The sequence below is a fragment of the Rhinoraja longicauda genome, chromosome 23, assembly GCF_053455715.1.
Source record: "Rhinoraja longicauda isolate Sanriku21f chromosome 23, sRhiLon1.1, whole genome shotgun sequence".
Classification (NCBI taxonomy): domain Eukaryota; kingdom Metazoa; phylum Chordata; class Chondrichthyes; order Rajiformes; family Arhynchobatidae; genus Rhinoraja; species Rhinoraja longicauda.
Window position 1 is genome coordinate 8,869,340 of NC_135975.1, and position 254,027 is coordinate 9,123,366.

At 43.0% G+C, this 254,027-nt stretch overlaps 7 protein-coding genes across 16 annotated transcripts; 1 reads left to right on the plus strand and 6 right to left on the minus strand.

The window, feature by feature from the left end:
- Positions 1-7,920: 7,920 nt before the first annotated feature.
- On the minus strand, positions 7,921-39,571 carry tmem209 (transmembrane protein 209). Its single transcript, XM_078419561.1, has 15 exons — positions 39,508-39,571; positions 37,966-38,098; positions 35,041-35,099; positions 34,223-34,354; positions 33,356-33,597; positions 29,927-30,131; positions 28,652-28,827; positions 27,287-27,355; positions 26,252-26,348; positions 23,969-24,094; positions 23,200-23,297; positions 19,763-19,877; positions 12,146-12,243; positions 11,404-11,477; positions 7,921-9,132 (listed from the first exon to the last, which is right to left on the minus strand). The coding sequence occupies exons 2-15, from the start codon at positions 38,094-38,096 to the stop codon at positions 9,072-9,074; spliced, it is 1,683 nt and encodes a 560-aa protein (XP_078275687.1). The 5' UTR covers positions 38,097-38,098; positions 39,508-39,571; the 3' UTR covers positions 7,921-9,071.
- Positions 39,572-41,987: 2,416 nt separating this feature from the next.
- On the plus strand, positions 41,988-57,172 carry LOC144605074 (carboxypeptidase A1-like). Its single transcript, XM_078420120.1, has 11 exons — positions 41,988-42,052; positions 43,609-43,690; positions 44,292-44,426; positions 44,820-44,918; positions 45,830-45,931; positions 47,115-47,216; positions 48,610-48,720; positions 50,050-50,140; positions 52,012-52,211; positions 55,911-55,995; positions 56,988-57,172. The coding sequence occupies exons 1-11, from the start codon at positions 41,988-41,990 to the stop codon at positions 57,170-57,172; spliced, it is 1,257 nt and encodes a 418-aa protein (XP_078276246.1).
- Positions 57,173-60,508: 3,336 nt separating this feature from the next.
- On the minus strand, positions 60,509-63,806 carry smkr1 (small lysine rich protein 1). The gene is made up of 3 exons (XM_078420121.1): positions 63,728-63,806; positions 62,323-62,387; positions 60,509-60,883 (listed from the first exon to the last, which is right to left on the minus strand). Exons 2-3 carry the CDS (start codon positions 62,323-62,325, stop codon positions 60,641-60,643), a joined length of 246 nt encoding a protein of 81 aa, XP_078276247.1. The 5' UTR covers positions 62,326-62,387; positions 63,728-63,806; the 3' UTR covers positions 60,509-60,640.
- A 12,215-nt stretch (positions 63,807-76,021) lies between these two features.
- LOC144604834 (striatin-interacting proteins 2-like) lies at positions 76,022-116,586 on the minus strand. 3 transcript variants are annotated; one of them, XM_078419562.1, is made up of 21 exons: positions 116,413-116,586; positions 108,063-108,132; positions 104,038-104,112; positions 103,360-103,494; positions 102,115-102,235; positions 100,610-100,678; positions 99,903-100,009; positions 96,386-96,513; positions 95,551-95,733; positions 93,199-93,407; positions 91,503-91,568; positions 90,932-90,995; positions 90,026-90,097; positions 89,189-89,263; positions 88,033-88,130; positions 86,202-86,328; positions 84,297-84,397; positions 82,633-82,699; positions 80,900-81,004; positions 79,293-79,497; positions 76,022-78,848 (listed from the first exon to the last, which is right to left on the minus strand). In XM_078419562.1, exons 1-21 carry the CDS (start codon positions 116,497-116,499, stop codon positions 78,592-78,594), a joined length of 2,421 nt encoding a protein of 806 aa, XP_078275688.1. In that variant the 5' UTR covers positions 116,500-116,586; the 3' UTR covers positions 76,022-78,591. The 3 variants fall into 3 exon arrangements, with proteins under 3 accessions (XP_078275688.1, XP_078275689.1, XP_078275690.1); XM_078419563.1 differs by lacking the exons at positions 108,063-108,132; positions 116,413-116,586 and adding an exon at positions 107,264-107,369; XM_078419564.1 differs by lacking the exons at positions 108,063-108,132; positions 116,413-116,586 and adding an exon at positions 107,225-107,301.
- A 1,685-nt stretch (positions 116,587-118,271) lies between these two features.
- ahcyl2b (adenosylhomocysteinase like 2b) lies at positions 118,272-174,626 on the minus strand. 7 transcript variants are annotated; one of them, XM_078419566.1, is made up of 18 exons: positions 174,114-174,625; positions 153,067-153,175; positions 151,203-151,232; positions 144,082-144,225; positions 142,902-143,002; positions 140,337-140,439; positions 137,374-137,468; positions 136,149-136,255; positions 133,469-133,585; positions 132,717-132,780; positions 131,720-131,808; positions 129,931-130,001; positions 128,887-128,981; positions 128,139-128,237; positions 127,631-127,699; positions 126,156-126,234; positions 121,043-121,163; positions 118,272-119,968 (listed from the first exon to the last, which is right to left on the minus strand). In XM_078419566.1, the coding sequence occupies exons 1-18, from the start codon at positions 174,393-174,395 to the stop codon at positions 119,962-119,964; spliced, it is 1,782 nt and encodes a 593-aa protein (XP_078275692.1). In that variant the 5' UTR covers positions 174,396-174,625; the 3' UTR covers positions 118,272-119,961. The 7 variants fall into 7 exon arrangements, with proteins under 7 accessions (XP_078275692.1, XP_078275691.1, XP_078275694.1 ...); XM_078419565.1 differs by having other exon boundaries at positions 153,067-153,178; XM_078419568.1 differs by lacking the exon at positions 151,203-151,232 and having other exon boundaries at positions 153,067-153,178; positions 174,114-174,626.
- Positions 174,627-180,313: 5,687 nt separating this feature from the next.
- Positions 180,314-209,717, minus strand: smo (smoothened, frizzled class receptor). Its single transcript, XM_078419573.1, has 12 exons — positions 208,738-209,717; positions 201,923-202,128; positions 201,204-201,413; positions 199,002-199,174; positions 197,667-197,886; positions 196,046-196,169; positions 194,849-194,941; positions 191,665-191,773; positions 190,315-190,500; positions 187,638-187,786; positions 185,968-186,102; positions 180,314-185,147 (listed from the first exon to the last, which is right to left on the minus strand). Exons 1-12 carry the CDS (start codon positions 208,988-208,990, stop codon positions 184,528-184,530), a joined length of 2,478 nt encoding a protein of 825 aa, XP_078275699.1. The 5' UTR covers positions 208,991-209,717; the 3' UTR covers positions 180,314-184,527.
- Positions 209,718-216,369: 6,652 nt separating this feature from the next.
- tspan33a (tetraspanin 33a) lies at positions 216,370-245,360 on the minus strand. 2 transcript variants are annotated; one of them, XM_078419576.1, is made up of 8 exons: positions 245,024-245,349; positions 228,957-229,014; positions 228,524-228,651; positions 227,833-227,907; positions 222,640-222,735; positions 220,986-221,111; positions 218,915-219,076; positions 216,370-217,249 (listed from the first exon to the last, which is right to left on the minus strand). In XM_078419576.1, the coding sequence occupies exons 1-8, from the start codon at positions 245,111-245,113 to the stop codon at positions 217,148-217,150; spliced, it is 837 nt and encodes a 278-aa protein (XP_078275702.1). In that variant the 5' UTR covers positions 245,114-245,349; the 3' UTR covers positions 216,370-217,147. The 2 variants fall into 2 exon arrangements, with proteins under 2 accessions (XP_078275702.1, XP_078275701.1); XM_078419575.1 differs by lacking the exon at positions 216,370-217,249 and having other exon boundaries at positions 218,783-219,076; positions 245,024-245,360.
- Between the last annotated feature and the right edge of the window lie 8,667 nt (positions 245,361-254,027).

A 254,027-nucleotide genomic window follows, 5' to 3' on the forward strand; every position in this document is an offset into this window, starting at 1 on the left:
TTTAGAACTGAGATGAGGAAAATCATTTTCAGTCAGAGAGTTGTGAATCTGTGGAATTCTCTGCCTCAGAAGGCAGTGGAGGCCAATTCTCTGAATGCATTCAAGAGAGAGCTGGATAGAGCTCTTAAGGATAGCGGAGTCAGGGGGTATGGGGAGAAGGCAGGAACGGGGTACCGATTGAGAATGATCAGCCATGATCACATTGAATGGCGCTGCTAGCTCGAAGGGCCGAATGGCCTCCTCCTGCACCTATTGTCTATTTCACAAAATGCTGGAGTAACTCAGCAGGTCAGGCAGCATCTCATGAGAGAAGGAATGGGTGACGTTTCGGGTCGAGCCCCTTCTTCAGACTGAGTAAGAAAATAACTGCAGATGCTGGTACAAATCGAAGGTATTTATTTCACAAATTTCTTCTTTAGACTGATGTCAGGGTGGCTTTCAGAATCTATTTAAAAACTACAACTTCCCAGACCTGATCCTTGTGCAGTTGTGATTATATATAATTACGGGATGGGGGAAAAAACCCTTTTTACACCTGAATTTATTTTGAGAAAACAATTGATTTTTTTTCTCTGCCAAAACTTGTTTATTTGCAATAAAATTAGTGGGAAAGCTGGAAGTCTGAAATAAAAAGCGTTGATATAACTGCACCAGAATGAAGTTTTATAAATATCGTTGGGGAAAGGCGAGGGTTCCAGTAGAGTCTAATATCTTTATAAAATTACTTTTTTTCAGTAAGTGAATGCACACAGTCAGAGAGTGGTGAAGGTGTGGAATTCTCTGCCTCAGAAGGCAGTGGAGGCCAGTTCGTTGGATGCTTTCAAGAGAGAGCTGGATAGAGCTCTTAAGGATAGCGGAGTGAGGGGGTATGGGGAGAAGGCAGGAACGGGGTACTGATTGAGAGTGATCAGCCATGATCGCATTGAATGGCGGTGCTGGCTCGAAGGGCTGAATGGCCTACTCCTGCACCTATTGTCTATTGTCTATTGTCACAACGTTACTCTGGGACTAAAAGCACGTTCAGCCCAAGAGAGGGTTGTGACATCAGATTCCCCCCCGCCTCCGAAAAATATGAGTGAATCACGTGTATTTGCATGGCAATCGAGAACTTTAATTTTCATCATTGTTGCTAAAACTAGCTGTCTTCTAATTTAAATTCCACAAGTGCCATGGTGCGATTTGAACTCGACCCTCCAGATTGCTAGTCCACTGAACCCGCAGTACCTTCAGAATCGTTAAATCTTCATGCAACGCGTGATTTTATTATAAATTGTTGTGGACATGCCCAGAGTGAATCTACCTGCGTGAAAGTTAATAACCACATGGAGCATAAATAATTTAGCCCTCCACTGTTTGACCATTGTCTTAGTGTCCACTGAGCTGTTTGAAATCGCTGTTCTGTTAGTGCTTAATCGATAAATGTCTTAAAAATCTCGAAGGTATTTATTCACAAAATGCTGGAGTAACTCAGCAGGTCAGGCAGCATCTCGGGAGAGGAGGAATGGGTGACATTTCGGGTCGAGACCCTTCTTCAGACTGATGTCAGGGGGGCGGGACAAAGGAAGGATATAGGTGGAGACAGGAAGATAGAGGGAGATCTGGGAAGGAGGAGGGGAAGGGAGGGACAGAGGAACTATCTAAAGTTGGAGAAGTCGATGTTCCTACCACCGGGCTGCAAACTGCCCAGGCGAAATATGAGGTGCTGTTCCTCCAATTTCCGGTGGGCCTCACTATGGCACTGGAGGAGGCCCATGACAGAAAGGTCAGACTGGGAATGGGAGGGGGAGTTGAAGTGCTCGGCCACTGGGAGATCAGTTTGGTTAATGCGGACCGAGCGCAAGTGTTCAGCGAAGCGATCGCCGAGCCTGCGCTTGGTTTCGCCGATTTAAATAAGTTGACATCTAGAGCAGCGGATGCAATAGATGAGGTTGGAGGAGGTGCAGGTGAACCTTTGTCTCACCTGGAAAGACTGTTTGGGTCCTTGAATGGAGTTGAGGGGGGAGGTAAAGGGACAGGTGTTGCATCTCGTGCGGTTGCAGGGGAAAGTGCCCAGGGTTGGGGTGGTTTGGGTAGGAAGGGACGAGTGGACCAGGGAGTTACGGAGGGAACGGTCTCTGCGGAACGCAGAGAGGGAAGGGGATGGGAAGATATGGCCAGTGGTGGGGTCCCGTTGTAGGTGACGGAAATGTTGGTGGATGATTTGAAAAATCTCGACCCGCCGATCCACGTCTTCCAGAGGTGCCACCAGCAATTTGGGATTTTAAAGACTTTTATCGATTAAACACAAACAGAACAGCGATTTCAAATAATTTTGCTCTGCACATTCTCCATAACGTTGCAAAAATTTCCTTTTCAATTATATATCCGATTCCTTTTGAAAGCTACCATTCATTTTAACAGTCTCATCTTCGCATCCCCATTGATCGCTGCTTTCCAACTCGAGCGCCTAAATTCTTGTTGCTGTAAATAAAGGTTGTCATCGGTAGTTCATCATTTGCCTCAATCCTGAACAGTATCCCAATTAAGTAATTAAATAATTAAGTAATGGTTAAGTAATTAAATAGTTATTGTAGAAAATCATATTTGGCTCACCAACGCCCCCCAAAGAAGGAATTCCATCATTTAAAAAACACAATTGCTTCGTTCTAAATGCAAGGATAACTGCAGAGTAACATACTCTGCAGATATTGAAAATCAGAAATAAGAACAAAAATGTGAGAAATATTAATTCTGATACTAGGTTATTGACCCAGAATGTTAACCAGGTAAATATTTCTTGCATTTTCTGTTTTATAGACAATAGGTGCAGGTAGGGCCGTCTTAACGCATGGGCCTGATGGGCACTTGCCCGGGGCCCCACGAGCATAGGGGCCCCATGCTGATCTGTGTATGTTAAGTGACTTGCAATAAATAAATACTACTTTAAAAATGTAGGTTCAATAAGTGCTTTTTTCGCAACATTTTCAGTCCCTAAGTTCTTCTCACAGCGATCTGTAAGTGCTTTTCGCAACAATGTAGCACCCTAAGTCCATTGCTAAGTGCTTTTCGGTAAGTGCTTTTCGCCGGCACGACGGGGGGGGGGGGGGGGGCTGGTAGGGAAAGGGGGGTGGGGGAGAGTAACGGTAGGGGCCCCAGTACACTGCTTTGCCCGGGGGCCCATAATGCTGTAAAAACGGCCCTGGGTGCAGGAGTAGACCATTCGGCCCTTCGAGCCAGCACCGCCATTCAGCGATCATGGCTGATCATCCACAATCAGTACCCCTATCCTGCCTTCTCCCCATATCCCTTGACTATCTTTAAGAGCTCTATCTAATTCTCTCTTGGAAGCATCCAGAGAATTGGCCTCCACTGCCTTCTGAGGCAGAGAATTCCACAGATTCACAACTCTCTGGGTGAAAACGTTTTTCCTCATCTCCATTCTAAATGGCCTACCCCTTATTCTTAAGCTGTGGCCCCTAGTTCTGCAATACCCCCAACATCAGGAACATGTTTCCTGCCTCTAGCATGTCCAATCCCTTAACAATCTTATATGTTTCAATAGGATCCCCTCTCAACCTAAATTCAAGCCCAGTCACTACATTCTTTCAATATATGAGTCCCGCCATCTTGGGAATTAACCTCGTGAATCTACGCTGCACTTCCTCAATAGCAAGAGTGTCCTTCCTCAAATTTGGAGACCAAAACTGCACACAAAACTCCAGGTGTGGTCTCACCAGGGCCCTGTACAGCTGCAGAAGAACCTCTCTACTCCTGTACTTAACTCCTCTTGTTATGAAGGCCAACATGCCATTAGCTTGAAGAAGGGTCTCGACCCGAAACGTCGCCCATTCCTTCTCTCCTGAGATGCTGCCTGACCTGCTGAGTTACTCCAGCATTTTGTGAATAAATGCCATTGGCTTTATTCACTGCCTGCTGTACCTGCATGCTTACTTTCAGTGACTAATGTACAGGGACACCCAGATCTCGTTGTACTTCCCTTTTTCCTAATTTGACACCATTGATAATAATCTGCCTTCCTGTTCTTGCCACCTAAGTGGATAACCTCACATGTATTCACATTAAACTACATCTGCCATGCATCTGCCCACTCACCCAAACGGTCCAAGTCATCCTGCATCCTCATAGCATCTTCATCACAGTTCACACTGCCACCCAGCTTTGTGTCATCTGCCAATTTGCTAATGTTACTTTCAATCCCTTCTTCTAAATCATTAATGCATATTGTAAATAGCTGCTGCCCCAGCATCGAGCCTTGCGGTACCCCACCAGTCACTGCCCTCCCTTCTGAAAGGGACCAGTTAATCCCTACTCTTTGCTTTCCTGTCTGCCAACCAATTTTCTATCCATGTCTTATATCACCAGGGACTAATTTACTGTGTAAAATTATTTTTTGTGTTGTCTTTAAAAAAAAAATCTATTGTTTGTAGTTTTAGCACAATCCGCAGGCATTGCCACTTTCATTTCACTGCACATCTTGTATGTGTATGTGACAAATAAAGTAGACTTGACTTGATGTCAATACCCTATCCCCAATACCATGTGCTCTAATTTTGCCCACTATGTGGGACCTAATCAAAGGCTTTCTGAACGTCCAGGCACACTACATCCACTGCCTCTCCTTTGTTCATTTTCCTAGTTACATCCTCAAAATAATCCAGAAGATTAGTCAAGCATGATTCCCCCTTCGTAAATCCACGCTGACTCTGAACGACCCTGTTACTTCTGTCCAAATGTGCTATTTCATCTTTTATAATTGACTTCAGCATCTTCCCTAACATTTTTGCCAATATCCTTCACCATATAGGCATGTAAAATTGTATTTAATACACCATTACAAATATACCAGAGTCCAGTTTGAAGTGTCTTGAGCAAAAACATCACCTATCCATTCCCTCCACAAATGCTGACCCGCTCGGTTACTCCAGTACTTTGTTATGCTCAAGCATCTAGTTCCTTGTGCCTCCATACAATAATATTTTCTAAACTGTTAATTCTTAGTGTTTTAAAGTCAAGTCAGCATTTATTTCCCCATCTCTAATTGCCCTTGAGGTAGTGTAGTGAGATGCTTTCTTGAACCACTACAGTTCATGTAGTAGCACGGACTTGGTGGGCCGAAAAGGCCTGTTTCCGCCTGTATATATATGATATGATATGATAACTAATTTCAGGATTTTGACCAAGGAACTCACTGAAATGGAAATACATTTCGAAAAGTAAATTATATTTGGCCTGAATGCTGAATTTGTGAATGGTAATAAACACTAATCCTTGATTTTTTAGGTGGAGTTACGATGATGGCTAAAAATTGTGCTTTAATGCATTAAATAAGCAACTCCTCAGATACTAATTGCTGAGCACTCCAAAGTCAGATCTATGATGGAAAGTAATTGTCTATCTAAACCATTAAGCAGCTTAAGGCTACCAGGCCAATGGCATCCAGTGACTGAGATCATTAGTCTTCAACAACCAAAATCATTCTTTTTTAGAATAAACAGGACTCTTATTCCAGTACTGCTTTAACTTCAAGGACCTTTACTCCCTTTTCACCTCAGGAATCTAGGTCTTTTACATGATTCAATCAAAAATAATTTTGTGCTGGTGGTGGTAGATTTCATTGATGCACAATGTCTTCTTTGCTTCGGGATTGCCATGTTACACAGCTTATAAATTGTTAATCAGACCATACATTAGAGAAATTGTTTCATTCATTGACTTCTGCAGGTACTGATGTGTTCCAAAGGCTTGTCACAGCTCTATTCTTTCCGAAAAGGGCCTCCATCCTTTTTCTCAATCTACAGGGGACATGCCAGCCTAGTTTTGTCAGTAACATTCTTGTCTCCTTATGAGCTTAAACCTTTTTGTGCGTTGGAGCAGATAAATATAGAGGTGCAAGTATTGTGGACAATACTAGTTACAAAATGAATGCCATGTTTTCCCTTTTTTGATAGCATTGCATTTGAACAATAACTAATTGCTTGTCATGTTTCACAATATCTTGAGGGTGGTGGATAAATGTAAACTAAATTAGTCTATTCACTCATTAGGTTACCAGATTGTTGCTTGTTGATCAGTAGAATTGGTTGAATTAGGGCAGAGTTGGATGCATCAAATTATCAGCAGTGTACGTTCACACTAGAGAGTAAACTAAAGCTATCCTTTCAACGAAATCAAAAGTTAAATGTTGAACCTCGTGCTGAAAAATCAGATGGTCACATAAATCATTTTTCTCCAGTTAAAGGGTCTTGCCATCTCCAATGTATCTGAAGTGTTAACTCAGAAAGCTGTTATAATTATTCTGCCAGTGGAACAGACCAGGCTTGATGGGCCGAACGGCTTATTCCTCCTAATTTGTAGGTTGATACGTATGAACGAATTGGCTCACCACTCTATTCTGGACCATCGCGATAACAGGAACACATATACGAGGTTGCTGTTTATTGACTAAAACTCGGCCTTCAACACTATCATCCCCATGAAACTCATCACCCAGTACCAAGACTAAGTCTCTGTACCTCCCATAGCAACTGGATCCTTGACTTCCTCATCAACATCTCAGATGACCTGTGCTGGGCCTAGAACATAGATGCAATCACAACTAAAGCACAGCAGCAACTCTACTTTCTTAGGAATGTTACCGTGTCTGCGACTACTCGAGTAAACTCTAGAAGGCAGCATCTAACATCAAGGTTCCCCACCATCTGGGCCATGCCCTCTTCTCACTGCTGCCCTCGGGGAGGAAGTACAGAAGCTTGAGGTTTCACACCACTATGTTCACAAACCTCTTACCTACAGTTAGGTTCTTGAACCAAACTGCACCTCCCTAACCCGACCTTGACAAAGGAACCTTGCAGCCCACCTCTTCCACTTATTTTTTCTTAATTATAGTTGTGTACTGATATCCTGTTTTTTTGCAGTCTTTTAGAATTTTGTGCAATGTATATGTTTTTTTTTAGGGTTATGCGAGTTGCTATACCCGCAAAGCTGCTACAAGCAAGATTTTATTGTACCTTTACCTTACCATACACGTGCATATGACAAACTTGATCTTGATTGTCTAACCGGTGCACAAAAAGGAAATACTATGTGCATATTATAAAGTTACTGTGTTTTGACAGCATCTGTATTGACAGCAGTTACAATAGTTCCAAGGTTATGGAATTCCTCAAATGTAGATTTATAGTGCCAAACCAAAACAGGTCAGGTCAAACTGAATAACAATTTGCTCATCGTTTAAAAGTTCAGCCTAACAAGACAATACTTACCTGTATGAAATCAGATGTTTTCATGATAAGCCAACTCGGGACCCGAGATGTAAAGTATCCCAACAAAGCTATCCCGCACACACTAGCTCCAAACGTGGAAGAACACAAAGGAACTTCCATTGCTCACATTTGCGGTCCATTCTGCAGCTTCGAAGGACATTAATCTCACCTGGCATATGTTCCATGGGCAGTGGCTTTGCTCTGGTACTTTCACTGAAGAAAGATAGAACATGTGGTGGGCAGACGATCTCATCAGCACCTAGCTCCATCCACACTGGTTCCTAGTTGTATGGTGGGCAGTAAAATAATGTTCCAGGAGCGAATTTTCACTTGTAACCAGTTGTGCAGTTAACATCAGATTGAAAATAGGACAGCAGGAGATAAGGAAAGGGGGGGAGGGGGGGGGGGAAAGGGGTGGTTGAGTCGCAAGTCTGGGGACACATTGCTGTTGAACCTCATGTGACTCCCTGGGCATGACATCTGGTTCAACAGCCTGGACAGAAAAATAGAATAGACTCAGTTTCTTGCTTTCAACCCTTAGTGAGCCCCACTAGAGTAGGATGGATCAGGACTGTTGCATGGTCAGCCATTAAAACCTGAAGAATGGCTGACTTTCAGCAAAACTCCAGTATTTTTCATAGAGTCCTAGGACTCTATGACTCTAGGACTCTATGAAAAATACTGGAGTTTTGCTGTAAGTCAGGGCACTGTATCCAGCAGGGAGAAAGGTACAAGTGCTAATATTAAACAGAACAGCTCTCAACATATCCTATGAACTGAATAAACTTAGTATTACAAGTTAAAATTGATAAAAAGGTAAACAAATCTTTTACAATACATTCACAATCAAAAGATGATAGATACTCCCTTACACGAGTGATATAAAAAGTCCCCATTTATCACTGTGGCCAGGAGTAGATCACAGCTATCCACAGTGGTTTCCAAACCTTACTCTGAAGCTCCAGTACTATCAACAATGCTTTATTCACAATTTATAAAAATATTGGGCCTGTATTAAGAGGACATGGGAGGCCCACATACTTGGATGCAGACATTGAAAGAAATACCACATCAGTATGAAATGAAGAAGGATGCCTCTACATTATTTTTCTTTTCGCACCTTCTTTCCTCCACATTTCACTCATCGGCCTTTTGCTCCCATCAACATCTATTTGCACCATCAATACTCTGACAGAGCATATCATAAATATAAGCCCAGAGTCACTGTTTTGTCAGTATTTCAGAATCAGATTGCTCAGAGCATGACATTATGAATTTAAAACCCAGCTTAGCTTGTATATACTTGAAAGACAGCACAACACTGGAAACATGATTATTTGAGGCAGAACAGGATCTCCACAGCAACTTTGTTCAGAGAACGATGAACGCAGAAATAAGTGTCTCTGATCCACAAAGAATTTCACAACCCTGTTACATTCAGTCGCTCACCAAAATGTGGTAACATTTTGTAGTTTCGCACACAATGCTTCAAAGATCTTGAAATGTACACAATTGCTGACATTCATTGCTGATTGGTGCTGTCCTTTAAACAATGGGACAGAAGGCACTGGTGCAAAATGACAAAACAATCTTAGTAAGTGGCCCACAGCCAGACACTCAGCAGTGTGATGAAGTCACAAGGAAAAGGCTGGCTTCAGTTTCTTTTGCAAAGTCCTGCACTTCTCTGCCAAGCATCATTATCAGATCAAGGAGAATGTGAAGTGATGCCATGTAGTTTTCAGATGTCGCGTAGACTTAATTACTGCTTTACCTCAATACTAATACTGGAGAATGATGTTTCCTGGCAACTTATCCTGAATCGCCAAAAATCCACAAAACGTTCACTCCAGACAAGCCCAGATTTACCCTTCTGTAAAAATAAAATTAGATTTAGTGCAGCTGTAAATAAATTGTTACCTTAATATTGTCTTCCACAAAAACATTAATAATAATTGAATTTGCAGGAAGAGGATATAGGAAAAGCTTTTTTTTAATCTTTCTATTAGTCACCAGGGAGAGCCTCTTTTCTGGGATAAATTTTCTGTCCACTGGATTAGATACAAACAGTGTTCCTCTGGCAGTAAACTCAGAAAATGCGAGAGCAAGAGAGAGAGAGAGAGAGAGAGAGAGATAGATAATGTTTTGGATTGATGTTCTTTAATTAAAACTAGGAAAAGTTAGAAGTTGCGGGGGGGGGGGATTGGAGAGAACAAGAGTTGAAACCAAAACAGAATGACAAAAGGTAGTGATACCAATTGAGGGAGGCAGTGAAGATTTGTTAATTGCATCTGTTCTGTCTGGAAGAAATGTAAATGGATACGGTTAAAGGAAAAACTGAACAAAATTACTGGAATAATGGGCAGAGAGAAAAAAACCCTGCAATTGCTGGAATCATGAAATACTCAGCAGGTTAAGCCACAGTTTGTTGAGGGAGAGACAACCCTTTCATCAGAAAAGATGAGCCCAACTGGAAAGACTGGCAATTTGAAATTGATAACCTCAATGTTAAGTCCAAAGGGCTGCCGCATGCCTAGTACGTGAGTGAGACAACTACAACAGGCTTTGTTGGAACAGTGCAAGACCCAAAGACAGAGACCAGAATGGAAATGGGATGGAGAATAAAAGTGATAGTGCATACAGTCCACACAGAGCTCAGAAGGTTCATCACCTTTGATTGATTCCACCCCACTCCTACTGTCACATAGTCCTGACTCTTCCCTTCCTTGACTTCTTTACTTCCACCTTGGGGGATAGATTAACCATCAAAATCCACTATAATCCCACTGATTTAACAACTTTACAGGCCATGCCTGTGTATCAGCCTTTGGTTAACAGAAGTTTGCCCTCTCAGAATTTACAAAAATCTGAGATACTGAATAAAATTCACTCTGAAGGGATTCATCAGAAAATAATTAAACAATCAAAATGTGAAGCATTTTGGGACAGGAACCGTATGTTTGAAAGATTCCAGCCTGACATCTTTTGAAATGTGATAAGCAAGACAATAAATGAGAGATCAAGGTCATATGTGGGAGAATGGTCCAAAAAGTAAGACCCTATGAGAACATGGGCAAATTAAATGCAGAATTGGTTTGGTAATAGGTGGAGGGCTGTTTTGTGATTGAAAGAAAACAACCAACGATGCACCACAGGCAGATAGAATTTAATCCTTCTCTGAAGGTGATGCACTTTGGAAGAATTAATTGGGCTAAGACATACACAAAGAATGGTAGGACCTAGGGTGCATCGAAGAACAAAGATGTCCGAACTGGCAACACAGATAAATAAGGTAAAGGCAGCAACTGGGACACATGCTTTCACATTCTATGTCCTGCTCAACAAGAGTAGGGATGTTACACAACAATTGAATAAAACACTGGTTCGGCTACAGCTGGAGTAACGAGCACAGCTCTCAGTCACCAGAAGGATGTGATTAGACTGGAGAGGATACAGAGAAGATTCATCATGATGTTGCCTGAGATGGAGTGTTTCAGTTATAAGAGATAGAATATAATTGGTATGTTTTCTTTGGAGTGCAAGAGGCCAAGAGGTTACCAGATGGGAAACCATCAAGATTATGAGGGATACAGGTAGGTATATTCCCCCACTGCAGAGGTATCTAAAACAAGAGAAAATAATCTGGGCAAAGGGGCAAGATGCTTAGAAAGCTAGCGTCATAGAACTGCAGATGCTGGTTTATACCCAAGATAGACACAAAATGCTGGACAAATTCAGTGGGTTAGGCAGCATCTCTGGAGAAAGAGGATAGATTTGACGTTTTGGGTCAGGAAGGTCACCTATCCTTTTTCTCCACAGATGCTGCCTGACCCACTGAGTTACTCCAGCATTCTGTGTCTATCTTGTCACACTTAGAAAAAAAACATTTTTAATCAGAAAGCTGTTAGGATCTGGAGGCAGGGAGTCTCACAACGCATCTAGAAAACCACGGATTGCCAAAGCACCCAAGGAAGCAGACCGTGCTGGTAAATGAGATAGTTATTTGATGGTTGGCATGGACATGATAGGCTAAACATGATTTGTGCTGTATATGCAAAATTAAAAGATGATACTTTACAAAAAGTGATCAACAACATGATCAGAAATCGCACAATAGAGCTGGATAAATCTGAAAATAGCATACCCCAGCATTCCTGACTCCTTTGTTTTAATTATGTACAGAAACATCAGGATGGTGTGAAACATGTTGCTTCTGTCCTGAAAAGTGAAAAACCAAGTTAGAACTTGAAATCAACTTCAGTTAATTTTATTCAGATTAAATGATATGGTCTTCTCCTGAATGATTGCAAAAAGGTTCTTAATAAATAATTCACTCCCAACGAATCCCAAATGTGGACTATATGGCCATTATCACATCTTACTGTGGGCAAGGTTTCCTGCCTCACGAAAGTGGCAGTATTTTAGAAGAGCATCGAGTTGGTCAGAGCCTTTATATAAAAAAGGTAGTTACTTTCTAATTTTAATTTCTAATTAGAAATTAGGGTCTAATTTCTAATTCTCCAGTGTAAATGGTCTGACAATTTTATAAATGCAGATTATACTGTAGTGCGTTGCAATTCACAGTATCAAATCGCACAGCACAAACTCACATAATCCAGGCTGACACTTCAGTGCAATATTGAGTGGTCTGCTAATCCAAGATCCCTCCTCACTCCATTACCTGCATTCCCAGAATGACGTTTATGGTAATTTTCATAACAACCACATTTTGTGGGATAAAATAAAAAGCAATCACTGAATAGGACATCTACAAAGACGCAAGTTGGGGAAAGAATATATTAACGCAGACCGTCGTTTCTTTCACAGTACTAGAGTTTGTTCACGAGAAAGAAAACAAGTAAAAATCAAAGGACACTTTCGGGTACCTTTGGCAAACTGTACACCTGCCCCTGGTAGATAAGCTGGCAATGTGGAGGATTGATGATGCTTTGGTATATACAGAATAAATGCTCATTTGTGGTATCTGCAAAAAGAATTGGAGATCAGAAAAATAGATTTAGATAAAAGAGAATAAGTAGCAAACATGTAATAACACGTTAATCGACTGTAAAGTTGATAGTTACAGGTGGTCTCATTCACCAGAGTTAAGACACAAGAGATTGCAGATTGTGTAGTTAAAGGGTCTGCAGGTTTAAAACCACTCCAGGTAATCCAGATTGACTCCTCATTGCCATTCGTCAGGAGATGCTACATCCTCAAAGGAATATTTCATAATTTTTTAATTTATACTGCTGGGATTGACATTCTACCCATAGCCATATTATGTTATAAAATGGAGAATTGTGCAACCTGATCACGTTCATGTGGTTTCTGCTGTTACTGACTGCTCAGCAGGGACCCTCGTAGCAGCACGAGGGCACAACGACTAAGAGAAGGAAACCCTGAGCGTTGGGATTCATCGTGAAAGCTCAAGGGCGGCTGGCAAATATCACCAGAGCCTAGAACTGACAATGCAGCAACGTGATGCCTATTTATTAACTTGATTATAATAATCGATAATTATTCCTGATCTATAATCAACCAGGGTGGGTTTAAGTAAATACAAGTGCATGATTTCCTTTCTCCTCTGGGATGTCCAGCATTTTGCTCCCCATTAGTGTGAAACAATAAGTAGTTGACAGTCATAGAACAGTGCAGCACAAGTATAGGCCCTTCAGCTGACAATGTCTGTGCCAAAAATGATGCCAAGTCCACCTCTCATCTAACTGCACAATCCATAACCCTCCATTCTCTGCACATCTATATGCCTATCCAAAAGTCTCTTCAGTGCCCCTATCATAACTGTTACAATCACCACCCCAAGCAGCAAGTTCCCAGCACTCACCACGCTCTGGGTAAAAAAAATGTGCCTCACACATCTACTTTAATTTTTACCCCTCGAACCTTAAAGCTATGGCCTCCAGTATTTGATTTTCCATCCTTTTTTTTTTTTTTTTAAATAAAATTTTATTGGGGATAGGTACATAACCTGTTTACATCTTTACAGTCATACATTTTTGAATTGATAATATTGTCAATTATTATTATATACCTTTTACCCCTTTTTTTTAATTTATTTTATATAAACTAAATAAAGCTAACGAAGTAGATGAAGTGAAGAAAGAAAAGAGAGAGAAGAAAACTAAAAACAAAAACCAATTTAAAAGAAAAAATAACTAAAAACAAAAAAAAAAAAAAAATAAGGAAAAAATTAGTTAAAGAAGAATGGAAAAATTTATTAAAATAACAAAAACTTCATTCGAGATATATTCGTACATTCCAAAGTATAGCATTTCATTCATTCTTTAGTCCGAGTGCTAGTCAGGTTCCTGTGCTGAACTATTCTGACCCTTTAAGTAATCAATAAAAGGAGACCATGTTTCAATGAATAATTCCTGTTTGTCCAACAGGGAAAATCTGATTCTTTCCACGTTTAAGGTCTCCGTCATTTCTATAATCCACATTTTAATTGTGGGGGCCGTAGGGCCTTTCCAAAATTTTAGAATTAATTTTTTTCCTGTTATTAAACTATAATCAATAAAGTTTTTTTGTGTTGTTCTGAATGTTTTATTTAATTCTAATTCTAATATTCCGAGTATAATTAATTTTGGATCTGGGTCCAATTGTGTGCTGGTTATTTTAGATATTATACTAAAAATATTTACCCAAAAATTTTTAATTTTTATACAGTTTGCAAACATATGAGATAATGTAGCTTCTAAATGTTGACATTTATCACATTTAGGTGAAATATGTTGGAAAATTTTATGTAGTTTTGTTTTTGAATAATGTAACCTATGTAATACTTTAAATTGTATTAGAGAATGTCTGGCGTTTAGTGAACACTGATCTATATGTTGCAAACTTTCTTCCCAAGTATCTTTCGTTATTACTTGATTTAATTCTTTTTCCCATTTTTGTCTATATAAATCCGTAGAAGGCATGTCACTGTCTAATAAAATATTATATATATAAGATATTAATTTTTCTGTATTAGGATGTTTGTTCCAACATTCGTCAAGAATTTCTGAATTTCTAATTTGAAAATTTTGGGAGTTCGACTTTACGTAATCTCTAAGTTGAAGATATCTGAAATAATCATTTCCACGAAGACCATAAATCTGTTGCAACTCCTGAAATGTCAGAAAGGTGCCTTCCTTATAAAGTTGTCCCATATTTTTAATTCCATAATTCTTCCACTGTGTAAAACCCCGGTCTAACCATGAGGGCTTAAACAAAGGATTATTCACAATTGGAAGAAAAAGCGATAAATTATCTAGTTTTAATGTCTTTTTTAATTGTTTCCAAATTCGTATAGCACTAAATATTATAGGGTTTTCCCTATAAATTTTTTTGTTTAATTTAGACGTGGCAAATAATATCGAACCAATATCAAAAGGCAAACAATCTTCCTTTTCCATTTTTAACCAGTCTGGTTGAAGATCTATTTCTTCCAACCAGAAATTCATATTTTTAATATTAACTGCCCAGAAATAAAACAAAAAATTGGGTAAAGCCAGGCCTCCATTTATTTTTGATTTACACAAGTGTCTTTTATTTATCCTATGATTCTTATAATCCCAGATGAAATCATTAACAATAGAGTCCAATTTTTTAAAAAAGTTTTTTGTCAAATATATCGGAATTGTCTGAAAAAGGTATAATATTTGCGGTAAAAAAATCATTTTTATGGCATTAATTTTGCCTACCATTGAGATGGGGAGTGTTTTCCAGTATTGAATATTCTTATGTAGTTTGTTCAGTAACGGGGGGAAGTTTGCTTTAAATAATGATGTATATATCTTAGTTACATAGATACCTAGATATTTAAATTTTTCATTTACTATTTTAAATGGAAATTGTTGTATTATCTGTTTGTTATGTTCCCTTATTGGCATAATTTCGCTTTTATTCCAATTTATTCTGTATCCTGAAAGTGATCCAAATTGGGTTATTAGCTTTAATAAGTTTGGAATACTAATTTCTGGTTTTGTGATGTAAATTAATACGTCATCTGCATATAGAGAAATTTTGTTCTCTGTGTCCTTTGTGTTATATCCATGTATTTCCGGATGCCCCCTAACTCTTTCTGCCAGTGGCTCAATAGCAAGCGCAAATAATAATGGGGATAACGGGCATCCTTGTCTACAACCTCTAGCTAGGCTAAATTTCGATGACAACCTTTGGTTTGTAAATATTCTAGCCGTGGGATTTGTATATAACAGTTTTATCCATGTACAGAATTTCTCCCCTAGCTGCATATTTTCCATCACCAAAAATAAATAAGACCATTCAACCTGATCAAATGCTTTTTCAGCATCTAGTGAGATTATTGCTAGATCTTCATTAATAATTCTCTTGGAATATATAATATTAAATAATCTTCTTAGATTATAGTATGAGTATCGTTTCTGAATGAAGCCTGTTTGGTCAGGGTGTATTAATTTATTCATCACTGTACTTAATCTATTCGCTAGTATTTTAGTTAAAATTTTTTGATCTGTATTTAAAAGTGCAATTGCTCTGTATGATCCCGGGTCTTCCGGATCTTTATCAGCTTTAGGAATCAGTATTATTATAGATTCATTTAAAGTATCTGGAAGTTTCTGTTGAGTATATATATACTCATACAGTCTATGTAAACGTGGGCTAAGCAAATCATAGAATTTTTTATAAAATTCGGAGCCTAAACCATCTGGTCCTACTGCTTTACCGTTTTTTAAAGAACCAATAGACTCCTCAATATCCTTTATCGTAATCTCCCTTTCTAATAATTCTCTATCGTTTGAATCTAAACCTTTTAAATTACATTTTTTTAAAAAGTCTGCTATTCCTTCTGATTGTGCTACGGTTTTAGTTGAATAAAGGTTCTGATAATATTGAAGAAATCTATCATTTATGTCCTTGGGCATTTTTAATAATTCTCCTGTCTCTGTTCTAATTTTATGAATTATTTTTTCCCCTTCCATTTTTCGTAATTGACGTGCTAATAGTTTTTGTGGTTTGTCTCCAAATTCAAAATGTAATTGTTTTGTTTTTTGATAAAGTTTTATTACTTGTTCTGAATACATTTTATTTAATTTATATTTCAATACAGCAATTTTATTATGTTTTAAAGTAGATGGCATTCTCGCATTTTCTATATCTAGTTGTTTAATTTCACTTTCCAATGTATGTTGCTTAATCCTGTTCTCTTTATTATAAAATGCTTGAGCAGAAATTAATGTACCTCGAACATACGCTTTAAACGTTTCCCACATAAGAGAAATAGGTGTGTCAGGGTTGTCATTTACCTCCAAAAATATTTGAATCTGTTTAATAATATATTCCTGGGATGACTTTTCGTTCAAAATTTGTGGGTTAAATCTCCAATATGCTTGTTTCTCGGACATTCCATTTAATTTAATCATGAATGTTACAGGTGCATGATCCGAAATTATAATGTTATGGTATTTTGAATTATAAATAAATGGAATAAACGTAGAGTCAACTAAAAAATAATCTATTCTTGAGTATGTTTTGTGTACTGGTGAGTAAAATGAATATTCCCGTCCAGTTGGGTTTTCTATTCTCCAGACATCCTTAATATTAGTGGTATTAATAAATGAATTTAAAAATACACTAGATTGAGATTTTATTTTTTTTTGCATTGATGATCTATCTAAGTATGGATCTAATGTACAATTGAAGTCTCCTCCAATTATTAATTTATATTGTGTGAATTCAGGAATTTTATTAAATGTTTTATTAAAGAACATAGGGTTATCAAAATTAGGCCCGTAAACATTAAGAAGAATCACTTTTTCTCCATTTAATTCTCCAACTAATATAATATATCTGCCATCAATATCCACTATTGTTGAGGAGTTCTTAAAAGGTATTCCTTTACGAATTAGTATTGCAACTCCTCTAGACTTGTGGGAAAAGGAGGAGTGATATGATTCAGCAATCCACTTAGCTTTAAGTCTATGTTGAGATTCCTTCTTGAGATGTGTTTCTTGAAGAAATATTATATCAGTTTTGATTAAATTTAGATGTGCCAAAACTTTACCTCTCTTAATTGGTTCATTGATTCCCTTGACATTCCAACTACAAAATGTTATTCCCTGACCCCCACTTGTCATATTAATGTCTTGCATATTGTTTCTAAGGTGGTCTATAACCGAACAGAAGGTACAACACACAGAACCTGACCCTGCTCCCGAACCTCAAATAGATGAATTTAAAATCATATACAACGCTCTTCCGAACACATCTCCTTGTATTTGTCTTATTTTCCCATTCTAACATTAAGTTACAAAAATATTTAAAAAGAGAAAAGTGATAGAGTTGATTAATATAGGGTGAAAGAAAAGAAACTACCTCTACAATTAGTGTAGTTAGTGATAGCCACACTAACGTGGCTAGAATTCTAAAGACTTCCGTAGCCTTTGTAAAAAAAAAAAATTCTAGCTCCGTGCGCAAAGAAAATAAAGGGTTATTTCTAACATTCATATATCTTCTTTGGGAGTAACAAACTTATTTACATACCCATACATACACACACACGATATACCCCTATATATATATATACATACCCGTATGTATGCATACATAAGCACATAACCTCTACATATCTCTACATATCATATTAATTTTTCCACTAAATCTATCATAAATTTAATTTTAAATTGAAAAGTAAAGAGAAAAACGGTCAAACTTTATTATGACTTAGGCTAATTTACCTCTTGCATATCTTCCTAAATAATATAATTGTGTAATTCATTTCTATGTTAATCGAAGACTATTGATTATTCATCATTGTTATCAATCATATACAGTATTAAATTTATATGATTTATGTTAATGTTAATAATTTTATTAATAATTTTTAGTGGTAATATAGATATTTAATAAATATTGGTTATTACATATATAGTTATATATGAGTATACAGATAATAATAATGATTAGTAAACAGAAAAAACAGAAAAGATCACGGTTTTCTCCAATGTCCTCCATCCATTTCGGTTTCCGGATCTCCTCAAAGCTCTTGAAAAAACTTTAAAGGTCTTTTTAGATCTGGCGGGACTCCTAAAGGGTAATGTGAATTCTTCAGTCTGTCATGTTTCCGACTTCTTTAGCATATTCCAGTGCTTTTTCATGGTCTGTAAAAAAGTGTTCCTTGGACTTGTAGGAGACTCTTAGTCTTGCGGGATAAAGCAAGCTGTATCTCAGATCAGGTACCTTCTTCAAAATTCTCTTTGTCTCAATGAACTGCACTCTTTTCTTGTGAACTTCTACCGGATAATCGCGGTAAATACTGAATCTCGCACCTTCAAAAAGGAGCTGTCCCTCCATTTCGGACTTTTTCATTCTCTTCGAAGGGTCTTCCTGGGCCCTCGTTGTAATTGCGGCCGAGGCCTCTAAAGGGCCTTCCTCTTCCATCTGCGGTTTTTTACCGGCTTTTTTTTGTGCCCCACGGGGGGGGGGGGCTGCGTTGTAACGACATATCTTAAAGTCGCGCGCCTGATGACGTCACGCAGGCAGCCGTTCAGATTGCGATCGCTGCAGGTAAAACCCAATTTTCTCCCGTTTTTTTTTCCCTCGGCACGGAGCTAGTTGGCGCTGGACTCAAGCCTCCATAGCGCCACCGGAAGTCTTGATGCCAAGTCCACCTCTCATCTAACTGCACAATCCATAACCCTCCATTCTCTGCACATCTATATGCCTATCCAAAAGTCTCTTCAGTGCCCCTATCATAACTGTTACAATCACCACCCCAAGCAGCAAGTTCCCAGCACTCACCACGCTCTGGGTAAAAAAAATGTGCCTCACACATCTACTTTAATTTTTACCCCTCGAACCTTAAAGCTATGGCCTCCAGTATTTGATTTTCCATCCTGTGAAAAAGATTCTGACTGTCTGCCCTCTCCATGCCTCTCAATTTTATATACTTCTATCAGATCTCCCCACAACTTCCAAAACAATTCAAGTCTGTCCAACCTCTCCCTGTAGCTAATACCACCTAATGCAGGCATTATTCCCTCAACCTTCTCTGCACCCTCTTCAAAGCCTCCCCATCCTTGCTGTGGTGGGACAAGCAGAACTGCACGCAAAGCTCCAAATCCGGCCGGACCAACCTGTTATAAAGCTGCATCAGATTGGACCAGGGTGTTAAGTGATTCTCTGAACAATATTTATTTACCCCTTCTATGCATTTAGGCAGTAGGGAGGGGGAGGATTTATGTCATCGGAGACATTGTGAGAAAGATACTTTTGTACTAAACCAAAATGTCAGAAATCGTTAATATTGCCCTCAAAAACATATCCAAACCATTCAACTCACTGAACTACACGGGGTATTGTGTTAAATGAACTAGCCTTACAACAATTACATACAAGAGTGAACTCATAGCTGCCAAATGACCTAATTCTACATTGCTCTATGCATGACTGAGTGCTTTGCAAGTATTGAAAAGGAGCACTAGCTTTGCTGGTGCCAGCTACAAATAAATACTTGCCTGGTTTATCTGGAGTTTGAATGAAATGTTGGGAAGTGAAAGTTTTCCCATCGGGATATTTAGGGTGTGGAGGTAGCCTTGAGTCAAGGTAAGTGCAGAACATGTGCATTATAATCTGAAACAAAGAAAGCAATGTATTTATGAGAGAGCATCACTTCATTAACCTTGTTCACACTTCATGACCCTGCAAATTATTCTGCACATGTAATTCAAACTGAATGTTAATATTGAAACGGTTCCCACATCTTAGATCAGAAAGTTCATTCCTCACAGTCTCTGCTCTGGTTGCCCATTATTTTTTAATTTTACCTGGTTGCTTATATCCAATGGAAACAGTTTCTCGTTATTTACTCTCATTAGAAGCCTCAAATCCTTCAATTCTAAAAACCTCAAATCACCCTTCAATTCTTTCTGCTTTAAGAGACAACCATCCTTCTGATAAAATAATGCGCCAGGTTTCATTGGTAGGTTGGCAGCAGAGAGTTAGCAGCTTCATGTCAGATGACCCATCCTGCATCTAGCAATAAATGTAATCACAAAGGCCGCACAACAACGCCTCTACTTTTTCCAAAGTTTAAAGGCTTAGGCATGTCACCCGAATTTGTTAACAAACCTTTACAGATGTATTTTAGAAAGTATCCTGACTGGTTACATCATAGCTTAGTATGGCAATTCCACAGAAAAGGAAAGCAAGGGCTGCAGAGAGTGGTGGACTTTTCACTGCCACCATCAGGCAGGAAGCCTGAAGTTGCACACCACCAGATATAGGAACAGCAATATTCCTGAAACAATTAGATTAGAGTCATAGAGTGATACAGTGTGGAAACAGGCCCTTCGGCCCAACTTGCCCACACCAGGCAACATGTCCCAGCTACACTGGTCCCATCTGCCTGCGCTTGGTCCATATCCCTCCAAATTTGTCCTGTCCATGTACCTGTCTAACTGTTTCTTAAACAGTGGGATAGTCCCAGCCTCAACTACCTCTTCTGGCAGTGATGTTCCATACACCCACCATTCTTTGTATGAAAACGTTACCCCTCAGATTCCTATTAAATCTTTTCCCCTTCACCTTGAACCTATGTCCTCTGGTCCTCGATTCCCCCACACTGGACAAGAGATTCTGTGCATCTACCCGATCTATTCTTCTCATGGTCTTATACACCTCTATAAGATCATCCCTCATCCTCCTGCGCTCCAAGGAATAGAGTCCCAGCCTATTCAACCTCTGCCTATAGCTCAGATTCTTGAACTAACCCACATAACCCTAATCCTACCTCAACAACATAACACCACAATCACCTTTTGCACTGCCATTGACTGGTTTTATTTTCTAATTGTGTTTTGCACTGCCGCCTTGTTTTTTGTTTTTACTGTCATGCATAAATGCATGCCCCGTGCACAATGTGGGTACAACTTATATATAATTCATGTTGTTGCGCGACTACATGATTGTGAACTTACGGACGTGTGATGCCACTGTTGCAAGATTTGCATTGTACCTGTACCTCACCGTACATGAGCATATGATAATATACCCAACTTGACTCTACCACTGGCATGCATAAACCCAATATTCTATCGTATCAAAAATCTAATTTTTGCCTAGAGGGTACTCAACACCTGAGCCTCCACAACCCACTTAGCTAGAGAATTTCAAGATTCTTTCGGATTCTCAAATTGCGCTGTGATCACCACACTATAGGGAAAAAAATTGCATTGGAGAGGGCACGGAGGAAATTAATCAGAATGCTCCCTGGAATGGAGTGTTTCAATTATAAGGAGAGACTTGATAGAATGTGTCTGTTTTCCTTGGAGCAGAGGAGACAAAGGAAGGACCTGATTGAGGTATACAAAATTATGAACATAGACTACTTAGAAGGAAACATTTCTCCCTGCAGGGATGCCGAAAACAAGAGGACCGATTTGAGATGAGGAAGAGATTTAGAGGATATCTGAGGGAGAACATTTTCATCCAGAGGGTTGGAATTTGGAACATACTACTCAAATTAAATGGTATTGGATATGTATGTTGTGTATTAATTTATTTTTGGCATGTGTATCACGATAATGAAAATGTAGTTTGGGATAGAGAAACAGGTACTCCCAATAATTAAGAAATATCTTGAGGGGAACTGGGAGGGTGAATGCAGAGATAGAATCAAGAACCAGAGAACCGGTTTAAGGTGAGTGGGACAAGATTTAATAGGAGGGGCCCTTTTTTCACAGAGTGCTGGGTATATGGAATGAATTGCTAGAGGAGGTAGTTGAGGTAGTCACTATAACAATATTTAAAAGACATTTGGACAGGTACATGGATAAAAGAGGTTTAGATGGATAGGAACCAAATGTGGGCAGGTGGGACTAGTGTAGATGGGGCATCTTGGTTGGTATGAACAAGTTGGGCCAAAGGGCCTGTTTCTATGCTGAATGACTATGACTTGGACAAACACTTGAAATGCCAAGGCATTGAGCTGCTGGTAAATTGGATTACTTTAATGTAATGGATGAGTAATTGATCAATATGGTCATGGTGGGCTGATGAGTACGTTTCGATGACTATCTTTCCTGAATGGGCAGCCCGTTGCATTACGACCCTTGGTTTAAATACCCAGCTGGAGGGAAGATAATCTCCTGCAAGCAGGTTTTATACATTCCAATGAGATTACCTTTTACTCTGAATTTAAAAGAGATAATCCAGATTATTTAAATTTCCCTTTCATTTCACAAAACCACAATATATATATATATAGATATATTGGGACATTTGTACTTTGTTGCTTGTGCTTCGTAAAAAAAGGTTATTCAGCTGCAGTAAAACTGTGCACAAAATTTGGTCCACCAAGTCTTTCAACATTCCTGCAGTCGAACTCTATCTCACACTGCTTGATTTTACCCAGGCCCTTTTCCTCATCTGAACATTAGTTGAGAATGATTCAGATGTCTCTATTCCCCTGCTTCTTGGTGCAAAACTTCAACATCCATGTTTTCAAATATCTTGTGATCACCCCTTCTAATCTCTTCTACCATATTGAACTTTATTTTCCCAGTCTATGGGAACTGATACACGGATGATGTTGTACAAGTATAAGAATTTCTGTACACGTTATAATATCACAGTGATACTCTCTTATTCAATGGTTCGATAAATACGATGACATACTTCAATAAAGTCAATTATAGCTTTTCCCATTCATACATCTAGCTTGGGGGGGGGGGGGGAATTATGAAGATAATAACATGCCAAAAAAAGCACTGCATTGTCATGTTTGTAAATAGATTCAATGCTGAGAAGTATTGATATTTGGCCATTGGTGAATCAAGTGTTAAGCAGATTGGGTATGAAAATAAATTTAAGGCCAAAGATCAGAACAGCCATGAGTGCTCGAACAGGCTCAACGTGCAACACTACTCCTATTGTTTCCCTTTTAAATACTCACCGCAGAGTCAGTGGGAAGATCCGTGTCCCATTTCCTAGACTTGTAGTCGCCTCCTCCATTCCATCGGAAAGAGCTCATGCAGCCTCCGTGAGCAAGCTCTGCAACAAACCAACTAACTTATTGAAAAGCCTTAATAGCATTTCAGATGGTTAGGAACAACCACCAATTAAGCAATATTCTGCCTAAACATAATTACTTTTAGCTCACATACCCGAGCTCAGGATAGGGATGTTGATGAGAAATGGAACATGTTCTGTTGCAGGTGTAGGAATGAACTGCAGACGTTGGTTTAAACCGAAGATGGACACAAAATACTGGAGTAACTCAGCAGGACAGGCAACATCTCTGGAGAGAAGGAATGGGTGACATTTTGGGTCTCGACCCTTCTTCAGACTAAGGGTCTCGACGTGAAACATCACCCATTCCTTCTCTCCAGAGATGCTGCCTGGCCCGTTGAGTTACTCCAGCATTTTGTGGCTATGTTCGGTTGCATGCTCTCAACGAAGCAGGGAATGTCAGATGCACTGAAGTCCCTTCATTGTGCAACAATTCCTGCCCGATTGCAAGGTTGTGAAATTTCCCAGCCCAAGACAGCATAGAGAAAGAGAATCCATTACACAGTTGAGAACATCACAGAAAATAAGGGTGGAAAAAATTAACTCTCCCCTAAAACCTGAGCCAAGTCAATTCAATGTTCAATGGCAGAGGTGTGAAGCTTTCATACTTTTGACACACACTACAGTTAAGCACACTATGCTGAAACACTCACCTTTGATTCTCTCCACCAGGTACTCTTGATTTGATGTCATGTCCAAGTATTGGATAACTATGTTCAATGTTGGAATTTGGGGAGCTCGTACCAGGGCTGCCTGCCTTAAGCTAGTGATACTGGTCTCTGAAATGGAAAAAGTGCAAATCAATTGAGCCATTTGGATTCATTTCAATCTCCCCTCCATCAAATTGATCATATTTCCTTATAAGAGATATATAAGGAATGGAACATGTTCTCTTGCAGGTGTAGGAATGAACTGCAGACGTTGGTTTAAACCGAAGATGGACACAAAATACTGGAGTAAAACCCTATCAAATTAACAATGTCATGGAGCATTCCCATTCCTCTGCTCATTTTTACCGATAACCTGTTCTTCCTACATTTCAAACAATTCCACCACCCACACTACACTGGGGTCAATTAGCAGAGGCCAATTAACCTACCAACTTGTACATCTTTCATATATGGGAGGAAACTGGAGCATCCAGAGAAAATCCCTGGTCACAGAGAAGGTACAAATTTCAGACAGAGGAGTCAAGATTGAACCCAGGTCTATTCACCTTCTCTTGTGCTTAACACTAAAGTGCAGGGCATACCTTCTTTATTCGTACATATAGCAGGTTGGCTAGATGGCAGAAGACAAAGTGGCAATAAAGGGGGCTTTTTCTGGCTGGGTGCCAGTGACTAGCGGAGTTCCGCAAGTGTCGGTGCTGAGGCCACTATTCTTCACAGAATATATCAATAATTTGGATGAGGGGATTGAAGGCTTTGTGGCCAAGTTTGCGAATGATACGAGAATAGGTGGAAGAGCAGGTAGAAGGACTTGGACAAGTTGAGAGAGTGGGCAGAGAAGTGGCAGATGGAATATAGGTGTAGCAAAGTGTGCAGTCATGCATTGCGGTAGTAGGAATAAAGGCATAGACTATTTTTTAAATGGGGAGAGAATCCCGAAATCGGAAATGCAAAGGGATTTGGGAGTTCTGGTGCAGGATTCCCAAAAAGCTAATCTGCAAGTCGAATCGGTAGTAAAGAAAGCAAAGTCAAAGCAAGCATTTATTTTAAGAGGGCTTGTATACAAAATCAGGGATGTAATGCTGAGGCTCTATCAGGAGCTGGTAAGGCCGCATTTGGAATATTGTGAGCAATTCTGGGCACTATATCTGAGGAGGGATGTGCTGGCTCTGGAGAGGATCCAGAGGTTTACAAGAATGATCCCAGGTTAACCTATGATGGGTGTTTGTCGGCACTGGATCTGTACTCGCTGGAGTTTAGAAGAATGAGGGGGGACCTCAATGAAACATACAGAATAATGAAAGGCTTGGATAAAGTGGATTTGGAGAGGATGTTTCCACTAGTGGGAGAGTCTAGGACTAGAGGTTATAGCCTCAGAATTAAAGGACATTACTTTAGGAAGGAGATGAGGAGAAATTTATTTAGACAGAGGGTGGTGAATCTGTGGAAATTTTTGCCACAGAAGGCTGTAGAGATAGGTCAGCCATGATTGAATGGTGAAGTAGACTTGATGAGCCGAAAGGCCTAATTCTACTCCTATCACTTCTGACCTTATGTACAGTGGAAGAAGGATTTGCTTGACATAAAAAAAACATAGAAACATAGAAAATAGGTGCAGGAGTAGGCCATTCGGCCCTTCGAGCCTGCACCGCCATTCAATATGATCATGGCTGATCAACCAACTCAGTATCCCATACCTGCCTTCTCTCCATACCCCCTGATCCCTTTAGCCACAAGGGCCACATCTAACTCCCTCTTAAATATAGCCAATGAACTGGCCTCAACTACCTTCTGTGGCAGAGAATTCCACAGATTCACCACTCTCTGTGTGAAAAAAAACTTTCTCATCTCGGACCTAAAAGACTTCCCCTTATCCTTAAACTGTGACCCCTTGTTCTGGACTTCCCCAACATCGGGAACGATCTTCCTGCATCTAGCCTGTCCAACCCCATAAGAATGTTGTAAGTTTCTATAAGATCCCCCCTCAATCTTCTAAATTCCAGCGAGTACAAGCCGAGTCTATCCAGCCTTTCTTCATATGAAAGTCCTGCCATCCCAGGAATCAATCTGGTGAACCCTCTCTGTACTCCCTCTATGGCAAGAATGTCTTTCCTTGTCAGAGGTTCCCCAGCCAACCCTAGTCCAAACACAGGGAACTGAGAATAATTTACTGAAACTGGAATTCTCCCCGATTATTGTAACTCAGCCTCATTAATGCTTAAAGGTGACCATAATTCTAAGACTCAGGCCCTTACATAACATACTCACCACCCACTTGCAGCTCAGGACATCCCAGCCTCCTTAGCTGTGTATTCACACTATCAATCTCTTTGACCAAACGATTCAAAATGGTTTCGTTGATCCACTACATACAGGCAAAATAGAAGAGGACAGGATCTTAGAGTTTCACGAAATTAAAAGCAAACTTAGAAATATTTCCAAGAACTTGGAGCTGATCAAATTCAAAACACCTTTCCAGAAAATCACCAAAAGTCTAAAATTTACAAATATGGGAATTTAGGATGTACGAGGGATTACAAAGCAGGAATCTGGGATCCAGTTAGGCAAGCAACAAAATGGTGCAAACGGACCCCCTCTGCTCTCTAAGCTACCCAAACTAACAATCCTTTAACTACGCCAGGAAGGTGTCAAATCAGTCAAGTTTGAAGACTTCCCCAAACAGGTTTTCTCAATTTTCCTTCCAGCTCCATATGTATACGGAGATCCTCAACCACCCACACCCCTCTCAACGTCTTTACTGCAGTTGCAACTGAATTACAGCAGATACCGTCACAATTCCCACCACTTCTACTGTTTGTGCCTATCACGGAAATAAAACTACCATTTGCCTTCACCTTGGGCTTTTTAAAATTTTAGTCCCTAAAAAGGCCATTATCCTTAATTTATGTACCGACTCATTCAAAGGGTTTGGCTAATTTGAGGTAAAGTTGGATTCCCAACCCGACTGAACAGCAGATCTCTTAATGATGAGATTGAGAGGAACTGGTAATGAACAAGAGGTTGTTGCAAATTGGGGATTTTCATTTATTTACCGAAGATTATTACTTTGTGGACACATCTTGTGAACACCAACTATACGGCATGAAACAGCATGAGAGACAACATTCACCTCCCCATGCCATCACATCTCCAGCTCCAAGAACAGTAAGCTAATAACAAAGAGGACACAGTCAAGGTCAATTAGTTTATGGGACTCTCAACAGGGATAACAGTTAGCCAAACAAGGCAAGCATATGCCAATGTTTCCAAGCCAGAGTCTGGGCGTGCGTAATCATTACTTACATTCCTCAGGTTGGCCGTCCAAGAATCAAGATCCAGCTGTTGCCGACTCACATTCAACCTGATCCACACCTGCAAGTTACAATAGTCAGGATTCCAGGGTAGTGATTTACCAAGTTACTGTACATTCAAACTCATCCGCATGCTCTCCCTTTCTGAAGGATTCTTGCTAGCTTGCAATTCCAAAATACATTGTACAGATGTATGTCAGGTATATTGTCTTTGTGAAGAACTTCTTTATCATCATCTGTACTTTGGATACCAGAAAGCTTGGAAATGGGATCAAAAACATCCAAACTCCATCATAAGAGGCATGCAGTCACACACACCAGCAAGGTTAGAAAGTAGCAATCAGAGGTATGTGCGCTTATCGTCCTCTCCTACCTAAGCTGGTACACAAACCTCATTTATGGTTACACTTGTACTGCCATTTAACGCAATTACAAGGCTCCAGTTTGTAGACCCTGCATCTGGCCAATTTGGCTATTTTTCACCTTATTCAATTTGGTAGGAAGCCAGAAAACCTCACTTTAATCTATTTGGTGCCCTGCCATTTCATGACTAGCCACCAACCCTCGAGAGACCAATATTTGTTAAGCAAGAGACACAAAGGTTAGGACAAATGGAGTTGAGGCATAGGTCAATCATGATCTAAATGAACTATTGAATAAGGTCAGGAGTGGAATGACCTTCTCCTATTCTTAAATTGGAATCCTGTTATAGCTGCTTAACATTCACAAAGTTATTGGAAGAATTGAGTATTCACATTAGCAACCGTTGAACTGATGTACTGGGACAATGGTCTCTAAATGAAGTGACTCGAGTAAGGGGGAATAAAAGAGGCATCTGATTGAATGCTGGTTCTACCACATAGGGTGTCTGCTAATTATGATAGAAACTAACTTCTGAGGAAGAAACTAGAAGTCTTATTTTATTTCTGAGCATCTTTGCTAACTTGTCCATCTAGCAACCTTCTGCACGTTGCAATTGTTGCTTTCTACATCACACGCAAAGCAGAGTTGGAAGCACATGATGTGAACGCTCGCAATAAGGCACCTCTCAGAGCCACCTCAATGAACTTATTGCAAATCTGGTCCAAAGGCATATCAACGGCAACTCAATGTTACAATTACATCCGCCACAACCTTATAAAATGGTGCAGCTGGCTTGAGGGGTCCAATGACCTGCTCATATGTTCATATGTAAAATAACTAACTCACATCCTATGTACCTTGGGTGTAGTCAAAATGGATTTAAGAATCAGAAAACACTAACCACCAAGCACTGATATGGTTACTGAATAAAAAAACCTTGTCCAACACCTTCCCCTGGAGTGAAGCATTAGGTACATGGATATGTTGTACACACCTCTTCCGCAAGTAGCTTGGAGCCCAGATCTGTGTCATCCTTGTGAGCAGAGGGGGCCTGAGACCGGCTGGCGAGCTGGTACTGGAACTTGCGCAGTGTCTGTGCATATTCTCCACTGCTGCGGCTGTAGTTCCAAAAGCTTGGAGTGTTGCTGCTGGATGAACATTCAGAACTTCCTGTGTGTACACATCAAATAAAGTATAAAGTAGGATTACAACTAATAAAACTGTCAGGCAATTGCCATCACTGGCCCTCCTAATCTTCTATCAACTTAAGCCAGGCCATGTTCTGAGTTGAAATGCAGCATTAGACTATCTAGATACTGCCCCCATTTTCAAAAAAATCACATCTTTATATTGGCAGGGCCTTCCTTTCCCACTAAACTTGATCGGACAAATTTCTGCCCCATTTCCCACTCTTCTCCAAAAGTGTGGCTTTGCGAGCTGACTGAGGCAATACATTGCCTAATGGTCAATCATCAACCTGTAAAAAATAAGCCAGTAAACTTAAATAACAGCATAACATTGATGCTGAACTGGGATAACAATCAGGAACTTATGCCTCCCAAAAATCAGAAATGTTGAAGCTAATTGCAGACATTAATTGTATACCATCAGTGAGGAATCAGTAGCATGGATCAGAGCTCGGCTGACTGAGTTTATAAATTGGAGAAACAAACAGTATAGGCAACAATTGCAGGTAATGACTGTTGCAATTCAGAAAGCTTTCACACACGTGCTCTTTTCACCAACTCCAGTGCAAGTACAACACTTCCCAAATGGAAAAAGAAAGATGCCCTCAAATATCAAAAGCTCTCCACAGCTTTCTATGCTGCTTCACATAATCTAGAACCTTCCTCCAATAACTCAGTGTGAGAGAAATAGAATGTTTAGAAGGGGTCAAGAGGCAACTTTAACCACAGAGCGATAGAGCAAGGAGCACCACTACTTGGCCCTTTGTGTCTTTGCCAACTCTGAAGGAGGTATCCAATTAGTTCTACTCCGTTCTTTCTCCACAGCTCTGCAGTGATCCCAAATGTTTTTATGCACTCAACACACACACACAAATTTTGCATAAAGGTCGGCTCAGGATTTTTGGGAGGAAAAATTCACTTGCCTATCATCCAACAACCAGAGACATCAAAAGAGTAGTCCCTCCCCGTTAGAGAACAATAGACCCAGTGTGGACGAGGCCCTGAATCAGAGTCTCTCCTGTACTGTGCGATTCAGATGACATCATCCTGCAGATTAACAAACAATACAAGCCTCGACTAACCCATCTGGCTGCGGCCGTGCTTCTCCTCTTCGGAGTGGAGGAAATTCTCCAGAGATTTCATGTCTGTAACATACTCGTCTCGCGTGAGAGGCGTGTTGTACGTGGTCGGGGCAGATCGGTAACGAGTTCTCAGGCTGGAGCTCTCCGAACTCCCAACGTTATTGCCACATAAATAGGAATTCTGAGGAGGACTGAAACCAGAGCCCTGAATGATGCAAGACAGAAGTCACTGTGAGTTCAACAAACAAGATTTAATTGCAGCAGACATCTAAATCACTACTCAATCGAGATCCACCATGAACATTTTGGCAATATCAATCGACAGGGTTTATCGAATCTTAGTTGCCAGTTGTGATATTAGCTTCTTGGACAATACTTTATTTACATCCTTGATGGTTTTCGTCAAACTTGATTCATTCTTAATTTGTTCCAAACAAAAAAAAATCAATCACCTTCTGCCTTCATCCTACCTCTCCCTAATATTTTCATTTTAATGAAATCCAGACATTAGAACTTCACCCTCACCATTCCGTGACTTTGGCTGAGAATCTCTACCTCCACCTCCCCTCTCCAGCTGCCTATTCCCTCTGACAATCAAAATGTTAAAATCCAAGTTTTGGCATTGCCTAAATACATTTCAAATTTAGCTCACAAATTTAATCATCTTACTTAAAACTGGAGCACGTAATCAGTCCTGTCAAAGGTGTTATTGTGGGACAGAGATAATAGGTAGCTACATCTAAAAAATAATAATTTGGCTTATTTCACCTTGATCTTTCCAAGGTGGCCTGCATCATCATCATCTACATTGCAAATGACTACATTTCAAAAATTACTAAATAAGCTTAATGATTTTGGGTGGCAAAGAAATTATGAAAATTGTTTCTCAATATTTGTTCATATCATATCATATATATACAGCCGGAAACAGGCCTTTTCGGCCCTCCAAGTCCGTGCCGCCCAGTGATCCCCGTACATTAACACTATCCTACACCCACTAGGGACAATTTTTAGATTTACCCAGCCAATTAACCTACATACCTGTACGTCTTTGGAGTGTGGGAGGAAACCGAAGATCTCGGAGAAAACCCACGCAGGTCACAACATTCTGTCAAGTACTGACTCCTGACTTGTACTCCACAAGACAATTTCCATTTATTAATTAGTCGGGAACAAAGAAGTCAAAGGACCAGAGCAACAAAAAAAATTATGCTTATCATTTTTTTAAAAAGCTTAAACTGCAGTTAAGTTTTTTTTCAATCAACATGCCCAACAGGTTTTTTTAAGCTGCAGGTTTCAAATTAATTACTGTAACTTTATAAATCAACATCGCAGTCCCACCCCCAACCACCGCAGAATGAGACAAGCAGACAAATTAACTCAGTCAATGTGTACATTCAAAGCTTGCATATCTGCTTGGAGAAGAGCCTATAAGGAGTATATTCCATTTTCAGTTAAAGGCATATTATTCAGTTTGAAACATATTTGTAACAAATGTTTTATTGGAGCACAGGACACAAAGCTAGGTGAGGACTTGCTTTCAATATGCAATATAATGGTGGAGATGGCAATATTGCCTTCCAATTTATCCTATCCAATTGTCTGTATATTTAAACAAGTATCATTAGTTCATGACCACCCCAGGAGCCTTAGTCATGTGCCCGTCTGGCAGGCAATAGCCCTACCTTACAGAACAGCCTAGAAATCACACTGGTTGAGATCAGTCGTTCCTGCAGCTCTCTATGGATACAGTCATTGAATTGGTGAGATAAAGTCCACGACTGGCAACCTTTCAAGAAGCTGGGAATGTTTAAACACTGCAGCAGATGGAAGTGCAAATAACAGAACATGGATGGCAGCAAGTTGTCAATGATGAGAAAATAACCAAAGGGAACAGATGGCCATGAAGGCCAGGGGTAAAGAGTCTGTCATTTTCACCTGGTACTGACACCAGTCTGCCAAAACTGGGAATGGAAAGAATGCACCTTGCACAATACTCCCATTACAATTTCCTGATCAACAGCCAGGAATTTTAAAAAGCTCTGTGGTGGGAAGGTCTGCCCCTGTCTGTTTGTTTCCCTTCTTTGTCTTATCTTTAATGTTAGATGTATGTAATCATCTATTTTTAGTTGTGTATTATGTGGTGGGTGGTCTAGGGGGAAATTTAAAAAAAATCTCTATCTTCAACGAAGAAGTGACTTTTTTCCGTCTCGTATCTCTGTTCGCGCTGCGGCCTAACATCGAGGAGCTGGGCGACCTCCAGCTGGGATCGACCTTGAGGGCTCCGGTCACAGAGCCTGTGGACCCGCGGAGCTGGCTGGCTTTCGGAGGCTGTGGTGGAGCTGCAATTGCGACTGCGACTGGACTTTGAGGCTTCAGCCGCGGGCCCTGTGGTCAGGAGCTCGCAGGTCCCTGGTTGGCGACTGACTTCTCGGGAGCTCCAGCCACAGCCTTCGTCCGCCCCAATTCGCAAGGCTCGAATCGGCCCGTTCGCTGGACCTTTCATCGCCCAGGGCAGCTTGGCTGCGGGATCTTCCATCGCCAGGCGGGGGCTTCAATATCAGGAGCCTCGTTCGCCTCGATGCAGCAGTTCGACTGCCTGACCGCAGGAGAAGAAGCAAGGAAGAGATAAGACTTTTTTTACCTTCCATCACTGTGAGGAGGTGCCTGGAGGAGAGTCACTGTGATGGATGTTTATGGTACATTTATGTAATTGTGTGTTTTTTTGTTTTTTTTCATTGTTACGACTGTTTGGTAACCACATTTTGTTCATTTGTTTCGTTTTGAATGACAAATAAATTCAATTCAATATTCTGGCTGCAGGAATTATGGGGGAGACGAGTTTGCCAAACTCTAATCACACTGTCAGCTGCAACTTGGCTGGTAGAGATCACTTGTGAGCCTGAAGGCTGGAGGTTCAAGTCCCCCTTCCAGAGGCTGGACAAAAAAGTCTGGATGGACATTATTGGATGAGATGTTAAACCAACCTCAAATACCCTTCTTTGGGGGATGCAAAAGCTCCCAAGACACTGCATCAAAGATTTGGATGGGGAAAAGGAGTTCCCACATTTTGATGAATATTTATCACAATCGTTACCACAAAAAAATGTTCAGCATCAGGTACTGCTGTTCGCAGAGGCTAGTTGTGTGCTAAACACTTGCTATGCAAGTGAAGGGTCAATGGCCCAGGTACCGATAATGGAACAGTCAAATTCTTGCTTGCAGTAGCATACTAGACCTTTAAACGCAATGTACATGGATATATTTAAAAAATAACCATTACAATATAATTATGAAGTGCAGCAAATATAAATCATCTTTGCAGACAAATGGGAAAGTGAAAGCAATAATTAACCCATTATGGTGGTAATAGATACCAGTGAAGGTTTACTATACCCTGATAGCTGGATGTACTTCTTCATCACTTACCATGTTGAAGCTGCTGCCAGGCGAGTACATCACAGAGGATGGGTAGGACCCGCTTCCCGACAGGGAAGGCATCTGCATGGATGGGCTGAACCCTGTCATACAGCCAGGGCTGAACTTGGGGCTGGAGCCAAGTGGCCTTTGAGGGCTGTAGGAAAGGACACTCTGTCCCTGGGTGACACCAGGGGGGGAACTGTTGGGGGTGGATGTGGTAGCTGGCTTTCTCTGTGGTGTCGTTTGTGTCACTGAGGAAAGATGTGCAATAAGCAAATTAATAACTGATCCTTCTCTGCCAGACCAACCTCTCAACTTCCACCCCGTCCGGCGCGGCCTGGAACGTGGCAAGTTCAACAGCCTGACCGCGGGAGAAGACGGCAGGGGAAGAGAAATGACATTCTGGCCTTCCATCACAGTGAGGAGGGGACTGGAGGAGACTCACTGTGTTGGATGTTTCTTTTTGTTTTGTGTTTTGTGTTGGTTGAGGTTGTGTAATTTGCTTATTTTATTGCTCTATTGTTGGACTGTGTGTGACGAAATCTCGTCCAAAAGACCTGTTTTTTGGATGACAAATGAAGGTAATTCTGAATTCTGTGAATTTCCCAGTGTTCTAACTTGCATCGATCGGCTCGTTTATTCACCAACCACGCTCACTGATCTACATTGCCCCCAATCCAAAAACACATCAATTTTGACATTCTCAGTTTTCAAACCCCCCCCCATGACTTTGTCCCTCCCTTTCACCAAACCTCCCCTCCAGATCTACAACCCTCATGATCATTTCCCTCAAATTCTGCCCTCCACAAAAGCACGTTCTTTAATTCCAAACAAATTCTTCATCTCCAAATTTGCCACAGCTGAGCTCCAACTTACCTGGATTCAATATTCCCAGCAGTGATTGTTGTTGTGGGGTCATCACCAGATTGGCTGGGACGACAGCAGTCCGGAAGTAACGCCAGAAATCAGATAAAGCATTGAGGCAAAACAGGGTGACCAGACCAAACTCTGGAACAAAGAAATTGAGATTAATTGAAAAATTACAACACAGGCAACAGAAGAGATTACTACAAATCCAGGCAACATACGTGCAGTTTGCATTCTTATACTCGACGATACTTAAACCTTCCGAGCTGAACTACAGCGAATATAATGAATATAATATCATGCAAAGAGATAGCTGCTTTCAGCCACAGAAATCTGTGGTATGAACCCAAGAATTAAGTGCAATTGCTTACACCAGACCATCATGCATTCAGAGGCTGCACATTTAAGAGGGGGGGATTAAGAACAATTTTAAGAAGGGAAATACGAACAACCTAAAAGAAATGCTGGAACCAGTGTCTGGAATAAAAACAAGGGAAGTAAACTATTTTAACAATGAATACTAAAGGGGAAAGGGACAATACTTAGTGCTGGAACTGGGACAAACAATAATGGAATGTTTCTTTCTCCTTTCCCAAACTAAGCAATGTGACAAAGAGACATAAACTGGCCTCATAATGAGGATGAGGCTGAAGGGAAGAAACCAAGCAGATCAGCCGCCACCCAAGACATGAAGAACCTGTGCCCTTTTCCAAGGGATAAAATGGCTGGGACGCGCAGGCAAACCCTGCAACATATCCATTGCATCAGAAAGGATCAGCCCTCTTGCAATGAATCACATAAAGGGAGAAAAAAATGGACGTACTCACCAATATACCACAGTGGCCAGTAGTTGATATTGTAGAATTTGTACAGCAATTTGCCAGTCCTGAAAAATAAAAAATTATGATTTTCCCCCCCAAAATTTCCACTACGGCTGAAAACTGAATACCTTGTTTGATTTCAGACAGAAGTTTAAAAACTGATGTCCTCACTCACAGCATCAGTGAGCATTTTCTGGCCAGTTATTTTACACAAGTAATTCCGGAAAATATAGAAAGCAGAACACGGGCCTTGAAATGACTGCAAGTCCCTGTTAATAGCTGACATACTGTCTGCAGATCTGCATATGTGCAAAGTTGGCCATTTATTACAAAAAGTGTAAATAGAGCATGTTCCTCCAGGGCCCTCACTGGTAGTATCCTGTGAATTCCTTGCTTTGAGATGGATTGTTTGCCAGCTTGTGCTGCCAAATAGTGAAACATCAATAGCTGGTGTGCAGGAGTGGCTGGTGTCAAGATACACCAGGGATCAGGTACACAGATAGGTTTGCTGCTGAAACCAGGGTGTGAAGTGTGGGCTGTGCATACAACAGGAGACAGGGTTCGGGATTGGGTCAGAGTCAGACTCGGTCATAACCAGGGTCTGGGCTCCTTGTAGGTTTAAGATTGTTTTGCCAGGCCAACAAATGCAAGGTGAAACTTAAATAAATATTATGCCCATTGATGGATCGACAAGCAAGCATCATTGTAGGCTTAATGTAATTGAAAGTGGCCTTAGTGGTATCCATGCTTTTTTGATATTTATAGGACGTCCATGCCTTATTCCTTCCAATTACAAGGAAATAATGTATTGCAGATCATTTTACAGTCGCTTTTACAACTTTCCTTATCATTCTTCCAGATTCTGCCAAAATTCTTATTTTCTTAGTCTGCTTCCCAGCAGCTCAACAAGCTAGAATAGATAAAGATTATAGAGTGCTGGAGTATAAGAAAATAACTGCAGATGCTGGTACAAATCAAAGGTATTTATTCACACAATGCTGGAGTAACTCAGCAGGTCAGGCAGCATCTCAGGAGAGAAGGAATGGGCGACGTTTCGGGTCGAGACCCTTCTTCAGACTGATGTCAGGGGGGCGGGACAAAGGAAGGATATAGGTGGAGACAGGAAGACAGTGGGAGATCTGGGAAGGGGGAGGGGAAGAGAGGGACAGAGGAACTCTCTAAAGTTGGAGATGTCAATGTTCATACCACTGGGCTGCAAGCTACCCAGGCGAAATATGAGGTGCTGTTCCTCCAATTTCCGGTGGGACTCACTATGGCACTGGAGGAGGCCCATGACAGAAAGGTCAGACTGGGAATGGGAGGGAGAGTTGAAGTGCTCAGCCACCGGGAGATCAGATTGGTTAACGCAGACTGGGCGCAGGTGTTGAGCGAAGCGATCGCCGAGCCTGCGTTTGGTTTTGCCGATGTAAATAAGTTGACATCTGGAGCAGCGGATGCAATAGATGAGGTTGGAGGAGGTGCAGGTGAACCTCTGTCTCACCTGGAAAGACTGTTTGGGTCCTTGGATGGAGTTGCGGGGGGAGGTAAAGGGACAGGTGTTGCATCTGAAGAAGGGTCTCGACCCAAAACGTCGCCAATTCCTTCTCTCCTGAGATGCTGCCTGACCTGCTGAGTTACTCCAGCATTTTGTGAATAAATACCTTCGAGTGCTGGAGTAACTCAGCTGGTGAGGCAGCATCATTGGAGAACATGGATCGGTGCCATTTTGGGTCAGACCCTTCTTCAAACAAAAGAAGGGTCACGATCCAAATCGTCACTTATCCATGTCCTCGACAGATGCTGACAGACTCGCTGGGTTACTCCAGCAATTTGTCTTTTTTTGTAAGCCAGCATCTGCAATGTCTTGTTTCTAACCTAGAACAGATTTCAGGGATCTCGGGTCAACCTTCTCAGCAACACTCTGCGAGCTGTTCAGGAAGTTTACAACAGGATATACCTTTCTCAACACCATCAACTACTGATTGGGAGCACAATACAATCAATTGTCTCTGGCTGATCCCAGAAAGCCAAGGTCAATTTGGAATCTGAGACGCTGCATTAAGCAAAATAAGATAACTCGATACCAAATGAAGATAAAAACACCAGATCTGCATAGCTCTGCTATTCACTGAGACCAGGTGGGGGCAACACAGTCAGTTCTCAACTCTCCATGTTCCTTACATGAACTAGCTATCATCGAGTCTTAGTTTAGATACAGCGTGGAAACAGGCCCTTCGGCCCACCAACTCCACACTGGCCATTGATCACCTGTTCACACTAGTTTTGTTATTCCACCTTCTCATCCACGCCCTACACATTAGGAGCAATCAGAGGCTAATTACCTTTAAACCCACATGTTTTTGGGTTGAGGGAGGAAACCGGAGCACCCGGAGGAGCCCAACGTGGCCACTCGGAGAATGGATCTATCCTCCCTTAATTGCCATCTTCTCTTCATCTTCACTCTAGCCTAGACATTTCTGTTATTTTCTCTGCTGCGAACCCCACTTCTTTGCAAATTTAAGCACTTGTTTAAATAGTAATTATCACAGTAATTGTCCCATTGTACAATGAATACATATCAAAATTTCTGGTGTAGAAAAGAACTGCAGATGCTGGTTTATACCCAAGATAAACATAAAGCACTGGAGTAACTCAGCAGGTTAGGTAGCAGCTCTGGAGAAAAAAGATGGTGTCATTTGGGTTGGGACCCTTCTTCAGACAGAAGGATCCAGACTTGAAACGTCACCCGTCCTTATTCTCCAGAGGTGCCTGATGTACTGAGTTACTCCAGCACTTTGTATCAAAATTTCTTCCTTGTTTTGAGATATCCCTAGATTGTGAAAGGAACTATTGATGTGAAAACATTTTTGATGTAAAGTGTAGTGCTTTTTGTGAGAATTGAAACCAAACAGAAACAGAGGAACAACTTACATTTCCATGTAGACCATTCCTGCAAGGCCTACATTGAGCAAACCCCACACCAATATCACTTTCCGGGTTTGCGCCTCCTTCCTCATCTGGATGGTGCGGTCAATAAGAACGGTGCCAGACATCTGATTCATCTCTGCGGATATCAAAGTAATTATCATTTGGACTTCAACAAAGGATAAATCAGAGGTTGGATATGCTCCAGTGTCTAATAGCAACATGAAAGTACGCAAGAGCTTGGGGTTTGAAACTACCACCAATCTGAGCAGAACCAGTTATGGCATTGTTCACATATCTAGCTCACGTCAAGAGTGTTTTGGATACAATACAGCTCAAGCAAACAAACTCTGCAAAGCCCAGGAATGGCAATCACTGCCAATCTCAGGTGCTTTCAGTTGCACCACATGTGAATTAGGGGGAAGTCGCTTTAGTCCTGCCTGATCCAACTGTGACCTTAATTCTGCCTTTCATTAACCGTCCATCCCCTCGCTTACCAAGAATCCATCCCTTTATCTATCCCAAAAGATATTCATAGGTGTAGGCATCTTCCCCTCCCTCCCCTATTTCCTCCATCTTCCCCTCCTCCCCTCTTCCTTCACCTCCATCCTCCCCTCCCTTCCAAAGTCCCCTCCCTCTTCCCTCCATCCCTCTCCTCCCTCCCTCCCCATCCCCTCTCTCTCCCCCCCTCCCCTCTCTCTCCCCCCCCCCCCCCTCCCTCTCCCCCCCTCCCCTCTCTCTCCCCCCCTTCCCTCTCCTCCCCCCCTCCCCTCCCCCTCCCCTCCCCCCCTCCCCCCTCCCCTCTCTCTCCCCCTCCCCTCTCTCTCCCCCCTTCCCCTCTCTCTCCCCCCTCCCCTCTCTCTCCCCCCTCTCTCCCCCCTCCCTCCCCCCTCCCCTCTCTCTCCCCCCCTCCCCTCTCTCTCCCCCTCCCCTCTCTCTCCCCCCCTCCCCTCTCTCTCCCCCCCTCCCCTCTCTCTCTCCCCCCTCCCCTCTCTCTCCCCCCTCCCCTCTCTCCCCCCCTCCCCCCTCCCCTCTCTCCCCCCCTCCCCCCTCCCCTCTCTCTCCCCCCTCCCCTCTCTCTCCCCCCTCCCCTCTCCCCCATCCCCTCTCTCTCCCCATCCCCTCTCTCTCCCACTCCCTCTCTCCCCCTCCCTCTCTCTCCCCCTCCCCTCTCCCCCATCCCCTCTCTCTCCCCACTCCCTCTCTCTCCCCATCCCCTCTCTCTCCCACTCCCTCTCTCTCCCCCTCCCTCTCTCTCCCCCTCCCCTCTCCCCCATCCCCTCTCTCTCCCCACTCCCTCTCTCCCCCTCCCTCTCTCTCCCCCTCCCCTCTCTCCCCATCCCCTCTCTCTCCCTATCCCCTCTCTCTCCCCCCATCCCTCTCTCTCCCCCCTCCCTCTCTCCCCATCCCCTCTCTCTCCCCCTCCCCTCTCTCTCCCCCTCCCCTCTCTCTCCCTCTCCCTCTCCCTCTCCCTCTCCCTCTCCCCCTCCCCTCTCTCTCTCTCTCTCTCTCTCTCTCTCTCTCTCTCTCCCCCGGTCCCATCCTCACCTGTCCGCTCACCGACGTGGCCCCTCCACTCACACCCAGTCCGCCGCCGCCGCCACCACCGGAAGTAACGTGCTCCACTTCCGCTGGAGCATGTCACCGGTGTGACGTCAGTTGGACGTGTTTGAATAGTGGCGGGAAATGTGGGCCGTGACGTGTGGGGCCGTGACGTGTGGGCCCGGGACAGAGGACACATGCCGGGCTGCAGAACTAGGCACCCCTGAGGCAACAGCACCCGGCCTTTCATTTTCCCATTCATTACTACATAAAGGCACATTAGCAGAAGCAGACCGTTTTGTACAGCATTTGGCATCTTGGTGTCACTAGACAACACCGACAAAACTCCGCAATCGCGAACATGACCCAGCCGTGGCCACTCAATGCTGCAGAGGCGGAAGATTCCACTCTCAACACCAACCAAGCAGCACATAATAAGAACACCAGATCCAAGGGGTTCGGCGTTGAGGTCTTATCTGCCGTAGAAGGGAATTATAGGGCAGTCTATTAAGTTTATCCCTTTTGCACTTGTTTTAATGTTCAGTGTATTGTCACATGCACAAGTGCGGTGAGGTTCAGGTACCATGAAAATTTGCTTGCAGCAACATCACAGGCACATAGACTCAGTCAACACAAAAATGCATAAATCAGACATAAATTAGCCAAGATTGTAAAAAGCAGAAGATTGTGGAAAAGAAAACATTAGGGGAAAAAGCATAATTAGAAAGGTTTGTGGTAGTGCAAGAGTGCACTCCCTTGCTGAAGTATGATTAGAGTTCTGCAGAAAGGTTCAAGTGCCTGATAGTTCCGGAGATAACTTGTTTCTGAAACTGGTGGTGGGAGACTTCAGGCTTCTGCTCCTCCTGTCTGATGATTGTCATGATGAAGTCTTGGGCCAAATGGTGAGGATCCTTGATGATAGTTGTCACCTTCATGATGCAGCACCTCATATAGACCCCAGGAATGATAGGGTTAACATATGATGATTGTTTGAAGGCGCTGGACCTGCATTTGCTGGAATTTAGAAGGGTGAGGGGGCACCTCATCGAACCTACCGAATAGTGAAAGGCTTGGATGGAGTGAATGTGTACAAGATGTTTCCACTAGTGGGAGAGTCTAGGACCAATAACATTAGCCTTGGAATAAAAGGACGTTACTTTAGAAAGGAGATGAGAAGAAAGGCCAAGTCAATGGATATTATTTTTAAGGTGGAGATTGACAGATTCTTGATTAGTACAGGTATCAGGGGTTATGGGGCGAAGGCAGGAGAATGGGGTTGAGGGGGAAAGATAAATCAGCCATGATTGAATGGCAGAGTTGACTTGATAAGCCGAATCATCTAATTCTGCTCCTAGAACTTATGAACTTAGATAGATCCCTTCAATTACATGGAGGGCAATGCCCCTCATGGACTAGGCTGAGTCCAGCAGTATCTAAAGCTATGCGTTTGATTGCCGTAGCAGGCTATGGTTCAACCGGTCAGGATCCTTTCGACAGGATAGGTACAGTTGATTGAAGGCTGAGTTTCAACCCACCATGACTGCTTAAGAATTAAGATTGTAATCATTCAATAAATCTGTAATTAGGAAGTAGGGGGGTCAAGAACCAGAGGACATGGGTATGTGAGAAGGGAAAATGTAATAGAACCTGAGGGGCAACACATATGGTGGTGGGTATATGTAACAAGCTGCCAGAGGAGGTAGATGAGGTACTATAACATTTAAATGATGGACCCCAACCCGAAATGTCACATCCATTTTCTCCAGAAATATTGCCTGACCCGCTGAGTTACTCCAGCATTTTGTGTCTAATATTTAAAAGACATTTGGACAGGTACATGGATAGCAAAGGTTTAGAGGGATACTCGTGTAGATGGGACATCTTGGTCGGCATGGGCAGGTTGGGCTAAATAGTCGGTTTCTGTGCTCTATGACCCCATGGAATTAGGAAGGTGCAAACTGCAGTGAAGATTGTGAAACAAGAACGGTTGGTCGACCGCTTTGTGAGTCCAGATCCATCATTTGTTGATTATAAAACCCACATCAGGCCCGGGGAAATTAGGAAATGCAAACGTCTCTCTATTTCACGTTGGAACTTCCAGCTTCTATCTACTGAAGTGTGTTGCGTCTAATTACAAAAATGAGGAAACTGCAGCCTTGGAGCGGCGCAGTGCAGGCACATCAAAATGATACTGAGGCTTAAAGGGTTAATTTACAAGGACAATTGCATAGATTGTATTCTGGTAAGTGTCCAATGTATTTGCACGTCATCAAGTCATTATGCTGATGTATATTTCTGCTCTCACTGATTAAGATTTTTATGGAAAATAATACAGTTCTGATGAACACTGCCTCAATTTGTGTGGGAATTATTCCACCTTTCTGCAGATTAATGGCACTCATTAATCTCCGAGCAAGGCGGCCGCCACTGCGACTCTCGCCCTTTAAATACTGACAGGATATTGAGTCTGTCTGCAAGACTTCACCATGGGGAAACTTTTGGTTTTCTCTGCTTTGCTGGTGGCCGTTTGTGCTCAGGGAGGCTTTGAGGGGTGAGTTTGAGACCCAGTGGTGGAGTAATTTTCAAGCGGACACAAAGTGCTGGAGTAACTCAGCAGGTCAGGCAGCATCTCTGGAGAACATGGATATTTCGGGACGGGAAGAAGGGTCTCAACTGTCACCTATCCAGGTTCTCCAGAGATGCTGCCCGACCTGCTGAGTTGCTCCAGCAGTTTATGTTCTTTTCTTCATTAACCAGCATCTGCAGTTCTTTGTAATTTTCGAGCGGGGTCATTAATATTAGTTTACCAGGAATCAGACTAAACTGTGGGAGACACAAGATGCCGGAGTAACTCAGCGCGCCAGGCAGCATCTCTGGAGAGAAGGAATGGGTGACGTTTCGGGTCGAGACGCTTCTTCAGGCTGTGGGAGATCTTTATGTTGAATTGTTAAGACTTCGCATCCCATCTTCAATGTAGGATAGGGAGGGGTCGCAGCAGTTGGACTGAGCGGCCCTGCGCTCCAGAATTGGTGGATGGGAGAAATAACTCGTGGAGAATTCCCATTGTCACAAGATACAAAAGTGCGAAGATAATCAAACGGTTGAAGCAGGCACTCTCACTACATTTAAAATATATACCGATGAGCGCTTGAAATACATTAGAGAAGGAGGCAATGGCCGAGTTAAGGGAATTAGGATGAGAATGAACAGGTCCCAACCTGAAACCGAGACAAGTCTCCACAGACAGTTCCGGGCGGTAGAGTTGCTTGCAGCGCCAGAGATCCGAGTTCATCCCGACTCCGGGTAACTACGAGTTCTCTCCCTGACAGTATAAGAAGATAACTGCAGATGCTGGTACAAATCAAAGGTATTTATTCACAAAATGCTGGAGTAACTCAGCAGGTCAGGCAGCATCTCGGGAGAGAAGGAATGGGTGACGTTTCGGGTCGAGACCCTTCTTCAGACAGCATAGGTTTTGTGGGGATACCTGGTCGGTGCGGACTCGGTGGGCCGAAGGGCCTGTATCTCTAAACTGAACTAAATTAAATATGCTGCCCGACCTGCTGAGTTACTCCAGTACTTTGTGTTTAACTCAACATTCCAGCATCAGCAATCTCGTGTCTCCATTAGAATGGACAGGCACTTACGGTCAGCAAGAACACGATGGGCCGAAGAGACTGTCTCCGCGTTTCCACTCCCATCCACGAATTCTGGAGATCAAGGAAGGCAGCACATTTAAACCGGATCAATTATTTGATAGTCTGAAGAAGGGTCTCGACCCGAAACGTCACCCATTCCTTTTCTTCAGAGATGCTGCCTGTCCCGCTGAGTTACTCCAGCCTTTTGTGTCTATCTTTATTTCTTTGATAATCAGGTTTGAATGTGATATCTCCCTTGACTTGACTGGGGATACGAGCGACAATGAGAGAGAAATTACATCCAGGTATTTCAGGGGCTAGAAATGTAAGGTAGCAAGATTGGGTAAAGTACGGAGATGGGGGATGGCAAGTCTATGTGTGTTTTAACGAAATGTCAACCCCACAGTTTTAATCATTTGTAAAAGAGCCTGCAGTGAAATGTGACCAGTAACCGCCGGCCTGCTTACAGGGACCAGGTACTCCGGATCACACTCAGAGATGAGGAACAAGCGAGCGCGGTGATGGCCATGGTGGAACAGGACCATCTCCAGGTAAGGCCATGGGAAACGTCGCCTCGCCACTCGCTCCGGGTACAGCTACAGATGCCCGGCGAGCCTTGAGTGGAAATGTCGAAACAAGGAGCTGCGGATGCTGGTTTATCTTTGCAAAATGCAATCTGTGTCTCCCTCCAGAAATTAATCTGATTTTTGTTTAATGTGTAAACTGGCGTATGCAGCTGACATACGTTGAATCTTATATTCAGTATTGTTGCCTCCTGACCTATTCGACACTTAAAGCAGAGTTTTCAGTCAATTCACTTTGTACTAAAGGTAGACACAAAGTGCTGGAGTAACTCAGCGAGTCATGCAGCATCTCTGGAGAAAAAAAAAGATGGGTGACATTTCGGCTCGGGACCCTTCTTCAGATGTTGACGAGACTTGAGCGCAGCGACTGAACGGCGGATGCCGACCGACGACATCACCTATCCTTGTCCCCCAGAGATGCTGCCTGGCCCGCTGAGTTACTCCAGCATTTTTTTTGTGTAAACCAGCATCTGCAGTTCCTTTTATCCCCAATAACGCGTAGGGCTGGGCAGTAAGCAGTGAAGGTCGCCACTGGGAATGTGTAAATGACATGCTTGTTCTCCCCCAGCTTGACATTTGGCGGAGTCCCCTCAAGACCGACCTGATCATGGATGTCCGTGTTCCTCGGGGTAGTCTTCAGACCTTCAAGGTGTTTCTGGAGCACGGCGAGATCCAGTACTCAACAATGATTGAAGACCTGCAGGTAGGGGCCAGTGCTAACCCGTGTCACACCGAGGGTCGCTGATCTGGGCTAAAGGAGGGACTGACTATCACCAGCGACCCCGCGCGAGTGAGAGTCCGGCTGTGTAGTTCTGTGTGTGTGGGGTGGGGGTGGGGGGGACGGACGTTGTGGAGTCTCAGATATGTAAGTAGAAGCAGGATGAGGATTACACTGGTCTCTGAAACGCAAGTGTTAGATAATTTGCCGGGAAAGAAATCCGGGAGAATATAAGAATAGCGAAGATATCGATCGTGTTTTGCTCCCCTCCAATGTCATTTGTCAACGGATAAGTTAGTCACTTATTTAACCGTGGGGACTTTAGCGCAGCACTTTAACGTGCCCCAGGCCGGTATAATTTTGCATTCCATCTTTTAGGTAATGATTGAGAACGAGAAAGCTGAGCTGGAGCGGTCGACCATGATGGAGCGCACCCTCTCCACTTTCAACTTCGGCACCTACCACACCCTGAGTGAGGTGGGTACACGCCCCGGTCAACCACCACGTTAGTCTGCCCAACAACGGCATCCGAGGGGGTCAGGATGGGCTGGACCGGCGTAGTCAGCTAGACTGGCTGGTGGCTGGACCACTGGCACTAACGAGTCAGCTCCCGCTTTCCTCCGCCGGCATGCGGTGTTACCTTAGGTGAAGAAGGGCCGAGTTGGGCCGAAGGGCCAATTTCCGAGCTACATGACTCTATGACTCTAACAGGAGAGAGGAGGGAACGAGAGCGCTAATTGGCAAAGCTCTCTGGTGCGTGAGGTCCACTCTGCTCAGAGGAAGATGGTACCTGGAGCAAAATTCCAACCTGCAGCCCCAACTACTTACATGTTCTGACACATTTGAATAGCCAAATTCAATAATCAGTTAATCGGTAGTCGATGGATTAGTATGTCCTCTCCGAAAACGTTCAGCAAAGGCCAGGGGTATCTCCACATTGTACTTGCCCTCTGGTTGAGGGAGGGGACATATGCTATTATTCCTGGATGATATCCAGCATCACTTGCCCCTCCAAACTCCCATAGAGTGTGATTGAATCTGATACCCTGGGAGTGGCATGTTCTCGTCAACCTTTTCTCAATTACTTTTTTTTCGCTCCTGTTAGTTTCCGGCAACCCGAAAGCATTCCCGGTGTACGTTTTACTTTCACGTATAACCTTACTCCGTTGTTGACAATACCTGGCGGTACATTAATACATCTGTCACAAGTCTTCGCCCTTTCATCAGGTCACAAAGTATCACAAGTCCGAGAAGTTTTTAAAAAGTTTTAGTTTCAGAAACTAAAACTTTTAAAAAACTTCTCGGACTTGTGATACTTTGTGACCTGATGAAAAGGCGAAGACCACCTGCGAAGTTAGGTTTTAACTTGTCTCTCAACTTTGCTGCAGATTTATGCATGGATGGACGACCTGGTCTTTGCGTTTCCCAGCCTGCTGCAGAAGCTAGAGATTGGGACGTCGTTCGAAGGCCGGGCGCTCTACGTGCTGAAGGTGTGGAGATAGTCAGTGTGCGAGGGCGCTCCGTTACTAATGCTTCAGCAGACACATAGTGAACGTCCTGTCTTGAGCAGAGTTCCAGATTGCCGTACTATTGATCACCTTTCACATTGCTGTTCCAGTTTCCACAAACTTCCTGTGGAGTCTGGGCCTGTCTCGTCCCTCTAGATTATCCAGAGAATGTGTAAATGAAAGTCTGATTGAAAGATGCAGCATGGGACAGGCCCTTCGGCCCACCCAGTCCACGCAGACTATCGAGCGCCCATTCACACTAGTTCAATGCTATCCCACTTTCGCATCCACTCCCTGCACAACGAGGGCAAAATTGCCTTCTCCCTGGTAGGTTCCAGTACAAGCTGTTCCGAGAATCCATCTCGGAGGCACTCCACAAACTCTCTTTCCTGGGGTCCATTGCCAACCTGATTTTCCCAGTCTACCTGCATATTGAAATTTCCCATAACCACCGTAGCATTACATTTGCGACATGCCAATTTTAGCTCTTGATTCAATTTGCACCCTATGACGAGGCTACTGTTTGGGGGCCTGTAGATAACTCCCATTAGGGTCTTTTTACCTTTACAATTCTTCATTTCTATCCATACTGATTCTACATCTCCTGATTCTATGTCACCCCTTGCAAGGGAGTGAATATCATTCCTTACCAACAGAGCGACCCCACCCCCTCTGCCCACCTGTCTGTCTTTGCTATACGTTGTGTACACATGAATATTCAGTTCCCAGCCCTGGTCCTCTTGTAGCCATGTCTCTGTAATTCCCACAACATCATACTTGCCAATGTCTAACTGAGCCTCAAGCTCATCCACTTTATTTTTTATACGTCACGCATTTAAATGCAACACTTTAACTTCGGTATTCACCTCCCCTCTCACACCGGTCACCATTGGCCCTGACCTTACTCGAGACTTTGCCCACCTACCCTCGAACGTACGTACAGGTATGTAGGTTAATTGGCTGGGTAAATGTAAAAATTGGCCCTAGTGGGTGTAGGATAGTGTTAATGTACGGGGATCGCTGGGCGGCACGGACTTGGAGGGCCGAATAGGCCTGTTTCCGGCTGTATAGATATGATATGATATGATATGATAAGACGAGGTTGGTCCGCTCTCGTCCCAATCCTCGTTCCTCCTGTAATCGTCTTCCTTTCTCTTGTGTGAAGTTCAGTACTGGAGGAAGCCAGCGCCCCGCCGTCTGGATCGACAGTGGAATCCACGCCCGCGAGTGGGTGTCTCCTGCCAGCGCCATCTGGATGGCGAACAAGGTAACCACCGAGCCACGGGGAACTGCAGGTGCTGGGAAACACAAAGTGCTGGAGGAACTTAGCGGGTCAGGCAACACCTGTGGAGGGAATAGGTTTGGCGACATGTCAGGTTGGCATTCGTCTTGAAACTGAAAGTGGCGAAGGGGGGTGGGAGGAGAGAAAGTGGAAAAAGAGAGGTGGGTGGGGGCGCGATAAAGCCCGGGGAATCTTCGATGCTTGCGGATGAGGGAGGTCTGATTGGCAAATGGTGGAGTAAGTGACGAAGGCTAGATGTGAAAAGATACGGAGAGAGGAGAAGCAAAATACCACAGACAGGGATATAGCTGGAAAGGGAGGTTGGAGGGGGGAATAATGGGGAAATGAGTGAGGTGGGAATGGGAGGTGAGGTGTCTCAGGGTGATTCTGGGGTGGGGGTAATGGAGGCGCACCGAGAAACCACTGCCTGGTCATGTTGACCAGTTCGAAACTTGAGTGATAGTCATTGCATAAATTTATGCTGATTAGCTGATTCATTTATTGCATCGTATGGGAGGCGCATTCCCAATCTCGTTGTACCCCTGTACAATGACAATAAAGATATATTGTATTGTATTGTATTGTATTTAAGATGCTCAACAATACCCTGCGCTGCGCTTCAACCCATCCCTCCAGTCTATCCCGGTCTGCTTTTTTTCCAGCTAAGCATCTCTCTCGCGGCTTTTTCTCGTCGTCCATCTCTGATATAAAACACAACCGCAGACGCTGAAGATGCTGGAAATCTGAATTAAATACTGAAAATACTAAAGGTATTCATTCAGCAGCTGGAGGCATTCAATGGCTGCAGGCATTCAGCAGCTGTGTAAAAAGGAACAAATGGAATATTTCCCACCCTGCTGAGTTTTTGTTTTTATCTGCCTGCGCCTTGTTCTACTCTTGCTCTTTCACACTTGTCTCCCTTGCTCACTACATCTCCATTTGTGGTTTGTCTGTTCCTCATCTCCCCGTCCAGCACTTCCATTCAGTGCTGAACACAGTGCTGGAGGAACTCAGCGGGACAGGCAGCCTCCATGGAAGGAAAGGGAACACCACGTTTCGTGTCGTGGCCCTTCAGACGAAAATTCCTGACCTAAATGCCCTCTGCCCATTCCCTCCCTACGTGCTGCCCCTACCAGCCAAGTTCCTCCAGCGCCTTGTGTTTTTCTCAAGATTCCGCCATCTGCAGTCTCTTGTGACTCGACTTCCATTCGCTGACTTTGTGGACCTAGCGCTTGCAGAAGATGGAGCTCCCCTTGTGGTTACCGGCGGCACACAGACCAATACACTACGGGGAGTCCGCTAATGTTCGTCCAGATCCAATGTTATAACAGGAACCGAACAGGGAGCGCTCGCCACATGTTCTGTCTTTCTCCGGTAGATCACCAGTGACTACGGCCAGGAGCCCTTCATCACGTCGTTGCTGCAGAGGATGGACATCTACATGGAGATCGTGGTGAACCCCGACGGTTATGTCTACACGCACACAAAGGTCAGTGCCCGAGTCGCTCAGCTTGGTGCCGCGCTGTGTCGTGGGCGGCGTTTGGAACAGCTCGTGTGGGTTCATCCCTCATAGACACAGAGTCCCCACCCATCCACCCATCCTTCTGCCCCCTTATTGTGAACACGCTGGACCCATTGACGCTCGTCGCCTGTTGGTGCTGAAGATTTTAGTAAATACACCCGTCCGGTCATCTGTCAGGTAACTAACTGTTCGTGGGATCGTCCAACTTTAACTTGGTCCCTAAAAGGAACGAGGAGCATATACCACATGACCTCCCATTCATTACAGATGCTGCCTGACCCGCTGAGTTACTCCAGCATGTTGTGTAAACCAGCATCTGCTACTCTGTGTAAAAACATCTGTTCTGTCTACCCTATTTATGCCTGTCATAATGTTATAAACTTCTATCAGGTGTCCCCTCAACCTCAATGTTCAAAAGAAAACAATAAAAGTGTATCCAACTACTGCATGTAACTACATAATTCCCCCTGATCCCTCCAATACAGTCTGAAGAAGGGTCTCGACCCGAAACGTCGCCCATTCCTTCTCTCCTGAGATACTGCCTGACCTGCTGAGTTACTCCAGCATTTTGTGAATAAATATCTCCAATACATGGTTTACATGAAATATGTAATGCTTTAAGACAAAACATAAAACCCACAGAAAAGGTCTTGACAAACAAGAGCAAGAGACAAACAATGTGTAAGAAGGAACTGCAGATCCTCTGTGGATGATCAGCCATGATCACAATGAATGGTGGTGCGGGCTCGAAGGGCCGAATGGCCTCCTCCTGCACCTATTTTCTATATTTCTAAGATGCTGGTTTAAACTGAAGATAGACACAGAAAGCTGGAGTAACTCAGCGGGACAGGCAGCATCTCGGGAGAGAGGGAATGGGTGACGTTTTGGGTCGAGACCCTTCTTCAGACCCGAAAGTCTTCTTCAGACTTCAGTCTGAAGAAGGGTCTCGACTCGAAACATCACCCATTCCTTTTCTCCAGAAATGATGCCTGTCCCGCTGAGTTACTCCAGCTTTCTGTGTCTATCAGGAGAAAGATAATATTAGCTCAAAGGAAAAGGATCATAACATCACCAAAAGAAAAGTTAGGCAAGAGAATTTTGGAAAAATAAGTATTAGAGCATTCTTGTGATTTCTGAGAACACATATTATAGCATTCCTGTGAGGCCAGATCACAACATTATGTTTTCCTCATGAGCTTAGAGAATGGGTGTTGACTTTCTTGAAAGCTCAAAATAAATATTGCTGCATCTCTGTCTCTCCGCTGCTGGGATTAATATCTTGTGTCATTTCCATAGAATCGAATGTGGCGCAAGACCAGGTCTGGAGTCCCCGGAGGGAAATGTTTAGGGGTCGATCCCAACAGGAACTTTGATGCCGGCTTTGGAGGTTTGTGAGGACATTTTATTTTTTTCTTCCCTGTCTCCACATCACACTTTCCTTCCTACTTTCACAAGCTGTAGTATGAACATGTGGCCTCATGTATGTACTTTTGGTCAAGCCTATCCTTTTCCAGTAGGCCTCTGAGGAAAATTTGAAGTGCCCTAAAGTAAGAATATATTCCTCTCATGGCCAAACGTGAGACCATTAGGCAGTGGTATTCAGAGAGCTGGAGACACAAGAGAGCGCAGAAGCAGGAATATGAAGCAGCAACCTGTTGGAGAAACGCAACTGGTCGAGCAGCATCTGTGGGGGCAAAAGAATGGTTGATGTTTGAGATTGTTATTTTGACAACTTCCCATCCGCAGATGTTGCCCAACCCACTGCGTCCATCCTGCAGATTGTATGTTTATCCAGAAAACTATTTGACCACAGGAGCCACCACTGTTGTGCCTTATCCAGGGTTAAACCAGTATAGAAAGATGCACAGGGAGCTGTAGCTGTCATTGGCTTAGCCTCCAGAAATCACCGGTCTGGTGGCTAATCATCATGTCTTGTTCCTCTCTATCTTTGGTATTGAGGCTGAATATAAGGATTGAATGCATTCAAGGCAGATATGTGGGTTGCCTCACAGTCCAGAATGGGGTATGTTGCTGGAGTAATAATTCAGAGATCTCAACTCTTGATCTCAACAGTATTCAGTTAATTTAACCCACTACGTTATATAAAACTGAAGCAAACTAGGACTCGCTTCAAAGAACATAGAACATTGCAACACAGGAACAGGCCCTTCAGCCCACAATGTCTGTACTGAACATGACATCAAGACCAACTCTTACCTGCCTGCACATGATCCACTATATTCCCCCATTCCCTGTTTATACAGGTGCCTACCCAAACATCTCTTAAATGGCAGTATTGTGGTCCCCTGCCTGCACCACTACCTCTGGCAGTGCATTCCAGGCACTCACCACAGTCTATGTAAAAACACTTGCCCCAAATATCTTCTTTAAATTTTAACTTTAAATTTTGCCCCCTCATCCTATAGCTATGCCCTGTACTTATTGACATTTCTATCATGGGAATAAAGATCTAACTGTATTGACCCTATTTATACCTCTGATCATTTTTATATACTTCTATCAAGTCTTCTGAGATTGAAGTACATGATTCTCGGGAAGAGAAACCTAAGCTGTACATTGGGGAAGTACTTTTGATCTCACTGGAACAACATAGGAGGTTGTGAGGTGATTGAATAGAAATCTATAAAACATGAAAGATGGGCATTAACTGCTCTGGACTAAGAACGAGGGAGCATAGATTAAAGGTGATTGGCTCCCAGTGTCTACAGTAATGCACCATGTTTTACAGTTTGTGGTTAGAATCTGGCAGAAGGACGTGGTATTTGATTGTATTCTAAAAGGAGCTGAATAGGTAAGCAGATTTGATTGTATTCTAAAAGGAGCTGAATAGGTAACATAGAAATACCGTAACGAGCTGTGGGAAGAGGATGACTCACTTCACTGTACTAATGTAGGACTGGTGTAAACTTAATAGTCTCAAAAGCTTCCTTCCCTGCTGTGACCACTCTGATTCTGCAATGGGAAGGAAATCTTATCCATTCTAACCCCGAATTGTTTTGGTGAGACAAGGTCAGTCCGGGATGGGTGATACACATCCCAAGCAGATGAGGTAGAGTTCAGGCAGAGGACCACATTCATTGCTGCTGCATAGTCAGACAATAAGGTTGAGGCTCCCGTAGTGTACGGGACATCTGCACTGTGGTGGCACCTTCAAGAGAGGAGGGGATTTGAGATGATGAGAACAATGCACTTGGATGTTTGTGCGAGGATTCACTGTGTCTGTACTTCTGGCGACAGGTCCTGGAACCAGTAGCAATCCATGCAGGGAAACTTATCATGGACCCTATGCCAACTCTGAACCTGAGGTTGCAGCCATTGTGAACTTTTTGCAGAACCACAGAAACATCAAGAGCTTCATTTCCATTCACAGTTACTCACAGCTGCTCATGTTTCCCTTTGGATATAAATGTGTGCATCCTGCCGATTACCAGGAGCTGGTAGGTCAAACTTTACCAATGTTCTTAATTCTTCACCCCCCCCCCCCCCCCCCCCCCGCTTTCTCACCATACTGTTTATTTCCCCCTCGCCTCTTTTTTTCAAGTCGGGCATTGTTTTTGCTGCATTGGAGAGAGGTTTGTTTCATTTTAGCTCAGCATCTCCAGTTAACATCTCTGAGATGCACATATTATTTTATAGTACTGTCCAAATATTCTGGCAGGCAGGTTTGCTAGTGCAACACCTGTGGCTTTAAACTAAGTAGTGGGGGGGAGGGGTTGACAAATTGTGAATATGAAGATGAGGTAAAAGGGAATACGGGAGATATTGCAAAAGACTCTCGGAAGAATGGGAACAGAAGTTCTAGAGGGGAAAAGAAATTAAGGGCAGGGCCATTTGTGACTGATGTGAGAGGGGAGGTAAATACAGAAGTTAAAGTGTTGTACTTAAATGCGCGTAGTATAAAAAATAAAGTGGATGAGCTTGAGGCTCAGTTAGTCATGGGCAAGTATGATGTTGTAGGGATCACTGAGACATGGCTACAAGAGGACCAGGGCTGGGAACTGAATATTCAGGGGTACACAACGTATAGAAAAGACAGACAGGTGGGCAGAGGGGGTGGGGTTGCTCTGATGGTAAGGAATGATATTCATTCCCTTGCAAGGGGTGACATAGAATCAGGAGATGTTGAATCAGTATGGATAGAAATGAGGAATTGTAAGGGTAAAAAGACCCTAATGGGAGTTATCTATAGGCCCCCAAACAGTAGCCTCGACATAGGGTGCAAATTGAATCAGGAGATAAAATTGGCGTGTCAAAAATGTAATGCTACGGTGGTTATGGGAGATTTCAACATGCAGGTAGACTGGGAAAATCAGGTTGGAAATGGACCCCAGGAAAGAGAGTTTGTAGAGTGCCTTCGAGATGGATTCTTAGAACAGCTTGTACTGGAGCCTACCAGGGAGAAGGCAATTCTGGATTTAGTGTTGTTTAATGATCCTGATCTGATAAGGGGACTAGAGGTAAAAGAGCCATTAGGAGGCAGTGATCACAACATGATAAGTTTTACTCTGCAAATGGAAAGGCAGAAGGGAAAATCGGAAGTGTCAGTATTACACTATAGCAAAAGGGATTACAGAGGCATGAGGCAGGAGCTGGCCAAAATTGACTGGAAGGAGGCCCTAGCAGGGAAGACGGTAGAACAGCAATGGCAGGTATTCCTGGGAATAATGCAGAGGTTGCAGGATCAATTTATTCCAAAGAGGTGGAAAGACTCTAAGGGGAGTAAGAGACACCTGTGGCTGACAAGGGAAGTCAGGGACAGCATAAAAATTAAGGTGAGGAAGTATAACATAGCAAAGAAGAGTGGGAAGACAGAGGATTGGGACTCTTTTAAAGAGCAACAAAAGTTAACTATAAAGGCAATACGGGGAGAAAAGATGAGGTACGAGGGTAAACTAGCCAATAATATAAAGGAGGATAGCAAAAGTTTTTTTAGGTACATGGAGAGGAAAAAAATAGTCAAGGCAAATGTGGGTCCCTTGAAGACAGAAGCAGGGGAATTTATTATGGGGAACAAAGAAATGGCAGACGAGTTAAACCGTTACTTTGGATCTGTCTTCACTGAGGAAGATACACACAATCTCCCAAATGTTCTAGGGGCCGGAGAACCTAGGGTGATGGAGGAACTGAAGGAAATCCACATTAGGCAGGAAATGGTTTTGGGTAGACTGATGGGACTGAAGGCTGATAAATCCCCAGGGCCTGATGGTCTGCATCCCAGGGTACAAGGAGGTGGCTCTAGAAATAGTGGAAGCATTGGAGATCATTTTTCAATGTTCTATAGATTCAGGATCAGTTCCTGTGGATTGGAGGATAGCAAATGTTATCCCACTTTTTAAGAAGGGAGGGAGAGAGAAAACGGGTAATTATAGACCAGTTAGTCTGACATCAGTGGTGGGGAAGATGCTGGAGTCAATTATAAAAGACGAAATTGCTGAGCATTTGGATAGCAGTAACAGGATCATTCTGAGTCAGCATGGATTTACGAAGGGGAAATCATGCTTGACAAATCTACTGGAATTTTTTGAGGATGTAACTAGGAAAATTGACAGGGGAGAGTCAATGGATGTGGTGTACCTCGACTTTCAGAAAGCCTTCGACAAGGTCCCACATAGGAGATTAGTGGGCAAAATTAGGGCACATGGTATTGGGGGTAGGGTACTGACATGGATAGAAAATTGGTTGACAGACAGAAAGCAAAGAGTGGGGATAAATGGGTCCCTTTCGGAATGAGAGGCAGTGACCAGTGGGGTACCGCAAGGTTCGGTGCTGGGACCCCAGCTATTTACGATATACATTAATGACTTAGACGAAGTGATTAAAAGTACCATTAGCAAATTTGCAGATGATACTAAGCTGGGGGGTAGTGTGAATTGTGAGGAAGATGCAATAAGGCTGCAGGGTGACTTGGACAGGTTGTGTGAGTGGGCGGATACATGGCAGATGCAGTTTAATGTAGATAAGTGTGAGGTTATTCACTTTGGAAGTAAGAATAGAAAGGCAGATTATTATCTGAATGGTGTCAAGTTAGGAGGAGGGGGAGTTCAACGAGATCTGGGTGTTCTAGTGCATCAGTCAATGAAAGGAAGCATGCAGGTACAGCAGGCAGTGAAGAAAGCCAATGGAATGTTGGCCTTCATAACAAGAGGAGTTGAGTATAGGAGCAAAGAGGTCCTTCTACAGTTGTACCGGTCCCTGGTGAGACCGCACCTGGAGTACTGTGTGCAGTTTTGGTCTCCAAATTTGAGGAAGGATATTCTTGCTATGGAGGGCGTGCAGCGTAGGTTCACTAGGTTAATTCCCGGAATGGCGGGACTGTCGGATGTTGAAAGGCTGGAGCGATTGGGCTTGTATACACTGGAATTTAGAAGGATGAGGGGGGATCTTATTGAAACATATAAGATAATTAGGGGATTGGACACATTAGAGGCAGGAAACATGTTCCCAATGTTGGGGGAGTCCAGAACAAGGGGCCACAGATTAAGAATAAGGGGTAGGCCATTTAGAACGGAGATGAGGAAGAACTTTTTCAGTCAGAGAGTGGTGAAGGTGTGGAATTCTCTGCCTCAGAAGGCAGTGGAGGCCAGTTCGTTGGATGCTTTCAAGAGAGAGCTGGATAGAGCTCTTAAGGATAGCGGAGTGAGGGGGTATGGGGAGAAGGCAGGAACGGGGTACTGATTGAGAGTGATCAGCCATGATCGCATTGAATGGCGGTGCTGGCTCGAAGGGCTGAATGGCCTACTCCTGCACCTATTGTCTATTGTCTATTGAGACACATTGCAAACAGGAAAATGGACCCTTCACATTCCAGAGGGAAAAAACTTAGTGTCCCTGTTCCAATCCATGTTGGAGCTATGCCCAATGTTGAACAAAGAGTTGACCCAGGACTCCTCTGACCAACCTATTTGCATGCTGCTCCTACTGCCTGCTCGCCCCAAGTTGTTGTGAAGCAATGCCCGATCATTTAGTGCATTTCCGAAATACCTTCTTCAAAGGTGAATGTGATGAAGAATATCCACGTGGAAGCAGTGAACAGGTGAAGCTGAATGGCTTTTCTTCGTAATGTTCTCACCTTTTACAAATGAACTCTAGCGGCCAGGTATTGTTCTGTTGCTGATCCTGTTTATTCTTTGCTTTAGGAAGGGATTGCCAAATCCGCTGTCAGGTCTTTAACCGCGATGTATGGAACACGATACAAAATTGGATCCATCTGTGATGCAATCTGTAAGTCATCCGGCAGTGTTACAGTCTCTTGCATAACAGTGTCAGGAGGGAGAGAATGGATTTGACACTTCCTGATGGCCGGTAACTGTAGTTCTCAGTGTAGTAGAAACAGCCAACTATTGGTTACGACAATAACCTCCATTTATACAGTGTCCTTAATGCGGAAAAAAAGATCACTTAGTTCCACACTAGCTTTACCAAACAAAAGACTAGTTGATTCCAAGCCAAGTAGAAAGTTTTGAAGGCAGTGGCAAAAGTCTTTGGAAGCACCTGAGAAGTGAATAGGCAGGTGAGAGAGAGGTAAGGGGTAGGAGGGAAAGAGGTATGGAGCTTTGCTGAGCAAATTGCAGCACTTAGGACCTGGGCAACGCAAAGCATGATCACCAATAGTGGAGAAGCAATTTAAATTGGAATGCACAGGATTTGGGTCTCGACCCGAAACGTCACCCATTCCTTCTCTCCAGAGAGGCTGCCTGTTCCGCTGAGTTACTCCAGCATTTTGTGTCTACCTTCGTTTTAAACCAGCATCTGCAGTTTTTTTCCCTACGAACATTATAGACATTAGCTGAGGCTCATTATATAATCTCGTTGTGGGTTCAAAGATCACTCCAGAGATTTAAGTACCTAATCCAAGTTGATGCTCCAGTGCAACGCTCAATTTAAAAAAAAAGAATTCTTAGACCTATTGCTCTTTAGGTGAGACATTCTCAGTAGTTATGAAAAATTCCTTGGCAGGTTAGTTCTCCTGGGTGTTCTGAGCAATGTTTACCCAACTGATATCACAAAGACAGATTACTTGGCGTATATGGGAGACGCTGTACTTTGTATGTCATGCTAATGGCTTTACTTTAGAATATGCCTCAATACAGTAACACACCTTGCTTGATCACCCTAAGCGCTAGATGAATCCAAGCTCTTTATTTTATCCATAAACCCAGATGATAAAATACTCAGAAGCCAAAATGTTTCTCTTTCCCTCCCTTCCTTTTCAGATCAGGCTAGTGGAGGCAGCATTGACTGGACTTACAACCAGGGCATCAAATACTCCTTTGCTTTTGAACTCCGTGATACTGGTCGCTATGGTTTCATGCTGCCTTCCCGAGAGATCATTCCAACTGCCCAGGAGACCTGGGAAGCGATGAAGTCAATCATGGAATATGTTGGCAGCCGTTCTTGATCTCTGAACCAACTGCTAACAAAAATGTGAGGCAAAGATCCGATCCGATCAACCCTGTTTCAATAAAACAAAGATCAGAAAGAGATTTTCTTGGTGATACTTGGAATTCAATGTGTTCTGACTAAGATGTGAATTTATTTATTGGAGACAGAGGCAAAAATACAAAGAGTCAGGTGCCACTCTTTGCTGGTATTGTTGTCCCATGGTTGTGCGAGAGGCAGCCGTGCTAGTGCACAAAGACTGAGATCATAAGAGCTTACCCCAAACACCCAACAGCTCTAACTGCACACCCACATCATCAGGAATGGTCATCTCCCTTCACACTCGTTATCCAAACCCCAATCTCTGCTAACTTCTCCCTAACAAGCAAATTAGAGTTGACTTATGTTGTTTATCATGTTCTTAAAAAGTCTCTCTGCACATCATAACCAGTGGAAAAAGTTTTGAAGTTCCACTCCCCATGGTTGCCACACAACTCCAGCCAACACTTGCGTGCAATACTGAGGAAGTGCTACCCTGACCGAGTGTCATTATTTGAATGAGATGTTAAACTGAGATTGTGTTGGCTTCTTGGTTTGACATGGGGATCAATAATACTCTTCAGAAAGGTGGGGGGGGGGGGGGGGGGGGGTGGGGGGGGGGGGGGATTTCCTCTTGTCCTACACTTAAACATTTTTAAATGCTGCAACATTGATCGTATTTGGAAACTAAATTGATAAATTCAAAGCTCTTTAGAAAGTTACGGCTTAGTGGAGGTCTTACATTTTTGTCTCTCAAGATGTACAGTCATTGTTGTTTCAAATGCAAACACGGAAGCTATTTTCACACAGTACAGTCCTCCAGAAACACTGAAATAAATGATCAGCAAATCTGTTTTGGGCTAATATTTGTGGGATTAGCAACAGCTTGGAAGATTCCACTGCTTTATCAAGTATTGGCATTTACATTCAGCTAACTAGATTGACAGTGTCTGATTTTAAATGACCAATTTGACAATGCAACACTCCTTCAGTGTCTTACAAACGAGTGTAAGTTGTGGGACTTCAAACTAGAATTGTCTCACATGGAAACAAGGATGTCACAAGTGAGCCAGGTTTGACAATTAATATCTCATCTCAAAGACAGGACCTGAAAATACCGAGTCTTGCACAGTGCAAGCCTAAGATAACACAACTGCCACAGTGTTTCACCTCCCTCCCCTAGAAGGCCCTCCTTAAAATCAATTTCTGTCCAAGTTCTGAGTGACTTTCCCCAATACAATATACCCTCCTTTGTCACAGTGTGATCAATTGCAAACACTCCAAATGGCAACTCAGTGGAGAAATTGCAGTTGCTGGAATCTTGAGCAAATCACAAGGTGCTGGAGGAACACATCAGGCAGCACCAGTGGAGAGAACTGACAGGTGATGTTTAAGATTCTCGACCCGAAACTGTCCATTCCCTCCACAGATGCTACATAACCCACCGATTTCCTCCAGTGCCTTTTTTTACCCAATTGAACAATATCCTTTAGGACAGGGTATTGTTATTTACTTATTTATAAATCCAAACCCACCGAAGCCCTCTTAAAAATACCTCATCCTAAAAGCAGTTAGCTGTGGGCACTTAATGATAGTCTTGGCCTGAAAGGATCAGGAATACCTGAGCCCAACCTTGTAATTAGGGTGTCACTGAGCCCAAAAGCAGGGGCACCCTAATTACAGGGCTCAGGTTTCCTGTTAAAAAAAACCTTTTGTGTTATTTTATTTTTAATTACTTCCTTGAGCCTCTCCTCTTGCTTTCCACTGGTATTCAGGCTCCAAGCAACGGTACCGTACAATTCTCACCACTTTTAGACGAGTAGATCACGTTTTACATAGAAGAATGCAATGGGTTAGTCAGAGAATCATAGTTATACTACTGGAGCAGGCCCTTCAGCCCAACTTGACCATGCCGAACAATATGTCTATCTGAGCTTGTCCAATCTGTCTGTGATTGGGCATATCCCTCTGAACCTCCTCTATCTGTGTACCTGTTTTTGTTGTGATTGTATTCTGCGGCTTCCTTTGGCACCTTGTTCCACATAACTTCCATGCTATGTGTCCTCAGGTCCCTTTTAAATCAATCTCTCACCTTAAATCTATGCCCTCTCATTTTAGAATCCCCTATGCTGGGAAAAAGACTGTGATCATTCATATCATGGGCCCCCTGATTCTATATCCCTCCATAATGTCACTCGTCAATATATACCATGTTCCAGCAAGAAAAGTCCCAGCCTATCCTGTCTCTCCTTATTGGGACAAGCACTCCAGTCCCAATAAAACATCTCTGTGATTCTACCCTGTTTTTTTTAGCATAATGACATTCTTCCCATAGCTGGGAAACCAGAACTGAAGATAATACTCCAAGTGTGGTCTCACCAACAACTTGTATAATTGTAACATGATATTTAGTATCGAAGGGATCATAATAACATTTGGTCACTGCCTTTTGGGGGAAAGAGAGCTTTAGATTTCCTTCCACCACTTATCTTGCATTACATAAACCACTTAAAAAAGAATAAAAATGCCAAACCTGGATTAATCCTGCATCTTTCGCATCCTCCAGGCATCTCAAAATTGCAATTTGACAATGAGCTATTTGACACTGCTTTAATGTAGGGAAATGCACAGTCACCCTTTTCTTAGTGTTTCTGGCTGAAGAGCAAATGCTGGTCAAACTCTGAGGAGAAATCTACAATTTTTCAGTTTGTTTCATGGCATCTTGTACATCCATCAGCATTTGCTCCTTTGGTTGCCTAGTTCAGACCATAGCTTCTCCCCCTCTCAGCTTTTTAGTTTAGTTTGGATTGGTTTAGTTAGTATAATTTAGTGATACAGTGTGGAAACAGGCCCTTCGGCCCACCAGGTATGCAGGAACCAACAATCAGTACACCAGTACTATCCTACACACTGGGGACATTTTGTCATTAGAAGCCAATTAACCTACAAACCTGCACATCTTTGGAATGTGGGAGGAAACCAGAGCACACTGAGAAAACCCACAGATAGAACATACAAGCTCAGTACAAACAGTACCCGTAGACAGGATCGAACACGGGTCTCTGGTGTTTTAAGGCAGCAACTCTACTGCTACACTACTGTGCTCCAAGCTGGCTCTACAGCCGTTGGTAGTGAGCTCTTTAACAGAACAGGAACAGTACAGCACACCTCAGTAAACCTCACATCCTGAAAAGATGCATACTATTTGCCGATTCTTTTCTATCTTCCCCGCACAACCTCAATCTTTCTCCCAGATTGACGCCTGGCTGCAGAGAAAGCAGATTGCATCAATGCATTGGCATTCCTCCCAGTGACAGTGGGTCAGGAATGCGAGAGGGCCAGATTAAACTAACATGCGAGTTGGGAATTAGAGCCTTTTTTATCTGCACCATCTTATGTTAGAATATTAAATATTTATTTCTACATATATTTCCTTTATTTAATCAATTTATTTCCGTCCTTTCTTCTTGGGTCTTCCAGGCCAGAGGAAGCCTCGATAAGCAAGGCAGCTGGGCGCGTTGTGAGAGATGTAGTACAGGTTGAACATGGCTGCAGGACTCATCATATCCACTTCCACCGGCGCTTTGGAAGCTTTCTCCTTCTTCTTCTTCTTCTTGCTGCCTGTGCCCTTCTTGCCGCTCTTCTTCTTGGCACCTGTTTTCTGTGCCTTGGGCTTGCCTCCCTTGCTGGGCTGCAACAAAAAGCAGGCAACTTGGTTTATTCCAATAAAATGATCGCTCATGATGGAAAGTCCCTGATTTCAAATGTCCCTACTACCCACCACTACTAGCCCAACAGAAACTTCCCCTCTTCCAGCTTCCTCTTCTCTCTTATCAGGCTTTCTGAATGATCCTTCTATGAGCAAGATTACAGTCCCGATTCTCCAACCTAACTCACTGGGGACATTAGACTTTTTCTATGGAACTAATGAACTACAATGCTGAGAACTATATTCATAGTCGTAGACTCAAAGAGTGTGGCAACAGGCCCTTTGACCCATCTTGCCCACACTGACCAACATGTCCCATTTACACTAGCCCCACCTAACCGTGGTTGGCCCCTCTATATACTAAAACTCTCGTTTGTTATCTTGTTTGTGACTGAACTTCAGCAAAAACCGTACACGATAGCGCAACAATTTTAGGCCCACCTTACTCACCATTGTCACTTTACTGATAATGCACGTAGTTTTATTGAAATCGGTCTTATATTTTTTAAGTTATTCACATTTTAAAGTTTAAAAGGAGGGAAGGGGGAGGGGAGGAGGGAGGGAGGGGGAAGGGGGAATGGGGGAGAAGGGAGGGGGGGTTGAGGAGAGAGGGGAGTGGAGGAGGACAGGGTGCTGCACTAATGCTGGAGAGGTTTGGGTCCAACAGGTCCACTTGGTCTAGTATCTCTCTAAACCTGTACTATCCATGTACTGGTCCAAATGTTCTTTAAATATTATGATAGTACCCGCCTCACCGACCTCCTCCTGCAGCTCATTCCACACATCCACCACACTTTGTGTGACAAAGTTAACCCTCAGGTTCCTATTAAATCTTTCCCTCCTCACCTTAAACCTATGTCCTCTGGTTCTTGATTCTGCTACTCTGGGCAAGAGACACTGTGCGTCTACCTGATCTATTCCTCTCATGATTTTGTACACCTCAATAAGATCACCCCTCATCCTCCTGTGCTCTGTATCTTTCCCTTCGCTCTACCTATTGTTTATGTGTTTGGCTTGATTGTACTTGATTGGATAGCATGCAAAATGTGGCACTGTACATCGGTGCACATGACAACAATAAACCTAAACCTAAACAGAACCTTGGGGCTGATGGAGATCTGTTAACCATCTCAGTCGTTGACCCAACCATGCCTCACAGCCAAGGCATTGCCATAACAAAGTGGCATCGGAGTCCATGCATTCTCTCGGCCTGAGGAGAATATGTGGAAGGTGAACATTGTTGGTACGCATCATCCATCTATTATTGTTCACCAAACCAGTGGATAGGAATCCAAAATTATTCTTTGCCTTAGTAGAGGCATATAATGTACTGATGTAATGGGCAGGGTATGGATGGAGAAGATTTTCCTTCATTAATGAATAAATACCCTTTAAGAAGAAAACTTTATTCAGTACTGTACCATTGTAAAACTGTTCGAATCACAGAGTGAGAATCCTCCTAGTCCTGTTCAAGGACAACCATCTCCTGGAAAGAAACAACAATCAGACATTCATCAGTGCAGCCAATATCTAGTGAATTTACATATGTCTTTACAACAACTTCCATAATATCATCCAACTTCCAACTTCCAGTTCAGCCCATATCCTGCTGAAACCCTCATCCTGGTCCATGGCATTTTACGACCACCTTTTTCCAGCATCTCACCTTCACCTACAAACATGAGCCCCCACCACCCCTTTTGGATCTACATTGAATACTTACCCAACACCCCCCCCCCCCACCACCCTAGTTAAGTCATGTTTGTATTACCAACCCTTTCACAATGCCCCATCTCACCTCTGCAACCTCCTCCAGATTAAATTCCCCTTCCATTGACAGGCCACGGTGACTTCCATCCCTCTCTGGAATTCCTCCTATGCTCTATCTTATAGGACGACAACATCCTCGAAGTCACAGGCAACCATTTCAGTTGAGCGACCTCCCCCAGTTTTGAAGATGATCAGCGCACCGAACCAGGCCACTCGGCCCAGCGGGTTTATGCTGTTCTGTGCTCCTCGGTAACTCTTCCACCTCCCTTCCCCTCCTCCCACCCGTTCATTCATCTCGCCTCCCACCGAATGGAGACACGAGAGGCTGCAGATGCGGAAACACAAAGTGCTGGAGGAATTCAGCGTCTGTGGAGGAAATGGGTCGTTCGGGACCCTTCCTCGGACTGACGCTGCCTGACCCGCAGAGCCCCTCCGGCACTTTGTAATGTTGCATCTCTCCGAAACAATTGCCTCGGCGGCTCTGTGTGTGTGGTCAGCACCCACCTCTCCCCATTAACAGCGAGCAAAGTAATGAGCAAAACACACAGTGCTGGGGGAACTCTGCATCAGTCTGAAGAAGGGATCAGTCTGAAGGGTCCCGACCCGTTACATGGCGTATCCGTGATCTCCACAGATGTGTTGCCTGGCTCGCTGTGTTACTCCAGCACGTTGTGTCTTTTTAAAATCGTAAACCAGTGTTTGTAGTTCCCTGGAGATAGACACAAAAAAGCTGGAGTAACTCAGCGGGGCAGGCAGCATCTCTGGAGAGAAGGGACGGCTGACGTTTGGGGTCGAGACCCTTCTTCAGATCTGTGTCAACTTTACGCCGCCACTTTCTGTTTCGCTTCAATGTTCCAGCATCTGCTGATCTCTCTGCGTCTGAGCTCGTGTTTAAAGTTGGTCCCCACCGCCCCCCGGCTGGACACGAGGCGAGAGGGTGGGGGGGGGGGGGGGGGTGAGAGAGATGCCCGAGGAGAGGCGGACTGTGAGCCCGGGGCAAGCACCGACCCGCGGTCTCCCCCTCCCTTCTCTCTCCCTCCCTGTGCTCACACATACCTGTGCCGCCGCTCTGCTGGGCTCCGACTCAGAGGCGGGCAATCCAAAGCCCAGGCTCAGGCGGAAAACAATTGTTTACTACGCGTCTCCATAGAAACAAAAGAAGGCACAGAATCTCACGCATAATACACTGGGGGAAAGTATCCCGGGGAAATGTGTGCCCAGAGGAATGGGAGTCAATGCCCCAGCACCAGTCGTGGGTGGGTATCACAGTACAAGCGCCCAGTGGCGGCACATGAGGGGTTAAATACCCCTCCCAAAGTAACATTTGGAAGACCAATACCCACGAGGCAGCAATCTTGACAGATACCCCGCGAGTCTTGCTATGGCTGCAGAAGACATTCTTGCACTCCATGTGGGAGTATTGTGTGCAATTCTAGTCGCTGCATTACAGGGAAGATGCAACGCTTTGCTCTGCACCCTTGTTTATTATCCCTTCTCCACTACATAATGATGTGCTCCGACTTGACTGGATTGCACGCAAAACAAAAATGTTCATTGTCTCTCGGTATGCGTGATAACGACAACCAATGCAAGTAGTTTGCCGGGATGCTTGCTGGATTAGAGAGTAGTGACTACAAAAGAGTTTGGACAAACTTGGGGATTCTTTTCTTTGGAGCCTCGGCGGCCGAGGAGTGACCTGATAGAAATTGTTAAATTATTAGCTAGGATAGATATTCAGAGTTTGTTTTTTTTTTACCTGAGAGGGCGATTTTTTAAAAGACACCCTCAAGGCCAAGGTTTTTTTACAGGGAAGGTGGGTGACTGGAACATGTTGCAGGGGAAGGGAGGGGTGGAGATGGTGGGAGAAGCAGGCATGATAGCAAGATTTAAGAGGCATCCGGGCAGATGCTGGTAGACGATTGGCGAAGAGGAGAATTTAACTGGATGGCACTGGGTCAGGGAGGGAAGGAGGAAAACCAGACACAGAAGATGGAAGGTGATAAGTCAAATCGGATAAGGGAGAGACGATGGATTCAGGTGGAGGAGGGGTTAGGGAAGATGGACCAAGGGAAAAGAAACCCAGCTGGATAGACAATAGGTGCAGGAGTAGGCCATTCGGCCCTTCGAGTCAGCACCGCCATTCAATGTGATCAGTACCCCGTTCCTGCCTTCTCATTTAGAAGGATGAGAGGAGATCTTATCGAAACGTATAAGATTATTAAGGGGTTGGACACGTTAGAGGCAGGAAACATGTTCCCAATGTTGGGGGAGTCCAGAACAAGGGGCCACAGTTTAAGAATAAGGGGTAGGCCATTTAGAACTGAGATGGGGAAAAACTTTTTCAGTCAGAGAGTTGTGAATCTGTGGAATTCTCTGCCTCAGAAGGCAGTGGAGGCCAATTCTCTGAATGCATTCAAGAGAGAGCTGGATAGAGCTCTTAAGGATAGCGGAGTCAGGGGGTATGGGGAGAAGGCAGGATCGGGGTACTGATTGAGAATGATCAGCCATGATCACATTGAATGGCGGTGCTGGCTTGAAGGGCTGAATGGCCTCCTCCTGCACCTATTGTCTATTGTCTATTCTCCCCATACCCCCTGACTCCGCTATCCTTAAGAGCTCCATCCAGCTCTCTCTTGAATGCATTCAGAGAATTGGCCTCCACTGCCTTCTGAGGCAGAGAATGCCACAGATTCACAACTCTCTGACTGAAAAAGGTTTTTAGGTGTGTGGGTGACCGGCAGATGGAGTTGAGGAGGGAGGAGGTATTGGTAATTGGGGTGGGAGATGGGGGAATGTAAAGGGTGAACAAAAGGAGATAAAACATGGATGGACTGCAGGCAATGCGGGGAAAACAGCGGGGGAGTGGGTCATCTGAAATTTGAAAATTGTAAATTCATACCATTGTGTTGTAGGCTAACCATGCACAACATTGAGTTGCTGTTCTTCTAATTTGTGCTTGGTCTTACCTTGACTGTTGTAGGCAGAGTTAGGTCTGCTACATTTCACCTTATTTGTTATTGTGTGAAATGATGGAATTGATGGCTTTGTGGCTGAGTTTGCGGATGATAGGAAGGTAAGTGGAGGGGCAGGTAGTGTTGAGGAAGCCCCAGGAACCTGCAGAGGACCTGGGCAGGTTGGGAGAGTAGGCAAAGAAGTGCCAAATTGAATACAACATAGCAAAGTGTATGGTCATGCACTTTGGTGGAAGAAATAAAGGCGTAGACTATAGACAATAGACGCAGGAGGAGGCCATTCGGCCCTTCGAGCCAGCACCGCCATTCAATGTGATCATGGTTGATCATTCTCAATCAGTACCCTGTTCCTGCCTTCTCCCCATACCCCCTGACTCTGCTATCCTTAAGACCTCTATCTAGCTCTCTCTTGAATGCATTCAGAGAATTGGCCTCCACTGCCTTCTGAGGCAGAGAATTCCACAGATTCACAACTCTCTGACTGAAAAAGTTTTTCCTCATCTCAGTTCTAAATGGCCTACCCCTTATTCTTAAACTGTGGCCCTTTGTTCTGGACTCCCCCAACATTGGGAACATGTTTCCTACCTCTAACATGTCCAACCCCTTAATAATCTTATACGCTTCGATAAGATCCCCTCTCATCCTTCTAAATTCCAGTGTATACAAGCCTAGTCGCTTCAGTCTTTCAGCTTATGACAGTTCCGCCATTCCGGGAATTAACCTAGTAAACCCACGCTGCACGCCCTCAATAGCAAGAATATCCTTCCTCAAATTTGGGGACCAAAACTGCACACAGTACTCCAGGTGTGGTCTCACTAGGGCCCTGTACAACTGCAGAAAGACCTCTTTGCTCCTATACTCAACTCCCCTTGTTATGAAGGCCAACATTCCATTGGCTTTCTTCGCTGCCTGCTGTACCTGCATGCTTCCTTTCAGTGACTGGTGCATTAGGACACCCACTATCTTCTAAATAGGGAGAGGATCTAGAAATTAGATGTGCAAAGGTACTTGGGAGTGGTGGTGCAGGATTCCCAAAAGGTTAGTTTGCAGCTCAGTGGGTGATAAGAAAGGCAAATGCAATGCTAGTATTCATTTCGAGGGAACAAGAATATAAAAGCAACAATGTAATACTGAGGCTTTATAAGGCACCAGTGAGGCCACATTTGGAAGATTGTGAGCAGCTTTGGCTCCCATATCTGAGGAGGGATGTACTGGCATTGGAGAGGGTCCAGAGGAGGTTTACGAGAATGATCCCAGGAATGAGTGGGTTAACGTATGAGGAGCTTTTGAAGGCTCAGGGCCTGTACCTGCTGTAGTTTAGTAGAATGAGGGGGGATCTCATTGAAAACCACCGGATAGTGAAGGGCCTGGATAGAGTGGACATGGAAATTATGCTTTCAGTAATGGGAGAGTCCAGAACTAGAGGATACAGCCTCAGAATAAAAGGCTATACCTTTAGAATGGAGATGAAGAGGAATTGCCCATGGCTACACTTTTGATGTGTAGATAGATTCAAGATTCAAGATTCAAGATAGCTTTATTTGTCATCCAAATTGGACGAAATTCAGTCACCCACAGTCCAACAACAAAAGCACTAAATAGGCATTAAAATTACACAACCCCAAAAACACACAAAAAAAAGAAACATCCATCAAAGAAACATCCATCACAGTGAGTCTCCTCCAGTCCTCTCAATGTGATGGAAGGCCACAATGTCTTTCCCTTCTCCTGCCGTCTTCTCCCGCAGTCAGGCTGTTGTGGTTGCAGGCCAGTGGGAGGAATCAACAGAGAAGTTGCTGGGAGTAAGACCAAGTTCTGCCAGGCAGATGATAGTGTTAGTGGAGAGGGACCAGTTGGGTCTTTGTTTCAGAAAGATGCAATGGGTCCTAGGATCTTCTTGATGGGTATGGCAGTGAACAGAGACTGGATGTCGAGGATAAAAATGGGCTGCTTTAGACCAGGACATTGGAAGTTGTCAAAATGGTGGATGGCATGGAAGGTGTCCTGGATGTAGGTGGAAAGTGACAGGTGAAGGGGAGATAGGATGGCATCAATATAGGACAAGATGTTCAGTGGGACAAGAGCAGGCAGAATCAATGGGTCTACCAGGGCAGTCCTGTTTGTGGATCTTAGACAATAGACAATAGACAATAGGTGCAGGAGTAGGCCATTCAGCCCTTCGAGCCAGCACCGCCATTCAATGCGATCATGGCTGATCACTCTCAATCAGTACCCCGTTCCTGCCTTCTCCCCATACCCCCTCACTCCGCTATCCTTAAGAGCTCTATCCAGCTCTCTCTTGAAAGCATCCAACGAACTGGCCTCCACTGCCTTCTGAGGTAGAGAATTCCACACCTTCACCACTCTCTGACTGAAAAAGTTCTTCCTCATCTCCGTTCTAAATGGCCTACCCCTTATTCTTAAACTGTGGCCCCTTGTTCTGGACTCCCCCAACATTGGGGACATGTTTCCTGCCTCTAATGTGTCCAATCCCCTAATTATCTTATATGTTTCAATAAGATCCCCCCTCATCCTTCTAAATTCCAGTGTATACAAGCCTAATTGCTCCAGCCTTTCAACATACGACAGTCCCGCTATTCCGGGAATTAACCTAGTGAACCTACGCTGCACGCCCTCAATAGCAAGAATATCCTTCCTCAAATTTGGAGACCAAAACTGCACACAGTACTCCAGGTGCAGTCTCACACGGGCCCGGTACAACTGTAGAAGGACCTCTTTGCTCCTATACTCAACTCCTCTTGTTACGAAGGCCAACATTCCATTGGCTTTCTTCACTGCCTGCTGTACCTGCATTCTTCCTTTCAGTGACTGATGCACTAGGACACCCAGATCTCGTTGAACATAGGTAAGAGATAGAGGAGAGTTGTACAAGATTGGGGCACCATGAGCTTGGAGGTTAGATGATTGATCAGCAAGGGACTGAAAGGTTACTGTGGGTGGACAGGATGGGAATTGAAGTTACAATCAGATCACCTACTATTTAATTTAAGTAATTGAGCAGGCATGATGGAATTGGAGGTCTACTCCTTTTCCCAATTTGCATGTTTGTTTGATCTGAAACATACTTCTGTTTTGCAGTCTGCAATGCTGCTTGAGCTGCTAAGTATTTCCATCATTATGTTTTAAAATTAAATAAAGGTATTTAACCCCCATTCCATATTTTCTACTTAGCGTTTGATGGCACTGGATTTGTACTCATGGTAGTTTAGAAGGATCGGGGGGGGGGGGGGGGGGGGGGAGGGGGGGGGGGCACAGCCTCAGAATAAAAGGATGTCTCTTTGGAATGGAGATGAGGAGGAATTTCTTTAGCCAGAGGGTAGTGAACCTGTGGAATTCATTACCACAGATGGCTGTGGACGCCAAGTCATTGGATACTTTTAAAGCGGAGATTGATAGGTTCTTGATTAGTAAGAGTGTCAGAGGTTATGGGGATAAGGCAGGAGACTGGTGATGAGAGGGTAAAATAGATCAGCCATGACTGAATGGCAGTGTAGGCTCGATGTGCTGAATGGCCTATTTCTGCCCCTATGTCTTCTGAACTTAGGTTTCCACCTCATTGACTTTAATATGTTTAATTCATTCAATTTTCCAGCTGAACACTCTGAACCATACAAAGGTATTTATTCACAAAATGCTGGAGTAACTCAGCAGGTCAGGCAGCATCTTGGGAGAGAAGGAATTGGTGACGTAAATACCTTCGATTTGTACCAGCATCTGCAGTTATTGTCTTATACTCTGAACCGTACACTCACCACATTCCAGCAACCAATCTCTCCAGTTCTTGGTTCCAGGACAATTGTCAGGGAGGCTTTTGAAGTGGTTTTTTAAACTTGGTTTTTCAAACGCCTGTGACATAATGAATGGAAGCAGTTGCTCACGATGTCACGGGTCCACTCATGACATCACAACAGAGGGTTTACATGGGTGTGAAAGACAAGGGGGTAACAGTGACCACAAGACTCAGTAAGGTATTAACAGAGTCCATCAGTAAGGTATTAACAGAGTACCATTAACAGAGTCCATCAGATTACCACGGGCTTGAAAAGGTGGACGTAGGAGTGGCATTTCCAAGTAGAGATCTAAACAAGGATCATAAAGCACGTCAAAAAAATCCAACAGACAGTACAGGAGGAACTTGCCCAGAGAGAGGACAGAACATAGAATAAACCATCTCAAGGAAAGGCTGAGATGAAAAGATTGAGGCATCTGAGAAATTTGACCTTGAAATGTATGCAATGATTCAGCTATGAGTAGTTTAAACAGTGGTTGTAATAAGGCAAAAACATCTAACTAATTTTTTCCGTTAAGTTGACTGATGGCATGGGTCAAACATCAGCACACTCTCTGGTTTCATTGAATTAGACCAGCCCTGGGGTGGCAAATATCTAGGATCAGGCCGGGTATAATCCAGTAGAGAGAAGCAATCAAAAACGATTGGGGGGGGGGGGGGGGGGGGGGGGAGGGTGGAGGAGACAGAGGGGAAAGGAATTAACAAGCAGCTTCATACAAGTGATATGAAGGAAGACAAACATTTTAAATCAATTATATCAATGTAACAAAATTTACGAGGCATCTGGACAAGTACTTGAATAAACAGGACATTGAAGGACAATAATGGAATTAATGCAGGCAAATAGGATTGGTATAAATAGGAGTGATGGTTGGCATAAACACCTTGGGCTGAAGTGCCTGTTGTGAGGCTGTACAACTTTGTGACTCTGTTGTAGTTAGTTTCTAACTTTGTCACAGATCAGATTGATAGGTTCCAGCACAGGGGCTGAAACATTAGGGGTATCAGCATTGTGCTGAGCTTGTGGTTTGACAAAGGAGAACACAAAGAACTCAAAAGACATGAAATTTGGTCTTTACCTCAAGGGGCTGGAATACAAAAGGGAAGGAATTTCTGGAGTGATTCAGTCCAACTGGGGCACAACACTCAGGAAGAACCAGCTGACCTCAGTGGGAGCAACATGGATTCATGTGAATGATAATTAAAAAAACTGCAAATGCTGGACATCAGAAACAAAATCTAGAATTACTCAGCAAGTCAGGCAGCATCTCTGAAAGTGGAAACAGTTCTGGGTTCAGGACCTTTGTTTCGTGGAAGGATCAATAGAATCAGGAGATGTTGAATCAGTATGGATAGAAATGAGAAATTGTAAGGGTAAAAAGACCCTAATGGGAGTTATCTATAGGCCCCCAAACAGTAGCCTTGACATAGGGTGCAAGTTGAATCAGGAGATAAAATTGGCGTGTCAAAAATGTAATGCTACGGTGGTTATGGGAGATTTCAACATGCAGGTAGACTGGGAAAATCAGGTTGGAAATGGACCCCAGGAAAGAGAGTTTGTAGAGTGCCTTCGAGATGGATTCTTAGAACAGCTTGTACTGGAGCCTACCAGGGAGAAGGCAATTCTGGATTTAGTGTTGTGTAATGATCCTGATCTGATAAGGGGACTAGAGGTAAAAGAGCCATTAGGAGGCAGTGATCACAACATGATAAGTTTTACTCTGCAAATGGAAAGGCAGAAGGGAAAATCGGAAGTGTCAGTATTACAGTATAGCAAAGGGGATTACAGAGGCATGAGGTGGGAGCTGGCCAAAATTGATTGGAAGGAGGCCCTAGCAGGGAAGACGGTAGAACAGCAATGGCAGGTATTCCTGGGAATAATGCAGAGGTTGCAGGATCAATTTATTCCAAAGAGGTGGAAAGACTCTAAGAGACACCTGTAGCTGACGAGGGAAGTCAGGGACAGCATAAAAATTAAGGAGAGGAAGTATAACATAGCAAAGAAGAGTGGGAAGACAGAGGATTGGGACTCTTTTAAAGAGCAACAAAAGTTAACTAAAAAGGCAATACGGGGAGAAAAGATGAGGTACGAGGGTAAACTAGCCAATAATATAAAGGAGGATAGCAAAAGTTTTTTTAGGTACGTGAAGAGGAAAAAAATAGTCAAGGCAAATGTGGGTCCCTTGAAGACAGAAGCAGGGGAATTTATTATGGGGAACAAAGAAATGGCAGACGAGTTAAACCGTTACTTTGGATCTGTCTTCACTGAGGAAGATACACACAATCTCCCAAATGTTCTAGGGGCCGGAGAACCTAGGGTGATGGAGGAACTGAAGGAAATCCACATTAGGCAGGAAATGGTTTTGGGTAGACTGATGGGACTGAAGGCTGATAATCCCCAGGGCCTGATGGTCTGCATCCCAGAGTACTTAAGGAGGTGGCTCTAGAAATAGTGGAAGCATTGGAGATCATTTTTCAATGTTCTATAGATTCAGGATCAGTTCCTGTGGATTGGAGGATAGCAAATGTTATCCCACTTTTTAAGAAAGGAGGGAGAGAGAAAACGGGTAATTATAGACCAGTTAGTCTGACATCAGTGGTGGGGAAGATGCTGGAGTCAATTATAAAAGACGAAATTGCTGAGCATTTGGATAGCAGTAACGGGATCATTCCGAGTCAGCATGGATTTACGAAGGGGAAATCATGCTTGACAAATCTACTGGAATTTTTTGAGGATGTAACTAGGAAAATTGACAAGGGAGAGTCAGTGGATGTGGTGTACCTCGACTTTCAGAAAGCCTTCGACAAGGTCCCACATAGGAGATTAGTGGGCAAAATTAGGGCACATGGTATTGGGGGTAGGGTACTGACATGGATAGAAAATTGGTTGACAGACAGAAAGCAAAGAGTGGGGATAAATGGGTCCCTTTCGGAATGGCAGGCAGTGACCAGTGGGGTACCGCAAGGTTCGGTGCTGGGACCCCAGCTATTTACGATATACATTAATGACTTAGACCAAGGGATTAAAAGTACCATTAGCAAATTTGCAGATGATACTAAGTTGGGGGGTAGTGTGAATTGTGAGGAAGATGCAATAAGGCTGCAGGGTGACTTGGACAGGTTGTGTGAGTGGGCGGATACATGGCAGATGCAGTTTAATGTAGATAAGTGTGAGGTTATTCACTTTGGAAGTAAGAATAGAAAGGCAGATTATTATCTGAATGGTGTCAAGTTAGGAGGAGGGGGAGTTCAACGAGATCTGGGTGTCCTAGTGCATCAGTCAATGAAAGGAAGCATGCAGGTACAGCAGGCAGTGAAGAAAGCCAATGGAATGTTGGCCTTCGTAACAAGAGGAGTTGAGTATAGGAGCAAAGAGGTCCTTCTACAGTTGTACCGGGCCCTGGTGAGACCGCACCTGGAGTACTGTGTGCAGTTTTGGTCTCCAAATTTGAGGAAGGATATTCTTGCTATGGAGGGCGTGCAGCGTAGGTTCACTAGGTTAATTCCCGGAATGGCGGGACTGTCGTATGTTGAAAGGCTGGAGCGATTGGGCTTGTATACACTGGAATTTAGAAGGATGAGGGGGGATCTTATTGAAACATATAAGATAATTAGGGGATTGGACACATTAGAGGCAGATAACATGTTCCCAATGTTGGGGGAGTCCAGAACAAGGGGCCACAGTTTAAGAATAAGGGGTAGGCCATTTAGAACGGAGATGAGGAAGAACTTTTTCAGTCAGAGGGTGGTGAAGTTGTGGAATTCTCTGCCTCAGAAGGCAGTGGAGGCCAGTTCGTTGGATGCTTTCAAGAGAGAGCTGGATAGAGCTCTTAAGGATAGCGGAGTGAGGGGATATGGGGAGAAGGCAGGAACGGGGTACTGATTGAGAGTGATCAGCCATGATCGCATTGAATGGCGGTGCTGGCTCGAAGGGCTGAATGGCCTACTCCTGCACCTATTGTCTATTGTCTATTGTCTATAATGTTAATTGTTTCTGCTTCCACAGATGTGGCCTGACCTGCTGAATGTTTTCATTGTTTACTAATTTTGCTTCACACAAATTATATTGCAGTTGAAGAGCATTGTTATAACTCACATGACTTGATTCACATTCACTTATGTATCAGAGATTGAGGGACTGTGAATGCATCTAAAATCATAAAAGATTTAATAGTTTAGAAGATGGATAATCAAGAATAAAGTACCAAGCTTAAAATTAGAGCTATGCTATTCAGTGTGCAAGAATTGTTCTGTGTTTGGTTACAGGAACACCATTAGAAAATTGACGTGCCTTCCTGCAAAGTGAGGCTCCTTTGGAGTTTGCTTTCTGAAACCAACAAAGGATTTTGTTAGCTGATAGCATGAAGGAATAAGCAAGAATGGAATGCAGAGTTAAGGCTTAGATCAGATATGATCTAAATATAAAGGGGTAACTGAGCCAAGAATCCTGAAACATTCTGCCACTAGCTGGAGAATTTAAACAGGTAATTAAATAAAATCTTTGATGAGAATCTGTCGTCCTTAATATCATGCAAGTGTGGAGGTTATTCTTCACTGCCCATGATATGGTCCAATTAGCTTTTCAGTTCAGGAGCAGTTAAAGAGAATCTGTCTCCAAAGAAGGCGGATTTTTGATAAGTCAAAAAGTCACTGTGAAGATTTAAACTCAGCGTGTTGTCACACACACACACACACACACATCACGGTTGAGTATGGAGGACTGGAGAGGAGCCAATGTTGTCCGAAGATAGACACAAAAAGCTGGAGTAACTCAGTGGGACAGGCAGCATCTTTGGAGAGAAGAAATGGGTGACGTTTTGGGTCGAGACCCTTCCAGCCAATGTTGTTCCTTTGATGAACAAGGGAAGTAGAGATAATCCAGGAAATGATAAGGCAGTGAGCCTCACATCAGTGGTAGGGAAGCTATTAGTGAGGATTCTCTGGGAAAGGATTTACTTGCATTTGGAAGAGAATGGGATAATTAGGAACAGCTAGCATGGCTTTGGCTGAAGCAGGTTATGTCTTACTAACATGATTGAATTTTTTTGAGTAGGTGATGAAAGTGATTGAGAGGTATATGTGTGTTTCCATAAATTAGGGTACGAACCTGTGACATGGGTGGCCAAATTTGAAAGTTATTAAATTGTAACGAAATACCACAGCATTAAAAATGGACATACCCACCTATGATCCTTTTGAGCTAATTTGTGATCAAAATCAACCAAAATTTGACCAAAATTTAATACTTTCAAAATATTTTTAAAAAATTAGAAAAAAGTATAATTTAAAAAAAAACATAAATGAAGAAAAATATTAAAACCTTTCATCGATTTTGATGTTAATTTACTAGAAATTTGCCCGGAAACCAAACATATCTGTGTGGGCAGGAGCAAACGTTCAACCATACATGGCGTTATCTAGAAACCGATCACTTTCGATTCCCTTCGCTACACTTTACAACAACATAGCAACAAGCAATGAAAGTTTAACGGAATTTAAACATTTCTATAGTAAAGTAGAAGCAACATTTACGAGAAAAGAATGAAAAAGTGCGAAAAGATTTTTACTAACCAATGATTCCAAGCAAAAAAAAAGTGAGCACAGCGTGCTTCAGAGCTCAGAGTGTCCACAACATGAACACTTGGATATTGTCTCTTATACTGATTTCTAAGCTCCCTTGCAAAATGTCAGCACGTAACCCACCACGAGGCCCATAGTTCAGGTCTGGGTCATTACAATCGCGTTAGACGATAGACAATAGGTGCAGGAGGAGGCCATTCGGCCCTTCGAGCCAGCACCGGCATTCAATGTGATCATGGCTGATCATTCTCAATCAGTACCCCGTTCCTGCCTTCTCCCCATACCCCCTGACTCCGCTCAGGGCCGTCTTAACGCATGGGCCTGATGGGCACTTGCCCGGGGGCCCACGAGCATAGGGGCCCCATGCTGATCTGTGTATGTTAAGTGACTTGCAATAAATAAATACTACTTTAAAAATGTAGGTCCAATAAGTGCTTTCGCAACATTTTCGGTCATTAAGTGCTTCTCACAGCGATCTGTAAGTGCTTTTCGCAACAATATAGCACCCTAAGTCCATCGGTAAGTGCTTTTCGGTAAGTGCTTTTCGCCGGCACGACAGGGGGGGGGGCTGGTAGGGAAAGGGGGGTGGGGGAGAGTAACGGTAGGGGCCCCAGTACACTGCTTTGCCCGGGGGCCCATAATGCTGTAAAAACGGCCCTGACTCCGCTATCCTTAAGTGCTCTATCTAGCTCTCTCTTGAATGCATTCAGAGAATTGGCCTCCACTGCCTTCTGAGGCAGAGAATTCCACAGATTCACAACTCTCTGACTGAAATTTTTTTAAAAAATCACAACGAGTGCAAAACAAACCATTGACGAGGTCAGAAAACAGGAGAGACGACAGAATTAGACGTCGATAAAATACGTGAGCAAACTAGATTTTTATTTCATGATATTAAGTTTTATTCATTATTAAGTATTTCAATGGAAAGCTTAAACACAAAATATAAACAATTAAAAAGAAACAATAAATATAAAAACGGTTCCACTGCTTTTAAATCACACATTTCACACTTGACCAAAGGGGCACTGCTACTCACGTTTTGCTGCAAAACCTTTAGGCATTAGAAAAGCACCAAATCAGGTGATAAATGATTTAAAAAAATCATAAACATTATCAGAATTTGGCTTACATAGAGTTATTTAATTGCAAAATTAATGTGATCGTTCTGGTATAAATTAGCCTAAGGATTTGATGAAATCCTACTTGAAAAATGTCACAAAAAAAGGCAAGAAATCACAGGGACATAATCTGATATTTTTCTTTATAAAAAGATTTATTTAGTTGTGCTTCATCTCATTATTTTGGCCTCACACCATGATCTATACTACTTAAAATATAGGATAGGAAACAATGGGAGTATTACATAAAAACCAGGAAAATAACCTGGAGGTTTGGAGATCTTCAGTTTCACTACTGAGTGCTGTATTTACGGAAACACCTATATATAAAGTAGATAGACAGAATCTTTTTTTCCCCCAAGTTGGAAAAGTCAAAAACTAGAAGGCATAACTTTAAGATGAGAGGGGTGCAGATTAAAGGAGACATGCAAGGCAAGTTTTTCCATATAGATAAGGTCTAGAATGTTGCCAGGGTGGTGGTGGAAGCAGATACAATAGTACAGCTTGAGAGTCTTGTACATAGCTACATGGAGGTGCAGGGAATGGAGGGATTTGGATATCAGGCAGAGGAGATTAACTTTCATGTTCAGCACAGACATTCTGGGCTGAAGGGCATTTTCATGTGCGGTGTAGTTCTACATACCCAATCCAGAGATGACCCAATCAAACACAGCATTGTTCCAAGTGCAATCAATCATTCAGCTGCCAGTTTGTAGAGGCCCTGTTTGCCTGAATGAGTGACTAGTTGATTCACAGACCAACTTAGTTGCCCTGTTCATGTCTAGGCTGCACACAAGAAATGTGAGCAACTCCATTGCAGATCAGTTTGGCCACAACTTGCTGTCCATCTTGTGTGAGTCTGAGTATCCATTAAAAACACTGCAACAGTGCAAGTCAGGATTTTCCAAAACATTTACCACATACAGAGTCAACATAACCAAGGCCCACAGCTGGGTACCAATATTTTAATAGAAGAAGCAACATGGAATCTTAAGGCAATGGGCAGTAGCAGTATGTACAGGGAATTGGGTAAATGACAGTAAATAGAGAGAAGTAGTGCACAAAAGGACACAGATTGCTGAAGTAACTCAGCAGGCCAGGCAGCATCTCTGGAGAACATGGATAGGTAACATTCGGGACCCTTCTTCAGACCGCACACAGTTGCATTGCAGACTGGAGGGATATGCCCAGAGTTCCCCAGGACTTTTCATAATATATATCAATGATGGACGTGCATACATTAAACCTGGAAGTCCAGTGAACTCTGAGAAGGATAGGAATAGACAAAGAGGTTCTAGAGAAGTTATTGAGAGATGGATACATTAAATTTAATGCAGACAAATGCAAAGTGTGCCATTTAGGTTCGAATAGACATCATAAACATGAGGGCACAATTCGAGATGCGTACAGGAACAGAGAGATCTAGGGTCTACATGGATAGTTCATTGAAAGTGGCAAAATTGATAGAAAAAGTGTTTTTTTTAAAGCACGTGAATTTCTGGACGTTATAAAAGAGTCCAAGGCGATGGAAATCCCGATGAAGTTTTGTGAAACACTAATTAGAGTACAGCCGGAACATTGTGTCCAGTCCTGGTGCTACATTTTATGGAAGGTGTGACATGAACCCAAAGGGCCACTTGCCCAGCTTCCATGTTGTAGCATTCCTGTGACAAGAGCCCAAAATCTCCCTTCTGGCTAAAAAGTAATTACCCAAAGTAATTCCAAGACAGGAGGCGTCTGTTCAGCCCATCGTGCTTCATGGCTGTTCTTCACTGGACTCTGGCAGTGGACTGAGAGAAAAACATGAATTAAATAAGGTTTAAAAAGCGGTGGCAATGTAGGGCAGGAAGAGATGGAACTGTAGTTCAAGATTAGATACACTCAATGTGTGTGGAAATGTACCGTGGGTCATCTAGTGAATCCAGTCATTTTACTCTCAATGTTCCCATACAGTACGGTATGAAGGGGGCTCAGCCACCTCCTCTCTGCCAGGGGAACTCATTGCTTCAGGCATGTCTCCAGCAGCAGAGACATAGGCATACTGAGGCACTGAGCTCATCAATGCTCATGGCTACAGAGTGGGAAGGATGCAGGGTCATGTCCAGCTGCTCTCAGCATTGAATGAGAGGGGAAAGCTGTAGGATCTCTGTGGTGGTGCGAGGAATCCTCCCTGATGGCATCTGTCTTGTTGCTCCAGTCGGCCAAGTGGGGACAGGTAAGAGGCGGCAAACAAGGTGTTGTACAAACTCACGGTGTTTGTCACACCAGGTCACGGTGTCAGAGATAGGCTGGGGGATGGCTGAGAAATAACAAGGTTCCATCCCAAATTTACAAATCAAACACCAGGCCAAAAGTTGAGGTCAGATTTCCATTGGGAAACGTCTTTGGAAGACGGACCAGGATAGCAACACCTGCTGCAGAGGCAGGTTGCCATTGTCAAGCCTGGGGCTGGAGCAGATCCTCCCAGCGTATGGGCTGGGCAAAGACCTCCCTCTCCAACCAGAGTTCGTAGCTGTAGCAAAAATCTTCGGGCAGTGGCAGGCAATGTCCCAGCACGCTCTGCAGGCAGTTGTCCACCGGGGCAAACTCCAAGTCACTGTGGTACAGGCCGTAGCGGCGACTGTTGAATGTCTCAATGTTGACTCTCAGAGCACACTCCTCCGCCTGGAAGTCCCAGGGCCGAGCATCGATCTCTGTAGGGAGACAGAGATAGACATCAGACCTACAAGCCAGGATCACAGATCCCCTACAACCCGCTCTCCCCGTCCCCTTTCATCCCCACCCTTCCCCTGTGCCCACCTGGACTCACATCTACTCCCCTCTCCACCACCCACATTCTTTCCTCTGGGTGCACAATTAGCACTCTCTAATCCTTTTTTCTCACACCTTCTATTGTAATCTATGGCTTTTGTTCTGACCATTTGCCTATCAACCCCCCTCCCCCACCTCCCTCTCCCCTCAACAATCAATCTGGTGAGGGGCCCCGACCCAAAACGTCACCTATCCATGTTCTCCGGAGATGCTGTCCGACCCACTGAGTTACTCCAGCACTTTCTATCCTCTTTTGTAAACCTGCATCTGCAGTTCCTTGTTTCTACATTTTGAATGTCCTCATGGTGTGATGGTGTTTGCCATACCATTGCCATATGCCCAGTCATCATTAAAGCGATGTCGCACATTGTGGTAGATGGCAGACATGGTCTTCATGTTGCTCTTCCTCCACTGCCGCCCCATGTACTTGGTCTGGATCTTCAGCAGTTTGAGTGCATACAGCTGCATTATTGCCTGCTTTGCCCTCAGGACCCGCTTCAAAATCGGCGCTGACTTGAAAACCACAAGCATCTGGGGAAAAAACAGAAGATGGACTTATAGTGGAGGTAATAGAAAAAACATTCAGAGTGTCAACATTAGCAAAATCATCACACCAAGAGGGCATTCAAAACATAGAAACAAGGAACTCCAGATGCTGAAAAAGGATATAAAATGCTGGAGTAACTCAGCGTATCAGACAGCATCTCTGGAGAACATGGATCGGTGACGTTTCCGGTTAGGGCTCTTCTTCAGATTGTGGGGAGGGAGGGATGGGAAGCTGGGAGAGAGAAAGGGCAGGACAAAATGTGACAAATGAGCATCAGCAAGGCTTCATGAAGTAAATATCATGTCTGACAGTGTTATTTGAATTATTTAATGAAGTATTAGGGTGGATAGAGGGAAACCAGTATGTGTAGCAGACTTGGATTTTCAAAAGGAGTTACGAAGGTGCCCACAAAAGGTTACCTTGCATGCTTACCTCAGAATTCATAGTGATTAGCATGGATAGAGCTTTGGCTAACTGGCAGGAAGCAAAGAATAGACACATGGAAATTATTTTCAGGTTGCAACCTGTAACCAGCGGGATCAGTGCTGGGTGGTGAACCGTTCACAAGACATTAATGACTTTAAGGAAGCAAGTGTATTGGAGCCAAATTCACTATCAATTTCAATATCAATTAAGGATAGCGGAGTCAGGGGGTATGGGGAGAAAGCAGGAACGGGGTACTGATTGAGAATGATCAGCCATGATCACATTGAATGGTGGTGCTGGCTCGAAGGGCCGAATGGCCTCCTCCTGCACCTATTGTCTATTGTCTATCGATACCAAAGTAGGTGAAAAGACAATCTATGGCGAGGATACAAACATCTTCACAGATGTTGATGTTAAATGTGTGAGCAAAAGTTGGCAAATGCCAGAGTTGGCAGAAGTTGTTCACTTTGGAAGGAAGAATGATAAAAAACAGGTTATTATTTAAATAGAGAAAGACTACAGAAAGGATTTAGGAGCTTTCATACATGTAACACAAAAAGGATAGCATACAAATCTAGCAAACTGAATGCTGATTTTTATTTCAAGGGTCTTAGAATATAAAATGGTTAGGTCCTACAACGATTGTAAAAGGCACTAGTGATGCCCATCCAGGATACTACAGTATCCTTGTATAGCTGAGGGAGGCTGGGCGTGATCTAGGCGGGCTGTCAGTTCCTGAAATCATCAAGAGCCACAGGATTCGGAATCACAGAATTGTTGGAAGGAGACGATTTGACCATTACACATATACTGGACCCTATCACAGCAATCACATTGATCCTCCACACATTCCATGCAGTTCTGCACATTACATTCCAGAGAAAATTACTACGATTGTATCCCAAGGTTATCCCCATGGCATAACCAAAAAACTCTCAAAGGAGAAAGGTTTGCTCTCACCATGGTGCGAGAGTGTTTCCATTTGGTCAGCTTGTTTAGAATACGCAGCAGGTTGATGCAGGAGAAGAGGTTCCTCCAGCAGAACTGATTATGGTCTCCGGCTTCCTGCAGACAGAACAAATAGCACCGTTAACACAGTGAACTCCTCCCCAGAGCCCATCTGCAAGGCATAATCAGACCAACGTGGACAAAGCAGCAAAGGAACTGGCACGAGCTCCACTCATTGAAAGCTTGACAGAAGCTGTACTGTGTCAAAAGGTAGATTTAGGAAGGCATTTCCTGAGACCATGGTCTGGACATTTCAAGGCCATGGATGCATAGATGTTCAAGATGCCAGAAGGATAAAGATGTTGGGGCTAAGGGCCTGGCGTAAGATGTGGAGAAAGGGAGATGTAAAGACTCGGAGGGATTTGAACACAAGAATGAGTATTTCAAACAAGATTTTTTCTGAACTGGAAGTAAGGTCAAGGTGGTTTGTGAACAGGGGCTTGGTATGAGTTGGAATCCTGGGTTCTATAACATCAACAAAGACGTTGCATTCTTGAAAACAGATTCAATGGTTTATTTTGTGGAAAAGAGGGAAAATGAAGTTGGAAGAGGAATATTTCTTCTCCGCTACTTCAACCTACAGATAGAATTGAATATCGTAGCAATCAGCTACGCCACAGATTCAACCTTGACGGAAGCTCCTATCATCTTGGCCCATTAAGATGCACCACAACCCACTCTATTGACACATAGCAGTAATCAAGTGTCCTTCACCACTCTAGCAACTCTTTCATTTACTGCTGCTCTTCAGTCATCATCCATCTGTGCCCATGCGCAAAGGGCAGAGTTATTCCCCCACGGTATAACCTCACATTCTGAGAGCATGAGATGTACTGCAGATCCCAGAGGAGCAACTAAATGAACAGCCCCTCCCACTGTTTCCCTGATCGCTCTCTACACATCCAAGACAAATGTGCCATAAAGACGACTGAACGCTGGATATTTCTGCTCGGGTTCCGTGAGGGAAAAGTACCCATCATGACACCGAGGGAACAATCTACATTTCTTCAGAACTGATTATTCAATCGGTGTCGATCAGGGCAAAGAGCTTAACAGCTCGACCAAGAGCCAGCAATCAATGGTGTGCTAAATTCACTCAGCACAGCAGGCACAGAAAGTGAGCTTTGAATTTATGGAAGCCTAAATCAAAGGAGAGAGTCCTATCCACTGACCCAGTGAGTGATATTGGAACACCCCTCTGCATGTTTGATATTTAGAAGCATTAGTATGTCCATTCAGCACTCTTGCCTTTTCCAGCAGGAATCAATGGTTAAATTATCCCCACTCAGGCCAGGGGCATTTCTACTTCACACAAAGGATAGTGGGTGTATGGAACAAGCTGCCAGAGGGGGTAGTTGAGGCTGGGACTATCCCAACGTTTAAGAAACAGTTAGACAGGTACATGGATAGGACAAGTTTGGAGGGATATGGCCCAAGCGCAGATAGGTGGGACTAGTGTAGCTGGGACATGTTGGCCAGTGTGGGCAAGTTGGGCCAAAGGGCCTGTTTCCACACTATCTCTCTATGACTAAGTCTGGGGATCTTGTCAATCCATCCAGGATTGATGTTAGACACAACATGCTGGAGTAACTCAGCGGGACAGGCAGCATCTCTGGAGAGAAGGAATGGGTGACGTTTCGGGTCGAGACCCTTCTATGTTAGTTTCTTTCATTCCCTGTACTTACCAGAGCCTCAGTGGTGAGTTCTGGCAGCTCGTGGATCACGCAGTGAGGATAATCCAGGACAGCGATACTGTGCACAAAACAACAAATAACTGTGACAAAGTCCACAGAGTAATTTGCCCATTCATAATCCAAGATTTGTGACAAAGTCCACAGAGTAATTTGCCCACTCAAAATCCAAGATTTCTCAGCAGGCCTTGCAGAAACCCCACAGGACGTTGTGCAACTGTACTGCACAATCTCATGACTGAGATCAACAGAATCTGTTTGGTTGCTGCTTCCATCCTCCACTTTCTCACACTGTGCAGTTCACGGAAGGTCAATGCCAAAACTATCTGGTGCTTCCTCTGTCCCTTTTCCATTCCTCATGCAAACAACTGAGAACAGGGGGGTGTCCAGTTGGCACATTTTACATCTGATGGCTCTCCAGGGCAATCTGGTTAGTTCTACCCCTTTGTTGTTCCCTAAACATCTCCAGTGTTTTCTTTTTTAAGCATTTATCCAACTTCTCTTTAAACGTTAGTGTTAAATCTGCTCTCCTGATTTTACCCAGGTCGTTATACACTCTGTGAGAAAATGTCTTCTCATCTTCCCTCTTTTTTATTATTATAGACAATAGACAATAGGTGCAGGAGTAGGCCATTCGGCCCCTCGAGCCAGCACCGCCATTCAATATGATCATGGCTGATCATTCTCAATCAGTACCCCGTTCCTGCCTTCTCCCCATACCCCCTGACTCAGCTATCCTTATCTTCAATCTGAAACTCTTAATTACCAGTGTTCCTGCCAATGCAAACAGTGACCTCTTAATTACTCTGTCTAAATTGTTTATGTTCCGATATGTATATTAAACGAGTCCAACAGTATGAAAACTGGCCCTTCAGCCCAAATCATTTTGTACTCCATTATAAAAGCATACAGCAGACATCATAAGAACACTGTTTTATTCACAAAATGCTGGAGTAACTCAGCAGGTCAGGCAGCATCTCGGGAGAGAAGGAAAGGGTGACGTTTTGGGTCGAGACCCTTCTTCAGAATACTGTTTACTTAAAGCTTATGATGCAAATCAGTGAGTGTTAATTTCTTATGAATCTGGAAATACCAAAGTTTAATTCTCAACCTTCACCAGTTTTGATAATCAGTCAGTTGTCCACATCAGGCCCCTACGACATAAGGAAGGAAACCCACTAGACTAGCTTCTGACTCCATTCTTTCTTCTTTATTAGGTAGTCCTTCTGGATTGAGAATGGTTTACTTCCACTTTGGCTTTGCAGGTTCAAGGTCAGCTGCGTGTGATGTCCCTTCATGATGAATCATCCTGTCAATAATCCATTTCAGGCTCACAATAGTCACTTCCCCCATCCAGCAGCAATTGGGTGGAAGAAAACATCCAGACCAAACAGAAGCTAGTTTGCTTGCTATAAATATCCCTTCCTCTTGAGGCAAGTACACACGGGGATCTTGGCAAAGACAATTCGGTGAACAAGACATTGATGCGCCAGTCGACCGTGGGATGTCTCCCAATTGAGCCGGGGGCCATTTCTCCCAACTGCTCATCGCTGTGGACTTCCCTGCGGGATTGGTGGATGCTAACCCAGTTATAAAATTATGTCCTGTACACAGGTTATGTTTGCAGTCACACGGGCGAGGTCAGAGTTCACCCTTACCTGTTCTTGGCTGTGATGTACGACATGATGTTCTGATTGAAGAACTTCAGAATGAGAGGGATGCAGTTGGCAAATACCAAGTGCTGGGAAACATATTCGAACTAGGAGGAGAATAAAGAGGGGAGTAAGGAAGGATCATCTCCTCACCCAACTCAGCCAAGCTCCAACACATTGTCGGTCCACTGAAGCCTGCACCTTACCATGTTACCACCTACCCCTCTACTGTTGTCTTGCATCGTTTATACACTCTTGGGGGCCTGCATTATATTTTATGACTGTCTCTTTCATCATTGTCCACTGCTTCATCTAATCATTCTTGACCTCTAACCCATCGCACACCTTTTTCTTTCCTCCTTCCTTTCCCCATACCCCCATTTTTTCTTTGGCTCTGCTCTTTGGGAGAATTTGTTACCTCTAAAACATATTCCAGTCGGCACTATCTGTATAGATGGTGATCTTGGATTTGAGGATGACCTTGCCCACAAATGTAGATATGGTTCCTGAGTTTACTCAGGGCTATAATCCTGGAGCCACAAACCCACCCGCAGAAGCCACAGATAGTTCCGCACAGGTCCACACATAGATCACCCCTTTGTTCTCTAAGAGAACCCACTCTTTCCCTGGCTACCTCCTTGCTTTTGATGTACTTACAGAATGTCTTGGGATTATCCTTAATCTTACTTGCAGAGGATATTACATGGCCCCCTTTTTGCCTTCCGGACTTCTTTCCTAAACCAATCCTACACAATCTTTGTTCCCTCAATCCCAGTTGACAATACCTACCACTTTTTTTTCCAATCAAATATTCAACGTCCTTTGTCACCCAAGGTTCTCCAATCTTCCCACTGTTCCCTTTCACCCCTCTCAGAATATGCTGGTCCTGAACTCTTGCTAACAATCTTTTAAAAGACTCCCACTTGTCAGTTGTCTTTTCACTGCAAGCATCTGTTGCCAAACACCTTTCACCAGGTGTGTAGGAAGGAACTGCAGATGCTGGTTTAAACTGAAGATAGACACAAAATGCTGGAGTAACTCAGCGGGACAGGCAGCATCTCTGAAGAAAAGGAATAGGTGACGTTTCAGGACGAGACCCTTCTTCAGACAGAGTCAGGGGAAAGGGAAACAAGAGATATAGATGATGATGTAGAGAGATATAGAACAAATGAATGAAAGATGCAAAAAAGTAACGATGATAAAGGAAACAGGTAATTGTTAGCTGTTTGTTTGTGAGAACGAATACAGACAATGAGACTCAACAATACGGCTTTGGAGCTGGTACGACTTGGGTGGGGGAGGATGGAGAGAGAGGGAATGCAGAGGTTACTTGAAGTTAGAGAAATCAATTCATACCACTGGGTTGTAAGCTGCCCAAGCAAAAGCCCAAGGACCTTTCAACAGGTCCTCTCATGCTATTGAAATCAATTCTATCCCAATTCATGACCTTAACTTGAGGACCAACCTTATCTCTTACCAATACGACATTAAAACATAGAATTATGATCGCTCTTCCCAAAGTGTTCCCCCAGTGGTATATGAACCACCTGCCCAGTTTAATTTCCTTAGATAACATCGAGTGCTGCCCTGTCTCTTGTGAGACTCTTTTTTTTCAGCTTCATGCAGGACTTTTCAAACATGAACATCTTCTTCATTAAACGTACGGAAAGGCAATTGCAGAAATACATTCAAATTCTCACTCCACCCACACTCAACATTTTTGGGCCTCCTCAGTAAACCATGCCATTCAGATTAGCTGTCTTGGTTGCTGGTTGGGTTCAAAGCAAAGATTCCTACCATGTGGCCCTTAGCTTCTCTCTAGGAGACAGGGGAACCAAGTCTAAGTTCCCTTTTGTGCAGCCAGAGGTGGCCTCACGTGCTTGGCAGTGCCCTCGATGAGGAACCACTTACCTGGTAGATATGGTTGAGCTTGAGATGCTTGAGTAGCAGAAGCATGAGGGCAGAGATGGCTTTCACAATGATCTCTTTGTGTCTGTTGACATCAATGCCTAGCTTCATGCTTTGGAGCACAGTAATGCTGCACAAAATGTAATAGAGACAATCTGGCTTTGAAATGTTACAGGACACATTATAATTAATTTCACTCTAAACCAATTTTATCATGAAGCGTATATTTCACAGCGTAGAAGCACCACCCAATGTGGCATGGGGCTGCCACATTGGGTGAGAAGGATGAGAGGGGATCTTATTGAAACATATAAGATTATTAAGGGATTGGACACACTAGCGGCAGGAAACATGTTCCCCATGTTGGGGGAGTCCAGAACCAGGGGCCACAGTTTAAGAATAAGGGGTAGGTCATTGAGAACGGAGATGAGGAAAAACTCTTTTACTCAGAGTTGTAAATCTGTGGAATTCTCTGCCTCAGAAGGCAGTGGAGGTTAACTCTCTGGATGCTTTCAAGAGAGAGTTAGACAGAGATGTTAATGATAGTGGAGTCAGGGGGTATGGGGAGAGGGCAGGAACGGGGTACTGATTGTGAATGATCAGCCATGATCACATTGAATGGAGGTGCTGGCTCGAAGGGCTGAATGGCCTACTCCTGCACATATTGTCTATTGTCTAATAGAGGTAAATCCAGATTAAATTTCCTTTAACTTAGCCTAACGTTACGAAAAATACTTGCTATGCTTCAGTTTTCCAATTGCAGGGAAAAATGCACCCAGTCCATGTCTACCATCAACCACCAATTAAAGGAATGTTAAGGAAATGTCCTTAATTATATTATCAATGTTCAAGAAAATGACTTGTAACAACTTGAATCAAAGGCTCCAAAGTGAGTTCATTGTCACAAGTCTGTTTTGGGATGTTTAGTTTTACTTTTGAGTTACAGCACGGAACCTGGCCCTTCAGCCCACTGTTTCCACGCCAACCATTGATCACCCGTTCACACTAGTTATCCCACTACACACCAGGGACAATTTGCAGAGGTTATTTAACCTACAAACCCGCACGTTTTTGATGTGGGAGGAAACCCATGAGGTCATGAAGAACGTGCAAACTCCACACAGATGGCAGCTGAGGTCAGGATCGAACCCGGGTCTCTGGAGCCGAGAGGCAGCAGCTCTATCGCTGCACCACTCTGCCGTCCGAAGAATATCTTTCCCGTTACAAATTCACCGCAATAAAAAAAAGAGTTAAGAAGGTCTTAATAAAGTATCAGTAACATGGTTTTAATTAAAAAATATATATATTTCAAAGATCTTTTCAGAAGGCTTAATCCTTGGTGCATTTCTTAGTTTGAAAGTGGATGGGTAAATTGGTTTAGCATTGACTTGACCAATGCATCAAACAATTAAAAGTTTATTACTGGTTTGTTAATGTTTCCCTACAGTGTGAAGGCAACCACTAACTGATCTTAGGCCAGGTTTGCCCCCTCAGCCAGAGAGTGAGGGGTGGAATAAGGTGGTGAACATTACTTCATCCCATTCCTGTTAGTTCACACGTGAAGACAGCAGTGGTGACCCCAGCCTTCACACACACATTATGAACTTTTATGATGTAGGAATGAGAGTGTTGTTTTGATGTGGCAAACTTGTCCTTATCCGATGTGGGGAAAGGCTTCCAGAGAGGAAGGGTAAAAACACAAGGAAAACTGATGAGGCTTTTGTTGAGGGAGAGTGCAAGGACAATGAGTACACTAAATATAAAAGATTACACAGAGACATAAGGGATGTCATGAAACTTACTAAAATTAAATCAAAACTGAAACAAAACTCACGGCATTTCCTCGGGAAGAACATCAGCCAAGATATTGATGGAGTCGGTCTTTGCCTTGGATGTGGGAGCAGCAGCCAGTTGTATCTTCAGCAGGGCTATCTGCAGAGTAAACATCATCAGAACATCGTCTGCAGAAGAAGGATCTCATATTTCACTGCCACACCATTTTACATCAGAGGTACTGCTTGGTAGCGTGACAGTCAATTTGTGCACTGCATAGTCGCTCAAGGCCGGTCAAGTTTACTGCCATGTTTAGTTTTTTATGTTTAGAGATACAACGCCCTTCGGCCCACCAAGTCCTAGAGGTAGTCGGTAGTGTGCCATAGATTGTGGCAGGGCATGCATGCCACAACAGGCTACAAAACGAAAGGAGGCAGTATTATGGGCAACAGAGGATCCCTCCCCAATGAACTCAATGCATTCTATAGAAGGTTGGTAGACGAATGCCACCCCCACTGCCAGTCTCGGGTGCGTCTGCACCAATGGTTACTGTGGCAGATGTAAGCATGGCCTTCCCGAGAATGAATGTGCAGAAAGCAACTGCACTGGATGCAGTCCCTGGCCATATCCTCGGGACCTTGTGGATTGGCTGGCAGGGCTATTTGCAGGCATCTTTAACCTTTCACCACTCTGGGGTCCCACCTGCTTCAAGAAAACAACTATAATTTGGTACCAAAGAAAAGTAGGGTAGTTTGCTTTAATGACTACCATCCAATGGCTCTGAGATCCATCATCATGAAGTGCTTCAAGAGACTGTTGATGGCGCACGTTATCTCCAGCCCCCCAGCCAGCCTTGATCCACAGCAGTTTGCTTCCTGTCATAACAGATGCAGCAGATGTAATCTCCCTGGCCTGAAACTCATCTCTGGAACATCTAGACAGCAAGGGCTCCTACATTAGACTTCAATTTATGGACTGTAGCTCCACCTTCAACACCATAATGCCATCCAAACTCATTTCCAAACTCCTAAACCGATGAATCAGTAATCCACTCTGCCAGTGGATCGTCGACATACTGACCCACAGACCACAATCCATGCGGATGGGTGGCAACACCTCTTCCATAATAATCCTCAACAACTGTGGCCTGCAAGGATGGTACCACTGGACATCTCTGGGCCAACTGGGCATACTGGCTGTGGACAGCCGATACTCACCATGTACTGTGGAAGATTGTATAACATTCCCTGATATTGGACCTCAATTGGGGTCTGCTCCACTTTCTCGGCACCCTGTGTTTAAGAAAAAGGCAATCATCTATGTTGAGTTACTGTAAGAAAATAACTGCAGATGCTGGTACAAATCGAAGGTATTTATTCACAAAATGCTGGAGTAACTCAGCAGGTCAGGCAGCATCTCAGGAGAGAAGGAATGGGAAGAAGGGTCTCGACCCGAAACGTTACCCATTCCTTCTCTCCTGAGATGCTGCCCGACCTGCTGAGCTACTCCAGCATTTTGTGAATAAATACCTTTGATCTATGTTGAGTTCATCAGTTTTGTCTGCTATTAAACTACATGCCAGTTTATTGTGAGTTTGATAGGAATGTTCCCTTCCTTCTTTTGATTGCACCAGAAGTACTAATATTGCAATATTACACCGTATTATATACTCTCACTGATGATTGAATATGTCTCTGGGTAGTCTGTGCATTAGCTCCAGTGGAAAGATCCTGGAAAATAAATCAGCTTTCTCTGAAAATATGATTCAGCTAAACTCCAGAATATTTGTGTAATCTCTCAGTACTCACTCAGTCCAATATTTCAATGCATATCAAGCAAAGAGTAGGACCGAAGGAAATGTGGGCTGTCTTAAATCACAATAGAGTGGGAAGTGGGGTTATTGTTTCGTAGATGCGGGGATTTGACGGCCAAATCCGTAGTCTGTCCTCATGCCCAGCACAACAGACTTTACAGAACGGTGCAATCAACTAGAAGACCTCCCATGGCCCACATTTCAAAGAACACTCGGACACATCCTCAGGGATGATCCTTACCAGTGACACTGGGGATTTCTGCAGCTCCTCCTCCCTCTTGGCCTGCACTTCAGCGATGGAGATGTACTTGTGCTAATTGAGGAAAAGTATAAAAGCAATCACATTAGAAACAAAATGCTTTCCTCCTCCCAGTAGATGATGGGGTGGACACCCCATCAAGGTGTCTGCCCTTCCTGTGTGAAGCAGAGTGGTCAACAGTAGCATGTGTTTGCACGTTGGAGAGCCTACATCACAGCCCTTCCAAAGCACCACCTCCCAGTAATGCAATTCAATGGAAATTTGCTTGGAAAATTGCTGCTGTAATGGTCATAGACCTGTGGCTGCTCAAGGTCACCAACTAGAATGTCAAGGTCAGAATTATGTAGTGGATTCTGCCCCAGAAACTGTCCCAATTAATTTCTAACAGTGTTTGTGCTTGAAGAAGGTTCTGCAGAAGGGTCCCCGACCCGAAACGTTAACTATTCATTTCTCCAGAGATGCTGCCTGACCCGCTGAGGCACCTTGTGTCCTTTTGTGCTTGCACGAGGCTCCCTCCATCACCCCTCACCCTATCATCACTTTTTTCTTTTCCCCAGGTAAATGGATCATTTTGTTCCATAAACAACTGAGTTATATCATCTGGACACTTGGGGCAGCATGTTTCTCTTTCCAACCACTCTGAATAACAGAGTTCTTTCAGAGACTGAGAACAATTCATAATTATCTTTTATTTACATTTTCTACTGTGGAGAAAAAAAAAAGTTAGAGCCCAGCTGACTGACTAGGTTCCAGTCGCAAAAAGAAAAGAAAATGAAAAGGCATTTTTGGTTTTTGTTTTGCTAATGTATTTGCTTGTGTGTGTTTTCTTGCTGAAACCAAGACACTGCATGATTTGGAAGGATTGCGTTTAGCATCTGCCTCTCGTACCTGTTTCAGGGTCTTTACACTTTCGTGAATGGGTCTTGGTAGACCCACCAGAGTATCAGTATCACTGGGAACAGAAAATACAAAAACATTTTAAAATCAACACATGAGCGGCACCCATCTTTTCTAATGCTGCTAGTATTCACGATATGTATATCTGTTAAATTTGGGGAATGTGGGGTAGGATTCCAGCAAATGGCCAGTGAGCCCATTACCCACGAGGTAGTTCCTCCAACAACATAGAACAGTACGGCAAAGGAGTGGGCCCCTCAGCCCACAATGTCCGTGCCAAACCTGATGTCAAGCTAAGCTAATCTCCTCTTCCTGCACATGATCCATATCTCTCCATCCCCTGCGTATCCATCTACCCTTCTAAGGACATTTAATCTGCAAACTTGGGATGCGGGAGGAGACCAGAGCACCTGGAGGAGGCCAAGGCAGTCACAGGGAGAATGTGCAAATTCCCCATCAACAGCACCCGAGGTGAGGATGGGCTCCGGGTCTCTGGAGCTATGTTAAAGGATCCATCATAAGGAGGCCACACACTGTGGAATGAAACTGCTTTACTACTCACTTCCCCAGCGTGAATCCGATGAACTTGCATCTGCTCACTTCCAGAAACTCTTCAATGTCCTTCTCCCTGCAGAAGTGAGAGGTATAGAGGTGAGAATCATCTGACGCGACTTCAAGCTGAGAGTGTGCAGAAGATTACAAAAGGCAGCAGCATGTTCTGGCGGCAACAAGTTGGACAGTTACAAAGAACAGCTTCATCAAGATACCTCAACACGGCCCGACACTGAATAAAGAGAGTCACTAGGTATCACAAAATGCTGGAGTAACTCAGCGGGTCAGGCAGCATCTCGGGAGAGAAGGAATGGGTGACGTTTCGGGTCGAGACCCTTCTTCAGACTTCAGACATGTCTGAAGAAGGGTCTCGACCCGAAACCTCACCCATTCCTTCTCTCCAGAGATGCTGCCTGACCCGCTGAGTTACTTCAGCATTTTGTGATACCTTCGATTTGTACCAGCAACTGCAGTTACTTCCCTACAAGAGAGTCACTAAATGCTGAGTCTCAAGGTAATATCAGGATGTGTGGGCAGTGATGCGGATAACTCCAGTGGTGGGTGGAAAACAATAACTGGCAAATGAAAGGTGTGGAAGGGAAAATGCTCTGGACCCCTGATATAACTGGAAGAGGTTGATCTGATCTTTTTGTTGTGGATCTTGGCAGAACTACTGATTGGTCTGCCAAACCTTTCAGGCAGGAATGTACAAATATAAAGGAAGCAATAAGGGCGGTACAGTGGTGCAGCAGTAGAACTGCTCTTACAGCGCCAGAGACCCAGGTGCAATCCTGACTACGAGTGCTGTCTGTGTGGAGTTTGTACATTATTTTTTGTATGACTGCAAGGGTCACCTCCCACCTCCCTGAGACGAGAGGGTATGTAGAATAATTGGCTTCTGGACAATTGCCTCTGTTGTGTAGGGGGTGGATGTGAAAGTGGGATAACATGGAACTGTTGTTAACGGGTGATCGATGATCAGCGTGGACTCAATAGACAATAGGTGCAGGAGGAGGCCTTTCGGACCTTCGAGCCAGCACCGCCATTCAATGTGATCATGGCTGATCATTCTCAATCAGTACCCCGTTCCTGCCTTCTCCCCATACCCCCTGACTCCGCTATCCTTAAGAGCGCTATCCAGCTCTCTCTAGAATGCATTCAGAGAATTGGCCTCCACTGCCTTCTGAGGCAGAGAATTCCACAGATTCACAACTCTCTGACTGAAAAAGTTTTTCCTCATCTCAGTTCTAAATGGCCTACCCCTTATTCTTAAACCGTGGCCCCTTGTTCTGGACTCCCCCAACATTGGGAACATGTTTCCTGCCTTTAACGTGTCCAACCCCTTAATAATCTTATACGTTTCGATAAGATCTCCTCTCATCCTTCTAAATTCCAGTGTATACAAGCCTAGTCGCTCCAGTCTTTCAACATATGATAGTCCCGCCATTCCGGGAATTAACCGAGTAAACCTACGCTGCACGCCCTCAATAGCAAGAATATCCTTCCTCAAATTTGGAGACCAAAACTGCACAAAGTACTCCAGGTGACCAAAACTGCACACAGTACTCCAGGTGACCAAAACTGCACACAGTACTCCAGGTGACCAAAACTGCACACAGTACTCCAGGTACTCGGTAGGCCGAAAGGCCTGCTTCCATGTAGTATCACTAAACTAAACTAAATAACCGGCATGGGATAATACCAACCTGACCTTTGGAGTCCAGGGCAGGCAGCGGGGGAAGAATACCCTGTCTGGGGGCAGTTGTGGAGAGGCCAGGGGCTGGGCCAGTGCCTCCCTCTCCAGGGAATCCAGTTCTCCATCCATCCCACCATCAACATCGTCGGCCTCATCGTCCTCCTCCCGCGGCTCGTCTCTCTCGCAGTAGATATCCAGGCTGTCCTGTTTAACCAGCACCTGCCAATTACACCTGATGATGAGCACCCATCCTGACCACGGAGCTGTGTGTCCACCCAACCCTCCTCACAAGTGATAGCAACACAAATTAGGCCAATCGGCCCATCAAGAGGGATGCTATCTATCCCTCTTAACCCCATTCTTCTGCCTTCTCCCCATTACCCCCAACATCCGTACTAATGAAGAATCTATCTCTGCCTTAAAAATATCCATTCACTTGGCCTCCAAAGCCTTCTGTGGCAATATATTCCGCAGATTTACCACCCTCTGACGAAAGAAATTCCTCCTCATCTCCTTCCTGAATGAACATCCTTTAATTCTGAGGCTTTGACCTCTGCTCCTAGACTCTCCCACTAGTGGAAACTTCCTCTCCACAACCACTCTATCCAGGCCTTTCACTGTACGGTAAATGAGGTCCCCCCTCATGCTTCTAAACTCCAGCAAGAAGAGGCCTGATGCCGTCAAACGCTCATCATATGTTAACCCAGTCAATCCTGGGACACCCTCTCTAGCGCCAACACATCCTGCCTCAGATAAGGGGTCCAAAATTGCTCACAATACTGCAAATGTGGTCTGACCAGCACCTTGTAGAGCATCAGCATTACATCCTTGTTTTTGTATTCCAGCCCTCTTAAAATAATTGCAAGCATCCGCTGGTCAACTGGCCACACTCACACTTCCCCCCACCTTGTCCAAGCCCATTAGTCTGGGAAACAAACGTCTGATCACACACGGCCATCCTCATGACATTGAGTCCACTCCACCCACTCTCCTCATCCAACGGCCGGTCAACCCATGGCAGAGTGACCCCTGACCAGCAGACTGATAGACCAGCGGCGGACCCCACTATTCCAGCCCTCATCCAGTGGCTGACCCCACCATCTGGTCCCAAATGGTCAGTGAACCCACCCCCAACCCCAACCGGCCGCATTCTCCCCACCCTCACCCCCCCCCCCAGCCATCCCCACCCTCACCTCCCCAGCCATCCCCACCCTCACCTCCCCAGCCATCCCCACCCACACCCCCCAGCCATTCCCACCCACAAGCCATCCCCACCCACACCCCCCAGCCATCCCCATCCTCACCCCCCCAGCCATCCCCATCCTCACCCCCCCAGCCAACACCACTGTCTCCACCCCCAGCCATCCCCACGCTCACCCCCCAGCCATCCTCACCCTCACCCCCCCCCAGCCATCCCCACCCTCACCCCCCCCAGCCATCCCCACCCTCACTGCCCCCAGCCATCCCCACCCTCACCCTCCCCAGCCATCCCCACCCTCACCCCCCCACCCATCCTCACCCCCCCAGCCATCCCCATCCTCACCCCCCCCCCAGCCATCCCCACCCTCAACCCCCAGCCAACACCACTGTCTCCACCCCCAACCCCAGCTGGCTGCACTCTCCCCACCCTCACCCCCCCAGCCATCCCCACCCTCACCACCCCCAGCCATCCCCACCCTCACCCCTCAGCCATCCTCACCCTTACCCCCCAGCCATCCCCACCCTCACCCCCCCCCAGCCATCCCCACCCTCACCCCCCCCCAGCCATCCCCACCCTCACCCCCCCACCCATCCTCACCCCCCCACCCATCCTCACCCCCCCAGCCATCCCCACCCTCACCCCCCCCAGCCATCCCCACCCTCACCCCCCCAGCCATCCCCACCCTCACCCCCCCATCCCAACCCCCCCCAGCCATCCCCACCCTCACCCCCCCCCCCCAGCCATAACCACTGTCTCCACCCCCAACCCCAGCTGGCTGCACTCTCCCCACCCTCACCCCCCCAGCCATCCCCACCCTCACCCCCCCAGCCATCCCCGCCCTCAACCCCCATCCCCAACCTCACCCCCAGCCATCCCCACCCTCACCACCCCCCCCCCCCCCCCAGCCATAACCACTGTCTCCACCCCCAACCCCAGCTGGCTGCACTCTCCCCACCCTCACCCCCCCCAGCCATCCTCACCCTCACCACCCCCAGCCATCCCCACCCTCACCCCCCCCAGCCATCCCCACCCTCACCTCCAGCCATCCCCACTCTCCCTGCCCCACCCCTCAGCAGACCCCACTTTCCAACGCAACATCGGCATACCCTATCCCCCCCACCCCCACTCTTGCTCCCCACAAGGCCGCGGAGAGAGCCTCACCCGTCGGCCTCTGCGTCCTCGCCTCTGCTGCTGCTCCAGCAGGTCCATGGCTGAGGCTGGGGGAGAGGCGGCCCGGAGCGTGCGCATCACCTCAATACTGTTCTCTGCCAGTGCAGGGAGGCCCAGCTGCTCTCGCTTCTTCACCTTCAGTTCCTGCAGCTCCTCAAACCCTCCAAGACAGAACTGAGAGCAAAGAAACGTTGGCAATCATTTGTCCGGAGCCACCCTTCAGCATCAAGTTCAAACACCAAGGCAGCGGCACCAGTATAATGGCACACATGTTAATGAACACTTCTAACAAACACCTTTAACTCTATGTTTTACTCGATCGTGACAGGGTTGACAGAGGCATCGTTCATTTGGGTCCAGTGGAAGGGAAAATTTGGAGAGCACAGTGGCGAGAATGGTGCTGGTTTCCCAGCTACCCTGCTGGAGGATGCATGTAAATGGATGCATGGCGCACACAAGACTGAGGCCATCTTGGCAGTGATGCCAAACACAGCCTAACAGCTGCTTGAGTCAACGTGCCAATCAATGACAGCCGTTTGGTAACCGAGCTGGAGCACGACGACACTGATGGAACCACATCCCAACGGGAATCACCAGCTGCATGGGGGTCCCAAAGAACCTTACAGCATACCCTAGCATCACTGTGCAAATACCTTCACCACACTGACCACAGCAGATAAGTGCACCACGACTTTCAAGGGCATTTAAGGAAGGGTAATAAATGATGGCCTTGCAGTGAAAGCCACTGCCTTAGACTTCATTTTTTTAAAATGACTAGCTTTTTTTGGTATGTTAAATCAAGTAACGTGTAAGGATTGAGACTCACCAAAATTGTCTTCCAGAGCAGCAACAGCACCTTCTTAATGGGGCAGTGTGGCGCATTCCCGCAGCAGAACTTGTTCACGAGGGAGAAGAGGAGGATGGCAAAGGGCTCCCCGTTATACACTGGGGAACCTAAGGAACAGAATATAATTCAACACAGAACAGTCTGTTAAAAAGCCTAAGTCAGCCTAGAATAATCCTGGCCATAGATACTGGAGGCCACCCCTCTAGTACTGAAACCATCTCTGCCATTCAATCAGATACTGATTGGTTGGCATCTTCAAGGAACCACTCCCTGGCCAAATTCAACATAGGACACATACCATTTACATGAAGAGGTCAAATCTCGGCAACAAACTCCTCACAACGCCTTCAACACTTGCTCCGTGGTAACTGAAGACTCACAGGATGGTTTGGAGCGGGAGATTTCAGAAACCCATTCTGAAATAAGGTGAAAGCTATTTAAACTTCCACCTGAAGCACACCGTGTGTTTATCCAGCAGTAGTAAGGCAGCGTAAAAGCTCTGACCAGGCTGCTGTGTGGGTTTTACAGAGATGCTGGACTGGGGGGAGCTGTCAGTTCACTGCCTCTCAATACATCTGCTGAATGTATGCATCTTCGTGAGAGCAGGATGCTCAGCTCCCGATATGCACCAGGCCTTGAATCGTGCTGAGGTATGGTGCTACCTGTAGCATTGCACCAATGCAGCAACTACGCATGTTGGGGGTTAGTCAGTCAGTGTCACCAGGCCGTTCACCACAGGGTATATCTGCCAAAAGGCAACTGAGTAATGGTCAGGAGTGGGAGCCTGCACTGATTTCATCCTCCCTAATACAGGAATACTGACCATTTTTACACCTGCAAGAATTGGTAAAGTTGGTAAACTGCAGATTGGTAAAGTTTTAATTTACTTTTGAAATAATTCTGGGCTGGAAAAATGTTTCCCATTTCACAGCAGCATTCACACAGGATCTACACCAGAAAACAGGCTGTGTGGATAAACTAGTTCACTCAGGTCTTCATGCTCCATACCAACTTCCTCTCAAACCTCTTCATTACATTTTTCACACATCCTTCCACACCCACTTCCCTCAGGTGTTCAAGAACTTCCCCTTAAATGGATCAATGCTTCTTGCCTTTACTGCTCCCTGTTCCACTGCTCGGGATAACATTCTCAAATGGGTTTATTTGTGGCCATTTTACATTTCTGGTTCTAGCATTGTTCTTCGGTTATGTCTTTCCAAAGTGTCCACACAGATTTCTAGGTCAATACCTCAGGGAATTGTTGTCGGGCAGAAAATCCAGAGCATTGCTTGCTCTACTACCGATAGAACTGGACTAGATCCCAGCAGTGCGAAACTGATATTTATTTTTAACCAGTTGACACACTTTCCCATTTCCCTTTCACACATTATTCCCCACCCTCACCACGAACACAGCCCTGCATCCACACACACCTCAAACCCTCACCTCACATCAAGGCTTAGCAGAAACGTTAAGTAAAAGGCAAACAGCAGATATTAGAAAGTTGGCATATAAAACAAATTAAAACAAACGTAACGAAATACTGCAGCTCACGGCATTGTGAGTGAAGCGGCAAAATGCCAGTTTTGAATGTGTAGCTACAATTAGAAATCAGCCAACACATCCAATTAATAACTTGTCATTTCTCCGAAGATGCGAATGTGACCTGCTGAACTCAGCACTTCCAGCAACTCGGTGTCAAAATTCTAATATTTGCTTTTTGCCTTTTACTTAAATCTTGAACAGTGCTCAAGATTCACCATTAATCCCCACCACACAACCGTCACTCCAGCTTTTCGACAACCTGGCAATGAACCTTAACTTCACTTTAGACTTTAGAGATACAGTGCGGAAATAGGGCCTTTGGCTCACGAAGTCCCTGCCGACCACCAATCACCCTGTACACTAGCAATATCCTACACACCACAGCTGGGACATAGAAACATGGAAAATAGGTGCAGGAGTAGGCCATTTGGCCCTTCGAGCCAGCACCGACATTCAATATGATCATGGCTGATCATCCAAAATCAGTATCGCGTTCCTGCTTTTTCCCCATATCCCTCGATTCCGTTAGCCCTAAATCTAACTCTCTCTTGAAAACATCCAGTGAATTGACCTCCACTGCCTTCTGCGGCAGAGAATTCCACAGATTCACAACTCTCTGGCAGAAAAAGTCATAAATAGCCTACTTATTCTTAAATTGTGACCCCTGGTTCTGGACTCCCCCAACATGGGGGACATTTTTCCTGCATCTTGCCTGTCCGGGCGAATAGCTGGGACATGATGGCCGGTGAGGGTAAATTGGGTCGAAGGGCCTGTTTCCACACTGTATCACTCTATGACACAAGAGATGATTTACAATTTTACCCTAGCCAATTAACCTACAAACCTATATGTCTTTTGAGTGTGTGAGGAAACCGGAGTACCTGGAGAAAACCCACATGGTCACAGGGAGAACGTACAAACCCCGTACAGACAACACTCGTATCAGGATTGAACCTGGATCTCTGGCACTGTAAGGCAGCAACTCTACTGCTGCGCCACCGTGCAGCCCTCTCTCAAGATTCTCTCACAAGAGATATGCCACTTCTCTCAAGATTTAACATATACTCTAACTGGTAATTCAATGGAGACAAGAAATTGCAGATGTTGGAATCTTGAGTAAAACACAAAGAGCTGGAAGATGTCAACAGGTGAGGCAGTATCTGTGGAGGGAATGGACGAATGATGTTCCAGGTTGGGATTCTTCTTCAGACTGATGGAGCAGGGGGAAAAAAGCTGGAAAAGAGAGGAGGCCCATTGTTATCAATGGAATAAGATTGCTGCTGCTTGGTTTATCTAACAGTTTATACCAGTTAGCAAATAAAGGGCAATACCAGAATTGTACAAACATGCCAATTAGGAATGATTGAATAGCCCGAGTCACTTTTGTCTTGCTCAGAAATGGCTTGGGCAGAAACCTATCAAAGATTTGCAAAATAATGAAAAGTTTTGATACATGGGATTCAGAGAGATTTTTTTTCACATATACCTACTGTTTACCCTTTTATTGATGAATGCTGCACACAAATTGGCTGATTTTCCAGAATGTAACAGTGATCATGTGTGGAATTCTATGCCATGGAGGGCTGTGGAGGCAAAGTCAGTGGATATATTTAAGGCAGAGATAGATTCTTGATTAGTATGGGTGTCAGAGGTTACGGGGAGAAGGCAGGGGAATAGGGTGAGGAGGGAGAAATAGATCAGCCATGATTGAATGGAGTAGACTTGATGGGCTGAATGGCCTAATTCTACTCCTATCACTTATGATGTTATGATCATAGATCTGAAGTTTTTCATTAATTGCAAGGCATTTTGAATGCCCTGAGACTGTGAAAGATAGCTGATTTAAAATGAAACAAGCCATTTTTCTTTCATGGTAGCTGCAGCTATGAAATGAATTGAAGGTCATGTAATAAGGTTAAATTCATCCATAAGCCAAAGAGATCAGACTCACTTAGTTCATTTCTGAATCCATCTCTTGCCAAACTCCACTCTGGTTTATCATCCTCCACCTCCCTGCGCATTATCTCCATCATCAGGTACATAATGTTCAGCAGCACCCTGCAACATCAGCAATGGACCAGATTTGTAAACTTTTCAGACAAGGCACCACATAAACAGCAAGAATGGGAGCAGAAACGAGGACTATCAAGGTTAGGAGGCAAAACAAATAAATCAACACCCAGCAAGAATGCAAGCATTTTCATATTTTGGTTTATAAGGAATAAAATCAATGTGCAAATAAAATGACCAGGAAAGGAAACTCATCCCAGCCATTTGGGTCACTAATGTTCCATTACTCAGAGAAAAATTAATCAGCATTCACAGATGAGGACTTGCTGGATTAAATAACCTGCAACACTCATTGGACAGTCTGTGGGCAGTTGTTTAGAAAGTGGATTTGGCCAAAATACCAAAGCCTACCTGACTGCACAATGCAACCTTTTATTGGGAGGAGTTCTGGTACATGGGGACAAGAGCAGGACGATGAAATGCAATGACTAGGACCGTATGTAAACCAGAAGGAGGAGATGCTTCTGCAGAGCCCAGTTGCCAGTGACACCAACGTGATCAGACATAACATCCAGCAGACACCACAGCTCCTCATACACAAACAAATGCATACGAGAACTTTGAATTCAGAGGTGTGCGAAACCTTACCTCAGCTCAGTGCTATCAGCAAGGGAGATGGCTGGCTTCCTCAGGCAACTGCTACATGCCTGGCTGTTACTGCATGAAAACACAATCATATTTACATTTAGCTGCATGCTTCAATTCACAAGGTGACAGTTACAAATTGTCTTGGGTGCATGCTTTGTTTTTTTTCATCCAATCTCAACCAGCATCAGTTCACAAGGAAGGCCATTCAGCATATCAAACACTTTCATTTGATTCATCTTATCACACGACCTAATTGTGTTCGGCCATGAGGTTTATGTCTAGAGACAGAGGAATAGATAAGAAGTCCTTGCTAATTTCTACCTATGTTCTCCCTGTGACTGCATAGGTTGTCTCCGGGAGCTTCGGCTTCCACCCACATTTTAAAGACGTGCAGGTTTGGAGGTTAATTGGCTTATGTAGATTGCCCCAAGTGCCTAGGATGCAAAAGTGGGATAACATGGAACTAATGTATGGGTGATTAATGGTCGGCGTGGGCCTATTTCCATGCTTTATCTCTAAACTATCTCTAAACGAAAAAATGAGCTGGTAGCAGATAAAGAGATTATATGGAGATTAGATGAAGGTAGAATCAATCTTTGAACAAGGCAATCATTAAACTTCAATTATTAATCACAGTTTCTACATACAATACATCTTTATTGTCATTGTACAGGGGTACAACGAGATTGGGAATGCGACTTCCATACGGTGCAATAAATTAATTAGCTAATCAATATAAATTTAGACAACCCAGTAAAACAAAATTAGAAACAGTTTTAAACAGAATAAAGTGCAAGTAGGTCTGTGCCGGTTCACTGTGCGATGTGACCATCCGACTCAGCAGGACCGGTTCATGGCAGCTATGGCCCTGGGGATGAAGCTGTTCCTGAGTCTGGAGGTGCGGGCGTAGAAGGCCTTGTAGCGTCTGCCAGATGGTAGAAGTTCGAACAGACTATTGCAGGGGTGTGAGGAGTCTTTGTGAATGCTGGTGGCTTTTCTGAGGCATCGTGTGTTGTAGATGCTCTCCAAGGCTGGTGGCTGTGTTCCGATAATCTTCTGAGCTCTATAGACTATAGCTCTCCTCTCTGCCTCCGTGCAGCTGAGATACCACACAGGGTTGCCATGCGTTAGGATGCTCTCTATGGTGCAGCGGTAGAAGGTCGTCAGCAGCTGTTGGGCAGACCAGACTTTTTCAGTGTTCTCAGGTAGAATTGTCGTTGCCTTCTTGACCAGCGCATCGGTGTTAGTGGACCATGTGAGGTCCTCCGAGATGCGAGTGCCCAGAAACTTGAAGCTGGACATTCTCTCCACACTGTCCCCGTTGATAAAGATACATGAAACAACTACTGATTTTTTCTGCTTAGTGATTTTTTTTGTTTCAGTATCTACCATTAAGGTGTTTTAAACAATCCCCTACTCCTTGATGTGTCTATCACTAGAACAAAATATAAATCCATTGTACATTCAAAGCGATGTTATAGGTACTCAGTATTTTCCTTACTTACTCAATCTCCATATTGAGTAATTCCACCAAAGCCCCAAATGTGCCCATCTCATAGAGAAGGAAGACATTGTAACGGGCCCAGTGCACCACTTCGGGCTCTGTGTAGCAGTCATCAAACACACCTGTAGGGAACATCAAAACCAACAGGTCAGGTATATGATGAAAGAGAAGGCATTCTACTGCGTTCTTGTGTAATGAGATGGGGGCGGTGAAGAAGCAGTTTTTTTCAGAAATGATATCTTTGCCACAGGAAGAGAGTGGCAATTGGCACTCTCAAAATTGCAATATCCATTCCAGTCCCAGAGATGAGTGCCGACAGCTTCCAAGCCATGGGCAAAACAGGCAGGAGGTTTCCACTGTTGTCACTACAGGGGGCCATTCTATGCAATACCAAGCGTGTTAGTCTGGCGATTCGTGGTACACGGAGAGCTGGTTTGTTGGGGCTCCAACTGGCCACCAACAATAGGGACAACCCAGCCTCATTTCATCAGATCATCCCCTGCCCCCCATTCACATGGATTTATGACATTGGTGGGTGACAGGGTGCGAAGATGAATTTAAGTCATTTGCATCTCTGACTAGGAGTGAGAGAGAGTGTCGTAGGAAATAACTAAATAGATTCTTGCCGACGGTTTTCTGGGAAGATATTTTGCTTGCGTCCTGTGGCATGTAAATAAATCAATTTGTCATACTGGAGGAAATTTAATCTAAAAACACTTTTTAAGTCATGGTGTGGCTCAGACTGTGGCACTTATCTTCAAGTTCATAACCATGCCAGCAGTTCAGTGTAAGACCATGTCTGCGCTTGATGTTGAATGATGAGTTTGACTAAGGTGGATAAGGAAAAGAAATAATGCCCGGGGCAGACTTTTTAATATTATATTTGGCTTGGGAACGAAATAAATTTGCACAATGGCAGAGCTGGTTGACAGTGGCAGAGACCCGCTTTTGATCCTGACCTCAGGTGCTGTCTGTGTGGAGTTTGCAAGTTCTCCCCGTGACTGCGTGGGTTTTCTACAGATGCTCTTGGTTTCCTCCTACATCCCAAATACGTGTAGGTTTGTAGGTTAATTGGTCTCTGTAACTTGCCCCTAATGTGTTTTCCTTGTGCAGAGTTAAAATTCCATTCCAGATGGTTAAAACCCATCTATCATTTCATTTTTCCCCACTGGGTTGATGTTACGGAACATTATTAATGGGAGGGAAAGCTCTTGGAAAAGAGTTATACTGGCAAATTGCTAGTTACCTTGGGCCAGGTAAAGAATGGCTCTGGCAAACTTAAGTCTCTTCTCTCGGTTTATTACCTCCAGTCCATCCAGCAGCCTCATTAAGTAAGTCTTATGTTCAGCCTCTTCCATTTCTACCCATTTCCTGCCTTTCTCTGGAAATAGACACCAGGCATTAACATTACACAGAACCTAACATTCACATCCCTCATCTCCCTTCATATCCATGGGGGGGGGGGGGCAATACTTGTCAGGTTCAGCTCTGGTTCAGTCCATTTCCCAGAGGAACAAACCCAGCCCTCGAATCTGCAGGGATTTAAGAACACTGTAAAGAAATGAAATAAAGGTAGGAGGGATCCTTCCAAGTTATTACCCCTGTCCAAATGCCACATCTTCTACCCAATGTCCTTCACAGTTATACACTAGAACTTATTACAATTTATAACATCATCCCTGAACCTTTTTACCACTCTCTGCACTCCCACCCCCACCCCCCTCCTAAAGCTTCTCTGGTGCCATTCTAGTAAACATCATTTATAATTTAAAATTTAAAATTAATCGCCAGAGCCTGGGTTCTCCCTCCAACTTCAGAGATTTAAGCATTCATCAAAATCCTTTTCAAACTTAGGATGTAATGAAGCAGAAACGCTATGGGCCTGTGAGAAGTCCCAATGCTGTTCCTCGTAAATGTCAGGTACCATGAATAGCAAAATCCTCTTCAAAGCAATCCCTGTTAATGGCAAACTCAGGCTCTTCGGTGTAACTGTACAGCTCTGTAGAAAAAGAGAAGAAAAGTACAGCAGGGATAAATAATAATGCTGAATAATGACTCACAAATTAATTTAGGTAAAATAACCGCAATTTAAAAAATGTAGAAAGATATTAACAAATTAAGCAAATAGGCAAATCTGCAACAAGCAGAATTCAGTGCTGGCAATTGCAAGGTTGTTTGCTTTAGAGATTTAAAGAGTGGAGGTGGGGAAATGGTAAGCATCTACATAGATCATTAAGATGGCAGAGAAAGGTAGAGAAAAAATTAAAAGCTGGGCTTATATATCTGGAAGATTCGGGATAGAAGTTATATAAAGCTGTGGAAAATCCTGGTTAGATCATATCCTAAGTACTTTATACAGTTTTTAGACCACACCTCAGGAGGATACTTTGACTTGGGATGTATAGAGTGCAGATTTATCAAAATACTACCTAGACTCTGAAGGTTACAGTGAGAATTTATGAATTCTCTGGGATTTAAAACCTTAAGATATGGAGGTGCATGGATAAACTTTTTCTCATGCACATAGAGCAGCGGACTGGGCAAGCTTTCAGGACAAAATTTGCAAAGGAATTCTACACAGAGAAGAAGGTAGAAATTTAGGACCCTCTTCCATAAACACAGAACAGTGGCGCAGTTGTAGAGTTTTAGATTTAGAGATACAGCGCAGAAACAGGCCCTTCGGCCCACCGAGTCCGCGCCGCCCAGCGATCCCCGCACATTAACACTATCCTACACACACTAGGGACAATTTTTACATTTACCCAGTCAATTAACCTACATACCTGTACGTCTTTGTGGGAGGAAACCGAAGATCTCGGAGAAAACCCACGCAGGTCACGGGGAGAACGTACAAACTCCGTACAGATGGCACCCGTAGTCAGGATCGAACCCGAGTCTCCGGCACTGCATTCGCTGTAAGGCGGCAACTCTACTGCTGCGCCACTGGGTTGGTGTGCCAGAGACCCAGGTTCGATCCCGACTACAGGTACTGTCTGTACGGAGTTTGTACGTTGTCCCTTGTGACCGCATGGGTTTTCTCCGGGTGCGCTAGTTTCCTCCCACACTCCAAAGATGTACAGGTTTGTAGGTTAATTGGCTTTGGTAAAAATGATCCCTAGTGCGTAGGATGGTGCTACTGTACGGACATCGCTATTGGGCTCGGACACGGTGAGTCAAAGGGCCTGTTTCCATGCAGCATCTCTAAACTAAACACAAATGTCAGGTCAGTTAACATAAATCTGAGATAAATAGACCTCTGTTAATCAAAAGCATTATAAGATATGGGGCAAATGTAGAAATATAGAGTTGGATCAGTCATGATCAAACCATGGTGGAATGAGCTGTAGATTTGTTGTGCTGTCATGAAATCCACTCATGTCCTCTAGGAAATAAATCTCCCATCCACACCTGGTCTGATCTATGTAACTCCAATCCTATATCAACAAAGCTGATTCTTAGTGACACTGGAGACTGCAAATGCTGGAATCTGGTGCAAAAAAACAAAGTGCTCGAGTGACGCAGCGGGTCAGACGGCATCAGGGGAGGGAATGGAGAGGCAACATTTTCAGGCCTGGACCCTTCTTCAGACTGATGTCTGAAAAGGGTTGATTCTTATCTACCCTTTAAAGCAACCAAGCAAGGCACAGCAACAAATTGCTACAAAGAAGAAAAAAAACGTTTGAAGGCGTTACTTCCTCAATATCACTAAAGACTGCCAATGAATTCCAGCCTTGGTGACACCCTGAACAGGAAAGCAGAGTATTACCTGAATGGTGGCCAATTAGGAAAAGGGGAGATGCAACGAGACCTGGGTGTCATGGTGCACCAGTCATTGAAAGCAAGCGTGCAGGTGCAGCAGGCAGTGAAGAAAGCGAATGGTATGTTAGCATTCATAGCAAGAGGATTTGAGTATAGGAGCAGGGAGGTTCTGCTGCAGTTGTACAGGGCCTTGGTGAGACCGCACCTGGAGTATTGAGTACAGTTTTGGTCTCCTAATCTGACGAAAGACATTCTAGCCTTAGAGGGAGTACATAGAAGGTTCACCAGATTGATTCCTGGGATGGCAGGACTTTCATATGAAGAAAGACTGGATAGACTAGGCTTATACTCGCTGGAATTTAGAAGACTGAGGGGGGATCTTATAGAAACATACAAAATTCTTAAGGGGTTGGAGAGGCTAGATGCGGGAAGATTGTTCCCGATGTTGGGGAAGTCCAGAACTAGGGGTCACAGCTTAAGGATAAGGGGGAAGTCTTTTAGGACCGAGATGAGAAAACATTTCTTCACACAGAGAGTGGTGAGTCTGTGGAATTCTCTGCCACAGAAGGTAGTTGAGGCCAGTTCATTGGCTATATTTAAGAGGGAGTTAGATGTGGCCCTTGTGGCTAAAGGGATCAGGGGGTATGGAGAGAAGGCGGGTACAGGTTACTGAGCTGGATGATCAGCCATGATTATATTGAATGGCAGTGCAGGCTCGAAGGGCCGAATGGCCTACTCCTGCACCTATTTTCTATGTTTCTATGATCTTGAAAACTAGTCGGACATTTCCCACTCTGCTGGATTGGGTCTGATATAATCTGAGCGGTTTAGGACGGTTTGGTTGGCTTTGTGTCCGCATCCTTGGCCCCCACTCCCAACTCAAACTCTCAATACTCTATTGGTCCTCCTCTATTGGCTGGGACATTGTCCTCTCTTGAACCCTTCAAGGTTCAATAATCACGAGTGTTTAGTTGCCATAAGCACCGGGATCGTAACAATGAAATTCTTACTTGCTGCAGCTTTACAGGCACTTAAATGCAATAACACAACAAGTAAATATACAATAAACAATAACACAATAAATTATCAGTTATACTAGGTAAATGTTTCTGTGCTCAACTGATTTGTATCGGGCTGAAGCTCATGAATTTGTACAACTCCCAAGAGAGTGCTGCACATTAAGTATCAATTATATTCATTCTGCTCCTTAATGTGTTTGCAATTGGCCCCTACGACTGTGCACAAAGTTCTCACATAATCAAAGTTTTTAACACAAAGTGACCAACAATACTGTGTGGCTGACAGTGGCTGTAGTTCACGAGATCCTCTGTTGTAGCTACCGGCACACTCACCAAATGCAGAGCACTGGCCTCATCTTCCATTCCACCTACCTGACCAAAGACCACACATCTCTTGTAAAGGCTTCCCCTCCCACACTAAGTAAGTCTGCTCAGCTTTGCACAAGGCTATATCAATTTCCATTGCTCTTTAGTTATATGACCTTTTAGCAATATTCAACAACTACGGGGGCAATGTCTAAAAGGCATTTGTAATGATTTACACAAGAACAGGCAGTTATATAAATGTAAATCTTTGGGTCATTGACTTTTCATCAAAACCCCCCACTGGATCAATCTCTTAGATCAACTTCTCACATGATGATTTTTTTCTTTAATCTAACCATTCAATGATTATGAGATTTATTTACAAAATGCTGGAGTAACTCAGCAGGTCAGGCAGCATCTCAGGAGAGAAGGAATGGGCGATGTTTCGGGTCGAGACCTGAAACGTCGCCCATTCCTTCTCTCCTGAGATGCCGCCTGACCACATCATCATCATATCATCATATATATACAGCCGGAAACAGGCCTTTTCGGCCCACCAAGTCCGTGCCGCCCAGCGATCCCCGTACATTAACACTATCCTACACCCACTAGGGACAATTTTTACATTTACCCAGCCAATTAACCTACATACCTGTACGTCTTTGGAGTGCTGAGTTATTCCAGCATTTTGTGAATAAATACCTTCGATTTGTACCAGCATCTACAGTTATTTTCTTACACAGTGATTATGAGATGATCACAATTGGCATGATGTCTCTAAGTAGGAACATAGACAAACAACCCCATTTGATGCAGTACCTGCCATTAGTTAAAGCACTAAAATTCAAAGACGAATGCACCTTACCTGATAACTCTGCCACAATGGTGTCTGAATCTCCATATTCAAACTCTAGGTTTGGGAAATCCACAGAACTCTGAAAACAAAGGCAAGGGGATGAATCAACCAGTTTCAGTTCATTGTTATCTCTATTTTAATACTTAAAAGTATCCTAACCACAACAAATGCATTCAACTATAGCTATAATTCAGTGAGAAAACATCTGTGCACGATTAAATTTCAGCAAACAGGTGAATTGCTGAGCATCTTTGACCATCATTTTCTCATCGCATCAATTGCATTTGTGTCACCTGAATGATATTTACACAGGAGGATTATGGCCTTGTCCACTCCAACCGGTCTACGTGATCTCCAGAGAAGGATTCTCAAAAATGGCTCACTGAAACCCATAGTGACCAGTCAAGGATCATTCTAGATCATTCAAACTTCATTATTGTTACACAGTGTACTTCAACTACTCAATACTATTAGGGCCACAGAAATGAAGGTTGATCGATTTTAGTTGGGTACGGCTATTAAACAAATGAAATAAAGATGAGTAAATGGAGATGAGGTGTAGATCAACCATGACAGAGTGAATGGCAGAATAGATTCAAAGGCACAAATGGCCTCTTCTTGTCCAAACATCATTTAAAATGCTTCTCAGGGACATTGCCCACGAGGTATTCATACCGTCTACGGAACTACAAAGATTTAGGTACAATATAATAATGTTTTCTTCATGAAGTTGGCTACCATGTGTATTTTAAACCCACTCAACACTCCTCTGGTGTAAAGTTGTGTGCCCTTGCTGCACGTTTCCATCCCACACACAAGTCACCATCTTTAGGATCTCCATCAAGAACCATTGCCGAGGTTACCAACAGCAACTCAAACTTGCCTTCAGTAACAACAATTTCTGCACAAAACAAGCATGAGGACATTTTGTTTACTATTTGACATTAGCAATATATAACTGTCCCATGAATGAGCCGGCAACCACAAGCCGTTAACTCCAAGTGGATGCAAAATGTTCAGTGGGAGATGGGTCAGCAACCCCACCTGCTGCTCCCAACTATGTTTCAGGTACATCTCCCTCATTCAACTCTTCTTTCCCTTCTGTACGATGGCTATTGAAACAGGAACATTTTACAAAGGTCAGAAATGGAGAGAAAAATCAGACTAGGGCACCATAACATTATGTAGTGTTTATGTTGAAACACGAAATTGCAGATGCTGCTTTACCCAAGGAAAGATATAAAATGCTGGAGTAACTCAAAGGGTCAAGCAGCATCCATGGAGAACGTAATTGGTGTCTTTGCGGGTCGAGACCCTTCTTCAGACTGATGTTTATGTTTGTAGATGAGCAATCCAGAGGCATCTTCAAATGATCTGATGATATGATCATCTGACTAACATCCACCAAATATGTCTGGCGGTGAAACATCTGGATTGTCATTTAAAAAACCCAATCTAGTTCATGAGTGTTCATTGGTGAAGGAAATCTGGTGGATTTGAACCACCTGACCCTCAGAACTGAGCCTCTGAACTTTGCTGAAGGAGTGTCCAGACTCCTCTGCTGTATATTCTAATGGAGATTTGGATAAAAATACACGATCTGCAGAGCAATGGAGAAAGAGTGACAAATAGGATTGGCTGAACTGTTGACTGAAAGCATAACCAACTTTGAGCATTGCACCCATAGACAACAAACGATCACCCAGCACAATACAAGAAAGGTTACATATTGGTGAGCATTGATCCTTCATTAGTATTCTTCTAAAATTTATGACTGCGATTGAGAACATGGCAATATATGCACATGCAAATGAACATGGCCTTTCTGGCTGTATTTTATTTTAGTATTTCATGAGTGTGGGTGAATGTGAATGAATGTGTATGCATGTCCCAAAGTCATTGATAATTTTACTGGACTTGCATCCCAGATACTGGAACAGACATTAGTTGATGCATCTGGATTCCCAAATGTGCAGCAATATTTGTTGTAAATACTGTTCGCTGGCCTTGTGGTATTCATTAAACAGTATCAAATGGTGCATACTCAGGCACATTATATATTATAAATATATATTCATTGAAATCCTAATTAATGATAACGTTCATGTGCAATATTCTGCATGTGTATTTGTTCAACTTGGTGTCCAAAATATTGATTTTTATTGCCCCATGTTATAATGGGAGCTGTTGTACTGTGCTTCAAACCACATTAAAGGAAAATGGAAAATACTGCAAATATTTGCAGAGTTGTTACAATTGCCCTTTTAAAACAAGTTTGTGTACAACAGAGATCTGAGTTGAAGAGGCATTTTATGTATGTTAGACTATTTTTGTATTGTGTGCATTCTTTAAGCTTTAATCTTCTGGATTATGCATGAAATTCACGGTGATGTTGATATAATGCAGGCTTTGTGCTTAGTTTGTACGGCCACAAGACAACTAGGACAGGTGATTGGTTCAGTTAGGATAAATGAGTGGTTCATGGTTTGTGGAGTTTGTGATTGAAGGCCTGGTTTCCATGCTGCATTACACTGACTGATGGATTGAACAGACTAACCTATTATTCCAAGAGTAAAAGTATGAAACGGGTAAGACAAAGACACACACACATTCATATAAAGAATCGATAGACAATATGGAAGAGTGCATGATGCACAGGAGGAATGAAAATAGAGTGGAGAGAAAGGGACTGAGAAACAAAATAGAGTACAGAAGAAAGATGAACGCCAAGTTGGGTAAAAATAGGCACGCAAGAGGAGAAATAAACACCAAAAGCGAAATGTCTACTGTCACTTGAAATCCGAAACACAACAGAAAATGTTGTACATACTCAGCTTAACAATACTTAGGAGAAAGTAAAGATTATATCAAATCAAAGAAAAAAGTTTATAAAGTTGCAAGAGAAAAAAAGTAAACTGATAATAGAGAATAATATTTTAGAATTCAGCAAAGACCGATTCAGAGATTGAGAACAAGAAAACCAGAATGAAAACAAATTAGGGACATCATCCGGGCTGGCTGCTTTTCAAGAGTTTATCCTTGTGAAAGCAGATCTGACTTTTGCCACCAAGATGCATGGGACAGAGCCAGTAAGAAATGGGGGCATGCCTAGACCCTTGTTTGCCTCTTCAGAATAGGGTAAAAGGCATTGAACCATTTGGTAGTAAGGCATCTTTGCTTGAAATCATTCCTCATTTCAATTTATAGGCCACCTTGGTACTCAGGCCCTGGCCCAGCCACCTGGCACCCACTTGATTGATTTGGAATGTGAGATCTCTCTTGGCATCCCTGATAGCCTTGCAAAGATCATCCTTGGGCTTCTTATCAATACAGGGTCACACTACTTGAAATCCTCAGATCTAGATTTTAGCAGAGAGTGAATCTCCCTGTTCTGCCAAGGTTTCTGGTTAGAATAGAACCCGATTGCCTTCGTCAGAATGCAGCTGACACTCATTACTTGACATAGAGTGTTTTTGCCATATGTCCCGAAACATAACAATGAAATTCTTACCTGCACGACAGATACGTAAACATTGTAAATACCATATTAAATGACATCAAAATAGATATATAAACATAGCACAAAAAGTAAGGAAATTTGTGTTTGGTAGATTATTTCTTTGTTGTAACAATGCTTCTTGGCAATAAATCTTATACCGTTGGAAAGCCTGTTTATTTCCCTTTTAAATGGTGCCACATTTGTAAGGAACATGCATTTGTGGGATGAGCAGCAGAGCTGAGTATGTGGGTTGCGCCCATGAAAAATCTGCCAAATCTTCTCTGCCAATGCCAAACAGCTTATTCTGCCATTGACTCTTGTTCGGTGTTGTTTGGTGGATTGGATGATTGAAGTCTGAAGAAACAAGACATATTGGCAATTTAACAATTTATTCATTTAATAAACAGGAGCCTCAGTAGCGTGTGGAAGAACCATACACAGCCACAACAGCCTGGCACCTCCTCCTCATGCTGGTCACCAGCCTGGTCACACACTGTTGTGGGATGGCATCCCATTCTTCAACCAGCATTTGTCGCAAGTCAGCCAACGTGGTTGTGTTGGTCACTCTGGCACGAACAGCACGCCCAAGCTGATCCCACAAGTGTTCAATGGGGTTGAGGTCAGGACTGCTGGCAGGCCATTCCATCCTCTCCACTCCCAAATTCTGGAGGTAGTCTCTGAGAAACCCTGCTCTGTGGGGGCGAGCATTATCATCTTGGAGGATAGAGTTCGGTCCCAGACTGTGGAGATATGGGATTGCCACTGGTTGCAGAATCTCATCTCGATATCTCTCTGCATTGAGATTGCCTCCAATGATGACAAGCCTCGTTTTTCCAGTGAGGGAGATGCCGCCCCACACCATCACACTGCCTCCACCAAAAGATGTTACTCTATCGGTGCAGCAATCAGCATAGCGTTCTCCGCGTCTTCTCCACACTTTGACCCTATGATCCAACTGCCGTAGGAAGAATCTGGACTCATCGCTGAACATAACGTTCCTCCACATGTTCAGGTTCCAGTGCACGTGTTGCCGACACCAGCGCAAACGGGCCTGATGGTGAAGGGCAGTCATGGCAGGCCTCCTGGCAGCCCTATGAGACCGGAGATCGGCTGCGTGCAGTCTGTTCTGAATTGTCTGGGCAGAGAGCCGTCGGCCATATTGTCCTGCAAACCTTGACTGCAAATCTGTAGAAGACAGCCTACGATTCCTAAGTGCTGACAGGGTGAGGAAACGGTCTTCTTCGGGTGTCGTCTTCTTGGGACGCCCACTTCACGGCCTGTCTCTGACATCCCCCGTTATATGGAACTTGGCCTTCACTTTGGAGATGGTACTAGGGCTCACTCCAAATAATGCCGCAACTTGGTTTTGCGGAACACCAGCTTGAAGTTGCCCTATCGCACGAGCCCTATCCAGATCAGTCAAACGTGGCATGCCGATTCTTGGAGCAGACACCTACTGACCACTGTAGCAGGGCCCATGCTCACAGATGTTGCCAATCAGGTGCCAATCAGGCACCTGATTGTCAGCACCTGGGGGTACCAGAAGCTCAAAACAAGTCAATAGCAACAGCAGAATAAGCTGTTTGGCAGTGGCAGAGAAGATTTGGCAAATTTTTCATGGGCGCATCCCATATACTCAGCTCTGCTGCTCATCCCACAAATGCATGTTCCTTACAAATGTGGCACCATTTAAAAGGGAAATAAACAGGCTTTCCAACGGTATAAGATTTATTGCCAAGAAGCATTGTTACAACAAAGAAATAATCTACCAAACACAAATTTCCTTACTTTTTGTGCTATGTTTATATACACACACACACACATACATATATATATATGCTGTTCCTGAATCTGTACGTCACAGTTTTCAGGCTCCGATATCTTCTTCCTGATGGCAGGAGTGAAATGAAAGTGTGGTCAGGGTAGTGTGGGTCTCTGATGATGCTGGCTACCTTTTTGAGGCAATGCCTCCCCGAGATCCCTTCAATGGTGGGAAGGACAGTACTCATGATGGACTGGGCAGCGTTCACTACTTTTTGTAATCTTCTTTGTTCCTAGGTGTTCAAGTTGCTGAATTAGGCTGTGATGCAACCAGTCAATATGCTCTCTCCTGCAGGAGCTCAAGAGAGTATTTGTTGATGATGTTCAACAGAATCTGAATGTCCTAGTGCAAACATCACTGAGAGTGACCATACAGGTGTGGCAAGCAATTAGGAAAGCAAACAATATTTTTACCTTCATTGCTGGAGGATTTAAATGCAAGATTAAAGATGTTTAACTACAATTATATGTTGAAGCACCTTTGCAGAGCATTTTAGGGGCAGTTCTGAGCTTCCAGTAACAGGCCACTTTAATTTTCCAGCCTACACCTATTCTGACTCATCCATCTGTGGCACACTGCACATTCCAACCACACCCAACATAAGCTTGGACAGCAGCACCTCATCTTCCATCTGGCCATGTCTTCTGTCAGGAAACATTTCAACAATTTGAGGAAGGACGTCTTAATTTGAGGAAGGACGTCCTTGCTATTGAGGCAGTGCAGCGTAGGTTCACGAGGTTAATCCCTGGGATGGAGGGACTGTCATATGTGGAAAGATTGGGCTTGTATTCGCTGGAGTTTAGAAGGATGAGAGGGGATCTTATAGAGACATATAAAATTATAAAAGGACTGGACAAGCTAGATGCAGGAAAAATGTTCCCAATGTTGGGGGAGTCCAGAACCAGGGCCCACAATATAAGAATAAAGAGGAGGCCATTTAAAACTGAGGTGAGAAGAAACGTTTTCACCCAGAGAGTTGTGAATTTGTGGAATTCTCTGCCACAGAAGACAGTGGAGGCCAATTCACTGAATGAATTTAAAAGAGAGTTAGATAGAGATCCAGAGGCGAGTGGAATCAAGAGATATGGGGAGAAGGCAGGCACAGTTTACTGTTTGTGGATATCAGCCACGATCACAATGAATGGAGGTGCTGGCTCGAAGGGCCAAATGGCCTCCTCCTGCACCAACAATTTCAGGTGACTCGCTTTTTCTGTTTGCAATGAACCTAGTTAGTTTTACTGTAGGTTATTCACTGATGCTGCCTGTTGGATGAGTCTGAAGAAGGGTCTCGACCCGAAACGTCACCCATTCCTTCTATCCAGAGATGCTGCCTGCCCCGCTGAGTTACTCCAGCATTTTCTGTCTATCTTCTGTTGGATACTTTTGTTTTTTTCAACACAGGAAAAAAACATTTGCTCCATTAAATCTATACCAGTGCTCAGAGCAATCCCATGCCCTTAGTTATTTCCATTTAACCTATTCCCTCTCATATACCATCAACACTACCCTGATTTGATTCTCCTATCACCCAGCTACAACGGTGATAGTTTACAGTAACCTACTAACCTATCACTCAGCATGGCTTTGGGCTATGGGAGAAAGCTGGAGCATCCCATGTAGTTACTGACTTCACACCGACAGCACCAGAGGTCAGGGTCAAACCCGGGTCACGAACTGTGAGTCAGCAACACTAACTCCCATGCCACTGTGCTGTTCTAACCTATATTTCATAGATTTTACATGCCCTTTCATTTTCTCTTTAAATGCATTCATTAATCAACCAGATGGTTTCATCAGGGGTTTATCACTCAGACAGCCTTACCTCACCCTTGCTGAAATATTCCATTTGTCCTATCCATCCCTCTCCTAATCTCTCTCCAATTTAGAGCTAATTTACTTTCTCTCCCTTTAATTCTGATAAGCACGTTTAACCTGAAATATTAACTCTAGTTTTCATTCCATTGATGCTGCCTGATTGCTCCAGCATTTTTTCTTGTTTTAAAAATTATAATTAGAGAAACTCTTGGGAGACTATATTGGAGTTCGTGAACCCAGAGAAGGAGGATATGCTTGTTAGGGAGGAAGTTCAGCAAAGATTCGCCAGATTTGTTCCTGGATGGTGAGTCTGTCATGAGAGGGCAGGACTCGGCTTCTACTGTCTAGTTTAGACAAATAAGAGTTCCTCGAGACGTGCAAAATTCTTAGCAGGCTCGACAGGAGGGAGGATGTTTCTTGTGACTAAGGAATGTAGAACCAGGGCTTTACAAGAACTTTAACGTTTAGGCTTAGACGGCAAAGAGGTTTTGAAATTCTCTAACCCGGGGGGCTATGGAGGCGCAGTTATTGCATGCATTCAAAACAGACTGGCAAATGATAAAAATCTAGGACAGGAAAATCATGTTGAGGCAAAATGTAACCTGATCTTGTGGGACGACATAGTAATCCCGAGGGTCCAAAAGGTCTCATCTTCTTGTTTCTTCTCTCGTGGCCTAATAAAACCAAGAGCTCTCGCTCCACATTTGCTACAGGCCTATTTTCACCATATCCCATTACCAGAAACACGACGGAATGAGTAGGAGAGAGGAAGGGATACACTTTTCAGATACAGTATATTTCAGCTCACATTATTTAATTAACTTGGTTTCCACACTTTTCCGCAAATATTAATTTCTACTATCATGGGACAGCTGTAAACCTTGAGATGCCATCAGTTCACAAATGTTGTATGTTTGCTTCACTGATTTTAATATAAAGAGCTACGATAAACTCCGAACATCTAATACAACTTTTCGAAGTTGTTTGGATCCTTATCCTGTCCCATCGGTGCTGCTTCGACGCTCCTTTACACCGATGAACGACCCGGGGTGACACCGACTGTTTGGAGGTGGTTATTATTAGCCGCTGACACCCTCTCCCGGATTGCTGAGTTTATTATTAGCCGCTGACACTCTCTCAAGAGTTGCTGCGGTTATAATTAGCCGCTGACATTGCTGCTGCGGCGCCACTCTCCGTCCTTCAAACTTGAGCTTTGAACGTACCTCCGAGTCCTTGCGCTGGTTTCGGAAGAGCTCCTTCACCCGGGCTGTGGGAGAGCCGTTTCCCCCGCTCAGGCTCGCCGCTTCCATCCTTACTCACTCGGGAGACAAGGGAAGTGTTACTTGTCGTAACCAAGCACCGGTGGACGGGGACACCGCCCACCCATCGCCCACTGGACAGTCTCCCCTTGAAGGCGGGGGCTTCGATTCATGATTGGATCGGTCCTGCGAAGGGCGGCGATGGACTCCTCAGTTCAGTGCAGTGCAGACCAACGCCGGACTAGGCGGGAAACATCAACGCTTGCTTTCTTGTCCAATGTACCGTGTCTGTTCACTAGTCCTCTGTCCGATCAGCAACGCTCTCTCTTGCTGCATGCCTACGTTGAAGAAGTTCTCCGCTTTCCGAAGAGAGTTCTACAACACTCTCTTTCTGCATGCCTACTTTGAAGAATGCATAGGAAGGAGCTGCAGATGCTGGTTTACACCGAAGATAAGACAAAATACTGGAGTAACTCACCGGACAGGCAACATCTCTGAAGAGAAGTCTCGACCCGAAACGCCACCCATTCCTTCTCTCCAGAGATGCTGCCTGTCCCGCTGTTACTCCAACAATGCGTGTCCTACTTTGTTGTTCTCCTCTCCGACTAGTTTTGCAACACTCTCTTGCAGAACCCCCCTGTGATTCCTCCTGGTCTACGACCTCGTTTTAACCATCACATTCCGTGTTTTCCTTGATTATCGTTGCTTTCTGCATATCTTCCGTTCATTTGTTCTAAGTACCCTCTATCTCTCGTTTGCCTCTGCCTGAAAGGTCTCGACCCGAAATGTGAACTATTCTTCTTCCCCAGAGATGGTGCCTGACCCACTGTGTTACACCAGCACTTTGTGTCTAACTTCGTACTCTATTTGCTGCTGTTAGCCGAGGGGCTTGAATTTAACCAGGTTAATATTTCCAGTATATCACACCATTCTCCTTCCAGCCATCCTTGCAACTCAACACTGATTTTGCATATCTATTCTTTTCAGTTTGTGTCTTAACTGGGATACACTGAGCCACCCGTAACCTTTAATTTTCCTCGCTCCATACGTGGTACCAGATCTGCTACTTATTTCTAACATTTGGATTTTGTCAGTTTTCCAGCAACTTTCTTGCATGTTTTTTTATTTCCAATTGCCCTCAATCCTCCAACTACACAGCAATAATTAAGTAGCATTGACATTCTTTGTAGATGTCATCAAAAGCACAGAGGTGACATTGACTCCCGGCTATCAGACATTGTGTTCCCTTCACTCCTACCGGCAAACTGCACTTTTCAATTTTGGCTGAAAAATTGACTCATGACATCCACTGCTTCGTTCTGCCCAGACCTGTTGTGCTGATTATCTCCAGCATTTGTGATTTTAATGCTGGAGGCAATCAAGATTTCTGGTGTCTGTTTTCTTCGCTTTTCATTCACAAAGCTTGACTCTTATCTGCTGCCCCCACCAGCAAAAGGATAAAAGGACAAATGTGGCATTCAAGTCCAGAATTCCCACACCTGCAGTAAGTTGCATGAAATTATCAGCAAACAATTTCACTTATTTTTAAACACTTTATAGACCTTCTAATCAAAACTGGTCTCCTAAGAACTTTAAACTATTAATTTACAGAATATTATGCAGACTTTTGGAAGTATTATGGAGCCTCAACTGGTCACTACTGGGAATTTGTGTAGGTTCCCACTGCACAATGATGCACAAATATTTCCTCTGCCACGTTGGATCGAAGATTCCAGAAGAATTTGCTCTCCAATTGTAAACACAAGAGTGAAGAAAAAGGTTATTGGACATTAATAACATTGAAAAATAACGATGGAAAAATCTGAATTTATTAACTTTATTTGAACTTATGATTACAGCTTCATTATTGCTCATCTACTACAATACTTGACCATTACAGTACATAAAATAGTTACCTCAATTTTAAAACGTAGTTTGTGTCAATAAAATGGATGATTTTCGTTTCCTTTTGAAGTCGATTCTTCTGCTCTCCAGAGCAGTTTGCTGGTGTCAATTTTGTTAAAACTTTTATTTGTTACATACAACAATTACTACATTCCATGCCAACCTCTTCCCCACAGTCAAAGTGATAATATTAAAAAACAGCCCACTAAATGGCTGGGATTCATTTAAAAACATCCGGTTTTTTAGCATTGCAGGGAGGGAGAACAAATATAACAATGTGCAGAAATGTATGGGTTAATATTTGTGGGAATCCTAAAATAGCTGTGGTAATTATTTTCAAATAAAATAGCAATCATTTAATTTTATGGAAAAAATGTAATTAAGACTGATGGCCATTGATAAGGCAAGATTTTTCCTCAGAAGACAAACAAAATGGCTTTAGGCCAGACAGACGCATTGGTGCAGTTGGGTGAATGGTTTTCTTTGGTGTAAATCCAAACTTCCAATTGGTGACATATATTGCAATATATTTTTCCACTGTTTGGCCAGGCAGGTGACAGCATCCGAGGCAGTCCCAACCTCAGTGAAAACATTGGCTAGTAGAAGACCAACCAGAAGTCGCAGTTTGTAACAACTAGTACCATTTGAAGATTCTCAGAATGAGGGAAGTGGGTAGGGGAGTTGGATAAATAAGTTAATCAAAATTACACGTAACAAATACCAAAAAACATCTTTCATGGTGTTTTACAAAATAAGCCTACTGATCTGCAAAAAAAATGTTGTCAATGTCCCATCTTCCACAGATAAAGATGGAACTTTATCCTGCTTAAATATTGAAGCATGTCAAAAAAATTATAGAGCTCACTTAGTTAGTTGTACGCTTTATTTGTTATGGTTCATACGGTGACCCTTTCACTTATGCAGACCATTCTTTTATGCAATCTTATTGACATGAAGCTATGTCCCAGCTGGGGGAAGAAGCTCACTTTCTTAGGAGTTGACACAAGTTTCAAACAGCACTACGACTTGAGCAAACACCAGTGCAGTAAAGAAAGAATTTTAATGCTAAGCTACCTGACCAGACACACATCTACTCCGTTTCACCTGATTTAAAAAAGTTTCAGAAACAAAATATGAGTTATCGTTTGAGAGCCATATTATTTGATTTTCTAGGATTTCACAGCTAGATATTTTAAAGAAAATGTTTTACGGAATTCCATAATGGTATATCTTCAGCATTTAACTATTTCCTTTCATTTGTTACTCAAATTAAAAACTAAAGGAACATCTGAAATATATGCACCATAACAATTTTAAAACAGCTAACATTTTGCTTCATTGTTTCTTTCAAGGTTAACAGCAGGGATGTTATAATTATTTTAAAGCACATCAGCACTAGAAGAAAAAAAATTACATTGCAGACATTTTTCATCTTCTAATGCGGTAAAAAAATTGTCTGCTGAGATTATACACAATCTAGGTAAATAAATAAATGACTTAGTATATGTAAAACTGCTTAATCAAGGCCAGCTCTAAAGAAGAGATTTTGTTCGTTTACATTAGTGACAAAAGGTCCCCCTCTTGTTTGATGTACTTGTTGCTTTGCATTTAATACCTAGGACAAGGAACAAAATAAAGAATGCTTTAGCAACACTTTGCTTATTTGGGTGAGAGGAGACAAACTAAGCTCCTAACTTGCTACTAGGTATAAATGATTCTATCCAGGACTCAAGTTAGACTAAACCTTTCCCTATTTTTTTTCCTTTCAATTTCCCATGTAATTTTGTCCAAGCTGAAACTACAAGGATGTAGTCACAAGTTGATTTGGAAGATGCCCGCAAATAAGTTAAAAAGAGCTCTCTTGCAGACACAATCATACACAAAGAACCAACCCTACTGCTCACTGTGGGTTGTGACAATTGTGGAATTGTGACTATGCCAACCACGAAACACCTATTTGTCCAAATGCCATGTTATTCTCCTCAAATTCCCAGCAATGTTTGTACATTGCACTGCTCACCTTAGCACCAGGGGATATTTACAGTGACCAATTACCTACCGACCCACATGTCTTCGGCAAGTGGGAGAAACCTAGAGTACCCAGGAAAACTCACATGATCACAGTGAGAGTGTGCAAACATCAGAGGTCAGGATCAAACCTAGGTTGATGGATCTGAGGGGACAAGTCAACTAGCTGTGTCACTCAACTAGCCTGGTTTATTCACCTGGCTACAAGTATTAATATTGGAAACAGAAGCCTGGTTTTGGATTCTCCCTTTGGACATAGAAATATCCTCTCTATGTCTCTCTACGTGGTATGAAACACTGTTACAATTTAAAATAATATTAGGTCTTTCTCTCCATGAAAGAAAAATACCTGTTTGATTTTTATTTTTTACCTATTTGTAAAAGGACCTAGAAAATGAAAGCAAGATTTTGATTCAGTTACAATTTGATAAATACTACAATGAATTGAGACCGATGTGAATAGTATTCAATTATAAAATACAAGTATGATCATCTTAGTATTAAATAAATCCACATTGTGTGGACTTTCTTTCAGGTTTGTAATTTAATAAATTCTTGTTCAGCTATTGTGCATTTTCAGCTTTCCTTGATTGCTTTATAATTAGATTGTTTTAACTGCAAGGTCCATGCCCCATAGACCTTTAACTATTTTGCTGCTTACCGATAATAGTTTGGCTTGAAAGGCCCATTCTTATTCAAACCAAGGTATTTTGCCTGCTCGTCTGTCAGTTCTGTGAGATGTGCATCAAACGTGGGCAAGTGAAGACTGGCTACATATTCATCTGGAAAAACAAGTTGACAGCACATTCAACAGCCAGAATTGATAAAAACAAATATAATGGGAGATTTTGAGTAAAGAATTTGAAATCAAAATAAGTTTGAAAGGTCTTGAGAACCTGGAGTAACAATAACAATTTAATCAACAAAAGATGTTTTATTTCAACCGACCCATAGGAAAAACAAAAATAAATGGCCCTAAATGTGTAGGAAAGAACTGCAGATGCTGGTTTAAATCGAAGGAAGACACAAAATGCTGGAGTAATGGTGCTAGCTCATCTAAAGAATAAGATAAGTCCCGAAGACAAGCATGTGCCTGTCCTTGGTACGTATCAACTGGAGAACAAGCAGTTTCATAATAAAGGTGAATAAAGAAACTCTGCATAACAGGTTGAGAAAGTGGTAAAAAAAAAGAAGGGGAACATGATCTTTATAAATAGAGGGACAGAGTGCAGTTGCAAGGAGATTACAATGAACTTTAATGAAAAAAAACCTGATTTGATTACAATGGGGCAGTTCAATATTGGTCACGAAACTTAAGGCTTTTGGCAACATGCAGAGGAATTAAGCAGAACCGTTTCAGTGATGAAGGGTTTAGCTACACAGATAGAACCGAGTAACTGAGGTAGTTTTACTTAAAACAGAGGAAGCCCTTCTTAGAGGTATTTAAAACAGTATAGATAGAGGAAACAGAGGGAAAAGGTTTCCATTTGCAGAGTGGGATCTGGAGAACAAAATACCTAAAAGAGATACAAAGGAATTAAAGTCTGGAATGCACTGCCAGAGGTGAGAGTGGAGGTAGATTTAATTGCTGTGTGCAATAGGTAACTAAGAAAGTTTTGCTGCGGACTTGGGAAATGTGGAAGACTGGAAAGCTTTTACATGGACCAGGCACAGAACCATTGTGCCTCCTTCCATCCAAACATTTTGAATTTTCAGCTTACTCTTCTAAGATCAATCTGCAATTAGAGTGTAGCGGAGCAACTCCGTTCCTTACATTCCCACCTGGAGCATAATGTCCAGAGGTAAAGAGAGACTTTTCCTTAATTTCATGTTTTTTTCTTGATTCTCTTGATTTTGTGCATCAGGTTGTCTTGCGAGCAGCAGCAATCATAATAATAATAATAATTTATTGGTCATATGTAGGTTGGCACAGGGTCAACGGTACAATGAAATGTATTTGACAAGACAACGGGTCACCTCAGCAGTAATATTCCAAGGATAAATAAGACAAAAATGACATTAGTAAGGTAAAAAGACATTAAAATAATCAACATATATGATGTGAAAAGTGTTTACGAATTCAGAAGCCCGATGGTAGAAATTGTTCTTAAGTCTGGTGGTACGCGCAGCCATACTCCTGTATCGTCTGCCTGAGGGTAACAAGGAGAACAGCCTGCGTGCTGGGTGGCTGTGGTCCTTGATGATGCTGCGTGCTTGCCGCAGGCATCGCCGGTAGAAAATGTCCTGAATGGCCGGGAGACAGTTGCCAGTGATGTGCTGTGCCGTCTTCACCACTCTCTGTAGTGATTTGTGGCTGTGGGCAGAACAGTTCCCGTACCAGACTGTAATGCAGCCCATCAGCAGGCTCTCAATGGTGCATCTGTAGAAGTTTGTGAGGATGCTGTCGTTCATGCCAAACTTCCTCAGTCTTCTCAGGAAAAAGAGTCGCTGGCGGGCCTTCTTTGTTATTGTGGCCATGTGCACTGTCCAAGAAAGGTCCTCAGTGATGTGCACACCGAGGAACTTAAAGCTGCTGATCCTTTCAACCTGAGCATCACCAATGTGGATGGGGAGGTGTCCACTCCCCCGCTGTCTCCTGTAGTCCACGATCATCTCTTTAGTTTTGCTAACATTGAGAGAGGGGTTATTTTCCTGGCACCAGCTGTTTAGTGTCTTTACCTCCTCTCTGTTGGCCGTCTCATTGTTGGCTATGATGAGGCCCAAGATGGTCGTGTCGTCAGCAAACTTTAGGATGATGTTTGAGCTGTGCTTAGCAGTAGTCGTGCGTGAACCGATAGTACAGGAGAGGACTGAGCACACAGCCCTGTGCTGTGCCTGTGTTGAGGATCAGTAAGGAAGAGGTGTGTCTGCCAATTCTCACCACCTGGGGCCTGCCCGTCAGGAAATCGAATATCCATCCGCAGATGGAGGTCTCCAGTCCAAGATCAAGGAGCTTGGGGACGAGTTTTGAGGGAATAGTGTTGAATGCCGAGTTGTAGTCAATAAAGAGCATTCTCACATATGTATTTCCTTTGTCCAGGTGGATGAGCGCAGTATGCATTGCCATGGCGATGGCATCGTCCGTGGCCCTGTTTGGTCTATATGCAAACTGAAGAGGGTCCAAGGTGTCAGGGAGAGAGGAGCAGATGTGCGTTTTGACTAGTCGCTCGAAGCACTTCATGATGACTGATGACATTTAAACAGGAGGTTACTGGTTTCTTTGGAACAGGAACGATGATGGATGCTTTGAAGGTGGTGGGAACCAGAGACTGACTCAGGGGGAGGTTGAAGATGTTGGTGAACACCTCTGCCAGTTGATCAGCACACGCTCCGAGAGCCCGCCCTGCAATACCATCCGGCCCTGGAGCTGTGCGGTCGTTGACCTTTTTGAAGGACCACCTCACGTCTGCCGTTTGTAAGGACAGTGTGGTAGTCCCCCTGCACACCTGTGGACTCATGGTGGGTGCTGTGTTGTCTGCATCAAACCGAGCGTAAAAGGTGTTAAGCTCGTCCGAGAGCGATGTGGTAGGCTGAACAGTGCTCCCGTTTTTCCCTTTGTTGTCTGTAACGCAGCGTAATCCACTCCACATGCGTCTGGAGTCCGAGCTGTAGTAGTTAGATTCCACTTTGTTTCTGTAGTCTATCTTGGCTTTCCAGATGGACTTCCGGAGGTCATATCTGGCTACCTTGTAGGCGTTGAGGTTACCCGAGTTGAAGGCAGTAGGCTGAGCTTTAGGTTTAGCACGGATTTGCCGTCCGACCCAGGGTTTCTGATTTGGGTAAGTGCAGATGGTGGCTTTTGGAACCACATCATCGATGCACTTACTTATGTAGCCTAAGACAGAGTCTGTGTATTCATTGATATTGCCTTCTGCTGCATCTTCAAACATTTGCCAGTCAGTTGTATCAAAGCAGTCCTGTAAGGCCTCATCAACCTCATTGTTCCATTTATATATGACTCTGGAAACTGTTTTTTCCTGTTTTAGTTTCTGCCTGTATGCAGGCAGCATTAGAATGGAACAGTGATCTGCCTTACCAAAAGCAGGGCGAGGGAGGGGCTTATAACAGTCTCTGAATGGGGTGGAACAATGGTCCAGGGTCTGCTCTCCCCTAGTGGGAAATGTGATGTGTTGGAAGTATTTTGAGAGAACCTTCTTCATATTGACTCTGTTGAAATCTCCCAGAACAATGAACACAGCCTCAGGATGGGACTTCTCCAGCTCATTTACAATCCCATACAGTTTGTCCAGGGCTAGAGATTTATCAGCCTGTGGGGGGATGTAAGCAGCAGTAAGGAGGACTGAACTGAACTCTCTGGGGAGGTAGAAAGGTCTAGCTTTAAGGGTCAACAGCTCCAGAACCGGGGAGCAGTGTATAGTTAAAACGCAGACATCCATGGCCCACGAAGAGTTACAAACATAGAAAATAGGTGCAGGAGTAGGCCATTCGGCCCTTCGAGCCTGCACCACCATTCAATATGACCATGGCTGATCATCCAACTCAGTATCCCGTACCTGCCTTCTCTCCATACCCCCTGCTCCCTTTAGCCACAAGGGCCACATCTAACTCCCTCTTAAATATATCCAATGAACTGGCCTCAACTACCTTCTGTGGCAGAGAATTCCACAGATTCACCACTCTGTGTGAAAAAAACTTTCTCATCTCGGTCCTAAAAAAGACTTCCCCCTTATCCTTAAACTGTGACCCCTTGTTCTGGACTTCCCCAACATCGGGAACAATCTTCCTGCATCTAGCCTGTCCAACCCCTTAAGAATTTTGTAAGTTTCTACAAGATCCCCCCTCAATCTTCTAAATTCCAGCGAGTACAAGCCTAGTCTATCCAGTCTTTCTTCATATGAAAGTCCTGCCATCCCAGGAATCAATCTGGTGAACCTTCTCTGTACTCCCTCTATGGCAAGAATGTCTTTCCTCAGATTAGGAGACCAAAACTGTATGCAATACTCCAGGTGTGGTCTCACCAATGCCCTGTACAACTGCAGCAGAACCTCCCTGCTCCTATACTCAAATCCCCTCGCTATGAATGCCAACATACCATTCGCTTTCTTCACTGCCTGCTGCACCGGCATGCCTACCTTCAATGACTGGTGTACCACGACACCCAGGTCTCGTTGCATCTCCCCTTCTCCTAATTGGCTACCATTCAGATAATAGTCTGCTTTCCTGTTCTTGCCACCAAAGTGGATAACCTCACAGTGGTAACCAAGTGTTAACCAAGTGATTAACCATAAAGCACACTCCCCCTCCTCTCGACTTGCCCGAGTCCTTTGTTCTGTCTTGTCGGTGGACGGAAAACCTCTCCGGAGTGACGGCACAGTCAGGTACGCTGGTCTCCAGCCACGTCTCCGTGAACGCCAGAACACAACAGTTCTTAATGTCCCGATGGTGTTCGATCCGTGCACGCAACTGGTCTAATTTATTGTCCAAGGAATGCACATTAGTTAACAGAATGCTGGGCTTCTGCACAGAGCGCCAGCATGCTGCCCTCTCTTTGCTTTCCTCCTCCGCCCAGGGGAGGCCGTCGTCTGTGTTACCAATAGCTGCTTAAAGTCCGCGTTGGCTGACGTTCCCATCTCCAAAGGTGTCTGTCGATCATACTGAACATGTGATAGTACAGTATGTGCAAAAAGAGCAAGTAGTAATAAGTAAATCCACACAAGTTTGCTGAGTTGACACGGAGCTCTCGTCAGTACAGCCATCTGCACAGCGCACCTTATCTCCGTCTGCAATCAAATAATGCTTCTTCTAAGACTTACCCATTTTCTTAGGCAGCAAGTACACATCCTGTTTATATCGACCCTCTGGTGCATTGTACAGTTCTATCATTGCCAGTGCCTAAGGACGAAGGATATGTTAATTCCCACACTGGGCAGTGTATTTCAATCATGAATGGTTACACTGTTGGTACAACAAAAGTGGCTATCTGGAACAAATACTTGATCTCAGAGTATCAATGAGACTTAATGCTTAGTTACAACAAAAGAAACAAATAGGCCAGTCTCCTGACTGCCATTTAAAAGAGTGTGATCGGCATCATTAGGCAAGAGCAGTACAGAGTTTAGCTACAAACCCTTCTCCCCCACTCCATGGTTCAATAACCTATTCATCACTTAATACCACAGAATAATGGGCAAGATACCAGAGGGTTGTCATTCCCTACAGAGTTGTACTTCATGGCAATCGCTTTGAGAAGGCAGAGTAGGAAAATGTAAAATTACAGTTGCTTACATGAACAGGTGAATGTCATAACAAGAGTTCAAAAGTATGGTAAAGAATCACACGAGTATTGCTAAATGAGGATTATGGCTGGCAGTTAACAACTGCTTACAGCCACAGAAATTAGGTTTGTGGATTCCAAAATCAATTCCTGGCACATTGCTGTAATCAGCTGCTAGGGAGGTTGGGAAACATGTATTGAGACTTTTCTTCTATTTGCAGTTGAAGTCAATTTTGGTATCACTCCTGCCACATCAGCTGAGACATAGCTATATATAGCACAGACCAGCAATAGAATATATGGTTCCAATGCATAATATCACAATGGACAGTCCAACTGTCCCATCGGTGTAACTGCCAACGCGTATCACTTTAGCATGAGAGGTTCTGGCAATAGTTCAAATCTGCAGACCTGACATATATCAAACATCTTATTACGAGCAATGCCAGTCCATTGGAAGAAATATATTTAAATAAACTGATCAAAGGGATAAAAAAAATGTGTCCTTGAAAGAAAGGGAAGGTCTTAAGGCATTTCTGTTGGGAGTTGGGGGACTCGAGTTCGAGGCTGTGGACAGGAATTTCCAGAAGTGATGAGCTTGTGATAGTTTTAGGAGATTGTGGCCTGCCTTTTTATTGACAGGGTTAGGGTCAAGTAAGGGACATAAAGAGGTGTCCTGGAGCTGATACCTGGTCTCAGCAATTGGAGGTCAGTTTGCCAGATTACAACGGCCTTGCCACTCAAGATTCTGGCATCTGCAGTCTCTTGATCACCAGAGCTCTTAATTGATCTATTCTGATGAGTGACACAATTTATAAATATGCAATGTCTACAAAAGTAAAAATGTGTGAATGATCTTTTTCAAATCTGCAACAAAGTAGTAAATCAACAGGAATGTATTCATTCAGTAGCTCTCTGCAACCCACTAAATAAAACAAGGTACAATATATTTCTATTTTCTTGTTAACAGATACGTGCTGTAAAGAACAATCAATATCTTCTGCAACCCCTTACCTGTGTGGTAGCAGTGATGGAAAGGACAAAAGTAGGAACTGTGGAACAACTCAAGTTAAGCAGCCGCCCCTGGATAAAAAACAAAGCAGGGAATGAAGCTACTCAGTCACAAATATTTTACAGAATACATCATAGGATCCATAGTTCAAGGGAACTGCAAAGTAATTTTAATTTTTCTATTTTTATACCAAGGTCATGAAATCAAGGTTGGTACAGGAGATGACCATTCATTTCATGCGAGGTGAGGTCATCCTTCCAGGATGCACCTGTCTACCTATCACAGCTGCAATGAGCTCTAATGCTCTGCAGGGGAAAATGTCGATTTATTTCCCATCATACAAGAATTATCACTGGGATTAAGGGATACAAAATTGCAACACATTATAAATTTAAGATTCAGATTACAACCTGTAATTATAGTTCATCTCCAGCAAATTGCAGAAAATACTTGGATAGATTTTCTCCGTGTACAACAGGTAATGAGACTGTTTGCCTTTAACACAATTACCTCAGCTAGTAAAACAATCCTTTTGCCATCTGGCCAAATGACATGATCCACTTGTGACCTAACACGCTCCCACGTGAGTTCTGGAGTTCGAAGGCTTGCCTGCAAGGGAAGTGGAAACAGTGGAATTGCTGAGCTGGCAATAAACATCAATAAACATCCCTTTATTAAAATATATAGAAATATAAAAATCTGTTCAGATGTTATATCCTCAGCAACACAGGGCATCTAGTCTAAACAAATGCTTGATGTGCAAGATTTCTGGCAATCCAGACTTGTGGATGGGGAATAACTGCAAAAAGAACCCAGATGTTGGGAAGTGTTTTGCAAACTTGCAGCTATGGAATTATTTTATTAATTAAAAATAGTTATTCCACTCCATGTGTGCACATCACATTTGTTTGAATATTGAAGCAATTTTGGTCAGTTACTCCCAATCTAGTTAGAATCCAAGTTAACTTCAGTATTGGACTTACAGTTGCATTCTACGTTAATCCTATTATGGGAATATTGTACAGAGTTACCTCTACATTACAACAGTAACTCAAGTTAAAAATGATTGGATGAGTAGCAAATCACTTTGGAAAATCCCAAGATCAAAGTATATTATAAATTAAACAAATCTTTTGCATTTTCCCCCTATGTATCTACTGATCCCAATATTTGAATGTCCAGTGATTAATTAGTCTACACCATTTACTTTCCACAATGATCTCAGTATTCAAATACCAAGGTAAATTTCTCTGCATACCACGTCAATTTCAGTATTGGAATGTCCCATGTTGCAGACGATACAACCATTCTTCATGCGATCCAGGTGTTCCCTGGTCACTACATTTTTGTTACCTGAATGACAAGGTAGACGCCCAGCATTAAAACTCAAGTTTGTGGCTCAAAGACACATTTATGGAATGCAAGTACTTTACACAATGAATTGTTTTGGATATTGTAATGGGTCAAAGCATTCAGTACTTGGTGACCCAAAGTAGTTATGGTTCAGATTCTCCTATGGCTTCTCTTGGCTACTTCATCAATGGAATGAAGAATAGTACCACAAACATTGGTACATTTTCCTCATTTCAGATGCAGCACAGAGCTATGAAATTCATCATATCCAGAGGCTGATATTCTGGTCATATATATTAAATGTTGACTTTAAAGCATTCGATATGGATTTAAAATTAGTTCTAAATAAACCAAGATGTTATTCATCAAATTCTAACCAGCATTTCAAAAATAATCAACCATGCAAGAGACGACTTTAAAATGAATGGGTATCGAATAGAAATTCCAATTGTTTAAAAATGAATTTGTTCTTTCCAGATAAGCTGCAACAACTTAAATATGAACAAAAGGACTGCAGGTGCTGGTTTACAAAAAAAAGACACAATGTGCTAGTCAGGCAGCATCTCTGGAGAACCTGGTTATGCAACATTTTGGGTTAGGATCCTTTTTCAGACTAATTGCAGTGGGGGTGGGGTGCGGAGAAAAGCCAAGAAAAGAGGTGGGAGTGGGAGAAAGGCAATTGATTGGTGAATACCACTGATGGCGAGACAAAAGCCAGAGGTGAAAAGATGACAAAAGACTAAGATACGAGGAGTGGAAAGGGTCACAAATGGAAGAAGGGACATAGATGTGGGAGAGATGGATGAGCACTGGGTGGGGGCAGAGGGCAAGGGAGGGGAAAAAAGGGATGGGTTATTACCTAATATTGGAGAATTTAATGTTCATACAATTGGCTTGTAAGCTTCCCAAGCAGAATACGAGATGTTGTTCCTTAAACTTAATAATTTACCTGTGCAAGTAATGACGATGTCCACCTGCCTAATTACTTCATTCAATTTGACAAGTCTGAATCCATCCATACTGCAAAGGAAAGGCAGAGCTGTGTCAATGCACATGTGCACAGAATCACATTGTTAAGGTCAGCACTCAGGAAAGAGTCTCAGGTTTGGTGATCCTGTCTTGAAACATTTCCCCAAATTGTTTTGGCTGAGACAGAAAGTGTGGAACCATTGCCTGAAGAACAAGATGTGATTGAGCAATTTGTGCATGACAGGTCGGAAGAGGGATGCATAGCTGGAAAGGAAAGTGGCAAGGCGGATATATTCCTTTTTAGTGGGAGCTGGAGAGGCGGATTTACCCACTGTACTGATCATGCCTCTCACTTGGTGTGTTTGGAAGAATGCAAAAGCAACTAAGACATACACAAATGGCAAGTTTGTTTGCACATTGTTTCTGATTGCCCATTGAAGTGTATGAAATGATATAAATTGCATTATCTGTTGAAATGGAGATGTATAGAACAGTTTTAACTTGTCGCAAATTAATACTGTGCCAGCAGATGCCATAGGTAATCATTCCAATGATAATTCATACTTCGACGTTTCATTCCCAATAATGGATTATTGACAGCCTATTTATCTGCAAACAGTATTATACTTTTATGATCCTGTCTTCACTTTTGTGCGTTAGGAGCAAACAATTGAGACTTGCACTCTGCCTGACTGTCACCCGACTAATCACAATGAAAGATCATGTCTGAGGAATGTTAACAGAGTTGCAAGGGTTGATTGTTCTGTATATCAAGTGCTCCTTGTGCTTGGGACGTCATTTCAAAGCACTTAAAAGATGGTGGAAAACTATCAATGCCAATTAGGAGGGAAAACAAAATAGTTAAGCTAGTAAAGATTATTTTTTTAGCATGCCATGGAGAAGGTGACAAAGAGAAAGAGTGAAGTGCAGGATGTCAGAGGGGAAGTAACTGTAAGATGGCTTGAACAAAACGATCCAGTTTTGAAGAAAAGATGTGCATTGCTGGAGGTCTTTGAAACTCTTCCACTGTCTATCCCACTAAGTGAAGATGAGACACAAAGTCAATTTTAATGGAACACCAGCACACAAGAGCATCAGATGTGAAATGGTTGTGTATTTAGATTGCATTGATGTCCTAAATAATTTGTTCAATTTTTATGTTCTGCATTTCCAAGATTTGGTATGTTTGCAATCTCTTAAATCTACACCAATACACTAAAATGGCAAGGGCATCACATTACTTCATAATCCAACGAATGAAAGATTGGAAGAATTAGACTAATTCCCAATTTAAAAATGGAACATACAAATTATTTAAGCTGTCCCCAAAATATTCAAATACCTAAATTTACTGTACAACCTTCTCCAGGAAACTCCATAGAAAATCCAGTACTTTTATAAACCTATATTTTGCGGCTTACCAGAGGTTTACACTATTTGACCAGATATTTATGAACAAGACTAGCTCACCTCAATCTGGTAGCCTATTCGGCAGGAACTAAAGACTACTATTTGTAGTAACTGCTATTCAAAACCTTAGTGGTTACTACAAGATACTGTCCACTTTACAGATAAGCCCAGATATAGATAGACAAATGTCAGATTACTAGTGCGTGCAAGATTGTCCTAGCCAGGGCCAGCAAATTAAACTAGATAAATGTGCATGTTTTCTAGTTGGTTTCCAAGTTTCAAATTTCTACATTTCACTAATATGTCTCTATAATGAAATACATGCAAGTATAATCAGCCATTATTATTCTTGTCCTTACCAGGCTTGGAGAGCACAAATTGGGTCAATCTCTGTGACATACACTATGGATCCCATTGCCTTTAAGGCAGCACAACAGCCCTTTCCAACCTGCAAGACAATGTCGAATATATTTGCACAAGCAAAGAAACTTGGTCATTATTACAGCATAATTTTCCACAAATATAACTAGTAGTCCTTGCTGATCAAAACATACCTTGCAAACTTCTGACAGATTGTAGGCTGTATCTATTCCAGTCTCTATATTATCTTGTGTTGCACACTATCACAACACAATGCGAATTGTCTTCTGCTTCAGCACTGAAACATGATCCTCTGAACCAATGTGCAAAAATATCAACTCCTCCGCCCTGCCTGACCTGCTGATGTTTCCAGCACCCTCAATGTTTTCCTAATTAATGTACAATTGTTCTCCTTCATAAAATGTATCACTTCATAACTTCATCTTCCACCTACTAAAATCTCTTGGGTCGATTAGTTATCTTTGCAGTTTGCTACTCTGCCCATTTCTCTATCATTTGTGTGTTGGTATGTGCCCCACATTCAAATAGCTATAGTCATCTGCTAAAAAAAATAATCAGAAAGCCAATGTTTCCAAAAGTACCTCCACCAAAGTACCCTTAAAAAAATTTTTTTTTAAAAGAAACTGGCGCTTGAAATCTGAAAAGATGATTTTGTCTGAACTATAACTCCCTCCCACCTTAAAATATTAAAGTGATTCTCTCATCCGTCACAATCTTAGTGGTTGCGAGTGAACAGATTCAGCTACAATCTGAAAATGAAAGCCAGCAAACAGATAGACCAAATGAACAGTGATGAGAAATAGAATTCAACACTGATGTCACTGCAAAGCTAAAGGCTGCTCAAAAATTATAATATTTATCTACATTAATAAATTTTGATTAGGGACACACTTATTGAAAGTTTAGTCTGAAAAGTTTAGCACAACAAATTGAGAATTAGTTCAGTCTGGAAAGCACAAAGCAGCAAATATTTACCTCCCCATATCCACATACCACGACCTGTTTGCCACCAAACATCACATCTGTTGTCCTCTTGAGGCTTTCAATAAAAATATGAAATTTATAGTTAGTTCCTAAATAGTTTCACACGCCAAGGACAAATGTCATTTACTGTTGTAATCATTTACTGTTACAATAATCCATCTTTCTCAAGGACAAATCAGTGAAGAAACCCATAATCAATGGGGCAAATGGGGACTTGATGTTGAATTTAACAATTTTAGATAATATCCCCTTCCCCAAACACACTCTCACTCTCCAAAGAAATGTCTCTACTTTTCTGAATCAATGTGTTTCATTTTCTCTTTGTTTCCAAGTATATTGTAATCCTCATAACCTTCATCTGCCCCCTAGCAGACATTCTGTTCTCTACACCCTCCTTCTCTCTGCAACCTAAAGCAAGCTGGCTTTCAAACTTTCTCCCCTTCTCACCCACCCGATTAATTATATTTTTTCAATAAAGATAAAATAGCATACTTAGTCCCAAACCTGCCAATCAAGAGGGGTCTGGCTTTCATTTGGGACCTTGACATACATGAATAGCAACGGACATCAGCAATCTTTAAAACTTTGGGACTAAATGGCTAAGTTTTCAATACACTTTCTTTTGCCACGGATATTTTGAGTACTGCCATTTCCTGGATTAGTATTTCACTCCCAGATAGATATAATAAATATTTCTTGAAACTTTAAGGCTGATTTGAGGTCAGCAGGTTTTGAATACTTACCCATCTAGTATGGACTCCCTACAGCAATAAAGATTATCGAACTTCTGCTTGGTTACAGAGTCATTTACATTCATGGCTGGAACACAGAGCTTACCAGCTTTAGACAACTGATAAAGCCTTAAAAAAAGAGAGAAAGCAAAAAACAGAAATTTCACATTCAAAATACTTCAGGCAAACCAGTTAAGCTCAAGCACATTGCTGACAGAAGTCAAAAGACGAAGAAAAAAAAAATCACACTAGTAAAATATTTCTGTTTTATTTCAGTTTGGGACTGGAAGTTCTATTGGACACTTGGAGATTGTTTTTCATCTCTCCTACTGTCAGTTATTTGCAATAGAATTCAAATTTGGATAAGAGATTTTTGGGGAATTTACAATTTTATATCAATTGCTGAAACAATAAACTACTGGAGAACTGCAAAACTTACATGACTGTGACAGAAATGTAAATTATATAGTACGATGCTATGCAGCAAGGCCTGAAGACACAAGACATGAGTGGTGCATATAGTTGGACATCCAAAATAAACAATAGCAGTAGCCAATTGGCCAAAATGAATGAGACTGAAACCTTGTGGTTTTCAGACTTCCACTTACATGGCAACTCTTCACAAGTCTTTTAATTTGAAATGAGCTACACAATCATCACAATGACATTCCAGAACGTATGTTTATGGCCTCTGTCACTTTACCAAATTTTAATCTTGAAGATTGTAATGTAACCTTTTAATTGGTTAATTTTCATATTATTCCAAAAGGTTGAAAAACACAGGTGTATGGAAAAAATGTTTACATTTTGTTTTTTCTCATATTGGCTTGCTTCAACAATCTTTCCTAATTTGATTGACTGAAACAAACGCAGGCACTTTGCAATACTGCAGTACCCTGGAATTAGATTCCACTAGCATCTTATCCAAAAATGATTCAACTATGCCCAACCTGGACAGTGATCACCAATATGCTCACAGCACAGTAATAACAGAAGAGATATTCAGCTCAACACTGTTTAGTTTAGCACCATGCTGTCCAAAAAACAAAAAAAAATCAGCATGGAAAATAACACATGTAGACCAATAACTGGAAGCTAGACACAAAAAGCTGGCGTAACTCAGCGGGATAGGCAGCATCTCTGGAGAGAAGGAATGGGTGACGTTTTTGATCGAGACCATTCTTCAGATTGGTTAGGGATAACGAAAACAAGAGATGTCGACGGTGATGTGGAGAGATACAGAACAATGAAAGAAAGATATTCAAAAAAGTAAGAATGATAAAGGAAACAGCCCATTGTAAGCTGTTTGTAGGGTGAAAATGAGAAGCTAGTGCGACTTGGGTGGGGGATGGATAGAGAGGGGGAATGCCGGGGCTACTTGAAGTGAGAGAAATCAATACACATACCACTGGGCTGTAAGCTGCCCAAGCGAAATATGAGCTACTGTTCCTCCAATTTGCATTTATCCTCATTCTGACAATGGAGGAGGCCAAGGACAGAAAGGTCTGTGTAGGAATGTGAAGGAGAATTAAAGTGTCCAGCAACCGGGAGATCAGGTTGGTTCATGCGGGCTGAGCGAAGGTGTTCCACGAATCAATCACCCAGTCTGCATTTGGTCTTGCCGATGTACAAGAGTCCACATCTTGAACAACGGATACAGTAGATGAGGTTGGAGGAGGTGCAAGTGAACCTCTCCTAACCTGAAAGGACTGTCGGGGTCCCTGGACAGAGTTGAGGGAGGACGTATAGCGACAGGTGTTGCATCCTCTGCGGTTGCTGGGGAAGGTACCTGGGGAGGGGTTGGTTTGGGTGGGAAGGGATGAGTTAACCAGGGGGCCGTGGAGGGAACGGTCTCTGCAGAAGACGGAAAGGGGTGGAGATGGGAAAATGTCACTAGTGGTGGGATCCCGTTGGAGGTGGTGGGAATTTCGGAGGATTATGTGGCGTATGCGATGGCTGATGGGGTGGAAGGCAAGGACGAGGGGGACTTTTTCTTTGTTGGGACCAGGGGGAGGGGTTGCAAGGGCAGATCTGCGGGGTACCGAGGAGACACGAGTGTGGGCCTCATCTATGATAGGAGAGTGGAACCCCCGTTTCCTAAATAATGAGGACATCTCGGATGTTCTAGTATGGAACACCTCATCTTGGGCACAGATGCGGCAGGGTGACAGAGACATAAATGGAAGCATTTGATTAAGCTCGTGTGAATCAGAATAACAATAAGACATTATGGGGCAGCAGAAAATGGGTTTCATTTGTAGTTCTTCACTTGGCAGTTGTCCAAGCATGACAGTTGCCAAAACGTGACTTAAATTGACAGGTACATTTCATATATAGAGTAGATAGTAACACGAGATCAACATGCAAGAGGCAGTTGGACAGACACGTGAACTAGTGGGAAATAGAGGGATAGAGACCATATGCAAGTAGGTGGGTTTAGTTAGATTGGCATCATCTTTGGTGCAAATATGGCAGACTGAAGGGCCTGTGCTGCTATATCCTATTAAACTACTGTTCCAACAATTAGCTATAGGTGGTGTTTCAAATCTCAATTATAATGCAGATTGAGAGAGTAGAAAGAACATGCAGAATGTCATTTGCATAATACAAGGCACAATACCCAAATGAAGTGTTGCAGAATTGATAAAAATAACTAAAAGGTTGCTAAGTAGTTTGCATGTTAAGCACTCACCTGTGAACACCAGTCACACTTTCTTCCACTATGCCCTTAATTTTCTTGAACATATTAGGATACTTCTTATAAATCCAGTGGGTGAGGTCACCACCATCATCCAGGATCTGCACCAAAACACAAATTACCTCTGACTTCATTTGAAAGCGTGCATATTATGTAGCTAAGCCAAAACCAAACCCAGTCATCAAAGTACAAAGGAACACTCCTGCATCTCTGGATCAGAATTTCAAAAGCCTATGAGAAACATGGATGCAGAAGCCAAACCCTTCTCGCTACAATCAACATCCATTCATCGCAAAGGTTTAAAACTTATCCACTATGAACTTTGTGTAAACCACACAAGTTCAATACTGAAGTTCTAACAAGAGAAAGCTAGCTAGAGCTCTTAAGGATAGCAGAGTCAGGGGTATGGGGAGAAGGCAAGAACGGAGTACTGATTGAGAATGATCAGCCATGATGACATTGAATGGTGGTGCTGGCTCGAAGGGCCGAATGGCCTACTCCTGCACCTATTGTCTATTGTTTATTGTTTCCACCCTTCCAAGAAAATCTGTGGATACACACCAAATACTCAGTATGCAATTCTAAACCCATAACCCCAAATGACATGGCACACCAAGGTTTTAAAGTTTTGCTCCTCTCAAATCCTATTATGCAAGATATATTCCCTATAGCATTCTTTCTTTCATTTCATACAGCCAAGCCATTGCTATTCATTATGCCATTGTGCACAAGTTTCTATATCCTTGTGAAATATGTTATTTGTTTCCCTCAATTCGAAATCTAAATGAATTTCATTTAGGAAATATTGCAGAGATTGTAATAATTGTAATATTTTCATATTATTAACAAGTTTTAAGATTGCTCAAAATATACAGCTGAAAAATATGGCCAGTGCCTCGGCAGAAAATGTATTTGTGGACACAGAATTCTTCAGATATGCGCCAATGTTATTGATCAAACAAGTCCCCAATCCAAAGGATATAATTAATCATTTTTCACTATATCACATACCTTTAACTGGAATCAACAACTAAATGTAAAAACATCTATACATATCCAAAATAAATCCAAAATTTAGCAAGGAATTTAAGGACTAATTTATTACTATTAGAAATGCATACAGGTTAGGCCTTTTTTAAATTAATGCTAAGTGATCAAACTAAGAAAAGTTGCATTCCCAGTATTTGAAACTGTTAAAAAGCAACAACCTGGTCTTTACCATGTTAGGCTGCCATCCTTCCACATTCACACAGCGATCAATACACCACCAAAAATCATCTTCTGATTCTCCCTTCCAGGCAAAGACTGGATAACCTGGCAATGAGGAAGAATGGCTGTATGTTAGTCAAAAGCATACTCAGTTACTGATGCAAGAGTAAACCCCCATGTCCTTTCAGCACACATAAATTAAATTCTTTGAATAATATCCGGCATCTATCCCAGATGAGAAAAATTACCAGCAACCTTTTCTTATGCAACCAGAATTTTAACATAGAGAACAATGGATACAAGGGCAAATTATAGTTTGTGCTCAGGATTGAGCCAGTGGCTGGAATATAATTGAGCAACGCTGATGATGATAAATAATTATCTTAAAGGGATTTGGATGTCATTATGAATGAGTGAACATTGAAACACACAATTGGCACTGCGCAATCTATTCCTGGATTACATTATTTTGTGGATTGTGTGCATGGGTACTTTTATTCTATTCAGACTTACAAGGTTTACAAATAATGAAGGATTGAAACCTCAATTCAATTACTACATGAATATTGAAATATGAAATTTCAACCCAATTGATTTAAATGAAAATACTTAACAGGTCTTCAAATCACAATATATTTAAACTGTGTTGAACAGGCGTCCACTCGTGATTAACCAAAGAGATAACACACGAGTGTTCGACATAGCTATTTTATATAGTATTTTACATAGCTGGTAACATGAAATGGGTAGGAGCACACCACCAAAATATAAAAAGGATATGTAATTTACAAGAAAAATGTTCTTAATTTAAAGAGTACATACGATGTCTATCAATCATGTCAACGTGAAAGGAAGCTCATAATTTCAATGAACAAATCTCTTGAATTGTAATCACAAAGCATTCATTACTTATAGAAAAACACAAAGTGCTGGAAAAACACGAGGGTCAGGCATCATCTGTAGAGAGAATGGACAGATGACTCTTTGGGTCAGGACCCTTCTTTAGACAGGTGCTGCCTTACCTGCTGAGTTCCTCCAGCACTTTGTGTTTTGCTCAAGATTCCAGTAACTACTGTTCTGTGTCTTCTAGAGGCACTATATATATTTCAGTAAAGACTTTGTTTAAAAAAAAAGGAATTTAAAGTAACATTGAGCCATGTTAACCTGCCCACTATTTTTGCATAAACAGGACATTGCACAGTTAATAATATCCCGCTGAAATTGCTCCGAGACACACTGCTCACTCCACAGAAAAATAGTGGCATCTTATCTGGCTCACTTTTGATCATTGTTGCAATTACATGCCAGATGAGAAATTAGCATGACACTTAAGCAGGTTTTTTGAAATGATGCAGAGAGTCTGTTTTGGAAATATTTAAACTTCATATATATTTAATCATGGTTGGATTAGTGGTTGAGGATTCTTTTAAAGCAGGCATTAACTATTTACGCCCAGAGAACTAGACAAATGAAAACTTTCTATTACATGGTTTTTCTTCTAAAGCAGCCTTGAGATTGGAGGTATCAATTGTTGGTTACCCAAAATCTGAATATTTCCTTTTTTTAAAAATCCAATTCAATTTTTCAATCCAATTTTTTTCCTGTCTTTCAATATAATTTTCAGTGCTTGATTTGACTGTATTTATCCACTCAAAATTAAGTTTCTCATTCAATCCTTCAGTTTGTCCCACAAACCTTCAAACTGCATTGCTGAGAGAAATAGACAAGGGCTTGCTCCATTCATTAGATTCCAAATGCCCATTTGCTCTCTGTGCAAGATTAGCAACATGCACATGACATATAAAAATCCTGGTGGTGAGGATGGGGTGGTCACATATTCACATATTTTATAGTGAGTACCTCTACTGATTCTCAAAGACTGGCCATCATCTACAACATACTAATCAAGAATCCCATAGACTGTGACCTACATGCCTGGAAAAGTGAAATGGCAATAACTCAAGCATCTTCAGGACAAAGTATCTAAATGAACTAACAGCCAATTGACTACACTGAAACTTCACTCCATCCATCAAATGCACATCCTGATGAATTGTATACCATACATGAAATGCAGCAACTTGCCAAGATCACCGTGACAGCATTTCCCAATCTGATGATTTCTATAACTTGAAGCATATGAGCAGCTGGTTCTACAACCATTATCAGTGTATTTGTGTGAAAAGGGGCCTGATCGGAAACGTCATTCATCCATTTCCCTCCTGTCTGATCCCAGATATCTTTCTGCAGTTTGTTCTGTAAGAGTGCCGTATGTATCAACATTGGAACAATGAAATGCTTACGTGCAGCAACATAACAGGCTTATAAACAGTATTCATAGATAAACAACAAAATATTAAAACCCCCAATATTAGTGCAAAAGACCCCAAGTTCTTAGCACAACCAAGAGAATTCAAGATTCGTAGATTAATTACTGTTTGTAGTGTTCAAGAGTCTGATGACTGTTGGAAACAAGCTGTTCTTGAACCTGGAGGTCATGGTTTTCAGACCCCTATAACTTTGCCCCGATGGCATGAGTGAAATGAGAGCGTGGCCACCAGGATGGTCTGGGTCATTGATGATCCCTTAGATGTCAGGGTGATCAGTGCCTGCGATGGACCTGCAAGATGTCTACCCCAGGATCACTGTGTTCCTTCAATGTGACTGCACGGAAATCTCAGAATTCCCTACCCAACCACCACCCCACAGACTGCAGTGAATCAAGGCATTTTCATCTTAGAGAACAATTAATGATAGGCAACAAATGAGAAAACTAAAAAATACCTCATATCCTTCAGTGCAAAATATTAGTAAGAATGAGGCAGGGTTAGGTCTAACTGACAGCAGAAGTTATTTGCTTTGGGCACGGTGCATGACTTTACCAGGAACATACAATCTTAGATTCTTCAGGACTTTCAGCTTCTTTTAAAAATGTTCAATGGAAAAATAGACAATGAATACTACCGGCCTTACCATTCTCACCCAGAGCAGCAGCCACTTCATTCTGGGTGGAATAAATGTTACAGGCAGCCCACCTGCACTGTGCTCCAAGGGCAGCAAGGGTCTCCATCAGCACCTGCAACACCAGAAAATAACAGAAGGCCAAAAGAAGAGAGATCACACTGGAATCTTCTGTTTTAAAGTTTAATTACTGCCTTCCTTAAAATAAATTATTCCACATGACTACAGTCTGCTTTTACCCTATCCAGGAGAATTTATATATTTATTATCCCAGGATTGTTAGAAAATAGTCATTGTATATATTTTGCTTAAATCATGGTTGTTTTAAACACATGTCCATGCAAACAACAAAGAGCATTTTAATCATTTAAGATTACAAAAGATCTTTCGACATGAAATTATTTTTTTGAATTTTCCTGGTAAAATTATCAGTTGAGGTCCTTTATAAAATAGATTGCCACAAAATTTTAATTCTATTCCAACAGGCATCAATAAGTATAATTAAACACCCAGATGAATCTTAATTGGTTGTCAGAACTGTTTGGCAATGACCTCTGGGGCCATAGAATTAGCGTGGATCAGCTTTCAAAGGCCCATTGAAATGTATCACTCAACCTTACCTTGAGCACCCATCACCATATGTGAAGAAAAACCATCCTGCATGAATAATCAGGTGTAGAACGTAAGAGAAGGGTCACACAGTTGGTGGAGTTTAAGAACATAAAAAGTGGGTGCTGGAGATAAGTCGCAACACTTGAGAACAGAGGGACCCAGCACAGGGAGTCATCAAGAACGAATAGGGACCTAGGTTGTTGAGAACAAAGAGGGTCATGGCATCGGGGGGCCACCAAGAGAACACAGAGGGAATATTGTGGACTACTTTGTCGTCCCCCTACATGTGGCGGCTCTTTACATACTTTGTGTACGGTATGCAAAACAAAGTCACATGTCACATAGAAAATAGGTGCAGGAGTAAGTCATTCAATATGATCATGGTGGATCATCCAAAATCAGTACCCCATTCTTGCTTTCTCACCATATCTCTTGATTCCATGTGATAAAGTATCAAATCAATGTATTGTTGAACCGAACAATACAATCTTCATGTTTTGCACACTCTGCTGCAGTGGCGAGATTGTGCAAATATCCCCAACTCAAATACGGAGTAAAAATTCTAATCCCGTTGACAGTAAAGGGAAGCATGGATATGACAAATCAAGGCAGTTTCAGCAGATGTTGAATATATGCTCTGAGTATGGTGTCCAATTTGATGTGAAATACAATGCTAAAAAGAGCGTTGTCATGATTTGTAAAGTAAAAGGGGACAAAGATCTAGTCTTCCCATCATTTTACCTGTCAGGGCAGGTTCTATCTGTCTGCTGTAAAGCTAAGTATCTGGGACATGTCATCACAGATCAAATGTCTGATGATGAGGACATGTATAGACAGCGCCGCATGTTGTATGCACAAGCTATCATGTTGGTTAGGAAATTCCACTGGTGCTCAGGAAATGTCAAGATAAACCTGTTTAGAGCATACTGTACTCCTCTTTACACTGCTCCTTTGTGGATAAAGTTTAATAAGTCAAGCATCCATAAACTTAAGGTTGCCTATAATGACTGCATGTGCATATTGCTTAGAAAGCCAAGGTGGTGCAGTGCAAGTGAACTGTTTTGTAGTGCAGGAGTCAATACGTTTCATGCCCTGTTGAGGAATCTCATGTTTAAATTTATATGCCGATTGAATGGTTCTCAGAATTCCATCATTGTGCTGCTGGTAAATCCTGGTTTCAGTGCCGTGAGATACCTGTCACCTATGTGGAAACATTGGTATTGTTGCCTTTTCTAATTTAATTTAATTTTATATGTATATACTGTGTACTGTATGTGTATTCTAATGGACCATGAGTCTGCTTAATAAATTTTAATAATAATAATTAATATAGTAGCTCAAAAGTGCCATCTGCAGGAGTGAGAATGTTGTAGCATTTTCCTCCAACTGCAATAACGTTAGCAATTATCCATGAAACCGTTGCAATTGTAATACATTATACCACTGACAGATCTACAGAGAGAACGGAGGCGTTGGGGGTGAATGCAAAAAATCTGAAAGCAAATTAGAGTGGTCCTCGCACCAAGCCACATTTCTCCATTTATCTGGAGGACATGCCCAAATGGCTGTATAAGAATCTAAAAGGATTATTGCAGCAAAAGATAACATGAAAAAAGCGGAGAGTAAAATTAAATTTAGAAAGGGTTCGAAAATAATAATTTATGGTCCCATGGCAAAGAGCATCAGTATAGAGAAAGAAATCTTTCCGTCTCTGGATCAGGCACGGTGCACTGCAGACCTTTGGAAAGAAGTCTTTAATTCCAACCAAAGAGAATGCATTAAACTACATGAACAAGGTTTTTTAATTTCTGCGCCAATGTTTATTTCACATGGCACTCAATGGAAAGAATTTTCATTCTTATGAAGACTGACAAAGTTGAAAGTGGAGTTCTGGACAGTGAATGAAGATACTCACCATGCAGTCTCCTGATTTTAATAAGCACAGTTCTAAAGTTGGACACTTACCGCAGTCTGGGCTGTGATGTGAGTACAGCCGACTATCTTTGCTCCAGCCAATGGCTTTTCTCCCTGGGCTCGTTTTCGTAGAGCCATAAGTGCTGGCATTTCTGCACCGAAATAAGAGCAAGCGTATGGTTGATAATGAAAAAACATTGGAATTCCAATTTTTATTTCATGTTAATCCACAGTTGACAAAAGAAAACAAGATTGAGAAACGTGGTTACATCACAAGTTACAATAATATTTAGGCAGGATTAAATGCTGGGAATATTTGGATTGGAATATTCCACTGCACAAAACCAAACGCGAGAGAGACCAATCCCTTAACACTAAGAATGCCACCTCTATTTCTCCTTGGTTGCTACTAAACAAAAGGGATCTTTGGCTTTTATTCAGCAGTATCAGCTATGCCTACATTTATTTTTAAAGTCTGAAGTAGGGAGAAAGTGATCAGAGGACTAAATGACCAAAAAATGTGTTTATTGCTCTGACCTCTTATCTCGATACTACTTACTTTCAGAATTGTCCAATATTCAGACAGGAAAAAAAAAAGTAAAGTCCCAAACTCGATTAGGGGGAAACAAATTCCTCTCTTCATACACAGTCAAGCATAACCAGTCAAAGAGGTCTCATTGATTGTGTGCTGGTTATCGCCATTCAATATATCGTGCTCTTAAATTCTCTTTTGGTTAAATCTGGGACAACGGGGAGGCAGAGGACAAATATTATTACTTTCTAGAGATCATGTTGGTTGGTTTGTTGGCTTTCATGGCGAGGGCTCACTCTGCTGGACTGAAGGATAACATGCTATAGGAAGGAACCACAGAAGCTAGTTTACACCGAAGATAGACAAAATGCTGGAGTAACTCAGCAGGACAAGCAGAATGTCTCGACCCAAAAAGTCACCCATTCCTTCTCTCCAAAGATGCTGCCTGTCCCCCTGAATTTATCCAGCATTGTGTCCATCTTCAATAATCTATGCTGACTGCTCAAAGAACAGCCTAATCTCTCTGCTTTTTATGGTAATGTGTATTACGAGGAGAATGGCATTTCAACAATAACGTCAGATAACCTGCTCATTTGGTCAAAACCCCACAGATTTATTATACTTCAAGACACTAGCTCAGAATTATCCAAATGTATAAAGTGTACACTGGTAACGATGATTAAAGGTTCAACCTCGCACCTTGTTCTGCAATTTCAATCTCCCTGCGTCCGAAGTCTGCTTGCTTGATGTTCTTGATGCAGAAGTCACTGCTGCCCTTCGAATTTTTCTGTTGCTTATCACGAGGTGAAGTTTCGTCATCTGAGCTATCTGTGTAAGATGCCGCTAGAGGACAACGAGAACAATGAACAGTTAACGTAACAGAGAAGTATCACTCTTCCAACTCCTGGCCTATTCAATGTTTCTTTTTCTCTTGTTTATTATGACGCAGGATATCATTGGGACCATAGGACCCATAACAGTGCCTGGAAGAGAGAATCCTATTTCCTCCTCCATGTATTACTCTGCCTCTTAAAGCATTCTCCCTCATATACCCTTCAACTCCTCTGCAACACTTCTTACTACTAATCTTTACAAAAGGATAATTTTATTCTACCCACTTAAACTACAGTCATGTTAGGGGTGTGGGAGGAAACTGGAATATACAGCAGAAACCACTGAAATTAGAGAAAAGTTCCACACAGACATCACCCAAAGTTAGGATTGAACCCAGATCCCTGGAGCAATGAAGCAGCTACACTAACTGCTGTGTAACCAAGCCATATTAGGCTGGGAAAGAGGATAAATGGGTTATGAAATATTTCACAACCTCATTAACATCACTGTTCAGATGACTAAAAACAATAAACAATTCTAAGGACACAGTGGACCTTTCAAATTGTAAGAGTAATTAGTTTTGATTAGGCACTTGTGCATGGGCAGTCTGAATGGCTGAGAATCCACCATTATTGACCTTCTTATTAACACTGCTTTTTTTTTCATGTGAACAAATGTGAATATAGGTCTTGCAGAGTACAGGCGGCACTTGAATCACAAAGGAGAGACAAGATGCAGGGTCCTAATCTTGATGCAGGGTCTCAGCCCAAAACAATCACCACTGTTTGCCTCCACAGATGCTGTTCAACCTGCTGAACTCCTTCAGCTGGTTGTTCTTTGCTTTTGATTCTAAAATATATTTCAGTACATTTTTAGCAAATTAAATGTGCATTTATCTACTGGGGAGGCTTCATAATGAAACCAACTTATTAACTAACTTTTTGAAATCCCTAATAGCATTTCAAATTTAATACAGTTGTTTCACTAGCAATACAACATTTATCCCATTTATTCCTCCGAGCATAAATGGTGCTTGAATTTTAAATGGTCAAAGGGACACAAATTCTTAGGTCAAGCATCCTCATGGCATCTATCTTATGGCTATGAAACATTGAGGGGAGAACAGGAGACACTGGAACATTCAACACATCAACAGCATCAGTGGCGAGCAAAATAAAAGATTCGATTCAGCTCAAGGATCATTCATGAGAACTGGAAAAGTCAGAAAACTGGTATTTTAAGTTGTAGAGAGCAAGGTTGGAGAGAACAGAGGGGGTGGTTATAAGTAGTTGCAACAATTGCTTAAAAAAAAGTAAGTTTGAAGACAGAAAAAATAAAAGCAAATTGAAACAAAGATAAAGCCACATCTGCAAAAGGAACAAAAAGTGAGCAGTTACCCAAAACTGATAAAGTGAATATCAAGTCCCGAGGACCACAATATACACAGGAGAGGTGCTGCTCCTGGAACTTACGTTGGACATTGCTGAAGCAATGTAGGTCAAAGAGCAGACAGAAATTGAATGGGACAAAAATCAAAGTTACAGTAATTGGAAGCTCAGAGTCACCGTTGTGCACTAGAGGTGATCTGCAAAGTGATCACCCAAATTTCCTTCAACCGTTCCAACATGGCGAGTACCGAATCCATGAAAAAGAGGAAGATCACAAGTGCTTCATCGGCCCTGCTTCTCTCCCCTCTGATGCTGCTTGCCCTGATGAATACTCATAGCATTTTCCATTTTTGCTTCAGATTTCCAGCACCTGTAGTTTTATGCTCCAGCTTGAAGAGCAGTAGTTACAGACAATGTCATCTTTTGTGTGGGAAACAAGAACTCCCAGTCTTTAGTTCACAAAAAAAAAAATCAATTAGGCAAGATGTAAATTAGAATTTTTTTTCCTCCTCAATATTTTGAATTTTCTACCCCAGAGAGGTGTGAATGCAACGTTGAAATGTTTTTATATATTCAATGCTGAGATAGGCAGGTTTTTAGACTACAGGGGAGTCAATAGTTCTGGGAAAACAGCAGATACCTAGAATTGAGGCGAGGATCAGCTGTGACCTTATTGAATGGCAGACCAATTGAGCGGCTACATGGCTATACCTGCTCTTGCTTCTTATATTTTTTGCAATACTGCTCAGTTTTACTACTAGGTCTCTTGAGAGGACATTTTTTTCCCCACTGGTTACATTTAATTAGAAGCAGAGGTCTGAGGCCAATACCTCACTTCCACCACATAAATGGTGAATTCTGGAATCTGCAATTAAATCTCCGAGGAACACTCTGAACTTCCTTTTGGCCTACCGTATGTAAACAATGGTTCACAAACAAAGCCTTAGAAAGTACCACCCAAAGTGAAGCTTCATAGGAGCACATTACTTTCTTTGCGAATTTCACATTCAATGATTGGAACAGTTCGTGTTGGCATATTGGTCTGGTGTTTTAATGTCTGGAGCTTATAGGTGAAACTAGCTTCCCATATTTCCATTATAAAATATGCTCCTTCACTGAGACGGCAGTATTGAAGAGCAAGATGTTTCCTGCAAGGCTCATCCTTTTGCATGCTTCAGTGAAGGAGCTAATGGTCATTTGAAGCTTGGCCTCTACATACGAATTTCCATACGAGAACTGAACACTATCTTCTGCACTAGACAACACTGTTAAAAAATCTTTTGTACTTAATATAATTGTATTTATTTGTTTTTGCATTTATTGCATATATGTTTGTACGCACCGTCAGGATTGGCTATTTTTTAATTTTGTTGTACTCGTTGCAATGACAATAAATGAACATTATTATTATTATCATTATTATACACAAGGATTATCTGTTAATTGATGATTAACTTGGAATGATCATAGTTTTGGAACAGCAAAGATAATTGCAGCAGCAGTGAAGGGTGATCCCAGCAGGAAACTTGCAGATGGAGTTGAACATGGCAGAGAAGATCTATACTGGCATTTTGTAGAACAGTGTACATGCATTCCGGCATTAAGCAAAAAAGGTGAAAGATCGCAATTTTGGGCACAATATCCAAGGAAGGATATGCTGGCTCTGGAGAGGGTTCAGATGAGGTTTACAAGAATGAGTGGGTTAACATATGATGAGCATTTGACAGCACTGGGCCTGTACTCACTGGTTTAGAACAATGGGGGGAGGGGGGGGGGGGGGGAGATGAGGATGATTTCATTGAAACGTACCAAATAGCAAAAGGCTTGGATAGAGTGGATGTGGAGAGAATGTTTCCACTAGTGGGAGTTTAGGACAAGAGGTCATAGCTCAGAATTAAGTGACATTCCCTTAGGAAATTAGATGATGAGGAATTTCTTCAGTTAGAGGATGGTGAATCTGTGGAAATCTTTGCCACAGAAGACTGTGGATGCTGTTAATTGATATTTTTTAAGGAGAGATAGATTCTTGATTAGTACAGGTATCAGGGGTTATGGGAAGAAGGCAGGAGAATGGGGTTAGGAGGAAGATATAGATCAGCCATGATTAATGGCAGAGTAGACTTGATGGGACGAATGGCCTAATTCTGCTCATATCACATGACCTTATGACTGCAGATACCTTACCCATCCTTCCCCATTTCTATCATCAAATGGGACTAAAAGGGGATGAAAATTAATTTTGATGTAGATGATAGTGATGTTGGAGTAAAAGCCTTTGATTTGCTCTATATGAAATTGGGAATATTACTTCCAACAATGAATCCAAACTGGATCCAGAGGTTTACGTACAGGTATGTAGGTAAATTGGCTGGGTAAATGTAAAAATTGTCCCTAGTGTGTAGGATAGTGTTAATAGTGTTAGTGTGCGGGGATCGCTGGGCGGCGCGGACTTGGTGGGCCGAAAAGGCCTGTTTCCGCGCTGTATATATATGATATGATATGTATTTGTCAGTATAGGCATTTCTTGGCTAAACTGTTCAAAGTAAATCTTAGTGAACATTTTAGGATCTGCTGTCAATGACAAGCCCAGCATTCAGTCATAGGGCAATTAGCACAAAAACAGGCCCTTCGGCCCAATTCGCCAATGCCGACCAAGACGGCCAACTACACAAGCCCCATTGCTAGTCTTCAATTGTTCTTTAGGTGGTTGTGAGCCACCTTTTTGAAATGCTGCAAATATTGTAAAGGTAGACCCACAATGTGATGGATAGGTAGCTCCAGGATTTGGCAGCAATGAAAAAGGAAAGCAAAGTACTTTGAAGTTTGGATGTGTGCAACTCTGACAGAACATGGTGGTGACGCTGTTCCCACATACCTACCGCCCTTGTCATTCCTGGTGTTGGAGCTCTAGTCCGAAATGCTGCAGGAGTGACTTCAGTGCATTTTGTGCATGGCGTGCAATGCAGCCACTGATTGCTAATAGATTGCCAATGAATGTTTAAGGTGGTGGATAGGATACCAATTAGTGGTCCATTTGTCCTAGGTGTTAAGCTTCTTGAGTGCTGTTGAAGTTGCACTCATTCAGGCAAGTGCAGTGTACGCCATCATATTCTTGACTTGCAGTTTGTAGGTAGCAGAAGACTTCAAGTATCAATGGATCAGCCAATGGGCTGCTCTTGTAGCCAAGGTATTCATGTGGTTGGTTCAGTTAAGCATCTTGTTATTGATGTTCTCATTGTAATCCGTGGGGTACTTTGTAATAGTGTTGAATTTCAAAGGGTAGCTAGTTAGACTCTAGTTGATAACCCTTGTCTGGCACATTTGTGGCACATATTTTACTCGCAACATCGGTCCATGTCTGAATATTTCTAGTTCTTGTTACATTCATTTGCAGAGCAGTTGCAAATGGAAGTGTACATTACATTAACAAACAGTTTTGACCTTATGGAAATGGAAGGAAAGTTTTCCAAAGTGTCTGATCATCAAAATTAAAAAAAAAGTTATATTGTATTTGAACTGTTTAAACATAAAGTTTAAGAAAAATAAAAAATAAGATAAACATCATACATTCTTAGTTTTATTAAACTAAGATCAGTGACTCCTGTCAGTTTCAGGCTGTTAAGCTGAGGGGCTAGTTACAAAGTGCTCAGATCCTAGACTCAGCGCCAAGTCAGGAACAGAGCAAGTAGTCAAATCTGATGGCATTTGGCCCCAAGCTCATCTACTTCTGCATTACAATATGCAGGGGTGGAAATCAGAGATGAGCGAACATGCAAGGATGTTTCTGGTTAGCTCATCTCTGATTTCAGCTTAGTAATTAGCATCAATGTTCAAAGAATTTATTTGTAGATATCAATGTTTCTGTTGAGTTTTTCATAAAAATATATGCCCATCTTTTTGTCACCCAAAAGGACGGAAAAAAACCTGAAGGCCCCACATTCCTGAGATTACAGCTGTTATCCTGTCAAATAATGAAGAGATTACCTCAACATCAAAAAAAGAGCCTATTGTACAATCTTGACATCCTTTACCCAAATACTTTCTACCTCTAAACAACTTTATCAATTGGGAGACTACTATTGGCCTTGATAGTGCCTGAACTTGCTTTCAACATTCTTACCACTGGGTACTACATTTACATTGGAAATAATTGAGAGAGCTCCATGGTTCAATGGGTTTGTACTTGTTAATTATAATCTTGATCCAAGCAGTTTCATTTGGTTTCAATAGTGATCTTACTGCTCAAGATAAACACTTCCGAGACCAGTTTATTCGGGGGTTTTTTCTTGAAATGACCGCCTTAGCAAATTCATCCTTCCACATACCACACAGACGTCGACTGAACCGTAAGAGTCAAGGGATTTTCATTGAAAAAAGCTTCCATTAAAGGATATGCCACAACAGGAGTGCGAGGTAAATTGCAACATTTTATAAATGGCAAAATGAGATAAAAGAATAAAGACTGTTCATTTTGCAAATAAAGAAACTAGCCATTGGCCAGATTAGGACAATATGGTGAAATAGAGATTTTGGCTTTATCAGATCAAGATTGAATCTTATTCATCCCATGTAATTTATCATAAGATAAAGCAATTCCAGAGACATGATTTATAAAGAATAAGCATCTATCAATGAGGACCCCAATTTACAGTATTTTAGCAGTTATTTTGAAGGCAAAGAACTGCCTTCAACTACCTCCAAAATCTGTCCAATGACATCAGTTATGAATGGTTGGAAAAGTGTCCCAATGACATTCTGTAGTTTTTTTTGCTTTTCAATGACATACCATAAAAAGTGCTCACATTCACAGTACACAGAATATCACAATCACCCAGCCCATAATTCTAATAATAGGTATATTGGCAGATCACAAAGCCAAAAAACCATTGGCTCCAAGATTATGCAGTGTTAATTTGTCCAACAGTGGTAGACTTGCCTGAGGGTTCCCCAAAACCTTTGAGGGGAGAATGTGTACACTGAGAATTCTCTAACCAAGGACTCCTGCTGGAAAAGGTACTAATAAGGACAGCACCAGATTTGACTGGGAAGCTCCTCTCCCGTCAAGTTGAACAGTCTATCAGTACTCATGGTCCAAGATTACCACATCAAATGGCTGCTTAGATGAGATACCGAAAGGCTGCTGCAGCCCAATGTACCAAGGGCTAACATGAGGGAAGGGAGGAAAAAGGGAAAACATCCAAGAAAGTAGATTTTTTAAAGTTTGTGCTGATGCTGTTAGTAGACAAATAACGTCAGGTCTATTTGTAATAGAGTCGTTATTCTGCTATGCTATGCCAATTAGCCTATTTAATACATGTTAAAATTTACACAGGACAAGGGCACTTCAAGTGATTTTTAGTAATCAGTAATGTCTAGTCACCTAACTCCTGAAAAGAAACACAAAATCAAATTCACTGTGACAGGGCACTAGCTCATGATGATTTATCTTCTCAACTGCAGAATGGTTTCCTCTGTGTCCTCTAAGATGAGATGCAATTTCAGCAGGTGATAATGTGCTGGGACAAGTGATTGCTTTCTCATACCTGTCTCTATGAACAGCTTCATTTTTTTTCCAAACTATTTCTACCAACTGCTTACCATTATTTTGATTAGACATACCCATCAGTTCTGGAGAGGAAGAGAAAAAAAGAGAAGCTGGTTAGTGGCTAATTCCATCACTACAGAATGATGGTGAGATGCAGGCAGCAGGTGATTGCTTGGAGGTTAATGTAATTCAGTGCAAGCTGTGGTCTGTTTCCAGCAATAATTGCAGTCCATTAAGTTGTTAATAACTCTAAAAGCAAACGCATTAATAGTGTAGAAAGTAGTTATTTCCAGACATGCCTCTCAAAAGCACAGATTAATAATGCACAGAACTGATCTATTTGGATTAATCTGTTGCACAGGCAACATAGTGATGAACATTTTAGGTCTTACACTTGTTATAAAATCAAATGATTCATTCAGGGGATAAAATGAGAAAGGTCGATCTGACAGTATTTTAAAGAATCAATAGAATACTGGGAATGATGCGTCTCAGATAGAAGTCATTCTGCATTGATGCAAAAGCAATCCCTATAGGCTTGTTGAATTAATTCTTCAACATTTACGTCGTATCTGTAAAGTGAAGCATCATGAAGTACTGCACAGAATCTGAACGCGACCAAATATTTGTCGAGAATAGTACATTGTCAGAAATGTTTCAAAAAGGTTAAAAAGTACTTGGGTGGCAATGAAAACAAAATGAATAAGACCTGAGATAGATGGAATAGTGACATTGATTTAGATTCGATAACTGAAAGAAATCCCAAATACATGGCCATCCCAAATGAAAGTGGAAAAAGGTGAGGACTGACTCGGTCTAATCTTTGACTCCCTGCCCTCTAAGTTAATTGCTGCCAGTCCTTCAGCATCCACCTAGCAATCTCTTAAGGTTTCAATGGTCATTGTCTGTTATCATTGAGTACAGAACCAAATTACATTAATGAACACTCATGACACCTGAACATTTGATCCTATACTTCTTTCCAACCGTACCGTGTATATTTAATAACTCGAAAGAATAAACTAGATAGTGCTAATGACTAACAATATATATTCTTTATGTTGGTACTGTTCCTATATTTTTGGGGAAGTATGAATTGACCTATTTTCCAGCCATGCTCTGAGAAAACATACTAATTCCAAAACTACCAGAAATCTAACATTTGGTACCCAGGAATAACAGTCCAAAAATGACTCTTCAGATTTTTTCTACTTAGTGCCTTCTCTATAAAGAGGCCATTGAAGGCTATTCATTTTCTCCCCAGCAAGTGGCTGAGAACATAACTCAAAGCAATGGATGAGGCAACTGAACCTGCATTATATCATCATTTACTGATAATCAAAATCCACAGCCATTAATCTACTTTACCCAACTGAACACATATCAAAAGTTGTGCATTTCTGAAATCAAACAAGTAACCACTGTGCCATGGCTAAGCCGAGATCAGCACTCCTAACTGCTGGTGCCAAGCATCTGTATTACTGCTACTATGGATCGATTAGCACAATCTAAACCAATATTAGCTTGTTAATCAAAAATAACCCCAATTTCTCAATTGTTTCACAAAACATACAAGACTGTGCAGGTCTTTACAGCTTCTAGAAAGTGAATGATACATCAACTTTCATGCATTAACAGAGGCAGGCAGTACAAATTTAAGAAGCGTCACCCTTGATGTGGCATTGAGAAATTTCACCAGAGTACCACATGCAGTTCTGGTTATTGAGGTACTGAATGATGATTACTGGTCAAGAGCATACATAAGCAAACAATAATGATAACTTTTGGCTTGACAAATGAGCAATGGGTATTTGAAGCTGGGGATCTGATGAGAAAGTGGGGTTCATGAGTTTGCGTAATTCATTAATTTTCACATGTATGTATCGGACATGTTAATGACATCCTCTAATTGCCTACCTGAGCTGTAGCTGTCCGTAGAGGATTGCGAGATTGATCGAGAAAGCGAGCGCCGACCTATTTTGGTTGGACGTTTGTTGAATTCTTGTTTCTGGTCAGCAAACTGGATCTGCTTTTTTGAAGAAAAATGAAGAGTACTTGCTCTAGATTGATGTAAAAATATGGGTTCAGCATTTTCCCCAAAAGTTTAACAATCCATACCATGGCACAAAGAATGCACTGCGATTATTGGATAGATGCAAGATCTGGGCAGCTTTTCCAAACCATTGCAGGGGAAGGGCACAACAAAAGAAGTGCAGGCTAATTTGCCACAGAAGGCAGCATTGTAATTTAAAATTATCCCCTTCTACTATTTCCTATCTACTCTGGTTACATTACAGCATTCACAGAGTTGCAAGAACAATATTTTCTTGTCTTACCCACCAGCCAATAAACTAAGAAATCATGAAAGGCACTATTCATGTTGTAAGCAAATCAAACGGAACCAATGACATGTCACTAAATTAAACATTTCCAGTTCGATACAGAATTTGTCAAATCATTTAAAGGGAATTGCATAGATCCCCTTTTAAGTTCATGAAGGGGCCTCGACCCAACGTCTAATGCAGCAGTGACACAGCCTTGATATGGATTATTTTTCAAGTGTGCAGCAACTTAAAAAGCAGCAAGATGACTTGATTATAAATTATAACTTGGTACAGTTGATGGCACTCTCTCATACAATCGCAAATTAGAGTCCTTTAAGTTCAAGCCTCACTTATTTATTCGAGTGCATAAAGACCAAGGTGGCACGACACCTTGAGAGGCACCATTCTTCAAATGAGCTGTTTGATCACGTGGGGTGATCACATAAGGTAAAGGTTTACTAAATAAGTAAACTAATTTGAGAATATAATTAATCAACTGATCTGTTGACAGCATAAACAAACATTGGACGTGGTTACTGAAGCGAGACTCTAGCCTGGTACAGCGAGATGGATGTGCCATATTCTGCCTGGTACTCGCAGATACCAAAACTAATCACTATCCACTGGGTTTCTTGCTTTGCATTATAAAAGTAAACCGGCGTGGTTCTAATGACCCAAAGGAATAATGATATTTGATTCAAACTTAATACTGAATTCCAAATAAATTGATTTATAATTATTCCAATCATGAAGAATGGAATAAAATCCAGACCTTCATTATAAAGGTAACTATATTAAAATCATTACGGGTATTATGACATTACTTTGTAATTCATTGCATTTTGAAATATATATTCATATCCATTTATCTATATAGTTTGATTAATTATGCCAACACAACTGTAATAGTTGACATATTTACTTATTAATTAGGGCGAAATTTAAAATACATTTTGAAACAATCAGAAAATTCTGAAAAGATCACACATAATGTCAAGACTAGAACGTTTAATTTATTCTTTGCTTAAAATGTTGTCCAAATAATGAGTAGCATTTGGGAATAAATGATGCTTAAGACAAAGTATCTTCTGCACATTATTAATCAACATCAAAAGTTAAAATCCATAGTCTAAAGCTAAAATGAAAATGTTTCTGGGCCAAAATAATATTGTCATAAACGTTAGAAATCTTTGCAGAAATGATTTCTATACAATAAAATATATAGATTGAAGCTGCTATAATTCCTCACAATGCAGTTACAAACATGTTCCAAAACAATAACCCTAAATCATCCATCAACCCATCTGAGCAATTCCAGCCAACCCTACGATATCTCGTTATACCTGTGCGGAGGTTGGGCTAGCTGTCACATCATTCCTTTTGTTTGTTAGAGTCTTGCTGTTGAACATTTCTGCGGATTGAGCAGCTCAGTTACCTGCGCTCTGACCAACGCTCTCTGCCACGCAAAGACGCACTCAGTTCTCACCCAGCTACAAATGCAGTTTTTAAAACTGACCACACTGTTTTCGGGACTTGGATTAGGTCAGCTTTTGACAGAATGAACTCCCAGAAGAACCAACAAAGCTTATCTGCAAAGAATTAATGAGCCAATTGTTCAGCTGTTAAATGGTTTTCAGTCTAAACAACTAATGACATTGTGCCATCAGCAGCCATAAGATCTTAATTGGAAGAAAAGGTACAACAAATGATAAGCTGTTCAGCCATCAACTCAATCATTCTGGCACAAATATGTTTGTTTGATAATATTTGTTTTAAAAAATAAATTTAACGAGTTTGTGAAGCAGCAGCTAAAATGATTTACCAACAAAATAATTTATCTTAGATATCAGAAAGGATTCGTCCTTATTAATTAGTGTTGTAACGAGCTATGGGACCACAAAGCTGGCCAACAGACCTCAAGAGTGCATACACCTTTAAGCTATTTGGAATAACGTTGATATGGAAACTCAAAGTTGATAACTTTAAGGTTTGAACCAGAATCAGTTTAGTTAATCAGATCAGTTCCCTCCTTTACTGTTCTCTAAGTATCAAAAGTATGAACAGAACTTGTACAAATGATAATAACTCAACTGAACGAATGAATTTCTATTTGGAGCAGCGTTCAGTGTTTAAAGACAGAGCTTCAATCGAAAACTAGCAATTCGTTGGGCAATAGTAATGCCTGTATAGTTGAGAGTTCCTCATGACATGCACTCAAGATAATGGAGATACCACCAATTGTTACTCTGCAAAATCTGTCAAAAAATCCTTCAAAGGATAAGCAAGCTAACATAAACACCATCTCCCATGCCAATATCCCCAATACTGAAGCCTGAATTATGCTGTCAACTCTGTTGGACAGACCACACCATATGAAACCAGATACCCAAAGTACAGAGTTTGTCTAAGGAAGAGATTACCAAAATTATCATTGTAACAGAATCACATTTTCAAAGTCTCCTTTGAAAAAGCTGCAACATTCACTGATATCATGAAATCTCTAGCCCATGGCCACTCAAAGATGAGGAAGAACATTTGGAATTGTACTAAGAGCCTAAAGCCCATGTACTGTACAGAGAAGTCCAACATACATTGTGCACTTCCACTATGTCACAGTGCCCATCCACCCATCCCGTCAGGCACCACCTGCTGCAGTAGCTGCAGTTCCATATGTGTCTCAGACACCTTGGGAATCACTTTATTTAAAGCCATTCTTGTTTCCGAGGGACTACTCAGAAGGTGATGCAGCAATAACTTACACCACAACCCAGTTACTTCATGCCAAATACGGCCATTACCAGAAAGATCAAAATACAGCGCACAAGTAAGAAAAAATAATTGAAATGAAGAATCAATATCACTCAAAAGAAGCCAGGGTATTCTAAAGTTAAATAATGACTAGATAATCTATTAAACAGAAATAAAAAAACATGAATCCACTTTTTGTAAAATAGAAATTGGTGCAATAATCAGCCTATTGAGGATGGAAGTCCAACAAACTTCAACCTACAAGGGAAAATAATCACTCCACTTAAAAGTGGTTCTCTATTTTATCTTATTTGCAAGAAGAAAACTGTACTCATTGGTAGAAATTTTCTTCCACAGAGTATAATTTCTCTTTCATAATTAAACAGTTTAATATTTCGAGGGAAAAATTGCATCGTCAAAACAAACTGAACTGGAAAACTGAATCGCACCAGATCCTTCGAAAATAATGCACCTTTTGGTAATAGGAGAGGATTAGATTTCTGTAATCACATTGCACATTTTTAGAATAAACTAGATGACCCGTGGATCCGTTGGGTTTGCGTTGCGACGCCAGTTATTTCAAATTCCACCGCGTCATTCTATCTGAGCGCGCCACCGCCGGGCCCGGCAAACCTCACCCAACCGCGCACACGCAGTTAGCGGGCCTTGCAACCCTCCCCCAACTGCGTAGGTGCGAAGTTGTCCCATTCACAGTACAAAGTTTATTAAAGTTTATAAAGTGAATAACGTTTAAAATATAACAAAACTTGATACTGCACACCGCAGGCGAATTGTAAGGTGCCCCTAAAATTGTTGCGCTATCGTGTGCTGTTTACATACGTACACGACGAGACTTTTAGCAATATATCGATAGGTAAGTGGCAAGGATGCAGAGGATGAAAGTGTATAAAACACAAACCAAGATTTGCTCTTTCCTGAAGATGCAGATTTTTAAGGGAGCATGGGTCAACAGCAGTAACAGCCATCCTTATCCTCAGTTATCCACCCTACACTTCAGATATGAGCACCAACATGAACAACTCCTAGAGACACCAACTCCAGAAAAGATGACGCCCTTGTAACAAAATCACAACCAGACTTCTCAAAAGCCAATGATGTAACCTCAGAACCCGCTGTCTTTTCAGGAATTATCATGACAGTTTGAAAGGTGGCCAGTGATGTACAGAAGGGACCCTAAAGCTCAATGCTTGTGTTAAAAGAAATTTCAAGATGCCTTGAACTTTAATATTGGAATGTGTAACTATTCAATATCTTATAATACTCAATAAAGAAAATTATGTTGAATTCATCTAATCACTTGCTTAATATAATTTCACTTAATAGAAGTGTATTTACTTGACACACCTGAGAAGAGGTCTCCCAAAAGAATAAGTTAGTAATTATCAACTGCGAGTTCTCCCCCACTTTCAGCCTGAAGAAGGGTCACTTATCCCTTTCCTCCAGAGATGCTGCCTGACCCACTGAGATACTCCAACACTTTGTGTCTATCTTTAATAATGTTAGCAACTATGTTACCTTGCTATGCAACAGTACATGTTCCCCTGTAATTTAACCATATAAGATGCATGACAAGACCCTAGAAAACATGGGCAACTTCCAGAACGCCAGAGCCATCTTTCAAAGGAAGACATTGATGATAACATTTACAACCATCTTCAGATCACTATCATAGGATTTGGTCATCTAAGGATTAAAGATTAAAACCTCAACACCAAACTCATGGTCAACAAAGCAGCAGCGATTCCTGTCCCCCTTTATTCTTCTGAGATGGGGACTACCTAGAGCAGACACCACAAAGCACCACACAACCCTTTGTGTATTCCTACTCAACCCTTCAAATTCATCAGCAGTGTCTTCTCCCAATATGCAATTCGAAGCACTGAAGCCCGAGTCACATCCAATCAGCTCCAATGGGCAGGCTTCTTTGCCCGATAAAGACACACTTCTGAACTCTAAAATGGCAAGGGAATGCCTGGCAAACAAAAATAAGTTGTGGAAGTCTAAAACCTGCATAAGCAAGAAAATTGAAAAGTTAAGGTTTCAGGTCAATGGTGTTCTTAAAGCCTCCTTTAAAAAGTGTAACAGCCTCAACAACTCCCAGGAATTGCTTGCCTGCAATCGCCAGAAGTAGAGGGGCATTCTGGATGGCATTGTGTACCCGGGTCCATTCACGAGAAACACACAAAACCCAATGTAAGTGGTGGAAGGTGCGCACCACAACCTAACAACCCACTTGCCAACAACATCAAGCACCTCCTGACACTTACGTGGAAGAATCGTTGGCTCTACATTGCTGCTACAATCAGCTCTATAGTTACAAAAGTAGAGTGGAAGCAAGGGACTGCTTACAAAGCAGTAATAACACTGACCCAAAATTCCATATTAGAGTTTCAGGTGTTGAATGCCAATTCCAGAGAGAATAATGATGGATTGCTGTGTTTGTACTCAAAATCATGGATGGAAAAGAAAACAGAATTTAGACTGAGAATTATTGGTCACAATACCCTGGCCCTTGCTGAGATTTTGCTCTTGTAAGCTATAAAAAGGTTCATTAACATGAGCACAAATACCACTACTGTACAATTCAAAAATAATCATATGCATCTGTGAATTGTGTACTTTTTAATCAATAAACCTAGTTTAACATGTTGTCACCATTTATGATAGTGTTTTTGCATCAATATTTCTATAGGTCCTTTGCCTTCAAGGTTACAGTTTCAGCCGCTCCATCATTGGCAGCGTTGCAGCAAGTCCTGCTCTTCAAGCCAAATCTTTTGATTTGCACCAACCACCTACATTTTCCCAGAACTTGTGGCAGCTCTGATTTTGAATTGAATTTCCTTTTCTGGCCCTTTACCAGCTGCCTGACATACCTACATATTTAGCCATGCTTCGCCCCACTCCTTATTTTGCTTCTTTTCTACACCCATCTTTACAACCTTTGTTGGCTGTTCACTTCACATCTCAAAACGTGTAATTTGGTCATAATCATGTTGCTATTTTTAGACGGTTGCTGTGTGCAAATCAGTTGCCACATTAACTAAGTTACAAATGACTGTACTTCAAAAGCACATCACTCCCTGTAACATCAAGGTCATGAAAGGCACGGAATAAAACTATTCCTTTACAATTGAGTGGATTGTTTTTCAATAAAAGCCACACCGAGGTGATGGATTAATTAAATCCTTCTGAGGTAGAATATATTGTAATGACCGCTAAAACGTGGCAGAATGTTGGATAAATGTGATTTTCTTATGGTTGAATAACTGCAGATTACATATGCCGATACATTGTGTATTGGATTTGTAATCTTATGGAAACAGTGCTGGAGGAACTCAGAGGATCATTGTGTAACTATTATTTCTCTCGAGTGGTGATGGGCCCTTTGATGAAGATACTCCCACAATGGTTTAAAAAGGAGCAAGGCTCCACAAGGCTTTGCCTCTATTACCAGATACACTAAAAATAAATGCAGGAAGAATTAACCAGTAATATTTATTTTTTATTGATTATTGATTATTGTAATCTGCAAAAGTCAATAGGATGTGCATTTTTAGGGAAAAGAACTTCATTCTTCTTATAACACAGAGCTATTAAATCAGTGATATTTTACTTCTGTAGCTTCCTTTTTCAAATTTCTTAACACATCCTTTGGTCCACTGCAGTTCAATGTTCAAATCCAAGGATTGATTTGGTTTGCATGGTCTGTTGCATAAATGGGCATGCCTGCAATTTGGGATTGGGTAGGCAGAAGAATATGCCCATCAAAAAATCAAGTGAGAGGTTAGAGTGGAAGGCCAAAGATCCAGGGACTGGCTCAGATGATCCAAACTTGTGGCATTGTCCCTATATTGCAGACATTTTAATTTAAGTTGGTCCTTTGAACTCCAGTTAAGCCTAGCAGTGATGAAGAAATGGCAACATATTTTAAGTCAAGACCATGTGCAATTCAGAGGGAGGCCCAGATTATGGTGGTGACATCTGTGTACCTACAACCTTTAATCACCGAGGATGAACTTGCAGATTTGGAAGGTATAGTTTGAGTAGCTTTATTCAGTAACAACAGTATATTGTACAGATAGAATATTAGTATGCCAATGTGTCAGTGCTATAGTGAGTGAATAATTGGGCTGGTGCTTTTGTTGTGGAATTAAGCAACACTCAAATGTGAACATGTACAAGAAAAACAAAATAAAAATAAATCCTATAAACAGCAATCTCTGTAAACACTGTTACCTTTAAGGCAGGGGTCTGCTAGGGGTCTCATTCCAAGTGGCAATACCTTCAATAATACATTAAACAATTGTTTCCATGAGAGATAAAGACATTTACTCCTCCACAAATAACAAGCAGTAATAAGTTTTGAAATCACACAATTCAAATCTGTAAACAATGCCTTCTTTCTATCAGAACAGCACAGAGTAGGGAGCTACTCGAGACCATTGGTCTGGAAAGTGATTAGTGCATTTATATTGACAATAATTAGATCCTCCATGTGCGGACATATATATGTACTTTGAAAAAAAGTGATAATTCCTCAGGTTGGCCTGGTGGGGCTCACGTTGTCGACCTCCCCATGGTGAGCCCTGTCAACTGACCTCAATCAGGCGAACGACAACAGAGACAGCAGAAGCAGCTTCATAACTTCTGCTGCCTCAAACGCAAGAAGAAGGCAGCTGACCTGGTCAGAATGTGAAATGTAAATGAGCAGATCTAGAGGTCCAAGCATAGAGCGCTTATGCTTTTGTACATAAGTGTCAACCTACATATTTGTGTTCAAGTATATAGAAGGAGCTTCAAATCAAGAACAAACTCAGCTCATTCAATGATATGAAAATTATGCATTAAACAGCAATTGCACACAAACTCATTCCCCACCCAAACAGATTACCAAATATCCAGAGAACAGTTTTGCGGAGCAATCAAGTTTGACACAGAATCATATCCTACAGCCACTGTGCCAAAGTTTTCAATCACAATTCACGGGTACAGCTTATACCACAGGGAGGCGTTGACAAAGTGCGAGGGTTAACCATGGGGGTTTCCCGTGTTGACACCAGATCTAATGAAATTGTAAAAACAGGTAACTTAACCAATCACGACCTACCATTGCCCTTGAACTGATCAATTATTGAACCAAACTTAGAATGAAGCAGCAAAGAGCAGTGCAGCAGAACGCAATATTCTTGAATAGCAAAGTATGATTTAGCAGCACTATCACTAGCCAAACCAATTGAATCTTGAAAGGCAGAATCATAATTGCCAGACTGGGTTTGCAGCAGGTTGTAAGTGAACCAATGGGGCTTAAACCATACCCTCTTCAATTTACCGGTTGCAGATGCATCCATTTATGAAGGTGCGATTGGCCTAATGAATAGACCTTTAATCACATTCTGCACTACTACAGTCACGCTAAATGCAACAGACAGAACAGAAAATGAAAATAAATGAAAAAAGATGCAAATCCTGGAAATACTAAATAAAAACAGAAAGGCACTAGAAACTTTCAACAAGTCAGGCTCATCTGTGGAAAGAGAACGTCTGTCTGGTCCAGGAGCCTCCATTCGCACTGGGAAAGCTAGAAAATGTGTTTGCTCTAAACTGCAGAGAGGATATTGAGGAATGGATAGAAGAGGGAATATCTCTGAGGGCAAAGTCTGAGTTGTCAATGTGATCCTTCTGCTTGATAGGTTAACAAGTACCGTTAGAGAGATGAAAAATAAACAAACTGCACACACAGAAACGCAGGTCAGAGCTGTTGCTGAGACTTGAAAACTAAAGATAGACACTGGAAAGGCACAGCAGACCAGGCAGTGTCTGTGGAGAAAGAAACAAAACATTTAATATTACAAATAAATAACATCACAATAGAACCAACTAGTTCTCAAACAAATAAAAAGGACGTTCTGCGTAATTTTTGAACGTGATAAGAGTCCCATCGGCTTCTTCCCTTCTATTTGTCCCAGTGTTATCATTCTGCAGTATCATCCAGCAGGAATACTGATGGAAAGTATTGGTTTAAATTATTTTCCATTTCATGGTTCCCCATTGTTAATAGTTCTTCAGTCTCCTCCATGGATCCTATTCTTACTTTAGCTATCCTCTTGCTTTTTATATGTCCATAGAAGATCTTGTTGTTCGTTTCATTATTTGCTCATTTTCACTGAATTAATTTTCTCCCTCCTTATTAGGGTTTTTGCTCATGACAGAAAGATAGGTAGAAAAGTTGGAAAGAGACCATAAAGGGATATTTAGATTAAAATAATTTAGTAAAGATCAGGAAAATATATAATGTAGGAAAACGTGAAATTGTCCTTGCTGTCAGAAAAAAATAAAAATCTAAATGGCAAGAGATTTCAGAGCTCTGACGCAGACAGATCTGGTTGACAATTAGAAAAGTCAACATAATGTTATAATTTATTACGAGGGAAATTGAAAGCAAAAATAGGGGGGTTATGTTTCAATAATGCAAGACACTATAAGACCCCATCTCCTTATCCAAGAATGGATGCAAATCTATTGGATGCAGTTCAGACAAGTTTCACCAGACTAATCACTGGAAAGGGGAAAATTGATACCGAGAAAAGTTTAGCAAGACTCAGCGTGTATATGTTAATGTTTAGAAGTGCAAGAAACAACTCGATTCTGAAGGGTCGATAGGATGGAGGTGAAAAAGACATTCTCTCTTCTGGAAGAATCTAGATCTAAAGGATCAACAGGTGAACTTTTTTTTGGAAGGTTGATAACCTTTGGAATTCTCTTTGTCAAAGGACAGTGAAAGCAGATTCTTTGAATATCAGCAAGGCAGGGGTGGATGAGTTCTGGATAAGCCAGAGGGTAAAAGATAACCTCAACTGCATTCCTGCCCACTGCAATGGTAACCAAATCAGTCATTATCTCTAAAGTGGCAGAGCAGTCTTAAAGGGCCTACATCTTGGTCCTAATTTATACGTTCATATACAAGTTTGTAAAAATAATTACCCAAGGTATGCAAGTTTGCACCTTGTGAAAAGGAAAGGATAGAAACAGTAAATAGCAAGTTGCTGAAAGGGTGTGCAAAAGCATGGGAAGGGACTGAATAACACAGTTATAGTGGGTGAAAGACTGTGTTCCAGGCTCGGGTGAGAGATTGGAAATTTACTTGCTTTCCCACACAATTTGAGGGGGTTTATTAAATTCAACTTCAAGAATATTTATATGTCATAAATATTGTGACATTTATTTGAAGTTACCTGTTCAATTGATCAGCTGTGGTTTTCAGAGTCAAACTGAAGGGGAAGACTGGTTAATTTGCAGGTCTCAGTTTTCCATCAGAAATCCTGGTCAATTTTCCATGTTTCACAATTAATAAACTTAATCACATCTGAAGCCCTACTGCTCATGTCTAAAATTAATCAGGTCTGTTTTTGCTCATCGCCCTAGAGGCTGCTATAATATATTGGCTTCTATTTCACAACACACTGATCTTAGAATTCACACGCATACACTGCAACCCATTCACAGCCTCACAGCTTCCTCTACTCAGCTGTGCGTGTTTTGCTTTCTCCGAACTCGGTGTTGATTTTGTTCTCGGAACTTTATTCTGGTGTTGTTAGGCACGTCATAAAGTAACACACAGGTAAGAAATTACTCCGTGGCGAATTGAATCAATTCACATCAACTTACACATTCCAGATATACTATTGAGTGAAAATATTCTCTCGCCCCACCCCAGGATAAAGACTGTGTATTCACCTACCTATCCCCTCATCATTCTGTACGATCACCTCTCAGCCACCTTGCTCTAAGGATTAAAGTTCTAGCCTGCTCAACCTATAACTCAGGCCCTTGAGCCCTGGGAACATCCTTATAAATCTTCTCTGCAATCATTCCACCTTAATGGCATCTTTCCTTTAGTAGGGTGACCAAAACAAACATAATTCTCCAAGTACCTCATCAATGTCTGGTGCAACTGGAACATAACACCCCAACTTGTATAATTAATTTCCTGGCTGACAAAGGCCTACGTGCCAACAATCCTCTTCACCACCCTGCAACACCACTTTCATGAAACTATGTACGTACTTCTAGATCGTACTGCTCCACGCATTCCCTAGGACTAAAGTAAGCCAGGATTGACATAGTTGCCAGGATTTGAGGGTCAGAGCTACAGGTAGAGGTTGGGCAGGCTAGGATTTTATTCCTTGGAGTGCAGGAGGCAGAGGGGTAATCTTATAAAGTTGTATAAAATCACGAGGGGAATATATAGGGTGAATGCACATGGTCTTATATGCAGAATAGAGAAAACAAGAACCAGAGGACATATGTTTACAGTGAGAGAGGGAAGATTTAAAATGTTAATTTGCAGTTTAAAATCACAAGCAACTGTCAAAACAAGGGACCAAAGGTGTTAATTTATAAAAAAAAGACACAAAGTGCTGAAGTAACTCAGCAGGTGAGGCAGCATCTCTGGAGGACACGATGGGCGATGTTTCGGGTCAGAACCCTTCTTTAGACACCCGCGCTTTGTATCTTTTATGCAAATATGTGCTTCTGGAATTAATTTGGCAGAGCAACCCTCACCATCGGTGCAAGTCACTTTCTGCTACCTCAGGGAAACCATAAAACACAAGAACATGCAAAACATGCTGTGGTTATTGGCATGTAAAGAAAGCTATTTGGTCAATCAAGCCAGCAACCTCATTGAATTCATTATGTGAAAACTAATAATTAGAGTTCCAGAAATATCACTTATAACAATTATAGTTCCAGAAATATCACTTCTCCCTCCAATGTCAATTTCAACTCTAACATACACAACTCTGGCAAAAAAATATTTTACCAACATTGCTATGTCTGTTCTATGCTCCCAGCATTTGGAAATGTATTTTTCTCTTTCTATACTACAAATCTAAACTTAGCTTTGCCTTTTAAATGTACTTTAAGCTGATGCCAAATTCCTATAAGACTGCAGTGGATAATCAGTGAGCCACACGTACAAATAGCAAAAAAGCAGATCTAGCAATTTGCTGGATTAATGAAACCACCAAAATCTTTGAATTAAAACATGTAGGTGGAATAACAATGAATTACTCACAGAAAGATCAGATGGGAAATAGCAATAAAGGGCAAATAAATTTAGCATAAGGCCAGCATGGAGTTAAGATCTGGAATTATCTGCAGCTCGTTCATTTCCGACTGATTAATTTATAACTCGGGTGACAGCGATCAAAGATTAACACCAGGAAGCAGATTATGCAACAAATCTAAGGACCTCAGCAGCCAAAATTAAGTATTTCCACTATATCTTGGTAATCTTTCATGATCATTATGATTAAAGTATTTCTCCTTACTTACGTCGAGGTGGAAACTTAGGGTTTTTGCCTGCTTAAATGTTGACAGCATTGAGTTCATTTAAAATTTTAAACAGTACCAATGACACTATTCAAGCTTAGAAGGTCACAGCGTTTCTCAACCTACTCATACCTCTCTTCTTGCTCATAATCCATAGTATGTTTTCTTATAGATTATACGTCAAACCAAAATGATGTCCCATATCAACAATACAAAACATTGTGAACCAGAGTGTTCTTCATTTCTCATCGTGAAAGCTCCAGAGAGTTCAGTGGATCCAATTCACACAACAATTAAATTGTCAAAATCGGTCATGATAAATAAACAGTTTTGTCCCAATGAGGGGCAATATGTTATTACCTGGAAGCTTCTTAAGCTGTTATTCTGTTCCAGTTTCAATATCTCCAAATGTCCTGTACTTGTGCTATTTGAATGGGATTTTGTTAATTATTTCCACAGTGCAAGGCTTTAATACATCATGCTATTGACACCCAAGAGAATAGTTATTATAGCTGGGTTCAATCCAACAGCCGCGAGACGTTTCAGCGCCCGGTGCAATTCGGCCCGGGGGACTTCCATCCCCTTGCGGGGACTGTGCGGGTCGGTCGGGGACGAGCTGTCTGTCCGTGGGCGTGGGGAAGAGAGTGGAAGTTTTGTTGCCTCCATCACAGTGAGGGGGTGTTTGGAGTCACTGTGATGGACGTTTGTGTTGGGGCTATGTGTCCTGTGTTCTTTTTTTTTTTCTATGACTACTATGTAGTTTCTTCCGGTACTTCGGTACCGAACGACAAATAAAGCTCTATTATACTGTTTATACTGTTATCAACCAAATCTGCAACAAATATCATCAAAGATGAGATTGCAAATACCTGGGAAAACTATCACCTACAGGCTGCCTTCCAAACCATCCCAACTTGGAAATACTTTACTTTAATCTTTCCTTGGCCCAAATCTTGGAACTCCCTCATCTGCAGTACTTCCACCAAAGGAATAACAGAGATTCAAGAAAGCTGCTTACCACAACCTCTCAAGGGCAGTTAAGGATGGGCAGCAAATGTCAGCCATGTCAGCAATGTTAAGATCCTGAAAGATCAATGAACAATAACAAAAAGATAATCTGTGGATTGTTCTACAGGTCTATATGCAGATGGTCCTTCATTCACCCTAAGAGTATTTTACATGCAGATTAATGTGATTTGGCACTGAACTATGCAGACCATGACTGTTAAATCAAAAACATACACTGGATTTCTTCCAGAGTTGCATTATAAAATTTGCCTGCTCCTTTGAGCTCTTTCTCCCTTCAGTAACACAAGAGATCAACAGAATTGATTTGTACATTCTATCTTCCCCCTAAATTAGTATTTTGTACAACTCCCCTGCTTGCTGTTAATGTTCAAAAAACTATGCTTAACCTTTGCATAACAATGATTTTCTGGCTTGACTCAAAATCATTCATAAGAGTTTTCTTTCAGAACAAAGTATTAATCTGGCATATCACAGTGAACGTACTCAATGGCCACTGTACTACTCGAGTATAAACCTATTTTTAGAAAGATAATCAATACTGTATGCAATATGGGACAAAATATACCTTTTCTTCTTGAGTTACCCAATCTGCAGTCACTCACATCCAATCTCTCTGTCCCAAACGTCGACCCGAAACGTCACCCATTCCTTCTCTCCCGAGATGCTGCCTGACCTGCTGAGTTACTCCAGCATTTTGTGAAATCTCTCTGTCCCAAACCTTTTTATCCTGTAATTAAACTGGAGACATGTCCACAACAGACGTTTTCCCCATAATCATGGCTCATAAAGCTCCATGCAATTTTTTTTGCCACAATTTGGATTTCCTGCTCTTCCACACCAATTGCAAAAGCACACATTTACTCTTAAACCAAACACTTAATCCATCCATACCTCTTAACAATTCTTTATGAAGTCCAAGACTTAAATATTGTTTTGTAGATGCTTCATGAACATTTATCAGCAAGCCAAAATATTTTTCCTTCTGTAGATAGACCCAAAATGCTGGAGCAACTCACCAAAACAGGCAACATCTTTGGATAGAAGGAATGGGTGACCCAGAGATGCTGCCTGTTCAACTGCGTTACTCCAGCCTGCTGTGTCCATCTTTGGTGTAAACTAGTATCTGCAGTTCCTTCCCACATCTTTTTCCTTCCGATAGCCAATTCCACAACATGTAACTTCCAATCTAATCATTGCTACAAAAGTCCGTATTCCTTCAATTTTCTTTTCCAAGCATCTTTTGCTTTCAAGGAAAATATGTAAATGATATATCATCTTTTATAATCCTTCACTGAATTCATTTTAGGTCAGAAAGTCAAATATGTAGGAACAAAGAAGCTGCACATTCCAATCATTAATCCAATATCCATGCATACATACTTTGAACGGAGAGCACTACTTTCTCTATGGATATCCCAAATGACAAAATTTGCATTTATAGTAGCAACTTTATTGATCTCAGATTGTCTATCAGTTTTGTAGCCTTTTCTTTCCAAACTGTACCAGTAGAGTATGTGATGCACAAAAATTGTGTGCAGCTGGATCTTAAAACAGCAATGTGATAATGACCAGTTAATCCCTTTTAATTACAGTTCAGGGATAAATATTGGCTAGGATACACGAATATGTCACCTGCTCTCCTTTCATTAATTGGCATGGGATTTAAAAAAAAGTTTTCCAAGAGAGTAGCTATCATCCAATACGATATATTATTCTAAAGACGTCACTGCCTAGATGACTGTGCGTGTCTTTGCAAAGGATCTTGAATCCACAATCATCAGATTAAATCAGCACAGACCCGGGGGTGCGAATGATTTGCCCACTCATTTTAGCAAGCTCACCATTAAGGACCATGAAAATAGATACACTGAATGTGCAACCACCAGTTATTTATTTTGGTGGCAATTTTAAATATTGCGAGAAGAAAGCAGTACCAAGCTTTTCTGAGTGTGGGTATCTAAAAACAAAGATTGCTCTGATAGCAATCACTGAAAAAGCAAAGTTAACATAGGGCAGATAAGCTTTGGAAAAGATTTCCTCTCCACCCACTGGCCTCACCCACTCCTCAAAAAAAAATCAACATTGTCACCTGAAAGAATGGAGACAACAGCTTATCAAGTTAATGTTAAAAATATTAACATTAAAGTATGCTTCATTCAGATTTTTTCCAGTTTTGGCACAGATCTTGCCATCCTCCCTGGCAGTTCTGGAAATCTGGCATAAAACAAAGTGCTGGAGATATTCAGGTCAGGTAGGATTTGGGAAAGAGAAACAGTCAATATTTCAGGGAACCTTTGATGTGCTCACAATCTACATAATTGGATTTGCACCAATGTAGAATACATGGTTTTGGAATTCAATGCCATTATGATTTTGTCAGCAAACGTGGCCATGATGCATCATGATATTTGTAATGACAATATTTATATTTCCAATTTGCTGACCAAACAACTTTTGAATATACCACTACCTTGAACAGATATACGGTAAGGGTTCACAGAAGCCTTTCACACACTTTCTCCAATTTGGCTACTTGTTAAATATTATTCAGTAAACAAGTCTTATCTGTTACATTAAAAAAGGTTTTTCTTAAAATAATCAGATTAAACTTTCTTTCATCGTTTGCCTTAAATTACCCAATAAACAGGTTCAACTTTAGCTACAACCTCAGCATTTTCATTAAACAAGCACAAGACAGCTGCAATCTTTCCCTAATATGCCTTGAAGAGAGCCTTCTGTGTTTCTTCTGTTTATGTCACATCACTTTGCAGAGCTTTAGGCTTGCAAAACTTTAAATATTCTTCACTCTGTTGACACATGGAAATAAACTTCATTGTTTTTTTAAACCATTCAACTCTAACATGGTCTCAATTTATACACAATGCACTGATTTGAATATTTTGCTTTGTGATTGACATCGTACATGATTTAAAAGAAATTAAAGCTATTGCTCAAAAGATATCTGTGGACCTACAAAACAAATGTGATTTTCTTTAGAAAAATTAAGCACAAAGGCAAAAGGTAAAGTAATTATTCCAGCTACTTCCATACACAAACATTTTTCATACCACATGTCACAATGGCAGGTCACATTTAAAATGCAACTCATTATTTGGGATGACACATCAGGTTACATCATGATTATACGATTCCCCTTACTTTTTTTGTTTCCAATTTGTATTTACAAAACTTCATGGTAATTACAACTTTCACACGACATATCTTTTTCATTCTCAGTACTTGGAGGAAAATCTTCCATAAGCAACATTTGTTCCTATCATGCAAATTAGCAACACAAAACTTTGCACAAGTACCACTGCCCAAACATTTGAAACATATTTCTTGACGCATGTTTCACTCAGTCGTAACTCAGCTTGTAACTCGTGTTGTCACAGAACTCTAGTAATACATAACATAGTATTCTAAATACAGAAACAAAATTACAGTTCAACTCCACAATGTTAGATTAAAATGTCACCCTCGATCTTTCACTAATTGCTTTCTTTAATTTAATCCAAAACAACGTTTTAGACTGCGATAATGACATTCAAATGCACATATCAAACATACTTGACTTTCGAACAGGAGAATATCATTTCATTACAATAGTTCACTCAATAGAACTGTCGTAATCTTTATAAAATAAAACAATCCATTGAATAAACTTTAAAATGAGTTCCAAGCACAAACTATCTAGCCTGTGCACCAGACAGATACAGATCGAGCAACTGCGACTATTGAACATTTTAAAGTTTATTCAACTATTTTTCAGTGAGGGCTGTTCATTCCCAAGGCAGGACTCGAATAAAGCAACATTGGAGATCTGAAAAACGTACTTCCCTCACATTTTCTAAACATGTTTCAGCACTGGAAATATTTAATGGCCCTTTGTGTCCGTTTGTGTAAGTTCAGTCTCCTAATGTTCCCACTGTCCGAAGTGTATTCCTTCATAAATGTATACACAATTCCTGTTGAATGTTGTTACAAAGTACACTATAACTTGAGTCAAATTGTAAAATTTCAGGAGGCGTTTAACAAGAAACTTATCTCTTTCTGATCTCACATCTCTCTCCTTCAGTCAACCATCCCAAACTTGTAAACTCAAGAAATTGCAAATGCTGCAATCTTGAGCAAATACAGTGCTGGGAGAACTCAGAGAGGCAGGCAGTTTGAAGAAGGTCCCAATTCTAAAAGTTGCCTGTCCCCAAATGTTGCCTGACCCATGGTCCGCCAGCACTTTACATCTAATAATAATAATAATAATGCATTACATTTATATAGCGCTTTTCAAACACTCAAAGACGCTTTACAGGGATTTCTAGAACATAGAGAAGTGAATAAATAGATAAATAAGTAAACGAACAGAAAAAGGAGACAGAAGGTGAGGTGACCTTCAGTGGTTGAAGGCAGTGCTGAACAGGTGAGACTTCAGTGATGTTTTGAATGTGGTGAGTGAGGAGGAGTCTCTGACGGTTTGGGGTAGTGAGTTCCAGAGGGTGGGAGCAGCGATGGAGAAAGCCCTGTCCCCCCAGGATCTGAGTTTGGTCCGGATGGGGGGGGGGGGGGGACGGACAGGAGATTGGCAGCAGCAGAGCGGAGGGTGCAGGTGGGAGTGTGCCTGTGGAGGTGGTCAGTCAGGTAGGATGGGGCCAGGTTATGGAGGGCTTTGTAGGTCATGAGGAGGATTTTGTACTGGATTATCTGGGGGATGGGGAGCCAGTGGAGTTTGTAAAGGACGGGGGTGATATGGTCACAGATCGGGGAGTGGGTGAGTAGACGGGCAGCGGAGTTTTGAATGTATTGATGTTTACTGATGATTTTTGAGGGTGAGCCATAGAGGAGGCTGTTGCAGTAGTCCAGACGGGAAGTGATGAAGGCGTGGATGAGGGTTTCTGCAGGAGAGGGATGGACAGAGACGGGCAATGTTTTTGAGGTGGAAGAAGGCTGTCTTTGTGATGTGTTTGTCGAAGGAGAGGGTTTGATCAAAGATGATTCCAAGATTCCGGATGTGAGGGGAGGTGGATACTGGGAGACCATCAATATTGAGGATGAAGTTTTGGGTGGATTTGATGAGCGTTTTTGGACCAATGATGATGATTTCAGATTTGTTGCAGTTGAGTTTGAGGAAATTTGATTGAAGCCAAGATTTTATTTCAGTGATGCAGTTTGTCAGTGTAGAGTGTGTGGTGGTGGAGATTGACTTGGTGGAGATGAGGAGCTGGATATCATCGGCGAAGCAGTGGAAGTCGAGACCATGACGGCGGATTAATTGACCAAGGGGGAACAGGTAGAGGATGAAGAGGAGGGGGCCAAGGACTGAGCCTTGGGGGACACCTTGGGGGAGGGGAGCGGTGGGAGGATTTACAGTTGTTAATGGAGATGAAATGGACATCTCACCACAAACTTGTGTTCATTTATCAAATCTGTCCTCTTTGGTTAGAACCCTCCTGTCAATTAAATATATTAAACACCTTCAAAGTTGGTGTTTCAGCTGTAAAAACATCTTATAACCACTGGATGTCATACTAGAGCAGCTGGTAGAGAGCCACTGGTTTACAGGGTCAGAATCCCTGGATCAATCCAGACCTCAGGTGCCATCTGTGCGGAGTTTGCACATTCTACCATAGATCGTGTTGGTTTCCTCCCACAGCTTACAATGGGCGATTGGTGATCAGCATGACCTTGGTGGGCCGAAGGGCCCATTTCTATACTGTATCTCTAAACTAAACATTGCATTTTATGATCCAAAAGGTCATTTGGCTTTCATAGGTATGGTGATTCTGGGTATGCACTGGTTGACTAGCATGCTGAAGCTTGGCTAATAAAACTTAGATACGAGTCCAAACCCAAAACACAAGTCAATTAGAATGTTTGAACTTAAACAATTAAACAAAAAGCTGACACCTATAACAGCAACTATTAATCTACCAGTTTATCACAAAGAAAGCAATTTTGTCCATTACAGTTCTTCAGGGAAATCTGGTCTGATCTACAATACTCAGTGTGGTTGACTGCAAATTCACTCTTCAGTTCAGAAGAAACTAAGAATGGACAATGCACGCCAGCAACATTCACACCGAGTGAACAAATAAGAGTCAATACCAGCTCCAAATAGAGCAAACTACTCAATTTCCCTGTAGCCCTGCAGTGCTTTTTGCTCAGGCGCCTATCCAGTTTCATTTTGAGGGTACTTATTGATTCTACTTCCATTACATGGTAGGCATTGAGTTACTAATCATCACCATAATACGCACACTGGCAAGTCAGAGGCCATGTGTGGTGGCCGTGGTATACAAACATTAATTAATTTTCAAATAAAATAATTTGTCTTAAAAGAAATCCCACAAGAATAATGGGGAAAGGTAACAAGACTAGGCAAAAAAATAAAATGCTGGTGGAACTCAGCAGTCAGGCAGCATATGTGGAAGGAAAGGAATAGACAGCGTTGTAGGTCAAGGCCCATCTTGAATTTGATGAAGTAATGGGGAAATAGCTGACAGGAGGGAAGGGGAAAAGCTGGGGCAAGAGCTGGAGATACAAGGAACTGCAGTTGCTGGTTTATAAAAAACAAAGACAAGTGCTGGAGTAACTCAGCAGGTCAGGCAGTATCTCTGGAAGACACGTATAGGCATTTTTTTATTTGGGGCCCTTCTTTAGACTGCAAGGAGATGAAGGTTAGCAGATGAGTCAGGTGGGGGAGAGAAGGGTGAAGAAAGTGACCAAGGTTGGAGGTGATAAGTGGAGAAAAGGGTGCAGATAGTGGTGAGTGATGGTGGGTACAAGGGGGAGGACAGATGAGGGAGAAAAAAGGGAACCCAGAGCAAGAGAAGAGTGGATAGAAAGGAAGAGAGCTCGGTGCCAGGAGCAGCAAGAGTGACAGAAAATTGTTTGAGGGATGTATTGGTTAATGAGATAGCTTTTAAAAAAATGGAAACGATGGGTAGAATGGTTTCTCTCTGGGTTGTACCAGAAATGAAGAGCTAGTCAAAATGAGGAGCTGAGTCTGAAGAAGGGTCGCCTGTCCAAGTCCTTCCTCCACAGATCTTAGGGCTAGCCTAACGGAATTAAGGGACATGCGGAGAAAGCAGGAACGGGGTACTGATTTTGGATGATCAGCCATGATCACCTTGAATGGCAGTGCAGACTCGAAGGGCCGACTCCTTCACCCATTTTCTATGTTTCTATGCTGCCTGACCTGCTGGGTTACTCCAGCACTTTGTGTTCTGCGCCAGAGGCGAGCGGATTAGTACACGGGGCAAACCAGGTGTTCCGCCCCAGTGAGCAGGGCCTGAGCACTCATTCATTCACCACAGCCCGGCAGTTAACCTTCCGCCGCAGAGAAAGGTCCCCGATTGCTGTTAACCACCGACTCCAACTGGTCACAAGTTACCACACGAACCCCTTTATCTTGCGGCTGTTGAGAGCACAGGCGTACAAGAACTATGAGGAACCGAGTGAGGGAAGGAGTGAAGGAGAGAGAGGGAGAAAGGATTTGCCGGTCAGGCTCACCTTTTTCACGGTCCGCGGCGCTTCCATGACGGTGCCGTCCGCGTTGAACGTGTCCCCGTTCTGCGCGGCCTCCACCCGCTTCATCGCCGACTTGGCGTCCTTGGCCGCGGTGCTGAGCGGTGGCAGGTGATGCTGCTTGACTTCCTCGGCCGAGGTTGTAGCCGTGGGCTCCATGTCTTTTGTCTGGACGCCGTTGCCCTCGGCGCTCACCTTCTCTGGGGCCACCACGGCCTCCCTCAGCTCTACCTCGGCCAGCTTCGCCGTGACTACCTGTAGCGACATATTTTATCCTACTTCCGTCACCCCTTTTTAACCTCTCTCACTCACTCACTTATCTTTTCGAAATACGCCGGTTTCTCTCACACTCCCGACTGTGGCACTCACTGGCGGACTGCGCTCTCTCCGTTCGCTCCACCTCTCGGAGCTTCCAACCGCCCGCGTTGCCGGGCCTTGTAGTTCTCCGTGTCTTACTGGTGGCGCCGGCCGGCCGCTCGCCCGCCCATCGCGTCACGGGCGCGCAAAGCCTCTCGGTTAACGTAGTTCATTTTTACCATCCTTTCGCCAGCTCGGCACCAGAGTGGAAACTACACATCCCACAATGCCACTCGGCCGCACGATACTCATGTTCGGCATTTCACTCCACGTTGCGGGTTGCAATGTGTAAGAAGGGCGTGCAAATGCTGGTTTACACCGAAAAAGCCGGAGGGATTCAGCGGGTCAGGCAGCATCTCTGGAGAGAAGTAATAGGTGACGTTTCGGGTCGAGACCCTTCGGCCGTCTTTTCTTTCTCTCCAGAGATGCTGCCTGACCCGCTGAATTACTCCAGCATTTTGTGTCTCTTGCGTGTTGCAGTGTGATCTATTCCAGTCCCAGAGGATCTGAAAGTTTGGGCAGGATTATTTAAAAATATATCCATTTGAGGGTCGGGGACTATTGGGGTCAGTGAATCGATAACTTGAAGTAACTCGATAACTGAAATAAAAAATAGGAAATATAGACACAAGGAATTGCAGATGATGATTTACAGGAAAAAGATACAAAGTGCTTGAATAACAGCGGATCAGGCAGCATTTCTGGAGAGGTGACGTTTCGAGTCGGGACCATCTGGCTGAAAAAGCGAAACGTAACCAATCCATGTTCTCCCGGGAGAACCCAAACTCGCCGAGTTACTCCAGTTTGTGTCTTGTTTCTTTGTTTAAAAAAAAGGAAACAAATGGCAGTTCACATAGAATCATTAACGAGAGAAACACGGTTATTTTTGCACGTCAATGACCCCTCATCAATTCTGATGAAATGTCATTGAGAGCTCAAAATCTGCACACGCTGCAATCGTGAGCAAGAAATAAAGCGCTGGAGGATCTCAGCAAGTCTGTCAGCATCTGTGGAGAGAATGGACAACTCTGAAGAAAGGTACCGACCCGACCCTGACGAGTTTTGTTTTTGCTGTGTAAGTTAGTGGAAAATTACAACATTGAGTGGGAAAAAACTAAGGTTCTGTTGCAGCTATGATGACAAAGTTAGTCACTCACTTTGAGGCACCTGAACATTGGTGATAATGAGATCATTGGTGATCATGAGATCTTGCCAGTCAATTGTCTTGAGGAATCTGACCTTTGCCTTTACACACAGACCTGTCACGGTATGATTGGAGGACCAAGAAAGCGCACCAAATTTGCTTCTGCTTGCTACTGCTTATATACTTGTTTATATCCAGTACTTGAATCCAGTTTAACATCTGGTGTCAGAAGTGGGATCTCAACGGACAAGTCAATTCAGCGCGAAATAAGCATTCGACTGATCTTGGGCAAGATTGCGGGAAAACGGCCACTGGAGTTAGTGATTTTTACCACTTCGGTTTCCTCCAGCTCCAAACCCAATACGTAGTTAAATCATTGACGGCGAGTCTTTCTTGATCCCGATGAGATCCTTAGGTCGATCAAATAAGCCAACCAATGATAGTGATTACTAAAAAGGTCAGTACTGAGGAATAATAAAAAACGGTACTGAGGTAATTAAAAAAAGGTCAGTTCTGAGGGTCAGTGCTGAGGTAAAAGTACTGAAGGTCAGTGCTGAGGTAAAAGTACTGAGGGTCAGTGCTGAGATAAAATTCATTTTTTATTTAAAGGTCAGCACTGAGGTAAAAAGGTCAGTACTGAGGTAAATTTGGTCTGTCAGCCCCCTCTACAGATACAGCCTGATCCTCTGAATTCCACCAGCACTTTTTTTTAACAGGAACATTAACTCTAATTTGCACTGCACTAATGTTGACTCATCTCCTTTCTATTTTCAGCATTTGCTGTTTTAATTACATCACCATGGTAGGCACTGTTTCATACATTTTTCTTTGAATTGTTTTTGAAACATATCTGTTGACTAATGTGAAAATCTGGGAAGAGCTCGTCCATCAAGAGCAGAGCTAGACAAAAAAAAAGCATTTTCAATTCAAAGAAGGAGGCTTATAAAATTGTTGGAAATTGCAGTGGACGTGAGAATTGGTATAATTTCAAAATTCAATGGTTCAATCAATTCGGTGATTCGATGGTTCTTTATTGTCACATGTACAGAAGTACAGTGATTTTGTTTTGCATACAGTTCAATAAAGTATTATTATATATAAGCACAACCTTTGATTAGGTACAAAGTGTATAGAAAGAATCCACTAAGACAATATACAAGAGTCTAATGGTTTTGGCGCCATTTTCAAAGTCCAGTTCAGTAAAGAAGAACAAAGAATTGAAGAAAAGATAGAATATGAGAGTAAGCTGTCAAGAAACATAAAAATGGACTGTAAAGTTCAATGGTCATGTGATAAAGAAGATGAGCAGAGGCAACTGTGAAATACAGATAGAGAAGGGAGAGATTATAATGGAATTTAAAAAATATATATTTCCTTATGATATAGGAGGTAATTTGGCCCATTAATGCCAGCTGTCAGGGAATCCCACCAATCCCATTCCTTCCACTTATGTCCTTTTAACCTATTGTCTCTCTTATGCCCTTGAATTGACTGTTACCCTCCAACCTCAGTAATTTACATTAACTAATTAACAATCACAACATCTTTGGGTGTGGAAGGAAACTGAAGCAACTAAGTAAAATCCAGGTGTTACAGCAAGACCTTACAAACATCATAAATACAATTCTGTGTAGGAAGGAACTGCAGATGCTGGTTTAAACCAAAGATAGAAACAAAAAGCTGGAGTAACTCAGCAGGACAGGCAGCATATCTGGGGAGGAGGAATGGGTGACGTTTTGGGTCGAGACCCTTCTTCAGTCAGGATTGAACACTGTTCACTGGAGCTGTGAGACAGCTGCACTATCTGCAATTCCACTTACTACACCACTGCAGATTGTTTTAAAAACTGCCAGACTTGCTAAAGAACCAAGGATATAATGAGAAGGAACTGAAAAATATTATTACATGTAAAAATCTTCGAGTGCAGCTGGTGAGCTTGAAAGCCTGATAAATCCCAAGGATTAATTTGGTATTTTGTTATGACATGGAAGGTGATATAGCCCATTGAATCTATGCTGGCTCTCGGAGCATTCTGATCTGTCCAATTGCCCCAATTATTTCCCTGTAGCCTATTCTCTTTTTGATGCCCATTAACTCCCCACTGATTCTCCCGACATCTACCTTCACTAAATAAATGTACAAACATCTTTGGGATGTAGGAGGAAACTATAACACTAAGGGATACTCCTCAATCACAGGGGGGAACATGCAGCCTTATATAGGAAGCTTCCAAAGTTAGGATCAAACCAAAGTTATTGGCGGTATGTGGCAGCAGCATTAGCGCCAGTGTCACTGTGCTGCCCTACTACCTATATCCCAGAGTTTTGAAAGAGATGGCTATAGGCACAAGAGATGCTTGGTCATCTATTGATTCTGGAATTGTTCCTATTTATTGGAGGAAAGCAAATGTGATCCTGGATACTTCAGAAAGGGAAGAGAGAAATTGGAAATTTGAACATAATATCTGTTGGAGGGAAATAATGAAAGATATCATGACTGAACTGGTGGAAAAGGATAACAGAATTAAGCATGGAGTTATAAACAGGAAGTCATGTTTGAATAAATCAATCGCATTCTCTGAAAATGTGGCTATAGAATAGACAAGAAACCACGTGGTGTGTTTGGATTTTCAGAGTACGTTTGATAAGGTGCCACACAAGAAGTTGCTAGAAATTATGAATACATTAATTTGAAGGTTATTTAGTGGGCATGGATTGAGAACTGATAAAATTGATAAAAAGCAAAGCATGAGAATAAACAAATTGGCAAGCTGTGATAAGTGGAGGGCTCTGGATATTGATGCTTTGGGCCACTTGTTCGCAATCCATGTCAAAAATTTGGCTCAGGGAACTAAATGTCATGTATCCAAGTTTGCTGATGATATAAAACTAAGTGGGGTTATGAATATTGAGGAGGGTACACAGAGCTCTCAAGAAGATGTCGACTAGCTAAGGGAGTGGTGAAAACATCACAGATTAAAAATAATGTGAGTTCATCTACTTCCGTACAAACAGAAATGCTGAACATTTCTTTTTGTGGTAGCCCTTTTTGTGGTGGCCAAGGATTTTGTGGAAAATCTTTGCACCTGTGCTGTGGGAACTTATCTACGAAGGGGTGATACGTGATAAGGGCAGAATTAGGCCATTCGACCCAGATGGGGGTCATGATTTAATGGGCAGCATCTCCATTGATTCAGTAAATGGAGGAGAAGACTGCAAACGTTGGAACCTTGAACAAAAAACAAACTGCTGGAGGATCACAGCAGGTCAGGCACCATCTGCGGATGGAAATGAACAGACAATGTTTTGGGTCAGAACTCTTCAGAATGATTACTGCTCAGTAATGTACTGAAATTGTTGGCATTCAATATTTATGCAGGTTTTCGGAATGGGACTGGGTTGGAACCCACAACTTTCTATTTTTTTGTGAACAACATAGGAGGCCATTCAACCCATTGAATGTATTATGTTGACTCTAAGAGCATTATCAACAATCCCATTTCCCCAATTATTTTCCTGTAACTTATTGCCTCTCCAGTACCCCTCAACTCCTTGTGCAGGAAAGAATTATCTGAAGAAGGGTCTCGACCCGAAATGTCACCCATTCCTTCTCTCCAGAGATGCTGCCTGTCCTGATAACAACCTATACTCGCGGAAACCTACAGCAGCTAATTAACTTACCAACTACGGCTACCTCCTTGAGTACTCTGGGATGCAGACCATCAGGCCCTGGGGATTTATCTGCCTTCAGTCCCAATAGTTTACCTAATACCATTTTCTGACTAATGTGAATTCCCTTCAGTTCCTCCCTTCCACTAGATCCTCGGTCCCCATGTATTTCTGGGAGATTGGTTCTGTCTTCACTGAGGAGGACACAAAGTACTCGTTTAACTGTTCTGCCATTTCCTTGTTTCCCATTATAAATTCACATGTCTCTGACTGCAAGGGACCTACATTCGTCTTCACTAATCTTTTCCTTTTTACATACCTTACATTCCCCGCAAGCTTTTTTTCATGCTCCTTGTTCCCCATCTTAATTAACCCCTTTGTCCCTCCTCTGTTGAGTTCTAAATTTCTCCGTTTTCTGTTTTGCCACTTCTTCTGGCCAATTTATATGCTTCTCCATTGGATTTAACACTATCCTTGACTTCCCTCGTCAGCCACAGTTTAATTTTTTCGCCAGACAGGGATGAACAATTTCTGGAATTCATCCATGCGGTCTTTAAATCTTTGCCATTGCATCTCCACTGTCAACCCTTTAAGTATAATTTGCCAGTCCCACCCCCCTGCTCTGTTGGAGCAACTCAGCTGGAGTAACTCAGATGGTCAAGCATTATCTCTGGAGACCATGGATAAGTGACTTTTCGGGTTGGAACCCTTCTTCAGATTGCAGAGATGCTGCCTGACCCGCTGAAATACTGCAGCACTTTTTGTCTTTTTTGCATAAACTAGCATCTGCAGTTCCATGTTTCCCCTGAAATTTTACTACAATGGTTCTGATGGTGGAACAGCATGGTGTCACCCACAGACTAATGTACAAGCAATACATTCATAACGCTAGAAGAGCCAGCCCAGCATAAATAAGCTTCCATAGTTCCTGGAGGAGAAAACTGTAAAATGAACAATTGGAAAAAATATTCAATGTTTATTGTTTTAACTTTTTATTGTAAAATGATCAGGTGAAAAACATTTTATTAAGTAGATGCAAACTAAGAAATTAAGCATTATAAATGACAATTTTCCCACTACAAAATTCTTGCGCTACAGCCCTCTATGTACACTGATCGCAAATAAGGTTTAAATGGCTATATATGATAGAAAAATAACCATTTATATTTCTATACAAAAATATCATTTTCAGTATTTGATAGAAATAGACTGTGCTGGTAGAGATGGTGAACTGGGTGAGGATCAGGCATTTCCAAGATTTCCTTATGTCAGGAGTTTATTGGATTCTCACATGCACATCCATACAATGCATGCTTGTTTACCTGTAGGTATGTTTTTACCTTGAATGTTAGTGTGTGATGAGTGACAGCAAATCAGCAGTGACTGGAAAATAAACGTCGGGAGAGAGTAGAATGAACTGCCAATTTGCTATCACCCATGTTGCTCTTTAAAACAATCTTAAAATTACTCCCAATAAAGTGGACCTCACATTTCATGAGTAACAATACCAACATTTTATCTTTTTGAGTAACAAAGGTAACACAGAAAGTAAATGTTTTTTAAACTGTGTTCAAAGGATGTGTTCAAATATCAGAGTTGGGATGGTTAACAAACAGAGCAACCAGTCACGCTGTGGTCTACGTTCCATCATCGAAAGGCTGATTTGCTTAGGACAGTCAGTGAGAGCCTTAACCCACAACATGTAAGAGAACACGTGGTTCCTCACTGTCAACCTCAGAAAATTCCAATCCTCACCCTATATCAACAAATTGTAACAGTAGGCAATGGAATCTTTGTAATTAAAAGTGCACAGAGCAATTCCTGACTAAAGACACAAAATGCTGGAGTAACTCAGTGGGGCAGGCAGCATCGCTGGATAGAAGAAATGGGTGACGAAGAAGGGTCTCGACCCGAAACGTCACCCATTCCTTCTATCCAGAATGGGTTACTCCAGCATTTCCAGCTAAGTTACTCCAGCATTTTGTGTCTATCTTCGGTGTAAATCAGCATCTGCAGTTTCTTCCTACGCAATAGACACAAAATGCTGGAGTAACTCAGTGGGACCTTCCTACACAGTTCCTGATTATATTCATTTCAAAATTTACTCATTGTTGGAAACAGCACTTCAATTTGTACAATATTAAAATAAATATTAAAAATTATTGGAATTAGGTGGAATTACAGAATAGAGGTGACAGGTAAATTAAACCATGTTATTATTGAATGATGGAACAAGGTGAATTGGCAGAATAGTCTATTCCCCCTTATTTGTATGTTCAGACTGTATCTATCAGCAGGTTCAGATTGGGACCCTGGTGTGCCACTCATTCCAATATGCCAGAAGAACTTCTTTGGATTAGTTAATATGATCTGCTACCCTTTGGAATAGGACCGAGCACTCCTGATAATGGTGGATTACCAGAGTCAGAGCAAGGCATAGTGTAAAGCAGGGTAATAGCAGAACAGTATGAAGTACAACTATGTTATTGGCAAAGTGGGCAATATGGGTTTAGTGGGTCTCTTAAATTTTGAGACCAAACCTTCATCCAAGATAAATTAGAGCAGAACCGCATTATAATTTGGCAGCAAATGCCACTACAATTGGAATATCTGTAGTTCTAACTTGAACATTTACAATATGGTCTTGTACCTTTGTTTTTAAAATGTTACTTAACGTTTTGCTTTCCACACACTAGCACCTATCCATATGAAAATCATGGCCCTCAATCAATGTAATTCAGAATTAACTGCAATTCTGATGCATGATCTGGTCAAACATAATCACTCGATCACAGAACCTGCACTGCAGTGTTCTTCATTAAACTTCTTACATCCAGAAAAAGATTTATACAATAAATAATTGTGAAAGAAATATTTCAAACGTTTTGAAGTACATTTTGGCCCTGTATGGATAATCAAATCAGAGTCGTTGCAAGGATTTCAGCACCATATAGATGTTAGGCGATCAGCCTAGGAGAATAGGACATGTGACAGTGGTGCAACTGGTAAAGCTGATGCCTCACAGCGCCAGAGACCTAGGTTTGATCCAGACCTCGGGTTCTGTCTGTGTGGAATTTGCACGCTCTCCCTGTGACAACGAAGTTTTCCTCTGGGTGCTCTGGTTTCCACCGGGTGCTCCGGTTTCTTCCCGCATTCCAAAGACGCACGGGTTTGTACATTAATTGGCCTATGTAAATTGCCCCTAGTGTGTAGGCAGTGGATGAGAGTGGGATAACGTAGAACTAGTATGAATGGGCGATCAATGGTCAGTGTGGACTCAGTGGGCCAAACGTCCTGTTTCCATGCTCTAAACTAAACTAAAACTAAGCTGTTGTGATTGCCTGTTGTATGGAGTTGCTGAATGTGAAGCTTGGGCCTTAGTTGGACTAGAGACTGCACGATGTAACCTGCCGGAATATATTTATCATTGAGATAATTCCCAAGGTGTTTCAATGAAGCACACAGAACGCTACTTTGCATCAAAAGGAGGTATCAGGAGAAGGGTTAGACATTTGGGTGGTAAGGAGAAGAAAGCTAGCGTGGAGACACTTTGGATTTTTTTATATGAGAGGGAAAGGGGAGTGTGGAGAAGATTTTCATAGTAGATGTAACTGACAATGTCAAAGTGAAGTTGCACAAGAGTTCAAAATTGGAGAAACACAGGTTTTCAGGAGGTTTGCAGAACTGAATGGGATTGTGGAGAAAGAGGGTTGATGACATTGAAGGATTCAAAGACAAATTTCAAATGTATTGGAGACTTGCAGCTAATGTGGATCAGCAAAAATATGGTGAATGGGATTTGAAACTGGATGGAGTGAGAGTTGCATCGTTTTGATTGACATGAAATTTACAAGAGGTTAAGGATGCTGGATCTCCAGAAACATAATGGATTAAAAGGGCAAAGGACGGTTATAGTTCAAGTTGCAATGCTCATCGGGTAAGTGACCAGCTTGAGGAGGAATAAGGCAGACTGATTTTTCATTATTTGGCTTTTCTGTAAATACTGTTAACATCACAAGTCTGTATTCAAGGAACACTCCACCTCCTGTGATATCCACAACCAGGCATATCAGATAGACAACAGTATAACAAACTTTTATGGAGCTTTAAAGGTGTAATTTAGACTGCATTACCATCTCAGATCTCTGCTGCCAAGCAGGTTTGAGCAGCTCTGGACTAACATTCCTTTAAGAGCAAGAGAGGTTGATAGTTTCCTGGATCAAATCTGATCAAATATGTTTATATCACAAAGAGTTTTAACAAATGACCTTGTTGTTGTTAAATTTTAGCTTTTCAAAATGTCATAAGCAACAAATTCAAATTACCACTCAGAATAAAAATTCTTCATAGGAACAGTTGCCAATAGAATCTACAAAGCTTTATCAAAGAATGTGATAGGCATTTAATCTATTGAAGGAAATTGGATATGAATTCAAAGCGAGAATAATGGGTCTAGGGATGGTGGTGAAGGCAGATATGATGGTGGCATTTAAGAAGCTTTAATAGGCACATAGATATGCAAGGAATGGAGGAAGATGGGTCATGTGCAGGCAGTGGAAATTAATATAACTTGGCATCATATTCAGCATGGACATTGTGGGCAGAAGGGCCTGTTCCTGTGCTGTACTGTTCTGTGTTCTAATTATATTCTAGGAAAGAGCTAGCACAGGCAAGCTGGGATGAATAGTCAAATCTTATTCTGTGGTTTTCTATGTATAACCTATTGGGCATTCACAAAATGCATATTGAAGGTAAAAGAGTTGAGAGAAAAAAATCTACATTTTATCAAGATCAATGTATAATCCTCGTCTAGCAGGACATAAGACTGTACTGAGAAGTTACTTGCATTCCACTTCCTGTTGATTCAGTGCCACAGCTCTGAAAATGTCTGCAGTAACTTTATCAAATTGGCCTGTCGGGATCGTTTAATAATGTGACCCGTAAACATGAGGTTTAAAGTCAAGGGCCTCCTTTCAGTTCATGGCAGCTAGTATGTTGGGCTACTTCAATCACTTTGAGAATTTGTAGTAAACCACTTCCTACTGTTTCCATGATATTATTTAAACAATTAATTTACTTGCAGTACCAGATATTCATGCTTCCAAATGTTCAGTAAAGTACCTTCGCTGGTTTCTACAATCTTATGAAGTGCAGCAGATATTTACTGAAGTCCCCAGTAGAAGTCAGATGGTGCTGCTCTCCATCTTGTTAATTCCAATTGACCCAAGATTCAAAAATCAGAGTCGGCATCCATTAACTCAGTATCCACCAGATTTGTTCTTGAATGCACAGGTGCAATCGCAGTCCTTCTCCACTGGGATATGGGTACATGAGGACTGTTAATTGCAGGGAGTCCTCCAAGCTCCATATTGGCAGAGGGACGAGTGACCGCACGATTGCATGGTCTCTGTGGAGGCCGGAATCGATCTCCTGGGGAAAATCCCAGGTCACTCTGTAGTACATCTTCAACTGAAAGAGGGTTTGCGATCAGATTTAGAGGTGGATTCCCTCTGTGTCCCAAGGAGCTACCGAGTACTCCTCTGCGATGCCTCCCATCAGGAAGTCCAGGGCTAAATACATATTCCAGGAAAGCACCTGGTAAAATATCCTGCATATTAGTTGGTTCGGCTGCTTTAGATACCAAGCTTTTTTGCATGATCAACTTGGGCAAGCGCGGGATGGTACTGGATGCTCTTTCAGTGCAGTAGCCCATGTCTTGTGGCTCCTCTGGAGATCCAAGAGGTCCAACACGTTTCTTTCTCCTCTTCTTCTTCCCAGTTTTTTTCTGATGTTCTGGGGGAATTTCAGCCTCAATAATCCAGAGGTCCTTCTTATTGTCATCCGGAGGAACTGAAATGGAACAAAACAGTATCAAACAGTTGTTTCAAACGCCTCTATCTCTCAATTTCACAACTGGAATTGGATACTATGCCATCACATGTAAACACTCCCGTTCACGATGAAAGCAAAGTTATAGATGAAGATGTAGCTGGCTGAGCCATGATACTGTCCTGCGGAACTTCTGCAGCGAGGATATGGGGCTGGAATGACAATAAACACAGGTGAAGTGTTTTCCCCTTGGTGCACAATGACTTCAATTTTATGATGATTGTTTGATGCCACATTTGATCAGATGCTGCCGTGGTGTAAAGGGCAGTCACTCTCACCTCACTAACGGAATATAGCTCTTTATTTCATGTTTGGTCCAAAGCTGTGATGAGGTCTGAGCCGAGTGGTCCTGACAAAACCCCAACTGTACCCAAAACTAAGTGCTGCATGACAGTATTTTCACCAACATCATCCCAGCTGGGGAATTTCAAACTTCAGTGATTTTTCTGAATTGTTGAGAGATTATTTAGATTGCATTGATTGATTCACCAGATTGGATTTGTGATACTTTTGTGGACAGGACAATTATTAGGTAAATACCATTGTTTTAACGGTACTGAGAGGATTGGGTGCGGGGCCTGCCATGTTCTTTGGCACAAGTGTACAGTGTTATAGCCAAATGTTGTCTGGACTCAAGCCTTTGTCACCACACCTCTCCCTACATATACCACCAGCCAACAGTACTACTGAAGTTTAAGCAGTTTTGAAAAAAAATGTGCTGAGACTTAAAGCTTGTTTAAGATTATTGAATGACTAATGATTATCAAAGTGGCAAACTCACCTGGTGACTCTGCACGAGTGACGGAAATATCCTGAGGTAAAATTGCTCCCCTCCGGGCCACCATTTTGGTTACATGTTGAGCCCAAGCAGACGAGAGGTCAGCTGATGGCTCATTCAGATCAAAATTAATTCCAGCTGCAAACACAGGATGCCTTTTAGATATTGATTTCTTCTACTAATCCTCCCTTTCCCTCCTCCAATGAATTTCATGTGAACACTCCTGACACCTAAATCTCTTATAAAGGATGAGCCTCATACTATTGTCACTCAGAATTAGGCACCCAGTAAGTTGTTTTTATTAATCTACTTTCTTCTATACTAACTGCACAGATGTAAAGTCACTATCCACAAGCAATACACACGAGGAAGGCTTTATATTTTGAATCCATGTGTTTAAATGTGTTAGGGATTTTGCCTTTTATTGGTGATTAGAGGCTGATAGAGGATTGCTGTGGAAAAGAGATTCACTTTGCTGTGGGATAGCAGATTACAGGATGGAGGAGATAGTGTCAGGTTTTCAGACTGTCTGGGATGAGGGGATTGGGAGGCTGATTTCTGGTCAGGGTGGTTAGACAATGGTAGACAAACTGCTGGGAAATGGGAAACACACATGGTTAGTCGATGGTGTTGGGGGGGGGGGGTAGGGTTAATGGACTTCGAGGTCAGCTTGGAGTGAGTGTCAGTGGAATGCAGATTCCCAAGTTAGTACAATGTCTCTTTATATTTTGCGGATGAATAATCAGAGGGTAATCTACAACAGAAATCAAAAGTATCAAATCAAAGCCAAGGAACTTAGCCAAGAAAACATGTTCTAACCTGTAAAATAAGACCAATGACTATCACTTTTTGAACTGGTTATTGAAATGTAGCCCTGTATTAAAATCTCCTCAGTCTTGGCCAACCATTTATTAGAACAGAGGCCCAGAAGCATTTTTTAAAACAATAATCTATTCTCATCTAATACTGCTCTTTTTAATTTCTGCCTCTTTTTTCAAAACCTAAAATATTCCATCAAAGTAAAACAAAAACCTACTTCCTAGTAAATATTCTGTGTTCACTGCTCATAAAGTGACCTCAAGATCAAATGCAGATTGGGCGCTCACTGGATAAAACCTCCGTTCAAATTGCAAGTGTGATCCCAAGCTTCTGACTGCCTGTCATTTTAATTCTCTGAGCTACTGCTTAGGTTTATATTTGCTTGACTCCCAATGAAGACTAAGGAACAGATCATTCTCTTTCGAATCACAGGATTTTAACCGTCCTATAATTTTAGATTATAACTTAATATAATTTTAGATTCCAATTGCATTGGATTCTCTGATAGCAACCATTGGTGATGGGTCGGCCTTCTTCATCTGCACTCTTTCATTTTGATTTTCAGTACCCTGTCTTGAATGATGATCATCTCCCTTTGCTTTGTCCCTTCATTCCTTTTGTCATTTCATCACTCAGTCGTTTATTCTTGGCACTGACCTTCCATTCTACCGTCTCCTCCCTCCCCAGCACATTCCCATCCCATTTAAAACGTGTTACCAGTTCTGAATAATGATCCAATGACCTGAAACATTAACTCCAATGCTGCCTAAACCTACAGAGTACTTCCAGCACTTTTACAGCTACTTTAATTAGTATTCATGTATGGAACAAAACCATTTCTAACAAGAACTCACCCACAGGGCCTTCGTGTGAAACAGTCTGCATGCTGAATGATAGCTCCTTATCTGGGTTCTTCAGCAATTCCTTTCGCTTTGAGAAAGCTTTGGCAATCATCTTGCTTTTCTTGATTCGCTTTGGCTCATCGTCACTTCGACCAATAATTCTGATAATAAGAACTTTGATTGAAAAGGAGGCCGAGGAGAAAAAAATATTCCCTGCTACCCCTGACAGTGAGAATGTGACACGTATACGCTTTATTTTAAATTGGCTCGGAATATAATTGAGATTTTGTCACTTTGAAAATACCAAGACAATATTTTGGAGAAGAAATTGAGGTTGAAGCCTCCATTTTTATCTATTTCTCAATGTTTTTTTATCACTCACTGAAAACAAGTTTGAACTGGTTGAATTGACCAATTGCTAACCTTGTCACTAGTTTGTAACGTCATAACTTGAGACATACATATCAGTCCAAGTCTAAAAATCATTTCACATCATCTACTGCCTCAGAACCAATACATGAACTCTTTGGTTTCCTGTATAACTCAGAGTTGGCGGCAATTCCATAGCACTTGGAACTCTGTACCAGAGTGCAGGGGGGAACATTTCACCATAAGCTGATCAACAATGTTTATCAGATGAGCTCCTAGGCCCTTGAAGTGGGCAGTGTTGGGATAATGAATTCACTGGAAAGTAAATTCTTCAGTCTAAAGAAGGTCTTAACTCGAAATGTCACCCATTCTCTCCAGAGATGCTGCCTGTCCCGCTTAGTTACTCCAGCTTATTGTGTCTATCACCGGAAAGTAACCGTGGCGAAGTCGAGCAAAGAAGTGGGCCTGGTACCTATGGGTGGTTAATTTATAATCAAGTTAAAATGTTCTTCCACCTCATAGAGTCATAGAGTTGTACAGCATGGAAACAAGCCCTACACTCCAACTCGTCCATCCTGTCTCTCAGAATCTCCTCCAGTAGCTTCCAGTCAATTGATGATATAGTGGAGCCTCACTCCCACAAAAATGTTTATTGCTAGAAATGAATTCAATTTATATACCCCAAACTTCCTTGTATAGACACAAAAAGCAGGCAGCATCTCTGGAGAGAAGGAATGGGTGACGTTTCGGATCGAGACCCCTCTTCAGACTGAAAGTCAAAAAGCTGGAGTAACATCACCCATTCCTTCTCTCCAGAGATGCTGCCTGTCCTGCTGAGTTACTCCAGCTTTTTGTGTCTATCTTTGGTTAAAACCAGCATCTGCAGTTCCTTCCGATAAACTTCCTCATATATTCAACGTACAAGACCTTTCTTATTACTTTTGATTTGGTTAGATTTAAACATGTTAGCATGCACATGATTTCACCAACCCGATACAGAGCATCTGTAATCCTACATTAGGTCTTTGACCTTTGGATCTTCTCAAATACATTACATGCCAAGCTAAATATTGTCCTGTACTGTGAAACTGCTTTCTGGTTTACAAACTATCATTAAACCCTCATCATATTTTATGGTACATTCTTCAGTGTAATGATTTACTTTTGTACCATCTTTGGTTTCTCTTTGTCAACGCTGTTGCCATTTGATAAGTCAATAAAATCCTTTTTGTAGGATTCTTTATTTCTGCTCAACGTTCCAATCTCAACATGATTTATTTTACCCACTTTCTGCCTGTCGTCCTGATATCCTGAGTTGTGGATGTTAGATCTTTTGCACAGGGTGACTCAATATTAACAAATGTTCTATGCAGACCTCCATGTACAATCAAATGGTTTGACATTGTGCATGTTCCAATATTGAAACCAAATATTAAGAACAGGGTGTCCTGATTGTACACGCAGTGAACAAAACATCTATTCAGACCACTAATGCTTCTCTGATTAATGGCAAGAGCGTTTGAAAATACAACATGGTGCCATGCCAGTGGAGGGTCTGGGTTCATTCCCCTGCATTATTAAGATCCTAATCTCACATAAGTAACAAGCAGGTAAATTATGAAGACAGATTTCACAGACTTGGCTGGTATCCAAAAGGAGTGTTTAAGTGAGAAACTTAAAAAGTAAATGAGTCAATAGGGAGGAAGAAAGAAAATGTTCATTGTGGTGGGAATCTCCAGATGCGGGCAAAATCTTAAATTCAAGGTGGCCTTTAATGAGTGGGGTTTGAAACTGTTTATTCAAGGTAGTGTAAATCAGAGGACTCTGGAAAAGGAAGATAGACTTCCATTTATATACCACCTATCATGTCCAATTCAGACATTGAAGTACTCTTGAAGTGTAGTGGACAATTGTGCATAAGTGATCACAGACTCGAATGTGATAAAGCGTCTTATTTGAAAAATACTCAAAAGAATGTTGAGGCTGGGATTCAAATAAACATTTTCAAACAGCGAATTATTTTTTTTATTGGCAAGAGTATTCAAGAATAATAGAAATAGGGTAAAAGTTGGAGATCAACAGTAACTTATTTGAATGTTGCACCTAAGGTTACCTCCCAGAAATTAAAGATCTATTGGTGACAGAGGACATTTGGGGGTTAATATTCCATCCCCTTTCAAAGTAAAATGATTGTTTTCCCTTCAGGAGGAGTAAGGAGATACCCAGACATAATTAGAGCTCATAAAACTGACAAAGAAGTAAGTTCTGCTTGCAGTCATTTAATTTTTCCACAGTCGCACACTGAATCAATTTGTCCTACCTCAACCATGTCCTTTTCCAAATCAGGACTGTAGCTTTGGTCCACACCCAGGTGCTCATGGCGATGCCTGTCCCGAACATGGCAAATATGTTAATCTTTTCCACCAGGAGACTGGGGCGATTTTTGATGCTGCATTCAGGGATAGGTGTGTTGGTTTGCTCAGCAATGGAAACATTGGCTTCACACCTAAGGGAGGAAACATGAGGTAAAATAAATATGAAGATTCTTCAAAGCAGATGTACGTGCACGAGACAAATGTACACACAAACACATCTTGCAAACTGGATAATGGATATAATCCAGACACACAGATACCTAAAAATGCAAACAATCAGGTGCTTATTGGTTACTGACGTAGCCAATGTATCTCAGGGCATATATGCCTAGCAATAAAACCAACTATAATCTGCTGCTGGTCCATTATGTCATATCCTATTTATTCACTAGGATGACATATGTGTGAAACTGAGAACTAATGTTGAATTATAAGAAGGAAGGGGATAAATATTCATTCTGAGAGCTCCTTTCATACCTCAGTGTTTTTCAAAGTTCTTAACAGTGTACGTACCAATGCAACAAAGTGAAATGTGATAGCCAATTTGCACATTATAAGGCCTCATACCAGCACAATATAAATGATCAGACTCTGCCTTTAGTGATTTTTATGGGAGATAAGTATTTGTCAGAGCAAGAAGAGATATCATCTACTTTTCAAATAGTGCCATGCGATCATTTACTTCCGCTTATCGGACAAGCAGGGCCTACTTTTACCATCTCAAATGAAAGACTGTAGTTCCATTCTTACACGTCCTCAGTATCAGGTGTCGGCCTGCTATTTGCTCAAGTTTCTAAAGAAAACCTGGAAGTATAACCTGCTACCCACTGAGTTATTAGATTTAAAGGAGCTCCTGAATCATTCTCTCGGCTGTTCTATTCCATCCTTGCTCTTGCCTGGTATCATTCTCTAATAAACAGAATACTTGGAAATAGAATGCCATATTCCTTGAATCATAGATGGAGTCTATTTGACCCACTGAATCTGTGCGTACAGGCACAAATGAATTGAAACCAACATTGAAAAATACTTCACATACTTCGAGCTTTTATTGTGTTTAAAGTCAGTCTGTTCACTGTTATATCCAAATGAAAGTTTTCACGTACTAAGGGTTTTCCAAAGTTGCAGGGAAATAAGTTCAATGTGGCATCCTAATGAGGAGGACTTTAGTACTTTGTTCAAAATTCCCACATCTTATAATTTTAATAATTTTACTTCCAGTCTCCACAGAATAGGGCCTAAACAGTGGCATCTTGTAAGGGGGAAGGTGGACTGAAGGAAGCAGAGTTACTTACAGAACAAAATCACGGAAACTCCTCTCCCAATCAGCCTGGTTAAAGAAGTCATAGAAATGGCAGCCAAATGTGATGAAGACAAAACCAAATGCCAGGAAGCCAAAAATACCTGAAAAAAAAGCATATCTTTAGAACACCACAGGTTTACATTTGTACAAACCAAGGATGGTTCAAATATAAATGCAGACTTCTGCCCGTAATCACTCACAGGCATGTAAACACTAAGCAAAAAACATGAGGATACACAATAATATAAGCTGATGTTCCTAATTCCATGGCAGTAAGGCTTGAACTATTTCACTTATGGATATAATCATGCTAAGTTTTTCCCATTTATCTGCAATTGTGTAAACTAAGAAACAGAACATGATGGGGAACTTTAAGATTACGAGCAAGAATTACCTCAAATTGACTTCTCTATAATATTAGAAAATGTGGATAGGGCAATTTACTTTGCTTTTCCAAATTATAATTCTTAAATGGAATCAGTGCAGAGTGTGGTACTTGCCTAGAAAGGGGGTTCAAAAAGAAAAAGGGTGTTCGCTCTGAATATTCGATTAAACGATCAAACCTACTGCAAAAGTAATTTGGTCAGTCCCATGCCCCAACTCTTCTGCCAAAACCACGATTTATTTTGTTCCTTCAAGGATCTATCCAATTCCCCTTCGCACGGAACAATTGTACCTATGTGCAGAAACCTTTCTGTCATTGAATTTCAGATCATGCAAACTCAATGTGTGAAAGGTTTTTTTCCCCACATCACCTGTGGGACTTTTGTCAGTCACTGAATTCTCTATCCTCTGGTTTTTTTGTCACTTCTGCCAATGGGAATAGTTCCCCTGTTTTCTCTGCCTCCAGTTTTTCCATTTAGCTGAATTCCATTATCTTTCATATCCTTCCCACAGTGAGGTGACTAGAATTGGACATATTTTACGATAGGTGGCCAAATCAATATCTGACAGAGGTTCAACATAATCTCTTTTGCTCTCCAGGCTTCCACATTAAGCCCAGAGTTCACAGACTTTCTAACTGCTTTTGTGATCTATCCTGCTATCTTCAAAGATTTGTGTACATCTGCAGCCATTGCTCCTACAATCCTCTGAGAATTGTACATTTACATACATTTGCTGGGTTTACCGTTACATTCTTTTTTGAATAATGGTATAATATGTGCAGTTCTCAACTTCATGCTTCTAAAGGAGGAATTTCAATCCCCATTTATATCAGCAACTTAGATGTGGAATTCTCTGCCACAGAAGCCAGTGAAGGCCAATTCAAATATAGCTCTTACGGCTAACGGAATCAAGGGATATGGGGAGAAAGCAGGAACGGGGTACTGATTTTGGATGATCAGCTATGATCACAATGAATGGCGGTGCTGGCTCAAAGGGCCGAATGGCCTACTCCTGCACCTATTTTCTGTGTTTCTATGTATTTCATTAGATCTAGTAATTTTCCCTTTTAGATATCGCTAGCCTTTCCAATATTCCAGTATCCATACCACATCCCTACTTACAATAAATTAGGCAATATCTTCTACCTTGATAAAGACAAATAAATAGGACTGATTTAGTACCACTTCCACAGGATGATGTTATTGACTCGGATGCAGGTTATTGGCCTCCCCATACTGTCTGGGAATATAAACAGCATAGGGAGACCCCAAATAGGAAAAAACAGGAGAAAATACTTTAAAGGAGGGATAGTCACAACTTCATCAAGCCTGTGGTTGATAAAGATTTGTAAATTTTGTATGGACGTGTTCGGAAGGCACTGTAGAACTTTAATAATCAAGCACACTTTGGATCTTGGTCGTGCCAGGCTGGTAGTTTTAAAGCATTGTTTTATGTTATTCACAATGTACTTTTAATTTTCTACCCCCCCCCCCTCCCAAGATGTTATAGTTTGTTTTTCCATTAACCCAGTTTAAAGGGAATTCAGAAAATGGGGCTATTGTGAGTTTAGAATGAACATGTGAACACACAGGCCCCAGTGAATGCAAAGAGAGCATGAGAACTGGGATCCCAGCGAGTTGAAAAGGAGCACAGGAACCATGTCCTGGGATCTGGGAACATTACCTGGTGAGCCAGACATTGCAACAAACGGATTTACAAGTAGTCTAACAGCAGATTATTGGAGATTTATTGTATTGCTAAATGATCTCACTGCCTTCAACTACACTATCTCAACACCCGTCGGTCATAAGACACAACCATCTTCAGTGTGTTCCACAAGGTCAATTGTAAACCAAATGGACGTGTCATTCCCCAGTTGGACAAGGCTTGTCAATCAGTCAAAAAGTCCTCTTTTCCTTTCCACTCAAATATTACTATAACTATTAAGTATTCCATTGTTTTAAGGGATTTTTTACGTGTGCTTATAATTTTTCTGCAGGTTTGTTGTAAGCAATATTCAGAAGATGCAATGCTAACTTCTGAAGAATCCAGGATAATCCTGAAAATTGACAACCTTACTCTGGCTTTCAACAAAAAGGTAGGATTATCTTGGCTAAAGCGTACACTCTTTCCTGAGCACCGATTCTGCCCAGTTTTGGAGGAAAAATTGACAACAAAAAACCACACACCATCTTCTCATCCAGTCATCCCACCTCCAAGTAAAAGGATAATGAAGGACAGTTATTGTACAACATCCTGATTAAGTTTTCACCTCTCTCACAGTTGTCACATCAGGTAGCCAACTTTAGTTTAGAGATACAGCATGGAAACAGGCTCTTTGGCCCACTGAGCTGGCGCCGACCAGCAATCCCTTTACACGGGCACAATCCTAAACTAAGAACAAGTTACATTTTTTTTAACCGAAGCCAAGTAACCTACATACCTGTATGTCTTTGTTGGGCTAGTTTTCATCACACAATCACGATTTTTCCCATTTCCAATATTTCTTTAAAATTAATCTTCAAAATACTCAAATAATATTCAAATGTAATAATGTGCTTTTGGGTTCCTTCCCCACCACCCACCTTGCAAGAGTTTTGATTCTAACTGTGCTGGGGATTAATATTTGATTCCTAACATCTCTCAAAAAATCCTGAAGGGTGCACAAACCTAATGTGACAAACTGTGTGTCACAATCACACACTGGAGAAGTGTAGTGTTTTCTTGAATCAGTTTATAAGTCACAGGAGCAGAATTATGCCATTGAGTACATGTTGACCAATCCTTACCGAGACGTAGCATTGTTTCATTAATTTTACTGGCTGCTTTCTCACTCAAGAGCCCTGGATGTTTGCTCTTAATTGAAAATAGGGTCATGACTCCTGTAACAGAAATGAGCCCGTGAGCAATTTAAAAATACAATCATCTGCAAATACGAGAAACCAAAAATCAAAAGAAAAAGGTGCATCTTCATGCATGGGAGAATTGGAAATCTGACACACTTCCCAATGACCCCCTGCTGGTCATTGAGGAGGAAAATGGGGAGAGGTGAAGGGAGGGGGCACTCACTTGAAAAAAAGATTTTAAATTCTGATACAAATTTTGCATATCAAAAATCTGAAAGATTACAAAATCAAGACAGATAAATGGAGTTAAGATCAGCCATGATAGAAATTAATGATAGAATGGGCTTGAATAGTTTTGCTCAGTCCCAATCTGAAAAGGGAGGAAAATGTCAAAATATACAAGGGATAAAAGTAATCTTTTAGAATGGGAGAGAAGAACTCCTTTATTAAACTTTGTCAGCAGGTTTGAAAGGTAATGTCAAGGTAGCATAAGCAAGTGACTACAGTGCATTTAGTAGATGGTACACATTGTGACCACAACGCATGATTTATGTGGGGAATTAATGTTTAGGATGAAGGATGGGATACTGATCAAGCAGGTTGCTTTGTCATGCATGATGTTGTACTTACATCTTCCTGCGTTGAGCCTTGTAGATGGAGGAAAGGCCTTATGGAGGGTGAGACACTCTCCAGCACACCCAGCCTCTAACCTACTTTTGTAGCCATTGTATTTATGTGGCAGATCCATCTCTGACCTTCAGGATGCTGACAGTCATGGATTTGGCAATGAATTCAAGGGTAGGTGGTTGGACTCTTCCTTGTTGTAAATGGTTGCTTTTTAATGGCGTGTGTGTTACTTGCCATTTATAAATCTCATCCTTAATGTTATCTCGGTCTTCCTACATGAGGTCTGGCTAAAGAGTTGTGGCCACGTGGGAAATTGCCAGTGTGAAATTGTGTCAAATCACAACTCTGGAAATTTACGGAGGAGTGGGATCTGGTTGAAGATGGAGAGAGTGCACCACTGACTGCTGCTACACTGCATCATTAATAAACATCGAATAAGGCATCAAGAAAACTTAGAATTGTGTTTTGGATTTCGGTAGTGTTTTTTTAATACGACGTATCCATTTCACGTACCTCTTATAAGAAAATAGCCACCAACCAGCAGAACCAATCCAATTGGAGCCAGGACAAATCCTGCCCGGAAGTGATAATCCTTATATCCAACAAAGCAGATCCCGCTTACAGAGTCTCCGTCCACCTATGGAATATGATCATCTTATCACATTGTAATTTAGATACAAATATTCCGCTAGCAGTTGTTGGACAGAGACTCAGACCATGTGCAAGTCAAAATCAAATTGACCGTGACAAACATTAAAGAATAAATACGTACATAGGGAATTGATCTAAATCATAATTGTAGATCAATAATCACCAACGACTTTACGGGCATCCCCATTCGACCTTATATGTTTTTATTAATTATCTCTTTATTTTTCAAATCCAATCAAAGCGTGTTGGGGTGCAGATCCTAGTAAACTTCCAATTTCTGGATCTGATCTATGGACAAGGACTGGTACAGAAAATAATCCAAAATTTTAATGAAATTATGGCTTTTATTTTTTTTAAATCTAGAGTACAGAAGGAGAGAGTTTGCGGCACGGTGGCGCAGCGGTAGAGTTACTGCCTTACAGCGAATGCAGCGCCGGAGACTCAGGTTCGATCCTGACTACGGGCGCCGTCTGTACGGAGTTTGTACGTTCTCCCCGTGACCTGCGTGGGTTTTCTCCGAGATCTTCGGTTTCCTCCCACACTCCAAAGACATACAGGTATGTAGGTTAATTGGCTGGGCAAATGTTTAAAAAAATTGTCCCTAGTGTGTGTAGGATAGTGTTAATATGCGGGGATCGCTGGGCGGCGCGGACCTGGTGGGCCGAAGGGCCTGTTTCCGCGCTCTATCTCTAAATCTAAAAAACTAAATCTATACAAAACCCTCAACAGACAGCAATAAGTAATTCTGACTAGGATTCAAAAGCATTATGTTGTCCTAGGAGGGAATATAATGTCAATTCACCAAAATGATATCTTTACTCGAGCTTTTCAATCATGAGGATAAATTACACAAAACTGTATTATGTTCTGAAATCTAGAAGGTTGTGGAGTGATTTGATTGAAATTTTCCAGATGTTATGGGGAACTCAGAGAGAAGATACAGAAAAAAACTATTTCTGCTGGTTGGGAAGTCCAAAACCAGGAATATGGTCTAAAAAGCCTAAGAGTTTAACTTTGAAGGAATGAAAATGGGACACTCTCTTACACTGATACATTGATATGTTTCTGAAAACGGTCATCAATGCAGAGACAATTGTTCATTTTAAATCTGAGATTAATATATATTGATAACAAAAATGTGTTCAGGACCATGGGGAAAAACAGGTACATGAAAGTAAGCAGGAAATTAACCATGATCTTATTGAATGGAAGAACGGGTTTGAGGGGCTAAATATGCGATTCCTGTTCCTATGTTTCTATCACAAATTGACACCATTCAACACTTAAATCATAATTGAAAATCCTATGTGATTTCCTAATCTTGTTTCACCCCACCGCATCCACAATTCTCATCACCAAGCTCCCAAAATAAAACTCAGAATCCTTAATATCATACTTCCTTGATTACAGTTGCTGTCATCCTGCAGCCCATCCCATCAAACCCACCCAAATTCTGGACAACAAAATTGGATGTATTGATTACCTGAGCCAGAGCTAAGATGGTGACAGTGAGTATAAACGGGATTGACCAGGTGATAAGGTGGAAGTAGGAGGTCTTGCCAGAGAGAGGCTGATAGGTGGTGCCGAGAGCCTTGAAGGACATGTGCCAGGCGTAGGTAAGCATCACAAACCAGATCACTCCAGACATGAGCGAGTAATAGACGATCACAAAAATTGTAACGCAAGACAGGGTTTCATTGGATCTGGAAGAGAAACAGCAGTTACAGCGAGATCTTTCTGTTTGAAGTAATGATCTGCGATCTTTTATATTGATATGAGGGGGCAGACCGAGCCTCGTTTTAACATCTCAACCAAAACAACATTTCCAATATCACATAGACATAAGGAACTGCAGATGCTGGTTTTAAAAAAAAAAGTCCTCGAGTATCTCGGCGGATCAGGCAGCATCTGTGAGAATATGGAGAGACAATCTTTCAGGTCCCGACCCGAAACGTCATCTATCCTTGTTGTCCAGACATGCTGCCTGACCCACTGAGTTACTCCAGGACTTTGTGTCTTATTTCAAATAGCACAGCAGTCTGTCAGCACTGCAATGGATGTGGCAGAAAAAATGGGATTAGTATAGATGTTGGTTGGCATAGATGCAGTGGGCTGAAGGGCCAGTTTCTAAGTTGTACATTGCCCTGACTCTAAGTGTCTGAATTGAAATATGACCCAATGGTTGAGAGGCAAATGTGCTTTTATTTATACACTTATTGTTTTTTAGATCTGGGTGTTGCTGGTAAAGCGATCTGGCCTAACTAACTTCCTATCAATACTTTCTCATCCCCTGAAATGACTGTTCATGAAATTTCCATGAAAGGGTTAAAAAGTGATTACGTTTCTTAGGTAATATTCAGTGGTCTGAATTATTGATGTGGAGATACAAGTTGAATTCTACCACAGAACATTAATTTTTAAGTAGTTAAATAAATCTGGAATGAGTAAAGCTGCTATTTTTTACTGTGACCATGAAACTCTCAGATTGCAATTATAAACCCTCTGGCTCTCAAACCATCCCAACAAATCATGCAGAGATTTGCATGTTAAAGATGTGATCGGGATTTTGGATCCTAAAAATAACAGGGTGAACGACAGTGACAGAAACAATAATGAACTACAATTACATTATCGTAATACTCATTCACCCCAATACATATCTGGTGATTCTGCCCCAGCCCATTTCTGAATTGTGCTATAGATTCTCCATTTTCTGGCAGGAACTCAAAGACAAAATGTTCAGGAGACCACAGAGAGACAAACACTGTCATAAGGCAAACACGACACTTGAGAATAAGCCGATTACGGATGAACGTACGTTGGCTCTCCAAGTCGCATGGTTCCATCTGCCTTGCACACAATTTCCTTCCTTGCTCCGTCCATGAACTGTGCAAGCCAGCCAATACTTCCAATAAAGAAACAAGTATTGATATAGAACAAGATGACAGCAGGATAACGATTAGAATTCTTCCAGTCAGCAACAAAGGTGGCCTAAAAAACAAGGGGAAAATATTAAAAGGCAAGATGAAAGACTGGAATGAAGCCCGTATTTTTGGAATAACGTGCTCAAATTTACAACTGGCAACATAGTTACTTAACTTATGTTTAACTTATATGTTTTGAATTACGCGCTGCTTTTCAAGAACGTAATTCCCACGTAAAACACAAGGTGCCTGTATTCACAATAAGAATTCACAAAATGGCCATCAACGTGTTAACTAGAATGATATCTTCCTGAGTTTAATGCGGCAAAATTCCAGCTAACGTCAAGAATAGTAGCATGCACTCTAACTGCAGCCAGCAAATGCATCCCACTGATCTTCCAAAGACTCGTTTGTACAGTATGTCTGGGCTGTGGATAAGTCGGGAACACTTGTACATAGATATCTGGAAGCATTTTGTAAGCTGGAATTTATTTGTGGTGTTTCAGGGGATGGGAATTGCAGAGTGTAATTTAATCAAGGGACTATAGGCTGTTTACATATAGATTAATGGATACTCAAGGAGTAATTTACAGACTGAAATCTAATCAATAAATTTACATGGTTTTTACATACAAAAATAAACATCTGGGAATGAGTTAGAAGTTGAAATCTAACCAAGAGGTGCAGATGACAAAGGGGATGTGTTTTACAATCTGTGTAGACTTCATGGTATTGAACTCAATCCCCTTTCATATAACAGTTTAATTCAGAAATGAACCCAGACAGCCCCAGGGTAGTTACTTAATCTCTCTCCTTCACACCACAATGCAACACGTAAATCTATCAGAGCAGAGATCTCTAGTATTTCCATCTGGTGGAGCCCTGTAAACCATGGAAGAAATAAAACCTCTCCATCATGAAATGGGGATTCCTCCTCGGACCCAAGTATTTACTTCCTAAATATGCCAATCAGCAAGACTACCACCTTGGGAGGACTTGGGGTGAGTTGTGTGCTCTGCCATTCTACACAGTTTACCAGTTTGGCGTTACTGACAAAAGAGCCGTGTTTGGTGCAGCAAAGATATGCACCATGAGAGGAAAGTGTGGAAACGTCCCACTGGGTCAACCTCAACATTGGAAGGGGGAGGAAAAACCTTCACATTGATGGCCACTGATGTATCACAGAGGTCCAGCAGTTTAACTGCTTAGTTAAAAAGCACTGACCTCCAATAACGCCTGATCTCCGATAACGATGAGAAGGCCTACCGGGAGGAGGTGGCTGATCTGGCACTCTGGTGTCAGTCAGCAGCCTCCTCTTGAATGTCACAAAAGCTAAGGAGCTGATTGTGGACTTTAGAAGGGTTCAACATCCGAGGACGTACATGCCACTGGAGATAAATGGGATTACTGTGGATAGGGTGAGCAGCTTTAAATACCTGGGAGTCCACATCACAGAGGATCTGACATGGACAACACACATTGCCGCACTGGTGAGTAAGGCACGGCAGCACCTTTACCACCTCAGACAGGTGAGGAAATTCAGAGTCTCTCTGAGGATCCTTCAGTGCTTCTATTCTGGGGCTGTAGAAAGCATCTTGTCCGGCAATATCTCAATCTGGTTTGGGAACAGCTCTGCCCAGGACAGGAAGGCTCTGCGGAGAGTAGTGCGTTCGGCTGAACGCACTATGGGAACTACACTCGCCCCCCCTGCAGGACCTATACATCAGGAGATGCAGATCCAGAGCCAGCAACATTATGGGGGACCCCTACCACCCCAGCAACGGACTGTTCCAGCTGCTACCGTCAGGCAAATGCCTCCGCTGTCACGCTGTGAAAACAGAGAGGATGAGTCGGAGTTTCTTCCCACAGGCCATCAGGACTGTTGACTCTTATATCACCAGGGACTAATTTACTGTATTCATTTTTTTTTTTTGTGTTGTGTCTTTTTAAAAAATAAATCTATTCTGTTTTGTAGTTTTAGCACAATCTGCAGGCATTGCCACTTTCATTTCACTGCACATCTTGTATGTATGTGTAAATGACAAATAAAGTAGACTTGACTTGACCATAAATGACCAAATGAGGGCAGCACTCACCAGTGTGAAGAATGTGCAGAGAATGGTGACGGAACCAAATATGGCAATGTAGACGTGCATGGCATCATGCTCGCTGTTGGTGAAGAGCGGATTCTGACACTGGATCCCGCAGCCTTCCACATCCTCGTACCAGCTCTTAGGGTTCTCTGTACGCACCAGGGGAGCCTCGCAGCGGCCAGAAGTGTTAAACTTTATGTTCTGAAGTTCATTCTGAAAAGAGACAATTTGAACAAAGAAATTAACTTTGAGACACAAGGAACTGCAGATGCTGGAATCTTGAGCAAAACACAAACTGCTGGAGTAACTCAGCGGGTCAGGCCGCCTTTGTGGAGGAAATTGATAGCTGACATTTCGGATCATAATCCTTCTTCAGACCGATTGTAGTAAGGGGGAAAAACAGGAAAAGAGGTGGAAATAAATTTTCTTTTATTTTATTTCATTGTGTACTTTCCTCCAGTCCACATGTCCTTTACCAGCTCTTTGGTACCCACTTTGCAACTGAGGATAAGATGGCAGGATAGCAACCTGTTCCCAAGAGCAGTTGTCACCTCTGCAATATTCCTAGGTGTGCACGAGACAGTTTGATCATTCTCGCCCTCGCACCTCACGTGGATGGGGTACTAGTGGGAGGGTCTGGCATACCAGCAGGGACATCATTAGGTTCAAGAGTTAAGTCAACAACTGCATAAGGATTGTTTTGCCGACTCCCAGTCATTTACCTGGCATCCTTCAGGAAAACGGTCATTGGAACACTTCAGAAAGTCAGGCCAGCCTCTCTCCCGCTCCACAATGGCGCAGGGGCCTCTGGTGATCTGGCACATGACCTGGCCGGGCAGTTCCACTCTGCCATGTTCACATTTTGGCATGTAAACAGCGCACAGGAATTGCTGAATCACAGTCCAACAGCCTGGCGCATTACGTAGCCCTGGAAAAGACGAACGACACGTTAAAATGTTTAGCTTCAAGTATTTTCTTCAATTCCAATTCTAGAGCCCAGGAACTAGAGAAATATCCAGCTTCCATACTGTTTATGGAATTTGGAAGAGTTTTCCAGAGTAACTCATCCCCTTACCCTTGCTTATTTTCTCCACTTCTTGAAGCTCAGCAATATGCATGTTCATTAGATCTCATTGCAATTTTTCCTCTTTAACCTCTAACTGCTGCCTTTTAAAACAATGTAACAGTTCATATGTCATTGGAGCAGAATAAGGCCATTTGGCCCATAGAATCTACTCTGCCATTCAATCGTGGCCGATTTATCTTTCCCTCACAATCCCATTCTCCTGCCTTCTCTCCGTAATCCCTGAAAGAGAGAAGAAATAACAGATAATGTTTAATCCTAGCAAATGTGAGGGATTACTTTGCGAGGTCAAATGTAAGGGGGAATTATACAGTAGAAGGCAAGCCCCATAACGGCAATGATATACAGAGGGATCTTGAGGTCCACCTTGGCTTCCTGAAAGTGGCAACACAAGTTGGTAAAGAAGGTAAGCTTGCCGTCATCAGTTTGGGTATTATGAGCGCCAGGAAGTCATATTGCAGCAAAATGGGACTTTGGTTAGGCTGTATTTTTTATAGTTTTTAATTATTAAGATTAATCCCCATTATGAAACTTCTTACTTAAGAGTTATGAAGCAACCTAAGGAACATTTCAGGAAATGAAAGTTTTCCCTCACGGACATTACCAGAAATTGGTGAATATAACCTCTCTAGATTGAGGAAACATTACATTGAGATTTGAAAATGACACATGACACTCCATTTTTTAAGAAGGGAGAGAGGGAGGGGTAAACCAGAAAGCTTTCTAGCTTGAAGATAGACATAAAATGCTGGTAGACACAAAATGCTGGAAATAACTCAGCGGGTCAGTGTAACAACTCATAGTGCATAATAAGTGAGGTGATATAGTGAAGGCGATCTAATATGGTTGATTTACAGTCAGGCAGCATCTCGGGAGAGAAGGAATGGGTGACGTTTCATAGAAACATAGAAACATAGAAAATAGGTGCAGGAGTAGGCCATTCGGCCCTTCGAGCCTGCACCGTCATTCAATATGATCATGGCTGATCATCCAGCTCAGTAGCCTGTACCTGCCTTCTCTCCATACCCCCTGATCCCTTTAGCAAAAAGGGCCACATCTAACTCCCTCTTAAATATAGCCAATGAATTGGCCTCAACTACCTTCTGTGGCAGAGAATTCCACAGACTCACCACTCTCTGTGTGAAGAAATGTTTTCTCATCTCGGTCCTAAAAGACTTCCCCCTTATCCTTAAGCTGTGACCCCTGGTTCTGGACTCCCCCAACATCGGGAACAATCTTCCCGCATCTAGCCTCTCCAACCCCTTAAGAATTTTATATGTTTCTATAAGATCCCCCCTCAGTCTTCTAAATTCCAGCGAGTACAAGCCCAGTCTATCCAGTCTTTCCTCATATGCAAGTCCCGCCATCCCAGGGATTAATCTGGTGAACCTTCTCTGTACTCCCTCTAAGGCAAGAACGTCTTTCCTCAGGTTAGGAGACCAAAACTGCACACAATACTCCAGGTGCGGTCTCACCAAGGCCCTGTACAACTGCAGCAGAACCTCCCTGCTCCTGAACTCAAATCCTCTTGCTATGAATGCCAACATACCATTCACTTTCTTCACTGCCTGCTGCACCTGCATGCTTGCTTTCAATGACTGGTGCACCATGACACCCAGGTCACGTTGCATCTCCCCTTCTCCCAATCGGTCACCATTCAGGTAATACTCTGCTTTCCTGTTCTTGCCGCCAAAGTGGATAACCTCACATTTATCCACATTATATTGCATCTGCTATGCATTTGCCCACTCGCCTAATCTATCCAAGTCACTCTGCAGCCTCCTAGCATCCTCCTCGCAGCTAACACTGCCACCCAGCTTCGTGTCATCCGCAAACTTAGAGATGTTGCATTCAATTCCCCCGTCCAAATCATTAATATACACTGTAAATAACTGGGGTCCCAGCACTGAGCCTTGCGGTACCCCACTAGTCACTGCCTGTCGTGTCGAGACCCTTCTTCAGACCTGAAACGTCACCCATTCCTTCTCTCCCGAGATGCTGCCTGATCTGCTGAGATACTCCAACATTTTGAGTCTACCTTCGATGTAAACCAGCATCTGCAGTTTTTTTTCCTAGACATAAAATGCTGGAAAACTCAGCGGGACAGGCAGCATCTCTGGAGAGAAGGAATGGGTGATGTTTCAGGCCTTTTCTGAAGAAGGGTCTTGACCCGAAACATGACCCATTCCTTCTCTTCAGAGATGCTGCCTGACCCACTGAGTTACTCCAGCATTTGTGTCTATAACATATAACATATAACATATAACAACTACAGCATGGAAACAGGCCTGTCCGGCCCTACCAGTCCACGCCGACCATTCTCCCTGACCTAGTCTATATATAACATATAACAACTACAGCATGGAAAATCTTCGGTGTAAACCAGCATCTGCAGTTCCTTCCTACACAAACTTTCTAGCCTGTCAGTTAATCGCTTTCAAAACAATGTGACGTGTCATAAGAGCAAAGGGAATAGAAAGTTGTGTCGAAAGGCTGAGATGAAACAAGAATGCGCAGAGATCTGTGTGAGCACAGGAATTTAGGTATAATTGACCTGTATATGTGCTACACAGTCTGCACAATTCACTCTTGGGGCACCGATTGGAATAAAAACATAGGAAATAGAATAACCATTCAGCTCCTCGTGCCTGTTATGCCATTCCATTAGATCATGGTTGATCATCTACCCCAGCTCTGCTTTCCTGCACTAACTCCAATATCCCTGTGTCTCGAACGAGGAAAGATAGACCCACTGCAGTATTTATATCCTACACACGAGGGACAATTCAGTGTGTAGGGTAGAACTACTGCAGTGGTTCTGTCTTTCCTCCCACATAGTATCTGGGTAATTGCTGGTCAGCGCGGACCTGGTGTTTGCACGCTACATCTTTGGGCGGCACGGTGGCGCAGTGGTAGATTTGCTGCCTTACAGCGAATGCAGTGCCGGAGACTCAGGTTCGATCCTGACTACGGGCACCGTCCGTACGGAGTTTGTACGTTCTCCCCGTGACCTGCGTGGGTTTTCTCCGAGATCTTCGGTTTCCTCCCACACTCCAAAGACGTACAGGTAGGTAGGTTAATTGGCTGGGCAAATGTAAAAATTGTCCCTAGTGTGTGTAGGATAGTGTTAATGTGCGGGGATCGCTGGGCGGCGCGGACCCGGTGGGCCGAAGGGCCCGTTTCTGCGCTGTATCTCTAAATCTAAATCTTTGAACTAATCTAAGCTAAAATAGTTCAAAAACATAATTTGCTCTATCCATGTAGTAGTAATTCCGTGAAACAACAAACTTGGCCCACAACAAATTTGGTCCGCTATAACTGAAACCTGTTATTAAGAGGTCCGTTAAAATTAGGGTTTACTGTATAAGCAATTTCAAGATGCCTACAACACTGGCAATCATTAGGGACTTTGATCTACACATAGACTATTTTGCCTGGACGTGATCCATATCCCTTCATTCCCTGCATACCCACATGCCTATCCAAAAGCCTCTCAAACACCACTATCGGATCTGCCTCCACACCAGCTTTGGCAACGCATTCCTGGCACCCACCATTCTGTGTAAAATAACTTTCCCCACACATCTCCTTTAAACTTTTCCCCTATAACTTTAAAGCTATGTCCCCTAGTATTTGATATTTCTACCCTGGGGGAAAAGATTCTGACCGTCTACTCTTTCTATGCCTCTCATAATTTTATATACTTCAATCAGGTCTCCCCCCCAACCTCTGGCATCCCAGTAAACAATCCTAGTCTGTCCAACCTCTCCTTGTTAACACCCTCTAATCCTGACCTGCTCTGCACTCTTTCAATAGCCTCCACATTCTTCCTGTATTGGGGCGAGCTACACGCAATACTCCAAATGCGACCTAACCAAAGTCCTTTAAAACTGCAACATGACTTCCTGACTCTTAGACTTAATGCCTTGACCAATGATGGCAAAAAAATAGAGGCAAGCATACCACATGCCTCTATTTTACCACTTTATCTACTTTTATAGTCACTTTCAGGCTGTTATGGACTTGGAACTCGAGATCTCTTTGTACGAGAAAGCTGTTGAGCATCTTGCAAATTTACTGACATTGTCATCTAAACCGTTAATGTAAGTAACAAACTGCAGTGGATTCAGCACAGAACCCTGCAGCACTGCACTGGTCAATCAGAAAAGCAACCCTTCACAGCTACCCTTTAAACCCTTCCTCCAAGACAATTTGGAATCCTACTGGCAAGCCCACCTCGGATTCCATGCAATCTAACCTTCCAGACTAGCCTACCATTTGGACCTTGTTAATAGGCTTTGCCAATGTAAATCGAGGCAATGTTCACTCCCTTGCTCTGATCAATCCTCTTGGTGACCTGTCTGAAAAACTCAGATTTGTTCCACATGATTTCCCACACACAAAGCCGTGCTGACTAGAAAACTCTATCCACTTGTGTTCCCGCTTTCAGGGAGCTATGATCTTGGACCCCAAGATCCCTCTGTACATCAATGCTGTGAAGGGTCTTGCCATAAACTGTATATTTTCCCCTTGTATTCGACCTGCACATTCGATCTCACATTTGCTTGAATTAAATTCCATCTGATATTTCTCAGCCCATATCTGTAATTTCACTAGCTATTAAGTATATTATGAAATACTTAAATATATGCATGAAAAAATCATTTCTATCTTTGGTTTGCTCATTTTCCTTATTGACATGCTTCTCCTCACCAAAATCATCAAAACTTGCAATTACAATCTACATGTATACTGAGCAGACTGAACTCTTCACGATCTCACACTATCCATCCACTTATTTTGCAATATTAAGATTGCTTAAACCGAATAAACTGCAATTTTCCTCACAAATTGTGAAAATCCCAACTGTTGGGCTTTCTGCTCAAGTCTCCATACACTCCATACTCAGTGTATTCATCACCCTCCCGAACTACTGACTCAAGCTAAAGCAAATGGCTACATTACTCTAATGACTACAATCTAAGTCACACCAAATCCCATTCACAAAACTCCAATGGTTACACCCTAAATCACACCACATCCCATTCATAACACTTCAATACACCCTAAGTCACACCAAATCTCATTCATCAAGCAGCCATCTACTTGCTGGCCAACAATGAACCAGTATTAAAATTACCTTTCCCCCTTTTTTTTGCAATTTCCTTAAGCACACATCCTTCTGAAAGCTGTGACTGTCTATGATGGGTTCATCTGCATCCCCTGTTACTTTGCCCCATCACTGGTGGACTTCATGCTCCCCGATTCCTTTCTTTAACGTCATTCTCCTTTAAAGCTCATCATGACTTTCCAATATTTTTGCTCAATCTTGATTTCTCTGCCTATTAACTGTGAGGATTTTTTTGTCCAGTTGTAGTCCTGCAGAACATCAAAATATTAATGACATTTGAATTCATTATCACCTGAACTCTATCCACTTGTGGATACAGCGCCGGAGACTCAGGTTCAATCCTGACTACGGGTGCTGTACTGTAAGGAGTTTGTACGTTCTCCCCGTGACCTGCGTGGGTTTTCTCCGAGATCTTCGGTTTCCTCCCACACTCCAAAGGCGTACAGGTTTGTAGGTTAATTGGCTTGGTGAATGTAAAAATTGTCCCTAGTGGGTGTAGGATAGTGTTAATGTGCGGGGATCGCTGGGCGGCGCGGACTTGGTGGGCCGAAAAGGCCTGTTTCCGCGCTGTATATATATGATATGATGATATGATATGTCTGAACTGCAACCTCCATCTCTTCCCACGGTCTTACAATTTCTTTCCTTGCATGGAATCTGAGGATTGCTAGCAATATCAATTGCCCTCAAGGAACTGAAGATGAACCATCACCTTGAACAACTACGGTGGAGGAACTCCTATGAGGTCTTGCCACAATTGAGGGTCACTAGGCATTTCCAAGATTAGTTAGGACTCAATTACTTTGCAGTGCGCTGGCATCGCGTTTAGGATAGATCAGATAAGGATGGCAAATTTCCTTTATTGGTGGTTAACTGCGAGGATTTCTTTTTTTTTAACAACTTGGTAGCTTCATTAATTGTTGCCTTTTATTCTCAGATTTCTGAAATTAAAATATCTAAATCTGAACTGAGCATTCTGGAGTGAAGAGTTCCAGTTTCACATCTCTGACTAAAGATATTTCTCATCTTAGTCCTCTCTGGCGGAGCCTTTAACTGGAATTTATTTTCATTTATACACCTTAGTTGTTGACCCCAAGTCTGTTTCACACTGACCAAGAAGTGAAGTCCTGTGGAACTAAAAGCCACTTAGTCTTTTCCCTGAGGAAGCCATCTTTCAGGCTGTGAGGAAAATCAATCTGTTTTGTTTTTCTCTGACAGCGAAATGTGGGAGGGCTGTATTGGAGCTTACAAGATTTTATATTCTTATTTATCATGATAAGTCGAGCTTTGTGTTTTGTTTTTTCAAGATATGAATGCAGTACCTGACCACAGGACCAGCTTGTTGTGCGCCTCCTCTTGGGTTGTGGAGTCCTCGGCCAAGGCGAGCGAGGTATGTGTGTAAGGCAACGCCGAGCCCAGGCATGTGTTGTACCTCAGGAGCTCGCAGTCCGACGCCTTCTTACAGCGGTCGTGAGCAGACGTGTGGTTGGTGCCGCTCTGCCCGGGGAAAGTGGAGAGGAGAAGAAGCAGGCAGGCTGCAGTCGCCTTAACAAAAGACTCCCACCCGGTAGACATCTTGGAGTTGCAGTCACAAAGTTAAAGGAATGCCTTCTGCCCGCGCCCCGCGCTCGCCTCTCCGCACCATGGGCCGGTCGGCTCTCCTTTCCACCGAGAAACAAACTTGGGTGAAACTTCATCCAACTGGTTGCTGCCCCCTTCGCCCGCGTCTCCTTGCCCCAGATGTGACCGCTTCCCAACTTTCAGCAAATTCCATCGCGTCAGTTTCCATTGCTCGTAGCCTGGAGTTTCACCATTCCTCCTCCCCCTTCCCTCCCCTCTCTGCAAACTCAGCGAGAGGGGACCCTTTACCTTAAATGCCGTCACATTTAACAAAAAAAGAACAAAAAACCCACGAAAAAATTGCCAACGAGTCGATTTTTTTAACAACGATTAATGTGATCTCGTTCAGTTCGCCCCTCGACTCCCACGTTAACAAGTGACAGTGAGATAGAGAAACACAAATGTAATTTGATCGTTGGCGGTATTCTCCTTCTCTCCTTCCTTCTAACTTCTTCCAGTGATCGTGTAAGTCCTGGGTCTTCAGTCCATAAGGAGAACTTGCGCACACGTCCAGTGGAAAAAATAAATACTTTGTTTGCCCTCTGGCTCCTCACCAGCTGGCTTTATTCAAGGTGGGGAGTGGGAGCCACATGGCGAAACGAAGCCACCCCCATCCAACTCGCATTCAGAACAGCGCTGGCGAGAGCTTCAGAGCAACGAGAGCCCCCTTCACTGGCCTCCGTCCACCTTCCCCTGCAGTTAAACAGCGAACATCCCCCACTCCATGCAAACAAAAAGCTCTTGTGGACAGCAAGTTCACACGCAGCCGCTGCAAACACGGGCGTTGGAAAACTTCAGGCAGGCACTTGTAGTTTCTGAACTTCCAGCCCCTGGGTCAGCTGGAGACCCCCGACCCACTCACTCACTTCATGGAAACACGGAGGCCTCCTTGTGACCCGGCTAACTTAAACGTAAACCTCCTCCTGCTTCTCTCAGATGCTGCAAGAAGCCTTAACCAAAATGAAACCCAGGCTTCCTCCACCACCCACTCCACTCTCTATTCTTGCAAAGAGGTTTAAGTGGCCCGCAGCCTCCCATTGGATTTGTCTAATCTACCTGGCAAATGGGTACCCGTTTAACATGGCAACACAGTGGCACAGCTGGTAGAGCTGCTGCCTCAGAGCACCAGATTCTATCCTGACCTCAGGTGTTGTCTGTGTGTACTTTGCCTGTTCTCCCTGTGACCACGTGGGTTTCCTCCGGGTTTTCCGGTTTCCTACCACATTCCAAAGACGTACGGGTTTGCAGGTTCATTGGCCTCTGTAACTTGCTGCCCCCATGTGCAGGGAGTGGATGCGAAAGTGGGATGACATAGAACTAGTGTGAACGGGCGATCAATGGTCGGCCTGGACTCGATGGACCAAAGGACCTACTTTCATGCTGTATCTTTCAACCAATTAAAACCCACATCACTCCTCCAGGCCCAAGGTAATTCCAACCTCCACTGTCAAGCTGCACTGCACAGACAACACCTGCCTTCAAAGACAGAGCTCCAAGCCATCATTGACTCATTGAAGCCTGCAGGAGAATGGATTATATATATCACATTCAAAAAACAAAGGTCCTTTGTAATAACCTACCCCACTCTACAATGCCACCCCTGATAATAATGCAACACAGGGTGTTGGAAAACATGGATCATTAAGAGCTGTCTCTCACTGAAGGTAAACTTTGATGATGAAACTCACCATTGCCTCCAGTCTGTGCAGCCTTTGCCTATCTGAAGAAAAGAGTGTTCAAAATTCAAGGAAGCTCGTGATGCACTCGGCAGCAGTAATCCATACTTTCCTGTATACTTCTTATCCATGCATTACCTACAGTAGTCTCCTCAAAGCACTGAACATGTACTACCAATGCTGTTTCTGTAAAATATATTAAATCAACTAGCAAGATAAGTGAGCAGACATCAGCAACATCTCCCAGTCCAGCAGCCCCAGCACTGAGGCTCCAATCATGTTCAATTGCTCCAATGGGCCATGTCATTCATATGCCCAACACCAGACTCCTGAAACAGATACTTGTTTCAAGCTCTGTCTCAGAGAGAGTTTGCTATGTTGACAGAAGAAACAGTTCATGGATGTTCTCAGTTCTCAAATATGTCAATGTCCCCACAATCCCTCACCCATAATTGCTCAAAATGAAGGAGGAGCATTTGGGGTGATACTGAGAATAGTGCCCATTCTTTCTGAGTTTGCAGGAGCCTAGTGTAAACCTCTTCTACTAAACTATCGACTGCCTGACTCTGCCTTCAAACAATTCCTCCCCACCTGTGGAAGAGATGGTAGATCTCACCTCACAACTCACAGAACACGGGTGAAAGCAAACGATACTAAACCCCAAAGGACTTTCTCAGAAGGTACTGACTCTGTAGAGGTGCTGCAAATGAAACAACTTCATTCGCCTCCCCCATCAACCACTAGCCAGCAGATTGAACAGCCAGCCAAGGCTCAGGGTAAAGGTGATGCACTCCTTCTCCTCATCTTTTGAAAGGCCTTCAACGTGTCTCATTCAAGAGGTGCCTTTTCACAAGTGAAAGTAGCAGACGTCTTCGGATTATTCTGAATAAGACCAGAGAAATTGTTCCTGAGTCCCCAAACAATATTTGACCCCTAACCAACGTTCAAAAAACAAACCATATCACTACTAGAGCCGTACCTTTGGGAGCTTGCTGTGCACAAAAATGTCAATGCATTATCAACTTTATTTACACTTCAAAAAGTATTAAAAAAAGCTCTGTAATGGCTTTGCCCATTGAGTGAAGAGCACGAAATAAATGTAGTTTCTCCTCCCCCAATCAAGCGTGCTTCCTCCAGAGTCCAATATGTACAAAAATGTTAAAAACTAATGGGGCTTGAACTATTGAACAGAATTATCAGAGCAATGCATTGCCCCATTGTGATCCCCCTTAATACCATAACCCTTGGTGTCATATCCCTGAGTACAAGGATCCTCAACATTTCCTTCTCCTACAATGCCCTTTTCTACAATATTCCTTAATACAGTGTCCTTCAGTACAGAGACAGCGAATAAGGTATTCCTCTCTAGAGTACCTATCAGTACATAGACTCTTGAGATAGCATGCTTCAATATATATACTGTTGGTGCCCTTTACATAGTGCTGACCCTCAGTACTATTTTTCTCAATACAGTATCTTCCAATATGCACAGTAATGCTCCAGCAATAGGTCGGTGGTGGAGAAAGTCAACAGCTTCAAGTTCCTGTGGGTGCATATCTCTAAAGATCTGTCCTGAATCCAGCATGTGCAATCATAAAGCAAGCCCAACAACACTTTAACTTCCTTAGAAGACTGATGGGATTTGGTATGTTGACGAATACCCAGGCATCCTGGACCATTGGAGGGAGTATTGGCATTACAAATGAATAGGGTCCATTATTTGCATTATCAGATAGACACAAAAGGCTGGAGTAACTCAGCAGGACAGGCAGCATCTCTGGAGAGAAGGAATGGGTAACGTTTCGGGTTGAGACCCTTCTTCAGACTGAAGAAGGGTCTCGACCCGACAATCCAGTTTTTTGTGTATCTTCGGTTTACACCAGCATCTGCAATTCCTTCCTATACATTTGCATTGTCAGAACAGTTTCTAAAAATGGAGACACTTTAAATCCATAGAAATGGAGAGTGATGCCAGGTAGAAGGTGGCCGTTTGATTCCTGGCACTTGTGGCAACCTTTTGAATCCATTTCCCTTCTTCCTACTCCCTTTCCTCCCATCTTCAAATTTCCCTGTCCCCTGTCCAATTCCTCTACCTACTGTAGATTATATCGTACAACATGGCCAATTTTCCACATTTTACCTCTTGGTACTTTTGCCAGTTATATTAACACTTTGCCTTCCTGTCAGAGACACTACTTAGTTTAGTTTAAAGATGCAGCGGGGAAACAGGCCCTTTGGCCCATCGAGTCCGCACCGACCAGCGATTTCTGCACATTAACACTATTCTACACACACTAGGGACTATTTACAATTTTACCAAGCCAATTAACTTACAAACCTGTAATTCTTTGGAAAGTACTTAGGAAACCGGAGCTCCTGAAGAAAATCCATGCAGGTCACAGGAAGAACATGCAAACTCCGCACAGACAGCATCCGCAGTCAGGATCAAACACGGGTCTCTGGAGCTGTAAGGCTGCAACTCTATCACTGCGCCACCGTGCCGCCCCAATGCTGACTCCCTAGAAGATCTTTCCATAACTTTGAACACTCTCCCCAAATGCCTTCACATCCTCCCAAACTCTCATAGGTCCATTTTGGTCATAACCGTGGATAATAATTAAAGTATAAATTAGTGCAGTAAACAACCCTCTCCGGCTAAGCATGGGAAAATCTTTCCAATGAGGAGATGCCAGTCAGGGCAAGCTTGGGGATCTCTCCAACTGGATGGATCAGTACATAACTAGGTGCTGAAGGGAGATCAGATTTCCCCGCCTGCAGATGCCTAGGAGAGGGGAGCAGGCAAGTTACTGCGGATTAAATAACACGTGACAAACTTTCCACCCACCAGTTGCCTGCCCCGTCAGGTACCTGCTGCCCCACCTGTGAAGGAGTCCAGGTGTCCCATATTGGCCTCAGTACCCACAGATCTGGAGCAAAAGCAAGTCATCCTGAATCACAAGGAACTGCCTAGGAAGCAGAGCACTACCACGCCCAGTAACGCCCCAAATTTAATGTTGAATTAACAATGATTTGTAAATTTTCCAGGGATCTTAGGATTCCTTTCATCCGCTCCCACAAGTGGAAAGGTGCCCAAGGATTCTGCTTTCCATGTGTCAGTGGCCCAGCCACTGCTTCTCACTGAAGACCCAAAGCATAAGGGAGGCAGAAGAGGAGGTACACCACACACTACGCCTGGATCAAAGGCAAGCATAAAGCATGCTAATTTTAATTGCGCTTGTTTGATAGTTTATACATGTCATTAAATTCTAACGGTAAAGAATGCAGTCCCATCAAATTGGCAGAATTCAGTCTATAACAGGGATGCAAATGGCAATGCAACATTAGATCCCACACCAGGTCTTGGCTTGCTTGCTTTGAAGAAAATGCTTCTGTTCACACTGCTGGCAACCAGCTGCAACCACCTCATCGCATTTGGCACCATTGAAGCGAATGGAATCAAACCTGTGGAGGTGACGATAACTGGCAGTCCATGCTCTCACACTGGTTTACTGTTGGTATCCAGTTTCCAACACATAGCAGTATCTATCCGGAGGGAATGCAGAGATCTGCAATGGAAGTGGAGATGTGAGATCTCTGTTTAATGAAGAAAAGAAAAATACACAGTTGCTATTTCTGTCATCTCCAGCCCAGAAAGCAGTGCTTACAGAAGAACAGGAATTGCGATTGATGGAGTTCATTCAATGTTTAGTTTTGCAAATTCCAGGCTATTTTAAGCTAGGCATCTAAACTTATTAACATACACAAACTGCCTCCAAATATGATTTATCATTTAATATTCCAGGAAAGAGCTTAAATTTCATCTATCAATTTACCACCTCCACAAGGAAGTGGAACAGGGACCTGCACCTCAAGATACCCACAAACACTGATTTGCTCAAATCGTTTAGCTTGCGTTCCTGAAACTCCGTTTACCAGAGTCAATGAAGGTACTGTATAAATGGCCACTGGATTAGCTCAGTGTAAACATTTCCAAGTACCAAAACACCACGAGCAAATGTTGCATGTGGATTTGTTGTGGGGGTGGGGAGCTGGTGAGTGCGGGGGTGGCAGGGTTTGACCAAAGACAAGGCTGGACTTTAGCTGCGAAGTGCTTCACGGCCAGGCGAGATCATGTGCAGTGATGTGATTTTACCACACGCTTCCTCACTGACGAAGGTGGGTGGGGAATTGACAGATTCAGCGGGGAACAGCACAATGTGGGAACCAGCTCACTTTGTAAAAGGCTGTGCAAAAGACTGCAGACAGAGTTTTTGTCACATTTCTCTGTTGCTCACTCTCTCTGAACGTCAATGCCTTCCACATAGGAAAGCAGATGAGCGGAGGCAAAAAAACAAGGGGGGGGGGGGGGACGTTTTAAGGCAGGGCTGTGAACTGAGACTGAGTGAAAAACAAGTGGAGCGTTAGTCTGCTGGGAGTGCCGGTCTTGCTAAAGTCTTTGAGACCACACACAGGCAGGCGCTCCACCCATGAGGCCCCGTGCCGACAAACAGACTTGTTTTATATTTAATTGCCAGTTCATCTCCTGCAATTACCATCATGGGAAAAAAACACAGATTTAAATATGAGCCCGTTTGAATTTTTTTATTTTTTTGTGGAGCTTGGAGCAGCTTGCCAACCGATAAACAGACTGTTTTAAAAAAATGCAGGAACCGGGGTCTTGTCAATCTTTGACCTCCCACTCGGCCTTTACTGAGGTTGTCAATCTAACAACCACCCCTGCACCCTCACCACACCCCAGTATCAGCCGGCGGGGGTGGGGTGTTGTCAGGAAAGTACCAGTGGGGGAGGGGAGGGGGATTTGTTAGTACTAGTTATTTAAGGTGTGGAATTTTCAATAGGAGGACTGTAGTTCACTGGTGTGAAGCAAAGCTGGGCTCCCCTCTGCTCAGCCCAAACTCTCTCCCCTACCAACTGAGAATTTACATTGACTTCTGGTTTTAGTTTAGAAAAGCATCGTGGAAGCAGGCCCTTCGGCCCACCAAGTCTCACCGACCAACTATACACTAGTTCTATCCTACACTCTAGGGACAATTTACCGAAGCCAATTAACTTACAAGCCCGTGTGTATTTGGAATGTAGGAGGAAACCGGAGCACCCAGAGAAAACAAGCACGGTCACAAGGAGAATGTACAAACTTTGTGTAGACAGCACCCAATGTCAGAATCAAACCCAGGTCTCTAGCGCTGTAAGGCAGCAACTCTACTGCTGCACCACTGTGCTGCTGTGAGTTGCCAGTTGTCTGGTCAGGTGTCCAGTATTCCCAGGGGAGGGGAGGTCCTGAGTTGTAACTGATTTTGCGCAATAGTCCCATCCTATCATTAGTTCTCCTAAATCAGGGAGGTTTTATTTACCAAACATCTCCTCTCCAATCCCCCCACCCCCACCCATTCCACAAGCCTTTTGCATCTCCTCACAAGAGCTTGGACAGCAGACTTGCAGGGCAGTGGAGCCAATCTTTGGTACCCACCTCCCTATCCTAGATGTAGCCCCTCTTTTCTGAGGAACCTGGGACTGGTGGCTGGGAAGGCATGACCTGTCTTTCCTTTAAAATGAACCAGGTCCCAGGGCATTTCACACTCACTGGTTCTACAATCCCTGGCCCTCTAACAGAATCTTTTGCACAATCGACAAATTTATTTTAAAAAACACTTCACCACAGGTTAATGTTATTTTTATTAAAAAGACAAAAATATTTCATGTTCCAAAAAATTCACATTTTTTTTAGACATTAAGATTGTATCCTGACACGTGAACACATTAACATGACGCTCTATACAATAACTCCATATCTCAAAAGTATTTTCTCCTTTAGTGCTAGGTTTAGTCAGTGGCCACGAAGCACAATGGACTGGAACTAAACCACCTCTGATAGGTAAATGATAGGGAATCCCCCCGTTAAATGTTGGCCCTTTTCACCCCACATTGTCTCACTGACCGAAATAAAACAGTAAAATAGAGCAGCACAAATGTACAGTTTAACAGTAACGGAGGCACAGGCAACTCGACCAACTGCAGCAAACATGGGCACAGTTAAATTTAATTGCACCGGATGCAAACACTCCTTGAAGGGCAACTGCAAGTACTCAACGACAAGAGGGATGAGACTGCTCCACAGTTACATTGTGCTTCATACCTGTACCTGAGAACCACGCCACAAAATACTATGAATTGCAAAACATGTGAATTAATTTCACAGTGACACTGAAGGATGGGATGAGAAATCCAGTTAAAACGACGAGTTTGAGCATCTGCACATCCAGCGGACACAACACATGTACCCCCGAGAGAGTAGAGTGGCATTTTGTCCATCCTGATGCCCGGCAGTCCTTTCCTCGGTAAGTAAATTCATTGATGCGAAGGCCCTCTCAACCGGTAGTAAGAGCCAGCATCCCCCTGTACTCGGGAGAGAGCGTGTTCAGTACCAGGGATCTGCTCTGTGCTGGCTGTTGTACTTCTGGAGCTCAATCTGATCTTTGATCTGATTGATGAGGATCTGGGAGAGAAGAATTCCCACCAACTGGAAGCAGCAGCCAAGGAGAGAAGATAAATAAACAGATAAGCACAGTTTCCCCCCAACACAAACGCTACCATACCCACAGCCTGTTTGCAGAGTCCACGTCATCTAGAATAACTTGGCTCAGTGTCATTTTAACTGATGAAATAGGAGATTGTGGGCTCAAAACCTGAGCACATCATCTGAGTGAAGCTCGAGTGCTGCATTGCCAGAGTGTCAACATTAAACCAGACCTGCCTGTCCCCTGAAGTGGTTCTATATTATATAACTGAGAAGTTATCCCTGGTCAGCACTAAATTACTTGACCGATAACATTACTAGATTGCTGGTTGCAGGATTTTGCTGTGAACAAATTAGCGGCCAAATTTACACGACTGATCAGTTTCCAAGCTCTTGACTTTAGAGCTTTATTTTTTATTCTACTTTAGTTTAGTGACCCAGCATGGAGACAGGTCCCTCGGCCCACCGAGTGTGCACCAACCAGCAATCCCCATACACTAGCACTAGCCTAAACACTTGGGACAATTTACAAATATCAAAGCTAATTAACCTACAAACCTGTTCGCCTTGGGAGTGTGGGAGGAAACACACGCAGGTCACAGGGAAAACATACAAACTCCGAACACACAGCAAGAGATCTTTAAGCCAGAGATAGATAGATTCTTGATTAGGACATGTGTCAGAGGTTATGGGGAGAAGGCAGGTGAATGGGGTTAGGAGGGAAAGATAGATCAGCCATGATCAAATGGCAGAGTAGACTTGATGGGCCAAATGGCCTAATTCTACTCATATCACTTATGACCTTCTGATCCGTAGCCAGGATCGAACCCAGGTCTTTGGCACTGTAAGGTAGCATTTCTACCGCTGCATCACTGTGCCTCTTTTTGCTGTGTGGGTCATTGCAAGGTTATGAAAGCCATTTTAGTTTCTCTCTCCCCAACCACATGGGCAGCACTTTCGCATCCATTCCCCACATATTAGGGGCAATTTACAAGGACCAATTACCCGACAAACCTGCATGTCTTTCAGATGTGGTTGGAAACTGGAACACCAGAGGAAATCCATGCAGTCACATAAAGAAGGTATAAACTCCACACAGACAGCACCCGAGGTCACAACCAGTGTCTCTGGGTTTGACAGGCAGCAGCTCAACCAGCTGCACCACTGTGCGGCCCATGTAGATGGGCAGAGAGAGACTATTACTACTTGTACTCTTGAACAAGAGTGAATGACATTAAAATCACATGCTGGGCCTTCCATGGATGAGGTGAGGAAGCACATCTTCACCTCAAGGGCAATGAAAGTCTGGAATATCTTCCCCAAAACCTAGAAAAATATGTGCAGGAGTAGGCCATTCAGCCCTTCAAGCCAGCACAACCATTCAATATGATCACGGCTAGTCATTTAAAATCAGTACCCCGTTACTGCTTTTTCCCCCTTATCCCTTGATTCTTTTAGCCCTAAGAGCTAAATCTAACTCTCTTGAAAATCCTGTGAACACCCTGCCCTGTGAGAACAAAGGGTCAAGTGAAAATCTTAAAGAGAAATAGAATCAAGGTACAGAAATAGAACTGAATGCCAATAGTCCTGATCTGATAGTGGGAGGAAAGAGTTTGAGGGGCAGAATGGTCCACTGAGGTAGACATGGGTGGTGGGCAAGGCACTGACCTGTGGGATAGCAAGGCCCAGGGCCACCCCTCCCAACAGGAAGAGGTTGCTATGGATCCAGTTGACCAGCTTGTCGATGCACCCATTGGTGTAGATATATTCCTCTGCTGCCAGGTACTCCAGGTCCTGCATGCCATGCCCGCACATAGTGTTGATCACTTTCTGCAATGGGAAGAGAGACAGGTCAGTGTGTAAGACCGAGTTTGTACCAAAGGAGAGAGCCGGTTGCTCCACCTCAGACACAACAGGCAGATCTCCCTTGTCATAAAACCATTCTCCTTGTCATAAAACCATTGCTAACCACTGCATGCATCATAGAAACATAGAAAATAGGTGCAGGAGCAGGCCATTCGGCCCTTCGAGCCTGCACCGCCATTCAATATGATCATGGCTGATCATCCAACTCAGTATCCCGTACCTGCCTTCTCTCCATACCCCCTGATCCCTTTAGCCACAAGGGCCACATCTAACTCCCTCTTAAATATAGCCAATGAACTGGCCTCAACTACCTTCTGTGGCAGAGAATTCCACAGATTCACCACTCTCTGTGTGAAAAAAAACTTTCTCATCTCGGTCCTAAAAGACTTCCCCCTTATCCTTAAACTGTGACTCCTTGTTCTGAACTTCTCCAACATCGGGAACAATCTTCCTGCATCTAGCCTGTCCAACCCCATAAGAATTTTGTAAGTTTCTATAAGATCCCCCCTCAATGTTCTAAATTCCAGCGAGTACAAACTGAGTCCATCGACTTCTAATGTGGCTCCCCGCAGAACACTCAGCTGTGACCCTGGCTCCCTACACTTCAACATGACCCAGGGCTCCATCAGCTGCATCGTAGAATGGCTCCGACTGTTCCACCAACTGAATCCGCAGGCTGCTAGACTGTTGGTGTGATTGGTGCCACTGAGTGTTTGAGGATACGTCTGACATTCACAAATGTGCATTTCCCGTTCTGGCAGCAGGTTGTACCCTGTGCAGGGTCAAGGCAGCCAACCTAGGTTAAGAAATGAGGACTCTGTGGAAGATCACGCTGCCTCGTTAGACTCTGAGAACATTGCTGCTGCCTCAGATCGCCAGGAACCTGGGTTCAAACATACTCGGCCATCTGGTATCTGCAGGTTGTAAGGGGAATGGTTGGGAGAAAATAGGGTGGACGGAGAGTGGCTGCTATCATATGAATGCTATGATTACATGCCAAACCAAAACATTGCTGTACAGATTATAAAGCTTCACTGAATGGTGTGCATAATGCTTTTCAAGACTTCACTTAGTTCACGGCGAACCCCAAGCTTTGCACTGTGCGATTTCACGTCTTAAATCTTCGAGGATCCAATGTCAAATTATTTCCATAACATTACGATTTTCACCTTTTCCCAGGTTGTTTCATGCTTCTATTTTCTGTTTTAATGTCTTGTACCTCTGCCAGGTACTGCTGACATGCATTGTCAGCATTCTGACCTGACATAGTAGATAGATTGGAGAAATACAGGATACTTTATGTAACACTCAGAACTAACCGTCACTGGGAAAGTCACACGAGGGACAGAGACCAGGCTCCTGTGCAGAAGACAGATGGGAGACAGCCTGAACACAATCACATCAGATCCTGGTGTGTCAGATTTAAACTAGTGTTTTAAAAAAATGATGAAATTGCTTAATATTCTTACAAAATGTTGTGGATTGCACAAGAATATTAGTTGGATAGGTATTCTATGAACAGGAGTTTGCCTTAGTAGGATTATGCACAAAATCAATTTTTTAGGCTTTGGCACAGAGGTAAAGAAGGGCATGGAGAAGGTGACACATTGCTTAGCATTTAGCTAAGCTTGAAAGACACCATTGTCGAGAGACAAACTAGGGCATTTTCTAGAGAATGTAATCCACCCAGTCGTCAAAGAACTCTTCTGCAGTAAAGTTTCCAATGTGACCACATGGACAAGAATACATAAGATACATTAAGTTAATGACAAGTCTGTTTATGCTCAATGAATGTTTCAATTCTTTACAATGGGCACAGGACTGCAGCCTCTGCCTGCCCTATTACAAACGTTACCCCACCCCAGTCACTTACCTCCTTAGTGCGCAGGCAACAGGAATAAGGCACAGAGCAGCGCTCCCGGCTGGGGTTCTCCAGTGTGCAGTTAAAGTACATGTTGTGGCTCCAGTCCTTGTATGAAATTCCCCCACAGCAGCTGAACTGTTGGAGGGAGGAAAGAAAAGGCGAGGCGATAAGGGGTGAGAGGGCAGAGAGAAAGAGGAAACAAAAATGTTAGAAACCTGCCTTTTGTAACCAATGCCAAAGAACAGAGACATTTACCCAGCCTCGTCCCATGTTGGCGACTTATTCCGCAGGACTATTCTGGGACTTACCCTCACCTTGCAATGTTTACGAGATATTTGGGCAGGTGCATGGATAGAAAATGCTCAGAGGGATAAAGGCCAAACACAAGCAAATGGACCAGCTCAGCTAGGCAACTTGGTCAGCATGGATGAGATGGCCCGAAAGGCATGTTTATGTGCTGTACAACTCTATAAACATGTCTGGACATCACCCCAAGCAAAGCACTTTGCTCACTCATCATCATCAGCCCACCATACACATAGAGGGTGCACAATGTCGCCCACCTCTGTGACCTTCACTACCAAATGCAAGGACAGGGCCTGCAGGGTAACGAGTTCCCCTCCAGGTCACACAGTACTCGGGTTGGACATTTCTCCTCAATGGGTCCAAATCCCAGAGGTCACTATGTAGTAGCACTGAGGGGACCTTTACCACTTGCTTTGTAGTGGCTCTGGAAAACAACTCACCACCAAGGGCAAGTAGAGATTGCCCATGAAATGCTGGCGCTGCTGGTGATGCCCAGACCTGGAGAATTATTTTTTAAGTTTACAAGCAGGTACTGCAACAGCGTTTGAAAGACACTTGGACAGGGTACATGGATAGGAAAGGTTTAGAGGGATAAAGGTCAAATGAAGGATTAATTTAAATGGGGGATCTTGGTCAGCACGGACAAGTTGGGCCGAAGGGCCTGTTTATGTGCTGTGTGACGCTATGATTCCAAGATTAAAAAATAAGTGGGCGTCACATAATAAAAAGGATTGAGGACCCCATAATTAAAGGACAACAAATTGTGAAAAATGCTAAGTCTAGCGTGAAGCTGACAGAATTGGCTGATCATTGGAAGTGAAAATTTGAGGTGTGCATCATCTGAAAGACATGATGTAGCGTGATGGACCTCCAATGTGAAATTACCCAGATTATTAAAAGGTGGAAAAACTGAGACAAATCAAACCAATCCCTAGGCTTTGCCCAAAGGGGATGGAAAAATAACAGAAATTACAAGCCAGACTGGGATTAGGGTAGAAAATCAAGAAAAAAAATCATTATATTCCATTGTTTAACATTTCAAAAAATACCATCAAAAGCAGGGGAAATATGATTCACAGCAACATTTGTCCATAGCAGCTTGCATATTTGTATTTAATTTTGCTACATCACCACCAAATAGAGACTCGTGCTTTTTCCACAAGGCCTCACTGACTTGAACATTGATGTTTGCTGAAAGTAATATTTAGGAAGCCTACAAGGCAAGAGAAAGAAAAAAGCAACGAAGATGATGAAGGAGCAAATCAAATGGAGAGGTAGAACATGCAAAAGACATGATGGAGATGGATTGGTTAAAGATGATTTAGTGCATAATAATCACAAGTCCGTGATACAGAACCTGCTTCTGCCCATAGTCGATGAGGTTCTGAAGATCCAGGTCATCTCGGTAATGAATTATTGCGCTATCGATGATCTCGCTTACCTTCGATCGGGCCTGTGTTGGAAAGAGACAGTACATCAGCCATGATCATATTGAATGGCGGTGCAGGCTCGAAGGGCCGAATGGCCTACTCCTGCACCTATTTTCTATGTTTCTATGTTTCTATTTAGCAGTTAAAGCCAGAGTCAGCTCCCATTTAACTAATCAGGCATCTTCCTACACAACTCACACTCCACACATCGTTCTTTGTTTAGGGTTGCCGCTTGTGGGTGGGAAATACATTTCTAAAATCTTCCACCGTAATTCACTGTTGGAAAATTCAGTAAAAACAATTTCAAAGCCCACAGTAACTGCTTGAGAGGTTGAATTCATTTAAAAAGAATTTGAGGTTTAAAACTCTGGTATTGGTACACTTGAAGAAACAAACTAACCACTGGTACTAAATTGGCCTACATAGGACACCAGTTCTACACCAGTGTAACTAACAACGCAATTAGAGGCCAGTCAGTTGCACCAAAATGTGCATTGTGGGAGCAGCTTTACCTCAAAGACTTCAATAGTTTCAGGTGGTCTATTAGTCTCAACAGCTAGAGATTCTGGTCTGTAAAGATTCGCTTCCCACTGGTCCATGGATTTACACAGAGCCACCAGAGGGCGCTGAACCACCACAATGCACCATTGAAATGGCAGCAGGCACATGATCTCAATTCAAACCCTCACACCCTTCGATCAACATTTATCATTGTACATATATCTCACCATACTGAACATATAATAATAAATTCAACTTGATTTGACTTGGCATCTTTGGCTTATCTTTCACTGACACACAGGAACTCTTGATAGGTTTGGGTTTGGTGTAGATTGTTAGATAAGTATTGGTCAGTAGGTGCATGGAGCACAAAACCTAGCATGAATCAATTGGGCTATAAATGCCCTTATTTCCATGCATTGTTTTGCATGTGGATATTTCATGAAACATTTGTTTGTAGATCTCAGAGGAAAAGAACCAGTCAGAACATGACTCCAATATTAATCCTAAAACAAGTCTCAGCCAGCAAGCAAGAAACTGGCATTAAGATTACAGTGAGTGCGGTAACCGAGATGTTTGACTGCACCACAGCTGCAAGGAACAACTGGGCTCAAGATCAGACAGTGTTACAGACTTGGAGCAGACTTGCAGCGGCACAAAGTACTTTGCAAACAATGGAAGACTCCTGCAGTGTCGACACTGTTGCAAGTTGAAAGAGCAGCAGCCAATTTACAGTAAGCTGCCATAAACAACAATATTGTTATGAGCCAGTTGTTTTTATGAAACACTCAGCAGGTCGGGCAACACGTTTGGAAAGAGAAAGATGTCACATTTCAGGTCAAACCCCTTTCCGTTGGTATGTCGACTGGCCAGGTCACCAAAGCAGGCTTATTTATCCACACAAAAATCTAGACAGGACTCTTCAAGCAACATCTCAAAGAAAGCATCCCTGACAGCACGGGACTCTCTCTCTCTCTACTGCTCTGTAGAGCCACGAATTATTCTGTGACAAAGCCTTCTGCAGGACTTGAACCCATGGCAGTCTGACTACAGAGTGGAAGGTGCTGCCACTGAGCCAGGTCTGACAAACAGCAAGAGGTTCCCAATTTAGTCTCTCTCATGTTTCACAAAGAAAAACTGTCTGAAACAAAAAAGAGATGCATAGAGCCATGCAGTGTCCTATGGAGAAAATGCACCTTATTCTGAAAAGCAAATGGATTAAGACTACAGTATATGAAAAAAAAAGGTGTAGGCCGCTCAATCACTCAAGACTGCCTGCCATTTGATATGACCTTAGCTCTTTTAATTGCGTCACATTTGCTGTTAGTGCCTACAGCTGCCAACAACTAGGATGTTACAAGAACATAAGATAATAGGATCAGGATTAGGCCACTCAGCCCATCAAGCCAGGAATTAGTGTAGACATCTTGGTTGGCATGGATGAGTTGGGCCAAAGGGCCTGTTTCTGTGCAACATGACTCTATGACTGGGTGGGTAAGTTAACCTTTCCCTGCAGACTCCATTGCATCAAATACATTAACATCATAAAAGCACCTTATTTTTCAACGGTCCCTTTTTTCTACCTCTGTTCAGTGGAATGGCTAATGAGGGCAAAGTGGGGTCCACAGAGTCTTGCAGAGTGTGTCTCATGTGTGGGTAGTTTGAGAGCTGCAGTAAAAGGAATACACCAGGCTTCTGTGTGCCCCACATTCTCAATGTCATCCAGAACAGTCTTTCTGCAATTTGAGGGACTCTCAAGGTAAGGAGGGATGGACGTTGGAGTCAGAGTGATATAACACAGAAATCAAAGCATCTCAAGGAACAGAAGTGCTGGAAATAGCCAACTGGGTGGGCAGCACCTGTGGAGAGGGTAACCCTTTGCCTTTGATCTGGAGAGGTTAAGAAATTGGGATGAGGGGGAAAGTCCAAGTTGGATCAGGAATTCTGGAAAAGCAAGAAGCCCACAGTTTGAGGTGACAATCTCTGGCCCAAGAAACAGGACAGGGAGTCGACGAAAAAAATCAATACCATACCTGGCTCAGAATTCAACAAAATGGGGATGTAGTGGGATGAAGCCAGCGTTTTTGCCGAGAACCAATCATTCAAGATCAACGGGGGAGTGGGGGAAGAACAGTGAAAATATGGCCGGGGTTGGGAAAGCAATGCAGTTGGAAGAAGGGGAAGTGAGAACCAAGGTAATATTAGAAAGCAAAACCTGACTACAAACTTTGATGTCCACGAGAAAGGATGGAGTCTTTTGTTGAAGCAGGGAAGGCTGTAAGCGTGGAGCAGGGCAGCTTTGACACAAAGCAGGTTGGCACTGTTACAGAGAGAGGGCTGGCGTACATGTGCCGACATATGGTGTGAAGCAGAAACATTAGGTCGGATGTTACAACAATTTGAGAAATGACTTGATCTGCTGAGTATTTCCAACACTTTGATTCTGTTCCAAGAAATCACAGTTTAAATGTCGGGGGGGGGGGGGGGGGGGAGGGAAAGAAACCTGGTCCCACTACAACAAAACATCAGGAACCCATTGGATTATTGTAAAAATCTTTCAGGCTTTTAAAATCTGTTTAATGGAATCTCAAGTGTTATCCACTCTGTTCCTGTGCCACAGGCAACTCCTATCCAGCTGCTGAGGTGGCTACACAGGAGGTGGTGCTGATGAAAGGCTGTCGTTCCTTCTTCAGGGTACTCAGTGACCTCCCTGGCACCCTCATCCTGAGAATGGACAGACATCCAAGTGCCTGCAGGTTTGAGCACAAGGGCCAGAGAGCACTTGCAGTTTCTCTCAGGTGTCTGACCAAGAGCTGCAGGAGCCACTTCTCCTTTGCAATCGGCAACACCGTGGGCAACAGAGTGGTGCAGCAGATGGTGCTGCTGCTACAACGGCAAGGGCCCAGGTTCAATCCTGACTGCCACTGTTGTCTCCATGGGGATTGCACATTCTCCCTGGGATCATGATGATCCCAGCCCAAGACCTGCTGGCTAGTCGGTTAATCAGCCACTTTAAATGTCCCCTACTGTAGGGGGCAGTAGGAACATAGTGCGAGTGAATCTGTTTCAGAGAAATATGTGGGAGAAATAAGACTTCGTCTCAATGGACCAAACACCGTCATTCTCTGGCAGAAAGAAATCAGACAATTAGCGCAAGTACATTAAGGTGCCAGTACGAATAGCAATTAAACTACATTTATCAACTATTTATTCCATCACATTACCCCTCTCTATTGTTTTGATATTGTGACCAATCAATTTCTAATTTAACAAATAATTAAAATGTATGAAATTTTCATGTTAAAAATAATACCACAAAAAAATGTACAAACAATGGATGCATTGGAGGAAAACTGAATAATGACATTGAAATGGACAGCCTTTGATCCAACAGTTCACATAAAGCTATTGCACCTTTACGTAATAAAACTGACAAAAATCGAAGAGTATAAAAACTGAAATGACAAAAAACGTGAAAATCTCACGAGCAGGCTTTAACAAGCTGAAGACTGCTTTCCATTGTGAATTTTGTCGAACAGCCACCACCATTGAACCAACAGTGCACTGTGGACACATCTAACCATGTGACAATAAAAATAAACAAAACTAAATCCATCCCCTTTTATGATAAAATTAGAATGAAGCAGATGTGCGCATTTGCATTTCTCCCTGAAGCACAATTCCCGACACTCTCCCTCCTCGCATCATTGCCGAGCACCCGCCACCCTCCTCGCAGTGCACAACACTGCTCATCAGCTGGCTCCTTCCAAGCTGAAATCCCAAATTGTGTCAAACGATCACAATTCCTCTCACCTCATTGATCCTATTGCTCCACTCTCTGTCTGCCCCATGAACCAGAAATTTAAACACAGAGGGAAGCGATTCAATCTACCATCTCCAAGGCAACCAAAAATGGAGCTGACTGCACTGGTCTCAAACTGTAATCAAATGTTTATCACCCACAGTAAGTGCTCCCTCCCCCATCAGGCAGTAAGCATCTAACTTTCGGCACTATCAGTACATTTTCTATTATTCCTGCTACCTGTTAAAAATCAAGATGAGTTTAATTTGGCATCAAGTCCAGCACGGACGTTGTGGGCCGAAGGACCTGTTCCTATGCCGTACTGTTCTATGTAATCTATTGATCACTTTGTAGGGGAGTCAAGGGTAAACATGGAACCATCACAATTTATGCACCTGGATTAAAACCTTCCCTCAGTTCCTAAAAGGCCTAACTGAATCAATCTTCCCTCACAGCTAAACCAACTGCAAACAGAGATGTATCCCACTTCTCTACACTGAGAGATGCTACAAACCCTTGCTCTGCCACCTGCCTTGTTATTTATAAATTCATTCATGTGATAGGAGCAGAATTAGGCCATTTGACCCATCAAGCCTACTCTGCCATCCAATCATGGCTGATCTATCCCTCCCTCTCAACCCCACTTTCCCAACTTCACTCCATAATCCCTGACACCCATACTAAGAGTTTTTAAAATAAATTTATTTAGCCACAAATCCTCAACAGTTGTGCCAAACTGTTTACAGCAACTTTGTTTTTTTCCCCTCATTTAATTGAAGCCTGGTACAAAATTTCACTAAGAAAAGCAAAATCATACCTTATCTGAAAAGACAAAGCCCAGGACCCCAGCAACCAATTGTAGCAAAAATACCAGCGTCAGGCAGATGGAGAACTAGGGGGGACAAAAAAAATCAACATCAAGATCTGCAGAAATATCAGCAGGGAGGAGGGGAGGGGGTGGGGGGCCAGGTGGCCATTGTCTATCCGATGTTGTCCATGAGCAATAATTGCTGGTTTAAAATTGGTCTGCGAACAGTTCTTGTAATGGACACCCACGAGTTGCTCCTGTCTTGCATGTATGGGGCCAAGTGTGGGGCTTGCGAGATGGTCGGCTGTGGGGTGGCGAGGCAGGACAGGTGGACAGCTCTGTAACATGGCTGAGAGGGAGTCGGGGAGGAAGGACTGCAATGATGACGTGTCACTGCAGACCAGGCACCTCAGGGTCACATCCGTTTCACCACCCAGACTCTCTCACTCCCTGCTGCCACACCTCAGTGAACAGTTACTGTCCATGACCGGCCCTCAGTGGCACATCCCACTTGTATCCACGTCCCATCCCGAGGGCCTGTCTCCAAAGGTGGGCAAAACGAACCTCTGGATACCATAGTCCTCACGTGAGGGGGTCCAAGCAACACGAGGAGCTGGGCTTTATCCCCATCCCTCACGGAGCCAGGACGGGGACAGTTCTCCCAGCACCCACCCCTCCCTCAACGATGAGCATCACTCACCGTTTGCAAGAGGCAGATGTTCTCCCGCAGGGATCCAATGCACCCACAGAACGTGATGAGGAACATCAGCGCGCCCACCACGATGAGGAGAATGGCAGGGTCCACAGCAAGACAGGCCATGGCAGCCTCTGTAAAACATGGTGCACCCGTCATCACCCCATCCCCCTTTCAACTGCCCCTCAAACACCGTCCCCCCCAGACCAAACCCCAATCCCTCCAAATTGACCCTCTACAACAACCACATCCCATTACTCCTCCTCCGCTCTGCCATCCAGTTACCACGTATCATTCTCCACCTCTTCAACCCATGAAATACCTTCATTTCACCACACCCCCAACGTCCTTGACCAAACACTTCCCACTCCCCAGATTCTCCACATCATCCCCTTTACCAGAGCCCACAGACAATGACAATCATTTTGCTGCCACTCACCAGCATGCTTCATGACCCTGGCGTACACACCGATGGCAACCATCACCAAAGAGATAGCCTGGAAAAAAGAAATACAAACATGGTCAAGGTTAGACAGAAAAATTAAACAAATTAGGTCAAAACAAAACAATGCTCCATCCGTAGAGCAATCCAGGCAGTTTGTAGTTCAAAGTTTAGTAGGAGACAGACACAGAATGCTGGAGTAACTCAGCGGGTGAGGCAGCATCTCTGGCGAAAAGGAATGGGTGACTTTTCGGTCCAAGACTTTTCTTTAGTTGGAGTTTGTTGTTCAATAGCCTGATAGTTGCCGGGAAGAAGCTGTTCCTGAAACTAGGTGTTGCAGATACTTCCCTTGACGTATAATCTCCATTGTACATTAATGTCAGACAACGTATCACATAGACTTTAGCAGCACGAGTGCTGGTGAAACCTAGAGGAATGTATCAGCCTCAGTGAACATGTTGAGTTAGCCAAGAGAATACATTTTCCACATTAACATCAGAAGGAGCAACAGGTGTACAGAGCTGGGCGGAATCAACGGAAAATCCCAGCGACTGGGATTTATTTGGATGGGATCTCCAAAGTCTGGTTTAGCCATTGGAATTTTCTTCAACATATTATCTACCTCATTTGGAGATGTAATGCTCAAAACCTGCCATCTGGGCATCGTCTAGAAATATTTCAGCAGTGAGAACATCAACAATAGCCTGAGGGAATGTGCAGACCAATTATCTGAGGTCTTCACAAAAATCTTCAACCTGTCCCTTTTAAAATCCACCATCCCTCCCTGCCTGAAGTCCGCCACAATCATCCCACTGCCGAAAAAGTCTGTCATCAGCGGTCTTAATGACTACCGTCCGGTAGCACTCACACCGGTCGGTCATCACAAAGTGCTTCGAGAGACTGGTCCTGCAGCACATCAAAGCCAGCCTCCCACCCACCTTCGACCCACACCAGTTTGCCTACAGAGCAAATAGGTCTACAGGGGATGCCATCGACACTGCTCTTCACACTGCACTGACCCACCTTGAACACCAGGGGAGCTATGTGAGGATGCTCTTCCTCGACTTCAGCTCTGCCTTTAACACGGTCATCCCGAGCAGACTGGTCACCAAACTTTCCGACCTTGGATTTTCCCAAACCATCTGCCAATGGATCAAGGACTTCCTGACCAACCGCCCCCAGACCGTCAAAATAGGCCCTCACCTCTCCTCCACCATTACACTGAGCACCGGCTCACCACAGGGCTGTGTGTTGAGCCCCATCCTTTACTCCCTCTACACTCACGACTGCGCCCCCACCCATCCCACCAACACCATCATCAAGTTCGCGGATGACACGACTGTGGTTGGACTCATCTCAGAAGGAGATGAGACAGCCTATAGGGATGAAATCCAAAGGCTGGCAGCATGGTGTTCAGTGAACAATCTGGTCCTGAACTCCTCCAAAACAAAGGAACTTATAATTGACTTTAGAAAAACCAGTGGAGATTACGACCCACTCTACATCAATGGGGTCTGTGTGGAAAGGGTACCAGCTTTCAGGTTCCTGGGTACGCACATCGCAGAGGATCTTACCTGGTCTACCAACACCATCACCACAGTAAAGAAGGCACAGCAGAGACTCCACTTCCTGAGGATCCTCAGGAAAACCAACCTGCAGGAGAAGCTCATGTTGTCCTTCTATCGCTGCTCCATCGAGAGTGTGCTGGCATACTGTATAACCACATGGTATGCCAGCTGCTCAGAAAAGGACAGGAAGGCCCTTCAGAGGGTCATCACGACGGCCCAGAAGATCATCGGCTGCTCACTGCCCTCCCTGGAGCACCTGTTCAGACTACGCTGCCTCAGTAGAGCAGGCAAAATAATAAAAGATCCATCCCACCCCGGCCACCGTCTGTTTGTTCATCTGCCCTCTGGTCGAGGTTTCAGGTCGATCAAATCCCGAACAAACAGACTTAAGAACAGTTTTTACCCCAGGGCCATACGAGAACTGAACACTACCTTTGCACTAGGCAACACCGTTAAAAAATCTTGTACTTAATATAATTGTATTTAATTGTATTTATGTATTTATTTGTTTTTGCATTTATTGCATATATGTTTGTACGCACCATCAGGATTGGCTATTTTTTAATTTCGTTGTACTCGTTGCAATGACAATAAATGAATATTATTATTATATTATTATTATTATCTCCCAATGTAGAACATGTTTCTAATGAAAGGTTGCAGACTGGAAAATATTGAGCATTTCCTTCTCCACAGATGCTGGATATTGAGAGTACTGTAATGTGTGAAGAAGACAACAAATTTACAAACAAAGCAACAATGAGATAAATTGACAGGAAACGTATTCTGGGTGTTGGTTTGTCACTCTTGTAGCTGAGCATTACTCTATGCTGACCGGTACTGAGCGCTGATACCTTAATTACTCAGATTGATGACCCAAAGGACCTAGACTTGCCCCCTCATGTTTCTCGTCTTCATGCCAACCCCTGGTGATACCAGAAAGTGCAGTTTCCACACAGACACTGATATAAAGCCAGCTCACTCTCACCTCTCCTCATTCTTCCACCATCTTAATGTGTTAGACTGTCACGACAGCCAGCAGTGCACACATGTCTGATCCATTGTCCACGGCCCCCATTGCACCCTTAGGCCAGACTCGACCCCTGCCTGTCACATGTCTGCAGGATCACAGAGTTCCACATTGAACATTCACTGCCTCAGTACATCTACTGCTCAATCCCTCACCAAAGCCTATTAAGTCAAGATATTTTACTCCAATACATCCCATCCCACAAACTCTGTAAACATGAAGCCATCAAAAACTATACTGCACTATCTCATCTCACACCATCCCATCCACGCACCACCTCTGCACGTAAAAATCTGCATCGTTTAATTTAGTTTAGAGATACAGTGCGGAAACAGGCCCTTCGGCCCACCGAATCCGCACCAACTAGCGATCCCCACACATCAACACTACCCTACACATGCTGGAAATAATTTTTACATTTATACCAAGCCAATTAACCTACAAACCTGTACATCTTTGGAGTGTGGGAGGAAACCAAAGATCCCGGAGAAACCTCACGCAGGTCACGGGGAGAACGTACAAACTCAATACAGACAAGCACCAATAGTCAGGATCAAACCCGGGTCTCTGGTGCTGTAAGGCAGCAACTCTACCGCCCCGCCACTGAATCATGTTAATGAATCATTTCATCACCTCATGCTTTCTATCTTTGTAAAATTCTCCAACCTTGTATCCAGAGGCATCTATGCTCCTCCATTTCTAATCCCTGGATATCCTATTTTAATTCTTTCATCTTTGGCAACTCTGCCAAAGCCTCATTATCTGGAATTCCCTCCCTAAAACCCTCTACCAGATTGAATGTAATCGAAAACACTAAAAATACTCAGCATGTCAAGTGGTATCTGTGCAGAGAGAAACACTTAATGTCCAGAATTTTTGAAAATCTTGGATTTTTGGTATCTGCAATATTTTGCTTGTGAATTTCACTCTATTTCACAACCGTTCTCTCCTCATTAAAATCACCATTCTTCCCATACCTTCTCTGGGTCAAAAAGTAAACTTTATTTGATAAAAGTCCTGGCATGTTAAATTTAAAAAAAAACACTTGTTATGCACCTGGGTTTCATAGGATATTCAGATGGAAACTGAACTAGTGTACAATACAATACAATATATCTTTATTGTCATTGTACAGGGGTACAACGAGATTGGGAATGCGCCTCCCATACGATGCAATAATTTAATTAGCTAGTCAGTATTAATTTAAACAACCCAATGAAACAAATTGTAACAGTTTATAAACAGAATAAAGTGCAAGTAGATCTGTGCCGGTTCACTGTGCGATGTGACCATCCGGCTCTGCAGGACCGGTTCATAGCAGCTATGGCCCTGGGGATGAAGCTGTTCCTGAGTCTGGAGGTGTGGGCGTAGAAGGCCTTGTATCGTCTGCCCGATGGAAGGAGTTCGAAAAGACTGTTGCAGGGGTGTGAAGAGTCTTTGTGGATGCTGGTGGCTTTTCTGAGGCATCGTGTGTTGTAGATGCCCTCCAAGGCTGGTAGCTGTGTTCCGCAGATGCAGATGCTGGTTTAAACCAAAGATAGACACAAAATGCTGGAGTAACTCAGCGGGACAGGCAGCATCTCTGGAGAGATCAGAACTAGTGATTACCTCGATGGAAATCCACAATCGTCAAGCCTGGTTAGATCTGTTTTTCTGAGAGATTGGGGGATTCCAAGACTGTCTTGCCAGCCACCAGGTAAAAGATCTGTGCAATTCCATGCTGAGGGATATCTGTCCCCACCACTTGCTGACTGTTCATCACTTCAACATCATGAGAAACAATCTTGTCAACAACAAACCATCAGTTCCAGTCCCAATGGAGGAACTAATGCAAGATTGAGTCCAGACTCAAGGACCGAGTCAGTCATTAAACAGCCTCGTTCCAACTTGCTGCAGGACCTGTCAGGACCAGCATCAACTACAATACAACCGCTCACCTCCCCCAACTCTGGACAGCTGCCAGCGAGCCATATGTACCAGTCTGATGGATTATATTTTGGCTGACAGGGACCAATTGCGGTTGCAGTAACACAATCCTTACCATTTGGGGGCGAAAAAAAAGCCTGTAAATATTTTTGTTTCACTGAAACACAAAGGTTAAGTGTCACGTTGAAGTGTGATGCAGCAGTGTAGGTTAAGTTTGTGTTGCAACTGTCTAGCAAATGCTTGCTGGGGAGAGCAGGCAGCTTACCCAGATAACTGTCCTCCTTTAATTTGCAATAAATTCCATTGTAGTCAACATTACAGAAATGTTAAATTGTGAGAGACGTAGTGAAGAGACATCTCCCAGAGTTGGCCGCTCCCTCACTACAAGAGATGTCTTCCTAGATCTCCTTCCCAATAGTGGGAGAGTTGGCCACTTCCTCACTGCTTGGGGAGGGGGGGGGGGGGTCTCCCCAGCAATAACTCCCAGCATTGGGGGAACTGGCCGACCCCACGTGGCACAGGCAAACTATTAGAACTAACATTTTCCCACTTTGTAAACCCACTAAATTAGTTTCATTCAGCGTAGAGATGCAATGAGGAAACAGGCCAATTGAGGTTTGTCGGAATGAACTGCAGATGATGACACAGAGGATAGACACAAATTGCTGGAGTAACTCAGCGGGACGGATAGCATCTCTGGAGAGAAGGAATGGGTGACGTTTAGGGTCAAGACCCTTCTTCAGGCCAGTTGTCCCATTGAGTCTGCGCCAACGATACCTGTACTATCCTACACACGGGGGACAATTTACAATTTTTACCAAAGCCAATTAACGTACAAGCCTGTACGTCTTTGGAGTGTGGGAGGAAACCCGAGCACCTGGGGAATTCCCACGTGGTCACAGGGAGAACATACAGACTCCATATAGACAGCACCCATGGCCAGGATCGAGCATGGGTCTCTGGCGCTGCAAGGCAGCGGCTCTACTGCTGCTCCACTGTGCTGCCCATTACTCACGGAACTTAGTTTAGTTTAGAGATGCAGAATGGAGACAGGCCCTGCTGTCTACTAAGTCCACGCTGACCTTTGATCACCCATTTACATTAGTTCTATGTTATCTCACTTACACTATCGACAAAGGCCAAATACCTACAAACCCGCACATCTTTGGGATGTGGGAGGAAACCGGAGCATCCGGAGAGAAAGCCGACGTGGTCACAGAGAAAATGTGCAAACTCCACACAGACAGCACCCAAGGTCAGGATTGAACCCGGGTCTCCAGTGGTCTGTGGCAACAGCTCTACCAGCTGCGCCACTGTGCCGCGCTGTTCTTGCAGTGTGTGTTTCCCGGAAGTAGGAGGCAGTTCTGTCTATTGGGTTTGTTCATGGCTGATGATGCCAGGGACATCCCTGTAGAGGAGGCTTGTGATGTAACCGTTAATATACGGCCACCAGCTGTGATCTACAGGTCTGGCATATTTAAACATGCTGAAAGAAAATTCCTGGGATTCCTATCATTTCAGCTGAGCCCAAGCCTGTCCTGCCATTCAAAACTCTCTGATAAAGCAGTATGTAATCAAAACAAGGGAACTGGGTGAAAAAAAAGACAGACTGTGGAAGCTCCCAAGATCAAGACCAGCATTGACGCCTTGTTCTCAGGACCTCAGGCACCTGAACGTGCTTGACAGGGAAGAGTGGCTTTTGAAAGACTATTACTATAACTGCATGATAGCTTGTGCACAACATGATCCCACGGAATAATGTTGTACTGACCATCCCCCTGGGTTAAGTGCTCCCCGCCTAGGGACACTCCAAGCTACAAATGAGCTCCCATATTGTTATTTGACTCAAAATCCAATGTGCACAAATGCATTCATTCCAATGGAGGGCAGAACTAGTCATCCCTCTCTCTCTCTCCATTTCTAGCAATTGCCCTTTCTGAATAGTCTTGTATGATTTTGAACTCATTCACTACAATACCATGGAGGTAGAGTTTCCATATTGAGTGATTTTCGCATTGCTTTCCAACTTATGGACAAAAATTAACTCGTGGACACGTAAAAACGGAACCCATTCGTTACCTTGGGACAGGCTGGAATGACCAAAATCTGTTCCTAAAAGATTGCATTGATTGATTAAGATTAACCAACCCTTCTTTTCATGATATTGCCCTTTACACCTACCCAAATAGTCTGCATCTCACTTTAACACTCCAACATTCACCAGTGCAATCAGAGCTGTGGTCTGAGGATGGTTTACGAGTTCTGAAGTGGGACGTGGCAGATAACCCTCTAACACGGCGGCAAGAGCTCAGCGTTACTGACAACACTAAGCGTACAGTTTGACAGCTCCATCTTCTGTCCCATTAGAATTTAGAAGCCCGCTGGTCAGCAAACCCTTCCCGAAGGTCTGGGGGAGCGAGGTATCCGGAAACAAATACAGACTGGTTGAAATATTAAATAAGCTTGCAGAGGTAGCGTGGGAGGACCTGCTTATAAAGCATTTCCCCTGCATTCTCCAACCATCCTGTGGCCTATGCCGTGAGGCCTCCCTCCATTGATTCCCTCCTCGATTTTCAACCTTCATGCACTGGTAACCAAAAAAAAAAAGTATCATTCTTTAATAAACAGTGCAGTTGCCCCCAGAAACCATCACCCTCCCATTCCACACACAGCCAGCCCTGTGACATTGCTCGGCAGTCAGAGTCTCCACTGTTTCTTATTCCCAACACATCGCCAGCCCCTGCAACTAATGAAGCTGCTGCCAAACATACTGTGCATGTAATCACAGACCAGGCTCCCTCTCACAATGCACCCATCTACTGCAGAGTTTGAATCAAGAGAAAGCCCGAGTATCACAGCACACAGAAGCAAAAGTACCTCAGGTTTCTTACCAGTATCTTTGAATAAGTATCCTATTCTATTTTACCTATTCGTACTCAATGCTCTGTACAATCAATGCTCCATATCAATACACCAGACTGACTTACTTTCACCCCCAACAGCAGACTCTGTAATACACTAGAACAGTTTAAAGATACAGCACAGCAGCAGGTCCTTCGGCCCAGCAAGTCAACGGCAAATATCGATCACCACTTCCCACTAGATCTATGTTAAACCACTTTCGCACCTAGGACAATTTAGAGGCCAATTAATCTACAACCCGCACATCTTTGGGATGTGGGAAAAACCGGAGCACCCGGAGAAAACCCATGTGTTCATCGACACGAACAGCACCCGAAGTCAGGATCGAACCAGAGTCTGGAACGCTGCGAGGCATCAGCTCTACCAGCTGCGCCAGTGCTGCCTTAACAGGGGAGGGATCATTCTAGGCCCTACGATGAACATGGTCCCGCATGGTGGTAAATTTTCAGAGATATCATGGGAATGCGGATCGGGGGAGAAAAATCAGGACCATTTATTGGGACTTCAGTCTCCAAGATTGAAGATTCACAGCTCAGCAGATTCAAAGGGCAGTATAACACGGTTAGGTTCACCTCCCACCTTCACTGGAATACTCAAGGGATTAAAGTTGTGCGGTTAAAGGACTTCCTTGCTGGTCTCCACTGTGCCGAAATAAGGTAGCCATGTGAAACAAGTGGAGGAACGAGCGGTCCTTTGACACAGACACCTACATTAGCTAGGCTGGCAGCTCATCAGGATTGCTATAATAAAGGAATATGCTACTTCACAAATCCCCCCCAACACATTCCTTACATCAGTATCCTGCTTCTCCCAGAGGAAGTCCCCACTTCACCTTGTAGAGATTTAAGGTGAAGATGGCAAGGATAAATGTTTGCTGCCATTCCACATCTCCTGCAACAGGATTTAACCTAATCTAACTAACATAAACCAGAGCAACAATGCACATTGGGTTGGGGGAGGAGGGGGGGGGGGGGGGTAAGTCATGAAGACAAAATGCAGGAGTAACTCAGCGGGACAGGCAGCATCTCTGGAGAGAAGGAATGGGTGACGTTTCGTGTCGAGGCCCTTCTTCAGACTCCCACTTGTCTGTGCCTGTCCCATATACTCCAAACCTTTCCCATCAATGTAATGGCTAATAGTAATGGAACATACTGCAATGGAGATCATGGTCTCGCTTCCAGGAACAAACCTGTGGAGAGGCATCCATCATTCAAGGGGAAACAGCCCATATGCACCCCCCCCCCCCCCCCCACGAGGCCGGAGGCCATCAATCCCAACCCAGTGATGTTCAGAGGAACCACAGAAGGGTGCGAGCTTCCCTTTGCAGCCAAAAATAATGCAGCGCTACTCTGATTTAGGTTGTTATCTATTTCAGAGACTCCATTAGTTGGCTAATAGGTTAGTTTAGAGAGACAGCATGAAAAGGCCCTTTGGCTCATCAAGTTCATGCCGACCATTGATCACTGTTCACACGCTAGTTCTACATTACCTCACTTTCTCTTCCACTCCCTACACACCAGGGGGAATTTTCAGAGGCTGATTAACTTATAAACCCGCATAGGAAACCCACACGGTCACAGGGAGAATTGGCAACCTCCAAACAGATAGCACCCAAGATCAGGATCAAATCCGGGCCTCTGGCACAGTGAAGCAGCAGGCACATCAGTGCTAAAGCTGGTGCAGGCAATAATTGCCGTTATACAACAATGATTTTTAATGCACACTTAAATTAGCTGTATTGGACAATGTGAATGAAGCTGAAAATGAAAGTAATTCAACTGCATGAAATTGCTCATCCATTCAATCAGCTCATCATCAACATATAAACTCTCACTATCCTTGCCTTTGTCCCATACCCTTGTCTCGTAAAAGTTGATCTACTGCAACATTGCAATTACCAATTAACCACCTGTCTTAATCATTTTAGCAAAAGGCTTTCAAAATGGTCACTGTGGGGAAGAGAGCTGTCCTCCAGCACACCTGAACAGTCAGCCCTCGATCCCCTTCCACAGGAACTCTGCCCTCTGGAGAAATCGTTAAAGAGAAACTTAAACATCTCAACCAGGTCACCCTTCTATGTTTCACAGGAACCACGAGCCAAGTCTATGCAAGCTAACCCCTTAGCTTAACTCTCCATTCCTGATATCATTCCAGTGTGCACACTCCAAGCCCTATAATACATCCTCACTCAGCTGCCATGCCCCGAACTAAACACAATAGGCTCAAACCAGAGCTTTAAACAAGTGAAACGTGATTTCCACCCTTGTGCATCGTAGTCCCCTGAGGAAAGCATTGAACAGGTGTCCAGTTTCAAGTTCCTGCACAAGTGCCCATCAATAACTGCAAGTTTCTCCTTGGACCCAGTCATTGAGTGATATTCTCAGATTACAACTCCTGCTTCCTTCAACTCCTAGGTCATTTTGCTGTGTGCTTGTTTGATGAAGTGATTATTCAGGGAAAAATAAAGTGGAAAATAATGTTTTCTCTTCTCTGGTTACATTTGTTTCACCACTCCCCTCCTTCCCAAACGACAAAGCTCAAGCTTTGCATCTTTCTCGTTGCTTAGAGCCAGTGGGTTATGACATTTGACGTTGAGTCCAAGAGAAGAACAGACGGCATTGTTGTGAAACATTGGGAAATATTACAAGTCTGACGGTGAGGAGGTTGGTAGCTAGAATCAGGCATTTACTGTTTCTGACGGGGAGGGGAAAGAAGATACACTGGTTACATGAGCTGGAAATAAAATTGCATTTTGGTAACAAGTTTCATGACCTACGAGTTTCTCCAAATTGCCTTAAAGCTGATGCATAATTTTTAAATGCCTGAAAGTAGAAACCGCAGCACCAGATGGGCAAATACAATCAGGCCATTCAGCCCATCAGCTCTACTCCGCAATTCGATCATGGCTTTCAAACTCATTCTCCTGCCTTCTCTCCATAACCTTTCATCCTTACTAATCACTTCTAATCTCTGGCTAAAGAAATTCCCCCTCGTCTCCATTTCAAAGGTACGTCGTTTTATTCCGAGGCTGTACCCACTGCTTCTAGTCCCTCCCATTACTGGAAACATCCTTGCTACATCCACTCTATCTAGGCCTTTCATTAACCTTTTACCATAACCATCTCTTGTCTGAAAGCGCTGTGACCTTAGTGATGAGCTACTGCTCCTCCTTAAACTATGTTTCAGCCATGATCGGTGGAATGGAGCTCCTGAAACACTTAATTTAATCACCATAAGTTAAATCGGTGCGAGGAGCGAGGATGCCAAATAGATGCTGCTGGCAAGCGGCACAATGGCGCAGCAATAAAGCTGCTGCCTTACAGTGCCAGGGATCCGGGTTCAATCCTGTCTACAGGTGCTGTCTGTATGGAGTTTGTACGTTCTCCCTGTGACCGTGTAGGTTTTCTCCAGGTTCTCCTGTTTCCTCCCACACTCCAAAGACATGCAGGTTTGTAGGTTAATTGGCTTCTCACATTGTAAATTGTCCCTATTGTGCAGGATAGTGATAGTGCAAGTTGTCCTTGGTGTTCAGGATAGTGCTAGGTGATTGCTGGTCAGTGCAAACTTGGTGAGCCAGGGAGCCTGTTTCCATGCTTTAGAGATACAATGCGGTAACAGGCCCTTTGGCCAACGGGTCTGTGCCGCCCAGTGATCCCCGCACATTAACACCATCCTAAACCCACTAGGAACAATTTTTACATTTACCAGGCCAATTAACCTACAAGCCTGCACGTCTTTGGAGTGTGGGAGGAAACCCAAGATCTTGGAGAAAACCCACGCAGGTCACGGGGAGAACGTACATATTACGTACAGACAGCACCCGTAGCCAGGATCGAACCCGTGTCTCCGGAGCTGCATTCGCTGCAAGGCCGCAACTCTACCTGGGTCTTTGCTGTATCTCTAAAGTCTAAAGTAAAGCTCTTGCTCATAGCGTGTGTTTATTTTGTCAAGTCCTGGCATGGTGAGCATCTCAAAATCTTTGCACTGCAAAGCACAGAGGCCAAGTGACTTTATAGTCTGTGGATTCAGTTAATGGCTGCCGGTAGCTGGTGGGGCAAACTGAAGTGACCCAATGCCCCTGATGTAGTTAGGCTTGCAGTTAGATCACCCTTTGAAGAAATTAAAAATTCTCTCATTTCAAAGCCAACATCCCGAGCTATGACTCATGCGGCAACTCTCGTGGAGTTTCCAAATTCCAACCATTTAATACAATGGAATACAACACTGTGAACTTGCATAGAGCTCAGCACTGCCCACGCACACGGTCTATGCGGAACTGCAGCAAAATGCCCTCCCTTCACTGAGCCCAGAAGCCTGGCCAAGGACAAATAAGGTAGTTTTACGCCAAAACCTCTTGTTCTCAATGTGGCCGAGACTGATACAGAACTGAAACATTCAATGCTGGTTGTATTTCCTCAATCAGAAGCCATGAACTTGAACATATACTATGACCTGTGAAGAATTGTCACAAACAGGCTAAAACTTGGAATCAAAAAATGCTTCAGGACTGACAAAGGGCATTCTGTATATCAAGGCCATGCTGTTATTTGACTGTGCAGACTAGGCAGTCTCTCCTGCTCTCATTTTCTATCCTTTAACACGTCATCCAGTTTGATTCCACAGTCCTGTGCACTTCCTTAATTTCCTGCAGCATCTGCAGGCTCTGCTCCCTGTTGTTGTTTTGCAAGGTTAAAACTTCTAACCAAACATGCTTTAGACAATAGATAATAGACAATAGGTGCAGGAGGAGGCCATTCGGCCCTTCGAGCCAGCACCGCCATTCAATGTGATCATGGCTGATCATTCTCAATCAGTACCCTGTTCCTGCCTTCTCCCCATAACCCCCCGACTCCGCTACCCGCTTTATTGATCACACTCAGACACACACACACACACACACACACACACACACACACACACACACACACACACACACACACACACACACACACACACACACACACACACACACACACACACACACACACACACACACACACACACACACACACACACACACACACACACACACACACACACACACACCTACGTGACTGATTATATTTCAACAAGTTATCTCCTCTCACTCTGCTTCTTGCAAGGGCGCTGTCCCCATCTCTCAATCTCTCCATCTCCACTGCATGGGTTCCCAAGATAAGGCTTTCTATTCCCAGACGTCTGCGATGTCTTCTTTCTTTAGTAAACATGGTCCCCCCCACCCCACCCCTCTGCTGTTGTAGATTGCTCCCTCACCCATGCCTCCCTCAACAAATTATAAATTTAGCTAATCCTCTCAACCACAATGTTGCAATATAAACTAAACTTAATTAAGCATTCCTGGTTTTAATAACCTTATCCTTCACATATGGCTAATGTCACAATTTGTTTTGCCAACATAACACTTCTGAACACGAATACCTGCAGATATATCCCAGGCATTTCTCAACATCCATTGAAACTCCCCAAACATGCCAAGACCCATTGACTGTTGGTTCAAATGTACTTTGTTGCATTTATCCAAAACGTGATTTCAGTAGCTGCAATCACATATTGTTTCCAAAATATTGCTGTACATATGGATATTAATAGGCTTGCTACCAAGATTTAAGGCAACGTGATAAAGGGGTCCAGGGCAACTTAAATAGCGAATCCAAAGGGTTTTAGTCTCATCCTCCCTTTCAGGCAGTGGGTTGTAGACCCTGTCCACCCTTTGTGGTGCTCCTGGGCTGGGTGAGCTGTTAGCTGGTGACTCGAGGCGGTGGCAGAACCTCAGAGATGGAAGTAGTGGGTCGGTGCGACGTGGAATATGGGGATTGAAGCTCAGAGGGTCAGGTTCCACCAAGAGCTCACGATTGAAAGGTTTATAGAAGCTGCCCAAAGACCAGAAAATATCTGGTCATCTTCCAGAAATCCAGTTGCCAGGTGATAACTATACCAGACCCGATGCCTTGCGTGCAGAGGTTGTGGCAGTGAATGATGTTTCAATCTGCCTTCTACCTAATGTCATGCTGTGGGAAACTGAGCAATCCAGAACAACATAGCACACCCAGCAGTCTGAAGCCCCAGAGGGTGCAGGAGAGTGGTGCGGGTATAAATGGCTGGCTTCACTTTAAGTGTGGAAACTGACCGTGCCTCTGTGGATGCAGACAGCAAGTAGCGAGACACAGATGTTCAGAGCAAGGGCCTGATGCTGAATAGATTATGGTGCAATGGGAGGGCAAAGAATCTATTGCTGACCCTTGGAAGTGAAAATATCTCAGCGTGCATCTCGGAGACTCACTGTAAGAAAATAACTGCAGATGCAGGTACAAATCGAAGGTATTTGTTTCACAAAATGCTGGAGTAACTCAGCAGGTCAGGCAGCATCTCAGGAGAAAAGGAATGGGTGACTGGTGTCTTCAGTCTGAAGAAGGGTCTCGACCCGAAACATCACCCATTCCTTCTCTCCTGAGATGCTGCCTGACCTGCTGAGTTACTCCAGCATTTTGTGAAATAAATACCTTCGGAGACTCACTGTGTACATGGCAGTGGTCTAATATCATGGACTGATTGGAATCACCAACGATTCATCCGCAAAAGGGGAAAACGGGCAGGCAACAGTCTCTGCCGATGGGGGTCACATCACTTGTTAGAAATAGGACTGGTCCAATATCAGGGACAAGGCATCTTATAAAAGTGTAGAGCCCAGAGTCGGTGGGCAGCACTTTAGCCTTGCTTACAAGACTTCCAGAGAGACCAGGACACAGAATGGAGACAACTACGCCTGTAGTCGTTGGAAACTGGAGCAAAATAGAAACTGCTGGTAGCTCAGCGCGTCAGGCTACCGGGACCGTCGGTGCTGCGGTTTGTTTTTGCTCATGAGCTACTGACAGTGTAGTCCTGAGGGGGTGCCGCTCTGCCAGACGAGCCATCCCTCAGGCAGTACATTTAACCGAGGGCCTTCTACACTCCAAAAACGACTCGAAGATGCGAGTATTTTGAACAAACCAAGGACTTCTTCCCCCATCCCCTCAACCGACATCATTAAAACGCAGCATTGGCCATTATCACCTTGCTCGGTGCAAAATAGCTGTTGCGTTTCCCTCACTAATACAACGAATGTACTGTAAACAAGTCCTTGTAAAGTATTGATTTGCGAGTAGTCAAAAAACCAACCCGGATAATAGATTGTGGCCGGGGTCTCCACACTGGTTAGTAAAAGGTTACTGAGGAAGTTAGAGTAAAAAGCAAAATTCTGGAGGAACTCAGCCGGATCTGTGGATCGATAGATGGATAGACGATGTTTCGGGCCATAACCCTTCTTCACATTGTTGAAGTTAACTTATACAGTGGATAGTAACTTGACGCCCAGTAAACAAATATCCAGCCACTAGAAGGAAAGGGGGGCGAATGTAGAAGTAAAGGGGGAATCTTTCGTATTAGGTGATAAAGGATGCTCGTTCGCCCTTGTAGAATAGCCCAATAGAACACCCCATTGTCGACAGGTCGCAAAGTATTGGAGGAACTCAGCGGGCCAGGCAGCATCTGTGGAACATAGAAAATAGGTGCAGGAGTAGGCCATTCGGCCCTTCGAGCCTGCACCACCATTCAATATGATCATGGCTGATCATCCAACTCAGTATCCCGTACCTGCCTTCTCTCCATACCCCCTGAGCCCTTTAGCCAATGAACTGGCCTCAACTACCTTCTGTGGCAGAGAATTCCACAGATTCACCACTCTCTGTGTGAAAAAAAAACGTTCTCATCTCGGTCCTAAAAGACTTCCCCCTTATCCTTAAACTGTGACCCCTTGTTCTGGACTTCCCCAACATCGGGAACAATCTTCCTGCATCTAGCCTGTCCAACCCCTTAAGAATTTTGTAAGTTTCTATAAGATCCCCCCTCAATCTTCTAAATTCCAGCGAGTACAAGCCGAGTCTATCCAGTCTTTCTTCATATGAAAGTCCTGCCATCATATGGAGGGGATGGGCAGACGGCATTTCAGGTCCTGACATTTCCTCAGGTCCATTCCACCCACAGATGCTGTCTGAGCCACTGAATTCCTTGAGTATATATAATTCTGACTTGCTCAAGATGCCAGCATCTGTAGGCATCTCCCTGCGACTCCGTTATTCCAGGCGTGCTGGTGAGCGTTCAATGTAACGCAGAGCAAGGTGGGGATTGGGCGAGGGTTGAAGAGGCACACGCATCTTTGAAAACAACAACACTGAGGGGGAAAGGGAGGGGTGAGATTTTCTCCGAAATGCTGTGAAAATTCCACCCGGGTTTATAATTAACTTTCAAAGAAATGTCCACAATTTCGCAACGTCGGGAACCTCCAATGTGAAAACCCTCTGTCGTCAGGAAAGCCCCGGGTGGTTGAATGGGCAACAACGTTGAATGGTGAGAGGGGATTATCCTCAGTAAATGGCTCTTGCTCTGTACTGCACTCATTCAGCGAGACAGTGGACATGCCTGCGTGTGTACAGGTTGCTAAGCTGCAACCTCGCAGCCTATTCAAAAAAACCGAGCACGCAGACCCAGATAATGGTGCCCTCTAGGACAAGGCAGGGGGAGAGGAGCAACAACAACAGATCGGCGGCGCGATTACCACAAGATTACCAGAAGGAATGACTTACCCAGAACAACATGTTGAACAAAAATAGTAAATATTTAACCACGGGGTTGACGAAGGTGAAATCCTCCCCCAGCGTGCGACTGCGAGCCATGGTCGGCGAATATTCCCCAATGTAGCAAGTCCACACTCAATCAGCACAGGCTTCGCTGCGAAAATTGGATCAATCGGATTGAAGGCACGGACTCCGGTTACACTGGGGAGGACAGAAGGCTGAGGGTTGCATTCGCTGCAATTTCACGGCGAGGTAATTACCTGCCTCCTCCGCTCTCTCCTCCTCCTCTCCTCCTCCTCTCTCCTCCTCTCTCCTCCTCTCTCCCCCTCTCTCCTCCTCCCTCTCCTCTCTCCTCCTCCTCTCTCCTCCTCCTCTCTCCTCCTCCTCTCTCCTCCTCCTCTCTCCTCCTCCTCTCTCCCTCTCCTCTCTCTCCTTCTCCTCCTCCCTCTCCTCTCTCCTCCTTCCTCCCCCTCTCTTCTTCTCCTCTCTCCTCCTCCCTCTCCTCTCTCCTCCTCCTCTCTCCTCCTCCTCTCTCCTCCTCCTCTCTCCTCCTCTCTCTCCCTCTCCTCTCTCTCCTTCTCCTCCTCCCTCTCCTCTCTCCTCCTTCCTCTTCCTCTTCCTCCTCCTTCTCCCTCTCCTCTCTCCTCCTGAACTTAACGTGAGACTGACGAGCCGGCGCTGTGTGGCCAACCGAACCTGCAAGGGGAAGGGAGGGGGAGGCGCCGGCGAAGGTCCCGCCCGCTCCTTTTGCGGCCCAGAGTCTTCACCAATGGTTCTCCTCCCTCCACACCTTGTTGATCCGCCCCCTGCCATTCCCGTGGCCTCCCGTTGGAGCCTTGCCGACGCCCATCACTGACAGCACGCTGGGTTGTCCCACAACCTGCCCCACTCTGACCTCATTCAGCTGTTGCAGGTGTTGGGTGAAACCCGGAAAATGGGAAGTGATTGTGTTGGAAGGAACTGCAGATGCGGGACACAAAAAAAAAACGCTGGAGTAACCCAGGGGGACAATAGACAATAGGTGCAGGAGGAGGCCATTCGGCCCTTTGAGCCAGCACCGCCATTCAATGTGATCATGGCTGATCATTCTCAATCAGTACCCCATTCCTGCCTTCTCCCCATACCCCCCTGACTCCGCTATTCTTAAGAGCTCTATCTAGCTCTCTCTTGAATGCATTCAGAGAATTGGCCTCCACTGCCTTCTGAGGCAGAGAATTCCACAGATTCACAACTCTCTGACTGAAAAAGTTTTTCCTCATCTCAGTTCTAAATGGCCTACCCCTTATTCTTAAACTGTGGCCCCTTGTTCTGGACTCCCCCAACATTGGGAACATGTTTCCTGCCTCTAACATGTCCAACCCCTTAATAATCTTATACGTTTCGATAAGATCTCCTCTCATCCTTCTAAATTCCAGTGTATACAAGCCTAGTCGCTCCAGTCTTTCAACATACGACAGTCCCGCCATTCCGGGAATTAACCGAGTAAACCTACGTTGCACGCCCTCAATAGCAAGAATATCCTTCCTCAAATTTGGAAACCAAAACTGCACACAGTACTCCAGGTGCGGTCTCACTAGGGCCCTGTACAATTGCAGAAGGGACAGGCAGCATCTCTGGACAGAAGAGTCTGAAGAAAGGTCTTGACCCCAAACGTCACCCATTCCTTCCCTCCAGAGATGCTGCCTGTCCCGCTGAGTTACTCCAGCATTTTGTGTCTACCTTAAATGGGAAGGGATTGTCCGGGAAGAGGTTCCGGTGGGAAAGAATGGGAATCATTCTGCGATGGGGGGTGGGAAAGGAAGTAAAACATAAAGATAGTTGGACATTGTCAGTGGGTCAGGCCGCATCCATGAAGAAAGAATCAGATTTGAAAAGGGGAATGAAATAACTGAAAACAGACGAAGAAAATGAATCGAAGAGCTCTGTGCCTTCGGTGGAGAGATTAAATGAATTAAAGGGTGCTCCACAGGCAAAAGCAGGTGCCTCTGGAATGATCTGTTTATGGGTTTCTTTCATCGAGGCATTGGGCGTCAGAGTCAGGAGGACTTTGGTTAGGCCACATTTGGAGTATTGCGTACAGACCTGGGGGGGCTGCCACATTACAGTAAGGACGTGAAGGCTTTGGAGAGGGCACAGGAAGGTTTACCAGAATGCTGCTCGGATTCGGGGGTTTGCTACTCGGAGGACTTGGAGAGACGCTTGGATTGTTTTCATTGGTGTACAGGAGACTGAGGGGAGACCTGATAGAAGTACATAAAGTTATGAGGCATAGATTTAAGCGTGAGACGGGCAAAGTTGAAAGGAGATATGCGGGCGTGTCTTTTTACACAGAGTGGTGGGTGCCTGGAACGAGTGGTGGTGATGGAGGCAGTCACGATAGAGACATTTAAGAGGCCTTTGGAAAGGCACATGGATATGCAGGGAATGTGGATATATGGATCATGTGCAGGCAGATGAGATTAGTTTACCTTGGTTTCATGTTCGGCACAGACATTGTGGGGCTGTTCGTGTGCTGCATTGTTCTCTGTTCTATAAATGGTACCAAAAAAAACCAAATGATCGTATGAACAACGGAGCATATGGGGACTGCAGAATCATTTTCTAAGATGCTGAACAATAAGCATTTGAGATGGGTATCTGCATGTTTGCCCCTTGTTAAAGACATATCCATGTGTTCCTCCAATGTAGATCTCCTCCTCCTGCCCCTGACAAGAAAATAGAACAAAGAGCTGACAAAGTGCCCAGTATTGTAAAGTATATTTGAGCAGCAGCCCATTCTGTATTTACAGTACATCCTTGTTTTGATTAGTAACGGGTTAAACATATGTTATAATTTATAAATAGCAGTGGTGATTCTGAAAATTGGCCCAGGCTTTAAATCCTCATTACTCCTCAAAATAACCCTCAGAAGTAAACCATTTTGTATTGAGAACATCGGAGTGATTTAAACCTGTATTGTCACTTTGACTCTCAGCCATCTGTAGCTGAAAAAGATGCAATGTGCTGGAGTACCTCAGCAGGTCAGGCAACATCTCTGGAGTACATGGACAGGTGACATTTTGGGTTGAGGCCCTTCTTCACACTGATTATAGTGGGGGAAAGCAGGAAGAGTGGTGGGGCCAGGACAAAGCCTGGCAGTGATAGGTGGATACAGGTGAGCAGGGTTTATTGGTAGGTTGGTGGTTAACCAAAGACCAGGCCATATTCCGCTTGGCTATCTAATTGTATGAACATTGCAGTCTCCAATTTCAGGTAATTACCCTATGAACAATACTCCCCCCCCCCCCCCCCCCACGTGTCCCACCTGAATTAATACCAATTTCTCCCCTTCCCCCACCCCTGTCCCCCTCCACCTATATTCCTCCCTCTGGCTTCATAATTTATACATCTTCTATGCTTACATGCTTTTGGTCTCTTCATCTCTGGCCTTTGACCAATCATTTACTTATAAAACAAACCCTTAGCTGTATCCCTCTAGCGCTTGCCTGGCTTTTCCCTGCCCCCTCCTCTCTTCCAGTTTACCTCCCCCCCAAAATAATCAGTGTAAAGAAGGGTCCTGACCCAAAAGGTCACCTAGCCAGGTTCTTCAGAGATGCTGCCCGAACCGTTGAGTTACTCTAGCACTTTGTGTCTTTTTTTTGTCAACCAGCATCTGTAGTTCCTGTGTCTCCATCAGAAGCTGAAGTCTGGCAACACTGATGAAGGGTGGGGGGGAGGGGCAGAGGGAGAATTAGGAAGTGCAGGTTGACAACCAAGAGGCAGGCAGGGGAAAACTGAGAAAGAGAAATGGAAAGTAAAAATCAGAGACAAGTGGCAGTCGGGGGAGAAGAAAGGGAAAATAAATACATTTCCAAGTGCTGGAATCTGAAACCAAACCAGAAATGCTGGCAGTATTCAGCCAGTCGCACAGCATATGTGGAAAGTGAAACCAGTTGACATTTGGACATATGTGGGTAATTGTAGAGCACAAGGGAATAGTGATGAATCGGGGAACCTTGGGGTTCAAGCATATAATTCCCTGAAATGGCAACACAGATAAATTGAGTAGTGAAGACAGCATATGGCATGCTTGCTTTCATAGTTAGGGCATGGAATATAAAAGCTGGGACATTACATTGCAATGCTACAAAGACTCTAGTTGGACCACACATTGAGTATAATTTTGGTGCCACGCCGTTAGATGGAAGCAGTTGTACTGGAGATGGTGCAGAAGAGATTCACCAGGCTGATGCTTGGTTGGAGGGCCCATTTCTGCATGGAACTCTACATAGAAATAACTATGCATATGTGCCGAACGGGAATATGAGGTCAGAGGCTCACTGGTGACTCCAGGTAGGAGTCAAGATCAATAATCTCCTGTACTCCCGACATCAGGCATGGGTCGACCCAGACCAAGGCTTGTTTCCTCACACATCCCTAAAAGTACACCAGCGGATTAATTGGCTACTGTAAATTATCCTTTCATGTAGTTAAGTGGCAAAAGAATCAAAAGTAAGTTGATGGGTATGTGAGATATCACAGAAAGCATTTACACTGGCAGCAATGGCTAGAGCCTTGTGTTCACTCACCCAAGACCTTGTGCACAAAATAGGTTCCCAGAAAGTAGTAAGTCTAAATCTACAGTCATAATATGTACTGTAAAAATGTTTGGAAATTCCCTTCCACCAATGGGAAAAAAAGTGATTTATAAGAAGAGGATATTATAGATGGAGGCGATGCCTAGAAGAAAAATGCAAGGAGGCAGAGACAAATAAACAGTGGCAGAGGGAGAGAACCAAGCAGAGTCAGAGTAGGACTCGCAGGCAAGTCTCATCCCATTAATGACAATGGTGAAAGTTTGTATGTGAATCATCTTATTGAACAGTCTGGATTTAGCAATGCAGAAACAAAATTTTAAAAGTGATTTTAACAACACTCTGTAGCTTGTAGGTCAGTGCGATTGAAGATGTTAATATCCAATTAATTTTGGACATGAATTTGCATAAATATTTGACGAGTGTGTGTATGTGCCAAGTGAGAATGTAACACATCTGCAGTGTGTGTGTGTCACTGTGAACAGACTGCGAGTACAGCAAGCATTCCTGTCCTGCAGTTGTTTGACAAGATCACCTCAGGGCATTAAATCGGGTCTCATCAAACCTCTGGTGACCGGGTGTCACTGTACAAATTGGGCATGGTCCCAGACTCACGCCTGAGCTGCAGATGATGTGTGTTGCAGTGGTTACGTTGCTGGATTTGCGACCCGCATTTCAAACCCACCAGCCCAACATGAGTATTTTAAGTTTTTAATGCTTCCATTTCCATTGACTGTGAAGCCGTTGGATCAAATCTAGTGACAAATCTAATTTGCTAACGTTCGCTATGGTCCACCCATGCTCAGTCTGGGTCATGTCCGCCTCCAGTCCCACAGGAATAAGATAATCATCAGCTACTCCCTGAAGCTAAGGAGCAAGCAAGTAGCAATTTGAATTTATTCACTGCAAGAAATAAAAGTCAGATGTATCAGATAAGAAGGTCAATCACACCCATCTAAAGCTAACAGGGGAAAGGCAATAAATGTTAGTCTTGCCATAAATGTTCACATTGCAAGAATGACTATTAAAGACTCTACTGGGACAGTAGGAGGTTGGCATAGAGAGATCAAGAGTCTTTGATTGTTTTATGTACCGACAACTGATCAATTTAATTTTTACTTGCAGCAGCATAACAGGCCTGCAAACGTAATGCACATGGAGAATAAATATTAAGCAAAAAAAAAAAATCAATAACCATAATACTGTGTAAAAAACCCAGTCCTTCATGCAAACACAAACAGACTTTCGTGGTTCAAAGTTGAGGTTAGTGTTGTGTGGCGTTCAAGAGCCTAATGGTTTTCAAGACAAAGGTTGGCTGGAGAGGATGCTAAGGTTTCAGGTATATATATATGCATTTAGATAGACAGGGGCTGATTAGAAATAGACAGCATGGTTTTGTTTGTGGGAGATTGTGTCTTAAGAATCTGATGGAGTGTTTTAAAGAAGTAACCAAAAAGGACGATGAGGGCAAAGCCGTAGACATTGTCTCTATGGGCTTCAACAAGACATTTGATAAGGTTCCATTTGGTAATCCACTTGGGAAGCACATGGGGTCCAGGGAGAGTGAGCCGACTGGAGAGAGAATTGGCTTCATGGAAGGAAGCAGAGTGTGATGGTGGAAGGTTGTTTTTAGGACTGGAGGCCTGTGATGGTGTACCTCAGGGATCAGTGCTGGGCTCAATGCTGTTTGTGGTTTATATCAATGATTTGGATGAGAATGTATAAGACATGATTAGTAAGTTTGCAGATGGCACTAAAGCGGGTGGCATCGTAGATAGTGAAGATGTTATCAAAAATTACAGCAGAATCTTGATCAGTTGGGCAAGTGGGCTGAGGAACGGCTAATGGAGATAAGTGCAAGGTGTTGCATTTTGGGAAGTCAAACCAGGGCAGGGCCTACACAGTGAATGGTAGGGTCCTGGAGAGTGTTGTACAGCAGAGGGATCTAGGAGTGCAAGTACATAGTTCCTTGAAAGTGGCATCATAGGTAGATAGGGTAGTCAAGAAGGCTGACAGTACATTAGCCTTTGTCAGTCAGGGTACTGAGTGCAGAAGTTGTAATGATATGTTACAGTTGTACAAGATATTGATGAGGCTGCATTTGGGGTAACGTGTTCAGTTTTGGTCACCCTGCTGTAGAAAGTATGTTGTTAAGCTGGATAGAATGCAGAGAAGATTTATGAGGATGTTGCCAGGACACGAGGCACTGAGCTATGGGGAGAGGTTGGGCGGCGAGGACATTATTCCTTGGAGCACAGAAGGCCGAGGAGTGATCTTAGATGTGTATAAAATCATGAGGGGAATAGATAGGGTGAAAGCAGTCTTTTACCCAGAGTAGGAGAATCAAGAACTAGAGGACATAGGTTTAAGGTGAGAGGAGATAGGTTTAATAGGAACCTGATGGACAACTTTTTTTAACACAGAGTGTGGTGGGTGTAAGGAATGAGCTGCCAGAGGTGGTAGTTGAGGCAGGTACTACAACAACATTTAAAAGACATTGGACAGGTACATGAATAGGAAAGGCTTAGTGGGATGTGGGCCAAACATGGGCGATTGAGATTAGTGTAAATGGAGCATCAAGGTAAATGGAGCATCAATTTACATGGGTAAATTGGGCCGAAGGCACAGTTTCCATGCTGTCTGGCTCTAAAAAAACTGTGATGGACCGAGCAGTGTCTACCACTCCGAGAGAGAAGGAAGAGGCACTATATTGAAAAGTTTTGTAACCTTGTCGGCGTCCTTTACATGGCGACTCTTGCACACTTGTACTGTATGCAAACAAAGAATCTCACTGTACCAAGTACACGTGACAATAAAGTATCGATCAATCAATTTGTTCTTTGGCTTTTGACTTGTTGAACCTGATAGTGAAGCAACCAGTCAATATGCTCTCCACCGTAGTCATCAACCAGGGTTATTACCCAAATCTCTTTGCTTTAAGCACTTGTGTGCAGAGCCTAAACGAAGGCATAAATAAATATCCTACCAGCACTCATTTTGCTTCTTCAGCAGCTGTAGAGCAGCCACTTGGCAGGAGGTACCAAGACAGAGACTGAAACTCAGCACTATACGGCAGAGAAGAAACCTAACAAATAAATGATCGATTCAACATTAATTCACTTTGGATTGACTTTTGTTGGACATACAGCTGACAGTGCATTGCTGATGAATTTGTCAGCTGTCTTGGATAAATTAGATTCCCCTCTTCTCAGTTATACTACCTTTGATACTAATCATTCTGAAACTGAGCAGAGCTCAGAAGATAAAAAGCATCAAGAGTTTATTATTGCCATTGACCTTGTGCAAGGGTCACACATTAGTTATACATGAGGCAGGTTCTAACACAGCATGATGGAATGTGCAAGGTCTACTCTCGCTATCTCAGGAGCGTAGCTACCTAAGGTAGCAATGGCATCTTAAAACTCACCTGTCAGGAGATTGTATGTTAGAAAAACACTGTTACTGAAATAATTGCTCCGGTTTACCTGAACCCTTCAGAACTCTTTCTGTCTCCTTCTTTGCATTCCTGGACAGCGTCCAACCCAAATGCCTGTAATCTGATCTTACTCTCACTTCCAGCCTCTCTTTTTCTGTCAAAACACAGACTTGAACTTCAGCAAGACTAAAAAAAGGGACGGATTTGAAAAGAAAATGAGATTTAGTCAAAGCGTCAGTTCATCAAGGACAACCTGCAGGATAGTGGACAAAACATAAAGTGCTGGAGGAACTCAGGCAGCATCTGTGCCTTCTCCCCATAACCTCGGACACCCATACTAATCAAGAATCTATCTATCTCTGCCATAAAAATATCCACTGACTTGGACTCCACAGCCTTCTGTGGCAAAGAATTCCACAGATTCACCAACCTCTGACTGAAGAAATTCCTTCTCATCTCCTTCCTAAACGAACATCCTTTAATTCTGAGGCTATGACCTCTGGTCCTAGACTCTCCCACTAGTGGAAACATCCTCTCCAAATCCACTCTATCCAAGCCTTTAAGTATTCTGTATGTTTCAATGAGATCCCCCCCTCATTCTTCCAAACTTCAGCAAGTACAGGCCCAGTGCTGACAAACGCTCATCATAGGTTAACCTACTCATTCCTGGGATCATTCTTGTAAACCTCCTCTGGACCCTCTTCAGAGCCAGCAAATCTGTCCTGAGATATGGTGCCCAAAATTGCTCACAATATTCCAAATGCGGCCTTAATAGCGCCCTATAGAGCCTCAACATTACATCCCTGTTTTGGTATACAAGCCCTCTTGAAATAAATGCTAGTTCCTTTATCATTGTTACTTATTGTTGCATATCTTTCATTCATTTGTTCGATATCTCTCTATATCACTTACTGTACCTCTTGTTTCCCTTTCCCCTGGCTCGCAGTCTGAAGAAGGGTCTCGACCCGAAACATCACCTATTCATTTTCTCCAGAGATGCTGT

Excerpts from the sequence above, each read along its gene's own strand:
- tspan33a (XM_078419575.1), bottom strand. The coding sequence starts at position 245,113 with ATGGCTCGCAGTCGCACGCTGGGGGAGGATTTCACCTTCGTCAACCCC. Across the intron at positions 227,908-228,523 it reads ACATCTGCCTCTTGCAAACG|TTCTCCATCTGCCTGACGCT; the intron begins GTGAGTGATGCT and ends TGTCCCCCCTAG. Across the intron at positions 222,736-227,832 it reads GCTTTGTCTTTTCAGATAAG|GCCCGATCGAAGGTAAGCGA; the intron begins GTATGATTTTGC and ends TTTCCAACACAG.
- ahcyl2b (XM_078419565.1), bottom strand. The coding sequence starts at position 174,395 with ATGTCGCTACAGGTAGTCACGGCGAAGCTGGCCGAGGTAGAGCTGAGG. Across the intron at positions 137,469-140,336 it reads TGCTGCTCTGGGTGAGAATG|GTTATCCAGTCTTTGCCTGG; the intron begins GTAAGGCCGGTA and ends CCTCATTGCCAG. Across the intron at positions 128,238-128,886 it reads CCAATACTGAAATTGACGTG|GCAAGCCTTCGAACTCCAGA; the intron begins GTATGCAGAGAA and ends CTTCCCTTGCAG.
- smo (XM_078419573.1), bottom strand. The coding sequence starts at position 208,990 with ATGTCTACCGGGTGGGAGTCTTTTGTTAAGGCGACTGCAGCCTGCCTG. Across the intron at positions 199,175-201,203 it reads TCTGCACATTCTTCACACTG|GCCACCTTTGTTGCTGACTG; the intron begins GTGAGTGCTGCC and ends CTTGTTTTTTAG. Across the intron at positions 191,774-194,848 it reads TGAAACAATGCTACGTCTCG|GTATTTTTGGCTTCCTGGCA; the intron begins GTAAGGATTGGT and ends CTTTTTTTTCAG.
- tmem209 (XM_078419561.1), bottom strand. The coding sequence starts at position 38,096 with ATGAATCAGATGTCTGGCACCGTTCTTATTGACCGCACCATCCAGATG. Across the intron at positions 26,349-27,286 it reads GGACGGCCAACCTGAGGAAT|TGGATCAACGAAACCATTTT; the intron begins GTAAGTAATGAT and ends GCCTGTATGTAG. Across the intron at positions 24,095-26,251 it reads TCCTGAGCTGCAAGTGGGTG|AGACCAGTATCACTAGCTTA; the intron begins GTGAGTATGTTA and ends TTTCCATTTCAG.
- LOC144604834 (XM_078419562.1), bottom strand. The coding sequence starts at position 116,499 with ATGGAAGCGGCGAGCCTGAGCGGGGGAAACGGCTCTCCCACAGCCCGG. Across the intron at positions 108,133-116,412 it reads ACCAGCGCAAGGACTCGGAG|AGTTCTGTGGATTTCCCAAA; the intron begins GTACGTTCAAAG and ends CTTTGTTTTCAG. Across the intron at positions 102,236-103,359 it reads CATTCTTTACCTGGCCCAAG|GTGTGTTTGATGACTGCTAC; the intron begins GTAACTAGCAAT and ends TGTTCCCTACAG.
- LOC144605074 (XM_078420120.1), top strand. The coding sequence starts at position 41,988 with ATGGGGAAACTTTTGGTTTTCTCTGCTTTGCTGGTGGCCGTTTGTGCT. Across the intron at positions 43,691-44,291 it reads TGGAACAGGACCATCTCCAG|CTTGACATTTGGCGGAGTCC; the intron begins GTAAGGCCATGG and ends GTTCTCCCCCAG. Across the intron at positions 48,721-50,049 it reads ATGTCTACACGCACACAAAG|AATCGAATGTGGCGCAAGAC; the intron begins GTCAGTGCCCGA and ends TCATTTCCATAG.